Below are 284,140 nucleotides of genomic sequence, written 5' to 3'. Positions count from 1 at the left end.
AGCTTAAAGTCTGATACTGCTGAATCTACTTCCTTTACATCTTTTTTTCCTGGTTTCTTTGAAGTTTCTGACCTTTTTTTCTTCCAAAGTAATTTTATTATTTTTTCTAAATCAGTAAAATATTTTAGTAACTTAACTGGGATAACATTGAATAGATTAGTTAGGTAAAATTATTTTGGCTTTACCTCTCCATGAACAATAAATATTACTTCAATTATTTAGATCTGAGTTTATTTGTATAAAAAGTGTTTTATGTTTATATTCACATAGTTCCTGTGTCTGTTTTGGCAAGTATACACTCAGGTATTTTATACTGTCTATATGTTTTAAATGGTCTAAAACAATACTGAATAATATTGCTGAACATAGTGTAGTTTCTCTATTTTTCACTTTTCTTTAACTGAAATTATGATTACCATCTCTGCTTAGTTTACATAATAAATTTTACTACTGCCCTTTATTTTTATCTTTGTGTGATTCAAAATTTTAATCTATTTTCCATTTGTCTTATGGATAAATTCATCCCATTCACATTCTAAACTAGTTACTTGTGTATTTTCCTCCTTCCTATTTTTCCTCACTATCCTTCTCACCCTATTTACCCTCTCTCCTCACTCCTGGGCTTTACTTCTACCCACTACATTGCCCTCCTATTCCTTAACCTAGTATCTCCCCTCCAAGTATCTCCCTTAGACTCTCCCTCCACCACTCTCTCATTGCCCTCGTCTTTCTGAATTTAGAAGACTTTTGGGTCCTTCTAGATATATGTCGTTCCCTCTTTAACCCATTCCCAATGACAGTGAGGTTTCCAGCACTACTTGCCCTCCCCCTTCTAGCTTCTTTTGTTATCAATTTTTCCTTCTGTCTTGTTTGTACGATTACTCTTTTTTATCTCTCCCTACAGTTTTTAGAATCACTCCACCATACTCAGCTCAGCCCAAGCCTTTCTTTCAAACTATCTAAATAATGATAATAAGAGTACTGTTAATATTTTCACATATATGAAGTAAACAATTTGGCCTTATTGAATCCCTTACAATTGGTCTTTAACGTCTACCTTTATTTCTCCTGGATGTCCATATGTTGAATTTTTGCTGAAGTTCTGGGGGTTTTGTCATTAAAACCTGAAAGGCCTACAGTTCATTAAATGTACATTTTATTTTTCATTCAGGATTCTACTTAACTTTCAGGGATAAGTTACCCTTGATCATAATCCTAGCTTTTTTGCTCTATGGAACATTGTATTCCAAGATCTGCAGTCCTTCAACATAGTAACTGCTAGGTCTCGTTAGGTCTCATTGTAGCTCTATATTTAAATTATTTTTCTTTATTGCTTGCAATATTTTGTCCTTAACCTGGGAGCTTTGAAACTTGGTTAAGTTTTCCTGTAAGTTTTCATCCTAGGATCTCTTTCAGATGGTGATTGGTGGATTTTTTTTCCTATCTCTGCTTTGCCTCCCTGTTTTAGAACTTCAAGGCAATTTTCCTTGGCAATTTCTTGTAATAATATGGTAGCAAAATCCTTTTTTTAATCGTAATTTTCAGGCATTCCAACTATTCTTATATTATTTCTCCTCGACCTGTTCTCCAAATCGGTTGTTTTTCTCATGATATATTTCACTTTCTATTTTTTTCATTATTTTGATTTTATGATTTCTTGGTGTCTTAGAACATCTTTAGCTTCCCCTTGCCCAATTCTAGTTTTTGAGCAATTTTTTTCTTCCTTAAGTTTTTGATTCTGTATTTCAAGACAGTTGACCTTCTTTTCATGTTTTTCTTGGATTGCTTCCCCCCCCCCCCCCATCTCTCTTCTTTGATCTTTAAAGTCCTCTTTTTTGTCCTTGGGCCTATTTGACGTTTCTCATTGAAAAAAAGAGTGGCTTTTTTTCAAGCTCCATTATCTTCCTCTGACATGAACCCAGATTTTCTCTATCCCCATAGTAACTATCTACGGCTGGGTTCTTTCTCTCCTTTGCTTACTCATTTTTGTTTCATTTTGTTTTTAGCAGATATTAGTGTATCAAGTTGTAAACCAAGGTATGAGGAATCAGGTTCCCAAGTATCAGGTCCTTCTTATTTTCTAGGTCTGTCTCTGGGTCCCTCCACTCCTAAGCCACAGCTAGGGCACCCAGACACACTGTTCCACAAATGCTCTTGTTCCCTGTGGGCCCTCAGGTGGCTACAAACTACAGCTGTCCTTTCTGTCCTGGAACTGAAACCAGGTACTGTGCTCTTCTGCAAGTGCCCACAGCCAGCAGGGTCCCCACCCTCACTACTGCACTCACCAGGTGTGTGCTACAGCCCAGGATGCATCTGGTCAGCACAGCTGGGCTTGGTGTCCCTCAACCATGGAAGGTCCTTCAAGCTTCTCCTACTCAGCCATCAGACTCCCACACTGTCTACAAAATGTTTCTAAGGCTGAGGCTGCCTCTTAATCAGCTGCCCCCAGAGCTTATTTGTTGATTTGTTGGGGTCTTCTTATATTATTTTAGGAGGACAATAGGTTTACCCAACATTTATTTCTGCTGCTCTGAGGTTGTGTTCTTTTCTTGTGGAAGAAATTTGGAGAGGTGAAAGCTTTCTGACTTAATTCTGCCATCTTCCCTCTAATGGGCTTTTCAAACCATGTCAGCAGCAGGAGTCCATGAGGCTTGTAGAGTTCAACTGATAGCTATGGTAACCTGCGGTAAAGTAATCTTCATGTGCCTCTGCCATATTTAGTGGGGTTTCAGAAACTTGATGCACATGTGCTGTTGATTTATTCAAGGTAACAGTAATAACTGACATAACGCTGTATGACAATTTGTTCTCATTTGCAATCTGAAACAGTTTTCCATTTCTTTATCACAACAGCTCTTTGAAGCAGGAAAGAGAGTAAGGAGCATCCCCATTTTATAAACTGAGTAATGACTTGTCCAAGATAATGAAAACAGTAGGGTATGTAGTCAAGGCAGGATTTGAACACAGGTCTTCTAATTTAAAAACCAGGACTCTTTCCACCGCACCAGAGCTGTCCCTATAGTATTGAGCCTTAAACCCTCCCTATATTCCACACACTCCACTGCCTGTTTCTTCTGCTTTGATTATGCCATTCTGATCTCATCCATAACTCTGCCTTCAAAAGTATGTCTGCCTCCAGCATAACTAAGGAATATGTATTGGGATATCAAGTGAAGGACTGACAGGATTTAAAAGGTTAAAAGTAACATTAATTTTTCAATTTATTATTTTATTTTTTAAAACATATATACTTTCTCCATGAAGCCTTAACAAGCACAGTCCCTCAATGATCTCCCCATTCTATGAGCTGCTGCATTTGTAATATACAATGATTCATGTGTCATTAATAGCCTCAGTAAGACTTAAGCTCCTTAAGGGCAGGGAGAGTTGTCTATACTCTTCTCAGGGTCCTCCTCACCCTTGAGCAGTAACTACCAGGCATTATAAAAGGAGCACTGACTGGGTTAATACGCAAAAATAAAAACATAAAACGAGAGTTCCATCTCTTCCAACTACTTACAGTGTGTTCTAACCTTTATGAGGTCCACTTTTATCTGTAAAAAGGGGATAAATAAAAATTTGTATACTTTAAAGTACTATCATGTAATAAGTACATGTGAACTGAAAAATTTGTATTATACAGGTTTTGGAAATAACCTATGCCATGCCTGCAAATAAATGTTTCTTTGACAAACTATTCAGCTGCAGTGAGGGAGATGGCCTGGGTGCAGTAGAATCGGTCTTGGATTTGGACCTGGGCTCAAATCCCAGCTCTGCCAGTAATAAGGTGCATGGTTTTGGAAAAGTCACTTAATCTTTTCTGGCCTGTTTCTTCATCTACAAAATGAAGAGATGAGTTGACTCCAAAGATTCCCATTAGCCCTAAATCCATAGCTTTTGGCAACAACTTGCCAAAGAAGTTTTAAAAGGTTACAAACCTACTCCCTCTCCTTACTCTTGCTTCTGAATTCAGTATCTTTCCCAACCAAGACAGGCCATATAACCTTTCAGCGGAAAACACAATCCTCAACATTCACGTGACTGTAAGCATTCACATGATTTTATTAGTAACTTCATTTTCACATTGACAACCCTGCACGTTCATGGCTATGCACAGCAGAAAGAAGTGAGAGGCACAATGCAAGTTCCTACCTACAAAAAGGAGGAAAGTACTCGTGTTTTTGAATCCCTCCAGAAAGTGCTAAAGTAACTGAAAAAAACGGAAGTGTCTAAGTTTGTTGGTCACCTCCCACCTCCAGCCAGCTGCCCACTGACCCATGGCAACCAGAGGTGATGCTCTAACCCAAGCATGTGCTTTCCATCAGGGAACGGTTCAGCCATGCAGCTAAAAGGTAGATTAAAGATGGCAAGTTCTCCTTCTCCCTCTTTAAACCTTGGGGTTCTTCTAACATCGTGGTCTCAGTCCTTCCCTGTCCAATTCAGGGTCTCCCCTGCATTTTATGGGTTATTTCATGGTTTCTGCTAGTGTGAGAGATGATCTCTCAAGAAGTGAAGCCTCCTCAAGGGATCAACGGTTCTTGTTAATATTTCTTGATTGAAACCCTCCCCCACTCAGACCCTGTTTTTTTAAATGCTTAGCAGAAAGAATAGCCCTGCCCCAAATCTGAACTGGTTGCCCTTTGAAAAGCTTCCCGCCCGCCTTTTCTTGTCTCCGGGATAAGGGGGTTAGGGAGGGGAAATTGCAGTAAATTTTGATTTCCTAGGAATTACCTAATTCATGGGAATTCGGCCCTAAACCTCCTCTTGATCACCACACCACTGCTACAGTCAGCATTAGGTTTACTAAATAAGGACAGGTATGTTTGGATTGGCTATACCCTATTTCCTTGTTCTTTGTCTTTGAATTTTCACACCTAGAATATAAGCCCGCCTCCCAACCAATGGGAGTAAGGGATAATGGTGGGTGGAGGCTTGTTTGCGTTAGTGTATATAATCTCAATTTGCTTTCTGTGCCTCGCCTCTCTCCTCCCAGTGGTGTACCAGAAAAGCAGATTGTAATAAAAAGTAATTTTTGTTTCCACCTTGAGAAGTCTCTGAGTTTAAATGAGCTAGAGTCGCTGTCCCACACACTAGGAAAAGTGCATATTATCAGAAGTAATGTTTTGTTGTAAAGAACTGTATGCAGAAAAGTGTTTTCGGTCATCTCCAGCATAAATTTTTGGTGGTCACAACAACTTCCTGTTTCCCACAGGTTCAATATATCTTACGTATCTTTTACTTTCGTGCCATTTTCTAGGAATGTTTACTCCCACAAAAGTGGACTGATTATACTCTGAAAAATAAGACCAATTATAGGCCACAGTCTGGTCTCAGTTTTTATACAAGCCAGATCTGGGAAAACAATGTGGCCTGTGTTCAGATCCATATAGTATTAAAAAAAAAAACAGAGGAGGGTTTATTCTCTTAGAATCAACTCTTAGATCTCCAAGGATATTTAGATACAAAACTCTTAATTTTACAGATGAGGAAACTGAGGTCCAGTAAAATGACTTGCCCAAAGTCACAGTTAAATTACATCACAGAGCTAGGACTCAATTGAGACCTTTGACTCTGAGTACAGTGTTCTTTCCCTCCACATTTGAAATCTTGTTCTTCTTGCCACAACTGCCTTCCATTCAAAATGCTGGAAAAAAGTCTCTGTAAAACTCAGGTCCTGTTTAGAATTTATATTTTATTGAAGTTAAAAAATTATAACCAGACAATATGGATAAAGTAAACAATTTTATAATTTGACTATACAGTACTTTTTATTCACTGATTTTCACTAATGTAACAGAGGTTTGTTCCTGTCTAATTTTATAGTTGTCCAGTTAAGCCATCATCTTGGGATTTTTTAACAAGCTAACCCCTCAGTATTTAGAGTTTCTTCCCAGAAACATTCATATATTACATTGGAAACATTCATATTTTATTGAGGAAACATTCGTGTTTTATACAGGATATACAAATCTGAGACAAGATACCTGGGCACACAACTATAGCTGCAACGCTCTCCAAGCTGCATTGTAGTGACTAAGTTGTTCAGCCAGCTGTTGACTATGTACAACAGTTTTCAATAATGCTATTTACAGAGGAGCTGAAAGTGCTCATCTACCAAGCAAAGGCCACACTCTGGCTTCACAGCCTGTGAAAACAAAACAATTATATACACTGTAAACACCACCAGGCATGACATTCATCTGCTAACCACAAATAACAACCTCAGAGAATCAAGCATACAGTGATGAGTGATTTCTTTAAAACCCATACACCAGAATTTGTACATCTGAATGAGTGTCACCCCCTTCGAAGCAGGGAGACTGTATACTTATCCCACTAATCTGCATTTGGAACATTTCTCCCGTCATCAGTGCCTGCTCATACATTCTCCATTTATTCTATCACTCCACTCTTATCCCACTGGCCTCTCTGAAAACATGGATGGCCATCTAGAATGCACAGTTCACTGAGGTTAAAAAAATATGATCGTATAATTGTTTTAAAATAAAATCACTCATTCCTTTAGAGTTAAACCTCACACAAGATCCAACTGTCCTCTTCAGCTTCTTACTCCCTTACGGACACCACAGCTTTAACCACGCAGATCAGGAACCCAATGATTGTCATGAAGACCCAGCTTACAGCCAGGGACACCTTTCTGAGACCGGTGACAGCACATCCAGTATCCAGGGCCATATGGCAAGGCTTGACAGTAGGGCTTGGGATGCCACCGGCAGAGAGACACATCCCCTTTAACATACTTTTTTTTGCACTTCTTACAGGGATCTTCTTTATAGCGTGGATCTCGGACCCAGCGAGAATCTGCTGGCCTGATGTTATAGTATTCAATAATGAATTTAAAGTAGCAGCAAGTGCATTTAAGAGCTACCAAACTTTGGTTGGAAGAAACCTGAAGATTTTCACCATTATATGATGGGGCAAGAAGGCCATGTACTGTGGAGGCTCCAGCAGCTGCTGAATTTTAAACCTAGTCTCCAGAAAGTCATGAGACACCTGCTTCTTCAAGCAGGAACCCTCTAGAGCCTGTACCGCATTCCCCATAGTACTTTCCATGGCAGCGTCAGCCAGTGCAAAGGGCTCTACTACCGAAACACTCTTTCCCCTAAGTTGTGTATCATCTTCACAAGAATCCTCATTTGGGAGGGATCTTGGGGAATTTCTTGTGTTTTCACTTAACCTGGAACAATTTTTTTCAGGTTGATTAGGCTGAAGAAAGAACAGCATCCCTGGGAGTGGATCTTCACAAAGGCTTATACTAGAATCCTGGTTTTTCTCTGCCTTGGACACAGAAATACTAATGCACACAGACTCTCTCATTCTTTGATCAGGATTCTGGCTAGGAAATGGCACAATCTTCTTACTCATACAATCAATAGTTACACCTCTGTTTTGCATAGCATCTGAGGGTAACTCTGTAGGTTGGGAACAGGTGAGAGGAAGAAAAGATGACCCACTGAGTTCTTCAGTCATTTCCACATCACACCTACTCCTTGTTTTCACAGCAGTCTGTTGACTTGGCTCTAATGCCACATTGTCCATATGGAAATCCACGCCTGTTGGCAATGAAGCCGGGGAGGCGCGTTCCCAAGACTGGGTTTCCTGTAGAGAAGACCGATGATCAGCTCTCACAGAGGCACGATCTCTAGTCACAGCAACAGCATGATTTACCGGAGTGTCTGGGACCTCAGGCAATCCTTTTTCTGCTTCACTCTCATCCTGCCGAGTTCCATTTGCCAGCAATACCCGGCCCACATGCCTCCGGAAGCTGTTACTTCTAGAAAGGCCTCCCCCCATTTCACGTTCCCTCTGATGTTTCAAGCACTCTGACTCCAGCCTGGCCACCATGTCAAGCACATGCACGGTTTCACCCTGGGGTTTGCTACCCCTGGAGTTTCCTCTAGGGGGAGACTCCTCACAGGCTTCCAGGTCACAGAACAGATCAGATGCTGGGGGCACCTCTTTAGATTGCCTAGCAAATCTCAGAGCAGCAGAAGAGTTCATACAGTTTTTGGTACAGGTAGCCAGCAAAGTACTTGCTCTCTGCTCTAGAAAAGCAACCATTTCAATGACTGAAGCAGGCCTCCCTGGATAGAATCCGTTTCCACTGTCACACATATAATGCAAAGAACAATGCTCAATATCACAAGCAAAAGGCTCGGGCTGGTAGCATCTAATATTGCTTTCTTTCATCTTTTCTAACTGTAGCTTGACTTTTTTAAGATCCACCGATTTCTTCCTTCGCTTGGTAGCTCTTCCGTCAATATCCCAAGTGCTTTTAATTTTCATTGAGCCTGTCCTGTTGCTGCACTGGTGAGCTGCAAAGAAGGCAATTTTCTCCTTAGTATTACCAGGTTTCACGACAGCCCAGATACACAGCGATTCTTCTCCTCCTCCTACCTGCTGGATTGCCATGGGGGGTGTATTATTCTTATCTCTAACACTCAAGCTTTCGGCAGGACCTTTTCCACTCATATTACACATAATATTTGATGAAGTAATCCCGAAAGGATCTATTCTAGAAGGTACTTTAATGACCCCTGGTGAAGGAAGGACACTTAATCTTGTGTAGATGTAAATTTTTCTTCATTTATATATGCCTTTGAGCAGCTCAAATGACTCCTTAGAGTTTCATCACCAATGTCCAAAGGTCAATCTTTCTTCTGCAGTTTATGATATGGCTTTACACTTATACCAGATGCCCTACAGGAAAGAAACGCTATGATTAGTGAAATGATTTCTTTCTAGAACCAGAAGTCAAGAAAATAAATTAAGAATAATCTGCATTTGTATGTGAATGTAACATAATCACTGTGTTATAAGAAACTATGAATATAAAGAAGCCAGACAAACACGAGAAGACTATATTAACTTATACAGGAAGACGTTATCAGAATCTGAAAATATACACATATGATCAAAATAACGTAAAAGAAAATGCAGGCCGCCTAATTATTATGGCCTGGTTTTGTTCTCGAGAAGAGATAAGAAAACAAGCAGGGAAAATGCACAAGATCAGAACTGCTTGATGGTTAGAACTGCTTTTGTTCTCCTTTCTTTTTTATTTTGATTACAAAGGGATGGTTCAACGGGTAGGGGAGAAGGGAGGTAGATATTGACGAAGGTGATGTCCAAACAAAAATATGTCAATAAGTTTTAAATACCAAAGAAACCCAGGCTTCCAGAATGAGCCTGTTTTCAGCTAAGCCTGTCACAAAAACACCAAATGAGACTCAGATCTCAGCTGAATAAAACATTTACCCACTAGGTGAGGGGAAAAGGAATGTATATTTTAGATGCAAGGAGTATGTTTATTATAAAACAAATATGAAAGAGAGCTAATGTAGAGAGGATGTGACAGAATCTATACTTATTTAAAATATCTGGGGGCAAAAGTATGTACCAAACATGTGCATAAATGACACAAGTTACCCCTTTCTTTTCAATACCTTCTCAACATGTACTGTACATACACAGCTAGAACAGGACTTGATCCCAAGCAGGCGGCTCAGACTGAAACCTGCTGGTATTTCTCATTCGCACCTGCACCTTTGGCTTTAAGAAGCTCTGATTTTATTCCCTCACCTCAACTCTACTGTTGCAACAGCTTTATAAAAGTTAATATATTTCATCTTCTATTCCCAGATGTGCAGAAATAATATACTAAGACCTTACCCTAAACCAGTTTTTTTCCTAAAAAGTATTGACACCATCAACACATCTGGCACAAGGGACTTAAAGGCTCAGACACTTAACCTAACTTCCTGATGCCCTTAGTACAAAAGCCAGGGCACGAGCAGCCATGTGACCACTGCCTTATGCTTCTGACCAGGGGAAGATCAACAAAACCAAGAACAGTGTAGGAGAGCTGTACTCAGCTCATTCAATACCATATCCTTGTTAACTAATCTTTCCCTGCTCTGAATACCCTTCACTTACTATGGCTAGGTAAACCTCCTTTGTCAGATGTTCCACAAATACTGCACTCTAATATCAAACCTGAGATATTCACACTAGCCTGAGTCAGGCCTGATTTAGCACATCAAGTTTCATATTGGGGAGGAGCCAAGAAGTAGCCTGAGCTATCCCCAGTTTTCCTAAGAAACACTAAATCAAGCCTCTAAACAGATTCCGGAGCAACACAACTTATAAAAAGGACAAAGTGAAACAATTTTCTAACCCAAGATAACTTAGGAGGACTTCAGGAAAGGTCTCAGCTCTGTGCACGTAGTGTCCAGCCCAGCCCCGGCACAGAAAGCCAACTGCCAACCCCGGAACCCCAGCACAACAGGCACGACTAGGCCAGGACACCCTAGCACAGTGGGCAAGCCACGAGCCCCAGAGGCCCTGGCACAGAAAGCCAGAGACCGGTTCCCTGACTCCCAGTGCAAGAAGCTTGGGGCAGTGCCACACGTCCTCCCCAACTCAACGTTAACAGTCACAAAATAGGCTTTAAAACGAACAAAAAACAGAAAAGAGCCCTGACCACAGAAAGCTACTATGGCGACAGGGAAGATCCAAACACAGACTCAGGAGAGGACAATGCCTCATGAGAAGCCTCGAAGGGGAATATGAATTAGTCTCAAGTACAAAAAGCCTTTTTCGAAGAGCTCAAAAACAATTTTTTAAATTAACAGAGATAGAAGAAAAATTGGGAAATGCGAGTTATACAACAGGGAATCAACAGCTTGGAAAAGGACAAAAAATGACTGAAGAAAACAATTACTTAAAAAATACAACTGGCTAAAAGGGGGGAAAAATCCACTGAAGAAAACAACTCCTTAAAAAGGAGAAATGGTCAAATGGAAAAAAGACGTAGAAAAACTCGCTGAAGAAATAATTCCTTAAAAATCAGCATCGGGCAAGTGGGAAGCTAATGACTCAATGAGACATCGAGAATGAATCAAACAAAATTAAAAGAATGAAAAAATAGGGGAAAATGTAAAATATCTCACTGGAAAAAATGACTTGGAAAATACATCCAGAAGAGATAATTCTTTCAAGAAAGTATCAAGAAAAACTGCCCTGTTATCCCGGAGCCAGAAGGTAAAATAGTCACTGAAAGAATTCACCAACTACCTCCTGAGATTCCAAAATGAAAACTCCAAGGAATATTGTAGCCAAATTCCAGAATTAGCATGTCAAGGAGAAAATACTGCAAGCAACCAGAAAATTCAAACATCATAGAACTGCAGTCAGGATTATACAATATAAAAAATTTGGGAGTCTACCTGCCAAGACAAACTCAGGAATGATATCAACACAACTATAAAACACTTTTCACATAAATAAAATCAGATCTAAGCAACTGGAAAAATATTAATTGCTCATGGGCAGGCCAACCCAGTATAATAAAAATGACAATTCTACCTATACTAATCTATTTATTCAGTGCCAGGCCAATCAAACTATCAAAAAAATTGTTTTACAGAGATGGAAAGAAATAATAAAATTCATCTGGAAAAACAAAAAGCTCAAGGATGTCAAAGGAAATGTGAAAGAAGGCGGTCTAGCAGTACCAGATCTCAAACTGTATTATTAAGTGGTAATTATCAAAAAACAATCTGGTAGTGGCCAAGAAATAAGAGTAGTGGGGTTTTTTGTTTGCTTCTTCTTTGTTGTAGTTTTTCTCTTTGGTTCTAATTCTTCTTTACAACATGACTAATGTGGAAATATGTTTACTATGACTGTCCTTACATAACTTACATCAGATTATGTGCCTGCTGTCTTGGGGGAAGGGGGAGTAGAAGGAGGGGGAGAAAATTTAGAATTCAAATCATAAAGAAGTAAATGTTGAAAACTAAAACCAAATAAAAATTTCTTAAAAATTGAAAATGAAGAAGAAAAAAAAGAAATAGAATGGTGGATCAGTGGAATAGATTAGGTACAAATTACATTAAATAACCATAATAATCTAGCATATGATAAACCCAAAGATCCAAGCTTTTGGAACAAAAACTCATTATTTGGCAAAACTTGTTGGGAAAACTGGAAGAGTATGGCAGAAACTAGGGCACAGACTAACAGCTCACACCATATATCAGGATAAAGTCAAAATAAGTACATGATTTACACATAAAAAGTGATATCACAGGCAAATTAAGAGAGCATAGAATAGTCCATCTGTCAGATTCATGGATAAGGGAAGAATTTAGGACCAAAGAACACAGAGAGCATTACAAAATGTAAAACGTAAATTCTGATTATATAAAATTTTAAAAATTTTTGCACAAACAAAACCAATGCAACCAAAATTATAAGGAAAGTAGAAAACTGGGAATCTAATCTCTTAGAACTAGTTAGGCAATTTAAAAGTATGTTTTTCCTGAAAAGACTTTATACTATTAGCTACTTTCCTGTACACCTATGTGCCAGTTTAAGCCAAAAGTGGCTTGGCTATTAGGTTAATGTTAAATTAAATAAAAATTTATCCTTGTTAAACATGTCTAAAAATCAGAGTGGGGTATTAACATTTTATTCTCCAACACTGTCACAGAAGGAGTTTTCTCCAAGTACCTTATATTCTCAGGTTTATCAAACATCTGGTTGTTGAGTGCAACAGATTTTGATTCATCCTATGTAGTGTGTTCCAGTGATCTGCTTTCCTTTTTTTTTTTTTAAACTAATAATTATTTTGATGATTACTGCCTTCTTGTATAATTTGGGGTCTGGGGTGTGTGTGGGTGTGTGTGTGTGTGTGTGTGTGTGTGTGTGTGTGTGTGTGTGTGTATTTAGGTTTTACAGGAGTTAGAAGTTCTGAGCTGAAGTAATTTCATTGATATCTTTCATTTTTACATCAACTAGATTTCCTCATGTGTCCCTCCTCACCTCCCAGAAAGCATACTGTTATAAAAAATAAAAGAAAAAAGAAAAGTTTCATAAAGCTAACCTCTATATTGAAAAACTCTGACAATATAGGCAGTGTTCCACACCCATACTCCTTTCCACTTCTACAACAAAGGAGGTGCATTTTTTTAAAGGTCTGTTTGCCCTAGACCCTGCCCAGTCAGGCCCAGAGCCAGATTCTTTTCCTTAATGTCAGGAATTTTTCAAAGACAGAAATTCATTTGTCTCCCTAGGGCACTCCAAACTGACTCACAAGGTGGAGCTAGATTTGCCTGAATTACCCCAAATTTGTATGTGCTACCCCAGGACAAAATGGAATTCAAGACCTTTAAGGATTTGGGATCTAGAAAATTCTTTCATCTCAGTTAATTCTCTTTCATGTAAGGCCATAAGTATAAGCAATAATCTTCAGGAAACAAATTACACTATGAGACACATTTCTAAGTGTAATATTTATGATTCTGGGAGCAAAATTATCCCAAGGCAAATGGGACACATTTTACAAAGGGACTGAACATGAAGACATTAGATTTCAAAAGGTTGTGACAGAATCAACAAAAACAAGAAACATCCATATCAAACATCACAAAAGGAATTTAGTTGTGTCCACCTGAATGAAAAAGATGAGGACAAGGGGAAAATCCAAAAATTTATGTCCATTTATGTTAACACAAAAGGTGAAAGATTAAGTGCAACCCCAACATTTTAAAAGTGCATCCAAGAGAGGTTAAGCAATTTATCAATGATCACAGATAGTTTGTGCCCAAAATTCAATCAAGTGCTTTTTCTACCAACCTGTCAGAAAATACATTCTAAATGGGTCCACTACAGACTGGTATCATCTAATCCAGACTTTTTACTCTTCACTAACTGGTTCTGTCACGCTACTCAACAATTCCGAGGATAATAACTCCTGCCTTACCAAGAAAATAGAAACCACTGCCGTAACTTCATCTAATCTCCTAGTCTACCTCAACATCATCTCCCATTTTCTTCTCCTTTGTTCCATTCTCTGATAAAAGGTAGGACCCCCTCTCTCCGTTTTTTCCCCAGGCAAGTCCCTCTAACTGTGCTCCTGATGCTTTTCCTTTCAGTCTATTCTGGGAACTTGCCCATCCTAGCATTCTCTCTATGCCTTAAACTTCAATTTCTCTCTAGCTGCAAGATACTTTTCTGTCGCCTACAAATATGCCCAGATCTCTTCTATCCTTAAAAAAATCTTTACTTGGTCCTATTATCTCCTCAAGGTATCCTCCTTTATGTCTTAAAAAAAAAAAACCAAACTATACTCATTGCTTCCAGTTCTTTTATAGATTCTCAAAACATGCTGCCTGGACTTCTACTTGACAAGTTTTTGGTTACCTTTTAGGTTATCTGCAATTGTGGTTATTCCATTTGATGCTCCATCATACAAAACCACAAAAGCACTAGCCAGTCAACAATTCATTTCAAAAAACTTTTATCAAATATCTACTGTGTATGTGGCACTATGCTATGTACTAGGGACACAAAATATATAGCATGTGTCCCTAAGAGGGCTCTCATCCTACTGGGGAAGAAACTAAGGTTTCTCTAGGAGGTAGCACCTGATTGGAGTCCTTAAAAGGATTCTGAGAAGAGATAAGAAAGGATGAGTACATCCCAGCCAAATGCACAGAGGCAAGGGACACAAACTAAGTTCAAGGAGCAATTAACAGGCCAGTTGAGCTAGAATATTAACCCAATGAGTGGTTATAATGTGAAATTGAAGAGGCTGGAGGCAGAATGTGAAAGAGTGCTTTAAATACCTAGATGAAAAGCTTACATTTTATCCTAGAAACTAAAATGAACCACTGAAGGTTCCTGAGCAAAGGAGTAAAATGTTAGGAACTGTATCTTCAAAACAGTCATCTGACACCTGGATTAGAAAACGGAGACTAATTAGGATATTACAATAGTTGAGAGGAAAGGTGAAAGGGCTTGAAACATAGTGGTGGTTAGAGGTAGTAGAATTGTCATGATTCACCTGGAGAAAATCACATGTGGCAGCATGCAAGCTTGAGATCAATTAAAGTACCATACAAATTCCCAAATGCAATCCAGCTCAACTTCTTCTCCTATTCAATTTTGTCCACGTGAAGTACCTGTAAAAAAAAAAAAACCAAGCATTTATTAGGCACCTACTGTGTGCAAGATCTGTTCATATCTATGAAACTTAAGGAGCTACTCATAAAGCTACATATCTCAATCTGGGCAGCATATTTTTCCTTTATTTTATTCCCCCCAAGCAGGTGTTTAGACCAATCTTCAGTCTAATAAACAATACTTCAGTAAATAAAACATTTAATTTTAAAATTGTTTGGATAAATCCTTCAAATTTAGTACCAACTATATAAGCATAAAAAAGAAATATATAAGCAAATAAAGTTATATTTTAGTATTCCTAAAATAAAGTGAATTACTGTTAATAAGCTATGAAGTCTCAGAAGAATCCTCAGGTCCAGATGGGCTTATAAGTTATAATTTAACTTATATAATTGCCATAATTATATAACTGATATAATTTGTCAAACATTTCAGTGTTTGAATTTTAGTACTACACGAAACACAAAAAATAGGGAGGAAATAGACCCTTCAAAATTTTCTATGGTATAAATATAGTCTTGATAGCCAAACCAGGGAAGAAATAACACAGCTAAAGAAAATTACAGACCAATATCCCGATGAACATCAATGCCAAAAAATAAAAAGTTAAATATTAGCAATGAGAATACAGTATAATTACATATTTAAAAAATTATAAACTATGACCATACTGGAGTTATAGTAGGAAAGCAGAGTTGACTCTCACAAAGGAATATTATAAATGTATTAACAGAATTGTATTTAATAAAAGACATGATTAAATCAATATATGCTAAAGAAGCTTTTGACAAAATCAAATATCTAAAAAGCATGGCCATCATTGGACCTTCTCTTAAATATGGTAAGTAATACTCATCTAAAACGATGAGCCAACATGATATGAAATGGAAAAAGACCAGAGGCTTTTGCCATAAGATGTGGATAAAGCAAGCAAGAAAGAAAATGAAACCAAGGAAGTAAGCATAGGTAAAGAGGAAACAAAATTCTTCTTTTGCAAAAGATAACAGCCTATATAGAAAACCCAAGAGTCAACTAAAATACTAAATGAAACAATAACTTCAAAGTTTCAGGATATAAAAGAAATCCATAACTAATTAACATTACTCATAAAACCCAATAGAGAGAAAACATACACAACTTTTGCAACTCTCTCTACCAAGACACACACGTGAACTATACAAACACAATTAAAAAGTACTCTATAGGAATAAATCAAAATAACTAGAGAAATGTTTGCTGTAAATAAGTAGGCCATGTCAATGAGTAGCTAAGCGGCACAGTGCACCAGGCCTGGAGTATTCACATTTGGCCTTAGACAAACGGGCAAGTCACTTAACCCTGTTTGCCTCAGTTTCCTCATCTGTAAAAGGAGCTGGAGAAGAAAATGGCAAACCACTCCATTATCTTTGCCAAGAAAACCCCAAAAGGGGGGGGGGTCATAAAGAGTCAGACTGAAATGAAAACAACAGGCCATGTCAATATAACAAAATCAGCAGTACTACCTAAACTACTTTACATATTCAGTTCCATACCAAACTACCAAAATAGTATGAATTTAGGATTGAGGATTTAATAAAGCTTAAAAAATAATAAATTCATGTTGAGTAGGCATCAGTGAGCTACTGGCAGAGATCAAATGCAACCTTGTACCTGTTTATTCTACAAGCTAAAAATAGTTATTTTAAGATGCAAAAGCCATTTTTCACAGCTCACTGGTCATGAAATTGACCCCAATCTAGAGGATCAAAAGTTCAAGAAGAAAATAATGCAACAAAAATGAGGAAGGGTGACTAGGTGTATCAGATCTCAAACTATAAGGCTGTTAGCACATAAATGATTTCATACGTTAAAAAATAAGAATTTAATGACTAAAATAGGCCAAGTATAGAACGTAAAAAAGTAACACAGTTGTGTTCAACAAACCCCAACTGCTGGGGAAAAGGGCACACTGATTCAACAAACCTTCTGGGAGAACTGGAAATTGGTCTAGCATAAATTAGGTTGGAACCAACAACACACACATAATAGACTCCAAATGGATATGACCTCAATGGGTAACTCAATAGTTTTATGATCTCATGATTCTTGATGCTGTGTGGGACAAGTGAAAGTTTCTCATATGAAATGGAAGCTATGCCCCAAAAATTTAGTTAAGGCTTTGGCATTAGCTGGGCCTAAGTTTCGTTTTCCTGTCAATCATATAATAGGGTCATACACCGGGTGCCCACCCTTGTTTTGTAACCATCACCCCAGCCTCATCCTTACCAAAAAAGGCAATCTTCTAGCTTCCAAGCTTGGTTTGAGTAAAATGTATATCTTGGGTTCTAAATATAGATTGTAAGGTCTCTTGCCTCAACCAATGAGGATAAAGAGACTGAGGTAAACAAGTGGGGAGGGGGGTTTCTTGGAGTGGTTTCTCTAAGTGTACATAACTGGTTGCTTGCTGTTGTATCTTGCCTCACTACTCCAGTCTGCCCTGGGTAGGTGATGCCCAACTCTCACGTGAGACTTGCTAGAATAAAACTTATGTTTTCTACCTGGAGAAACCTCGGGAGTTTTTATTTGGGTAAGTGGTCTCAATCCCACTCAATGCCTTTCCCCTAATATTGTTACTCAAAAATCTGGAAAGGAAAATTATTTTACCATCTTGGTCTTTGTCTACTGTTACTCCTTGTGATTCTTACTCCCATTCACTGAAGAATGGTGACTTTTATAGACAACTATCAATCACAAAATAAACTGGCACCAAGGTCAAGGAAGATTTCTTGAAAGAGGCTGGATCATTATTATTGGTTTCAACCAAAAAAAAAAAAAACAACCAAATTTAAGTTAACTCCTGTGCTAGACTTGGAGGATAAAAAGGAAAGTATCTTTTTCATAGTTTAAAGTTCTACAAAAACTCATTAAGTCCTAAAGCCTACAGTACCTAACAGTCATAGTCCCTCTCCCCACCAAAAGAGGCACCTTGAAAGACTTTGTTTTTCATCTTTTTCTCCTCAGATGGCTCACCAATGTTGAGTTTTACACCATTTTATACTCAGGAAGCCAGTGGGAGCTGTAGCCCTTTCTGAATGTACCCATCTAAGGTAAGAAAGTCCCAGGTAACTTTGAACACACTCATTCTGAATAAGCCTCAGAAAAATGTTTACAGACAGGTTAGCAGAATTCCTCCAAGACTCAACAGCTGTTCACTCGTTTATTCTATCTGTTCCTTTTCTTTCCTCCGGTGGAAAAGGACTTCATTTGAAAAACTGTCTCATTCTACAGTTTGACTAAAAGTTACCCTTGTTGTACCCGCTGAAGCTCCTTTCAGGTCTGTTATACCATTTTTTGCAAAAGCCACTCATCACAGAAAATACCCACTTACAAAAAAGCTAAAAACACGTTCTCCTTGTTTGCTGACGATCCAGTTTCTTCTACAGAACTCTTATTGCATCCCGAGAGTGTGACCAAGGGTTCTTAACCTGCAGTCAAGGAGTCCATGGATAAATTTCAGGGAGTCTTATGAACTTGGATGGGGAAGCGAAAAAAAATTACATCTTTATTTCAATATAACTGACTTTGTTAGCAATAAATACAACATGTATTTATTCTCATTCTGAGAGTGGGATGGGACCATAGGCTTCACAACTGGAAAAAAAAAAGGTCTATAAAACAAAAAGTTAAAAACTCTTACTGCAGCCTTACTGTCAGCTCCTCTGTTTTTCCCTGTTTTGAGACAATTTCATAATTATCCACCATCTTCCAAAGTAACCTAAATATCAGTTTATATTCTAATTAACTTGTCCATGGCTGCCTATCTCATTTGCCAAGGAGATAAGTGTTTGCTGGGTAAAGTGGCATTAGACGTTGTGGCAAGTGTTGTGTTCTTGGTTTAAAATTTGGTTAAAGAAATGGTTAATAATCCCCATTATCATCTTTCATAGAATGTGAGAGTTAAAACGGACCTCAGCTCAACCATTTAGTCCAACCCACACCTAAAAACAGACCCAAATGGTATGGCTACTTTCTTTCGTGACTTTAAATGAGTGTGAGGACTGGCCTATTGCTAGCCCCTAGCTAACAAAAGTGACTCTATGGCTGACCACTTACTGACTGGACTATATACCAAAAAGTCCCTAAGTCCTCAAAACAATTGGCCTGGTCAACTATATTTAAGAATGCAAAGTTAACAAACTTCCAGTTTAGCAAACTTCACGTAAATCAAGTGTAAGGTTAGCCAACATTACTAATCACAACATCCTTGTGGTTTATGGAGGGAGATGAGGGGGAAGAAGTCTACAATTCTGACCACCTGCTCAATGACTGCTCCTAGGGTTGCCTTCTCTCTTAGTCCCTGTGTACCTGCCTGGAAATATCAGATATAAGGGACAGAGATCCCGAAAATCTGATTTCTTGACTGGGGTACACTGCCTGCTGTATGCTCTAGCCACAAACAATATGTGCCCATGGGTCTAAAGGGCAAGAGTCAGTCACACACACTTGCATGCCAGTAATAAACTGCCTGACTTGTGATCCTTTGAGTGCTTACGTTCCTTCTTGGAGCCCATGATCTCCTCAAAAATAAAGCCACTTAACTTTTTTTGGTTTTGAGCCTGGGTCTCCCTAGCTTGCCTAGGCTAGAAGTGGAGCAGTCACTAACAGGACGGACGCCAACTCCTGATCCAGAACAAGAAATCTGACCTGCTCTTTCTAAGCTAGGCTGATTTGCCTTTCCTTAGAGTAGTCTGGCAAGTCTCTAGCTTTCAGGGGTTCATCACATTGGTATCAAACTTAGTGCAAAAATCTGATCACTTAAGCTCAATACAGCTCAGAATTCCAGAGCTCACAAAATCCATTAGTGTCTCCCACAGCAGGGATTGTAGGCATGAGCTACCACCAACTTTTTTGAGGCTGTTTCCTCATCTATAAAATGAGGGATTTGAACTTGCTCTCCAGTCAGCCCGCCAACAAGTATCAAGAGTTTATTACGTGCCAAGCTATTGTACTAAAAGCTGGAAATACAAACAGAAAAACAAAGACAGTCCCTGCCTTCAAGAAGCTTACATTCCAATGGGTAAAGACAACACGTGAAAAGGAGACAGAATCACATCAAGGCATAGCACAGAAAGTCCTGTGGAAGAGTCAGTACCTCACATGAACTGATGCATAGAGAAGTGAACAACCAGGAGAATGTTGTATACAATAACAGCAATATTATTCAATAAAGAACTTTGCTATTCACAATACAATGATCCAAGAAAATCCCAAAGGACTAATGATGAAGCATACAACCAGCCTTCAGAGAAAGAAGTGGCATTGTTTGAATACAGACTGAAGCATGCCTTTTCACTTTCATTTTTCTTTTATTCATGTTTCTCGTACAAAATGACTAATATGGAAATGTTTTATAAAACTGCACATACATAATCTATATTTGATTGCTTATCGTCTCAGGAAGAGGGAAGGGAGGGAGAAAGAGAGGGAAGAAAGGATAGAATTGGGAACTCAAAACTTTAAATAAAAATATTAAAAGAAAAAAAGGAAAAAAAAAGTCAGTAGCTCAGCCTGGAGAAGAATGAAGACATCTTTGGCCTGGGCTACCACATATCTCCTAATATAAAGGTAATAGATTCAAAATACAAAATGAGAAATTGATTTTTTTGACTTGGATGATGGGAGCTTGACTACACATAATTTGTTACAAATAATTTATTTCTTTTTTCCCTTAATTTAGGGATGTGCAGAAATTAGAACAAAAGAGATTACAGATAAGGTTCCTCCCCCTAAAATGAAAACCTAAGAAAGACAAGAAGGAATCAACAAATAAAACAGCTTTGAAAACTACATATTGAATTTATTGTATGCTTTTTTTAAAAAGCCACCTCTATTAGAGAATTCTAGTTTCATGCGCATTCTTCTGCTGTTCAAAAATATGGAAATACTCATTTTTTGTGTGTGTTTGTTAAATTCAGAATAAAAATTAAAGTAAAATAAGCATAGGCAAAGAGGAAATAAAATTATCCCTTTCTGCAGACGACATGATAGTTTCCTTAGAGAAAATTAGAAATTCAACTGAAAAATTTACAGAAACCATTAATAACTTCAATTAAAACAGCAGGAGATAAAAATAACTAGAAAAATAACCAATTTCATTTGAAAGAACAAAAAGTCAAGAAGCCAAAGAAAGCAATTCAAGAAAGTATGACGGTAAGGGAGTCTAGTAGCACCAGATGTAAAATCACCCTACAAAGCAGACATCATCTAAACAATTTAATGCTGGTTCAAAAACAGAAAAGTTGATCACTGGAACAGATTGAGTACATAAGATCCACAAATAATTGAACACAACACAGCATTCAAAAAATCCAGTGACACCAACTATTAGGTTAAAGATTCACTGTTCAAAGTTATGGTATATAAACGTAATGGAATACTACTGTTCCAGAAGAAATGAGCAGGCAGATTTCAGAAAAACCTGAAAAGACTTACACGAACTGATACTTAGTGAAGTGAGCAGAACCAGGAGAACATGGTACACACTAAAAGTAATGACCAACTTTGACAGACTTAGCTCTTCTTAGCAGTGCAATGATCTAAGACAATCCCAAAAGACTCAAGGTGGAAAATGCTATCTACATCCAGAGAAAGAACTATGGGGTCTGAATGCAGATGGAAGCAGACGATTTTCCCTCTTTTTTTTTTCTCTTTAGTTATGTTGTGAAAGAAAAATCAGAACAAATGTGGAAATACGTTTAATACAATTATAAATGTATAGCCTATATCAGACTGCATGCCATCTAGGAAGGGGAGAGAAGGGAGGATTTAGAACTCAAAATCTTATGAAAATGAATGTTGAAAACTAAAAATAAATTTAAGAAAAAAATATTTTTAAAAAAGATTCACTGTTCAAAGACCCTTAGGAAAATTACAAAGCAGTCTAGCAGAAAATAAGCTTAGAGCAACATCAGCACACCACGTATCACAGTGAGCTGAAAACAGATACAAGACTAGATATTAAAAGTTAGGAGTAGGAAAGGTGACAACCACAGATAGGTGAAGAATTCTTAACTAAGTAAGGGAGAGGATCACAGGAGATAAATAGCTTTAACTAGACAAAATGGAAAGTTTTCTTCACAAGTTAGAACAATGAAGTTAGAATTAAAAGGGAAACAATGAACTGGTAGAAAAACCTTTGCAGCAAAATTTCCTTGATAAAGTTCTGATATCTAAGCTATCTAGGAAAATGACACAAGTATAAAAAGTACAAGAGCTTTTTCCAATATATAATGTGTCAAAGGATACGAATAGGCAGTCGAGGAAAGAAATCAGCATCCATGTGAAAAAAAAATGTTTCTAGTCCTTAACAAGACAAATATAACTCTGGGTGACACTTCACTCCCACCAGATTGGAAGAGATGACAAAAAAAGAAAATGACAATAGTTGGAGAGATTGTTGCTTCTGATCTCTTGGAGCAGAGATGTTAAAGAATGAGATACACATTTCCGACAAAACAATACAACACAAATTTGCTTGTAGGCCAGGCTTCTTCTTCATCATCTTTTTTTTTGGGGGGGAGGGTTGGTGTAGTTTGAGGATGAAAAAGAAAAGCACATCACTGAAATATTAAAAAAAAAAATACACAGCCAAAAAAATTCAGGAGACTGTAGAGTATTGGTAATGCTATATTAAATGTGACAGAGTTTTAAAGAGCTATGAATGGGGAGGCTCATAGTTTCGTTCTTTCAAATCTTCTGTATGGGGCAGCGAGGTGGTACAGTGGATAGAGCACCAGTCCCAGAGTCAGGAGAACCCGAGTTCAATTTCTGCCTCAGACACTTGACACTTAACTAGCTGTGTGACCCTGGACAAGTCACTTAACCCCACTGCCTAACTCCCCCCCAAAAAAAGCCTTTTATATAGGCAGAAATGTTGGCATTAGTTGACAGCTGCCCAGTTCATAGTAAAAAAAAAAATTTTTTTTTAAAGATGCATTGGTGAATCACCCATAGTGACAAGATCACAGATTGATCAAAGCATAACTTTTGAAAATGAATCACCTTTTTGTACTACTACTTCAAAAGGAAGAGTCACTTTGAATTCCAAACAAACTTACGAGTAAACTTTTGGAATATAATGTGTTCATAAACCCAGCACAGTCTACACCTCGGTTCAACCCACATTTATTCTACACCTACAACTTGTAAGGTGTAATACCAAAGAACGATACTACAGCAGCCAACAAAGTAGTCCTTGTCCTCAGGATTACAGAATCAGACCTAGAGCCAGAAGGAACCTATGAAGGCATCTAATCAAACCTCTTCACTTTACAGACATAGAAACTGAAGCCAAGGAAAGTTAGGCAACTTGCCCTAGGCAGCAATTGAGAAAACAGGGATTTGAATCTACATCCTCCTAATAACAAATCTATTGCTCTTCCCACTGTATTACAGTGGCAGGATAAAACATGTATATCTGGGGATAAGAAAGCACAATCAACTGGCCAGATAAAATAATGATCACAGGAACAAGAAACACCTCCTTTACTAAGTAGGACCTGAGCTAGGTCTTTAACCAAACATTCTGGAGATAAAAACCAAGGTGTGAATTATAGACTTGGGATTGGCTTATATGAACATACAGATGAGAACATAATGCTGGTTTTGGAAAAATGTTAGGGAAAAAAAAGGGGGGGGGTTGTGATGGTTGGAGGAATGACTCCCAGAAGAACAAAGAGCAAACTCCAACCAAGGCAGGTCAGTCTTCTCTGCAACTTAGTCTTAGAGAGCTGCTCTGAGCACTGACTCAGAGGTTACTAGAACAAGGTCACCCAACCAGTAATGTGTCAGAAGCAGGGCTCAAATCCATGCTGTCTCCTTTTTTGTTGACATATCCAATGCAATAAACAAACTTAAGATGATATAAAATGGAAATATTCAATATTGAAGATGAGGGGCTTACAGAAAGAAAGGCATACTAATATACTATTAGTGTAGCTGCGAAGTGTTCCAACTATTCTGGTGAATTTAGAATTGTTTTTAAAAAGTGGCTATAAATTGCTTAGGGCAGTAATAAGTTACGTTACTTGTCCAGTGGGGTCACAGTATGTCAAGAGACAGAACTTGCCTTTCAGGTAACTAAGGATACAAAAACAAAGATGATGTAAAGTTTCTAACCTCAAAGAGCTGATGGGGGGGGGAGAGATTGTAGATACAAGATATATACACCTTGGAGGTTAGGCTCTGATAAGTGAGCTTTAATCTTATTTTGCAGGAATTAAGTCTCTAGGACATTTCTGGCCATCTACACAGTAAAGACTATGAAAAGCCATAGCATGGAATGAGCTGATGTGGTGAGGAAGAAAGCTAAAATGAACAAAGGAAAAAGAGGAAGATCCTAGTAGGGAAAGGACCACCACTCAGGGCCAAGGAGAAAAAGTCTAATTTTTCTTTCTTACACGACACTGAATATCAGATTCACAAAGACAGCTATTTCTTCTCCCAGTTAAACATTTCCAGTTTCTTCAATGAATGGATCTTCATATGGAAAAAACTGAAGTCCCTTTACCATCCCGTTTGCCTTAGTTTATCAATGTCCTTCATAAACTATGACATCCAAAACTGAACACAACATTCCAGATATGAACTAAGTAGGGCAAGAATACAAAGGAACTACAGCCTCCATGTTCCTAGAGGCTGTTTCTCTCAATACAGGCCAAGCTCTTTTGGCTGTCATAGCACATTGCTGGTGCATGCTGAACTTGCAGAACAACACCTGAAACTGAATTCTGTGCAATTATAACGATCAAGTGTGGGATATGAAGAGATAAAGAGATGTGAAAATAGATCTTCTTCTTTGAAGGGCCCTTGGCTTAAATGTGAAACACTGCATTTATCAGAAATGACTGACATTATCCAGTACTACTGAAGTGTTATATTCCTCTTTTCTTTTAAGGGATGACTATATTGGGAAATGAAGGTGATATAAAAACAAAATGATACCAATAATTTTTTTAAGAAAAAATTTAGATCTTTGGGGCACTCCATTAGAGTGGTGCTGTGAATAAGAGCACAGGTATTAAGAGTAAGAAAGTCCTCAGTTCAAATTCTGTCTCAGAGACCTACTAGCCACGTAACCCTGGGCAACTCACCACCTCTGTGTGCCCCAGTTTCCTCAGCTACAAAATGAGAATATCACCTACTTCAGAGTTGTTGTGAGGCTCAAGTGAGTTAATAAGTGTAAATTGCTTTGCAAATCTTACAGTGGTAACACTGATGGTAGCTATTTTTATTACACTGAACCTTTAATTCAAGCCATTTAACAAGCCCTAAGCCCATCTAACCGTGCTGTTTAAGCTCTATTTGTTGAGCCCCTCCATAAAAATACCATGATACATTACCAAGAGCTCTGCTGAAATCTAGGCAAATGGTCTCTAGCAGCAAAAAGGAAATCAGATGAGTCTGGAACAGCTGTTTGCTTGATACAGGCACGTGGGTGCCTGGATCTCTGCTTTCCTTTCACCCTCTTTAATGATTCATTGTAGAATGTTTACAGAAATCAAACTCATTAGTCTACAGTTTGTTCTCTTTTTTGAAAAATGAGAACATTTATCCTCCAATCCTGGGTCAATTCTTCCCTCTTCAGGCACTTGAAAACATTACTAAAAGTGTCTTCACCACATCTACCAGTTTTTCTAGCACCAGAGAAGTACTTTATCTGGCCCAGGTAACCTCATCACCAAAAGCAACGAGGTGCTCTCCCATTCTCTGACTTACCCCGGTTACCAACTCCTCATTAGCTATTTTTGTTGTTATTTCCAGGACAAAGGTCATTCTCTCTTTGGGGGCTGGGGGGAACCGCAAGCAAAACAAGACTTATGCAGCTCTTCCTGTTTTCCTCATCAGGTATTGCCCCATCAAGCAAAGGTCCTGCCCCTTCACAGCTGTAGCTAATTGCACAAAACGCTAAAAACGACAAAAGCAGCCCCAGTCTTGCTTACCTTTCCTCACCGACCTCAGCTCATTCTGAGCTTTGGCTTTCCTAACAAAAGCTCTTATATTTATCTTCCGTTGCCTGGCCTGGCCTTACCCTATGGCAATAGGGTTAGGCCTATGGATGCTTTCAAAGAATGGTGTTTGTAAATAAATGAAGGAAAGGCTAAATTTCAATCACAAGTTACTAAGAAAGATATAATTTCTTTCCCCTTCCAAATTCATATGCCACCTGAAATCTATTCACAGAACTTCTGTTATAAAGATACTTTGTTACACTAAATTGGTTCATGAGTTTCCTGTGCATCCATTAGTCTCTTCAGATGATTTCTATTTTTGCACCTATTGAAACTGTATCCCTTCAAGTCTTTATAATTTCATCCTTGATCCTTTTACCTTTCCTCAGGGCTGACCTCATCCACAAAACGTTTATTAATGGGATCCTACTAATCCTTCCTCTGAACCTTTTTACATTTGCTTTTCCAAAATGGAGGTTTCATGTCAGACTTGACCTAGCCTTCCTTTCCTTCTCTGTCACAAACTCTGTGAAAGTGTAGGTGTTTCCCCCAAGGCTCGCCCCCAGCAACAGTTCCTCCTCTCTTGTTACTGAGAATCAGTTACAGAATACAATTTCTACCTGTCCACCTCCTAAAGGATAAAATTAAGGGAAGAACAGATTAGCTACTCTGTTTTTGGTTAAGAGAACAAATATCTAGATAAGAGATGAGATGAGATGAGATGAGAAAGCGATATTCCCCTCTAACCCACCCCTTTTACCTCTCCTATATCCTATTCAGTAAGGTACACCCAGAGCAGTTAAGATAGAGCACCAGGCCTGCAGTCAGAAGACCTGGGTTCAAATCTAGCCATAGACACTTACTAGCTATGTGACCCTGGCCAAGTCACTTGCCTCAGTTTCTTCGTTTGTCAAATGACCTAGAGAAGGAAATGGCAAACCACTTCACTATTTTTGCCCAGAAAATCCCAAATGGGGTCATGAAGAAGAGTTGGACATGATGGCAACGAACAACAAAAAAAGGTACACCCATTCAGAGCCACGGTACAGTAATCCAACCAATTCTCAATAAGACCTATGAGGTCAAATTTGCCTCCTTGCATTTAGGACCCCAGGTGCTTTGTGCTTACTATCTGTATGACTCTAGGCAAGTCACTGAAGCTCTCTGTCTCAGCTTCCTCATCTGTAAAATGGGGATAATAAATAGTTCTTATTTCACAGAGCTTTTGTGAGGACTAAGTTAACAAATGTAAAGCACTCTACAAAACTTAAAGCACTATTAAATGTTAGCCTTATGATGTTGTTATTGTTGTGGTTATTACTGCTGCCTAACTTAGGGTATCTGAGGCCAAAGGTTTTACTACAGACTCCGATTCTGTTTCATGCCAACTCCTATTATTCCCCTTTCACTGTAGCTACTCTCTGGGGTCTAGCTTTGGCAGTCCCACCCCCCAAGCTATATAGGTTTGTTATTACAGCTCACTGTAACTCACAGAAGGGATGGTCTAGAGCCTCAAGTGAAACAGCTAGGGGCTGCAGCTAGGTGATAAAGAATCCAACCAAAGAGACTGCTAGATCTTTCAGTGGAAGGGTCTTTAAGAAGATTAAGACATAAGATTATAGTCCCACAGAGACTCCACCTTTAGACATTTTAAAACCACTAGCCTTACATGACAACCACCTACCTTCTCTCTGCCAATTTTATATCCTGTTATAAGATAACAATATAATACCATCTCAAAACATCAGTTACCAGGGACCATGGCAATATTTATTATATAACAGAATATTATATCATTATAAAGAACAGTGTGGTCATCACTCTGTAATAATTTGTATAAATCAACTTTTTGTACACCAGCACGCACACTTATCAAATACCTAATACGTTTCCAACCAATGAAACAGGAACTAGAAGGTCAAAATACTCCACAGTGAAGTGCAGCTTATTTCACACAATAATCTCCCATTCCCAGCAAAACCTTTCAGTTTCTTCCCAAAAGGCATACATCAGGAATTAATTTACAATCTTTTATTCTGGAAATGGCAACAATAATAACATAATAGTATTTGTATAGCCTGTGTGCCAGGCACTGTGCTGAGCATTTTACAAACACTGTATCCCCACTTAATTTAACAAACCCATATAAATCCAAATTTTAAACTGTTCAATTTTAATAGCTACTACTTGATTCCAATGACTTTTCCACACTCATAAGAATATCAAAATCTGCGAAATTAAGCTTGAGAACATTAGACATTTCAAAACTAATTCAAACTCAGAAGAAATAAGCATTTCTCCAAGGTGAGTTCAGAGTTTAACTGGTCTGGCAATCTCCTCTCATCTCAATGAGATCTAAAAGCTAAACTTTCATTCACTGTCTACAATCCTGAGTGTTCTCTCTCGGGCTTTTTTTTTTTTTAAGTTGGCCTTCATTAGAGATTTGATAGCTGAAAAAAATGAGGACCTTGTATTGTCCCTATTTGAATGAAGAGTCACTCATTCTATTTCCTGCTGATTGAGTATTTTTTTCTTCCTAAACTATTAATTTCTTAACCTTACACTTTTCTTCTTTCAGATTGCTTTCACCTAACTTCCCTTTCATCCCACTCAATCATAAGTTTTCTTATGCTTCTCAAATTGACTGTAAGCTGCTTTTTAGGTGATCAGAGCTGACCTCTTCACATTTATTTGCAGTTTCTCATTTTGCTACATAAAACTTCTATGATTTGGTTTCTTACTTAAAAACTTGTAAATGCATTGCATGTTCTAATTCCTTTAAGGTGACTTTGATTCTAATTTACCAACACTTAAATCCTGCCATCATTGTGAAGCTCACAGTGGTTAGAGTAATAAACCATTCTTAAAATGAAATTATGCCTTTCCCAATTACTTGCCCTTTCCAAAGAAAACTGCTTGGCTCAGCACAATTTAAACAAGCGTCTTTTTCTTTCCAACCTGGAGAGGACAATAGCTACAAGGTAGTATTAAATATAGCTAAAGAAGCTTCAAAACATTTTCCCCTCTTTTCTCCACTGTAGAAGAACTTTTATACTGGCTTCAGTTCTGTAACGGATCTCTATTCCCTCCTTACTAAACAGTTAACACAAACTCACAAAAAAGACAAGAAACAAACATTTCTGTTGCTATCAATATTCATACCACCCCCCCTACAAAAAACCCCAACACTGAATGCACTCTTAATTTAAACACTAAATGATCCTTTTTTAAAAAATTTACCAAATTCATTTTGTCCAAGAATTTGAACATTTCATTTCTCTAGTGGATGAAATGCTAATGCTGACTTTTCCTGGAAAAGTCATTTTTATACGCTCCACTGCTCATTCTAATGTTCCCAATTTTCTCTGTTCGATTTCTGATGTTACCTGCATGCATAGTAGAGGATCTGTTCTCAAATCTCACTGATCAACAGAAGCCTGAGAACAGCTCTACTCCTATAACAGGGAAGCTGTGTTTTGTTTTTTTTTAAATCATCTGTAGCCTAGTTTCTCATTCCTGAGGACCTGCTGATCTTCCTATTAGCCAATTTCGCAGATGAGTTCATTGACCAATTCTGGTCAAGCACTCAAAATTAATAGAAGGATCTCTGATCAAGCATTCGGGGTTGAGGGTGGTTTGAGATGCTGGTGATCTCAGGGACAACAAACTCCTTTATTATGGAAGTCACTTCGTAGACCTTTATATCTCTAAATAAAAAACAGAACGACTGACACCAAAACAAGCCAAATGCTGAAAAACACATTTAGCAAGTTGAGAATCTATCAATAGAGCCTAGAATTTCCTGTGCGGCTAGAAGCAATTAAACTCTGCCCTCACAGACTGGGCCACTAGTCTCAGGTGCCATATACTGTCCAGATTTGCTGCCTAATGCTAAGAAGGTAAGGTAAGCTTTCCAGTTTCTCTTCCCAGGGTTAGGCTTAACTTCCCTTGTTATTAGAGACACTTCTAGGAATCCCCAAAGTTCTGGTGTGGCTAAAACTGTTTAGTCTTAGACCAGATAAGATGACTTTAAAGCTATTAAAGCAAATGCTTATAGCTGCACACATTAACACTTACCATATACAATAGATAAGGTGGCCACCCACACAGATATGTAAAGACATACACAAATTCCTCTTACTGTGTCTAACAAACCTGACCTTTCTTCCAAATGGTTAGATCCTGAGAACTTAATCAGACAAGTTGCAAAGCTAGGGCCTCTCTGCTCAGAAAAATGTCCTAGGAAGGGTTTAAAAAGTCTCATCTTTTTTAAAGACATCAAAAAGGTATAAAAGCTTTCAAAGAAAGAACTGGAAGAATACCTTGGAACACAAAATGGCTGTTACTGTTACCGAGTAATAGACCCCCTGAAAACTAGAACAGACCAAATAGAAATCAATGACTCCATAAGACAATAAGAAACATTAAAACAAAATAAAGACTGTAAAAATGGGAGAAACTGGGGGGGGAAAGGTCAAGGAGATAATTAATAATTACTGGACTCCCTGAAAATTTAAGATTTTTTTTAAAAAAAGTCTTGACACTGTATTTCAAATAATAAGAAATGAAAACTGCCCATATCTACTAGAACCAGATGGAAAAATGAACATCAAACAAATCCACTGTTACGCTCCTGAAAAAACACCAAAAGGAAAAGTACCATGAATGGCACAGCCAAAATCCAGAACATTACAAAGAGAAATTATTACTAATCATTCAGGAAAAGGAAAGTTAAACACCAAGAAACCACAATCAGTGTCACACAAGAACTGACTTCTACTATGAATGAAGGGCTCCTAGAATACACTTTCCAAAAGGCAAAAGACATAGGCTCACAGCAAGCAACAACTTAACCTGCAAAGCTAAGTATGATCCTGCCAGAGGAAAAAAAATGAACCTTTTGAAACATAAACAAGAATCGGGAGAAACACAGAAATATAAATTTGAGTAAATGGGAGCAATTATATGATGTAGTATTAACATTATAAGAGGGATAAAAGAAATAATTGTCCCTTCAGAACCTTGAAGTCCTCAAAGGGTATGAAGAGAATTAGAAAAGAACTAGACTAAAGAGGACACCTCAGAATGCTTCTTAGACATTAGGGAACAGCTAAAGAAATTGTGGTACATGAATTTAATGAACTATCACCACAATGTAAGAAATGACAAAAGAGATAATTTTAGAGAATCCTGAGTAGTATTAAAGGGCAATTTTGCAAGGATAACAACAATGTAAAGAAAAACAACTTTAAAATATGTAAGAAGTGATCTATGCAATGGCTAATCACATCTTTAGAAGATCTACGACGAAGCATGTTACCTATCTCTAACACAAGAATGGAGATGTACACCAGGTGGAGAAAAGCATACATTTTGACATGGCCACTGTGCAAATTCTTCTGCTTAGTGCAGCTTATTTGCTACATTTTCCCCCCTTTCTTTCTCTCAGTTTCTAATGGAGGTACTGGGGTATAGGGTGTGTTCAGGGATGACTGGTACCTCTAGCATGAAGGGCTGCTTTCCACCTCTGGTGTCCACCTGATCTGCCTAACTCTCAGCTGTGGCTCCAACAAGCTGTAGCATGCAGAGCGGCCACACTCAGGTAAAGCAGCTCGGCAGATGGGCTAAACCAGGTTGAGAGTCACTGAGGGGTCTCAAATTCATCAGTGAGTTATGTGAAGACTTACCCAGTGGAATGGGTGGATGAAAAAATTTGTTCCAACAGCCATGAAGGTATCTGAAGCAGGCGGTGGGGATTGTTTAGAGCTTGGTTAGACAAAGATGCAAAGGTCATCCACTGCCACTAACACATCCTGCCACTAGATTGTGATGACTTTCCAAGAGAAAGTGAGCTGACGACTGCACGCAACTCTGCCTCACTTAAATCTAATTTACGCACAAATCAAGACATCACCCATACCACTTTACCATTTTTACCTATCTCATCCCAACACACCCTACACCCCAGTACCTCCATTAGAAACTGAGAGAAAGAAAGGGGGAGAAATGTAGCAAATAAGCTGCATTAAGCAGAAGAATTTGCACAGTGGCCATGTCAAAATGTATGCTTTTCTCCACCTGGTGTACATCTCCATTCTTGTGTTACAGATAGGTAACATGTTTGGCCATAGATCTTCTAAAGACGTGATTAGCCATTGCACTGATCACTTCTTACATATTTTAAAGTTGTTTTTCTTTACATTGTCGGCTACAGGCAAGTGACAAAGCAGCATACAATGAGAGCTGTAGTCATAACCTTGCACACAAGAGGCCCAGGCTATAGGGTCATCTTCTCACTAGAAGCAGCAGTGGGATTTGGCAGCCCCCTGGGTGTCTGAACAGCCTTTTAAGGATTGCACTGCTCACCCCCTGGTGTGAGGAGGGGGCTAGAAAAGGTGCCCTAAAAATTGTCTGCTTACCCAACCCTCACCTGATTACCACCTGCGGTCAAAACACAAAAAAAGTACAAAAACCTCTGCAAAGATGATTCCACTCACTATCAGTAAATGGAATGTGCAAACATTTTATAGACAACACAAAATCCAGTAGACCTGAAAGAATAACAGCTCTTGTTGCAAGAGAAGTATATCATATCCAAACAGCAGCCCTGAGTGAAACAAGGCTGGTAAATGAAGTTAGAGTGAGATACATGTTTTTCCATAGTGAAGGGGAACACCGTCAAGCTGGTATAAGTTTTGCAAAATTCATCTAGTCAACAAGCTTGTATGCCTACCAAAAGGAGTGAAAGACGGGCTCATGACAATATGGTTGCCACTTGTAGGAAAACACCATGCCACCATCATCAGTGCCTATGCTCCCACCATGACAAACTTGATGAGGCCAAAGAAAAATTTTATGAAGACCTGGAGACCCTTATCATCAATGTGCCAAAAGAAGACATGTTTATAATTCTGGGTGACTTTAATGCTAGAGTAGGTACAGACTACCACACACAGCAGGGAGACCTTGGGGGGAATGCAATTGGAAACAGCAACAGCAATGGTCACTTACTACTGAACACTTTTGCATCTCATGACCTTCTCATCACCAATACTGTCTTCCACTTATCTTAACACAATAAAACTTTGTGGATGCACCCTTGAAGCAAACATGGACGTTTAGTAGACTATGTGATTGTAAGGAGAAGAGGCATAGTAGACTATGTGACTGTAAGGAGAAGAGGCAGGCTATAAGAGTGAAGACAGCAATGTATGGCACAGAGAGCCCAACTGATCACAGACTTATCCTCTCCCAGCTAAATATTCCCATTCAACAAAAGCAGTGGCACCAAGGCAAGAGGACTACCAGAAGAATTAAATGTCAACAGATCAGAGTGCAGAAGCTGAACAGTGTACTGATAACTTGGGGGGAAAGCTGAGCCAACACAGTTGGCAACAGTGGAGCGGAAAAGGAGTGAGCAGCTTTTAGAGATTCGGTGCACAGCACTGAATTTACTCACTGGGTCAGAACAGTCACAAACATCAAGACTGGTCTGACAAAAATGAAAAGGAAATTCAGAAGCTGCTAGATGAAAAATGAGAACTCCAGAGGGTTTGCCAGCAGGATAGTATATCCATCTCTAAGACAGTATTTAATGCCATCAAAAGTAAAAAATCCATTTCTAAGAAGGCAGCATTTAATTCCATCAAAAATAAAATATAAGCGGGGGCAGAGCCAAGATGGCGGAGTGAAAGCAGTGACTTGCTTGAGCTCTCCCCCAAACCCCTCCAAATACTCATAAAAAATGGCTCTAAACAAATTCTGAAGCAGCAGAACCCACAAAAAGACAGAGTGACACAAATTTCCAGCCCAAGACAACCTGGATGATTGATCAGAAAGGTGTACTGTGCCGGGCTGGGAGTGCAGCGCAGCACGGCATGGGTGCACAGGCCACAGCGTGGGCACGCAGGCTGCAGCAAACCTGGAGCAGGCCTCAGAGGACTGACTCTCGGGCAGCTGTGGAGGTTTCCAGACTCCTCAATCCACCAATGCCAAAGACAAATTAGAAGGTCAGTGGGAAAAGTCTGTTTCTGTTGGTGCCTAAGAAAGGAAGGTGGGGTTTCAGCTCCATTCCCCAAGAGTGTGGCGGGGGGGGGGCGCGCGCACAGCTGCTTCCCTAGCTTCCGGCCCACAGACTGAGGGGGAATCCAGTGGCTGATCAGAGAGGGATTGCAGGGATCTCCTTACCAGTGCTGATGCAGGAATCTCTTGCTTTGCCTGTGTTTGGATATGGGCAGCGGTGCTGGGGTGAGGAAGAGCGCTGGCTTGGTGGAACTTGTAGTGGTTGTGGAGAGGAGCCCCTCATCACAGTCACAGGACAGAAAGGAGTACTTGTAGTCGGAGGCTAGGAAAGAAGTAAACACCTTGCCCCTTATCATACCACCTTGGAAGAACTGAAAATTTACAGGTCCCTACAAGTATCTCTGAAAACAGCTGTACAAACCCCCAAAACTTGGGACAGGACATTCTCCACATTGGAAGCAGATTCGTACCTTAACAAAGAGTTTAAAACTCAAGTAATTGGCCGGGATCATGAGCAAGCAGCGCAAAAAGAGTCAGACTATATTATCTTACTTTGGTGAAAAAGAAGACCAAAATATACAACCAGAAGGAGACAACAAAGTCAAAGCTCCCACATCCAGAGCCTCCAAGAAAAATATGAATCAGTCCCAGACCTTGGAAGAGCTCAAAAACGATTTTGAGAAGTTAGAGAAGTAGAGGAAAAACTGAGAGTGATGCTAAAGGAGACCCAAAAAAATACTGAAGAAAATAACACCTTAAAAAATAGCCTAACCCAAATGGCAAAAGAGGTCCAAAAAGCCAATGAGGAGAAAAATGCCCTAAAAAGAAAAATTGGCCAGATGGAGAAGGAAGTCCAAAAGCTTACTGAAGAAAATACTTCCTTAAAAATTAGAATAGAGCAATTGGAAGCTAGTGACTTTATGAGAAATCATGACACAGTAGAACAAATCCAAAAGAATGAAAAACAGATCCAGGAGAGAGAATTTAAAAATTATTGGACTATCTGAAAGCCATGATCAAAGAAAGAGCCTAGACATCATCTTTCAAGAAATTATCAAGGAAAACTGCCCTGATATAGTAGAACCAGAGGGTAAAATAGAAATGGAAAGAATCCACAGATCTCCTCCTGAAAGAGATCCCCAAAGGAAAACTCCTAGGAATATTGTGGCCAAATTCCAGAGTTCCCAGGTCAAGGAGAAAATATTACAAGCTGCCAGAAGGAAACAGTTCAAGTACTGTGGGAACACAATCAGGATAACACAAGATTTAGCAGCTTCTACATTAAAGGACCGCAGGGCGTGGAATATAATATTCCGGAGGGCAAAGGAGATAGGATTACAACCAAGAATCACCTACCCAGCAAAACTGAGTATACTCCTTCAGGGGAAAAAATGGTCATTCAGTGAAATAGAGGACTTTCAAGCACTCTTGATGAAAAGACCAGAGCTGAATAGAAAATTTGACTTTCAAATACAGGACTCAAGTGGAACATGAAGAGGTAAACAGATAAGAGACTTATTAAGATTGAACTGTTTACATTCCTGCATGGAAAGATGATATTTATAATTCATGAGACCGACCTCTGTCAGTATCAGAGTAGTTGGAGGAAAAAAATTATATGTATGTATATGTAGATAGATAGATAGAGGGCACAGGGTGAGCTGAAGATTAAGGGGTCATATCTGGAGAATAAAATTAAGGGATGAGAGAGGATGATACTCGGAGAAGAAGAAAGGGAGAGGTAGAATGGGGTAAATTATCTCACAAAAAAAAACAAAACAGAAAAGTCTCTTACAGTCGAAGGGGCAACAGGGGAAGGTGAGAGGGAATGAGTGAATCTTATTCTCATAGGACTTGGCTTAAAGAGGGAATAACATACACATTCAATTAGGTACGGAAATCTTGTCTTACCCTACAGGAAAATAGGGGGAGAAGGGGACAAGAGAGCAGGGGGATGATAGAGAGGAGGGCAGATTGGGAAAGGGGTTAATCAGAAGTAAATACTTCTGAGGAGAGACAGGGTCAAAAGAAAGAATAGAATAAAATGGGAGGGCAGGATAGGATTAAGGGAAATAGAGTTAGTTTTTCACAACATGTCTACTATGGACGTGTTTTGCATAACTGCACACATACAACTTATATTGAGTTGCTTGCCTTTTCAATGAGGGTGGGTAGGGAGGGAGGAAGAGAGAAAATTTGAAACCTAAAGTTTTGAAAACATATGTTTAAAAAAAATGTTTTCACATGCTACTGGGAAATAAATATAGAAAATGGGGTACAGAAGTCTATCCTGCCCTACAGGAAAATAGAAGGGGAAGGGGATAAGAGAAGGGGAGAGAGATAGAAGAGAGGACAGAGTAGGGGAAGGGATATTCAGAATGCATGACATCTTGGGGTGGGGGAGGGGGAGATGGGGTGAAAATTTGGAACTCAAAAACTTGTGGAAGGGAATGCTGAAAACTAAAAATAAATAAATTTATATTAAAAAAATAAATAAAGTATAAGCAAAGCTTAGAGAGATACAGGATTCTTGGTTCAACAAGAAGGCAGATGAAATTCAGTTTTATGCTGATAGTAACAATCCAAAGCACTTTACTTTTATGATGCCCTGAAAGCTATTTATGGGCCAATGAGCTATGATACATCTCAACTACTCAGTGCTGATGGGCAACATTGATTACTCATAGGACACAATCCTAGAAAGATGGGCTAAACACTTCCATAGTGTTCTCAACAGATCGTCATCAATGCTGAACTCATTGACCATTTACCTTGGGTTGAAGTCAATCCCTCCCTAGCTGAAGTTCCAACTGAAGAAGAGGTTTTGAATGACATTAGGTTCCTTTCAGGTGGCAAAGTAGCTGGTGCTGATTCTATTACAGCTGAAATTTAAAAGGGAGGTAGGTGTCTGCTGCTTATAGAAAAGCTGAATGAAATGTTCCATATTAGATGGCAAGAGGAGGTTATCCCCCAGGAATTCAAGGATGCCTCCATTGTCCATCTCTATAAAGGTAAAGGAAATAGACTGTCCTCTGACAATCACAAGGGGATGAGGGGGGTCTCTCTCAGTCATTGCTGGCAAGATTCTTGCCAGAGTCCTCCTTAATAGACTGATCCTTCACTTGAAGATGGTCATCTGTCTGAGAGCCAGTGTGGTTTCAGAAAGGACTGAGGAATGGTTTGCTGCCCAACAACTCCAGAAGAAATGCCAGGAGCAGAACAGAGGTCTGTACACAATGTTTGTAGATCTGACCAATGGCTTTGATATTGTCAGTCATGAAGGTTTATGGAAAATTATGTCAAAATTTTGTTCATCAGCATTGTACATCAATTTCACGATGGCATACCTGCCTGGGTTTTGGATAATGGAAAATGCTCTCGTGCTTTCCCAGTCACCAATGAGATTAAACAAGACTGTGCTTGTTCCCATGCTTTTTAGCTTGATGTTTTCAGTCATGTTATCACACACCTTCAATAAGGATTAATACAACATATCTAGGTTAGCTACCACACTGATGGTAAAGAATTCAACTTGAAAAAGCTACAAACCAAGACAAAAGTGCATTTTCTGTCTGCAGATGTCCATGTACTCAATGCAGCCTCTGAAGCTGAGATGCAACAAAGTATGGATCAATTCTCTGCCACCTGTGCTAATTTTGGCCTAACAATGAACACCAAGAAAACACAGGTGCTCCATCAGCCAGCACCACACCATCCATATACGTTACATTAGTTACAGCAAATGGAAAAGTTTTGAATATTGTGGATAAGTTCACTTACTTTAGCAGCATACTTTCCAGGGAGGTAAACATGTGACACATGAACTGCTAGAGCTCAGTGTTTGGGAGGCTCTGAAGGAAAGTGTGGGAGAGAAGAGATATTTGACTACCAAACTGAAGGTCTACAGAACGACTCTGCTAACCTCATTGTTGTATGCCTGTGAAACCTGGAAAGTATCCCAGCACCATGCCAGGAAACTGAATCGCTGCCTTTTAATTGTCTTAGGAAGATTCTGAAGATCACCTGGCAGGATAAGATACCAGACACTGAGGTCCTTTCTCAAATTAAACTGCCAAACATTCAAACTCTGCTTCAGAGAGCAGAACTCCAACGGGCTGGCCACGTTGTTCGAATGCCAAATGTATGCTTGCTAAAAAGACTATTTTATGAAGAAATCACACAGGGCAAGTGCTCCCATGGTGGTCAGAAAAAGTGGTACAAAGATACTCTCAAGGTCTCTCTTAAGAACTTTGGGACTGATTGTATAACATGGGAGATTCTGGCACAGGACTGTCCAGCTTGGCCTGCCCTTATCAGAGAAGATGCCACGCTCTATGAACAAAGCAGAACTGAAGTAGCTCAAAAGAAATTCGAGATACACAAATTTAAAGAATCCACCCCAAATGTTCACATGGACTATTTGTGCCCGACCTGTGGTAGAGAAGTGAGCTTGTTTTGGTCTGATCAGCCAGTCAGACACACTGTAACTTGACTCTAACACAGTGATGTCATTCTGCCTCTTTGAGAACAAAGGACAACCACCACCAAAGGAGCAATTACTGATAATGAAGACAAAAAAAGCGGGTGGTTCATTGTAACATTTTTAAATGCACAGGCACCTAAGTCTGGGTTACTAAAAGAATGCTGGTGCCCTCAACAGGTGCCCTCTTCTTTCTAGGAGAGGATGGCGGAGGCGGGGAGGAGAGAAATATTGAGACATGTCAAGTTGAAGATGCCCAGTAGGCAGTTGGAGATGGAAGACTGGAAGTCACAAAAGAGATTAAGGTTAAATAGATCTGAGATTCATTTGCATAGAGATGATAAATGAATCCACAGGAGCTGGTAAGATCACATGAAACTGTGTAGTGGGGGAAGACAAAAAGGTTCAGGAGCCCTGACATACCCACAGCATGTGAACTGCCAGTATGAAGATCCAGTAAAAGAGACTGAGTAGTCAGAGAGTAGTGTTGTGAAAACTTAAGAGAAAAAAGTGTAAAGAACAGGGTGATCAACAATGGCAAAGTTGCAACAAGGTCAGGGGGCAAGATCTGGCAATACAATGAGAACTCTGACAACCCTAATCGGATGGTTAAAACAGCCAATTATCTCCTCCCCATTCTACTGGTGTCAGACATAAGTGAATACATTAAATTACATTAAGTTCAAGAGGAAGAGAGCTTTAATAACTGAGACCATTATGAAAGACCCTGTGAAAGAGTTTTCATCTGAGCTATACTTTGAAGGAAGCTAGCTAGAGATTCTAAGAAGGTAGAGGTAAGGAGGAAGAGCTTTCCATGCATGGATGACACCATATGCAGACATAAAATGTGACAGATAGTCCTAGTTTACTAAAACAGAGAGTACACGAAAGGGATTAAAATGTAGTAAGACTGGAAAGGTAAATGAGAGCCATACTGTATTAACTGATATACCCAATCTAACTGGGAAGAGATTAAGAGAGAGCACTGAGTTGTGCATAATGATTTCAAGTTATTTGAGCCACATTAACTAAATCATTCAGTCCTGAAAACTGGCATGTTAACAATCTCTGAACAACTGTGATCTTAGAAAGATCATACAAAACAGCAGAGGTAATGCAAAACTGAAGAATGACAAATATTTTTAAGGGAAGAGTATAAAATGTTCTAATTATAGACTAGTGGGTTTGTCTTTAATTCTTGACACAATTCTAGAATATATCATTAAAAAGATGTGCTCCATTTTGGCCTCATGGCTCAGGTTAGAGATTTATAAAACATTGGTACTCAGAAAGTTAGTGTGAGAATGGATTTTGCAGTACAGCAAGCAGGGAAAGCACACACTAAATGGCGATAGAGACAAGCAATTCGGCAATGCAGGGCCAGGGCCACTCACATGAGGGAGTCCTGGAATTCCTATACAGAGGCAAGTTATAAGTGGGAGCCCACACTCAGAGAGGGGGATGTTCTCAGCAGCAAAGTTTTATGTCTTAAAGACAGGCTTGGTTGAGAACAGGTAATCCATGTCATATATGGCAGAGGGCATTCCTAATCAGAGTCAGATATGGTAGGGAAATTCCCCAGTTTGCTTATTGATACCAAGCTTGGGTGGGGTAGTTTCCTAATCAGTACCAAAAATTAGGGTGAGGGTCTGACTCTACAATCTGAAATTCCAGAAGTGGAAGCCTTGTCGAATCAGGAGCTGCAATTGTTTGTTCTTCCAAAGGGTTAAGATGAGTCAAGACAGAAGCTAAATACAGGCTGTCACTGACTTAGGTTTTTAGGACCATTTAACAAGTGACTCCATATTGGAGTCCTATCACTGTTACCACAACATCAAACAACATTTCAAAAACCACAATTATCACAAGATGGGTACGGGAATTTCTAAATGGAAAAAACACAATTTTTACTACATAAAAAGAAAAAGTTTCCACATGAACATCAATGCAGTAAGAAATCGAAAAGACACAATTAAATGGGAAAAATATCTTTGCAAAAACTTGTGATTTTACAGATCTCATACGTATATGGAATTGATACAAATAAATCAGGGCAGGAGACATTTTCCAATCAAGGTTATAGATAGTCTCAAAAGAAAGGCAAACTTTCAATAATTATATTAAAATGTTCCACATAACTGAGAAAAATGCAAAATTTTAAAAACTCCAGAGTTACACTCACAACCATCAGATCTTGCAAAGATGGGGGGGAAAAGGAAAATAATAATTGTTGGAGAGGCTTTGGGAAGCCAGGCACATAAACGGACTGGTTAGTGAAGTTATGAAGTGGCCTGCCCATACTGGAAAACAATTTGCAACTACTGTATACTCTCAAAATTGCTAAACTTTGGACTAGGATTTAAATCCTGATTCTGACACTAACTGCATGACCTTAAGCAAGTCACAAGCTCTTTGTAATTCAGTTTTCTCATATATAAGATGAAACTGGAATACATGTCCATTAAGGTCCCTTCCAGCTCTAACTATATGAACCTATAAAAGCAGACAATATCACAAAGAATTATGATATATGCCTATATCAAAAATAAGTTGCCAAGGGCCCTTCAAAATTAAAGTGAGTCATAGCCACACAGCCATATGAGGTTTATTTCAAACCTTTCGGGTAGGGAGAAAGATCCTTGTGAGAAAATTAAGCAGGAAGTTGCAGACTTTCTGAAACTTGAGACTTTTAAGGAACTTTTCCTTGGTGAATAGTAGGAAGTCCCTGTCACAAAGGCAGAGAAAGCCAAGGAGGAACTAATCAGGGCTAGTAATTGGAATAAAGAGCATAACAAAGAAAAAAGGGACTAAGCCACTGTTGTATCCTCATCCAGAGGCTGCACTATTCAAGTAAATGAGTCCCTCAAAAAAAGAGTTATGGGAAATGATGAAAAACTTTAGGTTGATATGACCCTAAAAAGTGCCTATTCCTATCACTTCATGTCTGTTGATCTAAAGACTGCCATACGTGGAAATTTACTAGCAACACAAATCTGTGACCCCCAACCAACCAAGCATCATTCGAGGGGCTCTGGATCTTCACATGTGGCATTCACTACTGGGAGGTAGATGTGGGAGAAAATAGGAAATGGTTAGTTGGCTTACATATGGAGTAGCTGAATAGGAATTAAGTGTATATCATTCTCCCCTAGAGATGTATTTCTACTTTCCAGTTTTCAGAAAAGATACTTACACTCCAATGACCACTCTCTCTCAAGTTAATTTCCTTATCCCCAAGGTAAGGCTTTTCCTGGACTGAAATAAAGGGGCCATTTTACTTATCAGTTGTCTCAAGGGCGATATTTCATCTTTCATTTCCCTTACTTTCTCTTCTTGGTGACTCATGTTTCCTCCTTGTCCCCAAAAGGGGAGAAAAATGAGACTCCAATGAAATGAACGTGAAATTTGAAGAAGCTTCTGCTCCTGAACCTTACAAGAGGATATATCCAAGGCTAAAAGAGTCTTGGCCAGCTCTGGAAATTTTTACACTGAAAAACATCAAACATTCATTTTAAATTCAAATAAACTTACTAAATGAGCCTTTTTTTCAGAAAGATAGTTACTATCCTACAAAATAAACACTTAGCCTTCAATAGGGTTTGTACAAACCTGGTATCATTCTAGGTCCGAATCCTAGCTGTCACTTCACAGTTGCCTGTTGGCAAAGCACTTAACTTACTCTTTGAGATTGCTTTCTCATTACAGAAATGAGTATAATTGTATTTACACTGCCTAATGAACAAGGTAAATGTGAAAACCAAAGACGACAAAGAATAAAAGTATTTTGTAATCTTTACATAAAGCCCTGCATAAAGGGTTAAATATTTATAAACAATTCTCCAAAAATGAGTTGCAACTTTCAATTGATGCATGACCATCTGTTTTCCATTAAAAATAATATTTTTTTTAAAAAAAGAACAAGTTGCCAGAATAATTTCATTTCCTTTTGACATTTCCTTATAGTAGATCAGGTAATGATGCTGATAATAATTTTCCTATATTTTTCCAAAGTATTTGACAAAATCTCTAATGCTAAGATGATAGAAAAGGTGGACTAGACAATACAATTTGATAAATTCAGAACTAGCTGAATTTTTCAGCCAAACCCAAAAAATAATCATTAACGGTCTGATATGAACTTGCAACGAGGTCTCCACTCTCAAAACAATTTTATGAATGATACAAATAAAAGCATAGATAGCCTATTTCAGACTACAGATCACACAAAGATGACAGCTAATCACTGAGTATCAGAGTTAGGATTCAAAATTATAATTACCATCAAGATCAACTAGGCAGCAAAGGGCTACAAAACTTGTGTAGCCTCTGACCCAGCAATAGCACTACTAGGTCTGCATTTCAAAAAGAAAAAAGGACCTATTTGTACAAAAATTTATAGCAGCTCTTTGTGGTGGCAAAGAACTGAAATTAAGGGGATGCCCATCAATTCAGAAAATACCTGAACAAGTTGAGGTCAATGATTGTGATGAAATACTATTGTGCTATAAGTAATGACAAGCAGACTGATATCAGAAAAACCTGGAAAGACTTAGACAAACTGATGCAAATTCAAGGAAGCAGAACCAGGAGAACATTGTACACAGTAACAGCAATACTGTATGATGATCAACTGTGAATGACTTAGCTATTCTCAACAATACAATGATCTAGAACAACTCCAAAGGCCTCATAACAAAAAATGCTACCCACCTGCAGAGAAAGAACTGATGAAGTCTGAATGAAGACTGAAGCATACTATTTTTCACTTTTTGTTTTTATGGTTTTTTTGGTCCGTTTTCTTTCTCAACATGACTAATATGGAAATATGTTTTGCATGATTGACATGTATAACCTATATCAAATTGCTTACCATCTCAGGTAGGGAAGGAGAGAATTTTGGAACTCAAAAATTAAGAAAACCAAATGTTAAAAACTGTTCTTACATGCAACTGGGGGAAAATAAAATATTAGTGTGTTTCTTTAAACACAACATATGCTAAAAAAAAATTAACAAAATTTAGTACTGCCTTAAAAAATGGGAGTCAATGGAACAAATTAGGTACATAAAATCCAGAAGCAAAGATATGTAATTGAATAGAGTTTGATAAACCCAAGGACTACAAACACTGAGGTGAGGACTCATCTCTCATTAAGAACTACTTGAAAAAACCAAAAAGTAGTCTGGCAGAAAACAGGCTTAGGCCAATATCATAGGCCAATGTCACATCATATACCATAGCAAGCTCCAAATCAATAAAAACACATTTCAAACAAATTATTAGAAGAGCAGGGAAGGAAATATATTTTGCAGCTATGGTCAGACAGACCAAACAAAGGCTTAAAATAAGATCACAGGAGATAAAACAGGCAGTTTTAATTACATATAATGGAAAAGCTTCTGCACAAAAAAACCCCCCCACAAAACAGTAACAATCAGAAAAGAAATTTAATTGGTAAATGATTAACTGATAAAGGTCAGTCATCCAAAATATATAGGGAATTGATCCAAATATAAAACAAGAGCCATTCCCCAAACAGATATAAGGTTCAAAAGAAAAAAGCCAAGTTATAAAAATGCAAATTCAAACAATTCTTATATTCCACCTCAGAATCTACCAGGTTGGCAAAGATAACAAAGGACAATGACAAATGTGGCAAGGGCTATAGGATAGGTATACTAATGCATTGTTGATGGAGATGTGAATTGGTCCAGCTATTGTAGACAGCAATTTGGAAGTCACTAAACTATATATGTTCCTTTGACTCACTGATACAACTACTACACTTAATACTCCAAAGAGATCAATTACAGAAAGAGAGGAGCAGTATGCACAAAGTAATTTAATAGTATTTTTTACTGTAGCAAAAGATTGGAAACGAAGTGGGTGCCTATAAATTAGAGAACATCTGAGCAATTATCTTAGATGAAGGTAATGGAACTGATACAGAGTGAAATGGATGGAACCAGAACCATTTATATAATGATTATAACATCATAAAAGAAAGTAACAGTAAAAGACTGATAGAGGCAATGACCAAATACAACTCAAAAAATGATGATCCCCCTTCCTCCAAGATGGCGCCAAAGGGGAAGAAGGAAGTAGTTGTCCCCCCCAAGACAGAAGCCAAGTCCAAGGCCTTGAAAAGCCAGAAGGCAGTGCTGAAGGGTGTTCACAGCCACAGAAAGATGAAAATCTGAATGTCCCCCACCTTCTGGTGACCCAAGATACTAAGACTTAGATAGCAGCCCAAAAACCCTCAGAAAAGTAGCCCCCAGAGAAACAAGCTTTTCCCTTGACCATCGAGTCTGCTATGAAGACGACTGAGGACAACAACAACCTAATTAGTCTTCATTGTGGATGTCAAAGCCAACAAGCATCAGATGAAGCAGGCAGTAAAGAAGCTGTATGACATCAATGTGGCCAAGGTCAACACACTGATGTGGCCTGAAGGAGAGAAGAAGGCCTACGTCCAACTTGCTCCAGACCATGACACTTTAGAGGTTGCCTCCTACTTCACCTACAATAAAAAGTTTTTCCAGCATTTAAAAAAAAAAAAGACTGATGAAGCAATACCTCCTGAGAGATACTGATCACAGGTATAAAACGAAGGATGTATTTCCAAGCATGGATAATGTCTCCAATTAGCCATTTTTAAAATACACAAAAGAAAACAGAAAGAAGCTCAGCAGGGAATGCGAATAAGTAGCAGAATAATATAACCACATTAAATTTGAATTATATACCCAAAAAGCTGAATGTTGCATAAAGTCACCGTTTCATATGGAGTCTCTTTGCTTTGCACTGGAAAACATTGTTGTCTGTCAAGTTCAGAGAGAGGGAGATTGTCAGCAGAGAGAGAGAAGAGCACCCCAGACACAAGGAGGCAGTATTCCTCTTATGTCCTCTACTCAAGTCAAATCACATCTGAAACCATTCTGGGCACCATATTTTTGGAAGAACATGTCTGGAGACTTTCTAGAAGATGACAAAGGTGGAGAGCGCCCTGCAATCATGCCATACAATGTTTAGACTGGAAGAGAGAAGACTTAGTGGTACAATAACTGCCTTGAAGACTCCATGGATAAGGATTTAGGCTTGTTTCACTTGGTCCCAGAGGGCAAAACTAAGCACAATGGAAAGAATATGCAAAAAGGATAGCTCATATTAGACAGTTTTTCTCTTATAAATGAAATCAGAGTGATCCAGACCAAAACTAGTTGGAGAAACAAGCTAAAACAAAAGTTTTTTATTGGAACAGGAGACTAGTCCACTAGGCGGACAATTCCTTGAGGGCAAGGCATGCCATTTTTCATCTCTGTATTCACATTACCTAACAAGCGCCTTACACATGATAGATGTTAATATTTATTGAACACATTTGGAGACAGGGGGTTTTAAGATGCTAAAAAATAAAGAAGTTTATACTTAAGAGTCAGTTTCATAAGCATGCCAAGACAATGGGATCCATATCATATCTTACATTCTAGGATAAGGCCAATGAGATTACAGAGTTAGTTAAAGCTAGAAGGAACTTCAAAGGTAATCCTGATCAATCCCTTCACAGATGAAGGAACTGAGGCCCATAGGTAAAATGACTTGCAACAGTCACATTAGAACTAAGTTGCAGAGAGGAGTTTGAAACCATATCCTTTCACTCCAAATCCAAGAGTTATTCTACCATACTCTGTTTAAAAAGAATCTTTTCTCTAAGACCATTGGAAATTATAAGGATAGATGGAGAAATGATTAGTATCACCAGCTGTATGGCTCCTTAGCAGCCTTCACCTCCCCTTCCTCACTTCCTCTAGCCAAAGTTAGGATCGCAGACCAGCTCTGGATCTAAGCATGAAAAATATGAGGAACATTTGCTTCAGATGGTTAGCTCAGTTCTTAAGATCTCCTAGCCTGGACTTCTGCCCTTCTCACTTAACTAATTTGTCTAGACCCCAACCTCTGGTCCACCTTGACTCATGGTCCCTTCCAGCCCCTCTTCATAAAAATCAAAACAAGCTCTCAGTCTTGGCTAACCTTGTATTATTGCTACTCAAAACCCAGCATGATAATAATATACTGATGACAGTTTATTTAGCATGGAACACTCCCATCTCAAAATCAAATAAGTTAGAATCAAAGGCTTAATGAAAAAAGTCTGAAATAAACCATGGGGAGCAAACTAGAAAACATCTGGTAATGGAAGACTGATGAATTAGCATTTATTCAATAAAATTACTGAATTTTAAATCATCATACATTATTCGGTTATAAAATAACATTACACTAACAAATAATAATAATAATAATAAATATTTTATTATAATATAAATTATTAAAGATCAAAACTGTCAAGAATACAATTTCCAGAAGACCTCAACACAGTCCTTTTGTGTGTTTTAACAAAGGATTTCAGATTATATACTTGCTGAACTTTGTCTTTGTCATATATGTTCTAACAGGGAAGGTATTCATTGTAATGTAATAATCTCCCTCCAAGATCTTATTCTAAAGATTAATTTTTAGATGATACAGAATATCTCTAAAGATACTGGTCTTCTCACTTTAAAAAAACAAGCTCAAGAATATGAAAGCTCTCCAACATAAAGTGCATGAACCACAATTTTTCATAAAAACACACAAAAAAATTAAATATCCTGATTTACCTTTTCCAATGTTGATAAAAGGATTTTAAGATCTAACCCTTGATATACCACAGCCCCTCTTAACTAGTACTGAAATCTTACACACATTCTTTCAGGCTAGTTATTAAGCTTTCATTCTCCGAAAAAATGCCATCTCATTAACCACCATTAGCTTACCAGGCTTGAATGTTCTACCTGCATCAAAATGAAAAAAAGATGAAGAACATTTGCCACTTCAGTTGACTGCTGAATTTTCACATTTATAAAGAACTACAATCTGTGTAACAGACCCAAAACTGCATTGCGTAGGTGGAAAATACTGAGAAGCAGAAATCGACTGTGGAAAATAAAATGTTCTAGAAGAGATGAGTTGTTAAAGTGCCTCTACATTTATCTCGTTACAAAAATATGCAAGCTTACTTTTAGTATATGTGAATCACTGTTCCTTCATCACATCATATTAGACCATTTTCTAGTCCTTTGCCATTAACTAGCTAACAATTAACTAACAATTTTTGTGTGACTACTAAGAAAATACCTATAATCACAATAAACAATTATTTGATAACATAACTAAGGTAATCTGTAACTGACATTTAGTCGCCCCATCTCTTTTCATTTCACAATTGAATACCATTAAATACGCCAATTTACATAGGCCTATATGTAAGCATGGACAGCTAGGTGGTGCACTGGACAAAGCACCAGGCCTGGAAGTCAGGAAGACATGAGTTCAAATCCTGCCTGAGACACTTAGTAGTTGTGTGACCTGGACAAGTCAATTAACCCTGTTTGCCTCACTTTCCTCATCTGTAAAATGAGCTGGAGAAGGGAATGGTGAACCACTCCACTATCTTTGCCAAGAAAACCCCAAACAGGGTCACAAAGGGTTGGACACAACTGAACAAGAAATATTTAAGCACAATGCACAAAAAAATTAGCAAAATAAGGCAAATGACATGTACCTGTCCTTATTCTCCACAAAAAAAGTGGTACCACCTACAACCCTTATTTTCATACTTGCAACCTTTTTAAAAATATCAATGATTAAACAGTTTACTGGGATCCAAAGACACATTTTAACATCTACTACTTTTAATAATCTTTATTTTTATTGTAGAATGCCTAAATTTTAAATCCATCCCCGCATGCTCAACTCTTTTAGAGTGTCAAACACAAGTATCATTTGATATAACCTGTTTACTTTATGATTTTCCTATCAAATCAAATACCCCATTTAACTGGGATATAAACAAAGTCTGTCTTCCTCTAAGAATATAAACAAAATCTGTATTTCCTTAAGGTAGTACAGCATTTCTTCTATTTTTTTATTGACAAAAAAAGTAAAGTTTCTTGTGAAGCACATCAAGGATAGCAAGTCAAAACTTCCTCGAGAGCAAAAGAATCCATATTACCTTTTAGGTGTTACAGTCAATTACAAAGAAAATTAAGCAGAAGGCAAGGAAAGGACAAAACTCCAAAGAGCTTATAAAAAGCCAAGATTAAGCAAGAAACTGGAAACAGCACTCAAGATTTATATTCAAAGAATTCTCTAATAAACTACTTATACCAAGTTAAGACACCCATTTTTAAAAATATTTTGAAGTGATCAAAGATAATGGTGGAAGAAGAAGCTATGCCATAGGACATGGAGGAGCTGGAAATGTAAATGATGTCCTATTCCGGTTTACAAATCTATTTTGAAAGCTTTGATGAAAAATGTGTATAAGTAAAAATACACATTTTTTGAATTCTGAATCTTCATATTTTAAAGCACTACAAACCAGGATTATCATTACCAGTTCAGACAGCGGGCCTCAGGAGTATGCACCACAGCCTTATGGAAAGCAAGAAAAGGCTTGTTGCAGAGATATTTGTCTAAGAAACCCTCAATTACCCAAATTAAGAGGGGCAGGGATAATAACACAGGTAAGTACTAAAATAATCCAAATATGTCATTTTAACTAAAAATTTTCACTTCAACTGTTTCTGCCATCAAATGCATAGTTAGTAGAAAAAAATTTTTTCAAAGTCACCTTCTATTCCTATTCACTTTCTATGAGAATTCAGCTATATTACCTCATAGATGCCAGTCCCTAGAGCAAAGCAAAATCTTTCCAGGTAAGCTTCAAGCTCCTCCCTCCCCCTCCCTCCCTCCCTCATTCCTCAGTTACCTGCAATTTAATTGTCAGCAGCTGTTAAATATATTTGCAATATCTCCAAAGTAGAATGTAAGCTCCTAGAGAACAAAGGCTGTTTCCTTTATCTTAGTACCTGTACTATCTTGCAGATGTGCACTTAATAAATGGTGTTAAATGGCACTGAGCTCTACACAGAAATAGAGCATTTAGGAGCAAAGCGGATAGCCAGCAAGTTCTGTACTTCCCTTAACAATTCTTCACATGCATGCACTACAAATTCGATTCCTAGACAAGGATTTGTACTTCGGCTTTTCCCCTCAGCGATTCTACCCAGATTTACCATTTTTTGTAGGAATGACAAGCCCAGTCAATAAAGCAGCAGCCACTGCAATAGGCTGTTCAATATAACCTTTGCTATAAATAAAGTCAAGGAAATTTCCATTTTCTGCACGCAACGTTAAAACTGCAAAACGGTAGCGTCTGCTTCCTTGAACCACCTTGGGGAGAAATTTCCAGCCAACAGCTCTGACGCGTTTGCAATTCAGGGTTCACAAGGGATGGCATTTACCTTTACTAAATGAATCCTTACCTCACCTGGGGCCTGCAATGACATCATAATTCATCTCCCGGAACCCTCTGATGTCATACACTCACACAAACACACATACGCAACACATTTAAGACTTCATCGCCGCCCGAGGTCAAAAATCCAATGAAACCTGTGCTCAGGTAAACCGAGAGGGGGGAGGGGGGGAAGAGGGGGGAACAGTCCACACCGATCCTGGGGAAGGTTAGGGGAGAGGGGAAGAGAAAGCTGGCAAGGACAATCGCCAGCTCACCTTCTCCCCAGATCTGGAAGGGCCAGTCCAGTGGAATGCTAAACGTGGGGGTCCAGGACCCTCACAGAAGACTTCCCCCTTCTCCCCCGCAAAGGAGGACCCTACTTACTCCCTAAGAGCACGTCTGGGCCCCGCAGGGCAGCCCCTGCTCTCCGGCCTCATTCCCCGCCCCCCGGCCCCCCCCCCCCGTCTCAGGGCCACCGCCACCCCTCCCCCACACGTTCACGTTCACGTCCGCGGGGGCTACGGGCGCTTCCCAGCAGCGGCTGCGCGGGCGGCCCGGAGACAGGCCAGGGCACGGGGTGGAGGGCTGAGGGGGAGGAAGAAGGGGGGCTCCACTGCCGCAGGAAGGAGAAAGGGCGGGCGGCCAGCCGCTTCCTCCTCCCCGCCCAGCCCCGAGGAAGGTGGAGGCGGGAAGAGCGCTCACGGGAAGGGGACTCTCGGACCCGCGCACAAGCCCTCTAACTGCGACCCCCCAACTCCGTGACCTTCCTCCTTACCAAGAGGCTGGAGAAACCGGGAAGTAGGAGGAGGAGGAGGCGGCGGCGGCGGCAACGTCTGAAGGCCTCTCCCCCTCCCCCCCCATCCGGACGCCAGTGGGAGCGAGCGCCCAGCGCAGCTCCGGAAAGCCCGATACTCGCCCCCGACACCCAGTTGTTTGGCTAAAATCCCGTGGCGTCATGCGCCGGGCCAATCGGCAGGAAGGGAGGGGGCGTGGTTTTGGAACAGAGACACCGCAGCGCCCCCTGCCGGGGCTCCAGTTCAGGTGGCTGAGAGCTTCCAGGTTGGCGGGGGGGAGCCTGAGAGGGGAGAGCGTGGAAAAGTTTGGTTTCTCGTTTGAACTTGGGCCACGCCACCCCCGCTCCCACCCCTGGTGAAAGGGCCTCTCTTCCCAAAGGAAGAAGAAAACAGATGCAAAACCTGTGCAGAAGGTTAACCTTATAAGAGGTTATGGATTCATTTTTATTCAGCTTGAATCTGTGACTGCATAGATGGGAGGAGGAGGAAAAGGGAGAGGAAAAAAATTTTCGTTGCCATTTCCAAAGCCATCTAAAGATGACTACAAACTTGAACACAGCCTTCTGCAGATGATCAGCAGAGGAGGCTCTTTGAAGCCTCGTGTTCTCCCACTCCCCAAAAAAAACAATCTGCAGATCACTTATTTAATGCTGGGTAACACTGGATGACAGTAAATAAAATGTTTTAAGCGCCTACTATGCGTTATGCAGCAGTGGGGTGCTGGGGGTAAAAAGAAAGGCAAGACAGTTCCTGCTCTCAATACCCCCAGTCGTGCTGGACTCAGTGTCAGGAAAACCTCAATTCAAATTCTGCCACAGGCACTAGGTGCATGACTCTAAGCAAAGTCATTTAACCTCTCTGTGCCTCAATTTTCTCATCTGTAATATAGGGATAATAATTGCACTTACTTTATAAGATTGTTGTGAAGATCAAATGAGATAGCACTTGGAAAGCTCCTTGCAAAAATTTAAAGCACTCTATAAATGCTATTATTGTGATATCAATAGGTTGTGGCTACGCATTTATTTCTTTGTACCACTCTTCAGGGTCATGGAGTCCTGGCTGCTGAGGAGTACCTGTAACACCCCCTCCCCAACCTGTAACCTTCCCACCCCTGCCAATGTAAAAGTTCGTGAGACATAGAAAGGTAAAATGGGACAGAAAAAAACATGTTATTCATAAGGGCAAACTGTTTACATCCCTACAACAGAAGATGGCACTTGTAACTGTTGAGAACTGTATTGTTATTACACCACTTTAAAGAAGTATATATAGAGGGGATGGGTATAAGTTGACTTTGATGTAATGATAAAAAAAATCTAATCAAGTGGGTTAAATGAATCTAAGTAAGTGGATTAATCTGATCAAACTAAGTGAATGTACTGGGAGAAAAGGAAAGGAGGAGGCAGCCAAGGGTAAATTACGTTATAGGAAAAGGCACAGAAACCTATTACAGTAGTGGGAAAGAAGGGAGGGAGGTGAGCATGAACCTTACTGTAATCAGATTTGGCTCAAGGAGGGAATAATATAATCAGTTAGGTATAGAAATCTAACTTGCCCTCTAGGCAGTAGGAGGGAAAAGGGGAAGAAAAGGGAAGGGAGGCAGGACTGAGGGAGGCAGTGGTCAAAAGCAAAACACTAGTGAGGAGGGAAAAGGAGAAAGGAGGAAGAAAAGTATAAACAGGTGGAGAGAAAGACAAATAGTAATCATAACTGTGAATGTGAATGGGATGAACTCTCCCATAAAATGGAAGCACATAGCAGAATAGATTAAAAACCATAATCCTACAATATGTTATTTACAGGAAACACATTTGAAACAGAGGGACAGACAATAGAATATATTATACTTCAGCTGAAATAAAAGAAGCAGGGATAGCAATCCTGATCTCAGACAAAGCAAAAGCAAAAATAGATCTTATCAAAAGAGATAAGGAAGGAAACTACTTCCTGCTAAAAGGCACTTTAGGGAATGAAGTAATATGATTACTAAACATATATGCACCAAATAGTATAGCATCCAAATTCTTAGAAGAGAAGTTCAGGGAGTTACAAGAAGAAATAGACAGCAAAACTCTACTAGTGGGGGACCTCAACCTCCCCCTCTCTGAACTAGATAAATCTAACTACAAAATAAACAGTAAAGAAGTTAAGGAGGTGAATAGAATTTTTAAAAAGTTAGGTATGGTAGACTTCTGGAGAAAATTGAATGGGTATAGAAAGGAATATACTTTTTCTCAGCGGTATATGGTACATACACAAAAATTGACCATGTGCTAGGGCATAAAAACCTCACAATCCAGTGCAGAAAGGCAGAAATATTAAATTCATCCTTGTCAGATCATGATGCAATAAAAATTATATGTAATAAAGGGCCATAGAAAGATAGACTAAAAAGATTGGAAACTAAATAATCTAATCCTAAAAAGTGAATGAGTCAAACAACAAATGATAGAAACAATCGATAACTTCATTCAAGAGAATGACAATAATGAGACAACATACCAAAACTTATGGGATGCAGTGAAAGCAGTTCTTAGGGTAAGTTTTATATCTCTAAATGCTTACTTGAATAAAATAGAGAAAGAGGATATCAATGAATTGGGCATGCAATTAAACTAGAAAAAAGAACAAATTTAAAATCCTCAGTTAAACACCAAATTGGAAATACTGAAAATCAAAGGAGAAATTAATAAAATTCATATTAAGAAAACTATTGAACTAATAAATAAAACTACGAGCTGGTTTATGGGAAAAAAAAACCCAGTAAAGTAGATAAACCTTAGGTTAATTTAATTTTAAAAAACGAAAGCAGAAAACCAAATTACTAGTATCAAAAATGAAAAGGGTGAATCCACCATCAAGGAAGAGGAAATTAAAACGATAATTAAGAACTATTTTGCCCAACTGTATGCCAATAAATTTGACAATCTTAGTGAAATGGATAATATTTACAAAAATATAAATTGCCCAGATTAACAAAGAGGAAGTAAAATACTTAAATAACCCCATCTCAGAAAAAGAAATTGAACAAGCAATTGATGTACTCACTAGGAAAAAATCTCCAGGCCAGATGGATTTACAAGCAAATTCTATCAAACAGTTAAAGAACAATTAATTCCAATACTATATAGACTATTTGGGAAAATAGCCAAAGAAGGAGTCTTACACAAATTCTTTTTATGATACAAATATGGTGCTGATACCTATACTGGGAAGAGTCAAAACGGAGAAAGGAAATTATAGACCAATTTCCCTAATGAATATAGATGCAAAAATTTTAAATAAAATATTAGCAAATAGATTATGCTAAATTATCACAAGAAAAATACACCATGACCAGGTAGGATTTATACCAGGAATACAGGCTGGTTCAATGTTAGGAAAACTATCAACATAATTGATCATATCAACAACAAAACTAACAGAAATCATATGATCATCTCAACAGATGCAGAAAAACTTTTGACAAAATACAAAACCCATTCCTATTAAAAACACTAGAGAGCATAGGAATAAATGGAGTATTCCTTAAAATAATAAGTAGCATCTACCTAAAACCTTCAGCAAGCATCATATGTAATGGGGACAAGCTAGAAGCATTTCCAATAAGATCAGGGGTGAAACAAGGATGTCCATTATCACCATTGTTGTTCAATATTGTACAAGAAATGTTAGATTTAGCAATAAGAGAAGAAAAAGAAATTGAAGGAATTAGAATAGGCAAAGAAGAAACAAAGCTATCACTCTTTGCAGGTGATATGATGGTATACTTAGAGAATCCTAGAGAATCAAGTAAAAAACTACTTGAAATAATAATCAACTTTAGCAAAATTACAGGCTATAAAATAAACCCACATAAATCATTGGCATTTCTATATATTACCAACAAAGCCCAATAGCAAGAGATAGAAAGAGAAATTCCATTTAAAATTACTGTAGACAATATAAATTATTTAGGGTTCTACCTACTGAAACAAACCCAGGAGCTATATGAGCACAATTACAAAACACTTTCCACAAAATAGTCAGATAAATAATGGAAAAACATCAGTTGCTCATGAATAGGCCAAGGTAATATAATAAAAATGACAATTCTACCTAAATTAATTTACTTATTCAGTGCCATAGCAAACTACCAAAATTATTTTATAGAGCTAGAAAAAATAATAAGATTCATTTGGAATAACAAAAGGTCCAGAATATCAAGGGAACTAATGAAAAGAAATGCAGGGGAAGGTGGCCTAGCCACTCCAGATCTTAAATTGTATTATAAAGCAGCAATCATCAAAACTACTTGGTACTGGCTAAGAAATAGAGTGGTGGATCAGTGGAATAGGTTGGTTATGCAAGACACAACAGTCAGTGACTATATTAATCCACTATTTGATAAACCCAAAGACCCCAGCTTCTGGGATAAGAACTTACTATTTGACAAAACTGCTGGGAAAAGTGGAAAAGAGTACGGCAGAAACTAGGTGTAGACCAAAATCTCACACCATATACCAAAATAAAGTCAAAATGGGTTCATGATTTAGATATAAAGGCTGATACTATAAGCAAACTGGGAGAGCAATGTATAGTTTAGCTATCACATTTATGGAGAACAGAAGAATTCATGACCAAACAGGAGATAGAGAACATTATGAAATGCAAAATGGATAATTTTGATTACAATTAAATTGAAATGCTTTTGCACAAACAAAGCCAATGCAACCAAGATTAGAAGGAAAGTAGAAAATTGGGAAAGATTTTTACAACCAGTGTCTCTGATAAGGGCCTCATTTCCAAAATATATAGAGAAGTAAGTCAAATTTGTAAGAATACAAGTCATTCCCTAACTGATAAATGGTCAAAGGATATGAACAGGCAGTTCTCAGAGGAAGAAATTAAAGCCATCCATAGTCATATGAAAAAAATGCTCTAAACCACTATTGATTAGAGAAATGCAAATCAAAACAACTCTGAGGTACTTAGTGAATGCAGAAGATCATCAAAAAAGGCTTTTTTTGTGTGTACTTGGAGTTAGGAAGACCTGAGTTCAAATTCTGCCTCAGAGCATGTTAATTTTGTGACCATAGGCAAGTGACTAAATCTCTCTGAGCCTCAGGAAATTCTCTCAAGACTATAAATTTTAGGTGGGTTGAAATGAATGGAAGTAGTTCCTATACACCAAAAATCATTGGATTCTAAGTTATTTTCCCCCCAGAGGTAATCGAGGTTAAGTGACCTGCCCAGGGTCACCCAGCTAGTAAATATCTGAGGCTAAATTTGAACTCAAATCCTCTTACCTCCAGGGCAGTGCAATTAGGGTTAGGGTTAAGGGTAGTGGTGCAGTGGTTCACTGCACCACTTAGCTGCCACAGAACTCTAACTTTCTGAAGTATACAGATTTTATATGATAATTATACTATTACTATCATACACATATTCACTATGTTATGATTATATGATAAGAGTAACTAACATTTATAGAGCACTTCAAGGCTTACAAAGCATTTTTGCACATTTGATCTTCACATCAACCCTAGGCTATTATTACTTCATCTTATGGATGAGGAAATTGAAGCAGACACCTTGCCTAATAATTGAACAGTATCGGAGGCAGGATTTTGACATCAGATCTTCCTGACTTCAAGTCCAGCAGCACTATGCCATTGAGCAGCTGCCCAAGAAATAGCATGAGGTAGTGAGTAAATCCAGCTGTTCTCAACAGTCAGGAAGACCTTGTTCAGGTCCTGTTGGCACCTATTGACTCTTGAGTGAGTTATTTAATTTCAGAGTCCTCCAAACAATTCAAGTGCTCTAAGACTAAGATGCAAAGCATCTGCGTTGGTGGAGGGAACCTTCTCAAATTCCCCTTACACCAATAAAAAGGCAAGTCAAGTCTTGAAAACAAAGAAACAAATGCCACCACCAAATCCTATATCTACCTTATTCTTTCAAGGTCCAATTGAAATGACAATCCCTTCAAAAAAACCTTCTCTGCTGATTTTCCCCATCACCATCCCCAATCTGAAATGTATTTCTCATCAGATCTCATAGTATTTTTATTCACTTCAACAATTTTGTTAGGGCAGCTAGATGGCACAGTGGATAGAGCACCAGCCCTGGAGTCAGGAAGACCTAAGTTCAAATGTGACCTGAGACACTTACTAGTTGTGTGACCCTAGGCAAGTTACTTAACCCCAGTTGCCTAAAAAAAAAAAAAGAAAAAAGAAACAATTTTGTGGAATTTAGAGCTATAACCTTTGGAGATCACTTAATCCAACCTTCTCATTTTATTATTAAGGAAAATTAACCAAACATTCTAATTTATATTATATTTATATGTATTATTTGTATTATATTTATATGTATTATTTGTATTATATTTATACTATATATTGAAGTATATAGTATATATATGTATATATGTGTATATATATATACACACACACACATATATATATATGTCTTATCTCTCCCTTCTAGATTGCAAACCCTTGGAGGGCAGAGACCTCATCTCTTTTATCTTTGTGATAAATCACAGTATGCTACACGTTATGCTGCTTAAGAAATGTTGAGTAACAAAACAACTCTGAAGTACCACATCACACCTATCAGATTGGCTAACATGACAAAACAGGAAAATGATAAATGTTAGAGAAGATGTGGGAAAATTGGAATACTAATGCATTGTTGGTGGAGTTGTGAAATGATCCAACTATTTTGGAGAACAATTTGGAACTATGCCCAAAGGGCTACAAAAATGTGCATACTCTTTGACCTAGCAACAGCAGTTCTAGGGCTGTATCCCAAAGAGATCATACAAATGGGAAAAGGACCTACATGTACAAAATATTTATAGCAGCTCTTTTTGTGGTGGCCAAGAATCAAAAATTGAAGGGATGCCCATCAGTTGGGGAATGGCTGAACAAGTTGTGGTATATGAATATAATGGAATACTATTGTTCTATAAGAAATGATGAGCAGGCAGATTTCAGAAAAACCTGGAAAAACTTACATGAACTGATGCTGAGTGAAGTGAGAAGAATCAGGACAACAGACTTTGATAGACTTAGCTCTTCTCAGCAATGCAAAGATCAAAGACAACTCCAAATGACTCATGATGGAAAATGATATCCACATCCCCAAAAAGAACCACAGAGTCTGAATGCAGATTGAAGCATACTATTTGCTTGCTCGCGCTCTCTCTCTCTCTCTCTCTCTCTCTCTCTCTCTCTCTCTCTCTCTCTCTCTCTCTTGGTGAGGCAATTGGGGTTAAGTGACTTGCCCAGGGTCACACAGCTAGTAAATGCTATGTGTCTGAGGCCAGATTTGAACTCAGGTCCTCCTGAATCCAGGGTTGGTGCTGTATCCACTGCGCAACCTAGCTGCCCCTTTTTTTTGTCTTCTTTCTCGTGATTTCTCCCATTGGTTCTAATTCTTCTTTACAACACGACTAATGTGAAAATATGTTTGATATGAATGTATATATAGAGCCTATATCAGATTGCACACCATGTTGGGGAGGGGGGGAGGGGGAGAAAATTTAGAACTCAAAATCTTATGGAAGTGAATGTTGAAAACTAAAATAAATAAAAATTTTTTTAAAAAATTTTAAAAAGATCAAAGTAAAAAAAAAAGAAATGTTGATTAAATGAATTAAAATAAACACTATTAAGTGTTTAAGGCACTAACAATTAAAAAATATGAATAATGACACAGTCCTTGCTCTCAAGAAGCTTACAATCTATTTGTGCAGAGAAGTGTGTAAGATACATATGCGACAAACTTGATATAAAATGGAATGTGATAAGAACAAAGGGGAGGTCTGAAAAAGTGCTATATGTGAGGGCATCATTCTCCGCTAGAAAAAGCAGCATGGCTCCATGGAAGAGATGGCACCTGGGCTAGACCTTGAATAAAGAAGATTTCTACAGGTGTGTGTGTATGCATACATATATGTATGTGTGTATGTGTATATACATACATATACACACATGCACATACATACATATATATACATATATACATATATACATATATACACATATATATACATACATATATACATATATATACATACATATATACATATATATACATATATACATATATATATATATATATGCCAGGCCTGCAGGAATTCAGGAGATGGCAAGTTAAGTTCAAGAACAGCTACTAGTCTAATTTGCCTAGACTATATAGTGCGTGTAAGGGGAGTGGAATTAATTGACCAAAGCTAAACTTATTACCTCCTCTTTTAATTCTTCATCTCTTCCAAATTTCCCTCTTTCTGGTGGGAAAGCTTGCATCCTCCACTCTTCACTTTCCCAAGTCTTGTCAATTCTTATCTCTAAAACACCTTTTACTCCCATTTCCTTCTTTCCATTCACATGGCCACCACTTTTAGGCCCTCATCTCACCTACAATAATCTCTTGATTTGTCACCTCCTTTTTAGCCCCTCTCTTCTTCAATCCATCCACCTTGAGGCTGCCAAAATACTTGTCCTCAGTTTATAAGTCTGACCGAGTCATCTACTTACTTGGAGATTGAAGCAAGAAAGAGATGATGCTTCTCCTTCTTGCTTCAATCTCCTTCTGTCTCTAGGACAGACTCATCTTAGCATTTAAAGCCCTTTTTACCCTGTGTCCAGTTTGCCTTTCCAGACTTATTTCACTCTACTCCAATTCACACACTTTACATTCCAGCCAAATGGACCTGCTTACATTTCTCTGAATTCACTATTCCATCTCCTTCTTTTACGTAGGTTATTAAGCAACCCTGTAATTTACCACCTTATCACCTCTAGCTCATAAAATCCTTACTTAGCTTCGTCCAAGGCTTGACATTCTTTGGGAAGTCTTTCCCAATCCCATTAGTTATTAATAATTTCTTCCACAAAATTGTTTTTCTTCTTTTTAATTTATGGAATAACATAAGCATTTCCATAACATAATGCAATAATGATTGTACATGAGACTACAAATCTACTATGCACAACTTTCTATTCCTTTCAAATATATAACAAAATTATGTAAATTTGCTTTCTTTTTTTCTCTTTGCACCTAGAGATGGCTACCATTGGACATAAATAGATATACGTATGTAAAATTATTCTATGCATACTTCTATTTATCAGTTCTTTCCCTGGATGTAGATAGTGCCTTTCTTCATGTCCTTTATAGTTAATTTGGGTATTTATTTTGCAATTATTTGTGTAAATATATGACCCCTTCATCATAGTTTTATGTCACCAGTGCCTAGCATAATACTGTGCATATAATATGCATCTAATAAAATGTTCATGCAATTCAATTGAAAGACCAGGCTGAGGAGATTATATTGCTTCCTTTGGGTGTTAGGGAGCCATTGAAGGAACTGAGCAGCAATCAGGAAAGACTTGCCATAGAATGTGGCACCTAAGCAACCAGAAAGAAACAATTCAAGTATTGTGGAAACACAATCAGGATAACACAAGATTTAGCAGCTTCTACATTAAGGGATTGGAGGGCTTGGAATATGATTTCTGGAGGTCAAAGGAGCTAGGATTAAAAACAAGAATCACCTACCCAACAAAACTGAGTATAATCTTTCAGGGAAAAAAAATGGACATTCAATGAAATAGAGGACTTTCAAGCATTCTTGATGAAAAGACCAGAGCTGAATAGAAAATTTGACTTTCAAATATAAGACTCAAGAGAAGCATGAAAAGGTAAACAGGAAAGAGAAATTGTAAGAGATTTATTAAAGTTGTATTGTTTACATTCCTACATGGGAAGATGATATGTGTAACTCATGAGACCTTTCTCAGTTTGAGGGCAGTTATAGAGAATGTGTGTGTGTGTGTGTGTGTGTGTGTGTGTGTGTGTGTGTGTGTGTGTGTGACAGAGGCACACGGTGAGTTGAATATTAAGGGATGATATGTAAAAAATAAAATTAAGGAGTGAGAGAGAATTGCACTGGGAGGAGGAGAAAGGAAGAAGTAGAATGGGGTAAATTATCTCACATAAAAGAGGCAAGAAAAAGCTTTTATAGTAGAGAGGAAGAGGGGGGAGGTGAGAGGGAATTAGTGAATTTTACTCTCATTGGATTTGACTTAAGGAGGGAATAACATACACACTCAATTGGGGTTGGAAATCTATCTTACCCTAAAGGAAAATAGGGGGAAAGAGGATGGGGGGGGTTGATAGAAAGGAGGGCAGACTAGGGGAGGGGAAAATCAGAAGCAAACACTTTTGAGGAGAAACAGGATCAAAGGAGAGAATAGAATAAACAGGAGAGCAGGATAGGATAGAGGGAATTATAGTTAGTTTTTCACAACATGATTATTATGGAAGTGTTTTGCATGACAACACGTGTATAACCTATATCAAATTGCTTGCCTTCTCAATGAAGGTGGGTGGGCAGGTAGGAAGGGAGAGAATTTGGAACTAAAGTTTTAAAAATGAATGTTAAAAATTATTTTTACATGCAACTGGGATATAAGATATACAGGCAATGGGGTATAGAAATCTACCCTGCCCTACAGGAAGATAGAAGGGGAAGGGGATAAGAGAAAGGGGAAGTGATAGAAGGGAGAGCAGATTGGGGGAAGGGGTATTCAGACTCCATACCATCTTGGGGTGGGGGAGGGAAGAGATGGGAAGAAAATCTGAAACTCAAAATCTTGTGGAAGTGAATGTTGAAAGCTAAAAAATAAATAAATTTAAAAAAAAAAAGAATGTGGCACCTGCGTTGAACCCTGAAGGAAGCTGAAGGTTGGGAAGATTATTTGGGCAACTTTGTGACTGAAATGATGAGGGCTGGAATCAGGGAGACAATTTAGGAGGCTCCTAGGCTTAAGTGTAGAAATGAGCAGTGCAGCTCATAATGCTAAAGCAAACTCCCCCAACTCAACCCCCTAGGACCACAGGTTCCCTCCTTTCCTCTTCCTCGCCCTCCTTTGCTTTTGAGATTATTGCTTGTTCCGCTAGAGAGTCGTTGATATCCTCTCTGGCTATGATGTGAGTTGCCTTTTTCACTGAGCTGGGTCTTGCATCTCTGCCACCCTACGGTGTCTCCTGAGCTGATCTCTGCTGCTCTCTGTTCGTGTCTGTTACTGTCCCCTGAATTGTATCTCTAGCTGCTGGGATCCTGGCTCTTTTTGCTAGTGTGACCCCAAAAATTTTTAGTTCTTTAGCCCTTCCAGACCTTACCCAGAAAGCTAGAGAAACTTAAGCATTTAAGTCTGTTATTTGAACTGAACTCTGCCCTTTCATGATCTCCTTCAGTCTAAACTCTTAAATGAGTTATACTTGGAAAATTCCTTTTAACTCTCTTCATTCCTTAGATTGCTAGACAGTGTCTTTCCAAATCATCCTAGAGATTTCATTTAGCAAAACTTTAGAGGATCTGGGTAGAACCATGGTGATAACACTTACTTTTACTCCCATGGAAAAGGAGAGGGGTGAATGAGGTCTACCCATATCCATTTAAAAAAAAAAAACCAACAACAACCTAGAAGCAAGGAACTACATGGAACTGATAAAGCTGATAGCCTTTGCTCAACTCATCCCCCCACCCCACCAAGCCAAGCCATTGTGCTTCCTACTTTACATGAATGAAAGGTATTGACACTAAACACAATCCTGTCTATCACTGCTTGCTACAAATGAACTTGGCATGTACAGAACATAATAGGAACAAATTACAATGGCGTGATATATGCATGTCAAGGAAGACCAAAGAAAATACATTAAGTACACAATAGAATATAACAAAATGATACAGTAAGGTTGCAGGCACAGATCCATATGGGATGAAGCAAAAAGACCAGCTGGGATATTTTGAAGTCAGGGAAGGAGACTTTGAGCAAAAGCACCAGACACCCTGAGTAATAGGAAAGATTCACAAACAGTACCAGGCTGTTCAAACATAGCAGCTATATACTCAAGAATAATATTGATAATTATGCCACATGAAGAAGCCTCAGCCTTGGACATCAGCCGTCATTTTGAACATCAGTTATTTTATTGTACTTTAGCTGTAGCTGCAGATTTAATTCAATAAACATTGATTAAGCAGCTACTATATGCCAGGCACTATACCAAGCTCTGGGGCTACAAATAAGAAAAAGACAGTCCTTGCCCCCAAGGAGCTTGTAATTTAATGGAAGAAGACAATACACAAAAGGAAGTTAAAAGGGGTGGGGCCCCAAGAGGTACCTGACCCAAGGGCATGATGTTCTGTGGAATTTAAAACTAGTAGAGCAGGTGATGGAAAATGGAAAGCATGTTAATTAGATTTTTAATGATCAATTTATTCTGGGTGAGGTATGATGTTCTTTGGGGTGAAAACCAGGCAGAGCTACTGAAAGAAAACAGAGTTAGATGGTGTGGGGCAAGGACTAAATGAGTACTTATTTCAGAAAACATCCTGTAATTTGCTTTCTGAAAAAGTCCCTGATGTTGCCTTACTTTTTGGATGTTTATATAGTCCTTGCCCTACAGAAAATTATGTTCTATACATTCTATTGGGGAAGGATGATCAATGTACAACATTTAGACAAATAACTATAATACAAGAGAATCTGAGAGACACTAGTAATAAGCTAGGTGGTGCAGTGGCTAAAGCACTGGACCTGGAGTCAGGAAGACTCCAAATTCTACCTCAGATACTAGCTGTGTGATCCTGGGCAAGTTACTTATGCTTCCTGCCTCAGTTTCCCCATCAGTAAAATGGAGATGATAATAATAATAACCCACCTTCCAGGGTTGTTGTGAGGATCGAATGAGATATTTGTAAAGCACTTTGCAAACCTAAAAGCAATGTATAAATGCTGGCTATTATTATTTACAGCTGGGAGAAGGGTGATCAGAAATCTCATGAAGGTTTAGACGAGGGTTATAAGAGGTAGGGTTGAAGCTGGAGTACAGAATATCCCATGTAAATTCACAGAGGCTAGAGATGGACTCCTAAATTGAAAGAACAACTCCTATTTTGACTGAAATGTAGAGTTCGTGAAGAATGATATGAAATAAGCCTAGAGAGGTAGATAGGAGCCATATTGTAGAAAGGGATTTCGTTATCATCACAGAAGCACTGGGTCACTAAAAAGAAGGCACTGACGGAGATTGGAGAGTGGGAGACAATGAAGGCAGGGATTCTTAGAGTAATCAGGTGAATTAGAGCCACTCACTTCAACCATGTGAATGGGGATTATTGTGTCAGTTTCTAGGAGTTTTAATTGAGAGATGTGATCAATTTCTCCTGCCCATTTTGATTCCTACAATAAAGGCAGTAAAGGCTCTACAAATGAGTGATTACTTAGTAAACCAGCACCTACACAGAGAGGAGAAAAAGGTGGAAGAGCTCACATACAAAACTTAGATGTCCAAATGAGATGTGTTAAAGGAAAGTCTTTATAGGTATGCTATTTGGATATCTTCCAAGTCTGCATCCAGAGATTGGAATAGTGATATGACAGCTCCCAAGATGACTTACTGACTTTCTCCTTTTGAGTGGAAAAAGTTCCATCTCTGATGGATGTTAAAGATGTACTTCAGTTTTTCAAGGTTTGGAGAATTGTATTGGTGGTGAAATGAAGTGTTTTCTTTTTTTCTCTTTTTTTTTTTTTGAGGGAATTGGGGTTAAGTTACTTGCCCGGGATCACACAGCTAGCAAGTATGTAAGTATGTAATATGGTCAAATTTGAACTCAGGTCCTCCTTACTCCAGGGCCAGTGCTCTATCCACCTAACTGCCCCACAAGGTGTGCTCATATGATGCAAGCCCCCCACATAGAAGAGACTGGAGCAGAACCTGCTTCTGGAGAGGCAGGATGACAAGTAATGAAAGTGCCTTGTTACCAAGTTAGAACATGTGCAGATATTCTGTAACTGGTTCTAGTCTATTAACCATCTGGCAAGGATATAGAAATGATTGAGTGGCTATGTAGCAAGAACTAGGGTGCATTTGAAAAAGAGAAAGTGATTTACTCAAGATCCCACAGGTAGAAAATATCAGAGACAGGATTTGAACCCGAATTCTCTGGTTTCAAAGTCAACACTCTCTCCATTGTACTGCGTCCTTTTGATTAGATTTATCAGCAAAGAGATGTGCTCTGTCACAGGCCAGAAATCAGTAATCCTTATGTTTTAAGCTATGGCAAATCCCATTCTCAGATATTTTATTTAGCCAGCTATTCACTTCTCAAATTACTGTTTTCTCTTCTGTATCCTTTGCCTTCAATGTACAGTAATATTAGTTATGACATTTAAATAGTGCTTTAAGGTTTACAAAGCACTTCACATATGTCATCTCATTTGATCCTTACGACAACCTTTCAAGGTAGGTGTTATTATTTTCTTTCTTTCTTTTAAACAAGCTTTAGCCAGTTTCATTAAAGATTACTTTTGTACAGTTTACTTTTCACTGGTCCATTCTGACATACTTCTAATGATACCAGAATTACCTGGATCAACAATAGGCAGAATATGGCAGTATATTCCATAGACTAGACCCAATTCAATATTGTCATCACTGTGGTGATGTACAGTTTGGCCCAACAGCATAGAATCATTCTCTTTTTTCCTTGAAGTTAAATGGTTGGCTAAGATAACCAATTTGGCTTTGCCTTGTCTGATCATTTTTAAGGTCTGTTTATAGCCCAGATTGTATTTGCTGCTTTTCATTACCAGCTGAAGCCTCAAGCTGATGGACTACAGCAACTTTTTCATCTTCTTTACAGTCACCATCTTTCTGCTTGTGGTATGGAAGGACCCTCAACCAGATACCTGCTACCAAGCTGGCCAAGAAGTGAGAAAGGAGAAGCTATTATTTTCCCCATTTTACATATAAAGAAAGTAAAACTGAACAAAGTTAAATGAACTTCCCAGGGTCATACAGCTATTAAATATCTGAGATAGGATTTTAATTCAGGTCTTCCTGCAATCATAGTCCCCTTCTTCTATGTACTACACCACCCATAGTGAAAAAAAAAAAGCATAGTCTGTACCCACCCATTTTGGTCTTAAGTTTCTTGACCAAAACTTCATAATCATTAGCAATGCTTTTCTTTCATTTTTTTTAAGGCAATTGGGATTAAGTGACTTGTCCAGGGTCACACAGCCAGTAAGTGTCAAGTGTTTGGTCTGAGGCTGCATTTGAACTCAGGTCCTCCTGACTTCAGGGCTGTTGCTCTATCCACTGCGCCACCTAGCTGCCCCTATTAGCAATACTTTTTTAAAAATCATTTTTATTTTTTTCTTATTCTACACTTGACAAACATTAATTAATGTGAACATTTCCATATGCAAAGAACAGAAAAAAAGTATTTGCATACAAAACTGTGAATCTCTATTACAAAAGCTTCGTCTTTAAAAAAAATTCAACATACTGGTTTTAAAATTGTCTTCTTGTCTGTCTCCCTCCAAGCCTACTCTAGTTCTTTCCTTGACTCAGTAATACCATTACTAGATATATTACAACCCAAAGAGATGAAAAGACAAATAGAAAGGACCCACACACATAGCAGCACCTTTTGCTGTAGCAAAGAAATGCAAACAAATTGGGTACTTATCAATATGACATTTAAAAAGTTCTAGGGACCTAGTTTCTGGGTAATCAATCATTTTATTAATAATGCTAGCATTTTAATAATAAAAGGATCAGTGGCACTCTTGAATGCCAAAAACCCCTCATGGAACCCACTCAACACTTGTATGCCCTTGAAAAAGTAGGTGTTCTTGAGGGTGGCTTTTGACTCTGATTGGTTAACAATTAATGAGACAGAATATTATATTGAAAATATGTGTGAAAATAAGCACCCACACCTTAGTCAAAGAGACTTAGCAATTTCCATATCACCCATCTGACAAAAAGGAGAATCCACATTTTTCCAGACCTGTCTGATTAAACACAATAAGCAGGCATCCACCCGTTCACCTAAACTTAGAATTTCTCTACTGTCTTTGATTAGATCTTAACTTTCCTGGCTGGGTAAGTCTTTGAGCAAGATTTCCAACACTGGTTGATTTCTAGATGAGTAAGTAGGAAAAGGGAAACACCTTGGTCCTAATTCAATAATTAAGTATTAAATACAAGAGAGAAATAATTATTTGTATCATCAATTTAGTGAATGGCTGAAAATTTTTTATATGAATATAATGAAATATTATTGCTCCATAAGAAATAACAAAATGTATGCAGAGAAACATAGGAAGACTTGAACTAATATAGATTTAAATGAGTTGAACCAGAAGAACAGTTTATACAGTGATTATAACATTGTATAGAAAAACAGCTTTGAAAGATGTAGGAGCCCTGATCAATGCAATGTTCAACTATAGCTTCAGAGGACCGATGATGAAGCGTACTTCTCAAATCCTAGAAAAGAAGTGATAAGACTGGAGATGCAGAATAGAAATACATCGGACATATGTTTGATAGGGATGTTAGAAAAAATAAAGGTCACTGAAGCATTTAAAAAAGCACAGAAAAGAACAAGAGGAAATCAATGAGTCTTATGGTTCAAAAACTATTAAACTCTTCATACTCTTTGACCTAGCAGTACGGTTACTAAGTCTATACCCCAAAGAGATTGAAGAAAGAAATAAAGTAAATATATACCAAAATGTTTCTGGCAGCTCTTTTCATGGTGGCAAAGAATTGGAAATTGAGGGAATACCCATAAATTGAGGAATGGCTAAACAAGTTATATTACTGGAATGTGATGAAGTATTCTTGTGCTTTAAGAAATGATGAAGGGGATGATTTTAAAGAAAACTGGGAAGATTTGCATGAACTGATGCAGAATGAAATGGGCATAACCAGAACAATTTATAAAAAAAAAAATTATAAAAACAAACCACTTGGGAACTCTGATCAATGTAATGACCAACCATAATTCCAAAGGACTCATGATGAAACATGGTAATATTGTCATGTTGTTCATCCTTCATTTATTTTATTTTTTAGGCAATTGGGGTTAAGTGACTTGCCCAGGGTCACACAGCTAGTAGAGGTCAAGTGTTTGGTCTGAGGCTGGATTTGAACTCAGGTCCTCCTGACTTCAGGGCCGGTGCTCTATACACTGCTCCACCTAGCTGTTCCCATCCTTCATTTTTGAAAAAAGAGCAGTGACATCATAGGGTGATATCTTGACCTGTGCATGAATTGATTTAAGTGAGGCACAGTTGCACGCAGTCATCAGCCTCACTCTCTCTTCCAGTCATTATAGTCTAGTGGCAGGACAAAAGTCAGGACATCTGGCAATGGCCCAGAATGCAGTGGATGACCTTGGTATCTTCAATGTCTGAAAAAGCTGTACATGCTCCACAGCATCTGCTTCAGCTGCTTTCCTGGCCAGTGGAACAAAGTGTCGTATCTGCCCATTCTGTTGGGGGAGTCTGCACAAGCTTGGGGTAGACATCCCTTTGACTTACCAACTGGCTTGAGGCCTGTCGGTTATCCTCAACCTGGCTTGGTCCATCTGCTGAGATGGTTTTACTGAGGTGTGGCTGCTGCACATGCTACAGCTTCTTGGAGCCACAGGTGAGAGTTAGGTGAAATTAGACACCAAAAGAGGAATGAACAGCCCTGAAAAGGACGCGGCAAGCTCTCACACAAGAGGTGCTAGTCTTCCCTGAACACATCACATACCCCAGTGAAACATGGTACCTACCTAATGATAGAGAGGTGATGGACTCAGAGTACAGATTGAGAATTTTTTTTAATAACATGGTCAATGTGGGGATTTGTTTTGCTTGACTATATATTTTGTAACAGGGAAACTAGGTGTCACAGTGGCTAAAGTGCCAGGACTGAAGTCAGGAAGACCCTTCTTCCTGAGTTCAAGTCTTGCCTCAGATACTTACTAGCTATGTGACTTTAGGCAAGTCATTTAACCTTATTTGCCTCAGTTTCCTCATCTGTCAAATGAGCTGGGGAAGGAAATGGCAAACCACTCCAGTATCTGCCAAGAAAGGGGTTACAAGGAGTCAGAGATGACTGAACAGCAATAACAACATATATTGTGTAACAAGGGATTTGTTTTTCTGGTATAAGAGAGCTTGCCTTGTACAGGCCTATTCTCCTAACATGGAGGCACCCTACATTTTGTATCTTCCTACCACATGGGTGGGAATCGCCCAGACGAGGCCAGTCTCTCTCTTTCCTGCTGCAAAAATTTCATGTACAAAAATATTGATAGCAGCTCTTTCTGTGGTGGCAAAGAATTAGAAATTGAGGGGATGCCCATCAATGGTGGAATGGCTGAATAAGTTGTAGTATATGAATGTAATGGAATGCTATTTTGCTGTAAGAAGCAATGAGTAGGCAGACTTCAGAAAAACCTGGAAAGACTTATATGAACTGATGCTGAGTGAAATGAACAGAATCAGGAGAACACTGTACACAATAACAGCCACATTGTGTGATGACTAATTTTGATAGACTTAGCTCTTCTTAGCAATGCAAGGATCCAAGACAGTTCCAAAGGTCTCATGATGGAAAATTGCTGTCCGCATCCAGAAAAAGAATTACGGAGTCTGAATGCAGATTGAAGCACATTATTTGATATTTCTCTTTTTTGTTTGTTTGTTTGTTTCTTCTTTCTCATAGTTTCTCTCATTGGTTCTAATTCTTCTTTACAACATGACTAATGTGAAAATGGGTTCAATATGAATGTATATGTACAGCCTATATCAGATTGCACATCCTCTTGGGGTGGGAAGAGGGAAGAGATAGGGAGAAAATTTGGAACTAAAAATCTTATGGAGGTGAATGTTGAAAACTAAAAATAAAACAAAAAAAAATTTCACACAGTTCATCCACAGTGTGAGTGCCATGAACTGAACAGGAGAGAGGGATACTTTCCCCCTCCCTCCTCTTTTACCCCAGCTTGTAGAAATGGGCCTGTGAGTGAGTGTTTTTGTTCTGTTTCATTTGTCCTTCTCAGTTTTAGGTGCTGGCCATGGAGCTTGGACTTCAAGTTATGATGACTTTGGATCCAGGTTTGCAGCTAGGTTGTTACAGCCAGTCAGCCCACCAAGGAAGGGCTGAGGGGCCACAGGGCCTGGGACCCCAGCCCAGGGGGAATTTTGGACCTGGCACTAAGACTGTGCTCTATAGGAACTGAGCTGAGTTGTTTATATATGTTATTATACTTTTTGAAGTAAATATTCCTTTGTAAAAACTAATCCCACTATTAATGGTTGGATGGAAATGGGGTATAGGAGACCCACTCTTTACACTTGGGAAAACATCAGTGGGGGCTGGAGCCATTTACAGAGAGCCTAGACACTCCCCTGGAAGAAAAAATGTAAGGATACTGAAGAACCCTGCGGAAGGGGATGAAATGTAATAAAACTGGCCTTCAGACAATGGGGCCAGGGTAGTTAGAACTTTCTCAATGGAGCAGGGAGAAAGGGCAGATTTTCCTTGATGGAAAAAATTAATTTTATAAAAGAGGGATTTCAGATATGAGAGAGTTCTGTGCTTAGGTACTTGAACCCCAAGCCTACCAGCAACAGCAGACACTCTCTCCCATGTCTCTGACTGCTACTTGCTTGCTCCTATTAGTGAAGCAGCTATTAGTTCCTCTCAGGTTTTATTTGTTGCAGGTCCTCCTGGCACCTGCAAGGGCTTCCATTGCTGTCCTAGGGGTAGAGGAAAAGAAGAAGCTCAAGAAAAATTTCTTCGTGGTACCTAAACCAGGAAGAGCCAAAACAGAAAAAGAAAATTATAGACCAATTTTCCTAATGAATATAGATGCAAAAATTTTAAATAAAATATAAGCAAAAGACTACAGTAACTTACCACAAGGATAATACACTATGACCAGGTATCATTTATACAGGAATGCTGGGCTGGTTCAATATTAAGAAAGCTATCAGTATAATTGACCATATCAACAACAAAAACTAACAGAAATCAGATGATTGTCTCAATAGATGTAGAAAAAGCTTTTGACAAAGTACAACACCCTTTCCTGTTAAAAACACTAGAGAGCACAGGAATAAATGGAGTCTTCCTTAAAATAAGTAGCATCCATCTAAAACTATCAGCAAGAATTATATGTGATGGGGACAAGCTAGAAGCATTTCCAATAAGATCAGAGGTGAAACAAGGATGTCCATTATCACCACTGTTATCCAATATTGTACAAGATATGTTAGATTTAGCAATAAGAGAAGAAAAAGAAATTGAAAGAATTAGAATAGGCAAAGAAGAAACAAAGCTATCACTCTGCAGATGATATGATGGTATATTTAAAGAATCCTAGAGAATCAACTAAAAAACTATTTGAAATAATAAACAACTTTAGCAAAGTTGAAGGACATAAAGTAAACCCACATAAATTATCAGCATCTCTATATATTACTAACAAAGCCTAACAGCAAGGGATAGAAAGAGAAATTCCATTTAAAGTTACCATAGATAATATAAATTATTTAGGAGTCTACCTGCCAAGACAAACCCAGGAACTATATGAACACAATTACAAAAGACTTTTCTCCCTCTCTCCCTTCGCACACCCCCTCCCCAAAATGGCATACAATCTGACATTAAACATATTTCCACATTAGTCAAGGTTGTGAAAGAAGAATCAGAACAAGAGGGAAAAACCATGAGAAAGGAAAACCAAAAAAAAGTGTAAATAGTATGATTCAATCTGCATTCAGACTCCAAGGTATTTCCTCTGGATGTGGATAGCATTTTCCATCGTGAGTCTTTTGGAATTGTGTAAGATCATTGCATTGCTGAGAAGAGCTAAGTCTATCAGAGTTGGTCATTGCACAATGTTGCTGTTACTGTACACAACATTTTCCTAGTTCTTCTCACTTCACTCAGCATCAGTTCATGTAAGTCTTTCCAGGTTTTTCTGAAATCTGCCTGCTCATCATTTCTTATAGAACAATAGTAATCCATTACATTCATATACCACAACTTGTTCATCCATTCCCCAATTGATGGGCATCCCCTCAATTTCCAATTCTTGGCCACCAAAAAAGAGCCACTATCAATATTTTTGTACACGTGGGTCCTTTTCCCATTTGTATGATCTCTTTGGGATACAGCCCTAGAAGTGTTGTTGCTGGGTCAAAGGGTGTGCACATTTTTATAGCCCTTTGGGCATAGTTCCAAATTGCTCTCCAAAATGGTTGCATCATTTCACACTCCACCAACAATGCATTAGTGCTCCAATTTTCCTACATCTTCTTCAACATTTATCATTTTCCTGTTTTGTCCAGTTAACCAATCTGATAGGTGTGAAGTGGTACATCGGAGTTATTTTGATTTTCATTTCTCTAATCAATAGTGATTTAGAGCATTTTTTCATATGACTGTAGATAGCTTTAATTTCTTCATCTGAAAACTGCCTGTCCATATCCTTTGCCCACTTATCAATTAGAGAATGATTTGTATTCTTATAAATTTGACTCAGTTCTTTATATATTTTAGAAATTAGGCCTTTATCAGAAACACTGGCAGTAAAAATTGTTTTCCAGCTTTCTGTTTTCCTTCTAATCTTGGTTGCATTGTCTTTGTTTGTGCAAAACCCTTTTTAATTTAAGGTAATCAAATTTATCCATTTTGCATTTCATAATGTTCTCTATCTCTTGTTTGGTCATAAATTCTTCCCTTCTTCAGAGATCTGACAGGTAAATTATTCCTTGCTCTCCTAATTTGCTTATGGTATCAACTTTTATGTCTAAATCATGTACCCATTTTGACCTTATTATATATGGTATAAGATGTTGATCTATACCTAGTTCCTGCCTCACTATTTTCCAGTTTTCCTAGCAGTTTTTGTCAAACAATGAGTTCTTATCCCAGATAGCAAGCATTTTATTTAGGATTTTTTCATCAAAACATTCATTAATGGGGGTAGATAGGTGGTACAGTGGATAGAGCACCGGCCCTGGAGTCAGGAGGACCTGAGTTCAAATCCATCCTCAGACCAGATACTTGACACTTACTAGCTGTCTGACTCTGGACAAGTCACTTTACCCCAACTGCCTAAAAAAAAATATTCATTAGTGAAATTGGTTTATAATTTTCTTTTTCTGTTTTTGCTCTTCCTGGCTTACATATCAGCACCATATTTGTTTCATAAAAGGAGTTTGGTAGGATTCCTTCTTTGACTATTATTCCAAATAATTTATTTAATATTGGAATTAGTTGATCTTTAAATGTTTGGAAGAATTCACTTGTAAAAAATCCAAATGGTCCTGATGCTTTTTTCTTAGGAAGCTCTTTGATGGTCTATTCAATTTTTTTCTCTAAAATAGATTTGTTTAGATATTCCCTTTCCTCTTCTACTAATCTGGGCAGTTTATATTTTTATAGGTATTCTTCTGTTTCACTTAAATTTATTGTCATGTAATCAGGCAGAATAACTCATAACAATTGCTTTAAATTCATCTTCATTACTGGTATGTTCACTCTTTTCATTTTTGATACTAGTGATTTGGTTTTTTTCTCTCTTTTTTAATCATATTAACCAATGGTTTATCTATTTTATTAGGTTTTGGTTTTTGTTTTTTTGCAAAACCAACTCCTAGTTTTATTGATTAATTCAATGGTTTTCATACCTGCAATTTTATTAATCTCACCTCGAATTTTCAGGATTTCCAATTTTGTGTTTAATTGGGGATTTTTAGTTTGTTCTTTTTTGTGGTGACTCTTCAGGGCATTCTTGCAATGAGCACGGGACAGGGATTGGATCTAATAGGCATAGGCAGAGAAGAAAAATGCTGAGGCAGGTGGGAACCACAAGGTCACTGAAGACTTACATTGCTCTTGCCAGTTAATATTTTCTTCATACATTGTTTTAGAACACCCCTACTCTAGACTGCTATACTAAAAATAATAGGAAAACACCTCACAGGGAAAATGCACAAAGGACTTGGACTTTTTCATTTGGTGCTTCATTTGTCTTTTTCAAGAAGACCTTATTTCTCCTCTACTCTCCAGATTAGAGCCTATGGGGACTTATATAGTGGTATCCCTACATGGGCAGAAGAAATACTATCTACTTTCATACCATTTGTAGGAAGGCTTATGTAATAATGGATTGTTGCTTTGGTGAGCAGGCAGGCAAAGATTTCAGTAACTTCACTCCTCTCCCAAAGCATTACCATTTTTTTCTTTTTTTTTCTTCTTTTTTTTTTTGTGGGATGGACTATTCTTCCCTTGGAGCCAGACTTTCTCTCTAGCCACACCCTTAACTCCTTCTTCTTGGTGGGCCCAGTTTCCATTATACAGGGTTGTGGGTAATATGAGCATTTAATTATACTTAGCCCCTTTCAGTCATTCAAATATATCTATCCAGGTGTCTTTGTCTCTCATGTTTGCATTCCAAACATTCTGTCCAATTTTAGGTTTTTTTTGCTTGAAACTTTTCTGTTCTACATGAAAAACAATATATACAAAGAAAACAGCATTATAAAGATAAACAACTTTGAAAGACTAAAGAACTCTGATTAATTTACCACCTATGTCTTCTCCAGAGGATTGTGATGGAACATTACCCACCTCTTGAAAGATAAGTGATGAACTCAAAAGTGCAAAAAGAAACACATATTTCTGAACATGGCCACTGTGTGGATTCATTTGTCTTGACTAAATAGTTTTTTTTCTTCTCTTTTTTAGTTGGAGAGAGTTAGAGAAGGGAGTTTAGCAATAATGATATTGAAGGAAAAAAGATAGCCATTGAAACCTATAAAAATGCCTGGAAGAGAATAAAAGGAAGAACAGACAAGGACAGTTTTGAAAGTACTTAAAAAAATCAAAACAACAAGAAATGGAGACTCATGGCTCCACATACGATTAACTTTTTGTGTTCTACTGTGTATATGGACATGCTTTTTTGTGTGTTTAAGTTTAAAATAAAAAAATAAATTTAAAGTAAAACAAAAGAAAGTATTCTAGTTAAAGTCCATATTTTTTCCTGTTGGGTTACACTCAGTTTTACATGGTAAATTATTCTTAGCTATGTCTTTTGTAATACCATATTTCTGTGATATCTTCTTCTTTAATGTAGTTGCAACAGTCTTGTGTAATCCTGACTGTGGTTTCTTGGTACTTTTACTCTCCTCTCTGGTTCCTTTTGGAATGTGTTTGTGACCTGGAACTTCTGGATTTTTAGTTTTGGCATTCCTGGGTGTTTTTGCTTTGAAGCTTCTTCCGGGGGTTGACTGGTGCATTCTTTTTATTTTCACTTTGCTCTCTGGTTCTAATAGAGCTAGGCAGTTTTATGATTTTTTGAAATATGGCAGCCAGGGTTTTGAGGGGAGAAGGGGTATTATGGTTTTCAAGGAGGGCAGTGATTCTTAAATTCTCTCTCTTTGACCTATTTTCAGGTCAGTTGCTTTTGATAGATACTTTACATGTTCTAAATTCTCAATCTCTTGACATGTTCCCACATTTCTTGTTTTCTCATTGATTTCTTTTTTTTTTATTAGCAAGAGTTTATTTTTTTCTTTCTGATTCTACACCCCCCCCCACCCCCAACTAGGCGGAACAAGAAAACAGAACAAGAAAATGAAGAAAATTATTATAACAAATATATTTAGTCAAACAAAAGAAATTCCTACACTGGCCATGTCAAAACAGTGCATGGCCATTATGCATTTTAAGCCCCTCAGTTCTCTGGTAGAAGGTGGGTAGTGTGTTCCATCTTCAGTTGTCTGGAATCATGATTTGAAATTGCATTGCTAAGAATTCTAGAATCTTTCAAAGTTGTTTTTGTTTATAAAATATTGCCATTGTACCAACTGTTCCCTTAATTCTGCTGATTTCTTTTTGCATCATGTCATAGAAGTCTTCCCAATTTCTTCTGAAACTATTTCATCATTTCTTATCAATCAATAACATAATTTTTAGCTATTCCCAGATAGGTGAGCACCTCTCCTCACTCAGTTTCTAGGTTTTTGCTACTTCAAAAAGAGCTGCTGTGAGAATTTTTCTAAATATAGACCTTTTCATCCTTTTTTTTTAAATCTCTTTGGGACATATGCCCAGTAGTTGTATCAGTGGGTAACAGGGCATACACAGTTTAATGACTTTTGGGATATAGTTCCAAATTATTTTCCGTAATAGCTGGACCAATTCATAGCTCTGCCAATAGTTCATTCATGCTCTATCTCTGCTCACTTTACTCTGTATCAGTCCATTAGTTTCACCAGCTTCTTCCTCTACTTGGATCAGGTTTTTCACCTCCTGTACTAAGTTAATTTTCTTTCTAATTGTTTTTCCCTCAAACATTCTAATTCTTTTTTTTTTTAAATTTCTTGTTTCTTTCTTCTATCCTCTCTTAGAGTCCTAGTGGCCAAGTCATTCTTTTTTTCCTAAGGCTCTTCTTGTACTTAGAGCATTATTCTCTCTCTTGGGTTTAGCTATTGGATACCTTTTGATCCACTGTCTATTTATTTGTATCTCTAGTAAGTTCTTGGATTGTGACTTTGTACTCAGTCCTGCTTCCACCCTTTTTCATGCTCTTCTGTGGGGTAGGCTGGCCCAACCTAGTTCTGTCCCCTCTGTAATCTGGGTACTGCTGATGCTTTTGGATTGGGAGCTAAAAGTGGGACCCACACTCTCCTACAATTCTGGGTTTCTTTTGTGGCCCAATTAGAGTGCTGGCCTTAGCCCCATCTCTTTCTCTTTCTCTTTCTCTTTACCCAATCACCAACCGAAAGTTGGCTCTGTCCCTTGGTTTCAGACCTCTCCGAGAACACTTGGCCTTCTCCCTCCTGGGCCATCAGTCACTCACTAGTGCTGGCCCTATCTCTTGCTGTACCTCCAACAGGAGTTCTGGCCTCAAGGTGTACATGCCTAACAGGTTCTGGCCCCTGTAATGGCCTTCACATGAAAGAAGAGATTCAACAGCCTTCTAGCTTAATTTATTGGAAATTAGACTGACTTTCTGCCCCCTTAAAGCATCCTCAGAGCACCTGCAGGCTTCCGGCTCTTTGTGTAATCCTGAACCAGGTGGAAGAGCTTGCTGGTGTTTGCTTTTGATCTTACTGATCGGTGTTTGTCTGAAGCCTCCGGTGATACAGTGGATAGAGCCCGGAGCCTGGACTCAGGAATTCCCAAGTGCAAATCCAGCCTCAGAGACTTACCAGCTGCATGATCCCGGGCCAGTCAACCTGCCCTAGTTAATGATAGCATCTACCTTTGCAAGATTGTTGTGAAGATCAAATGAGATATTTGTAAGAGTTCTTAACACGGTGCCTGGTGCATAGCAGGTGATTTAAAATATTGATTGAGTATTCTCTTCCCTGGTACTCTTTTAAATTTTGCTGGGGTGCTTTTCAAATGAGCTGGGCTCCACTAGGATATTTCATGCCATCAACAATGAGAAGGCTGTTTTTACTCTGGGAAGTCATCCCTACCTCTAACCTATCTTGGTATCTTAGAAGATCTTCTCCCTATGATGGTCTTTTTATGTAACCTGCCTCCATTTAATTGTCCTGTCAAAATCCGAAGAGGAGGTGAACAGGTGGAAGAGCTATAGGCCTTCAGAGAGGAGAAACCAGTTGTCTCATAGTGTTACAGTGAATTTCTATCCCCAGAGCTTAGCATAATGTGTGGCAATATAGTAAATGCTTAATAAATTCTCTATGTGCCGCACACAATCAAGGAAACAAGATAGTCTCTACCCTCAAAAAGCTTATAACTTAATAGGGGAAGACAATACATGAAGGGGAACTAGAAAGTGGGGGAGGGGAGAGGGTCCCAAGAAGGGGAGAAGAAGGGGGAAAGTTTATTAGTAAGGAGGCAGAGAAGTCTAGAGAGTGAGTTGAGCTAAGAGAAGTCAGCATGGTTGAGGCTTCCCGTAGAACGGTGGTCCTGGCTTTCAGTTTCAGTCATTTTTCAGCTGTGTCCAGCTCTTCATGACCCCTTTTCTTGGCAAAGATATTGGAATGGTTTACCATTCCCTTCTCCAGCTCATTCTGCAGATGAGGAAACTCAGGCAAACAGGGTTAAGTGACTTGCTCAAGGCCACACAGCTAGTAAGTGTCTTGAGGCCAGATTTGAACTCAGAAAGATGAGTCTTCCTGACTCCAGGACCAGCGCTCCATCTACTGCGGCCAGCTAGCTGCCCTAGGGGCTCACTAATTAGAGAACAGACTGAAAGGTAAGGTGTCTCTGGGTGAAATGGCTCCTGGAAAGGAGATGGAGAAATCTAGAGAATTAATTGAGCTGGGAATGAAGTGCACTGACACTAGTGTCCATGAACATCCTCCCACTTAGAACCATTGTGAGGAAAAACTCCTAAAATCTCTCCTAGCCCCAGAGCAAAAGAGAGCTGTGAGGCTATGACCATGGGATCCCTAAACAAATGTGTCATCTAACTGTCCAATTGGTAATTGCCCTGAAAACATTTTTGAATGCCTTTCCTCCAGACCATTTTAGTGTTCTAATATATTGGCAAGAATCACATTCAGGGAGGTTATGGGTCTCCTTCTTCCTTATGTGTATATGTATGTATAGGCACATATACATAATATATAATAGACATATGTTTATATATACATATATTAACATTATATAGGTCAGCTAGGTGATGCAGTGTATCCAGAGTGCCAGGCCTAGAGTCAGGAAGACTCATCTTCCTGAGTTCAAATCTATCCTCAGACACTTACTAGATATGTGACCCTGGGCAAGTCACTTAACCCTTTTTGCCTCGGTTTCCTCACCTGTAAAATGAGCTGGAGAAGGAAATGGCAAACTACTCCAGTATCTCTGCCAAGAAAAATCCAAATGAGGTCACATAGAGTTAGACATAATTAAAATGACTTAATATCAACTACAAAAAAATTATACATACTTGGATAATGTGTATATGGTGAATTAAATAGAGAACCAGGAAGGCTTGGGTTGAGGTGGCCTTTAATATATTCTTGTTATATGATCCTATGTGATTTAATTTTACTTTTCAGTGCTCTAGGCGACTCCTTATGTCTATAAGTTGCAAATAAGGCAGCAACCTGCATTGGTAGGCAGAGTTTTCTTACCAGGGAGTTGCCTAAACCAGTAAAATGATAAGTAAAATGACACACACATACATATATACTGTAAAATGGATATCTAAAATATATATGTATATATATCCCAAATATATGTCCATAAAGAGAGAAATTATAAAATCCATCCCAGAGGGTTAGGGTTAGGGTTAGTTTTAGTATTAGGTTTAAGGTTACAACCTGAAGCAGCACACATTTAGCTTTAGGGTTGCGGTTTCAGTTAGAGTTAGGGTTAGGTTTAGGGTTAAAGTTAGCATTAGGGTTATAGAGAGTGCATTTAGGGTTAGGGTTAGGGTTTGGGTTAGGGTTACGTAGTGTTAGTATTAAGTTTAAGATTTGAATCCCTGGCAGCATACATTCAGTGTTAGGGTTCTGGTTTTGGTTAGAGCTGGGGTTAACATAAAGGTTATGTTCAGGGTTGTCATCATTATTAGGATGAGAGTTAGTATTTGTGTTAGGTTTCGGGTTAGCAATTAGGGTTGGGGTTAGAGTTAGAAAGGAATCATTAGTGTTAGGGTTAGGGTTAGGGTTGGATTTAGTATTAGGTTTAGGTTTAGAATCTGAGTCAACACCCATTTTGTGTTAGGGTTCTGGTTTGTGCTAGAGTAAGGGTTAGGGTTAGGGTTAGGGTTAGAAAGAAATCATTAGGGTTAGGTTTAGAGTTAGGGTTAGGGTTAGAAAGGGATCATTAGGGTTAGGGTTAGGGGTAGGGTTAGAGTGCAACTAGGGTTAGGGTTAGGGTTAGGTTTAGGGTTAGAGTGCACAATTAGGGTTAGGGTTAGGGTTAGGGTTAGAAAGGAATCATTAGGGTTAGGGTTAGGGGTGGGGTTTGAAAGAAATCATTAGGGTTAGGTTTAGAGTTAGGGTTTCGGTTAGGAATCATTAGGGTTAGGGGTAGGGGTAGGGTTAGAGTGCAATTAATGTTAGGGTTAGGGTTAGAAAGGAATCGTTAGGGTTAGGGGTAGGGTTAGGGTGCAATTAGTGTTAGGGTTAGGGTAAGGGATAGGTTTAGTATTAGGTTTATTTTTGGAATCTGAATCAACACCCATTTTGTGTTAGGGTTCTTGTTTGCATTAGAGTAAGGGTTAGGGTTAGGGTTTGGGTTTGGGTTAGAGGTTCAGTTAGTGTGCATTTAAGTTGACTCTTAAGGTTAGGTTTAGGCTTCTCATTATGGTTAGGATTAGTATTTAGTTCCTGATTTGAATCCCTGATAATGCACATTTAGTCTTAGGGTCCTAGTTTATGTTAGACTTAGGGTTAGGGTTAGTGTTGACATAAATATTAGGGTTAGTTTTAGGTTTTAGGTTAGGATTAAGGTTAGGGTTTGCCCAAGTAGGGTTAAAGTTAGTTTTAGTATTAGACTTAGAATCTGAGGCACCACGCATTCAGTGTTAGGCTGTTGGTTTGAGTTAGAGTTAGGGTTAGGGTTACAGTGCAATTAGGGTTAGATTTAGGGTTAGGGTTTGGTTTAGAGGGCAATTAGGGTTAGGGTTAGGGTTAGGGCAATTAGGGTTAGGGTTATGGCTAGGGTTAGGGTCAGGGTTAGGGTTAGGGAGCAATTTGGGTCAGGTTTAGGGTTAGAGTTGGGGTTAGCATTACAGTGCAATTATGGTTAGAGTGCAATTAGGGTTAGGGTTAGGGCTACTGTTAGAGAGAAATTATGGTCAGGGTTAGTGTTAAGGTTAGAAATTAGGGTTACGGCTAGGGTTAGTGTTAAGGTTGAGGTTTGGTTGGGGTAGGTTAGGGTTAGGATTTGGGGTAGTGTTAGTGTTAGAGCACAATTAGGATTAGGGTTAGGGTATGTGAAAGAAGATGGTGGAGCTATATTACAAAGCAATGATCATGAAAACAATCTGATGCTGTCTAAGAAATAGAGTGGTAGGTCAGTGGAATAGATTAGTTTCACAATACCAGTAGCGAATGACCATACTTAGCTAGTGTTTGATAAATTTTAAGATCCAAGCTTTTGACAAAAATTGTTAGGGAAACTGAAAAGCAGTTAGGCAGAAACTACATACAGACCACCATCTCACACCATATACCATGATAAGTACATGAGCTAGACATAAAGAGTGATATCATAAGCAAACTAGGGGAGTATAGAAAATTTTACATGTCAGATCTGTGGATAATGGAACAGTTTATGACCAAACAAGAAATAGAAAGAACCATAGGAAGTATAGTAGATAATTTCAATTATATGAAATGAAAAAAAAGGTTTTGCACAAAGCCAATTCAGCCAAAACTAGAAGGAAAACAGGAAACCAGGGGAAAAATTTGTAGTAAGTTTCTCTGATAAAGGACTCACTTCTCAAATATACAGGGAACTGAGTGAAATTTATAAATATGAGTCATTCCCTAGTTCATAAATGGCCAAAGGATATATGAACAGGTAGTTTTCAGTCTAAGAAATCAAAGCTTTATACAGTCATCTGAAAATCACTACTGATTAGAGAAATGCAAATTTAAAAACTCTGAGGTATCAACTGACACCTATGAGATTAGCTAACATGATAGAAAAGGAAAATGATAAATGCTGGAGAGGATTTGGGAAAACTAGGGCACTAATGTATTGTTGGTAGAGTTGTGAACTGCTCCAACCACTCTGGAGAACAATTTGGAACTATGCCCAAAGGGCTATCAAATTGTGCATACTCTTTGATCCGGCAATACCACTACTAGATCTGTATCCCAAAGAGACAAAAGAAAAGGAAAAGGACCTATAAGTGCAAATATATTTATAACAGCTTTTTTTGCAGTGGCAAAGAATTGGAAATTGACGGAATACCCATCATTTGAGGAATGGCTGAACAAATTGTGGTATATGATTGTGATGGAATACTCTTCTACTATAAGAAATGACAAGTGTTATGGTTTCAGAAAAACATGAACTCTGAGTACAAATTGAAGTATAACTTTTTTCACTTCTTTTTTTCTTTTTTTTTTTACAACATGGCTAATATGGAAATATGTTTTACTTGATTGCACATACATAATATATTGCTTGCCTTCTCATTGGGTGGGGGAAGGGCCATAGGGAGAGAGAGAATTTGGAATTGAAGATTTTTAAAAAGAATGTTAAAAATAGGGGGCAGCTAGGTGGCGCTATAGATACAGCACTGGCCCTGAAGTCAGGAGGACCTGAGTTCAAATCTGGCCTCAGACCAGACACTTGACACTTACTAGTTGTGTGACCTTTAGCAAGTCACTTAACCCCAATTGCCTAAAAACTAAAGGAAAAAAAAAGAATGTTAAATATATATATGTATATATGTGTGTATATAGATATATATAGATATATGTGTGTGTGTGTGTGTGTGTGTGTGTGTGTGTGTGTGTGTGTGTATTTGCTTTTTGGTGAGACAATTGGGGTACTAGTCTGGAACATAGTTCCCTGGGAATTCCTATACGGACATAGATCCTTAACCTATTGATGTATATGAGAAATAAAACAGATGGGTGAACCAAGGTGGTGGACTATCCTTTTCTAGAATGTGAAAATAATGGAATCTTTTTTTAATATTTCAATTTATTATTTATTTATAAAATTCTTTTCATTTTAAATTTTGAGTTCCAAATTTTCTCCCTTCCTCCATCCCTCTGCCTAATCCACTGAGAAGGCAAGCCATATGATATCAATTTTGCAACATAAAATAATGTAAAATGTATTTCCATGTTAGCCATTTAAAAAGCAAGAAAAATAAAGTGAGAAAATTATATTTCCATTTGCACTCAGAGTTCATCAGTTCTCTCTCTTGAGGTGGACAGCATGTCTTCATCATGAGTCCTTTGGAATTGTCTTGGATCATTGTTTTGATCAGAGTAGCCAAGTTTTTCATGGTTGATAATCGTTACAACATTGTTATTACTGTGCACAATGATCTCCCAGTTCTTCTCACTTCACTTTTCATCAGTTTGTATACTTGTTTTTTTATTTGTTTGTTTTTTGGCAATTGGGGTTAAGTGACTTGCCCAGGGTCACACAGCTAATAAGTGTCAAGTGTTTGGTCTGAGGCTGGATTTGAACTCAGGTTCTCCTGACTTCAGGGCTGGTGCTGTAACCACTACACCACCTGGCTGCCCCAGTTTGTATAGTTCTTGCCATGTTTTTCTGAAACCACTACCTCATCATTTCTTATAGCATAACAGTACTCCATCACAATCATATGCCACAACTTGTTCAGCCATTCCCAAATTGATGAGCATCCCTGTGGTTACCAATTCTTTGCCACCACAAAAAGAGTTGCTATGAATATTTTTGTACATATTAGTCCTTTTCCTTTTATCTCTTTGGGATACAGGCTTAGTAGTAGCATTTTCTGGGTCAAAGGATATTATAGCCTTTGGGGCGTAGTTTGAAATTGTTCTTCAGAATGATTGGACCAGTTCACTACTCTACCAGCAGTTCATTAGTGTATTTATTTTTCCCTCATCCCCTCCAGCATTTGTAATTTATGATAGCTAGGGTGGTACCTCAGAGTTGTTTTAATGTGAATTTCTCTAATCCATAGTGATTTAGAGCATTTTTTCATATGTCTATAGATAGCATCGATTTCTTCTTCTGAAAACTGCCTATTTATATACTTTGACCATTTATCATTTCGGCAATGGCTCTTATTTTTATAAATTCGACTCAGTTCTATATTCGGTGTATATTTGAGAAATGAAGCCTTTGTCAGAGAAATTTCTGTAAAATTTTTTTAACATTATTTCATTGTGTATGGTACCTTTTAGCACAATGTAGTTTCCTTGATTATTTATTTTAATTAGATCTATTTTTGTTTTGTCTGAGATCATGATTGCTACCCCTGCCTTTCTTACTTCAGTTTAAGCATATTAGATTCTGCTCTAGCTCTTTACTTTAACTCTGTGTATGTGTTTCTGTTTCAAGTCTATCTTGCACACAACATACTGTTGGATTCTGGTTTCCAATCCATTCCACTAATTGTTTGTTTTATGGATGAGCTCATCACATTCACATTCATAGTTATGATTACTGTGTATTTCTCTCTATCACATTTTCTTCTGTTTCTTCCTCTCTCTTTTTACCTTATCTCTCCTCAAAAGACTATTTTGCTTCTAACCACTGCTTCTCTTAATTCACCATCTCTTTGATCACCCCTCCCCTTTCTTTTATCTTATTTCTCTTCCACTTCCCTTCCTGTTTCCCTACTGGGCAAGTTATATTTCCATACAAAACTCTGTGTGTGTATGTGTGTGTGTGTGTGTGTGTGTGTGTGTGTGTGTGTGTGTGTATTCTTCCCCCTTTGAACATATATATATATATTCTTCCCTCTTTGAGCCAATTCTGAAGGTTCAAGCATTGTTTACCAATCCCCGCATCTTCCCCTTCATTGTAAAAGCTCTTCCTTGTACACCTCTTTTGTAAGAAAATTTTCCCTATTCTATCTCTCTCTTCTCCCCTTTCCCAGGGCATCCCTTTTTCTCATCCTTTCATTTTTTGGGAGGTCATTCCAATATATTCAACTGACACCCATGTTCTCTATCTAAACTCTTTTTAACTGCCCTAATAAGGATAAAGTTTTTAGGAGTTAAATGTATCATCTTTGCAAATAAGAATGTAAACAATGTAACTTTATTGAGTCCCTTATTTCTTTCATGTTTTTCAAACTTTCATGTTTATTTTTTATGCTTCTCTTGAGTATTCTGTTTGAATGTCAAAATTTCTGTTCTGCTTTGATCTTTCCATCAGGAATGCTTTAAAGTCTTCTATTTCATTAAATATCCATTTTTCCCCTGAAGTTTTATTCTTGGATGTAATCCTAGCTCCTTTGCCTTCCAGAATGTCACATTCCCAGCCCTCCACTCCTTTAATGGGGAAGCCACTAAATTTTGTGTGATCCTGCTTGCAACTATACAATATTCGAATTGTTTGTTTCTGGTTGCTGGAAAGTATTTTCTCTTTGACCTAGGAGCTCTGGAATTTGGCTATAATATTCCTGGGTTTTTCGCTTTGGAATCTCTTTAAGGAAGTGGTCAGTGGATTCTTTCAATTTCTATTTTACTCTCTGGATCCAAAATATTGGAGCTGTTTTCCATGATAATTTCTTGAAATATGATGTCTTTCTCTCTCTCTCTCTCTCTCTCTCTCTCTCTCTCTCTCTCTCTCTCTCTCTCTCTCTCTCTTTTTCTCTCTCTCTCTCTCTTCATATGATTTTTATTGCATCATGATCTGAAAAGGATGCATTTAATATTTCTGCTTTTCTGCATTGGGTTGTGAGGTTTTTATGCCCTAGTATGTGGTCAATTTTTGTGTATGTGCCATGTACTGCTGAGAAAAAATTATATTCCTTTCTATCCTCATTCAATTTTCTCCAGAGTTCTAACATATCTAACTTTTCTAAAATTCTATTCACCTCCTTAATTTCTTTCTTGTTTATTTTGTAGTTAGATTTATCTAGTTTAGAGAAGGGGAGGTTGAGGTCCCCTAGTAGTATAGTTTTGCTGTCTATTTCTTCCTGTAACTCCCTGAACTTCTCATCTAAGAATTTGGATGCCATGCCACTTGGCATATGTTTAGTAATGATATTACTTCATTGTCTATGATGCCTTTTAGCAGGATATAATTTCCTTCCTTATCTCTTTTAATAAGATCTATTTTTGCTTTTGCTTTGTCTGAGATCAGGATTGCTACCCCTGCTTTTTTTTATTTCAGCTGAAGCATAATATATTCTACTCCAGCCTTTTACCTTTACCCTGTGTGTGTTTCTCTGTTTCAAATGTGTTTCTTGTAAACAACATATTGTAGGATTGTGGTTTTTTAATCCATTCTTCTATCCATTTCTGTTTTATGGGAGAGTTCATCTCATTCACATTCACCGTTATGATTACTATCTATGTCTTTCTCTTCATCCTATTCCCCCCTCCCCTGTTTATGCTTTTCTTTCTCCTTTTCTCCCTTTCCCTCCTCACTAGAGTTTTGCTTTTGACCACCACCTCACTCAATCTGCCCTCCCCTCTATCAGCCCCCTCCCTTTTCTTTCCCTTCTCTCTTACTACTTCTATCCCCCCTTCCCTTTTCTTTCCCCTTTCCCTTCCTACTGCCTATATGGCAAGTTAAGTTAAATTTCTATACCTAACTGAGTATATTATTCCCTCCTTGAGCCAGATCTGATGAGAGTAAAGTTCAAACAATTCTCATCTCCCTCCCTTCTTTCCCTCTACTGGAATATGTCTTTGTGCCTCTTCACGTGATATAATTTACTCTTTTCTGCTTCCTCCTTTCCTCTTCTCTCATTACAATTCCTTTTCACCACTTCATTAGTTTTTTTTCTCATCACATCAAGGTCAACTTAAACCCATCCCCTCTGTCTATATATATCCCTTCTAAATGTCATAATAAAGATACAGTTCTCAAGAGTTGTAAGTATCATCTTCCCAGGTCGGGATATAAACAGTTTATCCTTATTGAATAACATGGTTTTTTTCCCTTATCTGTTCACCATTTTATGCCTCTCTTGAGTCTTGGATTTGAAGATCAAATTTTCCATTGAGCTCCGGTCTTTTCATCAGGAAAGTCTAGAAGTCCTCTATTTCATTGAATGTACATCTCCTCCCCTGAAAGATTATGCTCAGGGGTAGTTGATCCTGGGTTGTAATCCAAGCTCCTTTGCCTTACAGAATATCATATTCCAAGCCCTCCAATCTTTTAATGTAGAAGCTACAAGGTCCTGCATAATCCTGACTGTGGTTCCACAATATTTGAATTGTTTCTTTTTGGCTGCTTGCAGGATTTGCTCCTTGCCCTGATAATTCTGGAATTTGGCTATAATATTCCTTGGCATTTTCAATTTGGGATCTCTTTCAGGAGGTGATCAGTGGATTCTTTCAATGACTATTTTATCCTCTAGTTCTAGGGCCTCAGAGCAGTTTTCCTTGATGACCTCCTGAAAGATGCTGTCCAGGCTCTTTTTTTCATCATGGCTTTCAGGTAAACCAATAATTCTTAAGTTATCTCTCCTGGATCTATTTTCCAGGTCAGTTGTTTTTCCAATAAGGAATTTTACATTTTCTTCTTTTTTTTCATTCTTTTGATTTTGTTTTACTGAGTCTTGATGTCTTATAGAGTCATTAGCTTCCCATTGCCCAATTTTAATTTTCAACAAATTGTTTTCTTCAGTTAGCTTTTGTACCTCCTTTTCCATTTGGCCCATTTTATTTTTTAGGGAGTTGTTTTCTTCAGCGCACTTCTTTTCCATTTTTAAAAATGAATTGTTCAATTTTTCTTCTACCTCCCTTATTTGGCTTTTAAAATCCTTCTTCAGCTCTTCCAAGGAGGCTTGCTGGGCTTGAGCCCAGTTTATATTCCCCTCTGAGGTTTCAGATGTGGCTGTACTGACAATGTTGTCCTCCCCTGAATTTGTGTTTTGATCTTCTCTGTCATCAATATATTTTCCTATCATTCTTGTTTTTCTATGTTGCTTCTTGCTCATGCTGTGTGCCTTTTTTTCTGGTTTTTATAGTTGATTTCTGCTTCCAGAAATTTCAGGCTTCTTGTGCTGGGGGCTGAGGGTCTGGTTACTGGTTTGCTGAGGTGGGTTTGCCACTGACTTGCTGGGATGCCTCACTTCCTGTACTGGTCCCCTTCAGCCACAGCAAGAGGGGCCTTTCCTGTTAATCCCCCTAGCCTTACCAGCTAAAATACTGCTGTATCTAGTCTTTCTGCTGACTCTACTATTTCAGGATTTTTCCTGGAGCAATATTTTCTGGGGTTTTTGAGGTCAGTAAGGGAGGTAAGAGTGACTTCCTGCTTACTCTGCCATCTTGGCTCCTAGAAGTTGAAATAGGTGACTTTCAAACATTCAGTCTGTGGGCGAATAGCTCCAGGAGCAGCACTACCTCTGCTGTTGCTGCTGCCACTACTGCTGCCACTACCACTGCTGATTCAGTTGCTCCTCTCTCTCTCTGTCTCTCTCTCTCTCTCTCTCTCTCTCTCTCTCTCTCTCTCTCTGATCATAGCTTTCCAGCAGTCTAATAATTCTTAAATTATCTCTCTTCAATCTATTTTCCAGGCCAGTTGTTTTTCTGATGAGATATTTCGCATTTTCATCCATTTTCCATTTTTTTATTTTGTTTTATTGTTTCTTGATGTCTCAGGGAGTCATTAGCTTCCATTTGCTCAATTCTAATTTTTAAGAAATTATTTTCTTCAGTGAGATATTGTGCCTCCTTTTCCATTTATCCAATTCTGTTTTTTAAGGCCTTATTTCCTTCAGGGTTTTTTTGTGCTTTTTGTTTTGTTTTGTTTTGTTGTTGTTCATTCACGTCCAGCTCTTCACAACCTACCAGAGAGATTTGCCATTTCCTTCTGCAGCTCATTTTACAGATGAGGAAATTGAGGCAAACAGAGTTAAGTGACGTGTCCAGGGTCACAGAGCTAGTAAGAATCTGAAGCTAGATTTGAACTTCCTGGCAATTCTATTGTCCGCATGCAGTTCTGGGTCACAATTCCAGGGCAGAAAGAGGTGCTGGTGGTGAGTCACAAGGGAACAGGGGCCCTGGTCACATTTCCAAAGTAAAAAGGAGTACTAAGCTTGTGGCTAGAGGGCCAAGGACCCTTCCTGGGTAAAGACCAGAAAAGCAGAGAAGGGTCTTCCTGACTCCAGGCCTGGCACTCTATCCACTGCACCTCCTAGCTGCCTCTTTTACCAAGCTATTAAATTCTCTTTTCATAATTTTCTTGCATCATTCTCATTTCTTTTCCCAATTTTTCCTCTTATCTCTTTCCAGGAATTCTTGTTGGTTTAGGTGAAATTAGCATTTTTCTTTGAGACTTTTTTTGGTTGCTATTTTCACATTGTTGTCTTCTTCTCAGTTTATGTCTTGGTCTTCCCTGCCACCATAGTAGCTTATTATGGTCAAATTCTTTTTTTGTTGTTAACTAATTTGTCCAGCCTATTTCTTGACTTTAAATTTTATGTCAAAGTTGGATTCTGCTTATCTGTGGGTAGGGAGGCACTGTCACAAGCTTTAGCCTTTTTCATGCTAATATTTTCAAAGCTACTTCTGAGGGTCTGCAAGCTTTTGGTGCTTTTAAGGTGGTCTGATCCTGCAAGAGATTAGGTCTCTGCTTTTCTTGTCTTTATCCAGGAAGGGCCCTTGGTCCCCTATAGCCACAAGCTTAGCACTCTTCTTTACTCTGGAAGTGTGACCAGGGCCCCTGTTCCCTTGTGACTGACCACTAGTGCTCCTCTCTGCCCTGGAATTGTGACCCAGAACTGTGTATGGATAATAGAGTTGCCAATCAGCACCAATTGTATCCAGTACTATCAAAGGGTCTCCCCTGTCATCTCTTTCTAACTGGTTGTCTGACCCTCTTACTGTCTCTGGACTAAGAGCTCCCAAAGTTGCTGCTGCTACTACTGTGATTACTGTTACTGCTCCTACATGTGTAGGCTCTGGACAGACTTCCACCCTGGTATCACAAACTTCTGCCAACCTCCTAAGTTTTCTTAGGCCAGAAAAGTTTCTCACCCTTACTTTTTGTTGGCTACGCCACTCCAGAATTTGATTTGAAACATTATTTTAAAGTTGTTTGGAGGGGTATGTTGGGAGAGTTTGACTGGATTGCTGCTTTAATTTTACCATTTGGCTCCATCCCCTCACAATAATTAACTCTTAAAAAAGGTATTCACTAATGCATAGTAAAAAAAAAAAGTAGCTATAAAACATTTTCCTCATAAACCATGGAGCATCCCTGAGAACAGAGGACACAAATTTAAGTGGCAATGTTTGTGGCACACAAATGTAGGACACAAATGTGGCAAGGGTACTTGTTTCTCCTCGTACTACTGGATTTGAAAGTCTTTTCTCTCTTTTTAAATTTTTCACACAGCTACTCTGAGGAATAGCATCTCTGCTGGCACATTACTCAAATGAGTTGTCAGGGTTTACTTCTACAGCCAGCTCTTTTTTTTGTCATGAGTCACATTCATCAAATGTGTTTCCTCCCTCCATATCTGTTTAGTGTGCTTCTCTGCTCCCTGATGTCCCACTATCTCCTACTGGTTGAGTTTTGCTCAATATACATTGGGATATAAATGATTTATGTAGATTTATCTTGTGCCCTGCAACTTTGCTGAAATTATCAATTATTAGTTAGCTACTAATTAGTCATTACTTTCAGTTAACTCTCTAGGGCTCTCTAAGAGTACCACCACATCATCTGCAGAAACTGATAATTTTCCCCTTTTGTCTGCGCTAATTCCTTCAATTTCTTCCTTTTTCCTTATTGCTAGAGCTAGCATTTCTAGCACTGTTAAATAGTATAGTGATAATAGGCATCCTTGCTTTACCACTGATCTTATTGGAAAGGTCTCTAACTTTTCTCCATTACATATGTTTGCTCTATGATTCAGTTAATGTAACTTACTATGTTAAAGAAAGGTCCATTTTTTCCTATGATTTCTAAAGTTTTTAATGGTAATGAGTATGAGGTTTTGTGAAAAGACTTTTAAGCATCTATTGATATATCATATGGTTTTTATTATTTATATTATTAACACGGTTTATTGTATTTATAGAGTTTTTACATTGAACTAACACTGCATCCCTGGTATAAGTTCAACCTTGTCATAGTATGTAATCTTTTTAATGTGTTATTGTAGCCTACTTGCTAAACTGTTACTTTAAAATTTGCATCAATTTGGAACTATGTCCAAAAGGCTAAAAACTGTGCATAGCCTTTGACTAGCAATATCACTACTAGGTCTGTATGCCAAAGAGATCAAAGAAGAAGGAAAAGGACCTATAAGTTAAAAAAAAATGTTTATAGCAGCTTTTTTATGTGTGTGGTGGCAAAGAACTGGAATTTAGGAGATGCTTAATGGGGAATGGCTGAACAAGTTGTGGTATACGATTGCGATGGAATATCATTGCATGGTAAGAAATGATGAGCAGGACAGTTTCCAAAAAATCTGGGAACTTATATGAAATGATGCAAAGTGAAGTGAGCAAAATCAGAAGAACACTGTTCACAGTAACAGCAATATTATATAATGATCAATTACTTAGCTATTCTGTACAATACAATGATCTAAGGCCATTCCAAAGGACTTATGATTAAAAAATGCTACCCACCTCCAGAGAAAGAAATAATGGAATCTGAATGCAGATCGAAGCATACTGATTTTTACTTTCTTTTTCTTTTTCTTTTTTTTCCCTTTTTTCTAGGAGGTCTTCATCTTCTTTTGCAACATGGTTGATATGGAAATGCATTTTGTATGACTGCACCTGTATAATCTACATCATATTGCTTGCATTCTTGAAGAGAGGGGAAGGGAAGAAAGAGGGAGAAAATTTTGAATTTAAAATTTTAAAAAAAACAAATGTTTAAATTGTTTTTATAACTAATTGGAAAAAATAAATTTTTTTTTAAAATTTTGCATCAAAAGGGGTAGCTAGGTGGCACAACGGATAGAGCACTGGCCCTGGAGTCAGGAGGACCTGAGTTCAAATCTGGCCTCAGACACATAATACTTCCTAGCTGTGTGACTCTGGGCAAGTCACTTAACCCCAATTGCCTCACTTAAAAAAAAAATTTGCATCAATGCTCATTAGAAATATTGCTAAGTTTTGTTATAACACTTATGTTGATACTCAAATTTGTTCCAACACAATGCATATATTGGGGAACAATCTGAGCATAAGTTGAATTTTCTGTTTACTTATATACTGTTTTATCCCAGAGAAATAGTGTGCATGAAGAAAACTGTACCATTGTACAACTTATAGGCTATAACTCTTCTAATGACTATTTCCACAAACTTCAGTTCTTTTTCTAGGTAATGTAACATGTTTATTGTATATCTTCTGGTGCAGTAGGAACTGTGGGCTGAAAGGGGCTGGTCCACTGCCCTCCACTCCTGCTTTCTGGTCTTAGATGGCCCTGGAATTTCAGTCTGACTTCTTGCCAGGACTTTACCAGTCAAAGGCCTCTGTCTCTGACACTATTTATTACAGTATTTCTTAACTATTTAACACTTATAAAACTATTTTCTTTAGGTTCCTATCTTGTTTATAATGTTTTTCAATTTCATCAACTTCATCAATTTTTTCCTGTTAAGTCCTAGGAATGCATATGCTGCATTACAACAGAACTGACTGTAATTTTCTTTGTCTCTTATTGGCTTAAGTATCAAGATCATATTTATATCACAGAAAGATATTGGAAAGGTGTCTTTTCTATTGAAAACTATTTACATAGCACTAGAATTAATTACTCATTGAATGATAGAATTCACTTCTGAATTCATCTGGTCCTATAGTTTTCTTTTTCTCTAGTTGATTTATGGCTTTTTCAATTTCTCTGTCTGATATAGGGTTATTTTAGTTGTCTATTTCTTCTTACTTTGGATATTACATGTTTTGTAATTATTAATTTATTTTTGCTGAGTTAACAATTTTGTTACCTTATAATTGGCCAAAATGATTTCTAACATTTCCCTTTATTTCCTATTCAGTTGTTGTATATTGCTTTTTCCAGTTTTGATATGTATATGGTTTTCCTCTCTTTTAAAAATCAAGTTGGGGGGGGGGACGCAGCTAGGTGGTATAGTAGATAGAGCTCTAGCCTTGGAATCAGGAGGACCTGAGTTCAAATCTGGCCTCAGACACTTGAAACTTACCAGCTGTGTGACCCTGGGCAAGTCACTTAACCCCAATTGCCTCACCAAAAACACAACAACAACAACAACAAAAATTAAGTTGGCCAGTGTGGGGAGCCAAGATGGTAGAAGAGAGGCAAGAACTCATCTGAACTCTCCCTAACTCTCCTCCAATTAACTTTAAAATAACATCTCAAATTGAATTCTGGAGTGGGAAATCCAACAAAAGGTCAAGACAAAACAATTTTCCAGCCCAAGACAAAATAGGAGGTCAGTGGGAAAGCTCTGTAATGCTAGAGTAGTGATCAGTCCTGGAGCATAGCACACAGAGGGTATGGGAGTCAGACAACTGGTAGGAAAGAGATTACAGGGGGCATAGCCTTTGATCCAGCAATAGCACTTCTGGGGCTATATCCCAAAGAGATCAAACAAATGGGAAAAAGACCCACATGTACAAAAATATTCATAGCAGCTCTTTTTGTGGTGGCAAAGAACTGGAAATTGAGAGGATGCCCATCCATTGGGGAATGGCTGAGCAAGTTGTGGTATATGAATGTAATGGAATACTATTGTGCTATAAGAAATGATGAACAGGCTGACTTCAGAAAAACCTGGAAAGACTTATATGGTCTGATGCTGAGTGAAGTGAGAACCAAGAGGACTCTGTACACAATAACAGCCACGTTATGCGATGACTAAGATTGTTAAACTGAACCCTTCTCAGCATTACGAGGATCTAAGACACACATCTCCAGAGGCCTCGGGATGGAAAATGCTATCCACATCCAAAGAAAGAACTATGGAAGTCGAATCGCTATCACTTATTTTTACCTTCTGTTGAGTTTTGTTTCATCTTTCTGATGGTTCCTCCTATTGGTTTTAGTTTTTACTTACAACTTCACTAATGTGAAAATATGTTTAATGGGTATGTAAATGTAAAGCCTATGTCAGATTGTGTGCCGTCTTGGGGAGGGTGGTTGGGAGGAAGGGGGAGAAAAATTTTCAACTCAAAAGCATATGGAAGAAAAAATTTTTTTTTAAATATTAAAAAAAAAAGACCCCCCCCAAAAAAAGAGTTTACAGGGGGCCCATTACTGGGACTGAGTTTAAGGCCCTCTTGCATTGCCCATACTTTGTTCTGGGTCACGGCCAATGATGAACAAAAGTACTAGCACTTGTGGCTGCAGGGGAGTAGGGGCCCTGGTCACAGTTCCTGAAAAGAGTGTGTATAGTTGCTCACAAGGGAGCAGAGGCCCTGGTGTCAGCTCCAAGGGAAAAAGGGACCCTAGCACTTGTGGCTGCAGGGGAGTAGGGGTCCTGGTCACAGCTCCAGGGCCATCAGAAGCAATACCTCTTGTGGCTACAGGGGACGAAGTCCCTGTAAAGACCAGAGCACATACCAGGAAAGCACTGACCATACCTCTTCTTAGATCATAATACTTTGGAAGCACCAAGAACTTATAGGCACCCAGAATTAGCTCTGAAAATAGTATTATGAAAACCTTGAAGCTTGGGACAGTACCTCCCTACCCCCAACTGAGCCTAACTGTAACATAAAGCTCAAAGACACAAAATAAGCAGGAAAATGGGCAAACAGCTAAAAAAAACCTGATCATAAAAAGCTATCATGGTAGAAGGGAAGATCAAGATACAAACTCAGAAAAAGACAATGATGTCCAAATAGCTACAAGGAAAACCTCAAAGAAAATTGTGAACTGGATACAGACCCAACAAGAATTCCTAGAAGAGTGAAAAAAGATTTTTAAAATAAAATAAGAAAGGTAGAAGGAAAAATTGGGAAATAAATGAGAGTGATGTGGGGAAAAAACTATGAAAAGACACTCAACAGCTTGGTAAAAGATGCATGGAAAATATTAAGAAAATAATACCTTAAAAAAGCAAATTGGCCAAATGGAAAAAGAAATACAAAATTTCATTGAAAAAAAAGAACTCCTTAAAAAGTAGAATTAGCCAAATGGAAAAAGAAGTACAAAAACTCCCTGAAGACAATAATTCCTTAAAAATTAGAATTGGACAAGTGAAAACTAATGATTCTATGAAACATTAAGAAACAGTAGAACAAAGTCAAAAGAAAGGAAAAAAGGAAGAAAATTTAAAATATCTCTTTGGAAAATAGATTGAGGAGAGATAATTTAGGAATTTCTGTACTATCTGAAAGCCATGATCAAAAAGAGCCTAGACGTCATATTTCAAGAAATTCTCAAGGAAAACTGTCCCAATATCCTGAAACCAGCGGGTAAAATAGGCATTGAAAGAATCTACCAATTACCTCCTGAAAGAGATCCCAAAATGAAAACTCTCAGAAATATTATAGCCAAATTCCAGAGCTCCTAGGTCAAGGATAAAATACTTCAAGAATCCAGAAATAAACAATTCAAATATTGTGGAGCCACAGTTGGGATTACACAAGATTTAGCGGCTTCCACATTAAAAATTCAGAGGGCTTGGGATATGATATTCCAGAAGGCCAAGGACCTATAATTACAACTGAGAATCACTCATCCAACAAAACTGAGTATAATCCCTCAGGGAGAAAATTGATATTTAATGACATAGAGGATTTTCAGGCATTCCTGATGAAAAGACCAGAGCTGAATAGAAAACTTGACTTTCATATACAAGACTCAAGAGAAGCATAAAAAGGTAAACATGAGAGAGAAATCATATGGGATTCAAAAAGGCTAACTGTTTACATTCCCACAGGGGAAGATGATACATGTAACTCCCAAGAACTTTATTATTATTAGGGCAGTTAGGAGTATATATAGACAGAGGGTAGGGGTGTGAGATGAGTATGATGTGATGGTTTAAAAAATAAATAAAATTAAGGAGTGAGAAAGAGGGATGCACTGGGAAAAGAGGAAGAGAAAGGTAGAATGGGAGAAATTATCTCACATAAAAGAGAGGGAGAAGGAAGAGTTTTACAGTGGAGGGAAAGATGGAAGGAATGAGGGGCAATGCTGGAATCTTACTCTCATTGGAATTGGCACAAAGAGGATATAACATATACATTCACTTGGGTATAGAAATCTATCTTACCCAACAGTGAAGTAAAAGGAAAAGGGCATAAAGGAAGAGGTGCAGTTATAGGAGGTAGGGGGCAGGGCAGGGGATTAAGGCAGGCAGTGGTTAAAAGCAAAATGAGGAAGGGGGGAAAAAGCTAAATGAGGAACAGGACAAAAGTGGGAGGGGGAGAGAGAGAGAGAGAGAGAGAGAGAGAGAGAGAGAGAGAGAGAGAGAGAGAGAGAGAGAGAGAGAAACAGGGGAAGAAAAATATGATGGAAGGAAATACACAGTTAGTAATCATAACTGTGAATGTGAATGAGATCAACCTACCCATAAAATGGAAATGGACAGCAGAATGGATTAGAAACCAGAATCCAACAATACATTGTTTACAAGAAACACATTTGAAAGAGATACACACAGAGTAAAAACAAGAGGCTAAAGCAGAATATACTATGTGTCAGATGAAGTTTTAAAAAAAAAAGCAGGGGCTTAGATTCTTATAATCTAGCCAATATCTCACTAACAATCAGACTCCTTAGGAGTCTGCCCAATGTGAGGGGATGTTCTAATAAACCTTTTCTTCAGTTGAAAAAAAAAAAGCAGGGGTAGCAATCATGATCTCAGACAAAACAAGAGCTAAAATAGTGATTTAAAAATCAAAAATAATACCTAATTAAATGAGATAAGCAGAGAAACTACATTTTGCTAAAAGGTACCATAGATAATGAAGTAATATCAATACTAAACATATATGTACTAAATGGCATCCAACTTCTTACAGGAAAGATTAAATAAGTTACAGGAGAAAATAGTAAAACTATACTAGTGTAGGATCTCAATTTTCTCCTCCCAGAACTAGATACATTTAACCATAAAATAAACAAGAAAGAAGTTAAGGAGCTGAATAGAATTTTGGAAAAGTTTGATATGATAGACCTCTGGAGAAAATTGAATAGGAATAGAAAGGACTATGCCTTTTTCTCAGTAGTACTTGGTACCTACACAAAAATTGAACCATGTATTAGGTCATAAAAACTTCACAACCAAATACTGAAAAATAGAAATATTAGATGCATCCTTTTCAGACCATCTTGTGATGAAAATTACACTCAGTAAAGTTCTGTGGAAACATAGACTAAAAATTAATTGGAAACAAAATAATCTAATCCTAAAGAATGACTGGGTCAAAGAACAAATCATAGAAACAATCAATAATTTCATTAAAGAGAATGACAACAAAGACACAACACACTAAAATTTATGGGATGCAGGCAAAGCAATACTTAGAGGAAAAAATTATATCTCTAAAATGCTTACATAATTAAAATAAGGAGCAGATCAATAAATTGGGCATGCAACTTTAAAAAAAAACCCTAGAAAATAAATGAGTTAAAACTCCCCAATTTAAACATCAAATAGGAAATCCTGAAAACTAAAGGAAAGATTATTTAAGTTGAAAGTAAGAAAACCATTTCAATAAAACTAAGAAATGGTTTTCTGGAGAAATCAATGAAATAGACAAAACATTGGTTAATTTGATTTAAAAAAAAAAAAGAATGAGGAAAACCAAATTACCATTATAAAAAAATAAAAAGAGTGAATTTACAACCAAAGAAGAAATTAATTTTAGGAGCTGTTTTTCCCAATTATATGCCAATAAATTTGACAACCTAAGTGAAATGGATGCATATTTACAAAAATATAAATTACTTAGATTAATAGAAGAAGAAATAGAATACTTAAGTAAACTTATCTTAGAAAAAGAAATTGAATAAGCCATAAATGAGCTCCCTAAGATAAAATCCCCAGGACCAGATGAGTTCACAAATGAATTCCACCAAACATTTAAAAAACAATTAATTCCAATAAAATATAAGCTATTTGGAAAAAAGAGGCCAAGAAGGAGTCCTCTCAAATTCTTTTTATGAAACAAATATGGTACTGATACCTAAACCAGGAAGAGCAAAAACAGAGAAAGAAAAATATAGACCAATTTTCCTGATGAATATTCATGCAAAATTTTTCAATAAAATAGTAACAAATATATTACAGCAACATATCCAAAATATCATACACTATGACGAGGTGGGAATTATACCAGGAATGCAGGGCTGGTTCAATATTAGGAAAATTATCAGCATAACTGACCATATTAACAACAAGAACAACAAAAAATATGTGACTATCTAAATAGATGCAGAAAAAGCTTTTGACAAAATACAACACTCATTTCTATTTTTAAGAAAACATCAGAGGGGACAGCTTGGTGGCACAATGGATAGAGTACCGGCTCTAAAGTCAGGAGGGCCTGAGTTCAAATTCGTCCTCAGACCAAACACTTGATACTAACTAGCTGTGTGACCCTGGGCAAGTCACTTAACTCCAATTGCCTAAAAAAAAAGAGGAAACATTAGAAAGCATAGGAATAAATGGTATTTTCCTTAAAACAATAAGTAGCAGCTATCTAAAACCATCAGTGATATCTAATTAGAACAATATTAATTGTTCATAGATTGGTAAAGCCAATATAATAAAAATGACAATTCTACTTAAATTAATTTACTTCAGTGCCATACCAATCAAGCTACCAAAAAAATTATAGTGCTAGTAAAAATAATAACAAAATTCATCTGGAAAAAGAAAAAGTCAAGAATATCAAGGGAATCAATGGGGGAAAAAAAACCGTGAAAGAAGGTGACCTACCAGTACCAGATCTCAAACTGCATGACAAAGCAGTAATCATAAAAAAAAAAGTGGTATTGGCTCAGAAATAGAGCACTGGACTAGTGGAATAGATCTGGTAAACAATACACAGTAGTAAATGACCATAATAGTGTTTGATAAACACAAAGATCCAAGAGATCTTTGGGACAAGAACTCACTATTTGATAAAAGCTGCTGGGAAAACTGGAAAGCAGTCTGGCAGAAATTAGGCATAGACCAACATTGCATGTGTTATACCAAGATAAGGTCAAAATGGGTATATGATTTACAGACCATAAGCATGATGGCATAAGCAAATAAGGAAACATGGACTGGCTTACCTACCAGATCCATGGATAAGGGAAGAATTTATGACCAAACAGAAGATCAAGATCATTACACGAAATGAAAGACATAATTTTTATTACATTAAAATAAAATTTTTTGCACATACAAACACAATGCAGCCAAGATTAGAAGAAAAGTAGCAAACAGGGGTGGGGGGAATTACAGCAAGTTTCTCTGATAAAGGCCTCATTCCTCAAGTATATAGAAAACTGAGTCCAATTCTATAAGCATACAAATCATGTCCCAATTGATAAATGATCAAAGAAAATAAATAGTTCTTAGAAGAAATAAAAGCTATATGCAATCATGTGAAAAAATGCTCCAAATCTCTATTGATTAGAGAAATTAAAATTAAAACAATTCGGAGGTACCACCTCAGACCTATCAGATTGGCCAATACAACAGAAAAGGAAAATGACAAATTTTGGAGGAAATGTGGAAAAATAGAGACACTAATGCACTGTTGGTGGAGTTGTGAACTGATTCAGCTATTCTGGAGAGCAATTTGAATAGCTGAAAGGGCTATTAAACTGTTCATACCTTTTTATTCAGCAATACCACTAGTAGGTCTGTATCCCAAAATGAGAAAGAAAAAGGAAAAGGACCTTATGTACAAAAATATTTACAGCAGCTCTTTTTATGGTGGCAAAGAGTTGGAAATTGAAGGGATGCCCATCATTTGGGAATGGCTGAACAAAATGTGGTATATTATTATCATAAGATACTACAGTGGAATAAGAAGTGATTAGCAGAATGGTTTCAGAAAAACCTAGGAAGATTTACATGACCTGAGCAAAGTGAAGTGAGCAGAACCAGGGGAACGCTATACACAGTTAAAGCAATGTCGTATGATAAACTGAATGTCTTAGTAATTTTGAACAATACAATGATCCAAGATAATTCCAAAGAACTTACGATGAAAAATGCTATCCACCTCTAGAGAAAGTATTGACGGAATATGAATGCAGATTGAAGCATACTTTTTTTACTTTATTTTTCTTGGGGGGATTTGGTCTGTGTTTTCTTTTGCAACATGGTTGTATGGAAATATGTTTTGTATGACTGTACATGTACAACCAATACTAAATTGCTGTATTAAATTGCTTGCCTTCTCAAGAAGGGGAGGCAATGGAGGAAGGGAGATAATTTGGTACTCAAAATTTCCAAAGATGAATGTTCATTTCTTTTACATATAATTGAGAAAAAATAAGAAAAAATCATTAGCTATTTTATTAGTTTTTTCCTTTAGTTTTATTTATCAATTCAATTATCTTTTTGCATTTAACCTTATCAGTCTCTTAATTTTCAGAATTTTTATTTTGTTATTTAATCGAGAATTTTTAAATTTGTTTTTGTTCTTTTTTTTGTTTGTTTGTTTTGGGTTAAGCAATGGGGTTAAGTGACTTGCCCAGGGTCACACAGCTGGTAAGTGTTGTGTGTCTGAGGTCAGATTTGAACTCAGGTCCTCCTGAATCCAGGGCCAGTGCTCCTAGTTGCCCCGTTTTTGTTCTTTTTCAAAGAATTGTATGCTCTGGTCTCAGACACTTGACACTTAGTAGCCCTGTGACCCTGGGCAAGTTACTCAACCCTGATTGCCTCAAAACAACCCCCCCCAAAAAAAGAATTGTTCGCCCAATTGATTTACCCTTTCTTTTGTTGATGAAAACATATGTATGCATATATTTACATAAATTTTTGCATTCAAAATCACTTTCAGCTGCAACCCAGAATCCCTTTATCTGTTTATTGTTTCATCATTGTAATTTTCCCTGATGAAACATTCTATTGCTTCTATACTTTGTCATTTGACCTACCAGTTTTTTAGAATTGTTTTTGTTTCCAATTATTTTTGTTTTCTTTTAAATCCCTTTATTAAATATAATTCTTATATTATGATAAGTAAATTATCTATTTAGTTTTTTTCTTTTCTTCACATTTTAGTTAGGTTTTTATTTCCCAACACAGTCAGTTCTTGTAAAGTTGCCATGTATAACTGAAAAATATATAAAGTCCTTTATATTCCATTCAATTACTGCCACAGATCTATTGTCTCTAATTTTTCTAAAATCCTATTCAGGTCCTTAACTTCTTTCTTCCTTATCTTTTGGTTAATTTGTCTAGATCTGAAAGGGGTACATTAAAGTGTCCCATCATTTTAGTTTTTTTTAATCTGTTTCTTCTCCAATTAGATCCCCACAGTATTTAGATGCTATGTTATTAGGTGTGTATATATGTACATATATATATGTATATATATATATAATTAATATTGATTATTTATAACACCTTTTAGTATAATATAATTTCCCTGCTTACCTTTTCTATACTTACCATATAGAATCATTTGAATTACTACATCTGTTTTTCTGAGGTTAGCTGAAGCATAACAAAGATTTTGTTCCAACCTCTTATTTTAACCATATATGAATCTTTGTGTTTCAAGTATATATGTGCACAGTATGTAAGATATAGCTTTCTAATCAATCTTTTCCATTTTATGAATCGATCCCATTAAGTTATAATTATTAATTGTGTATTTCTTTTCATCATGTCTTCTTGTATTTTTTCTTCTCTTTACTTCCACCTCCCTCTTTACAAAAAAAGTGGTAGAGAGATTTGTCAGACATTTGTTATCTTATAAGTGAAACAGCTTGGTTTTTCTCTACTGCAGTTTTTCTCTTACCCCAGACTTGATCCCAGGTTTTATTTTCTTCCTTTCCTTTTAAACCTCCCCTCACATTCCTCTCTCCAACATATGAAATTGTTTTGCTTCTATGTACTTCCTATACTCCCTGTCAGACCCCTCTCTATCCTTCCCAAATTTTTATCCTCTCCTATTTCCTGAGTTTAATTCATTTCTATAAAGATACGCCTGTGTGTGTCTATAATCATATTAAATCTTCCTTTATGTAATTCAGATGAAAGTGAATTTCACATGATATTCATTTCCCCCATCCCTTCCTCCACAGTTACATATGCTTCATGTCATGCACCTTGATAATGCAGTAGTGATTTCCTTACTTTCTTCCTTTCTTCCCAGTATAGTCCCCTATCTCTGCTTTTGTCTTCTCCTAAGACCATTAAAAGACAACCACAAACCATCATTCTATGACCTTCAGAGATATCATGCTTCTCTTGGCTCCTGAATTTCCATTTCCAAATACCTACATAGTTCTTGTATTTTCATCAAGAATACTTGAAAATCCTCTATTCCATTAAAGATTCCTTTTCTTCTTACCAGGATTATGTTTAGTTTTGCAGACTGGTTTTCTTTGGTTATAAAACTTTATCTCTTGCCTTTTGTAATAGCATATGCTCAGCTCTCTTCTCCTTCAAGTACCATATGCTAAGTCTTGTGTAATCTTAATTGTAGTTGCTTAGTATTTGAACATCTTTTTAGCTGCTTTTTTTTTCTCTGACCTAAAGCTCTGGAGTTTTGTGTATGATGTTCTTTGGAGTTTTCATTTTAGGCTTTTTTTTTCTTCTGGAGGTGGTCAATGGATTCTTTTTATTTTCACTTTGTCCTTTCAGAGTCCTGGGCAACTTTCATTTATCCCATTTATTATATAAATATGGCATCCAAATTTTTGTTCCTGAGCATAATTTTCAGAGTCTGATAATTCTTAAGATCATCTCTCCTTGACTTGTTTTATGTATTACTTTTTTTTTCAATAATATATTTTTTATTTTTTTCAATTGTTTAAAATGATTCTTATTATATTCCTGGGTTATTGACTTGTTTTACATATCACTTCTGAAATAATATATTTCTTTTCTTTTCTTCAATGTTATGAAATTATTCTTATTATAATCCTGAGTTATTGTCTTTCTGGTTCATTCTAATTTTTAGGTAATCCAGTTCTTGAGTGAAGTTTGCCATCATCTGTCTATTATAAAGTGTTAAATGTCCTTGCCATTCTTTTCCTCTCTAGGTTTTCCATTCTGTGTATCATCTTATTTCCTCCAGGTACTCCTGTGATCCCTGTGTCTTGGGCATTTTTTTCTCTGAGATTTCACTTGGATTTGTAGTAAGGTCACTATGATCTTTGGGGTTTACTCCCTGGGCATCTCTCAGACCAAGGTATGGTCTCTGTTTTCCTTTGTTTGCTCATGCTGTGAGACCTATGCTTAGGTCAGATTCCACAACTGAATGATATGGGCAGAACCTGCCTAAGCCAGACTAGGCCTTCCTTTCAGGGGACTCTAAGGACTTGCCTGGGAGCTTCCTACTGACATAGGGCTCCAAAACCTCTCCCCTGATGGTGCCACCTGGAGTCTTTCTCCTGGGGGCCAGGCTCAGTGGTTACTCCTTGCTGGCTTCCCACCACAGGTTTCAGGAAAATCCTGGGCTGGATTCTACCTATGACCTTTCTCCTACATGTTGGCTGGGGTCATTGTTGCCCCTCTGGATCTTGTACAGAACTCCTGAGGCTATTTTTTCTGCTAGGCTAGGGCTACATTCAGGCCCTCTAGGGACTACACTGACCACAACCTCTATTTTTTGCAGTGTTTCCCTGGACTCTGATCACCCAGTCCCCTAAGGTTGCTCAGGAAGCCAGCCATGGTTTCAGGAAATCCTAGCACTTGTCTATCCCAAGACCTCTGCAGGCCTCAGGAAGTCCCTCTATCAGTTCCTGGATTGCATGGGGGATTCTAAAGTTGATTTTTTTTCTTTCTATGGCATCTTCTGTCCTAGCATATTTCCATAATCCTCTCAATGAGTATTTCTATTATTGATCAAATAGCTTCCCTCAAAACTACATGGCTAATATGTGAGAGAGGAGAAACCCCTCTAGCTCTCATGGAGGGGTCTCATTCTACACTTGCTCTAAGCTTTGACTTTTTCCTACTGTAGAATTGCTGATTTTAGTTCAGGGCTTTGCTATTTAAAGCATATAGAGGTATGACTAATTTGTTTGCCCAGCGAATGAAATTGTTATCTTCTTTACTCAGTCAGAAATGTCTTCATACCTTATAAAGGTATCCACTGCATATGGTCAAAATTTTGAAATTAAACACCTGGTTAACACCTTGTGTTTACGTTATGGACTTTCTGGGCAACTAGATTAGGATTTTAATGTTGGACATGGTGGTGGGCATGGAGGCATAGGAAAGCATTTAAAGCATTTAAAGTGTCTCCTCAGCTGGGCCCTGTAGTGATGGAGAGTAAGACAGGCTTGCAGCACCTCACCCCCAGCAGTCACCTGGCCTGCTGGTTAAACTTAACATTTTTAATGACAAAAAATAAAAATTAATGACAAAAAACCAAAAAAAGACCCTCAGATATGAAGGAAAGGAAATTCAAATTATCCAAGATCATTCTACATTCATTAGAAATCATAAAAGGGAATAAACAGAGGTGGGGAACCTGTGGCCTGGAAGCCACACACGAGGCTATATCCTCAGGTTCGGCCTTTTGACTGAGTCCCCGTTTTACAGAACAAATCCTTTTATTAAGGAGACTTATTCTCTGAAGTTTGGAGTCAGTCAAAGGGCTGCACCTGAGGACCTAGAGGGCCACATGTGGCCTCGAGGCTGCAGGTTCCCCACCCCTGGTATCTTCTGAACCCCTGTTACCACTTACTACCTTTGTGAGTTGGGGCAAATCACTTAACCTTTCCGGGTTTCATTAGCCTTATCAGAAAAATGAGGAGGTTAGACTTCACCCCTACTAAAGAGCCTCCCGGTTCTAAATCAATGATTCTTTGACCCTCTACATCATGACTTTGACCCTTGTTGCTTCTTCACTCTGCCTTCTACTTGGCCTTAGAACTTAAAGTTATCCTCCACTGATCCAGCAATTACTTTGGTCAAAAATCTCTGGGGCTTGGTCTTTAATTAGATCCAGTTCTTCAATTCACATGGTTTCCTGTAGGGACTTCTTGGATGGGAAGGTACTTCAAGGTGCCCAGTCTTGATCAGTATGTTGGCACTCTCCTTTTGTTTCTATGTCCTTAACTCTTTAGCTTCTTACGTTTTGAGTCCACCTGTACAGTCTGCTTTTAAAAGATCAAAACTGGGAGTCAGCTAGGTGGCCCAGTGGACAGAGCACTGGCCCTGGAGTCAGGAGGACCTGAGTTCTAATCCGACCTCAGACACATTATACTCACTAGCTGGGAGACTCTGGGCAATTCACTTAACCCCAACTCCCTCACCAAAAAAAAGATCAAAACTATAAGTATTATAGCTCATGTGTACAAACTAGCTGTCAATCAACTTTCAGGTAGCATTGCTGTTGTAGGAATAGCAATAAACCCCTGAGAACAAGATAAGTTCCTAACTTGCTAAGGGGTTAGCATTGTAAAAGAAAAAAATTTATACCCTATTGAGGAGAAACTAGGGGGGCTTCCTCATTCTTCCTGGGCTACACATGCAGGCAGGAATTTGAGGCATTAAGCTAGTTTCTGGTGATACCCTGAATGTAAAAGTGGGTACTACCTGCTAACACAAAACGTTAAGTCATATCTACTTCTGGATTTAGACTTCCAATTCCTCAATCTAAGTAAATGCAGGTGATGTTCTTACTTTCAAGCTTGCTGTGGCAGACAGAACACTGCCTGAACATCACAACTTTTAACAAAAAAAAATTTAATCTTGATTAAAACCATATAGAGCCTAAATTACCTTATTATTATCAGAGGTTAAAGTGATTTACTCAGGGTCACATAGCTAGCAAATGTCTGAGGTTGGATTTCAACTCAGGTCTTCCTAACTCTGTGCCACTAGCTGCCAGGAATTAGATCACTTTCGAGAGTCAGCAATGGTAAAGAGCTGGCCAAGGAAACTGGGAAAACTCAGGAATCTCGGGTTCCTGTCCTACCATATAGTTAAGTCACTTAACCTATGAGTGCCTCAGGCAAGTATGAATATAAGTTGCAGACTAATTGAAGATCTGCATTGTTGGAGGGAATTTCCACGCTGCAAGTTCCTCACACCTATAACATTACAGTTCCAGATCCTTTTTTCCCTTATTTAAAAAAAATCACTTTAATCCAGAAGTTGGGACCGTCCCAATTCCGTTGCACCTCTGGAGGTTACAGATACGACGTCCAGGGGACTGACCCCAACAGTAGAAAAGAACACAGAGGGAGGGAGGTTTTACTTCCAATTCGCATGAGGTTTGTCCTCCAAACCCCACCCTCTGCACAAAGCCCCGCCCCCGCTCCGGAGGACCCACCCACTCTCCGTCGGCCTGTCACTTTCCGTCTCCATGGCTCCGCCCCTTCGGCCTGGCGCTTAGGATACCCCTGGACAAATCCCAAAAAGCCTTTCCCCACGGGACAGATGGGACCCGGCCCAGGCCCGGCCGCGCGGTGACGTCATCTCGGCGCTTGCGCAACAGCCCCGTCCGAGGAGCTCAGGCCGAATCCCGCTCCGTAATAACAAGCGACGTGCTCCGCGGCCACGGCTCAGTGGCTCCTCCGGCTAGTGCTGGCGCCGCCGAGGCTGCGGGAGCGGCCGCCGCCGAGGCTGTTATGGAGGTCGTAGCGGCGCCGGGCGCTCGGCAGCAGGGAGGCCGCGGCAGCCGGCGGGGTTAGTCGATGAGGAGCCGGCGGAGGCGGAGGCGGCGGCGGCGGCGGCGGCGGCGGCCAGGGCTCTCCATGCGCAAGCGGCGGCGGCGGCGGCGGGGGCGGCACCGGCGGTTTCTGCTCCCGGAGGAGGTAGGCGGAGGCGTTCCGCGGCGGGGAGTCGTCCCCTGCACCCCTGCCTCCCTCTTAGTACCGGGTGCGCCCCCTCACTGCCTTCCGGGGCCGCCTCCTCTTCCCGCACACTCCCCCGCTCTCCTCCAAGACCCCCCCCCCCAGCCGCGGCTTGGGGAGCGGGGCACCCCGGGGGCGGGGGACGGGGATGCTGATTCCGAGCCCCGGATGGACTTGGGGTGGGAAGCCTGGATGGCACGGGCGAGGGCGGTAGGTGGGGGCCTCCCGGCTGCCCTGCAATAATTCCCAAAGCCAGAAGCCATTTCTGGGGAGAAGACACGCCCTGCTCTGGGGTGCGGCGCCGCCACCGGGGCCGGGACTCGGGGTCTGGGGCCTGGCGGGACCCTCCTTCATCCGGCGCCTGATGACTTTGGGTAGGAGCGGAACCGGCCGGGAGAGGATCGTGAGTTACCCCGGTGGGGAGCGCAAGGGGAGGGTGCTCTCTGGCCGGAGCGCCCCCCACCCGGGGGCCAGCCGGACAGATGGCATCATTTCTGCGCTGCCACCTAAATGCCCGCAGCCCAAGAGCATTTCTCAGGGTTTTGTGGCGAAAACCCCCTCTCTGCGTCCGGCCTTCCTTGCTTTTACCGGCTTTGTTACACTTTCTTGGTAGTGAGTTAGAATGAAGCTTAGATGCTGAAAGTGACTAACGCCCTGACTCGTTAGCATTCCTTCCTTTAAATGCTTCCCCCTTCAGAGACAAACTTCATATACAAAGATGAGCAATTTAACTTGGCAGGAACACAACTATTGCTTTATCGTTGTGTCGCTTTTTTTCGCGGGGCTGTGATTAGGTGATGCTACTCATAAGGGGGAAGAACATCAAAGTCAGGGGTTTCCTAACGCTGTCCTAATACGGTATGACGGAATCTGAGGCTGGTCGTACTTAAAAGTACGCGTTCTAAATCCTTTAAAATGTAACACAAAAGTTACAAGATAGAAGTTATTCTCAATCTTAGACTATATGGACACTTGCTTTTTAAAAAAAGTTGTTGCTAAGTAATAGTTGGACTCAGTTTGGGTCATAGCAGGCTCTGGACTGGCCACACCCACTTATTCTTAAGTGATTGGATGCTGTTTGACTAATATTAAGGCTGAAAATGTTGGCTGATTGAAAGAAACATATACTTTGCTGTTCAGATATATAGTCTTGAATATTTAAAAAGTCTGAAGTGTCATGCTCCGACTCAAATATTGGTACTGAATTGTCACGCGTGGTCAAAGTTGTCCAATAGTGTTAAACCTATTTATTTTACTAAAACACAAAAAAGACAAATATCTGCGGAGCGCGTGTTATTTAATTAGAGGTTCTAACAGTACTGGGGGTTTACACGTTGTAAAAACTAACAAAATACATGGTTGCTTATTTTAAGGAAATTCTAATTTGCCATACACTCTATCATTAAGGAATGAAGATGATAATCCCTGATTATTTTAGCCAGATGGAAGGACCAATCGCGTTTGAGCTGGAAAAATTTTAGTTGCTAACTAGTCCTACCCGTACAAGTGGCTGTCTTGCATAAAGACCTTCCAGGAAAGGGAATATACCACCTGCCACTGGAGCCCATTCCCCGGTGAGATAATGTGTCAGGAAGTTTTCTTTCATCGAGCCAGTGTTGCCTCTTTGCATCATCCACCCATTGCTCTGGGTAACGTCTTCTGTGACCGAGCAGAACATATATGATCCCTCCTCCACTTGACAGCCCTTAATTAAAGTAGTCCCTCCCTACTTGTGGTGTACTGCCATCAGCTCCACCCTGTAGAGGCCGTTGTTAAATTTTCAGTGTGAGCATTTACACCTTAGAAATGGGCAAACGACGAAGAAGGACTTGGTTTTACTGTTCTGTCGGTTGTCTAGATTTAAGAGTGTGATAGGAAAAAAAATGTTAAAAATGCAGATTAGCTGATTGTTAAGCTCTCAGTGGGGAGACTGTGTGTTCTTAGTTCCTTCAGGTAATCTTCCTGACATCAGCTTAGAGCCCTTTACCCTTCTTTGTGTTTCTTCTTCCCCCCCTCTCTCCCTAGTCTTTTCAATGGTCAGTGTCCTTGCTGTACTGTGATTCCCAGGATTAAGTAAGCAGGGCATAGCGGACAGAGAACTAGCCTCCGAACCAGGAAGGGCCTGGGTTCAGGTCTAACAAAAAAAGAATTCCTGGGGGCTACATATTGCCTTAGAAACCGCAGATTAACATTATGTTGTATCTTTATTTATTTTGTTAAACATTTCCCAATTACATTTTAATCTGGTTCCCGTGCACTTGAATTGGGGAGTTTTGCCTCCCTGAGTTTGACACCTCCAGTGATATTCTGATCCAAAAGGTTTTTTTGTTTTTTTCACCCTGGTGAAAAAGGAAATAAGGTTAGTGCAGCTTGGCTGGGGAATGGGGACTACATCTGTTATCTTATTGTTTAGGGCTCTCCCAGTGAGGAACTTCTCTACAAGGTAGGTCAGCACCTTCTCTTCCATGTACCAGAGTGTTGCCCTGAGCACAGAAGGATTAATATTTACTCAGGTTCACACAGCCATATATGTATCAGAGGTGGGGACTTGAACCTAGGTCTCTTCTGGCTCCAAGGCTCTCTATCTCCACCAGGCCATGGCATTACCATTATCTTTAAAATGTATATTTTATTGATTTGTTTTGTCACAGTCATTTTTTTATGGGGAAGACATCAACTCTCTTCCTCCTTCATATTGGACCCTGTCTTGTAACAGGGAAAAACAATTGAGCAATACCCAACAGAGTGACTGGTTACTACATTTGACAAGGCATACATATGCTGCTTTAGAAAATTATTCCTCTCTGGCAGACAAGGGTAAATTATATTACAGGAAAAGACAGAAAATCCTATTACAGCAGAGGGAAAGAAGGGAGGGGGGTGAGCATTGTTTGAACCTTACTTTCATCAGATTTGGCCCAAGAAGGGAATGACATAATCAGGTATAGAAATCTAACTTGCCCTATAGGCAGTAGGAGGGAAAAGGGGGAAGTAAAGGGAGGAGGGATAGAAGGGAGGGAAGAAGCAGTAAGGGCAAAGGGGAAGAAAAGGGAAAGGGATAATAGAAGGGAGGAGAGACACTGAAGGAGTTGGTGGTCAAAAGCAAAACACTAGTGGGGGGGGAGGAGAAAGAAAAGCATAAATGGGGGGAAAAGGATGGAGAAAAAGACACAGATAGTAATCATAACTGTGAAAGTTGAATCGCTATCTTTTTTTTTCTCTTCTGTTGAGTTTTGTTTCCTCTTTCTGATGGTTCCTTCTATTGGTTTTAATTTTTATTTACAACTTCACTAATGTGAAAATATGTTTAATAGGAATGTAAATGTATGGCCTATATCAGATTGTGCGCCATCTTGGGGAAGGTGGTGGGGAGGAAGGGGAAGAAAAATTTTAAACTCGAAAGCATATGGAAGTGATTGTTGATAAATCAAAATAAATTAATAAAATAAATTTTTTAAAAAAGAAAAAAAAGAAAATTACTCCTCTCTGCCACAACTGTCTTTTCTCTGGTATTATCATTGGTTTTTTATTTGCCCAAAAGTTAGGCTTTTTTTAGTAGTACTTTCACTGACATTTTTGTAGTCACTGTATAGTTCTTTTGGATGTCCTTATTTTGCTCTGCATCTTTCCAGCTTTCTTTGAGTTCTTAATCTGTCATTTTTTGTTGCACAATAATATTCTGTTATTCATGTACTATATTTTTATTTTTCAGCTGTTCCCAATGTATAGGCATTCACATTGGTTCAGTTTCCTTGCAATCACAAAAAGTGCTAATGTGAATATTTGGGTTTCTACTAGACCTTTGTTTTTGTCTGTCACTTCCTCAGGTTGTATGCTCAATAATGGGGTCACCTGTTCAAAGGGTATTGATAATTTAATCACTTTTTTGTGTAATTCCAAATTCATATCCTGAAAGGCTGGACTCATTCATTGCTGTACCTTACCTGCCAAAATGGACAGTTTTTGTTGTTTGTCAACATTACTGATTTTACACAGCATGAGGTGAAACCTCAGAATTATTTTAATCTGAATTTCTGTTACTAATGTTTTGGAGCATGTTTTCAAACATTTTGAAATTTTTTTTCTATATCCTTTGAATACTTATCTACTGAGGAATCTACTTGGTGTCCAATATTTGTGTCTGGAGGCCTCTGGGCTAATCACTTTTTTCCAGTTTCTAATATTTAATTTTTTTTTTTGAAATGACATGTAAAAACAATTTTTAACATTCGTATTTTAAAATTTTGAGATTCTCTCACTCTTCTGTCTACTCCCTGAGATGGCAAGCAATTTGATATAGGTTATACATGTGCAGTCGTGCAAAATATATTTCTGTATTAGTCATGTTGTGAAAGAAAACACAGACCAAAAAAAAGTAAAAAATACTCTGCTTTAATCTGCATTCAGATTCCATCAGTTATTTCTCTGGAGGTAGACAGCGTTTTTCAAAGGAAGTCCTTCAGGATTGTCTTGGATCTTTGTATTGCTGAGAGAAGCTAAGTCCTTCACAGTTGATCATTATACAGTATTTCTGTTACTGTGTACAGTGTTCTCCTGGTTCTGCTCACTTCACTAATCATTTCTTAAAAGGAAAAAACAAATCTAGCTAGTAAGGAATGGACTTAAGAAGAGGTAGTAAGGGAGTACTCCTTACTGACCTTGATAAGTACAAGTCACTTCATCCATATGTGTCCATTATGTCGTTCTTCAGTCATGTCTGACTCTCGAAACCCTATTTGGGATTTTCTTTGCAAAGGTACACCAGAGTGGTTTGCCATTTCCTTCTCTAGCTCATTTTTACAGAAGAGAAAATTGAGACAAACAATTAACCCTGGGTCACACAGCTAGTGTATCTTTCCAAATATTAATGTCTCCATTATAAATCTTTAATATGAAGCTTTTATCAGTGGTATTTAATGTATGTATTTTCTGTATTACAGCTTTTAAATTTTATTTGTGCAAAAGTTTTTTTTAACATAATCAAGATTGTCTACTTTGTCTTTCATGATCTCTTCTAGCCTTTGGTTAAAAATTCTCTTCTTAGCCAAAATTGTGAAAAATACTCAATCCTAGTCCCAAATTGCAGCTTGCATATGCATTTGGAGCATTTTGTTGTATTTGATGTAAAATGTTGGTCTGACGCTGATTTCTTTCAAATTGCTTTATAGATTTCCCAGCAGTTATTATGGCATGATCTGTTCTTGATGAAGCCATACTGGCTGTTTGTGAACACCATTCCCTTTTCTGGGTGTGCACTAATCACCACATTTTAGATTTTTCCAGGAACTAAGGTCAAGCTCACTAACCTCTAGTTTGTAGACCTCATTCACTTCCTTTTTTGAAGACAGAGACATTCTGCAGTTTTTCAATTCTTCAGTATCTCTTCAGCAGTGTAGTTTTGGCAGATAGTTTTAGGGTATCCTAAGATGTAGTTCATGTGGGCTGGGTGACATGGACTTCTCAAGGCCAGTGAGAAGTACTCCCTCACTATCTCTCTCTCAAGTCCATTCCCTCTTAGCTATATTCATTTTGTCCAATAAGAAAAAATTAGAGCTTTTTGGGGTGGAGCCAAGATGGCGGAGTAGAAGCAGTGACTTGCTTGAGCTGTCCCCCAAACTCCTCCAAATACCTGTAAAAAATGGCTCTAAACAAATTCTAGAGCAGCAGAACCCACAAAAAGACAGAGTGAAACAAATTTCCAGGCCAACACAGCCAGGCTTGGGGAGGAGCACAGTTCAGTGTGGGCTGCGCCCACAAAGACTGAGCCTCAGCAAACTTGGAGCAGGCCGCAGGGGACTGAATCACAGGCAGCTGTGGTGGTTTCCAGACTTCTCAACCCACAAACACCAAAGACAACTTATAAGGTCAGTAGGAAAGGTCTGTCGACCTGGGTGAGAGAGGAGCTCGGTCTCGCCCTAGTCCTGGCACGGCCCCGGGGCAATGACTATTCCAGAGCTCTCAGCCCAAAGATGGAAGGGGGACTGAGTGGCTGATCAGAAGGGGATTGCAGGGATCTCTTTGCTGGCGCAGAGGCAGGATTCTCTTGCTTTACTCATGCTTGGATCTGGGTCACAGTTCTAGGTGGTGGTCCTCGGGCGAGGAGGAGCACTGGCGTGGTAGAGCTCGTGGTAGCAGTAGAGAGTGAATCCTCCTCGCAGTTCCAAGGCAGAAAAGAATGCTTGTGATCACTCGTAGACAAGAGCACAGGCCAGGAAAAGAGTAAACACCTCACTTTTGATCATACCATCTTGGAAGAACTGAAAATTTACAGGTCCCTAGAAGTATCTCTGAAAACAGCTGCACAAAACCCTTGAAGCTTGAGACAGTACATTCTCCACACTGGAACCTCAACAAAGAATTTAAAAGCCAAATAATTGGCTAGGATCATGAGCAAACAGTACAAAAAAAGTCAGACCATAGAATTTACTTTGGTGACAAAGAAGATCAAAACAGAAACCAAAAGAAGACAACAAAGTCAAAGCTCCTACATCCAAAGCCTCCAAGAAGAATATGAATCAGTCCCAGTCCATGGAAGAGCTCAAAAAGGATTTTGAGAAGCATGTAAGAGAAGTAGAGGAAAAACTGGATAGAGAAATAAGAGCGATGCAAGAAAATCATGAAAAACAAGTCAACAGCTTGCTAAAGGAGACCCAAAACAAGACTGAAGAAAATAACACCTTAACAAATAGACTAACCTGAATGGCAAAAGAGGTCCAAAAAGCCAGTGAGGAGAAGAATGCAAGAAAACAAGTCCAAAAGCTCCCTGAAGAAAATTGTTTTTACATGCAACTGGGAAATAAGATACAGGCAATGGGGTACAGAAATCTATCCTGCCCTGTAGGAAAATAGAAGGGGAAAGGGATAAGAGGAGGGGGTGATAGAAGGGAGGGCAGATTAGGAGTATTCAGAATGCATGCCATCTTGGGGTGGGGGAGGGGAGAGATGGGGAGAAAACATGGAACTCAGAATCTTGTGGAAATGAATGTTAAAAACTTTTTAAAAATTAATTAATTTGAAAAAAAAAATATCCACATCCCCCCCCCAAAAAAAAAAGAAAAGAAAAATTTAGCCATTCTGTTTGGGCCAGAAGCCTTTAACAGAATTCCAGAAATGTGAAGTCCCTGCCCACTAATACATCATTTCTTTGTGTCAAGCACCTGTAATTTGTTTCTGGAGCTTATCAAAAACTTCCTCTTTCTGTTCAAGCTATTGAGTATTCAATGATCAATACACATTTATCAAGCATCTATTATGTGCCAGGGATACAAATTCAAAAAAGAAAGACTTTAAAAAAAAGTTTTGTTGGCAAAGGAGTTTTTTGTTTTGGTTTGGTTTTTTGTTCAGTCATGTTTCACTTTTTGTGACCCCCCCCTTTGGGGTTTTCTTGGCAAAGATAATGGAGTGGCTTGCCATTTCCTTTTCTAGCTCATTTTACAGATGAGGAAACTGAGGCAAACAGGGTTAAGTGCCTTGCTCAGGGTCATACAGCTAGTAAGTGTCTGAGGCCAGATTTGAACTTAGGAAGATGAGTCTTCCTAGAGCACAGGCCCAACACTCTCTCCACTGTGCCACCTAGGTATCCTGCAGGATGTTGAAGTTATTTCACTAATGAGTTTCCTGTGGCATGGTAGGGAAGTGAGGTAGAGAAATCCCAGACTAGTGAGATGTCTAAGCTGGGTTCTCTTCTTAAATGGAGATTTGGAGCTCGTGGCCCTGTCCTCCAGTCTCAGAGGCCAAGGGTAGTAATGGCAGCAGCGATGGAGGAGCAAGAATGATAGTCCGTTGATGTGTGACCAAATGCTCTCTGCCATTCTTACTTGCTCTGGTTCTTAGATTTCCTCACACTAGTCTAATCTTTTAAAATACATAAAACAGAAAGAGTGGAGAGAAAAATATTTTTTAAAGAAAGCTTGGTAAGAGAGCAAAGTACTTTCCTTACAAGTCATCCTGAGGGCACCTGAGGATGGAAACTGACGATAGATGAAAGAAAGAAAAAGACCTATGGAGATTTTTATAGCAGACTACCGCCAGTTACAGACCATCCACCACGTTTAAATTCTAACATCACTGTCCTTGCTATGCTAAGGCTGACACCTACTAAGCACTTTATTTCAATAAAACAGTTAAAATGCTTTAGTTTAAATTTAAATATGCATGAATTGTTTTATTGAAATAAAGTCGGGAAGAGTAGCTCTGCTAGACCATCTCTACACATGAAGGGCTCTGTTCTAGTGATGACAATTTTAAGGCCATTGACAGATTATCTATGTGATGTACAGATGAATGGCCTAGAGTTGCTTCATTATTAGATGTATCTTTGTTAAACTTCGCATGTGGATGAGGAGAAAAAAGCAGGAAAGCCTTTGGCAATTTTTGCAGCACTTTAAGTGTTTTGTAGCTTTTCCCTAAAAAAATAGAGCCCCTCTTCATTTTTAAAGCACTTTATTAGTATGTTTTTAATTGCCTTTATTTCTGAATATATCCCTTACCTTTTCCCTACTGAGTGAGCCATCCCTTGTAACCAAAAATAAAAAAGAATGGAGGGGAAAGCAGTACTGCCGAACTACCCACCACGTCAGTGGAGTGCTCTGGACTGATAATCTCTCATCTTTGTGAAGAAGGGAGGTTTATTTTGTCATCTCCTCAGGGTCAGACTCTGTCGTAGTAAAAGAGCATTCGGTTTGGTTTGGTTTTCCACTTGTATTGTTGTGGTCATTGTACGTGCTGTCTTCCTGGTTCGGCTTGCTTCCCTTTAGATCACTGTATGTGGTCTGGCCATGTTTCTCTGAATTCTTCGTATTCGTGTTTTCTCCACTACATAATATTTCATTGCACTTATGTGCCACAGCTTGTTCAGTCATTGACAAATGACAAATTGGCCCTTTTAAACAACAGTTTTTTTCATGGTGATGCTGTTTGCCATGCATTAGTAACCAAGAATTGCACAGTAGAAGTGTAAAGAATGTCGGACATAAGTGACTAGAAAACCGGCCATTCATATGATAACCAGTGGACAGCCTGAGCTCTACTGTGCTGTAATGTCAAGACAGCTAGTAGAAAGCCTCTTATGTAGGCACCCTCCAGAGCCTCACAGTGTAGGACATGGTCGAGAAGGAAATGAGCATTTGGTAAGCATGTGCTTCACAGATAGTATCTCATCTGATCCTCACAGCAGCTCTCAGAGGTAGGTGCAGTTATCCCCATTTTACCATTGAGGAAACTGAGGCAGAGGCAGACTAGTCCAGGGTAATACAGCTAGTGAGTGTCTAGGGTCAGATATGGACTCAGGTCTTCCCGACTCCGGGCCCACTCCTGTCCCATAAGCCACCTCTTATTAAGTACCTGCTGTTGTGGCAGGCACTGTATTAAGCACTGGGAGTACAAAGAAAAATAAAAAGAGGGGCAGCTAGGTGGCGCAGTGGATAAAGCTCTGGCCTTGGAATCAGTAGGACCTGAGTTCAGATCCAGCCTTAGACACTGACACTAGCTGTGTGACCTGGGGCAAGTCACTTAACCCCAATTGGCTCACCCTAAAAAAAGAAAAGTAAATTAAGAAACGCAAACAGAGTCTTTGCTCTCAAGGAACTTATACTCTACTGGGGGAGAAAACATGTAAACAACTAGATACGAATAAGATATACAAGGTAATTTGGGAAAAACTACAGAGGCACTGGGGTAGCTAGATGGCACAGTGGATAGAGCAAGTCACTTTCCTCTGTTTGCCTCAGTTTCCTCATCTGTAAAACCTAGAGCTAGAGAAGGAAATAGCAAACCACTTCAATATCTTTGTCACAGAATCAGAAATGACAATAACAACAAATATTTTGTAACAGTTTTGTTTTTTATGTATGTGTGTGTTTCATTTATATGTGTGTATGTATATATGTGTGTGTATACAGATACACGTGTATATGTGTGTATATGTACACACACACACACATATATATACATATATACACACACACACACACACACATATATAAAAAATGGAGACATGGATATTTGGAGATATACACTAGCTGTATGTCCCTGGGCAAGTCATTTAACCCTGTTTGCCTCAGTTTTCTCTTCTGTAAAAATGGGCTGGAGAAGGAAATGGCAAACCACTCCAGTATCTTTGCCCAGAAAACCCCAGATGTGGTCACAAAGACCCAAATGGGGACACAACTGAACAACAGAAGGAATGCCGTAACATTAGGAGGATCTAGAAATGCTTCTGGCAGAAGGTAGGATTTTAGTTGAGGCTTGAAGTCCTTTGGAGAAGTCCATTATGTTCTCACATAGAGTACCTTCCTTTTCAGTTTTTGGTATGTTGTCAGCTCCTTGAGGGTAGGGATTGTCTTTTTCGTATTCCCAGCACTTAGCACAGTGCCTGGCACATAGTGGCCACTTAACAAATGTTTATTGACTGACTACATGAGAGGGCATGGATGGGTTGTAATCTGCTTCATTAGAGTACCCACAACAGCAAAATCACATCTATCTAAAGGTCAGAGACACACACAGTGCTACAAAGCCAGCCTTCCCACCTAGCTTTTTAATCTGTCCTGTTTGTTTTGAATAAAGGACTGCCCTTTTAGAGCCCTCCCAGTCATTAGGTTTGTATCACCAAATCTCAGTGGAGATAGTCAAATTTGGTTAGGGATGGGGAAACCTGTGATTTCTTGGGAGAGGAAATTGTCAGATCAGGGGGAGCTGCCCAGAGCACTGAAAAGGTAAGCAGCTTGACCAGGGTCCCACAAGCCAGCATGGGTCAGAAGCAGAATATGAACCCAGGTCTTGCTAGTTCAGAAGACAGCTCCCTTAACCACTCGCCATACTATCTTTATTTACATTGAGATCCTTCCTTGTTAGCTGTACTTTGTAAATTGGTATGTAAACATTTGACTCCATGGGTTTTTTGTTTGTTTCTATTGGTTCTTTCCATGGATTTTATCTCCTGTGAACTGCTAGGTCCCTCAACTCCTTGTCTTCTTCCTAGATTATAACTCTAAGAACACTGGATTTTGAATAGGGGACCTGAATTTAAGTTGTGGTTCTCCACCTGGAGAAGCAGAGAAACTATATGGCTTTGGGCAAGTCATTTAGTCCGTCTGGGCCTGTTTCCTCATCTGCGATGAGAGGACTTTTGTGGTTCTTTCTGGCTTTATATCTGCTGATAGCACTAAATAGATGCATGTTAATGGATACAATAATATACAGCAGTAGTTTTCACCGTCCACTTTTCAAATTGGCTATACTCCAGACAAATACCTTCTTATCAGTGCTTGTTAGGGATACTTAACTATGGCCAAGAATCTTTAATTCTTTCATTTTAAGCTGTGGCCCAGAACCCAAATCCTTTTCTTAGATACCAGTCTCTTACTTAGTTGTTCCCCTGAGCCCTACTTCCATGCATAGTCTTAAGAGAGACTCATCCGAACAGATTTTCTTGTCCCACTTCTGTTTTTTGTCACCTGCTTTGTGCAATTTCGACCCTCTGTTTGACAGACATGGTGTTTGTTAAAGGCCCCATGTAAATATATTTAAATTCTGTCACGTGGTTGCCACAAGCTCTCAGGAAAGGTTTGCACCAAAGGGAAGGAGGTCAGTTGGGTTTCTTCTCAAAATATCTTTTTTAAAAAAGATGTACTTTTCTTTTAAAAACATCATACTGTTACTTATCAATCCATCAGCAGGTATTTATTAAGCATCCATCACATGCCAGGCACCTGTAGGTGCTGGGATTAAAAAACAAAAGTGGAGCAATCCCTTGAAGAACTTCCATTCTATAGGGGAACATGTACGTATATAACCATGTACAAAACAAAGATAAGGTTAATATTGGTGGGAAGACTGTCTTGAGGTTGAGGAAGGTAGTATTTAATCTGTCCTTTTTGAGGAAGCTAGGGATTTTAAGAGCAGACGTGAGAAGGGAGTGGCCTCCAGGCTTGCAGAACAGCCAATGCAAAGATACAGTGGTGGGAGATGTAATGTGGTGTATGAGCAACAGTGAGGTTAGCTGTCTTGGCTGACCAGAAGTGTGTGAAGGGGGACAGTGGTTAATACGGTTGGAAAGGTAGGTTGAAACCAGTTTGTGATGGACTAAAAATGCTAAACAGAGCATTTGATCCTAAAGGTTATAGAAATTTATTGACAAGGGAGTGATATGGTTAGAACTGTGCTTTAATGGTATAGTCACGAGTGGAAAAAAGTTTTAAGAAGCCCTGCTTTAGGAGAATCACTTTAGCAGGTAAAAAGAGGATGGATTGGAGAGGGAAAGGCTTGAAGCAATGAAAGCATGTAGGAAGCTATTGGCAGTAATCCAGGTGAGGTGCTGGGGTCCTGAACTAGTTGCTTCTTGCTGTTGCCACCATAGAACCTTCCCCCATAACAAGAAACTACAGTCAGACAATACAAACCATCACATTAATTATCTCACAGTATTTGCCTCATTCTACACCTCTTGTCCACCACTTCTCTGGTGAGTGGTGGTACTTATCATCAGTTCTCTTTACCATCAGCCTTCTAGAAGCATGAACTGTTGGGGCGTTGATCAGAGCCCTGATCAGAGCCCTACAGTTTTTGAATGTTTTTCCTTTACGTTATTGCCTCCCTGTAATTATATAAAATTTTCTCCTTGTTTGGTTTATTTCATGGTGTATTCATACAAATCTCAGGTTTCCCTAAATTCTTAATATTTTTCATTTCTTGTAGTGGCAGCAGTCTTCCATTACAGTGTTCACATGTCAGTTCCTGGTTGATGTGCACTCTGTTTCTAGTTCTTAGTGTCCACAAAAAGTGCTTCTGTGAATACTTCCTGTATATAGGGACTTTTCCTTTTGACTGAAAATAGTTGTCATTTCCCATTACAGGCTGGAAGGAGTAGGCTAGTGAAGTTAGATAGATTGTCATCCAAATTTTCTGAATCAGATTTTCATTAGACTTGGCATTATTGTTTTAAGAAATATGGATTCTTGAATCATCTGGCACAACTAGAAATTCTCTAAGTGCAAAATATTTTCCAGCACTGCATGGAAATTATTTTTGAATTATTCGCTTCTGTTAATTACAACTATTGAGTGGTGACTGGCATATTCCTAATATTGTTTTCTGAAGCTGAAAAGACACAACTTTAATTACAATAGAATCCCATTATGACAAAATACCTTATTACATGTTTTTAACATAGTATATAGGTGAAATGGTCTTCAAAACTCTACCTGTACTACTACCGACAGTGCTGTTAGAATATTGTAGATTTGGTAGAGGCTATAAGGTGGAGTTCAGTATATCAGTTCCTTAAGTAAACATGGCCAAACAGATTAACTAGATAATAGCAGGAACGAGTCATTTGACTTGCTTTATATTTTTAAAATCTCACAGAACTTTCAGTTCATTCTAAATCTAGCCAGCATCTTTACATAGTTTTATATTTAGAATCACAAGAGTTCTAAAACTCGGAGCAGAAAGGTGGCGCAGTGGATAGAGCACTGGCCCTGAAGTCAGGAGGACCTGAGTTCAAATGCGTCCCAGACCAAACACTTGACACTTACTAGCTGTGTGACTCTGGGCAAGTCACTTAGCCCCAATTGCCTAAAAACAAAACAAACAAAAAAGTTGTAAAACTCAAGCTTACTATTCTGTTGTTATAAATTTGTTTTTTAAATTTTAGGATGAAGACATTGTTTGAAGAGATCAAAGCATCAATTAAAAATAACTATAACCAAGACCGTTCGTTTTGGAGGCCTGTCCTTCCCTGGGGAGGGGTTTTTACCATCAAAGCTGGCCGCAAGGCAGTGTCCTGTACACCACTCTATGTTGAAATAAACCTGAAAAACACCTGCACGATAGATGGATTCTTGATGTTACTGTATGTCATTCTTCACGAAAATGAAAGTTTTCCCAGGGAGCTCTCTCTTCACTTGGGCAGGGAGTTTGTAGACTGTTTTCTTTATCTAATGGACTCATACAGTTTTACCACTGTGAAACTGCTCTGGATTTGGGACAAGATGGAAAAACAGCAGTACAAATCTGAAGTTCACAAAGCTTCATTAGTCATTGATTTGTTTGGAAATGAACATGATAATTTTACAAAGAATCTGGAAAACCTCATGTCCACCATTCAAGAGAGTTACTGTTCAAACTGGAGATGTCCAACCCGAGTGCAGGAAGACCAGCAGCGAACAATTAACATAAAGTAAGTAGCTGGAAATACATTAGAAGAGGTGCCAGGATATGGCTGAATTTGTAGAAGAAAGGGAAGAACTACAGGACAGTAAACGGAAAGAGGGGGGACTAGCTGTAAGAGGGACCAGGACAAGAAAATCACGGCTATGAGAAAAGTAGCAAAGATGCACAAAGCTGCCCAAATGTATGCAGATACACCAGCCCTTCATGTTTCGTGACTGACACCAGAAAGGGAACTGGGGTCTCACTCCAGAAAAGCAGGAAGATACTTTCATTTGGAAAAATAAGTCATATTCCGTAGTTTTGAGAAGTTTCATTATAGATGCATTTCCCCAAGCACAGCATGAATTATAAGTTGCTCCAGAAATAGCCATACTTTGATTAAAAATTTCTTAATTCAGTGGGAATAAAATATTTTTCTTTATTCATCCACATACATTGTTTTGGTTTACATACAAAGAAGGACAACTAATTTTATCTCTTCCTTATGAGGCTTCTAAAAAACCGAGATGACATTCTTTGTCCAAAAAGTTAAATGGATCCTTTGTCTAGAATATTTTTCACTGAACTGTTAAATGCTTTCTTCTTTTGTAAACAAGCCTTTCATACAGTTTATTATTGCCTGCTAAATTTTGTATTTTTAAACTATTAATGAAATATTATTAATAGTTGTACATCAAATGGCTACGATTATTGTACCATTGATGTACAAGGTATCTGGCTTAGATGTGTAACAGAAAATGCCAATATTTTCTGTTTGCATGCTGCTTTTAATTTTTAGAACACACTATTATGAGTCTCATTTTGTCTGCATAATTCTTCTAAATGTATTAATGTACTAATACATTTATTTATTTATGGTCCATTTTTACGGGTAAAGAAAAATTCAGGTACAGACAAGTTAAGTGACTTACCTACACTACCATGGCTATAGTGGAAGAAACAGTCTCCTGAGTCCTAGTCACCAGTTGTAAACATTAGACTAGACCAGATTGTTTCTTTGAAATCCTTTTAAAAATTCTTTTTAAAGTTCCTTTAGCAACAACATTTTAGAATCAAGATTACTGTTTTGAAGTAATAGTGTTTCTGGAAAAGTTAGAGAAATGTTGAAGTCATCCTATTTCTATGTTAGAGTATTATCTTAAATTGTAATTAGAACTGCTTTGTACTTCTAAACACAAAATTATACATATTTCATAATTTTTCCAGTCCTCCCCAAGAAATACCACATGGAAACTTGATCCGATTGGCTGTGGATGGATTGTTTTGTTCCAAGATAGAGCCGTGTGAAGAGCCAGGGTGGGTGCTTTGTCTGCTGTTTAAAGGCAGTCTGTCACTGTGCTGTTCATAGAGAGACGTGTAAACACGTGCATTTTATCGTTTATGTTCTATTAAGTTGCGTATTTGCTGGGCAATAGTAATATTAGATGCCAGTATATAGTGTAATTACAGCTAATTAATATGACCATAGTGCCATTTTTCTTCATTAATGAGTAGGTACCTCAGTTAAGCAAAACCCAACCAATGAGGACCCCCAATTAACTGGATGTTTTTTCTGCACTCGAGATTTAGGAAAAAAGAGGTAAAAAAAAAAAAAAGAAAGAAAGAAAGAAAGATTTCATTAAAAAAAAGTTACTTCTTGACTGTATCCTGGAACCAGTATGCGCATTAGTCTGGACTCCTACATTTCAGAATGATAAGAAAGTGCAAGATCTTTAATCATCAAAGAAGGGTTAAATTATATTTGGTATACTTTCTTTACTATGTTAAGAAAATTAACATTTATATCTTAGAAAAAAACTTAACTTTGAAGCAAAAAAAGTTTTCTGGTCATTTAGGTTAATCATAAAATAAGATTAAGCAGTATGTCATGTCCAAAGCATTCTAGTTAATTGGTATTTTCCTTGTGTGGTTGATTTGTAGTTTTCTAATTCATATGCAGTAAAAACTTTGTAAACCAGCTGTTGCTGGGTAAAAACAGCTTTTCATATATTAATAGATACAATACTTATAAAATGAAGCAAATAATAAGAGAATTTATCCAGACTACAAGAAATTCTTCATACACTCAAACCTGTCCTGTAAGAGGAAAGTCCAGTGAGAGGAAAATGTATATCCCAATTCTAAAGCTTTGATAATCTCCTTGAGAGCAGGATCATTTCATTTCTTCGTATCTTGAGCACAGTACCTGGGACATACTATGTGCTTCATAAGTGCTCACTGATTGATGCTAAATTAATAAATAAAAGTTATAAAACAGTAGTGTTTCAGTGGCGTCATCTTTAATAAATGCCATTGGTTTGGTGCTTTAAAGTTTTGGAAGTACATATGGTGAATATTATCTGACCTTCATAAAGATAAATACGACAAGTGTTATCACTCTTTTGTAGATGAGACGCCGAGGCTCGAAAGGCTAAGTGGCTTGCTCATACTTACAGTGCTACTAAACTAAGTAAAGGGGGGGGTTCTAACCCGAGCCTTTGCTGACAAGTAGCATTCTTTCCACCCTGTTGCGCTGTCTCCTTGTTAGTTACTTTGGGGACTTCAGCATTCAGCACATGAATAGAAACTGTGGGGGGCGGGGGGAAAGGATATGTCAAATATGAGTAAAAAGATCTACTCCAGTACATAAAATTAGGCCTTCGGAAAATTAAAGCTACAGCAGAGCAATTCCAGAAGTGTTGCGAAGCTTGTGTGCTGAGTGAAATGATAACTCCTGCTTTTTTATTTTAGTTGTGGTGGGCTAAGAGAATTTTCCCAACGAGTTTTCTGCCATGGAGCACCACCTTTTGTTGTCTTAAATATGCAGCACTGGAAATCTGAAGATCTGGCATATGTACCATATTACTTGGATTTATCCGATCACAAGTAGGTGCTAATTTTGTTCTGTAAAACAATTGAAAATGGAATTTCAGTTCAGTTTTATCTATTTATTCATGATTTTGAGTAGGCCTAAAGAAAGGATTGTGGTTGAAGAGTCATTGTTGAATTCCTTTTTTATTCAGAATGAGTTTTTAGATTACTGCAAATTAAGTGTAGTTTTTTTTTTCCAGTTCAGTGATGTAGTAGGTGCTTACTTAACAAAGAAAACTTAGGCAAACTAATTGAGAGATCCATAATCCTTTTAGTACTTTGGTTTAGAAGGTTTTATTGATACTTATGATTTATTAAAATTGTTACTGTTGTGGTTAACCCCTCACCGTGCAGATCACAAATTATATCTTGTCATTCTATGTGATTCTTGTCCATGTCTTTCTTGGTACTTCTTCCTTGTAGGACATACCCAGTGAGATAGATACTTTTGTTTGATTCTTGTAACATTTTGATAATACTTACAAAGTAATCACACTATCAGTTATTCTTGCTACCTTTATTAAAATACATTTTAGAAATTTTAAGTTTTTGGCCACATCACCACATACACTTCATAAATTAGTCAGATGGACATCCTTTTCTGGAAATCAGCCAATCAAAACATAGTTTCCTGATCGCTAGGAAATGAATTCACTGTTGAGTGAATTTAATCTTTCTGATTCAAAAGGCTATTAGAATAATTTTGACCGTATGTACTTTATAATTTATCTTAATTTTCAGATATTTGTTGGAAGGTGCCACATTATTTAACAAAGAAGAACATCATTATTCTGCAGCTTTCCAGATTGATGGATATTGGATGCATTATGATGGCCTCAGAAATGTGAATTTAATTTTGTTAAATAAACCACCAGAGTTTCTCCTCTTGTCATCATTGGTTTATATTCGAGCAACAGAAAAATAAATATAGACTGATGCTAAATTAAATTGTGTTCCCTCCTGCCCCTCCCCTCCAAATTAAGGGCTCTTATTTTCAAATTACTTGGTATCCAAGAAAATTGTTGAACTATAGTAGTTTCAGAGTTGTATTATCCAGTGCTAAGCCCCAGGTAAATGTTTTATATAGAGAAAAAACTATGCAAAATGTTTGTAATTCTTTTTATATTTCCTGATTTATTTTTATACAACCGTGTTTTATGTTGAAATAAAAATATCTTGTAGACTTTGAATTTTGTATTCATACGTACATCAGATCTGTTGAAATTAATGTACCTTTATCCAAAAAAAAATTGCAATTTTACTTAGATGCTTTTTTCTTAGGGATTCACATAAAAATCCTTCAATCCTGAATCTATATTGAGGAAAGCCAGGTTAAAACTTAGTCAAAGCTTAGAAGACTTTGATAGTGTAAAATTGACCCAACTTGGGAAAAAGGTGTCTTCACATTTGTACTTCACCACAACCCAGAGTGCATTATGGAATCAACTAGGTTTCAGTAGGATATATTACTTGCCAATGTCTTAAATATTTTTGTCCATTTTTTCCTGACCTAGAAATGCCAGTTTTTAAACATATGTGTGTCCACATATCTGTGACTCTTACGCATGGGCTTTGAATTTTTTTCTTAAATGTTGCTGAGGGAATTTTGAACCAGCTGCTCAAGTATTAAAGCCCTTGCTAACTAATTTTAAGTGTTAATTCTCGGGCAAGTGTTATTATTAATAACTATGTGACCATCCTCAAAATGTCTCGTTTCAAAATTATATATAGAAACTATATTTTACAGGAGTGACAGATGTGCTCTATTAGATATTAAAGTAAGTAAATTTATTTCTCATGCTAGTGTGAATGTAAGCAACGTGCGTTATTTCGTTTAAATGACTAAAAGGAAAACTTGTCATTAGAATTTTTGTTTTTGTTTTTTGTCCTAAATCTGAATGTTTCTTATCAGAGACAAAAAATATATGCTTTGGATGTTTAAGTGTCCTTGCTTAGTGAACTAATAGTTTTAACAGTTTGGATTTTGGATATGTCACTGCCCAAGCTTACATTTATCAGAATATTGTGCTCATTAAAGCCCTTAAGAACCTTCTCATCAATTATCTATTCAGTTGAGGAGAGAAAGAAAAACAAAACTCTTGAGGAAGGTACCATCTTGGAAATATATGTTTTATTGTCTCTACTTAAAAGTATTCTACCTTAATGATTTTATAGGAACCGTAAAGGCTAAAATTGTCTTAATGTTCAGATGGGCAAACTATTTTTGAGAATTAAATTCATCCCACGTGCTATATAACTAACTTCCATATAGTAACATTTTTTATTAAATGAAATCTCAAAATGCCATGGTGGTCAGATTGGTACTTTAGAATGCAACTGAGTTGAAGCAATCCCAATATGAAAATACTAAGAAAAAAGATAAATCTGGGGGTGAGCAATCACTTTTACGAAAAAGAAAAAAAGTCATCTTTTGTTTAGTGTTTCCCGATTGTATTTTAAAAAGGATTTGGCTTACAGTAGAACTTTATCGAACAAATCAAGGTGCACTTGGCGTATTACTCTGGGTTAAAAAGACAAAGTAATAACTCACATTTATATAGCGCTATGATGATATAAAGAAGTTATACTCCCTAAAAGATAAAAGGATGCAGATAATGCATAAATTGAGTCTTTCCGAGAATTATGTTTAAAAGGCAAATTTTACTCAGTACTTTGCACCATATGTACAAGAAGTACTTGATGCTAGTTGTTACAGAATGGTGACTTACCTACCTCACAGGGTTGTTGTGAGGATGAAGATAATGTCTGTAAAGATTTTGACCACCCTGAAAGGTGCTAATAAAAAAAGCTGATTTTTTTTTCTCTTTCATGTATGAGTATGTCTCCTAGTTTATTTCCTACATCTTTATCATCTCTATTTTTTAAACAGTAGCTGTGTATCAGGGGCTGAATTAATATGGTAATGTGACTGAAATTAAAGAAGTATTCCCAAATACATTACAAAGGGATGAAAATTATGAGATGCTTTAATTGTATAGTCAACACGCAAACCAGCATTTATCAAGTATTTACTGTTCCCTGGGCACTAGGGCTACCAAACAGAAAAGTCTTTGCCCTCAAACTTAGACATTCTCTGTCTCTCTTTTACCGCCTCAGATTTTTTTTATATTTTATTTTTTGTTCCAGTTACATGTAAAAAAATGTTGAACATTCATTTTTTAAAAAATTGTGAACTCCAAATTCTTTTCCTCCCCTCTTCCCTATTTGAGAAGGCAGTTTGATGTGGACTATACACACGTGGTCATATAAAAACATTTCCCATATTAAACATGTGAAAGAAAATGAACCAAAAGAAAAAAGTATGCTTCAATTATCATTGAGATTCCATCAGTTCTTGCTCTGGAGTTAGCATTTTTCATCATAAGTCCTTTGGAATTGTCTTGGATCATTGTATTGCTGAGAATAGCTAAGTCATTCACAGCTGATCATTGTACAGTCTTATAGCACAATGTTCTGGTTCGGCTCACTTCACTGTGCTTCATTTTATGGAAGTTGATTTTTCTGAAACCATCCTGCTTGTCATTTCTTATAGCACAATAGTATTCCATCACAATCATATACCACAATTTGTTCAGCTATTCCCCAGTTAATAGGCCCCTCAATTTTCAATTCTTTGCTGCCATCAATATTCTGTACATATAGGTCCTTTCGCTTTGATCTTTTTGGGATACAGATTTAGTAGTGGTATTGCTGGGTCAAAGGGTTTGATTGCTCTGGGCATAGTTTCAAATTGCTCTCCTGAATGGGCTGGATCAGTTCACAACTCCATCAACGATGCATTAGTGTCTGAATTTTTCCATATTCTCTCCAACTTTTGTCATTTTCCTTTTCTGCCGTATTAGCTAATCATTAGTCAGTTAAGTGTGAGTTGGTATCTCAGAGTTGTTTAAATTTGCATTTCTGTAATCAATAGTGATTTAGAGCATTTTTTCCACATGACTAGAGATAGCTTTGCTTTCTTCAGCAAACTGCCTGTTCACATCCTTTGACCATTTATCAATTGAGATTTGACCCAGTTCTCTGTATATTCATCGCAGCTCTTTTTGTGGTAGCAAAGAATTGGAAATTGAGAGGATGCCCATCAATTGGGGAATGGCTGAACAAGTTGTGGTGTATGAATGTAATGGAATACTATTGTGCTATAAGAAATGATGAACAGGCTGACTTCAGAAAAACCTGGAAAGACTTATATGGTCTGATGCTGAGTGAAGTGAGAACCAAGAGGACTCTGTACACAATAACAGCCACGTTATGCGATGAATAAGATTGTTAAACTGAACCCTTCTCAGCATTACGAGGATCTAAGACATCTCCAGAGCCTCGGGATGGAAAATGCTATCCACATCCAAAGAAAGAACTATGGAAGTTGAATCGCTATCACTTATTTTTACCTTCTGTTGAGTTTTGTTTCCTCTTTCTGATGGTTCCTTCTATTGGTTTTAATTTTTACTTACAACTTCACTAATGTGAAAATGTTTAATAGGAATGTAAATGTATAGCCTATATCAGATTGTGCGCCGTCTTGGGGAGGGTGGTTGGGAGGAAGGGGGGGGAAAATTTTAAACTCAAAAGCATATGGAAGTGATTATTGATAAATCAAAATAAACTAATAAAATTAAAAAAAAAACTAGCCTCAATCTAGACAGGGTAGATCACATGTCTGAGTGTGATTCTTAGTTCCCATCTCTTTTAAAATTTAGAGCTACAAAGATAAAGAAAACACCCTAACATTAATATCCATAAGATTTTATAATAAAATCAAATATGTGGTTACCCTGCTTCAAACAAAAAACAAATAAATTCTGCCCTGCTCCATAGATGTGACAGGTGAACTATTCCATGTTCATTTAATTGCTTATGGGATCATCCTTTATGTCTAAATCATCTGCTTATTTTTACCTTACCTTAGTATATGTTGTGAGATGTTGGTCTGTACCTAGTTTCTGCCAAACCACTTTCTAGTTTTCCCAGCAATTCTTGTCAGAGAGTGAATGCTTGTCCCAAAAGCTTAGATCTTCGCATTCATCAAAGGTTAGATTACTACGGATATTTATTATTGTGTACTGTGTACCTCATCTATTCCACTGGTCCACTGCTGTATTTCATTAGCCAGTAGCAGGTTGTTTGGGTGATTACTGACTTGTAATGCAGTTTGAAATCTGGCAGTGCTAGGACACCTTCCTTCACACTAATTCCCTTGATATTCTTGACCTTTTGTTATTGTAGATGAATTTTCTTATTTTTTCTAGCTCTGTAAAATGATTTTTGGTAGTTTGGTATGACGCTGAATAAATTTAGGTAGACTTGTCATTTTTATTATATTGGCTCAGCCTACTCATGAGCAATCGATATTTCTCTAGTTGTTTAGTTTTTACTTCATTTGTGTGAAAAGTGTTTTGTAATTGTGTTCATATAGTTCCTGGGTTTGACTTGTTAGGTAGATTCTGAAGTATTTTATATTGTCTACAGATATTTTAAATGGAATTTCTCTTTCTATTTCTTCCTGCTAGACTTTGTTGGTAATATAGAGAAATGCTGATGATTTGTGTGGGTTTATTCTATATGCTAAAACTTCTCTAAAGTTGTTAATTGACTAGGTTTTTTTTAGTTGACTCTTCATCATTCTCTAAGTATGCCACGATAGCATCTGCCAAGAGTGATAGTTTTGTATCCTCACTGTCTATTCTAATTCCTTTAATTTATTTTTCTTCTCTTATTTCTATAGCTAGCATTTCTAGTACAGTTTTGAAGAATAGCAGGTATAAAAGGCATCTTTGCTTCTCTTTGATCTTACTGGGAAGTTTTCTAGATTATCCCCATTACAGATAATGCTTGCTGATGGTTGTAGATGGTTACTACTTATCATTTTAAGGAAAACTCCATTTATCCCTGTTCTTTTCAGTGTTTTGTTTTGTTTTGTTTTGTTTTGTCTTTGGCAATTGGGGTTAAGCCCAGGGTCACACAGCTAGTAAGTGTCAAGTGTTTGGTCTGAGGTCGGATTTGAACTCAGGTCCTCCTGACTTCAGGGCCGGTGCTCTATCCACTATGCCACCACCTCTTTTTAGTGTTTTTAATAGAAATGAGTTGTATTTTGTCAAAAGCTTTTTCTGCATCTATTGAGATTTTTTAAAATTATCTTTATTATTGATATGGTCAGTTATTCTGATAGTCTTCCTAATACTGAACCAGCCCTGAATTCCTAGCTGGTCATAGTGTATGTTAGTGACATATTGCTCTTATCTCCTTGCTAGTCTTCTATTTAAAATTTTTGCATCAATGTTCATTATGGAAATTGGTCTATAGTTTTCTTTCCCTGCATTTGCACTTCTTGGCTGAGGCATCATCACCATATTTATGTCATAAAAGGAATTTGGGAGGACTCCTTCATTGTCTATTTTTTCAAATATCTTATATAGTATTAGAATTAATTGCTCTTTAAATGTTTGGTAGAATTCACTTGTGAATCCATCTGGGTCTGGAGATTTTTTTCTTGGGAGCTCACTGATGGTTTGTTCAATTTCTTTTTCTAAGATAGGGTTATTTAAGTATTCTGTTTCTTCTGTTAATCTGGGCAGTTTGTATTTTTGTAAATATTCATTCCATTTCACTTAGATTGTCAGACTTATTGGCATATAATTGGGCAAAATAGTTCCTAATAATTGCTGTAATTTTCTCTTCTTGGGTGGTAATTTAATATTAGTAATTTGGATTTGTCTTTTTTAAATCAAATTAACCAATGGGTTATCTATTTTGGCAGGGTTTTTTCCTAGAAAACCTGCTCCTAGTTTTATTTCAATGGTTTTCTTACTTTCAACTTTATTAATCTCTCCTTTGATTTTCAGGATTTCTAATTTGGTGTTTAATTGGGGATTTTTAATTTGTTCTTTTTCTCATTTTAAAAGTTTTATGCCCAATTCTTCAATCTGCTCTTTCTCTCTTGTATTGATGTAAACATTTACTGCTGGCTGCATCCTATAAATTTTGGTATGTCATTTCATTGCTGTCATTAATAAAATTATTGTCCTTAGTATTTGTTCTTTGCCCCACTCATTCCTTAGGATTATTTAGTTTCCAATTAGCTTTTAGTCTATGTTTTCATGGCCCTTTATTAAATGTAATTTTTATTGCATTATGATCTGAAAAAGATACATTTAACATCTCTGCATTTGTGAAGTTTTTAGATTCTAACACATGTTCAATATTTCCATAGGTGCTATGTATCACTAAGGTACTTCTTTCTATTCCTATTCAATTTTTGCCAGAGGTCTGTCATATCTAACTTTGCTAAAAGTCTACTTTATCTTCTTAACTTTTTGGTTAGATTTATCTAGTTCTGAAAGGTGAGAGTTGAGGTTCCCCCACTAGTATAGTTTTATATAGTCTATTTCCTCCTCTGACTTATTTTTTTAACTTTCTATTTCTTCCTGTAGCTTATTTTTCCTTTAAGAATTTGGATGTTAAGCCATTTGGTGCATATATGTTTAGTACTGATATTACTTAATTGTCTTTGGTGCCTTTTAGCAAAATGTATTTTCCCTGCTTATCCCTTTTAATTAGATCTATTTTTGCTTTTGATTTGTTTGAGATCATGATTACTGCCCCTGTTTTTTTTACATCAACTGAAGCATAAAAGATTCTGCTCCAGCCTCTTATATTTACTATGTGTGTCTCCTTGTTTCAAATGTGTTTCTGGTAAACAACATACCATAGGATTCTAGTTTTTAATCCACTCTGCTACCTGCTTCTGTTTATGAAAGTTTATCCCATTCACATTCACAGTTATGATTATTACTAAACTGTGTATTTCCCTCCATTCCATTTTTCCACATTTATCCTTCTCTTTTTTTTTTAGCCTGTCCCTTCTCAAAAGACTGTTTTGCTTCTGACCATTGCCTCCCCTAGTCTGCTTTTCCTTCTCTCACCTCCTCCGTTTCTCTTATCCTTTTCCTGCCTCTCTATAGGGCAAGATAGATTTCTGTACCTGAGTACTCACTCTTTGAGCCAGTTCCAAAGAGGGTAATATTCAAGCATTACCCACTACCCCTCCCATCTTCCCATCCACTGTAAAAGCTCTTCCTTTTGCATTTCTTTTAGGTGAGATAATTTACCCCATTCTACCTCTCCCTTCTCCCAATGCATCTCTCTTTCTCACTCCTTAGTCTTATTTTTTTGAAATCATCCCATCATAGTCAACTTATACCCGTATCCTCTGTCTATGTATACTCCTAATTGTCCTAGTAATGATAACATTCTTAGGTGTTACAAGTATATTCCTATATATAAATTTAAACAGTTTAACCTTCCTGAATCCCTTATGAGTTCTCTTTCATGTTTCCCTTTTCATGCTTCTCTTGAGTCTTCTGTTAGAATGTCATATTTTTTATTCAGCTCTAGTCTATTTGATCAGGAATGCTTGAAAAATCTATTTCATTAAATATCCATTTTTTTCCCAATTATGCTGAGTAGATTATTCTTAGTAGTAATTCTAGCTCCTTTCGCTTCTGGAATATCACATTCCAAGCCCTCTCATCCATTAATATAGATTTTTACAGAGGTTCCCAAAGTGCACCCTAGGGGGTGCTGGAACGATCTAGGGAGGTGGTAGCCTGGGTGCAATTGGGGGATGTTTAATAAAAATAAGGGTGCAGTGGAAGCATAAAGAAAGAAGAGAAGAAAATTTTGAAAAAAAGTTTGTACATGTTTCATCTGTTGTGTAACAGTTAAAGTCATAGTGATTACATTTTTTTTTCCAAAATAAACCCACATATGGAAATCTGTCTTACCCTACAGGAAAATAGGGGGAGAAGGGGACAAGAGAGCAGGGGGGTGATAGAGAGGAGGGCAGATTGGGAAAGAGGGTAATCAGAAACAAATACTTCTGAGGAGGGACAGGGTCAAAAGAAAGAATAGAATGAATGGGAGGGCAGGATAGGATTAAGGGAAATAGAGTTAGTTTTTCACAACATGTCTACTATGGACGTGTTTTGCATAACTGCATATGTACAACCTATATTGAGTTGCTTGCCTTTTCAATAAGGGTGGGTGGTGAGGGAGGAAGGGAGAAAATTTGGAACTCAAAGTTTTAAAAACACATGTTTTAAAAAAAATTTTCACATGCAACTGGGAAATAAGAAATACAGGAAATGGGGTACAGAAGTCTATCCTGCTCTACAGGAAAATAGAAGGGGAAGGGGATAAGAGAAGGGAGGGGGGAGAGATAGAAGAGAAGGCAGACCAGGGGAAAGGGTATTCAGAATGCATGCCATCTTGGGGTGGGGGAGGGGGGAGAAATTTGGAACTCAAAAACTTGTGGAAGTGAATATTGAAAACTAAAAATAAATAAATTTTCAAAATAAACCCACAAAATACAAGTCATAACCCAACACTGGTCAAGTCCACTGACAGGTCTTAACCAGCAGGTGTTGACAGGCAAGTATGTCATGCATTGTCAGGAAGTTCTGCATGCATCAGCAGGAATATGCGCATGTAATGACTTGTTTATGATACGATACTATACGGTTACGTTACACAATATTGCATCATCAAAATTTCAATGCAGGAAAAAACCCACAAATTTATAATAAATTATTAAATTTAAGATGTCATTTTTTTAAAAAATTGATCTTTTTTTTTGAACTGACACAAATGTAAAACAAAAAGAAACTGTTAAAGGGTTAAAGATTTCCAGGGGTGTGTGGAGTGTGTATATATATATATATATATTTTTTTTAATATTTTAAAAAATTTTTTTGCTTTTAGGCAATTGGGGTTAAGTGACTTGCCCAGGGTCACACAGCTAGTAAGTGTCAAGTGTTTGGTCTGAGGCCAGATTTGAACTCAGGTCCTCCTGACTTCAGGGCTGGTGCTCTATCCACTGCACAACCTAGCTGCCCCCAAATAATTTTGGGAACCTCTGATGTAGAACCTGCTAAGTCTTGTGTTACCCTGACTGTGACTCCATGATATTTGAATTGTTTCTTTCTGGCTGCTTGCAATATTTTCTCCTTGACCTGGGAGCTCTAGAATTTGGCTATAATAATCCAGGGAATTTTCATTCTGGGATCTCTTTCAGGAGGTGATTAGGGGATTCTTTCAATTTATATTTTACCCTCTGGTTTTAGGATATCAGGGCAATTTTCTTGGATAATTTCATGAAATTATGATGTCTAGTCTCTCTCTCTCTCTCTCTCTCTCTCTTTTTATCATGGCTTTTAGGTAGTCCAAAATTTAAATGATCTCTCCTTGATTATTTTCCAGATTAGTTGTTTATCTGATATTTCACATTTTCTCCGATTTTTTAATTCGACTTTGGTTTATTGTTTCTTGATATTTCATTGAGTCATTAGCTTCTAGTTGCCAAATTCTAGCTCTGAAGGAATTATTTTCTTCAGGGAGCTTTTGTACCTTCTTTTCCATTTGGCCCGTTCTTTTTAAGGAGTTCTTTTCTTCAATGACTGTACCTCTTTTTTCACTTGGCCAATCCTACTCTTTCAAGAAGTCTTCTCTCCAGTGGAATTTTGTGCCTCTTTTACCATTTCTCCAACTCTGCTTTTTAAGTTTATTGTCTTCAGTATTTTTTGTGCCTCCTTTACCAAGCTGTCTTTTCATGATTTTCTTGCATCACTCTCATTTCTTTCCCCAATTTTTCCTCTGCCTCTCTGATTTTAAAAATCCTTTTTGGGCTCCTCCAGAAATTGGGGGGGGGGGCCTGTAACCAATTCACATCTGTTTTGACTTTGCTGTCTTCTTCTGAGTTTGTATCTTGATCTTCCCTATAGCCATAGTCACTTTCTATGGTCAGGCCCTTCTTTTGTTGCTTGCTTAACTCCCCAGCCTATTTCTTGACTTGTAACTTTATGTTAAAGCTGGGCTTTGCTCCTAAGGTCAAGGGGGCACTGTCCTAATCTTCAGGCCTCTCTTGCTGCTATTTTCAGAGCTGGCTCCAGGTGTCTGTAGGTTTCTGGTTCTTTCAAGGCAGTATGTTCTGAGAGGTGCAGTGACAGCTCTCTTGGCCTGTGCTCTGGTCTGTGAGCAACCACAAGCACTCTTCTCCTGGAACTATAATCAGAGCCCCTGCACCCCTGCGGCCACAAGTGCCAATAAGCTTGTGCTCTTCTCAGCTCTGGGACTATGACCTGGAAACTGCATGTAGGCAATGCAACAGAGTCCTGCACCCAGGGCCAGCAAATGGTCCCTGGTAGTCTCTTACCTCCTTAATATACTGGGGTTAAGAGCTCCCAAAGCTGCTGCTGCTGCTCATAAACTGCCTCCAACAAGATCTGCCGCTGGCGTGCACTGGGCTCCAGGTCCAGTCACCGCTGCACCGAGACAACCTGCCGACTAAGTTGTCTAGTGCCGGGAAATTGTTTTACCTTTGTTGGTTCTGCTGCTCCAGAATTTGATTTGAGGTGTGATTTTAAAGTTGTTTGGAGGGGCAGCTAGGTGGCGCAGTGGATAGAGCACCGGCCCTGAAGTCAGGAGGACCTGAGTCAAATCTGGCCTCAGACCCAACACTTGACACTTAACTAGCTGTGTGACCTTGGGCAAGTCACTTAACCCCAATTGCCAAATACTTAACTAACTAAATAACTAACTAAATAAATTTGTTTGTTTGGAGGGGAATTTGAGAGATTTCAGATAAGTCCCTGCCTCTTTCCTCTATATTTTGTCGTTCAGTCATTTGTCAGTTGTGTCTTTGTGATCCTATTTGGAGTTTTCTTGGCAAAGATACTAAAGTAGCTTGCCATTTCCTTTCCAACTCATTTTACAGATGAGTAAACTGAGGTAAACAGGGTTAAGTGACTTGGTCAGGGTCACACAGCTAGTAGTTGTCTGATTTGAACTCAGGAAGGTGAGTCTTCTTAACTTCAGGCCTAGCACTCTATCCATTGCACCATCCAGCTGCCCTCTCTGCATGTATACATACAGAAATACACATTACAGGTAAACACAAGATAAATACAAAGAATCCAAATTTGGGAAAGATGATTATAAAAGGACTCATGAAAGGACTTCAGCTTATCTTTGACATATTCAGATGTTTTTTTAAGAGGCAATAGTAGATGAAGTACATTCAAGACACGGAGGACAACTTGAGCAAAGACAGGAAGAGATGGAGTGTCATATGTGAGGAAAAATAGCAAGGCCAGTTTGGCTGAACAGAATGTGAAGGAAATAATGGTTGAGGCTGGAAAGGTAGATTAGAGTTTGAAATGCTAAGTAAGACTTTATATTTGATCCTAGTGGTAATAGAGAGCCATGGTCATTTATTAAGCAAGGAAGGGACATCACATGACCTATGTCTTAGGAATACCACTGGCAGCTGAGTGGAGGTTGGATTAGAATGGGGAAAGACTTGTAATAGGGAGATCAACAGGTTATAGTGTTGTTTTTGTCCCAGTTAAAGGGAAGAGGGGCCAGACTAGAGGGTGGTGGTTGTGAATGGTGAAATGGGCATGAATGCAAGAGGTAGAGGTACAAATGGCAAGACTGGCATATGTAGGGTGAGAAAGGGAAGAACTGACAATAAGACTGCAAACCTGGGTGAGTAGAAGGATGATGGCGTCCTTGATAAAAGATACGGAAGTCTGAAATCGGGCAGAGTTTGGCAGTAAAGAAATTGTTTCAGACTGGTGAGTCTGAGATACCCACAGGATGGTCAATTGGAATCAATACACAATTGTTAATACAAGACTGGAACTGACAAAAATTTAGGGCTCTCTAATAATTATTAGACAAATATTTAGCCTTCAAGTATTTAGGAGTGCAAGATAGTCTTTCAGACTCCAGGCCTTAGACTTCTGACTTTGGAAAGACCTAAGTTCAATTTAATAGCTGTGACCCTGAGCAAGTTACAACCCCTGTCTGCCTCAGTTTCCTGAAGTGCAAGATGGGGAAATAACAGCACCTAAATGAGACATCTGTAAAAGCACTTAACACAGCACCTAGCACAAGGTAGATGCTACTTAAATGCTTACTCTCTTCCCTCCCAAGGTAAGAGTTTTACATGACATAGCCATGATTACCTTTTGGCATGGCTTCTTGCTAAGAGGAAACCACTATTTTAGAATTTGGCAAGGAAAAGCAGAGAGATGTCCCTGTCAATTCACTTAACTTAATGATACATATACTCCTTCATATTTGACAATATATTCAAATTTGGTTCTTTTGTATAATTTTATGGTGTACGACTATTTGACACTATTGACAAGTCTCTCCCTGGGTTTTCATGACCCTCCTCCTCAGTCTCTCTGGCTGCTCCTTCTGTTTCTCTTATTATATCAGCATTTATGCCCCACATTTTTACCCCAGGGTTCCTTTTCTCTTTTTTGTTCTATGTACTTTCTTGGGTTAAGCTATCATCTTTATGCAAATGATTTCTAGACTTATATAATCTTTCTCCGGAGTCCTAGTTCCCATATCACAAACTATTTATAAAATATTTCCAAATAGACATTCTGCGGACATCTTAAGTTCAACACGTTGAAAATGGAACTCAGTACCTTTCTCCACAAACCCTCCCCTCTTCATAATTTCCCTAATTTTGTTGAGGGCATGGTCATCTTAAATTGCAACTTTCAAGTGGTCCTTACCTCTTCCTTCTCTCTCAAAACTCCGTACTGAAAGTTGCCCAGTCTTATACATCCACAGCATCCCTCATGTTGTATACCCTTCTCTCCACCCTCAGATGACTAGTTTTGTATGGACTGTTCAGTATTCCTCCATTTGCCCTTCAAACCTTTCCCAAGCGAGCTATAATAGCTTACCTTTTCAGGTTTAACGCACATTTCTCTCCTGAACACGGGCTACATTCTATTCAAACTGACTGATTTGCTATTTCCCGTAAGCAACATTCCAATTCATTTCTGAGTCTTTTGATTAGTGGTCCCCCCCACATCTGAAATGCATTCCCCCTCATTTCTGCCTTTTAGATTCCTTAGCTTCCTTCAAAGCTCAAGTGACACCTATATGGTGCCTATTCTACCTTTCCTCTCCCCACCCCTGCCCGCATGTAAATGACTTAGTATATACTTACTTATCTGCATCCAAATTGCTTCTCTGTAATAGAATGTCAGATCCCTGAGGTCAGGGATTGTCCTTTGCAGCCCCATGGCCTACCACAGTGCCTGGCATACAAATGCTCTAATAAGTGACCACTACACAAACAGCAAACTATGAAGATGGAAAACATACAGAAATATTGGTGTTGGAACTGACCCTTTAAAACCATTTAATATTTACTAATATACATGTTCTTCTTCATGGTGATTAGGCATATCTGGTGAAATTCGACTCATTCCTAACTGTGCCTAAGACCACTCCCTCCTGACACCTAGGAATACAACTCCACCTCCCAAAGGGCAAAGCTTCATCTGGTGAAGCTTCCTCAACTGTAGGATTGGAGCCAAAGATGTTTTTGCTGTGGTTGACCCAAGCAGACATTTGGGGTAATGGTAACCTACAATCTTTTTTTTTTTAATAAAATTTTTTTTCAATCAGCAAAAATGTTCCTCTCCCTTCCATCCCAATACTTCCCTAATCGAGAAGAAAAGAAAAATAAAACCTTGGTTACATTTATAGTCAAGCAAAACAAATTTCTACACTGGCCATGTTTGTTGTTTTTGAAGTCTCATTCATTGTCCCTGAGTCTTTATCAGGAAGTGGGTAGCGTGTTTCATCAATAGTCCTCTGGAATTGTGGTTGGTCATTAAGCAAACGAGAATTCCCAAGTCTTTCAAAGTTGTTTTTCTTCACCGTATTGTTGTCACTGTATGAACTGTTGGCCTGGTTCTGTTCATTTCACTCTCTATCAGTTAATATGAAATTTACCTTCCATGACATTTATATACTGTGACTTTCTCAGTTCCCCAATTACTGGGCACCTCAATATTTTCTAATTCTTTGCTACCTCTAAAAACACTACACATTTTTGTACATCCCTAAAACTTATTTTGTTTAGGACTAATTCTTGACTTAATCTACTAAAAGAAGTGTGCGTATGTGTTGTGGCTAAGACACTTAAACAGTGGTTGGTATAATACTTATTTTGTAGCAGGTATCCCTATTGTCACTGGACTTTTGACGATTCAGGAAGAGAAAGTAAGGCTGAACTTTGTGCAACTCTGCCTCATTTAAATACAATTCATGCCTAAATCAAGATGTCACCTTTGAGATCACTGGTCACCTTCAGAGATGAAGGACGAACAACAGGAACAACTTTTTTCCTAATTATCACTTGTTCCTTTTCCCTATTTATCTGTTGAGTTTAATGTATTTCTGTGCGTTTATTTTTCCCACCTTTCACCTGTTCACATGAGAGTAATGTTCAAGTGTCAGCAACTCTCCTTATCTCTTCCTTCTGCTTTGCAAAGACAACTTCTTGCACACCCAGCTTATGAGAAAAATTTCCATAAACCTTCCTCTTTCTTGCCCTAGTGTATTCTTCTTCCTATCCTTTTCTATTCTTTAAGACCATCAAGACCACTCCCAAGCTTTCTGTCTAGATCCCCTCTATGAAGCCTGATGATGGGATTCAGAGGAGACACATGGATCATCTTCCCATATTAGAATATAAGCAGTTCATAGTCCCTCATGAGTCTTTATTCATGTTTACATTTTTATATTTCAATTGACTCCCTGTTTGCACCTCAAAGTTTCTATATGGCTCTAATCTTTTCATGAAAAATGCTTGGAAGCCCTCTTTAAAAGACAATTGAAGCATAATACTCAGTTTTGCTGGTGAGTTATTCTTGGTTGTAAGCCTATGTCATTTGCCTTTTGGAATCTAATATTCTTAGCTCTATGCTCCTTGTTAGTGGTAGCTGAAAAAATCATGTGTGATATTGCCTGCGGTTCCTTGGTAACTGAATTCTGATTGTGTACATTGGCTCCTCCATCATAAGCTCCCTGAAGGCAGAGGCTGTCTTTGGTCTCTTTTTGTTTCCCTAGCACTTACAGGGCCTGGCACAAAGTAGGCATTTAATACATGTTTTATCGATTGATTGCAGGAATTTTTTCCTTTGATGTGGAAGCCCTGGATTTTGGCTATTATGTTCCTGGGAGTTTCTTTCAGAAGGTGACTGGTGGATTCTTTCCATTTTATCCTCTGGGTTTAAGAGATCTGGGCAGTTTTAAGATTTCTTGAAAGATGATGTCTAAGGGGTTTTTTTGCTTTTTTTTTGGTCACAACTTTCATTTCAGGTATTTCAGTGATTCTTACATTTTCTCTCAATTACTTTTCCAGGTCAGTTGTTACTGCCAAGATTCTTTACATCTGCTTCTACACTTTCAGCCTTTTGACTTTAATATCTCTTATTGTATCATGGAGTTACGGACTTCTATTTGTGCCATTCTAATTTTCAGAGCGGTTGCTGTTTGGGAAAGGTTTTGCATCTCTTATGCTGAGTTGGTACTTCCCTTTCTCATTCTTTCTTATACAGCTCTCATTTCTTTTTCCATTTTTCCCTGTATTATTCCCATTTCATTTAAAAAAGCTTTTTTTTTTTTACTCTTTAACTCTTGATTATCTCTTTCAGGGATTCTAGTTGAATTTATGCCCAAGTTGTGCTTGTCATTCGGAGTCATCCTCTTCTGGGTTTGTGTCTCGAGGGCCTCTGTCCCCCATAAGGGCTTCCTTTGTTGTTGTTGGCGGGATTCTTTTTTTTTTTCTCATTCTTCTAATCTACTTCCTTACTTCAGCCTTTACATTATGGCCAGGCCCTGCACACTTCTGGAAGCAATGTCTGGGCTGATCCTGCTGCTGATTTCTTGAGTACTGTGTTATTCCAGGATTTCAGGGACAACTCAGCTTGAGAACTTTCAAGTTTTTAGTGCTCTAAAAGCAATCTGATGCAGGGCAAAATATGTTCGCTGCCTCTCAGGTTTGAGCTGTGCAAGTTCCTGACCTGGGTTTGGGTTTGATCAACAAGAGAATGCTGCTGGACTTAGTCACTATTCTGCTATCTAGGAAGATCTGCTGGTTCAGGGACGGTACTCCAAGTTCTGCTTTGGTCTGGGATTCCTTCCCTGATTATTCCTCTGCAGGGTTCAGCCTAGGCCAGAAGCTAGAACTGAGACACTGCTTCACTCCTGAGGTATGCAGCTACACAGCTGTCATTTGCTTCTGAACTTGCTGTTTGCAGAATACTAGGACCACCAGAGATTGCTCCTCATTCTGGACATGCCATCCCTAAGCACAAGACCCTTCCTCTTTCTACTCTAGATCTATGAATCATAAATAGTACTTCCCAGATGTTTGGAGGGCTTTTTTTTGGGGGGGGTAGGGGAGGTGTTACAGTGGAGGGAGAGAGGGAATAAGAAGAACTTGCTCTACTCTCTCCTACTTCATCATCTTGGCTCTGTCTCCCCTTCACTTAGAAACAGCTCAATTCTCAGAACAAAGGAATAAGATTTAGTAAGAGGAACAGGAAGAATGGTTCATAGATCTATAATGGACGTCAAAGGTCATCTTGTACAACCCCTTCACTTTACAGACGAGGAAACTGAGAGTCAGGGAAGTTAAATAACTTGCTCAAAATCTCACAGGTATTATCAGGTGGGATTTGAACCCAGGTCCTGCAACTCCAGAACCAGTGATCTTTTCATTTTTCTTTCCACCTGGTTAACATTTCAGGGATAATTTAGCAGAGCAGGAAACTGTTCCAAGGCCTCCAGGAATTCACTGAATCCACAGTCCAAGGAAACTCAAGCAACCAGACTTCCTTGTTTCTCTAATGCCCATAAACCAGGTGTTCTGGAAATCCTTAATAGACAAAATCCCAGGTGCTGAAAGCAGAGCCCAGAGGCCTACTAATGTAATGCTGATAATCCTGTACTGCCTATCCCTCATCCTCAACTGAAAACTTGCCTTGCCTGTAATAAAAAGGGAGGCAGGATGTCAGCAAGACAGGGGATTCCAATGGTGACAAACAGAATAAAAACTCAGAGCAAGATTAAAAAGGAATGGGTACAAGACCAGTGCACTGTAAATGACAAAATGACAATACTGTGTGCAACATCTTTCACCTCTACCCTGAACTAACATCTATACTTTGCCAACTTATTTACATTATTCACTCTAACCTGAATTCCTTGCTCCTAATTGGCTAAACCCTACCCATTACTCAAGCAATAGGAATTAAAATCAAAGCATAGCTTAAATCTTTTCTTATAGCTTTCCTCAATCCACCTCGGTTGGAAATGATCTCTCCCTCCCCTGAACTCTTTACCATTTATTGTCTCTACTCACATACTTCAAGTGGATCTATGAATCATAAGTAGTACTGAGTGACAGAGCTATAAGTTGTTATACCTGTTCTTGCAGTCTGTACAAATTTAGACCCCTCTATAGTGGACCTGGGACTTTAACTATTTTATATTATTAGTTATAGCTTAATGTGTATCTTATCTTCTCAGCTAGACTGTAAGCTTCTTGATGGCAAATACCATCTTAATACTTTAGAGCCCCCATAGTGTTAGGTAGGTCTTCAAAAACTCTCCCTAATTAAAAAAAAACTCTCCCTAATTGATTGACAATGGTTATTAGATCATCTGAATGTCTATGTATCAGAGTTAGACTTCATTTTACAGGGTCACAGAATTAAAGGGTTAGTGCTGAAAGATATTTGGTCCAACTCCATTTTACAGATGAGGAAACTGAGACTCAAGGTAAAGTGACACCCTCATCTAGGAAGCAGTATGGAGTACAGACAATATGTGGCCCCAGGTCCAAGCCCAGTGAGCTTTCCAGTGTACCACAAGAGAACCTCTTTAAAGTACTCATACAATCTTCAAATCTAGATTCAAACAATGTGAGGGGTGGGTGGGGCCTTAAAATCACCTACTCATCCTTTTATTTGTATAGAAGATTAAATTAAAGCCCATGGGATAAATGGCTTACTACCACAGCAAGCTGATGATAGAGCTGGTAATGAAACCCAAGTTTCCTGATTTTTCTCTTTAGAAATTCTACCACATCATATTTCCACCACATGATGTCCCAATGTTGACTGCAATAGTATGCACAAAATTAGCAGTATAAAAGCTGTTCACTCACCACTTATCAATCAAAGATATAAACGTGCCTTTTGGATTTATTTTAAATGTTTTACATTAAATGAAATACAACAACAATTATTACATATCATTAAGACAACAGCACACACAAAGTACTTTAAGAACAGTGAACCAAAACCAAAAGAATGGTCATCAGTTCTGTTGTAATAGAAAGTAAATTAAGTGCCACTTTATCATGTAAACCAAAACAAAATAAAACCCTGTTGCTAGAAAGATACATACAAAGAGGTGAAATACGTAACAAATACATTTAAATAATCCGATCCACAGCCACATCAATCTCCTTATAACTTAAAGTATTAGTACTCTACATCTACAAAGTTTCAGAATCCCGTAAAAATGAAAGTCATCTTGGGTTAAAATACAGCACATCTTGTAAGGCAAAAATATAGGCATTATCATCCAGTTCTTTAATTTAACTTCACTAGAAATTTAAGGCAAACTTGGAACTTTTTGCTTAGTGTTTTAAACAATGAATGGAGCTTACAAATGTTAACCTGACAAAAGTTACAATAAATTACCTACAGTTAAATGTTACATGTAATAAAAAAGACATGTTCAACATGATTTTTCTCTCTGTAGAGATGTAAACTGGATTTTAATTTGTTTCTAAAATCATACCAGTCAAAATGTGTAAACCTATTAAATCTCTCACTTATTATAAGATACTACATCTTAATAATGAATCAATGTTGTAAGTGAAAATCGAATGCATTGTCAGCCACAGAATAACCATACTTATTTAAAGTGCTTTTACAAAGAAAAAGAATGGAGTGGTTAAGAATTAGAACTGGATGCTAATTCAACATTGACATCTTATTTGGATATCTTAACTTTCAGACAGAAGACAAATTAACAGAAGTCACAGCCAGTTTATTGAACTTATTATCTGGTTTTTCCTAAAAATGTGCACTTGGGTGAACTAGACAATAACAGCATTTCAAAACCAAAACAGAAAATAAACATGGTACTGTACATACATATGTTATCTCTTCCCTAACCACATAATCAATGTTAGCCACAACCTCATATGCCATTAAAATTTTTTTTACTGTTTTAATTATTTTAATTATTGTACTTTTATTTTTTCTTTTAGAATTAAATTATCCAATTCCAGGCAATTCTGTATCCTAAGACATCCCTATTTTTGTTAACTATGACTTTTTCATACTTATAACATTTAGGCTATGCATTAAAGATTTGCTTACGTTGGTACTCTATCAAATTTGGCAAGTATGCTGCATGATCATTTTAAGATGTTGGAGTAAAGAAAGGTCCCAGAATCACACTTACTTAAACTTTTTTCACATTTCATGTCATGTCCTAGCATTCATATTATATAACAAATTACTTAAGTTTAAAAGAACTATAAGCAAGGACAAACTGCAGTTTTACTATGCATCAATCTACTGTGATATATTGAAAATCACTTAAATTCTATCACCATATCCAAAAGATATTGAATAGTGACTTCCAGGCCTGGTATATAAAATATAATTTGTTTAGTATTAATGGAAACAATTTATATCTAACTTGACTAGCTTATTATTACTGGTTTTCAAAATGATAAATCCTTTCCTACTTTTTTCTTCTCATTTTTAGTTCAACATTTAATTTAAAAAAAAACAAAAAAAACAAAAAACTTTAATCTTTATTATTTCTGCCCCAACAAGTTTAGGTAAATTGGGTACTCACTATCTCTAATGTAAGAAAAATAAGGTCTGAAGGACTAAAGATGTTAAATTCAGCTTTTATTAGAATGATATTTTAGGTACAATTCACCACAAGTATTTTAAGCAATAGATTACATGTTACATGTTTTCCACAGCTTGTCTCAGACCAGATCAACAATCTGGATGCTCATTAGCTACGTGGATAATTTAGAACTTCTGGGAATGTCTGCAGTATGCATAGAATGCTTACGTTCCTTTGGTAACTACAACAGACCTTTGGTGGCTTATTTCCCCATTTTGAGTCAATGTAGAAAATGCTTACATGTAACTTCAAAGGATAATCTCTAATTATGTTTCCAAAGTATGCTAACAAGTATCTTTCATTTGATCTGCTAAATGAGTTAATTCTTTTGGGAGTTGGCATAGCACATAAATAAAATTATTACATAATAAAGCTGATTAGAAAGATTAGTCGATGCTGCACAATCTCCTCTGAATACCCCCATCTTCTAATAAAAGTAAGAAAAATTAATTAGTCATTTAAAAAACAAAGTTCTTTCTAACATGACATATTTAATTAACTATTTGGTTGAAAAAAACCAGAAAGAAACAGACAGTAAATCGAACTTTAAATCAAAAGGAAACTTTTAAATTGCTTTTCATTAAGTAAAATTTGTGCCCATCACAATCGGTGCACTCTTCTTCAATCACCAGCCACTAAAATTAATGATCAAGTACTATTATTGCTCTGTGTCATTTGGTCATTGAAATAAGCAATGCAGAAAATATCTTGCCTGTCAATCTTATTGTTTGTAGCTCCTGTTGTATTCTGAGTTAGCCAAGGGAAAATCACTTGCAAGATTTTGTAGTTTGTGCAAATAACTGTGAAACATGATGCTATGTTTTATGATGCACATTCAGATCCACATCTGGAAGTTTATGGAAGAACAAGGAAAACTGCGGATTGCCTAGTTGTAACTAGTTTTTCAAAGAATGCAATGTATTATACACACACTAAAAATTCACCTATATGTGATATAATTACAGATGGCTTAACAATTGTTTAGAACATTATGGCACTTAAGAATGTAGTATGTGATGAGTTTTTGAGGTAAAAATATACACTGGCTTCAAGAATAACAAAAAGAGGAACAAGAAGATGGAGAAATTAATCTGACAAGGAGAAAGGAGCCAGAGTGACTATAGTACCAAACTTGGTGATGTAAGTACCAACAATCATAATAAATGCAAGTTAAATGTGATTCCTTGCTTAAGACCAACAAACATTTAATAAAAAAACACTATAGTAAATCCAGTTGCTTATTTCAATTAAGTTTTCATCTGGCGATAGCAAACAATGCTGATTTTAAGAAGTTAACAGCCAAAGTAAAATCAAATTTACTGAAGTAAACATATTAGAATTCCAGTTTTTTTCAATAATGTTAAATATTTAATTTTATAGGATATGTATGCAATAATGTATCATTGCCTGTCGCTTTTCACTTGCTATAATTTATTTCCATTTTTAAGGGCAAGGATTATCACAAAAAATGGTTGAACCACTATTCTGAAAAGATAAAAAACAAAACATAAAACTAAGCTGTTTAGATTTTTTAAAGTAACAAAATGTTGCATACATTAGTATTGTTACTGACATTTCTCATAGGCACAAATGAATCAAGCCCAAAAAAATATGAAAAATACTATCTGAATGTCATGCGTTATACATACTGAACTACCTTAAGAACATTGGTAATAGCCTTGTCATAGAACTTACGGTTAGCACCATTTTTATATCTCAACACTTTGAAAAACCAAATATACATTCTTAAAAAATAAAATTATTACAAATATATGAAAAAAATTTACTTGGGCTGGAGTACTTATAACCTCTTTCAAATACTTACATCGAAGCAGTCTGTGAAATCTGCTGAGCTTTAAAAGAAACATGAAACAAATCATATAACTAACTCCCAATCCATGTTCCTCTTAAAGTGAAAAAAAAAACAAACCAAACCAACCAATATAACCTAGTTAGGTAAAAAAAAAAAGTTAATCTAGCATTAACCTGTCCACATAAAAATGGTGTAAAAAAAATTAATTGCTAAATTTTTTTTTAAATGGCCCCAAAATAACATGATAGTTAAAGGTGTAAATATATCAATGAATATTCACCAATTAACCCCAGCCCTACACCCAAGAAGGAAGTATAGCCAACCTACTATGGTAATTGTTATTTACAAACCTTAAGTTACTGAAAAAAGGCAGCCCTTGAGTTAGTTACTTTATTTTAACAAAAAAAATGAAGCACTGGGTTCCAATCTATCATGAAGACATATCTAACAATTATCAACAAAGAGTGCATTCTTACAATACTCAAGCACCTCCTATACTATTCCAGGAAACTGCATGGAGGAAGAGAGAAGAAAAAAATGAAAAATATAGGCTCCCCTCACATGTATGCCTATAAACGTATGGCAAGCTACCATGTACCAAGCCAGTCTCAGGAAAAATGCTCCACTGAATTGGCAAGAGGGCTTCTTTTTTCCCCCCATCTGTTCACATGTAATTAAGAGTAATCAAAACTATTTATCAATTTAAAATACCCAATACAATTTTAAATAAGTCTTCATGCCACTCTGAGTAAAAAGAGAAAAGTATGCAGCTTCTGGGTCTTAGAAAACTGGGCATCTTTTCATGCAGTGCAAGATTCACCATCACATTGTGTCCATGAGTTCACACTTCTCAAAGTGCAGTTAATCCAAAATTACACCGACAGTACATCATGCCAGCAGAATCCAGCCATGTGTTTTCAATAGGGTCATATTTTTGTACAGTGTTCAAATAGGATGACCCTGAGTGACCACCAACCACATAAAGATAGTTATCAATTACTGCAGCACCAACACCTGTAAAAGGTAGGTGAGAAACAAGGGAAATAAATACAAATAAAGTATAAAATAGAAAACATCTCTTATTTTTCAGTTTGCAGAAAAGAATGTTTCCTAAGATTGTTTTTAGCACTTCAGTGATTATAAATGTATATGCATATGTATGTGTATTTGTGTGCGATAAAATTTTATTATCTTCATTTGTTCTTTTAAACTATGGCTTTCCCTAAAATGAATGCTATAAAAACTATTTGTGATCAAACCTCAAGCAGTATATTTCCACTTAATCATTTACTATTTTTATGTTGCTAAAAATAAATTATATTGACAATTTAAATGTTTACCCTAAGATACTGATACAATTTTATTTGAGCATAGAGGCTGATTTGGTTCTTTCAAAGAACCTCCAAGTTCATCCTTTTCTGGACCAGAACCCTATGAAAAGCAATATTTAAATTTTATATGAGTACGATTTAAATGTTTGAAAAGGATATCTTTTAGAAGGAACTCTAAAAGGTTATTTAGTTCAATTACTTTATTTTCCTGACTTTAGTAAAAAAAGAAGGCCAAAGAGGTAAACTATTACTCAAGGTCATACAGTGGTTTTCTGATTCCAAGTGTAGGGGACTCTTTCCAATACACTACTGTTCCATAGTCTATCTCGTGTGTGTGTGTGTGTGTGTGTGTGTGTGTGTGTGTGTGTGTGTGTGTGCGCGCGCGTGTGTTCGTTTGTGCACGCACAAACTTGTATACTTGTAATCTGGGTAGATATCAAAAGAAAAGCTTCCAGAGTGATGTGCAATGTATATGGTTAGTAAGTAATACTAATTATTACCTGTCCTGGGTTCCTTCATTGGTCTGCACAAAGTCCACTGATTTTGATGAGGATCATATCTTTCAATACTTGATAAATGGGAAACACCATTATGTCCACCCACTACAAAAAGGAAGCCTAGCATAACACCAACACCAAAGTTAATCCTTTTATCTGCCATTGATGCGACCATTTCCCAAGAGTCTTTACTTGGATCATAACGTTCCACACTGCAGACATGTAGAAAAAAGAGAGTATTAGTTTCCATAACTCTTTATACCATTCATACCATGCAAAAGCCTATTACAGGTCTAGATTTCAGAACAATAAACAAGTAAAATGAAGAAAGAAAATGGGTTGTATACTGAAATCAACTACACATTCAAAAGATTAGGCAAAAACTGAAAACTAAAGACAAATCAACACGCTGAATAACCTTTAGACTTCTGCCATTAAGAGAGCAGAATGGAAACTGACTCAGCAACTATGGGCTATCTCTATTCAAAAAGGCATGTACTTGAGATCTAACCACAATAGAGTTCTGGTAAAGGAGTGCAAAAAAACAGATATTGTTGAACCATGCTGATTTGTTGCTTTGCCCCAAATTCAATAATTATAATTAGTTCACTGCCCTGATTTCTAAATACTAAAATTAAGGATACCTTTAGGGCACTTGGAAACACCACAGAAGTCTGAGTCAGAGCTGACGGATACACACTTGAGACTACGGACACTAAAAAAAGTCCCTCTAGAATTAGGATAATCTCTAAAATTCAGATGATCCTTAAGCACGTGAGGGCTAAATCTAGGTTGACGTTGGGACTTAACAAGTTGCTTTATATAAATGTCCAAATCAATTCAGACCTTCTTGGAATCTTCCCTAAAGAAAAACCTTTGGGATGTTCTGGATCAGAAAAGGAGCCCTGTATTGTATTTCTGGTCCTGACGAAGAATTTGGGACCTTCTGGAAGTCATCCTAAAGTTCATTATTAGACTAGGTGGCAGAGTATGTCTACTGTTTACAAAAAACATGAGTCAAAACCCACAAGACCATGGGCAAATGCCAATGGGAAACTGCATTCTTTAAGAGTTCTTTTCCTAATTCATAATACACACTATGGTCACTTTGTCAAATTCCTTAGCAACAGTTTTTCAAAGTATGGTGCTGCGTATCTAAGGGCCCAAACTGACTGTCAGCTATTACAATGCATGTTTGATAAACAACAAGGGGAAGAGATTAAGTCCAAAAAAATGCCACTCCAGTGGGGTGATTTTGAAAATGTTTGCACTGTAGATATTTCTTCAAATTCAGTTTCATCAAACAGATCACTCTTCTCGTTTTTCATGCATTTCAGAAGTAAAAACAAATACAGTGCTGATTAGTTAACGTAAATGTAGTCTATATAGTTAATGCATTTCCATGTAATATTTAGGAATCTGGATTAATTCATGATAATGACAAACTATTCATTTGTCTTTTTATTCACTATATGATCTCTTTTGATCAATATACTGTTAAGTTCTTTTTGTGTGCATGTGAGGCAACTGGGGTTAAGTGACTTGCCCAGAGTCACACAGCTAGTGAGTGTCATGTGTCTGAGGCCCTGTGTGAACTCAGGTCCTCCTGACTCCAGAGCCAGTGCTCTATCCAGCGCACTACCTGGCTGCCCCATACTGTTACGTTCTTAGAGAACGAGTACTGTTTTGTTTTTGCCTTTGTATCCTCAACGCCTAGCAAAGTGCCTGACACACGGCAGGTACTTACTAAATGAATATTTCAGAATACGGTAAAGTCCCATTTATTTATATTTATACTTCAGTTTGGATGCAATAGTTCCAAAAGATTAAGACACAGCACATACATAACATAAATTAAAATGTAAGCTTACTATGAATTAGTTTTTCTATTACTTTATTAATCTGAGAAGGAATCAAATATATATCCTTTTACAATCTTTGATCTGAAACTACAGCTTTCTAAATTATGTCCATTTTTCAGGTACCTAAATTTAAAAAGTAAATCCACATAAAATTTACTGCCACTTCTTTAAATACTCCTCCCAGCCTGCAAGGCAGACACCTCACATATGCTGAGAACTCCTGGGTCTTGCCCCCTTTCCTGCAGTTGAACCCTCCTCTCTCCACATATATTATTTCTCTTAAATAAAGTAGGAGTGTAAGGACTGTCTTCTTTACTGTTTAGCATAGTACCTGGTACATCATGAATGTTTAATAAATGACTTTTTATTCATTAAAAAATAATCTACGAATATACAAAAGAAATAAATACCTGTTCATATGAGCAGGGCCATAGCCACCAAGGGCATATATCATTCCATCCAACACAGCAGCAGCAAAACAACTTCTGGTTTTAGACATCGGTGCTACAGGCTGCCATTCTTTAACTTTGGGAATATATTTCTCTACAGACTGCAAATAAGATTGCCCATCATAACCACCTAAGGCATAAAGTTCTCCTGCTAGTACAACCACTCCAAGGGTACTTCGGCTCTCATTCATTCTCTCGAGAGAGGTCCAGGTATTTGTATCAGGATCCCAGCATTCCACTGAATTTTCATGTTTTCTGAAATTGATGCCTTGCCTCATATGAGTTGCAATGCCTCCTACAACATATACTTTCTGGTCTAAAACGCATATTCCAAATTCATAGCGAGGAGTATTAAGGGATGCCAAACCAATCCACGAGTCATTCTGAGGGAAGTACATCTCCACACTGAAGAAGAAGAAACCATCAGTTACATAAACCAAGAATGTAAATGTCCACAACTCAGATTCAGTATTCCATGCACACAGGTTGTCCCTGATGTCCCCCCTAGAATGTACTCTGTCTTCACCTTTGTCTCTTGAGAGTCCCTATTTTTCTTCAAAGCTCAGCTTCTACAATAAGCCTTTCCTGATTCCCCAGATGATAATGCGTCTCACCACCCCTACAAAAACTACCTTATATTTGATATATACATATCTTACATATACTTTTATGTGTATATGTTGTCTCTCTTGATATGTGTCAGGCACTATGATAAATGTTGGCGATACCAAGTCAAAAGTTAAACAATCCTCATCCTTAAGATGCTAATATTCTAATAAGGGAAATATGTACAAATATAGATACATACAAGGTACACATAAAAAAGATACCTAAGAGGGAAAGTCAATAGCAGTTCAGGGAGGAACAGAAAATGCTTCCTGAAGAATATCGTGCTTGAGCTGAGACTTGAAGGAAACAAAGGATTTCAAGAGGCAGAAGTAAGAAGGAAGTGCTATCTATTCTAGACAAAAGAAACAACCAATGCAAAAGCATGAAGACAGTAAATGGAGTATTACATATGAGCAAACAGGCCAGTATGACTCAACTCAACAGTACATGGAGGAATAAGTTTTGAGACTAGAAAGGGAGGAAAGAAGCAAGGCTGTAAAGAGCTTTGAATGTCAAAGTCCATATTTGACCCTAGCAGCAGTAGGGATCCACTGTAGATTACTGAGTGACCCGACAGTAATGCCAAAAATTTTTTTAAAAAAGAGGGCCACTGAAGGATCTAAAAAAAATAAAGAGAACAGAAGGACACTCAAAGACACAGAGGACAGCTTTGAAACTAATACACTGAGGTGGAGCCAAGATGGCGGAGTGAAAGCAGTGACTTGCTTGAGCTCTCCCCTAAACCCCTCCAAATACCTATAAAAAATAGCTCAAAACAAATTCTAAAGCAGCAGAACCCACAAAAAGAGTGAAACAAATTTCCAGCCCAAGACAACCTGGATGATTGATCAGAAAGGTACATCACGCCGGGCTGGGAGCGGAGCACAGCGCAGGTCGCAGTGAACTTGGAGCAGGCCTCAGAGGACTGAATCTCGAGCAGCTGTGGCGGCTTCCAGACTTCTCAACCCAGAAACGCCAAAGACAACTTAGAAGGTCAGTGGGAAAAGTCTGTTTCTGTGGTGCTGAGAGAGGAGCTCGGGGTCTCAGATCCAGTTCCCTGACAGAGAGGCCCTTGTGGGGGGCAGCTGTCTCCTGAGCTTCTGGCCCACAGACTGAGAGGGAATCCAGTGACTGATCACAGAGGGATTGCAGGTATCTCTTTGCCAGTGCTGTGTCAGGAATCTCTTGCTTTGCCCGTGTGTGGATCTGGGTCACAGTTCTGGGGTGAGGAGGAACGCTGGCGTGGTGGAGCTTGTAGTGGCTGTAGAGAGGAACCCCTCCTCACAGTTACAGGACAGAAAGGAGTACTTGTGGTCACTAACAGACCAGAGCCCAAGCCAGGAAAGGAATAAACACCTCACCCCGTATCATACCACCTTAGAAGAACTGAAAATTTACAGGTCCCTATAAGTGTCTCTGAAAACAGCTATACAAACCCCAGAAGCTTGGGACAGTACATTCTCCACATTGGAAGCAGACTCTTACCTTAACAAAGAGTTTAAAACTCAAGTAACTGACTGGGATCATGAGCAAGCAATACAAAAAAAGTCAGACTATATTATCTTACTTTGGTGACAAAGAATATCAAACTATACAACCAGAAGAAGACAACAAAGTCAGAGCTCCTATATCCAAAGCCTCCAAGAAAAATATGAATCAGTCCCAAGCCTTGGAAGAGCTCAAAAGGGATTTTGAGAAGTAAGAGAAGTAGAGGAAAAACTGGGAAGAGAAATGAGAGTGATGCAAGAAAATCATGAAAAACAAGTCAACAGCTTGCTAAAGGAGACCCAAAAAAATACTGAAGAAAATAACACCTTAAAAAATAGCCTAACCCAAATGGCAAAAGAGGTCCAAAAAGCCAATGAGGAGAAGAATGCCCTAAAAAGGAAAATTGGCCAAATGGAAAAGGAAGTCCAAAAGATTACTGAAGAAAATACTTCCTTAAAAATTAGAATAGAGCAATTGGAAGCTAATGACTTTATAAGAAATCAGGACACTATAAAACAAATCCAAAAGAATGAGAAAATAGAAGATAATGTGAAATATCTCATCAGAAAAACAACTGACCTGGAAAACAGATCAAGGAGAAGGAATTTAAAAATTATTGGACTATCTGAAAGCCATGATCAAAAAGAGCCTAGACATCATCTTTCAAGAAATTATCAAAGAAAACTGCCCTGATATATTAGAACCAGAGGGCAAAATAGAAATTGAAAGAATCCACCGATCTCCTCCTGAAAGAGATCCCCAAAGGAAAACTCCTAGAAAACTAATATGTTGAGTTTACTATATACTTAAAAAAATTTGTAATACAATTTGATATAAAATTCTTTGTTCTTTGTATATGAAAATACATATATTTGTTGATGCTTATAAAGCTCAGAATAAAAAAATTATTCAGAAAAAAAGCACGATCATATAAGGAAATCAAGGAATTGGGAAGGGGGGAGGAAGCATGATGGGAGAGTATTTTGGTGAAAGTCAACATATGGAGAAGCAGAAACAATTTCTGTCATCAGAGTGTACTGTAATTGTTTGTCCTTTGTTTTTGAAGTAGATAAATGACAGACATCACACATGACATCTTGACTTGTGTGTGAACTGGATTAAAGAGAGGCAGAGTTGCACAAAGTTATCAGCCTCACTCTCTCTTCCATTGAAGTCCAGTAGCAGGACAAAAGTCAAGACGACTGGTGATGGCCCAGGATGCAGTGGATGACCCTGACTTCTCTGATGCCTGACCAAGCTTAAGCTGCCTTCCTGGCCACTGGAATAAACTGTTCTCATCCATCTCTTCTACTGCATAAAGTCTTCACCTGCTTGGGGTAGACATCCCCCTAGTTCACCAACAGTTTTCAGGCCTGTCAGTTACCCTCAAACTGGTTTTTAACTCATCTGCCAAGACAGTTTGCAAGGGTGTGGATGCTGCATAGCTACAGCTTCTTGGAGCCACAGGTGAGAGTCAGGTGAATCAAGTGGACACCAGCTGTGGCTGAGCGGCCCTGACAAGCCCTCACACCAGAGGTGGTAGTCATCCTGAACACTCCATATACTCATCTAAGTGTACAGACCACTTGAACAGAAAAAAAAGATGAGGAATTCGGGAAATATCACAAATCTGGGGCACAGACATAACACAGTAGTGATTAGGAACTTCAATTATCCAGACAACTGCTGGAATTTTTTCTTTCCCAAAAGCAAACCAAACAATAACTTCTTGATTTGCCTTAGTGACAATTTTATTCTTTAAAAGGTGTAGTAAGCCACATGACAAAATTCTATTCTGGATCTGATTCTATCAACAGGTAAGAAATCCTTTCTGGTGTGCAAATGCAAAGTATCCTGAGAGAAAGTAAACACTCTTAATCACAGTTTGTGACAGAAGAGAGGGAATAAGGGCATAGTCTGACATGCACCTTAGATTTGAAGTTCAGAGGAAAGATAGAATTTTGGTAGAATACTCATGCTACAGGGGAACTCAGCTTATAAGGGATACATGGGAGAAACTTAGGAATGAAATTCTACAGAAGTAAATCCTGAAGAAATAATTCTGATGAAGAGGAAAAATGGAATCTTTCTAAAGGAAATTCATCAAACCAACTGAGATTTTAAAAAGAAATTCATAGCAAGATGGCAGTAAGGCCTGGTAACAGAGGATGAATATGAGCATCATATGGTCATTTAAAAATAGTGTCAAAAGTGCTAAATCTCAGAATGAGCTGAGATTGGCAAGTGAAGCTAAGGACAACCAAAAAAAAAAGCTTTTGTTGGGTTTTTTTAAAGCTATAATGGGGAAAAAAAAAAGAAGGACTAAAGAAGTGAGAAGACTTCTGTCTGGGATGGATGGAACACAAACAAAAGAAAAGAGACAGAGCTGCGCAATTATCATTTTGCAGTGGAAATGACAGAACAAAAATAGCTAACAAGGAGTTGATAGCCAAAAAAAAAAAAAGAGATGAGAAAAGAGCACCTAACAGTCCTTAATGCATTCACAATGACCCAAATGCATATTTCTGGACACCAAAACAAACGGCAGAAGCGTTAACTGAGCCCTTGTCAGTGATATTTGACAAACTCAGGGAACACATAAGGACGAGATAATTCACACCTCTGATGCTTCAGGGCCCCAGTGTCCTTTCCCTTCTTGTGCTGTCCTCATATTGCTCTTCCTGTGTGCAGCATCTTTGTTGGACAGATAGCTCAGCTGGGCTCCTAGTTGATCAGGATTGGCTCTCTTTTTGACACACCCATCACAGAGGTCTCCTGCCTAAAACTCTACCTCGGTCTGTGTCAGGCTCCTTGCTGTGTATGGCTGTTCTACTGAGACATGTCAGCCCTATCCTTTGGCACAGGTGTAAGGGAAAGGACAAAGAGCAATCCCTTCTCAAAGGCTGGGCTCTTCTTCTACAACTGCCTCTGTTCTCTGTTGCCAGAAGTCTCTCCTCCACTGCCTCCTTTAAAGAGTGTCTTGCTTTTTAAAGGGACACTAAGGACATGGACAATCTTTTGCCAGTCAACAGTCAGCTGCCCTTTAATTCCATCAATTTTGTTTAGAAAATTTTTTTCCTGACCTCAAGGTAGCAGAGTACAGGTACTATCTCTGCAATTCATTAAGAACTTAATAACCACATTGTCTTTGTCAATGGTCCCTTATCTTCAGTGACTTCATTAACTAAGATGGGAACAAATGAATTGATTAAGGAGTATGCTGATCGACCATTTCTCTACTACACAGAACAAAATTAAGAACAGAACAGCGATGATTTAAAATGGGACTTGTCAAATTAAGTACTGTATATAATCTGGAGATAGATATTCTTGATAAAGATTAAATAAAGCTAGGAAATTTATTTCCCTAATTTCTAGTTACATTCTAAAAAGAAAGAATGGCTAATATTGACACATCCAAAATTTGTCATTTTCCTTTTCTGTTATATTAGTCAATCTGACAGGTATGGAGTGATACCTCAGAGTTGTTTTAATTTACATTTCTCTAATCAATAGTGACTTAGAGCATTTTTTCATTAGCACAGATAGCTCTGATTTCTTCTTCTGAAAATGCCTGGTCATATTCTTTGACAATTTATTAACTGGAGAATGGCCTGTATTCTTATAGATTTTACTTAGTTCTCTATACATTTGAGAAATGAAGCCTCTATCAGAGAAACCTACTGCAAAAATTTCCCCTCTTCCCAGTTTTCTGCTTTCCTTCTAATCTTGACTGCATTAGGTTTGTTTGTGCAAAAACTTCTTAATTTAATGTAACCAAAAGTATCCATTTTATATCCCATAATGCTCTATATCCACTACTTGGTCATAATTTCTTCCTTTATTCATAGACCTGACAGGTGAACCATTCCATGCTCACCTAATTTGCTTATATCACTTTTTATGAATAAATCATCTACCCATTTTGACCTTATCTTGATATATGTTGTGAGATATTTGTCTACATCTAGTTTCTGCCAAACTGCTTTCCAGTTTTTCCAGGAGTTTTTGTCAAATAGGGAGTTCTTGTCCCAAAAGTTTGGATGCCTGGGTTTATCAAACACTAGATTAACATGGTTATCTACTACTCTGTCTTGTGTACCTAATCTATCCTACTAGTCTACCACTCTATTTCTTAGCCAGTACCATACTGTTTTGATGATTACCACTTTGTAGTATTGTTTGAGAGCTGGTACTGCTAAGCCACCTTCCTTCACATTTTTTTTTTCACTGATCCCCTTGATATTCTTGAACTTTTCTTCTTCCAGATGAATTATTATTTTCACTAGGTCTATTTTTGGTAGCTTGATTGGTATGGCACTGAATAAGTAAATTAATTTGGGTAAAATTATCATTCTTATTATATTGGCTCAGTCTACCTATTAGCAATCAAAGTTTTTCTAATTGTTTAGATCTGACTTCATTTGTGTAAAAAGTGTGTTATAATTGTGTACATTATAGTTCTTGGGTTTGTCTTGGCAAGCAGACTCAAATATTTTATGATACCTATAATTATTTTAAATATAATTTCTTTTTCTAGGTCTTCCTGCTAGACTGTTAGTAACATAAATAAATGCTGATGATTTATGTGAGTTTATTTTATATTCTGCAACTTCACTGAAGTTTTTCAAAGTTTTTCTACTAGTTTTTCAACTAGTCTTTTAGTAGCTTCTGAAGGATTCTCTAATTATACCACTGTATAGTCTTCAAGAGTGATAGTCTTATTACTTCACTCCCCATTCTAATTCCTTCAATTTCTTTTTCTTCTCTTCTTGCTGTAGCTACAATATCTAATACAATATGGTGATAATGGACATCCTTGCTTCACCCCTGATCTTACTGAGAAGGTGTCTAGCTTATCCCCATTACACATAATGCTTGTTGATGGTTTAAAATAGATACTACTCATCATGAGGAAAGCTCCGTTTATTTCTATGCTTCCTATTGTTTTTAATAGGAATGAGTGCTGTATTTGCAGGCTTTTCCTGCATCTACTGAGATCATGTTTTTTGTTGTTTTTGTTACTGATATGGTCAATTGTGCTGATAGTTGTCCTAATGATAAACCAGTTCTGCATTCTTGGTATAAATCCCATTTGGTCACAGTGTATAATCTTCGCAACATATTACTATAATCTCCTTGCTAGTATTTTATTTTAAAATTTTGCATCAATATTCATTCTGGAAATTGGTCTGTAGTTTTGTTTCTCTGTCTCTGTTCTTCCCAGTTTAGAAAAAAAAAAGAGCCAATAGTATGCTTTGATCTACATTCAAACTCCATAGTTCTTCCTCTGGATGTGGATAATATTTTCCATCTTGAGACTTTATGTCTTAGATCCTTGCATTGCTGTGAAGAACCAAGTCATCAAAGTTTGTCATTGCACAGTGTGGCTGTTACTGTGTACAACGTTCTCCTGGTTCTGCTCACTTCACTCAGCATCAGACCATACAAGTCTTTCCACGTTTTTCTGAAGTCCACTTGGTTCATCATTTCTTATAGCACAATAGTATTCTATTACATTCATATACCACAACTTGTTCAGCCATTCCCCAATTGATGGGCATCCCCTCAATTTCTAATTCTTTACCACCAAAGAAAGAGCTGCTATAAATATTTTTGTACATTTGAGTCCTTTTCCCATTTTTATGATCTCTTTGGGATACAGCCCTAGAAGTGCTGTTGCTGGTCAAAGGGCTAACTCTCTTTTTAATAGCTGTTTCTCATGTGTAGGAATCTCTTCCTCCTCAACTCCATCTCCTCATTTCCCTGGCTTCCTTCAAGTCTCAGCTAAAGGCCTACCTTCCAAAGGAAGCCTTTCCTTGTCATTTTAATCTTAGTGCCTTGCTTCTGAGATTACCTCCAATTTATCCTGCATGGTGGTTCATCTTTTTTGGGGGGCAGTGAGTGGGGGTGGTGAGGCAATCAGGGTTAAGTGACTTGCCCAGAGCTACACAGCTGGTGTCAAGTGTCTGAGGCTGGATTTGAACTCAGGTCCTCCTGACTCCAGGACTGGGTGCTCTATCCACTGTGCCACCTAGCTGCCCCATATATCTTGTTTTTACATAGGTGTTTACATGTTGTACCAACCATTAGATTGTCACCATAATAGCTTTGTATTATGGAATTCTTTTTGTCTGCTCCTTCTCCTGGCCTACTTCCTGATTTTGGACTTTGTATTAGAATGGATGAGTCCTACTGATGCCTTCTTGCGGTACTGATTATTGTGTTATTCCATTATCTCAGGGACAGCTCAGCTTGAAGACTTGAAAGCTTTCAGTGCTCTGAAAGTGGTCTAATCCAAGGCAAAGTACGTTCACTGCCCCTTGGGTCTGAGTTGTGCAAATTTCTGACCTAGGAAATTCTACTCATTAGGAGTGACAGAAGTACAGGCTCTGCTTTGGTCTGAGATTCCTTCTCTGATTATTCCCCTGCAGGCTTCAGACTGAGCTAGAAGCTAGAACTGAGATCCCACTCTGCTTCCTATAATATGAACCACACTGTTGCTGCTCCTCTTTCAGTACATAGCCCAGGGTATTCTACTGCTCCCTACTGAGGAATTCCATCCTTGGGTTGAGGACCCCTCAGACTGCCCTAGATTTTTGACTAAGACCTGGGTAGTAGACAATACTGCACCATTCCTATTAGAGTGCTTTGGTACAGGCATAGAACCTTCTTTTGCCCCGTGCCCTATTTCTCCTTGGGCATTGCAATGCTCTGTGGCCCAGCTCCTGACCAGACAGACCCCATCCCACGTATCCACAAACCTGTTTTGTCACTCTATGCCAACTTAGGCCAGAAAAATGACTCACTAAGACTTTTTCTTGGATTTCCCCATCTGTATTTAGTCTGGTAGATTTTCTAAGTATGTCTGGAGGAGTTCTGAGGGAAAATTCACTGGCTGTAGTGCATCCTACTACTCTACTATCTTGGCCCTAACCTCCCTCATGCCCCATTCCTTGCCATAACTTACTTTTGAACACAAAGCACCAACAATTAAGTATTCCCTTCCCTCACCAAATCTCAGATATGAGACGGAACATAACTTGTAGGCTAACCTCAAAAACTGACTTTAGATAATTAAGAATTTATAGTGGAATAAGAAAATCAACTTAAAATATCAATTGTAGTCAATGCTTTGGGAATATTTATATACACCTCTTACCCTAGACATGTGACTAAATTACTCCCTAGCAAAAATCACTAGTGTTACTACCATTTAAGTTAATGTCAGAAGAGTACCATCCAATTTTAGAGAAGCAATTATGCCATTGTAGTAGATTACAACTCAGGAAAACTAGCTAAAGAAGTTGAAGCAGGGAGATCATGCACTGTCAATAGTCTTAGGGATTCATACTGAACAATCCTAGTGTGAGAGTGGTTGTAATATTTGTACAGGGATTTGGGTGATTGCGTTGGTAGGGGAGAAGAGGGTACAAGAAGTCTAGAGAAACTTGTTCCATTTTATCTGTCCAAGAGTTGTAGGAATAAACTGGGGCACAACTTGCTTCTCTGGTCAAAGAGGGAACCAAAGCTTATGACCTAAATTGTTTCAGGGTCTGATAATTACTATATGCTTAAATTTTCTGGGCTTCAATTTTTCTCTATTACTGTAAAAGGCAGTGTAAAGTCAGAAAGGCAAATAAGGAGAAGAGAAAGGAGACTATGAAGAGAATAAATCTACCTAAGAGAAATCTAAGCAAAAGGAAGAAACAGGATGAAAAAAGAAAGATCAAAGAATAAAATAAGTAAACAGGAATTCTGTATAAGAATAAGAAAAAAACCCCAGCATTTGTGAACATAAGTTCCAACATATTTTAAACATTTTGTTGGCTTTTACTTTAAAAAAAAAATTAGGCTTACTGGAAAAAAAAAGGCCCAAGTTCCAAACACTAATACCTTGAAAAAGAAAAAAAGAATGAAATGAAATCCTAATTGTAAAATGAAGTCACATCATTTTCTTTGAAAGAAAAAAAATGTGTGTGTGTGTATGTGTGTGTAATTACACAAAGAAAGTAACAAAGGAAAAAAAAAACAAAAAAGCCCGTGTGTTTTATCTTCTGTCAATCACTTAAATTTTTTTTTTATTTCTGCTTACCTTTCCAAACAAGCAAACAGTCCCGCTTTTCCTCCTACTGCACAAAGTACTTTTGGAGCACAGCGAGGTCGTGTCATTAGGACAGTCTGATGGGAAAGTCTGTGTTCAGGCATAAAGTGGTATTTCAGAGCTTCATTCAATAGATGTTTGCATGTGTGATCATCGCGAATAAGATGATTCGCTTCATATAGCCTCGTAAGAAACTTCACACTCAACAATGGCAATCTGACACAGTGAAGCAGCTGGGCTAAGTATTTCTGACGTTCTTGTACGTCATACTTGATCCAAGCCTCTAGTGCGTAAAAAACAGTCTCTTCAGTAACAACATTAAGACAGTCATTTGAAATAATTTCATCTAAATCTGCATGTGTGAGCTCAAAAAACTCTTCAGTTTGACAGACATCTTCAAAATTCTGGCAAATATACTTATTGGCTGCCAAATAGAGGTCATGACAGCCATATGTCTCTGCAAAACGAGAAATTCCAATGCAATTCCCAGGATCAAGCTGACTTTCGAGAAATGCACAACATTCTTTCAGTACAAGCTTTATTTGGAGTAGATTTGCTGCTGGCAGGAGTGACTCTACCGTGTCCTGGGAAATAAACACAGTCCCTGTATAGGCATATTCCACTATGGCCTGCAGTGCAGCTTCATCAATGCACTGAAACTCAACTTCATTATTTTCTTTTTCAGAAAGGTTTCCAGTGAACATGGCTTTGAAATAAGGGCTGATGCTGGCAAGCACCACTTTATGTGCATGAATCTTAACATCACCAACTCGAAGAATAATGTCACAGAGCTCATGATGTTGACGAAGAAGATTCAGACCCTGCAGAAGCTGTTCAGAATGTAAGAGGGTTAAGTTAGCAAGCATGTAGGTTGGGGGCGTCTGGTCCATCTGTAAAAACAGAAAACATGGACGGTTTTATTTTCCAAAGAAATCTTACCAAATTATCCTCTTTCTAACAGTACAAAGAAAATCAATATTTTCTTTTTTCAAATGCAAGCTTCTCATTTCAAGTACTTCAACAAAATAATTTTAGAGTTGGAAAAGAATTTATAGAACATCTAATCCAGCTCTGATATTGTAAAGAAAATTAAGGCCCAGAGACATTAGGTGATTTGTACAAGATAATATTTGTGTAGGTGGAAACCTAAGGCTAGTTAGAGTTTTTTCCATTGCATTATGGTCCTTCTCTTTCAAATTTCAAATCTAACCTCTTAACACAACTACATTGATGAAATTCAAATGTAAAAGGCCTAATGTAGTGTAGACTGAATACTGAGATCAGAAATGGTAATAATTAACTGTTTTTATTGTAACCTATGGCTTCATTACCAAGGCTATAAACTCATATGGACCAGATTCAATCTTGGAGATTTGCTATACAATCTTTATGACTGCTCATTTTGTACCTATCTATGATTTCCTCCAGGAACATTTCAACATGGCTCCTTTGGGCCCTACCAAGAGTTTTCCTGAGGAGTGCCAGACTTCGGCTCATGGCCAGGTCCTTCAGTTCCTAAGCAAGCACCCAGGCTAATAAAATATCAACTGTAAAACAAATTTTTCTAATCTAACAACAAAAAAAATGCAAAGGACTTAAACCTAAGCCCATAAATATGACAAATTTCTCTCCTCTTTCTTGTTGGTTTCTTACTTGTTGAAAGTGCAGTACTTAAATGATCAAAGGATATGAATATGCAATTTTTAGAAGAAGAAATCAAAGCTAAGTCATGAAAAAATGCTCTAAATCACTACTGATTAGAGAAATGCAAATTAAAACAACTCTGAAGTATCACTTCCCACCTATCAGATTTGCTAATATGACAGAATAGGAAAATGATAAATGTGGGAAAACTGGGACACTAATGCACTGTTGGTGGACTTGTGAACTGATCCAACTATTTTAGAGAGCCATTTGGTCCAAAGGGCTATCAAACTGTGCATATCCTTTGATCCAGCAATAGCACTACTAGGTCTGTATCCCAAAGAGATTTAAAAAAAGGGGAGGGGACCTATTTGTACAAGGAAATTTATAGCAGCTCTTTTTGTGGCGGCAAAGAACTAGAAATTGAGCAGATGCCCATCAACTGGAGAATAGATAAACAAGTTGTGGCATATGATTGTAATGGAATACTACTGTGCTATAAGAAATGACAAGCAGAATACTCTCTGAAAAACCTGGAAAGACTTATATGAACTGACACAGAGTGAAGTGAGCAGAACCAGGAAAACACTGTATGCAATAACACCAATATTGTATGATGAACAACTGTGAATGCCTTAGCTATTCTCAGCAATACAATGATCCAAGACAATTGCAAAGAACTAATGATGAAAAATGCTAACCACCTCCAGAGAACTGACAAAGTCTGAGTACAGACTAAAACATACTATTTTTCCTCTTTCTTCCTTCCTTCTTTTTTTTCTGGGTTCGAGTTTTCTTTCACAAAATGGCTAACATGGAAATGTTTTATATGATTGTAGATATGTAACCTATATCAGATTGCTTACCCGCTCAGGGAGGGAGGGAGAGAATCTGGAACTCAAATTTTTTTAAATCTTAAAAAATTGTTTTTACACATGTAATTGGGGGGAAAAATAAAATATTATTTTTAAAAATGTAATGGGAAAACATTTACCAAAACAAAACAAAACAAAAAAATACAACACTAAAAAAAAGATATAGTACTTGAACCATAAAGTACTACTTTGAGTAGAACTCCACCTCTAAAGGAAAAAGGAATCAGGGTAGCTAGAGAATCAATAAATACCCAATCTGGAAGGCCCTTACCTTCCCAGCTTCCCAGAGCTGCTGTTCTCTACTGATAGGTTTGTGAGAGATGATCTCTCAGAAGTGAAGCCTCCTCAAAGGGTCATTAGTTCTTGTTAATGGTTCTGGTATTGTTGCTTTTGAGTGGTACATGTGTAACCAACACTAAGTGAAGACCCCTCAGAATGCAAGACCCCCTCCCCTAGCCTTCTCCCTCTCCTACTCTTGGATAATGTTAGCAGAAATGCCTGAGACATGGGAGCATCCTATCTCGTCCTCTAGCTGGTGGTATGACCTTGGGTAAAAGACTGCTGAAACCGTGAGGCCCTGAAAAGGGGAATGTGCTAACATAATTTCTATACCTCTTTGTTCTCTCTGTTGCTAGGGTAGTTTTTACACGAATAGATTGTATACCTGAGGCTCAGTCAATGAGCCGATGGGAAGGGGGTTAGGGTGAGCTGCTATGTTGGGTTCTATGTAGTCTTGCCTTGAACAAAGAGCACTTGAACTCTTGGGGCAGCTGAGGCAGCATGGGGGTGCACTTTCTTGAGAAAGTCAATGGAGAGATCTCTCCTTTTGCAAACTTTTGTCAAGACTCTGGTTTTTTTAACTGAGTGAAACAATGTAAACAATGTGAAATCTCTCAGATGGACTGAGTGTAGCAATTTCTTAGACTGTTACAAACTGAAGGTTGGTTACACTAGACTGAATAGGCCTAAGTTTCAGGTTCCTAGTTACATCAGCATTAGGTAACGGCTAATTACTAAAAAGGATAAAATAGCTAGGATTGGTAGTATTATAATGAGATTCCTTGTTTCTGGGGTAGATTTTCACGTTTTAGATTGTAAGGCTGAAATTCCTGTCCAATGGGAATTCAAAGCCAGTGGTGGGTGGGTATGTCCGTGTTAGGGCCATATAACCTTTGTCCTGGCCTTTGTGCCTTGCCTCACTTCGTCCGGACTGCCAGACGAAGCAGACGCCTGCTTCTCGCGAGAACATAATAAATCTTTCACTTTATACCTAGAAAATTTCTGAGTGTTATTTTTGGATAGCTGTAGCACACAGGTTCTACCTTGCCTACCCAGTCCAAGTAACGTAGTATAGCAAAAAGATACGCTCCTACTGTCTTCTTCCTCCAAAGGACCTCTCCAGAACTTCTAGTACTCTCTTCCTCAGGAAGACTCTTCTCTATACTCCTGGATATTTGTTGTGTGTGTGTGTGTGTGTGTGTGTGTGTGTAGATATAGATATAGATCTTTCCACAAGGAATTAAATCTATATCTACACATAACTCCTCTCACCTCTAACCTCGTAGCTCTCTTTTGGAAAATGTTCTTTGTCATTTTAAAGGCTCATCCAGCCCAGATGTATGAACACCATTATCAATGTAGAATAAAATCTTTTTTTCTTTTCTTTAATTCACTTTTAGTTTTTAACAATCACTTCTATAAGCTTTTGAGTTTTAAATTTTCTCCCCATCCCTTCCCTCCTTCCTCCCCGCAATGGCATGCAATCTGATATAGGCTCTACATTCCTATTAAACATATTTTCATGTTAGTCATGTTGTAAGGAAGAATTAGAACCAATAGGAGGAACCACAAGAAAGAGTAAACAAAACAAAATAGAAGGAAAAAAAAGAGTAAATAGTATGCTTCGATCTGCATTCAAACTCTATAGTTCTTTCTCTGGATGTGGATGTAGGACAAATTCTTGATCCTCCTTGCAGGAGCATTTGAAATATTCACATCTTGGTCAAAGGGACACAAAAAAAGAAGGTGTTTCTATTACAGTATGCCTAGGCATATTACAATAATGTTTGGCATTATGTTTGGCAACCTGATACACAGATTTCTTAATCTGATTAAATTTTCTAACTGTTGATATGAACAGGGACAAATATTAGGTTAGAGAATGAGCTTGGCAAATGAGTGGCAAATGAGCTTGATTTAAATTTCTCACAAAATTTTGGAATGTATTATTAAAGGGAAGGTCAGGACATAATTCACTGATCGAGCAAGAACAGATTACTATATTTTTTAAAGGGTAAGTAGATACAATAGTGGTCTATAACATCCTATACTGATGACTTATTGTGGTAAGGAGGTGACCCTAGATAAAGGATCCCCTTCAGAAATACTCAGAATTAAATCTTTGCTTGTAACAAAGAAAAACAGGCAAAATCAAGAAACAGTGACCACATCTGACACTGTATGAAACATTCTGCCCTGTAGTCTCTTGCCTCTCTCTGCCGGAAGGAGAATGAGAAAATAATAGTTTACTCATAAATCTTCCCATTTTCTCTGAATTCCTCACATTTGTCATTTCTTAGATCAGACCAGATCGGATAGAATCATATAATTTCATTGATACAGGGAATTTCTAGTGAGGAAACTTCCTCTACCAACACAGGTCTGCATCTAATTTACAAGGTATAAGCTGTTACTGAGTTATTTGGGACACTAGGAGGTTTAGCAACCTGCTTAATATCACCCAGATAGTGTGGGTCGTTGGCAGGACTTGAACTCAGGCTTTCCTGATTCCAAAGATGGTTCTCTATCTACTATACTATAATGCTTTTCATATCATTTCTTATTGCAAAAAAAATTCCACACAGCTGTTAAGACATTTCCTAATCAATAGGTAACCACTTTGCTAACAGTTCTTTGCTATCACAAAAAACGCAACTATGAATATTTTGGTATATATTAGATCTTTCTGTCTTTCATCTTGTGGAACACACAGTAGTACAATCACAAATTCAAAAGGCATGGAAAATTCAATCACTTTTCTAATACAATTTAAGTTGTTTTTCAGAATGGTTGGATCAATTCACAGCTCTGCCAAAAGTGTACTGGCAAACATGTCTTCCCACAGACCTTTCAACATTGACTGTTTCCATCTTTTGTTATCATATGCCAATTTCCTGGGAGTGAGTTTTTAATTTGTATTTTTCTTATTATTGCTGATTTGCAGCAATCTTTCATTTGGTTGCTGATAAGTTTTTTTTTTTTAACCATTTAGCCACTGGGGAAAGGCACTTGGTGTCTATATATTTGTGTCAATTCCCTATATATACCGGATATCAGACTGTTTTTAATCAGTGGTAACACGCAAAGATTTTCCCCTACTCATCTTCTTACTGAATCTGCAATGATTTTGAGTGCAGAAGGTTTAAATTTCATAACTGAAATCACCAATTTTGACTTTCATCACTGCCTATATCCCGTTTAGTTAGGATGAGTCCCACTGACCATAGTTGTGTACTTCTATTCTTTTCTATATTTTATAAATGATGCAACTTCTTATATTTAGTATTTGTATACATATGAATTATATTATAGATATCATATAAGATGCTTGGCCATCCATTTTTAAAATTTTTTATTACTATTTTTCAATTAAAAAGCATTTATTTTCTCTTGCTCCCTCCAACTGAATGAAACAAAAACAAAACCCTTGTAACAAACATGTAGAATCAAGCTAAACAAACTCCCACATTGACCACGTCCAAAGATGCATTTTTCATCTTGAGTTCATGAACTCTCTGTCAAGAAGTGGGTGGTATGCTTATCTTTGGTCTACTGGAATCCTTGATCATTGATCACAGTTCTAAAATATTTCAAAACTCTTCTTCTTTATAATGCTGTTGTTATATAAATTGCACTCCTGGCTGGGCTCACTTCACTTTGCATCAGTTATCACACGTATAGGCCTAGTAGAGGTATAAGAATCAAAGGATACGCACAGTTTAGAGACACTGGAGGCATGGTTACAAATTGCTTTCCCAAATAGTTGGACCAGTTCAAAATTCCAATACCTCATTACTGTGCCTATTTTCCTTCACTCACTCTAAGAACTGCCATTTTACTTTTTTTGTCATTTTTGCCAACCTGATAAGCATGAAATGGAACTGCATTTCTCAAACTATTAGGGACATGGTCATTTTTTGACATGGCTGTTGGCAGTTTGGATTTTTTTCCTTTGAAAATTGCCTGTTCATATCCTTTGACCATTTATGTACTATGGAATGGCTCTTGTTAAAAATTTGAATTGGTTCCTTATGCACCTTGAATATGAGACCTTTATCAGAAATACTTGCCACACAGATTTTTCCTAGTTAACTGTTTCCCTTTAAATTTTAGCTGCACTGGTTTTGTTTGTGAGAAAATGGTTTAGTTTTATGTAAAGAGATTTGTCTATTTTGCCTTCTGTAACATTCTCTGGCTCTTGTTTGGTCATAAACTCCTTCCCTTATCCACAGATTAGAGCTAGGTAATTTCTTGCTCTTCTAATTTGTTTATGATGTGACTTTTTATATCTAAATCATGTATTCATTTGTGTTGGTCTAAACCTAATTTCTGCCATATTGCTTTCCAGTTTTCCCAATGGGTTTTGTCCAATGGTAAGTCCTTACCCTAGCAGATGGGGGTCTTTGTGTTTACTGAAGGGTATACTAATTTGTTCGCTTCTGTATGTTGTGTACCAGGCTAGCTAAGTACAGAGAGACTGCTCAGAGGTAGGCTGGCCACTTGGTGATGAATACTTTTGGTCAAGGTAATCCCTGAAACAAAGAAGCATACAAACTGACCTCAGTCCAGTGTGGCCCCCTTCTGATCCCGTAGTGATGCTGGCATAACATCAGAAAAGGAAGAAGAAAGTGTTAAGAATTAGAATTTTTAGACAATCAGAAAACATTTAACTTAAATGTTGGTAATCTAAATATGAGACTCTTGACCAAATATCAACAAGGGGGCTTAGTACTGGATGAACTAAAATGTAAAAATACTGACATTCTTACTATAAATGAAACTGGAAGACAAAAGGAAGTTGCTGCTGAATGAGAGTATGACCAACAGACATTTCCTGGAGAGACAAAGAGTTGGCGTGATTGGTTTTACTGTGCTTTCACAGGCAACAACAAATATTACCGCAGAGAATATTTGATCTCACACTGAAATGCTCATTATGAAGATAACTGTAGTTTACATACCAAGACCTATTGAAGATGGTGAGGTGGTAAAGATATCTTATAAAGAACTCAACAAAATTCTCTAAATGAAATCACTATATGTAAATATAGGGCAACTTCAATGTAAAGATGGGTACAGAGAATGGTGGGGGAAAATATTAGAAAACACAATTCAGGTATAAGAAATAAAGGAGTTCAAAGACTTGTTGATTTTACCTAAGTCTTACGACTAGATAATACAAACACTTTTTAAAGTAATCAGTACAGATCACAACCCATCCTTAACTTCTCATCCTGTGTGATACTCGTCCATGTCATTCTGTAAAACAAGACGTTTACCCTACATGTTGGAGATGCTAACAGCTTCCCCATAAATCCTCTGACATTGTCCAGGTACTATTGGAACACACACACTGTGCATTGGTTATCTTTCTCCATGCTAGCCCCACTTTTCTGGTTATAGGACTCTCATTCAGAGAGCTCTCACTTAGAGCTATGATATCAGCAAAGTAACTAGAGAAAGGAGAATGCTACAGATATACTTTACCAGAGCAACTAGGTGGCACAGTGAATAGAGCACCGGCCCTGGAGTCAGGAGGACCTGAGTTCAAATCTGGATTCAGACACATAACACTCACTAGCTGTGTGACTCTGGACAAGTCACTTAACCCCAAGTGCCTCAGCAAAACAAACAAAAAAGAAAACCACCCTGATATACTTCACCTAAATTTAGCAAAGCATTTGAAAAAACCTCTTTTATTATTTTGATGAACAAGACAGAGAGATAAAAGCTAAATGACTGTATAAATAGGTAGAGTCAACTAGGAGAGTAATCTCCTGTGGTTCCCCAAAGTATATGTCATTGGTCACCTTGTGTTATTTATTATTTTTATCAAACACTATGGTTTCATCCAAATGAAGCCATACAATTCACGTTCGTTAAATGTGCAAATGATAGGAAGCTGGTATGGAGAGCCAACATAACAGATTGACAGTGTCAGGATCAAAAAAGATCTCAATAAGCTGGGGTAGGTAAGTGAAAGAAAAGATGAAATTTAATGATATTCCTGTTAATGTAAGTTCACATGATAATAGGTATAGAATAGACAGAGCCCTTATTAGTCAATTGGTTTACATTCCTCCTTTTAAAGATAAGATATTCATATCCAATTCCTCTGACCCCAACCTTGCAGTCTTTTCATGACCTAGTTCTACAGAGATGGTTCAAAAAATTAATTTCACCAGTATAGTTTAGGGAAGCATGGCTAGACAATAATTTGTATGAAGAGAATCTCAGTGCTTTAAGGAACTGCAAACCAAAATGAAATGGCTAAAATGCTAATACTATCCCAGGTACAAATGAATTAGTATCCAGAATGCCATAGTTAGACTACATCTAGAGTTTTCTGTTCAGTTCTGGGTACCATATCTTACAAACAGTGCTGACAAAGCTGAGAGTATATCAAAAGGAAGATAGCCAGGAGGGGTCTGGAGATCATTCCATATCAGGATCAATGACAACTGGAATATTTAGGCTGAAGGCCTGGCTGTGTGACCATTTAACCTCTCTAAGCTTTAGTTTCCTCATTTGTAATATGGGAGTGATAATAATAGCACTTAACTCAAAGAGTTGTTTTCATGAGATAACATGTGTAAATTGCTTTGCAAACCTTAACGCATATATAAATCCTAGTTATTATGAGAAGAGAAAACTTGAGGAAACAAAAGAGCTATCTTCAAGGACTTAAATAGCTGTCATGTGAAAGACATGGTCTTTCTTGGTCCCTGGTAGTAGAACTACAAATAGTGAATAGAAGTGTTGCAGATAGGCAAATTTAAGCTTGGCAAATCTTTCTAATAATTAAAATTGTCCAAATGTGGAATGGGTTGTCCCAGGACAGAGTAAATTCTCCTTGTGTCTAAAAATTTTCAACTGCTAAGTGGATGACCATGTTGGTGATACTGCAGAAGGGATTTTCAGTTAGATACAGACTGTTCTTAGAGGTACCCTTCAACTGTGATTATATGACTTTAATCCATAAAATTAGCAAACTGTAATAATATATCACTAGGATATGAATGAATGCCATTAAAGTACTATTCTGAAGCATTCTGATAGTGTAGTGATGACTCTGGATTTCTCAAGGCAATGCCAAGAGTATAAACTCAGAAGATAAGCTTTTCTGTCTCTATACTGTTTCCCTTGGTGATGTCATCAGTTTCCATGGTTTTAATTACCATCTCCACATTATGATTCTCATCTGTTTGTCCAGCCCTAACCTCTCTCCTGATCTCTCATTTCTAACTGACTATTCATCTCAAACTTATTTAACTTGTCCCAAATGGAACTTACCTTTCCTCCCAACTCTAACCTTCCCCTCTTCAATACCTCCCTGTTATTGCTGAGGGTACCACCATCCTGCCAGTCCCCCACTTTCATTAACATAGGGGTCATACTCAGCTCCCCACTAACTCTCACTCTCCATATCCACTCAGTTGCCAAGTCCTGTTAATTCTACCTTCATAACACTTCTTGTGTATGTCCCCTTCTTTTCTCTGACATGGTCACCATCCTGGTGTAGGTTCTCACAATCTCAGCTAGACAATTGCAATAGCCTGCTGGTTGGTATCCTTGCTTCAATGGTGTCCCTACTGCAGCCTATCCTCCCACTTAGCTATCAAAAATGACCTTCCTACAGTGCAGGTCTGACCATTTCCCTGTTTATTCAGTAAATTTCCCAACTGTGAATGTTTTCAGTCTGTCCTCCTATGCCTGGAACTCTCTCCCTCCTCCTCTACACCTCCTCAATTCCCTGGCTTCCTTCAAGTCTCAGCTAAAGTCTTACCCTCTGAGATAAACTCTTCTCTGTCCTCATTAACCTTAGTGTCTTCCCTCTGAGATGATAGTCAATTTATTCTTTACATGTCTTATTTGTATATAGTCGTTTACATGTTGTCTCAACCATTAAATTATGACCTCCTAGAGAGCTAGAACTAATTTTTGCCTTTCTTAGTATCTCCTACATTTAGCATAGTGCCTATTTGGTACATATAGCAGGCCTTTAATAAATATTTATCATTGACTTGATCTGACAGATCCTACCAGGATAAATTCAAAGAGAACATTTAATGAACTTGGTGTTCACAAGGCGATGAACTCTTATAGTCACAAAAGTTCATAGATGATCTATTTATGTTTGTCAGTTGGTGGAGGGAATATTCATAATAAAACCTCAGATCCTTCAGGTACTGAAGTATTATAATTAATGGCAGAATTTTAAAGAAATGAAATAATTATACTACTGTTCAGTTATTCATTCAATCTAACCTAACAAGTAACAAATACCTAACAAGTATTTATTATGTGTATAGCAGGATTTGTTATGTGCTCTACACAAGAATTTTTTTTTAATACGCAGAGAACACATCATCGTCTGTGCTTTGGTAGTTCAACTATCAACCATATTCATTTCTACCTAACTCCTGACTATATTCCCTGACCATGCTCATCTGCCTATCTAATACATTTTTTACTTGGGAGAAAGAGAAGATATAGAAGCTAGACAAAGAATTAGAAAGAATGAAATGAGGAAAATGAGAGACTAAGTAGTAGGATACTTCTAGAATGATCATATCTGCCCAGCAGACAAGTAGAATCTATAAATAAAGTTGTTTTGTTCACTCTCACAATTCCTCTCTATCCTCCTCTCACCAGATATATAAAACACACATTAGATGGTTACCAAAGTAGATGATATGGTTCTCTTGCCCTAAAAGATGTTTATAACCTAGAAAAAAATATTTTGTAACCATAACATATTGGTGACCCTGGGGCATACTGGAATTTCATTCCTATGCTTTTTGGGATGAAGGAATAAAGAACACACAGGTATGGAAAGTCTATCCAAATTGGTCATTTTTTTTTCAATTCTCCTCCTACTTCCCATCTTTCCTTTCCTGACTACATCCCAGTAGGTCCAATACCTACATTTAACCTAACATTTCTATAGCTATCACCCTAGTCAAGGCTGTAATCTAGTATCCTATAGGAAGATAGCCACCTAGTCCTCCCATGGTCTCCTTGATAAAATATGAATTCCACTAGTCAAAGAATAAACACCAAGTTGCCCCATGGATGAAGTCTTTGTTCTAAGCATTCACTGAAGTTCATAGCTAGTTCAAACATCTGAGCTACATAGCCTTAGGCTTGGTTTTTAAACCAAGGGCTACACAGCCTCAAGAAGGGTACAGAGAGAAGGTGGAAGACATGCAAGAAGGGATACAGAAAGATACGGCCTGGATTCCCTGTTTAAAAGCCTATGTAACACAGTTCATCGTGGGAACCATGTAGTCCCAAGAAATGGGCAAGCTGAGAGATATAGGTAAGGGTGTTGCCAGCAGTCAAGTGGTAGTAGCAGAGGAAGAGAGTTCCTAGAACAAGCTCAACTTAGGAAGTGGGGGAGTTAGAAAGTTAAAGCAACAAGGGAAAGCTCCAATAGCATAACCAGGACTTTGTTCTTTATTGGCACTTCAGGATATTTGGATTGAGTAGGTTAAAATCCATCAGTCAAGCAATTATAAGTGTGTTTGGTAGGGGCAGACACTGCACTAGGTCCTGGGATTACAAATTAAAAAGAAAAAAAACTCCATTCTCAAGGAGTTTGCATTTTTTAATGGGAGAGACAGGTACACATATAAATACATACAGAATAAGTAAAATGAGAATAAGTACAAAGCATAAACTACAATAGAGTTGAGGGGAAGGAGTACCTAGCAATTGCAGAAATCAGAAACCACCTCATGTAGAAGGTAGTTCTTTACAAGGAGAGCAGGAATTTTGCTAGTGAAAGGTGAGGCAGTCAGGAGCTCGAATCATAAACAGTGGCCAGTACAAGGGCATGAGGACAGGAAACATAGTAAAGTATATAAAGCAAGGAGGCCAGTTTGGAGGGATTAAAGACTTTGGGAAGGGAAATAAAATATTGTGGACCAGAAAGACAGGTGAAGGACAAGCTGTAAAAAGCTTTAAGAGCCCTTCAACCCCCAAAAAGTAATTTATAATTTATCCTAAAGGAAAAAGGAATCATTGGAATTTATTAAGTAGGACAATGATATGGTCAGCTCTGAACTTAAGGAAAATCACTTTGGCAGCTTAATGGAAGATGGAAAGGTGTAGAAAGAGACTCAATAAAGGGAACTGATTAGGAAGATGTTGAAATAATCTATGTAAGAGGCAATGAGGATCTGGCCTAAGGTGGTGACCTAAGTAGATAGAAGGGGATCAGATATGAGACTCTGGGGCTGGATCTACATAGAGATAATTGAACTCATGGAGGTGATGAGTTCACCAAAAGAGAATTTTAGAGAGAAGGTGCAGGACAGAGCCTTTGAGAATATTCACAGAGCACATGATTAATCAGCAAAGGCACGTTCAGACAAGTACAAGGAGAATCAGGATTGTCATGAAAATGCAGAGGTGAGAACATCCAGGATGACAGGGTTGCCAACAATTTCAAATGCTGCTTAGAGGTCAAGAAGGATGCAGACTGGGAAAAGATGATCAGAACTGGCAACTAAGACATAATTGATAACTTTGAAAAGAATATAGTTTCAGGTGAATGATAAAGTAAGAAGCTAGGCTACAAAGGGTTAAGGAGTGGGAGATGGAGAGAACAAGTCTATATCACTTCTTCCAGGCATTTGGCTGAGAAAGGGAAGAGGGATGTAGGATGATAGCCTAAGAAGATGGTAAAGACTGATGAAGGTTTTTTTAAATATGTCATCCTGCTTTCTCACTTCTCCCTCTCCTGCCTATTCTTAGAATCTGGTGATTCCACTAGTTCTCAATCTCCCTAATTATACTATCATTCCATACTGGCATTCCAGACATAGGGAACTACTTAATCAAAGATACAGAAGTAGAAAGGGGAACAGACAGATGATACACAAGGCAAGTAGTTCATTTGACTGAAGCACAGAGTATAAGGTAAGGTAGAAGGGTATCATTTTGTGGAGGGTCTTGGGTAACAGATAAAGAAGTAAAGGAAGTAGGCAGCTACTGAAGGAGTCTGGGAGAATGAAAACTAACACGACAGAACTATGAATAAGGGAGGTAAAGTCTGGCAGCAGTATGAAGGACAGTTTCAGCTCTGAAAAAGGCTGCACAAAAACCCTAAAGCTTAGGAAAGTGCATCCTCCATCCCAGAAGCAGAGCCCCACTCTAGCACACAGTGAAAAGTTAGGAAATAAGCTGGAAAAATGAGCAAACAGAAAAAAAATTGTGACTATAGAAAGTTACTATGACAACAAGTGTTAAGGGTTGTTAAGGGGTCCCCTGAACTTGTCTTTTTGAGTTGAAAACATTGGACCCAGAGCATGCATGAAGCCCTGAATGTGTCAAGCACAAAGCCCTCACCCCCTAGCTTACATAATTTGTTATTTGTACCCCCAATCTGGATTCCCTGTGTACCCGTGAGAGGCAAAACAGGTGCCAGCCAGTCTGTGCCAGGCCGGGAAAATGCTTGTGCAGCTGGGGTTCTTCGCAGATCAGCAGACCCTCCTATCTTCATAGTCTAGCAGTTCCCAAAGGAAAAGAATGTGGCTTGGGGAGGGTTTTTATCCCTTTTCCCACTTTGACCGCACCTTTCGCCTCCCATGCCACACTCCTTCCTGTTTTCTCCTCCTCCTTTTGTAGTATTGTCACAAACATGCAAACTTCTGTAAGGACTGTGAACTCTTTGGGTTTGACATGCATGTTCATTTCTCTTGTAATAAATCTGGTTTTTACTTATGATATGATTGCCTATTGACAAAAGGAAGATCAAAACACACACTCAGAAGAAGACAACAAAGTCAAAACTGCTACATCCAAAGCCTCAAAGAAAAATATGAACTCAGACCATGGAAAGGCTCAAAAAAGATTCTGAAAATCAAGTAAGAGAGGTAGAAGAAAAATTGGGAAGAGAAATGAAAGTAATACAAGAAAATCATGAAAAATGAGTCAACAGAAGCAAAAGGATAGACAGGAGGGATAGACAGGGCAAAAGGAGAGAGAGGCAGAGAGAGGGAGAGAGAGAGTGTGTGTAGGATAAACAGGGGAAAATAGGATAGAAATACACAGTAATCATAACTATGAAAAAAATTTTACAACAAGTTTCTCTGATAAAGACCTCATTTCTCAAGTATATAGAGAACTGAGTCAAATTTATCAAAATAAGAACCATTTCTCAACTGATAAAGTCAAAGGATATGAACAGGCAGTTTTCAGTCAAAGTTATCAAAGCCATCTATAATCATATTTTTAAAATGCTCTAAATTATTATTGATTAAAGAAATGCAAATTAATACAACTGAGCTACTACCCCACACCTATCAAATTGGCTAATATGATGGAGAAGCAAAATGACAAATGTTGGATGTGGGAAAATTGAGACACTAATATGCACTGTTGGTGAAGCTGTATACTGATTCACCCATTCTGTAGAGCAATTCGGAACTATGCCCAAAGTGCTACAAAACCACGCATACCCTTTGACCAAGGAAAACCACTACTAGGTCTGTATCCCAGAGTTAAAAAAAAAAGGGAAAATGGTTAATGGCAAATGCTTGGGAGTCTACCTGCCAAGACAAACCCAGGAACTGTATGAACACAGTTACAACAACACTTTTTCACACAAATAAAGTCAGATCTAAACTGGAGACAGTACCAGCAATTTTGTAATGATGATCAACTGTGAAAAACTTGGCTATTCTGATCAATACAATGATCCAACACAATGCCAAAGGATTCATGGTGAAAAATGCTGTCTACCTCCAGAGAGACAATTGATGAACTCTGAGTGCAAACTGAAGTATAATTTTCTCACTTTATTTATTTTTCTTCCCCTTTCTTTAAAATTATGGCCAATATGGGAAATATGCCCTGCATGATTTCACATGTACAGCTGGTATGATATTGCTTGTCTTCTTAATGGTTGGGGGGGTGGAAGGGAGGGAGAGGATTTGGAATTCAAAATTTAAAAAGAAAAGTGTTAAAAAAAAAAAAGAAACCAAGAAAATAATAAAATTAACAATTGGAGAAATATTAATTGCTAATGGGTAGACTGAGCCAATTTAGTAAAAATGATAAGTCTACCTAAATTAAGTTATTTATTCAGTACTATACCAAACTACCAAAAATTTATTTTATACAACTAGAACAAAATATTAAAATTCACCTGGAAGAACAAAAGGTCAAGAATATCAAGGGAATCAATGAAAAGAAGATGTAAATGAAGATGGCCTGGTGGTACCATATTTCAAACTGTATTATAAAGTAGTAATCATAAAAACAGGCTGGTACAGGGGCAGCTAGGTGGTGCAGGGATAGAGCTCTGACCTTGCAGTCAGGAGGACCTGAGTTCAAATCCAGTCTCAGACACAAAATACACAACACTTACTAGCTGTGTGACCCTGGGCAAGTCACTTAACCCTGATTGCCTAGTCAAAAAAAAATAGGCTGGTACTGGCTAAGAAATAGAGTGATGGATAACTAGAATAGATTAGGTACACAATACACAGTAGTAAATGACCATAGTAATCTAGTGTTTGATAAACCCCAAAGATCCAGGCTTTGGGGACAAAAACTCACTATTTGACAAAAAAACTGCTGGAAAAACTGGAAAGCAGTTTGGCAGAAACTAGATATAGAACAACATCTCACAACATATATCAAACACAATAATGTCAAAATGGGTAGATGATTTATTCATAAAGAGTGATATCATAAGCAAATTAGGGAAGCATAGAATAGTTTACCCACCAGATCTATGGATAAGGGAAGAATTTATGACCAAATAATGGATATAGAGCACTACAGGATATAAAATGGATAATTTTGATTATATTAATTTGAAAAGTTTTTCCACAAACAAGCCCAATGCAGCCAAGCTTAGAAGGAAAGCAAGAAACTGGAAAAACAATTTTAAAGCAAGTTTCTCTGACAAAGACCTCATTATTCAAATATATAGAGAACTGAGTTAAATTTATAAGAATACAAGTCATTCTCCAATTGATAAATGGTCAAAGGATATGAACAGGCAGTTTTCAGAAGAAACCAAAGCTATTTATAGTCATAAGAAAAAAATGTTCTAAATCACTTTTAAAGAAATGCAAATTATAACAACTCTGAATTACCACCTCATACCTACCAAACTGGCTAATGGAAAATGAAAATGTTGGAGGAAATGTGGGGAAATTAGGACACTAATGTACTGTTGGTGAAGTTGTGAACTGATTCAACCATTCTGGAGAGCATTTCAGAACTATGCCCAAAGGGCATATCTGTGGGTATCACCTTTGACCCAACAATATCACTTCTAGGTCTGTATCCAGAGAGATCAAAGAAAAAGGACTTATATGTACAAAAATATTTATAGCAGTTTTTCTTGTGGTGGCAAAGAATTAAAAAGAAGGGATGCCCATCAACTGGGAAATGACTGAACAAGTTATGGAATACGATTGTGATGAAATAGTATTGTGCTATAAGAACCGATGAGCAGGATGCTTTCAGGAAAATCTGGGAAAACTTAGATGAACTGATACAAAGTGAAGTGAGCAGAACCAGGAGAATATTGTACACAGTAACAGCTGTATTGTAGGATGATCAACTGTGATAACAGTAATTCTAAACAATACAATGATCCAAGAAAATTCCAAAGGACTAATGATGAAAAGTGCTATCTACACCAGAGAAAGAACTGATGGGAGTCTGAATGCCGATCAAAGCACACTTTTTGTAAAACTTTATTTTTCTTGGGATTTTTAAAATCTGTTTTCTCTTGCAATATGGCTAATATGAAAATATGTTTTGCATGATTGCTCATGTATAATGTATAGCAAATTGCTTGCCTTCTCAAGAAAAGGCAGAGGAAAGAATTTGGAACTCAATGAATGTTAAAAAGAATGTTAATTTTTTTTACACGTAACTGAGAAAAAGATAACATTTTAAAAAGTATATACAAAATAACTTTAAAGAGAATAAATACAAAGTAGTTAACTACAAAGTAGTTTGGGAGAGAAGGTACTAGGTGTTGGATTGATCAGGAAAGGCTTGACCTACTGTATATGGGCTGAATTTGCAGTATATTCAGCTAGTGGGCTATGTATGGGCTTTTATCCAAAGGCAGTGCCCCTTCATACATTTCACCCTGTTAGGGGACTTCCCTGAGCTATTAGGCAAGAGGATCTAATACTGGAGGTGGAAAGCACATAACAGTTTTGAAATTCAAATACACTTGGTAGGTCCCCACACACGCTCATCTGGCCATTAGCTTTCCTAATTTACAAGGTACTAAAGCTGCCCACTTCAACATTTCTTGAAACTCTTTCATTAAAGGATTATAGTACAAATATGGCAGCTAAGTGATCCAAACTACAAAGAAATAGTAACTGAAATTAATGAAATCAGTTGGGAGTCTGTCACATATCATAACTAGACGTACCAAAGAGTGATGAGGAATAGGGCCCCCCCACACACACACATTTAGAATACATTCTATCCTGTTTTTACGCCTTAGCACAAACTATTCCTTATGACTAGAATGAATTTATTACCTACTCAGCTCTTCCCCTTAGGATTCAGTACCTTCTCCAGGGCTCAGCTCAAGTGCCGTCTCCTACAAGAGACCTTTTCTGATTCCCTCAGTTGTCAGTAACCACCCCTCACTCTTCCATGCCCACCACACACTATGTAAACTTTTTTTACTTTCTTATCTGTGTACAAGTTGTTTCTCTCCAGGGTAATTTAAACTGTTTTAGAACAAGGATTGTTTTTGTCTTGGAATCCTCAGTGCCTAGCAGTGTTTCCTAAATAAACTCTCAATGAATAATACATGATGATGATGGCTAGCATTTATAGAGTACTTTGAGGCTTTCAGGGCATTTTACATATATCACCTCATTTGATCAAATAAAAAAAAAAGCTCTGTAAAGCCATACCACTTTGTATAATTTTTTCTTAAATTGACTTTCAATGGTCCAATTTTCCTCACAGATGAATTCAGCTAACAACAGCATATGATTTTAGTAGTGATGCAGGTTTTCCTCATTTTCTTTTCTTTAGCATTAACTTTTGTTACATTTGAGAAAGGGCGATTTGTACACAGATAAGAAAGTAAAAAAAGTTTACATAGTGTGTGGTGGGCATGGAAGAGTGAGGGGTGGTTACTGACAACTGAGGGAATCAGAAAAGGTCTCTTGTAGGAGACGGCACTTGAGCTGAGCCCTGGAGAAGGTACTGAATCCTAAGGGGAAGAGCTGAGTAGGTAAGAATCTTGCTCTAACATGGTTGCTATCATGAACTCAGAAAAAAAGTGTTCCCTCAACTTCCACATAATCTTTCATAGGGCTTTAAAGGGTTATTCCTACAAGGAAAAGTTCTATTCCCTAATAGGAACATTATAAAATAATTGGGCCATATTTGAATTCCTTTAACTAAATGGTTGGGGGAAATGCAGCAGAGGTAGGACCCCCCATTATAGTTTTGATTCCATGCAGTCATTAAAATGGTTTTTAATTTTAACAAAGTGAATTAGAACAGAGTAGAACATCAATGAATATGTACAAAGAAATACTACATATTTCAGATATAAAACACAACAAAATTCAAGAAACCTATGGGCAAAGATGACATGAATAAATTAAATTTGTAGAATGGAAAAATTCTTGTGTCTATTTAATATCCCTCCCAGCATATCTTTCACAAAAGTTTTAGGCAAGTTACTAAGTTCTGTTGAGGTCTAGGGGTGCTGGGAAATTCAAGGGCAGAAGACTCGGGTCCTGCCTCAAATGAATTTGACTCAAGCCTTCTTTCAGTCAGAGACAATGTCTGTTAAAACACAGATTGGGAGGGGGGGTGAGATTTGAAGAATCTGTACTATTGGCTAGATTTGAAGAATCTGAGCATTTGTGACGCTTGTACTGACAACCAGTCAAGACTCTTAAGGAATCTGAGCCATTTAATGGGGGGGCAAGATGGACCTTATATACAGAAAGACTGTGGGAATATCTGGATGTGATCAAGGAGTGGCCAAGTAATCTGGGGTGAATAGGAGGTAACAGAGAGGGGGGATCTAGATGGAATCAAGGAGTGGCTGGCTAGGGTGGGGCCAGGTGCAGATAATGAGGGCTGGGCTGGGTTAAAGGTAACAAAGAATAAGAGATTCAGGCAGGGTCAAGGCCATAATGCAAGGACAGTTAAAAGGATATATACTGAGATGAGCCTCAGGCAAATGGCAGGGCCAAGTGGGAGAGTTCAGGAGAAGTTGTGGGGGGAGGGTTTCCAGGGCCTGTACCCCAGAATAGACCCAATATTCCTCTCTCCCCCGACCAGCTTTTTAGGGAGATACTAAGCAACATGTAGATGCCTATGGGAAGGAGATGCAAAGGGGCTAGAGAGTATTATGATAACTATAAGTAATGATAATAATGATAGCTATGTCAACCTAAAAGTTGGTTAAAGAGACAACAAACTAGGTGATAAGTAAATTCATACTGTTTATTCCCTTAAGCTAGGGACATGTACACAGAGCCAGAGCCTTAACTCTGACTGACTCAATTTTAAAAAGACATTTAAACCCTGACTCAGGATGCCTGTGTTACTCAAAAAACAAATAGCCTCCATATGTTTTTTAACATATAGCATGAGAAAGGAAAGTTTCTTAGTTGAATAGGTTGTAAATATAATAAGACAAGAGAAGTAACAAAGTGTAAATTGGAATTACAGTCCTAAAATATCTGTGTTTCCCCTACATAATGTATGTCTATAGTGAATGGGATGTCACAGTGAAGACTCCTCAGTGTAATTAAGGTTTGGGATAAGACTGAGTGGGATGAGGGGTCCAGTGAAGACTTCTTAGAAGAATAAATATAAATTGTATTGTGACTCAAGGCAGGCATAGCAGCCTGACAGGCCTAAGTTTTGATTTACTAGAAATCACCTGATTTATGGGAATCCAACCCCAAGTACTCCCCACCTTCTTATGCCATTGTTCCAAGCCTGAAACCCTTGAAACACCCCCTGTATTTTGTTGTTACACCTGTTGCTATATTCTGGTCATAGTGACCTTGCCACAACAGCACAGTGTCTACGTGACTGCATATTTTTAATTGTTTCTTTGGCAACACTTCAGTAAACTAAGGGGCTAAATACAATACGTATATAGTTTCTTTTGTTTTGTTTTCTGTTTCTACAGATTGCAAGCCAAACATTGGCCAGTTGGTGGGAGGGGGCTTTACCCATTAGGTATTTGCTTCTGTCTTTGTCTCCCTTCAGCAGAGTATACTGGTGGAGGGACACCCTATTCTCCAAAATAGCAAATAAAAATTAACTTTCTGTTTCTCCTTGAAAAACCTCTAAGTGTGTTTTTTAATTTGAGTGGCATCCCACACAACAGGATACCAAAATAAGAAAAATACCACTGATTTGGTTTAGGGATTGAGGGGAGCTGGGACCCCAAAATCAAAAAGCAGGTCCTGTTTGAAAGAATTCGACCCAAACCTTCTTTCAGCCAAAGACAAGGCTTATTGGAACACTGTCATATCGGACAGATTCTTAAGGAGTCTGAACATGGGTAAGCAGTGGCTAGATTATAAGAATCTGAAGTGGCTAGATTTTAAGAATTTAAACTATGGCTAGATTATAAGAATCCCAGCCTCTTAACAAAACAAGGAGGACCATATTATATACAGAAAGACTGTGGGAGGGATCTAGGAGTGGCCAGTAAACTGGGGTGAACAGAACTCCAGAGACCTGGACTTCATGACCAAGGGAGAATGGAGCCTAGCAAGGATTAAGCCTGGGAAGTGGCAGGGGGCCCCAGGCTAGATTAACAGAACTGGGAGACTGGGTGTAGCCACAATGAAAGGCCAGTTGATGGGATTATAGCCTCAGGTAGAAGGCCAGAGATTTGGCTAAGTGAGAAAGTCCCAGTTTTTCCTTTCTGGGGTTTAGATCCCAACCCCATCACCACTATTCAAGACAGTGTCTGGTCCCAGGCATCCTGTCCTTAGTGATCACAGACAGAGAATTTAGGTAACTAGGAATTTTATGGTAATTAGAAAATTGTAAGCTGTTTTTGAGAAAAGGAGATACTATTTTAAGAAAAAAAATGTTTTGAAATCTTTGATACTCTTTTTAGAGAGCCTACTAAATTTCTATTTGCAAGAAAATTATGTCCAAACCTACTATGAACTTGGGGTTTCGTTCCTGGGTTTGTTGTATCCTTGGACTGGACTTAATTGGGTGCTTTTAGAGAAACAGTCTCAATGGGAGCAGTGTCAGAGATCTAAAGCTAGTGATTAATACTAAAGCATCTAAATTTCTGTAATAAACTGTAAGTAGGAAAGATCTTACTGTTTTGATCTGAATTCATTCTATGGTCTAGAAAGAGCTAAAATTACTATTTGAACTTATGTATAATATTCGAGTCCTGAAAGTGTCTCATTCCTTCAGATTAAGGATGGTTAGAAAGGGATAGATGAGCTTGAGAAACAGAAAGGCAAATCTATTTAGAGTAGCAACTTATGATCTTAATGGAAATTTGATTTTACTTCGGATGTTATGTAGGAAATGCAAGCTACTTAGAGCTCACTCTGGAGATGTTCCCTAATTAATGTGAGACTATAGTCACACCTGAAACTCTGATGAGGGGAATTTGCTATCTAAGACCTTGGAATCTGTTAATGAACTATTATTTTGGGTCTAACTCCAGGTATGGTTAACAAAGAACTGATTAAGCTACTGACCCATGACGTCAGCAACCTGCAAAGAGGTTTGTGACTGCACCTATGAGCTGCAAGAAGGTGTTCTCATGGGAAGGTCGGGAGAAAGACTTTTCTGCATGGCTGAGGTAGGATTCTCCTGACTCAATTTCCCTACTATGACACCTGGCAGACTTTAAACCTGGCTCAATGCAGTTGGTTATTATAACTTCTGCCTGGAGTTGACATGAATCTAGGGAAGCATTGTTCCCTTACTTTAGTTATGTTCTTTTATGGCAAATTCCTATATTCATAAATTTGTAAGCATGAATACCTAATCTATTAAGCAATAGATTGATGCAGGAACATCTGAGGTTATTATAGTAAGATACAAAAGATTGAGTTATTTGGCCTAGAATTTCAGAATTAAGTATATTCCTGTATAAGTCAGGATCCCTTAATTTCTCATAATGGTTATGATGAGGTCTGGAGGTTTGGGGGTGCTGGGACTCCAAGGTCACAGCACAAGGGTCCCTCCTGAAGAAGTTCAGCCCAGGTCTTTTCAGCCGGGGGGAAGTTTGTTGGAAATAAACATATAGGCCAGGTGATGCCCATAAGGAAGAGTGGGCATGAGAAAGTCTCTGGATCTTACATACACTAAAGTAACTTTGACCAGAGAAGAGGCTGAGAAAGGGGTCTAGGAGAGAATTCTGATTGGAATATCTAAGAGATTGAATAGACAATGGGAATATATAATGAAGGGAACTGGAAGAAGTTTGAAAGGCATCTGAATAAGATCAAAAAGTGGGGTCAGGGCTTTCAAAGGAAGATGGAGAGCTAGGGCCCTTAGACAAATGAGAACCACATTCTTTCTGAGGCAAGGGGCAGGGGTCCACTTGGACCTTACCCCATCATTAGGGGATAATTAGGCCAGGAGATTGTGGAAGAAGGATATTATTCTGTTACTTAGTTAATACTTAGTTAATGTTAAAGTTATCTCAGTTTTGTTACAATTAATGTTAAAAGAGGAATAGCTTATGGCTTATCTTGTAAATGCCTTAAAGAAGCCTATTTTAATAAGGATTATTTATTGTGCATGACTAGAAGTTGGGATTGTTTTGGTATTTGATTTGTACTGGTTTTAAATTAACTACTATGTATTGGAATGTGGTATTAATTCCTTAGTGGAATCTCATCCTCCTGATGAGGAATATGAATAGGAATGAATAATGAACTAATGTAAGGTATAAAACTAGAAGTAATGCAGAGTGTAAGACTAGGTTCTAATTTTTTCATTTGAGCATCCTGAAACATGACAATTGGACAAAGTTCCAATTTTGATCTGGTAATGGTAAAGACCTAGGGGTTGAGTTAATTTTCGTTATTTGCCCTGGTTATTGGCAAGGTAATTTAAAATTGTGTTGAGATCAATCTTGTAGGAGAGTGGCTACAAGAAGGAGGATCTCTGCAGGAGGAGAGTGAGAGTCTGCTGGATGCTGTTTGAACAGCACTTAGACAAGAAGACTTCACCAGATGATGCCCAGAGTGTCAGACAGCAGTATGAGAAGAGACTTCTGAAGCTTTAAATGGACAATTTATCATTACCTTTGGGCCTCTGTATCTGTAAGGTGTAATGTTTGTGAGGAGGCTTCAAATTGTAAGAAATGAGAAGGGGGAATTGCGAGAGATGAACTCTCAAAAGTGAAGCCTCCTCAAAAAGTCAATAATTCTTGATTATTACTTTCAAAATCCTCTCCCACTCAGACCCTGTTTTTAAGCACTTTTAACAGAAAGAATAAGCCCTGCCCCATCCCCAACCTGAGCCGTTTGCCCTTGGCTTCTGGCCTCTTTCCTTGTCTTTGAATTTTGTACCTGGAATGTAAGCCCCACCTCCCAGTTAAGGGGATAGGAAGAAACTTCCCAGTTTAGAATGTAAGCCTCACCTCCCAATTAGAATGTAAGCCCACCCCCAGTTAAGGGAGTAAGGGATAGTGGTGGGTGGAGACTTGTTTGCATGGTGGGTGGAGATTTGCTTTTATAAGGCTGCCCTGTTAAGCGGTCTCTCTCTCCATGTGTATGATGGAGCAGACAGCCATCTCTGGAGATTGTAATAAAGGTAGTAACCTTTGCTTTCCACCTTGAGAAATCTCAAGTTTAATTTGGGTTAGGGTCGCTGTCGCACACATAAGGAACCTTGGTTAAGATAATCAGCGTGCAAGTACGCTTTAAAAAACCACAAAGGCACTCATGAGGCAAGTTTTTAGAATGTAAACACAGGAAGAAAAGAATGTTATAACATCCTTGAAATGTTTCCACTGTTAATTACTAGACTTTCCCCACTTGATAGACATATACTCCCCTCCCCCCAATCGCATAAAAGTGCCTGTCTCTGCCATGTATAATAGGAACAGAGCTCAGAGCAATCTGTTCCTCTTGATTTAACAAATAATATCTCTTCTGGCTTAAATAACTGAGCTGGATCTGGTTCTGACAAACATTATAATAGTAAATACTCAAAACATCTAAATGTCCAACGGTTGAGGGATGGCTAAACAAATTGTGGTAAATGTAGTAAAATGCCAGAATACCATTAAGAATTACAAATATGAGGCATATAATGAGGAAGATCTGTATAAAATTATGCAAACTGAAGAAAGAACAAGTATGCTGTCATACCTGTGAATGTACAATCACAGGAATCAGAGTGAGGATTTAGGTAAGGTAGTAATAAATTATGCTTACTTGCATATTGGAGTATTTTTCTTTGTGAACACATTTGCAGTGTTTTGTTTTTACTGTAAAATTCATAGGAAAAAAAGGGTACACTCCAAACATCTCTAATTTCTTTTAACTAAATCATGAATTTATCTGAACATAGTTTAATCTTTTTTTATGCCTTACACTATTACTTAGGCATATGAACTGGATACTTGCTCTGTAATGTATCATTTATTTGTCCAACAACTGTTCTTACAATTTTTAAAAACACTTTTCGACTCTGGTAATTCAGTCCCAATTAAGCATTTACTATGCATAAGACACTGTCCTATGCACTGGAAGTTGATGAACAATCTTATCCTATTTATGCCCTTCATGGTTTTGCACATTTTAATTCTATAAGCTTTTCTAGAGTTGAAAAATCTTGCTTAAAACGGATGTTTTCAAGGCCAAGTTACAACTGTGAGCCAAATTATTCTGATGTCAAACATGTCAAATTTTAAAAAATTATTTTCAGTTCCAAATTCTCTCCCTCCCTCCAATACATTCCTCTAGTCACCCGTTGAAAAGGCAAGAAATGATACTCATTATATATACATGAAGTCATGCAAACCTGTCTATTTTAAAAACTAAACAACCTTAAGATAAAAACATCTACCTTCAATGATTAACCAGAATAGCATTAAGAAAGGATAGTTCCAAGAACTTCAGACACATTAATAATAATGTAATATTCAATTGTCCTCTAAAAAAACGTTCAAAATTAATTCTGAGCTTGAAACAAAACAAACCATTTTATGTTGTGTAGCCTAACTGAATCAATTACCAGAGTCGGTAACAAGCACGGTACTTGACCTTATAACACAGTGGATAACAAGGTTATTTGAATTAAGACATTCTGAGATTTCGAATAGCAATTCGGAAATGCCACTCTCCCCCAAAGGACGGTCCTAAAATAGAATGTGTTTTTTCCAAAGTGTATAGGTATTGTTTCTTCAGAAACTCCTCTCCCATATTCCTGGGGATTCTACACTCCATCGGTCTAGGACCTCTCGCCCTCTAGTTGCAATCATTTAAATTTCTAAAACAGAAAACTGCCTCCTCCCCTCTCCTTAAAAAATAAATATCTGTAGCGCAGCTCTCCCTGAAAAATACCGAAGAATGGCTTCTCTCATCCTTACTCAAATCCTCAGGGCAGAGTTCTCCCAGGGCCCCGGGGCCAAGAACTTCATCTGCTAAGTAACACATCTACCGTCTCTGTCTCTTGGCGACCAACAGAGGAGCCGCGGAGATCCTGGAGGCAGGCAAGGAAGGAGGGAGAGGGTCGCTCCCCACCGCGGCAAGGCAAAAGGACTCGATTCAGGGAAGGCGGCAGGGAGAACGAAGGGATCTCCAGATGGAGTCACTGTCTTTCTTTTTTTTTTAATTATTATTAAAAAGAATTAGCGGAGGGGAAACATGGGGAAGGGAAAGGTCCTTTCTCGAGCCAAACCTGGCACGGGTGAGGGAAAAACAACAACCCCAACCCGCTCACCCCGAGGGCCCGAGAGCATAAAGGATGCTAGGGGGAGAGCTTTTCTGTCGGGCTCGGCCGCCCCAAGGGTCCGGGGCTTCGGCCTGAGGCGGGCGGCAGCCGCCCCCTTCGCTCCGGGGTCCGGCCGCCGAGCGGCCCTGCACCGAGATGCCTCCCAGTCCCCGCTTCCCCGCCTCTGTCCCCCCCAGCCCCCTCCCAGGGCTGACCGTCATCGCGCGGGACACCGGCCGGAGCAAACACCGGCCTCGGGAGAGCCAACGGAAAATACCTGAGTCCCGGGGATCGTGCCGGCGGCGACTGAAGCAGGAGGGACCAGAAACAAGAGAGACCGGGGCGGGAGCCACACTCGCCTCCAGTCAAACGCCGACGGACACACACGAGTAGGGCGGGTGACTTCCGCCCGAAGCCCCGCCGCCCCGAGATTGAGCCGCATCACTTCCGCCCATGCACGGGCCTTCATCCCTCTCTCTTTCCCTCCCCTAGCAATCATTCGCGGCTGGTTTCTTCAGGCCTCTTTCGGGGGGAGGGGGGAGTACTTCTTGGAGACCACATATCCCAGAGTTCTCCCTTCCCCTTAAGGGGTTTCATTCCGGGTCAAGAGATCGCACGCCGGCTAGTCACCATGGAAGCGGTCGGTTTGGTCACGTGGTGCCCTTGGTTACGCCTGGTGCCAGCGGCTGAGTCTGGGGCCCCGCAGCGGGGGCCATTTTGTTGAGGGCTGCCTCCTATAGCCGGGGGCGGCTTGGAGCGCTCTGCTCCTGTGGGGCCGTGGCGCCAGCGGCAGAAGAAGAGGAGGAGGAGGAGGAGGAGGAGGAGGAGGAGGAGGAGGAAGGGGAGAAGGAAGAAGAGAAGGAGGGAATCTTTCTCGGCCCCGGCTTCGGCAGTTGCTTTTCCCCTTCTATAGCTCTGGAGCCTGGAGAAGAAAAGGGAGGGGAGGGCTCCGCCGAGCCCCTAGGAGACTGCGATGGTTCCCCGCTGCCGCAGCTTGCTGACGCCTCTCCATGGCGTCCGCGCCCCCGGTGCTGCTCCTGCCGCAGGCCCCGTTCCTAGCCCCCAGCGCCCATCGGCCCCGGAGCTGCTGCCGCCTTTCCACCCCAGAGACTGATGAGGACCGACCTCGGCGGACGATGAGAGAGGAGAAAAGCTACTGCTGCCGGGGAGCCGCCGGTGACCAGGGCTCGTGCCCCGCGGCCCCGCCGGCCCTGTCTCCCACCACGACCGCGCTCTTTCTCCCAGCGGAGGAAGCTGTCACGAGTGGCTGGTCCAGGGCCGGAGGGAGCCTGCCTGGAGGGGAGGAAGAGGAGACCCGGCTGCTGCAGCTCCTCCGCACGGCGCCGGAGCCGTCCGAGGCCTTCCAGGCTCTGCAGGCTGCCCTGCCCCGGCGGGGCGGGCGCCTCGGTTTCCCGAGACGGAAGGAAGCGCTCTACCGGGCTCTGGGCCGGGTGCTGGTGGAGGGGGCCCTGGAGGAGAAGCGACTTTGCCTGCAGCTTCTCTCCGACGTGCTCCGGGGTCAGGGGGAGGTGGGCCAGCTGGAAGAGGCCTTCAGCCTGGCTCTTCTGCCGCAGCTCGTGGTCTCCCTGAGAGAGGAGAACCCGGCCTTGAGGAAGGACGCGCTGCAGATCCTGCACCAGTGTTTGAAGCGGAGCCCCGGGCAGGTGCTGCAGGTGCTCATTCAGCGAGGCCTGGAGAGCGCCGATGCCCGGCTCCGGGCTTCCACTGCGCTCCTGCTCCCTATTTTGCTCACTCCCCCGGATCTGTTCGGCCTGGATCTCACCGAGATCACGCTGTCCCTGGCCCGCAAGCTTGGGGAACAGGAGGAAGAAGAAGAGGCCGAGATAGCTTTTTCTGCGCTGCAGCAAATAGGGGAGCACCTGGGCCAAGACCGGTTTCAGTCTTACATCTCTCGCCTGCCCTCAGCCCTGAGGAGACACTACAATCGTCGTATAGAGTCCCAGTTTGGGGGTCAGGTTCCTCATTATTTGGAACTTGAAGCTTCTGAGTTTCCTGAAGATCCCCTCCCCTGCCCGGCAACACCTTCCAGTAGCCACCTCAAGTTTGGTGTTGTTCCCCAAGAGCTGCATTCCAGGTTGCTAGATCAGGAGGACTATAAGAGTCGGACTCAAGCTGTGGAGGAACTGAAGCTGGTGCTGGGAAGGTTTAGCCCTGTCTCCACTCCTCACTCTAGTCTTGTAGGTTTCATTAGCTTATTGTATAACTTGTTAGATGATTCTAACTTCAAAGTGGTTCACGGCACGCTTCAGGTACTGCACCTGTTGGTGACCCGCCTTGGGGGACAGGTACAGCAATTCTTGGGACCAGTCATCGCTGCCACGGTCAAAGTACTAGCAGACAACAAGTTGGTGATCAAGCAAGAATACATGAACATTTTCCTTAAGCTGATGAAGGAAGTGGACCTCAGCAGGTGCTGTGTTTATTGCTGGAACATCTCAAACATAAGCATTCCAGAGTGAGAGAAGAGGTGGTGAATATAAGCATCTTGCTCCTTGCTGACCTATCCAAGTGAGGATTTTGACTTGCCCAAACTGGCTTTTGGTCTTGCCCCAGCTCTAGTGGATAGTAAGCGTAGGGTGCGCCAAGCTGCTCTGGAGGCCTTTGCCGTGTTGGCATCTTCAATGGGCTCAGGTAAAACCAGTGTACTTTTCAGAGCTGTTGATGCTGTTGAACTTCAAGATAATGGAGATGGAGTGATGAATGCTGTGCAAGCCAGATTAGCTAGGAAAACTCTTCCAAAGCTAACAGAACAGGGATTTGTGGAGTATGCTGTACTCATGCCATCTTCTGCCCAGGGCAGATCAACCCAGTTGCCCCATGGAGCAGATACAGACTGGCTTCTGGCAGGTAACAGAACTCAGAGTGCACACTGTCATTGTGGTGACCGTTCAAGGGATAGTATACAGATGTATGGCTCTTATAGTCCATCTGCTGATCAGACTATCTGTACTCGAAGGGTGTTAAGTGCAGGAAAAGGAAAAAATAAATTACCATGGGAAAATGACCAACCTGGAGGCATGGGAGAAAACCGGACATCCCATTCAAAGGAAATAGAGCAGGTATGCATTTTCTGTAATTAGCATGGGTTGGGGCAGTGGAAGTACCATTCTTTCTCTTTAATGAAAGATATTTTTATGTGTCAGATATCCCCATGGAGGTGATTTATTCCAAAAAGATTTGTGCTAAATGTTCACAAGAGCGTTCAATCCTAGTGGAACAAATTACACAGGTCTTATATGATGGATTTGATTCAGAGGCGAGATAGTGTACTGGAAGGAGCATCAGGTTGCGAGTCAGGATCTTCTGATTCTATTCCCTGACTCCTGGCTCTGCTGCTACCCTGATTATCTGTTAGGACTTGCTGGGGCAAGTCACTTAACCTCTCTAGGGAGGATCAAATGAGATGTATGTATTGACTTAGTAATTGGCAAGCACTGTTAAATGTAAATAATCAAGAATCATTTGTTAATAATAGCTAGCATTTATGTAGCTTTTCAAGATTTGCAAAGAACTTTAAAACTACTATCTTACTTGATTTTCATAATAACTCTGGGAGGTGGTTATTACTATTATTCCCATGTTGCAGAGGAGGAACCTGAGGCAGACAGGTTAAATGGCTTGCCTGGGATCACACAAACATGTTAGTGTCTGAGACCGAGTTTGCATTTAGGTTTTCCTTGAGTCCAGGCACAGAATTATATACGCTGCACCACCTAGTTGTCCCATAGTATTAAGCCCTTACTGTGCACTAAAGTACTGTGCTGGGCTAAGTTAAACAGGCAGAGACAAAAATAAATCAAGCTTTGCCCTTAAGGATCTTATAGCACAATGAGGGAGACGGCATGTGTATGGCTATAAACAGAGCAGACAGGATAACCTTGAATGAGAAGGCACTGGCAGCCCTGAAGACCAGAAGATGCCTCCTGTAAGGGGTGGTACTTGAGCTGAGCGTTGAAGGAAACTAGGGATTTTAAGATGTAAAGGTGAGAAGGAAACATGTTCTGGGCATGGGGATCAGTCAGTGCAAAGACATGGACATGGGAGATGGAGAGAGCATCAGATGAAGAATAGCAGGCTGGCAGTAGAGGGGAGTAATGTGTAAGAAGACCGGAGAGGTAGGAGGGGTCAGGTTGTAAAGAGCTGTTGGTATACACCAACAGAAAAAGTTTATAGTAGATGATTATAAAGGTAAAATAAGAAGCCTGCACTAGATAATCTTGTAAGATCAACTTGTCAAGTAATGACAATGTATAGAGTGGTTGGTATTTAAAGTCTTGTTTTATCTGTAGCAGCAGTCGAACCTTTAGTCCTTCTGCCACCAGGTAGTGGGGTACAGTAGAGAGATCACTGAGCCTGTAGTCAGTAAACTTGAACTCTACTAGTCCTGATTCTGGGGTCTCAAGTGAATCACTTACCCTCTGAAGTCCAGTTTTCTGTAAAATAGGGATAGTACTACCTTACCTACCTGGATCTGATGGGTCTTTGTGCTAAATATTTCAACCAAAGAGGTCCCCTCTACAGCATAGATATTTTTCTATAAATTCACATTGTACAACAGCTGTTTCAAAGCCAAAATATTTATATAGTGTTTTAAGGTTTGCAAAGCATTTTACAAATATTACCTCATTTGATTCTCACAACAACACTGGGAGGTAGTTGCTATTATTATACCCATTTTATAGATAAGGAAACTGAGGCAGACAGAAGTTAAATGACTTGTCTAGGGACACACAACTAGTATGTGTCTGAGGCTGGATTAGAAGTCTGGTCTTCCTGAGTCCAGGCCCAGAACGCTGTCTACTATGCCATTCAGCTGCTTCACCTGGTTGCCCCATCATATTAAGCCCTTACTGTGCCTTTCTCGAAGTCACAAACTGCCCCTTCTCCCTTCATTCTCAGCATATAACTTTTTACCTACTTATTGAGAAGATTGAGGCTATCTATTGGAAAGTGCCTAATTCCTCCACTTCCTATTCCAGCTTCATCCTTCTGTTGAAGTTCAGGGAACCATATGTTAAGGTTTAAGGGTGCTGGGATCCCAAAATAGCAACATACAGGTGCTGTCTAAATGAATTCGACCCAGGCCTTCTTTCAGCCAAAGACAGGGTTTATTAAAGCTCGTCTATATTGGCCATACTCTTAAAGAATCTGAACATTTGTGAGCTGTTGGCTAGATTTTAAGAATCTGAGCATCTTAATGGAGATAAGATGAACCTTATATACAGAAAGACTGTGGGAAGGATCTAAAGAGTGACCAAGTAGATTGGGGTGACTGTGAGGAGGGGTATAGGGAGGATCTTGATGGGAGTGACTATCTAGAATGGAGTCTAGATAAGATCAGGGATGGGAGGTAGGGGAACCCCTCTCCCCTTAGGAAGGTAACAGACAATGAAGGTTGGGCTAGGTCAGAGGTGACAGAATTGGGAGATTGGGTATAGCCACAATGAAAGGCCAGTTGAGTGGATTATAGCCTCAGGCAAATGCTAGAGACTTCCTTGATCTAGTGGGAGTTCAAGGAGAGTCCCAGGTGGGATTTTCTGTTGCCTGTATACAAATGGGACCCAAATTCTTTTTGGGGCAAGGGACAAAGGTCTTGGCTTTGGCCCTTACCCCGTCTTAGAAGAGGTATTATTCAGTCTCAGATAAAGCTAATCCCTCCACCTCCATCCTCAGACCTATCTTCTCTTTTTTTCTCCATTAAATTGCACATCTTCTTTCACTAATGCATCTTGAACTGTACTTCTGCTGAGTCTTTCAACTTAAGAACATGCTGAGAGGGGCAGCTTGATGGCGCAGTGTATAGAGCACCGGCCCTGAAGTCAGGAGGACCTGAGTTCAAATCTGGCCTAAGACCAAACACTTGACACTTACTAACTGTGTGACCCTGGGCAAGTCACTTAACCCCAATTGCCTTAAAAAAAATGCTGAGATCTGTACTCCCCTAAAGCTGCCATCCTACTGTTCCATTCTCTCAAGCTTTCATATTCTCTTCTCCCTCTTGCTGTCAAACTGGTAGAAATAATAGTCTACACTTGCTTTTTCTACTGCCTCATCAACCACTCATTTGCTCTTTTATTGGGTTTCCTTTCCTACCATTCTATTGAAACAACTCTCTCCAAAGTTTCTTCCATATTAGACCAATCAACTACTTTTCTGTGCAAACTTACCCTTCCTGACCTACCTTAGTGGCCTTTGATTATAGACTAGCCATCCCCCCCTTGATAACCTGTCTCTTAGCTTCTGTCACACTATATTATTATGACTTTCCTCCTACCTCTCTCACTGCACCATTTTTTGTCTCTTATTGGCTTATCATATTGCTCCTACATCTTAAATATTAGGAAAGGATTTTGTAACCTGTGAAATGTACTATATAAAAATGAGCTATTAATTTTTTCATTTACTAATCATGCCTAGAATTTTAAAAAATGGTTATGAATTAGCTCACATAACTTTAGTTACCAGCATCATAACTGATGCGTAGAACTTTAAGGTTTGTAAAGCACTTGTACACAGATTCTCATTCGATCTTCACAACTATACCATAAGGCAAGCACATGGCTCTCCTTTGGAGTCATTGCTGAAAACATCTCCATCATTTGATTTTTTTTTCACCCATCTACAGCTTGATCAGAGGTGTTTTTATACTCTGTGTAAGTCTGACAATACATTCTTTGGTTTTGTCCCAAGGAAATTATAAATTTCTTCATTATCTTTTCTCTAAATAAAAGTTACACAATTTTAGAGTCAGATGTGTGTCAGACCTTCTCTATATCAAAAAACTGAAAACATTGAAATTACTAAATTCTCCTCAAGTGGTTGATTTCCCATAAGTTGAAAACCCAACTGCATATGGAACCATATTAGTATGCTCTAGGTGTAGACCTTATACTCCACTGTAGGGAAGATATGTTAACAGATAATTCTAGTAATTTTGAAAAGAAATCTTGTTTCCTTTGCTAAAAAACTAATGCTCCCCTAGAGCATTGGCTTTGTCTAACGTTCTTCCCCTTCCTTCTTGGAAAGCTATTAAATCAGTGAGTATAATATAGAACATCCTCTGATCTAAGTTAAATGATCCAAAGTTAAGTTTAGCTTTGGTTCTATAAGGTTTCCTTTCAGCAAGATAAGACTCAAATAAAGTTATTTCTAGATATTTCTTACAGTGTGGAAAAGTAACACTTGCTTTCTAATATACCCTTAACCGGGAAACATATTTTGTAATTTTATAATCTGTTTAGACATTTTTTTAATTCATTGTGAAGTGTGTGAAACAAAAATGATTCCCTGGGAGAAGATTGCAATGAAACTTCAAAGATTTTTTAACTATCTTTAGATAGTTTAGAAATTATAGGATCAGTTTATTTCTAATCATTCCTAAAACTTAAAATCCCCAAAATGTGATGGTTATAGATTGTCAGAAAATTTTAAATTATTAGTATCATCATCACAACAGATGTGTGTGTGTGCATGTGTGTATGTGTGTATGTACACACATACATAGATACATACATCTGTGTTTATCTATACAGGTAAATATGTGTAAATATATCTGTGTCTTTAAGGTAAAATCCTTGCTTATTGTACATCATTTCACTTGATCCTTATAACAGTCCTGTGAGTTAAATAATACTTCCTTATCATAATTATTCTTGCTACCATTTTTAATCATCCTGAGAACAGCACACAAATTTAAAAGTTTGTACCCTTTCATGAAAGAATGAAACATACAAAGTCTGTCTTTTTGAGCAAATTTCAACAGTTATGGTTTTCACATTTATAGTTTGTAGCATAAACATATTATGGTAAGCTTTACATTCCTTTCATTGAATAGCCAAGCTAGGGGTATTCAAGAGAGGAGGTCCAGGGATTTAAGAGAATATAGACTTAATTGATTCACCAAGGATTCAAGATGGAGAGGAGAGGAGAGAGTGGCTAATACAGTGGAGATGACCTGGGAGAGAATTGAGGTCTGAAGAGATTGGAGGTCACAATGTGGAAAAAGAGTAGGGTTTTGTTAGGAAAGGTAGAAGGAAAAATGAAGAGCCAGTGGACTATGGTCAGATATGGGGATTTCAGAATTCTTGAATATGGTGGTGGTACATTTGTGGGTGATGGCAAGATCAATCACTTACAAGTAGTGGCAGTTGCCCAATAAATGAGAGATTTTGTGATAAGCAAACTCCCCCACCCAAGGAAGAAAGAAACAGGCTACCAGCTTAGACCTTACAGAGTCCTCATGAGGTTTATCAAAAGGCATTCTTTGTAGCCAGTAGAAGTGTCTGAATGGCTGGTAATGAAATCAGATTCTTTTGTGTTCTGTGTCTAGAATGGGGCTTCTACTAGTGATGTGAACATTTCAGGCTGTGATCTACCAACTATGGCTTTGGGGAAAGGTGGCATCTTCACAAATAGCTACCAAAAATTTCCTTCCCAAAATACTATTACAGATTGGATGTAGAACCCAGGATGTTTTTCCACAAGCTATCTGGCCAGGCAAGAGCCTTAACAACTTCAACAGCCAAGTCAACTCCCAAAGATCTCTGGGAGTATCACAAAAGGAGTACCACTCTAGTTGAGGTAGTAGCAACCCTAGGATTAGCACTACTGCATGCGTGTTTTCCCCCTCTCCCACCGAATAATCCTCAGTTTATGAGAGAATACCAGAACCTGGTGCTGTTAGTGACAGGGAATGTAAATACCCATGCTACATATACTTGTCAGCACCCTTCAAAGATAGGCTCATAATATGCCTTCTCTTATTATACAAAAAAGTTGCATCTTTGACACACATTAGAAATATTTGTTTTCTAGTTCCTAGGAGTCTTATGGTAGTGTTTGATTAAATGAGAAAGCCGGCGTAAGATTGGAAGATTGGAAGGCTCATTCTTACCTCTGCTTAGGAGGTAGAAATCTTGTTTTCAGTAGGGGCTACAGTGCTACAAAAAGTTATTTTACTTGGACTGAGATGAGCATTATCACAAATTTGAAAAGAGAGAAATCTTTCCCCCAGTTTAGAAGTATTAGACAGCATAGTGAAATTGTAATAAATTGCATAAACAGAAAATAGTCAAAGTATCCCTAAGGTGTTTTCTTTTGTGTCCAACTAGCTTTTTCTGTTATCAAAAGAAATATTTTGAGGCTTGCTCCTTGGAGGAAGAATAATAGAGTCTTTGCTCAAGAGTTTTGAACTTTCCCTTAATATATTTCTAGCAAGCAATATCCATTCATTAGGACAGCATTTGCCATCTTAAAAGTCCTGACAAACATTCTTATATTTGTTATGAATAGGAGTATAGAACTACTACAGAAATCGGACATTGTGTAATGCATTGTCCTTAGTATCAGGAGAGTAATGTATAATCAACCTTGGTAAGTTGAAGGCAGGTTTGGAAGAGCTATAAATACCAAATGGGAATTTTGTATTTGATCTTAGGGCACTTATGAGCCATGGAAGCTTCTTGAGCAGAGAAATGCCATAGGGAGAAGGAGAATAGAAGAGAATAAGGAGTCAAGTATGGGTCCTAAATTATAAACGTGGGTAACTGCAAGGGGCAATGATAACCTCAAAAGATAAAGAAAAGTTAGGAAGTGAGATGGGTTTGGGAAGAAGAGTCAGTAAACATTAAGTACCTGTTACCTGCACTGAGGCTACAGAGACAAAAGAGTCTTTGCTTTTAAGGTAGGTTACGTTGTACCTGAGCAGGAAGGGTGGGAGTGGGGGAGCAAGTTTGAACATATGCACAAGATGCATAAGTAAGTAAATATAAAGTAATTTCGAGAAAGAGAGATGACCTTATCCTGTTCCTCTTGGGTATAGTGTCTCTGTTGGACAAACCTCTCAGCTAGGCTACTTGGGCTTGTTTCTTTCCACACTTTACCTCCCAACATAGCCAAGAATTTCTTCTTGACTCACAGGGGTCATATTCCTTTTACCCATCTCCCACTCTGATTCCTAGTCCTGCTGTCTGCTAAATATAGTGTCTTCTACTGGGCAGCTAGCTGTACTGTAAAATGCCATGGCTGATGGTGGGTAGAAAGAGAGAAATCCCACTAGTCCTTGTTCTCCCTCACCCAGTCAAGAAATGAGAAATAATTAAGTACTGGGTTCTTCCATAGCGAGCTCTCTTCTTTACTCCTAGCGTTAGCATTCCTTAGAATTTTCTGTAGCCTTAACTGCTCCTTAGAGAATATCTTCATTTTTAAAGGGCCATCAGAAGTGTGGCTTCATCTCTACACTGATGTCCTCTTTTGAATCCCTACCCTCCCAACTATATAAGCCCAACCAAGCCTCAGCATTGAATCACTCCCACCATTCCTCACCTTCACTCCTACACGTATGGCTCCTCCAAACCTTTTCATCCCTCCTCAGACTTCACATGGCTCTCCATCTCCCTACTGTCTCAGCTGAGAATCTTGCTCAGAGGTTGTAGTCCTTTCCATCCCTCAAATTCTATGGCTATTATCATCTAGAGACAATTAGGAATAATCTGATTGTTTTTTAAGTGGCAAGTCCCCACTCTCACTTATTTTCAGTCTCTGTCTACTGACTCATTCCCTCCTATCTGCAAACATGCCCATGTCACTCCTATCCAGAAAAAAAATCTTCACTTGATTCTTCCATACCCACTCTCCCCCTACACCTCTTCTGCCTTTTTGAAGCTAAACTCCTCAAAAACACTATCTACATTAGGTACTTCCACTTTCTCTCTTCTTAACTCCTTACGATCTGGCTTCTGACCTTATCATTCCACTGAACCTGCTATCTCCAGACTTACTAATGATCTCTTAGTTGCCAAATCCTATGGCCTTTTCTCTATCCTCATTCTCCTTTACTTATCTGGAGCCTTTGACACTATTGGTCATTTTCTCCTTCTTTCTGAGTTTTTGGGATACCACTCTCAGTCTTTGTCCTAGCTATCTGACTACTCCTTTTCTGTCTGCTTTGCTGAATTCTCTTCCAGATCATGCCCTCTAACTGTACACATACCTCAGGGTTCTATCCTAGGTCCTCTTCTCCCTCTGTACTTTTTCACTTGTGATGTCTTCAGCTCCTATGGATTTAATAGCCATCTCTATGCTGATGATTCTCAAATCTAACTTTGCTGCTCCAAACTCTCCAAGCTTTCCTGCTTCAAAGTCTCCTATCTCCAGTTGCCTTTCAGACATCTAGAACTGCATGTCCAGTAGATGTCTTGAACTCAGTATGTCCAAAATTGAATTCTTTATGTTTCCCTGAAATCCTACCCTTTCTAAGTTCCAAGGCAACACTGTCCTCCCTGTTCCTTAGGCTCATAACCTAAGAATCATCCTGCACTCATCACTGTTTCTTACTCCATATCTTCAAGCTGTTGCCAAGGTCAATCAATGTCATTTTTGTAGTGTCTTTAATATTTCCCCCTTCTCTCCTCTGACACTCACCACTCTAGTATAAACCCTCATCACCTCATGCCTGGATTATTGCAGCAGCCTGCCTCCGCTTTCTCCCCATTCTATTCTCTTTCATTCAGCCAATAAAGTGGTTTTCCTAAAGCACCAAATAGAGCATTTTGTATTTGGTCCTGAGGCAACAGGAAGGCACTGGAGTTTATTGAGTACTACAGATGGTGATGAAACATTGATTTTCCAAAAAGAGTCTACATAGTAGTTAGTCGTAAATACATACATTCATTCATTCATTCATTCATTCATTCACCAGGCATCTTGTCTTCCCATTCTAATTATTCCACTGCTGCTGTGGTCATAAGGTCAGCAATGGTTTTCTTCAGCTTGTTTATGGGATTACTCAGTGTCCTCAGTCTGGTCAGTTATCGCAAGCATCACCTAAAACTTGTCCTGACTCTGCTAGAGAAGCGTCTAGCCTACAGAAGATTACTAAACTGAAGTAGTAGATGAAGTGAGTGCTGTGGACATTGGGCACCTACATTTTAGCAAAGCTTTTGATGAAAGCTTTATGTCATACTATTCTTGCAGAGCAGATGGAGAGGTATGGTCCAAACTAGAGAGACCATAATACGGTTAGATAGATTTGGAATTGGCTGAATGACTGAACTCAAAAAGTAGTTGCTAGTGGTTCAGCATCATCTTGGCAAGAGATCTCCAGTGAAGTTACCTAGAGATCTGTTTGGTCCTGTGCCATTTAACATTTCTATCAATGATTTGGACAAAAATATAGATGACATTCTCATCAGATCTGCAGGGGAGGGGACAGCTCACGTACTGGCTGACGGAGTCAGGATCCAACGATTTTGGCAGACTAGAGCATTGGAATGAATATAATAAAATTCAGTAAAGGTAAATGTAAAAAATATCTTGCAAGTATAGGGTAGTAAAGGTATAGTTGGACAGCAGTTGCTCAAAAGAATAAGAATTTCAGCAGACTCTAAACTCTGAATATGAATCAGCAGTATGATGTGAGAGTTAAAAAGTTGATATATTCTTGGGTTCCATTAAGAGAGGCATAATTTCCAGGAACCCAGAGGTGGTAGCCCCTAGTATATGCTTGCCTTCATCATACCTTCACTGCAGTACTCTGTTCTGAGCACAACAGTTTAAGGACATTGATAAGCCAGAAAGGATCCATAGGAGTGTAATCGGGATGTCAAAGTTCCATGAGTCTTTAACGTATGAAGATATTGACAGAACATGGGGTGTTTAGCCTGGATTGAGAAGAGAGAGAGAGAGGTGGGGGGCAGCATGATAGCTATGTTCCAATTTTCAAAAGGCCATTGGAATTGTCATTGATTGTAAGCCTAGCTCCTTTGCTCTATGAAATACATTGTTTAAAGCTCTTAGGTCTTTTAATGTTGAAGCTGCTACAACTTGTGTTATCCAGACTGTAGCTCCACAATTACTTAAATTGTTGGGGGTTTTTTCTTTATTGTATGTTGTATTTTCTCCTTAACCTGGGAGCTTCAAAACTTGGCTATAATATTCCAGTAAGTTTTCCTCTTGGGATCTCTTTTAGGTGGCGATTGATGGATTTTTTTTCTATTTCAATTTTACCCTCTTGTTCTAGAACTGAAGGGCAGTTTTCCTTAATAATTTCTTGTAATGTTGTATCCAGGCTTTTTTTTTATATCATAGCTTTCAGGTAGTCCAACAGTTGTTATTGTCTCTTCTCAATCTGTTCTTTAGATCAGTGTTTTTTTTCCTTAATGAATATCAATGCAAAATTTTATTTATTTTTAATTTTTATAATTAATTTATTTTTAGTTTTCAACATTCACTTCCATAAGATTTTGAGTTTTAATTTTCTCCCCCTCCCCAAGATGGCATGCAATCTGATATAGGCTCTACTTATACATTCATATTTTCACATGAGTAGTGATGTAAAGAATTAGAATTAATGGGAGGAACCATGAGAAGGAAGAAACAAAACAAAACAACAACAAAAAAGAGCAAATTGTATGCTTCCGTCTGCATTCAGACTCCTAAGTTCTTTCTCTGGATGTGGATAACATTTTTCATCATGACTCTTTTAGAGTTGTCTTAGATCCTTGCATTGCTGAGAAGAGCTAAGTCTGTCAAAGTCAGTCATCGTACAGTGTGGCTATTACTATGTACAATGTTCTCGTGGTTCTGCTTGTTTCACTCTGCATGAGTTCATATAAGTTCTTCCAAGTATTTCTGAAGTCTACCTGCTCATCATTTCTTATAGCACAGTAGTATTCCATTACATTCATATACTACAACTTGTTCAGCCATTCCCCAATTGATGGGCATCCCCTCAATTTCCCATTCTTTGCAACCACAAAAAGAGCTACTATAAATATTTTTGTACACGTGGGTCTTTTTCCTCTTTTTGTGATCTCTTTGGGATACAGAACTAGAAGTGGTATTGTTGGGTCAAAGGGTATACACAGTTTTATAGCCCTTTGGGCATAGTTTCAAATAGCTTTCCAGAATGGTTAGATCAGTTCACAACTCCAGCAATAATGCATTAGTGTTCCAATTTCCCACATCTTCTCCAACATTTATCATTTTCCTGTTTTGTCATGTGAGCCAACCTGATAGGTATGATGTGTATCTCAGAGTTGTTTTGATTTGCATTTCTCTAATCAGTAGTGATTTAGAGCATTTTTTTTTTGGTTAGGCAATGCAGTTAAGTGACTTGGCCGCACAGCTAGTAAGTGTTATTATGTGTCTGAGGCCAGATTTGAACTCAGGTCCTCCTGAATCCAGGGCTGGTGCTCTATCCACTGCACCACCTAGCTGCCCCTAGAGCATTTTTTCATATGACTGTAGACAGCTTTCATTTCTTCCTCTGAAAACTGCCTGCTCATATCCTTTGACCATTAATCAATTGGAGAATGACTTGTATTCTTATAAATTCAACTCATTTCTCTATATATTTTAGAAATGAGGCTTTTATCAGAGATAGTGGTTATAAAAACTGTTTCTCAGCTTTCTGCTTCCCTTCTAATTTTGGTTGCATTGGTTTTGTTTGTATAAAAACTTTTCAGTTTAATGTAATCAAAGTCATCCATTTTGCATTTCACAATGTTCTGCATCTCTTGTTTGATCATAAATTCTTCACTTCTCCATAGATCTGACAGGTAACTATTCCGTGCTCTCCTAGTTGGTTTATGGTATCAGCCTTTATATCTAAATCATGTACCTTCAACTTTATCTTGGTATGGGGTGTAAGATGTTGATCTGTGCCTAGTTTCTGCCATACTATTTTCCAGTTTTCCCAGCAGTTTTCTTAAATACTGAGTTCTTATCCCAGAAGCTGGAGTCTTTGGATTTATCAAATAGTAGATTGCTATAGGCATTGACTATTGTGTCTTGCATACCTAAACTATACTGATCCTTCATTCTATTTCTTAGCCATTACCAAGTAGTTTTGATGATTGCTGCTTTATAATACAATTTAAGATGTGGTGTAGCTAGGCCACCTTCCCTTGCATTTCTTTTCATTAATTCCCTTGATAGTCTGGACCTTTTGTTCTTTCAGATGAATTTTGTTGATCAGTTGTTTTTCTTTTTCTTTTTTTTTTTTTTTTTAGGCTTTGGGGTTAAGTGACTTGCCCAGGGTCACACAGCTAGTAAGTGTTTGGTCTGAGGCTGGATTTGAACTCAAGTCCTCCTGACTTCAGGGCCGGTGCTCTATCCACTGCACGGCCTAGCTGCCCCTGATCAGTTGTTTTTCTAAGGGGATGTTTCACATTCTCTTCTATTTTTTCATTCTTTTGATTTTGTTTTATTATTTCTTGGTGTCTTGTAACATCATTGGCTTCACTTTGCCCAATTCTAGTTTTTAAGGAATTATTTTTAAGTTTTTGGATCTCTTTTTCTAATTAGTTGACTTTCTTTTTGTCATTTTCTTGATTTTCTTGGATTCTTCTTATTTTTTTTTCCTAATTTTTCCTCAACCGCTCTCATTTGATTTTTTTAAAGTCCTTTTTAAGCTCTTCCAAAAACTCTTTTTGGGCTTGTGACCATTTGACTTTTTTTTTTTAAGTAGGAGTAACTTTTTTTGTTTCACTATCTTCTATGCATAAACCCAGATCTTCTCTGTCCACAAAGTAGCTCAGGTTCTTTCTGGTTTGCTTACATGTTGGTTTTCTTACTTATTGTTTTTATTATTGTTGTTGTTGTTATTTTTATCTGCTTGTTATTATAATCATGTCCTAGTCCTGAGGTATAGGGGATGATGCCTTTGGCTTCATATAGGGTTATTTTCTAAGCTCTGTCTGGGAGCCTGAACTTGGGCATTCCTCCCCACTCCTAAATCTAGGCTAGGGCCTCTAACCACTTAATCATTGCAATTATTCCCTTCCCCTTTTGGGACTGGGAATGTCAGCTCCCCCTTCTTCCCTGGAACTGCAACCAGGGATTCTACTCTTCTGAGCATGCCCACAGCCAGCAGGATCACTGCTTCTCTGCTACTGCACTCAAGCCAGCTGTGCTCGCTCCTCACCTACAGTTGTAGCCAAAAACCACATCTGGTCAGTGCACCTGTGCATGCTGTGTCCAGCCACTGCAGGAGAGTCCTTCAGTCTTCCCCTGCTCAGCTGTCCCTGTGGTGAAAGTTTCTGCAGCTGAGCTTGCTGCCTGCCCCCAAGGCTTATTGTTTGTTGATTCAGCAGAGTCTGGAGGTATTTGTACTTCTATCTGTCCAGGCCTCTGCCCCTGGAGGTGGGTTTTCCTAAGGTACTCCCCAGTTGTCTTGGAGCACAACTTCTTTATCCTGACTTTTAATTATTTCTGCTGCTCAAAATTCCTTTGAAGCAATATTTCTCTTATGTTTGTGGGAGAATTTCAGAGAGCCTAGTGTTTCCTGTCTTACCCTACTATCTTGCCAGAATTCTCTGCCAACAAGAAGTCTTAAAAAGGTTAAAACAAAAAAATTTTTTAAAGAACTAAGAAATTTTAAAAGCCAGTGGGAAAAGAGATGAAAACTAAGGAAAAAAGGTAAGAAAAGAGAATTAACAGCTTAGAAAAAAAAGGTACAAAACTTTACAGATGAAAATAACTCCTTGAAAATAAGAATTGGCAAAAGGAAAGCTAATAACTATGTGAGACATCAAGAAATAAAGTCAAAAGACTAAAAAAAGAAAAAAGAAAGGGAAAAAATGTGAAGTATCTCATAAGAAAAACAATTAACTTGGAAAATAAATCAAGGATAGATAATTTAAGAATCATTGGACTACCTGAAAATTTTGGACAAAAAATAGAGCTTAGACATCATATTTTAAGAAATCATGAAAGGAAACGAGAGGGCAAAGTATGCACTAGTAGTCACCTCCTGAAATAAACCCCAAAATGAAAACTCCCAGCAATATTATAGCCCAAATTCAGAGTTCTCAGGTCATAGCAATAATATTATAAGCAGCTAGAAATAAAGAATTCAAGTACCAAGGAGCCACAGTCAGAATCATACAAGATTTAGTAGCCATCACTATAAAAAAGCAGAGAGCTTGGAATATAATATTGTAGAAGGCAAGGGATCTAGGCTTAGAACCAAGAGTAATCTACCCAGCAAAATGAGTATAACGCTACAGAGAAAAATATGGGCCTTCAACAGAAGAGGACTTCCCTAGCATTCCTGATGAAAAGACCAGAGACAGTAAAAAAATTTACCATACAACCATGGAAATGAAGAGAAGTGTAAGAAAAGGTAAATATAAACAAGCAATCATAAGGGACTACAGAAGGTAGTTTAACAGTTTAGTTTACATTCTTATATGAGGAGATAATATTTACATATATCACCTCAGAACTCATCATCAGGGAAAACAGAGGGAGTCCAGTTAGACAAAGGACCTAGGAATGACTGATATGTTTTGATCTTAAAAGAAGAATGGAAAGAGTAGGGAATAGGAATACATTGGGAGAGGAGGGGAGAGGAAGAGTGGGGAAAATTATCTCATGTAAATAGGATGTGCAAATAGAAATCTGTACAAGGAGGGGGCAGTAGGGAGTAAATAGGTGAGCAGGTGACACTCGAACTTCATTCCAATCCAAACTGGTCAAAGGAGAGAAGAATATACATCCACCCAGTTGGGGCAACAGAGAAGTAGAGGGAAAGCAGTTAAGGGAAAAGAGAGGAATAAGAGGGAGAGTAGATTAAGGGATGGATTAGTGAGAAGCAAAACAAACTCTTTAAGTGGGGGTGGGGGGAAAAAAGTAGGAAAGTGTTAAGAAAATAGGATGTAAGGAAATACACAATCAGCAGTGATAATTCTGAATGTGAATGGGATGAACTCAATTCATAAAATGGAAGAGGATTGCAGAATGGTTTAGAAACCAGAATCCAACAATCTGTTTACTAGAAACAAATAAAATGGAAAGATATAAATTTTAAAAAGGGGTTAGAGCAGAATCTGTTACACTTTAGCAAGGTAGCAATCATCTCAGATATAGCAATAGTAAAAATAGATTTAATTAAAAGATACAAAGGGAAACTACATTTTGCTAAAATGTACTATAGATAATATCAATATCAAACATATATGCATCAAATGGTATAGCATTTAGATTCCATTAGTCTCCTTGTAATGTCCGTAGAATAAAGATGTTTTGTGGTAAATTTAAGTAAAGACATATATGAAAGTCATACAGGATGGATTTATTAGTGAGTTACAAAACAAATTTAGAGCGTATGTCAGACTTTGTATGCCCAGTAGTCTCATCTGTCACAAACTAGATATTATGTTTCCTTTCTTAGAAGGCTATGGTTATTTCTCTTTTGACAACCTTATTGCATAGATTCAGATCCAGAATACTATTCCCCCTTCTTTGCTCAAAATCACATAATGGATTAGTGACTAACTGGGGACAAGATCCATAATCTCTCCAGACTAAGGCTCCTTCCGTTATAGTACATTGCCTCTTCCACTTAAGAGTTTCAAGGTGTTCATTGGGGCTGAACTTAAACTCTGTGTGTGTGTGTGTGTGTGTGTGTGTGTGTGTGTGTGTGTCCATCCAATGAGTACCAAGGAGTGTCAGGATAAATCCTAGATTGCTGGAACCTCCCCTAATAACTACTCATCGTACAGATGAAGAAATAGGCCCAGGGAGGTTATAACTTGTTCAAGGGTTAACACAAGCAATAAATGTCAAAGCCAGGATTCAAACCTAGGTCCTCTGTGTTCCTTTATGGTGTTGTAGTACATAGTGGTACACATGTGCCACACGCTGTTGTCTGAACTGGACCTAGTTTAGTATTCCACCCCCTTTAGTGTCAGGATTATTTGCCCTTTGAAGTCAGGTAAGGATTTACCATCTCCCTGCATGGCCTATTTACACCCTTCTGTAGGCCCTGGGCTCATCATACTCTGGAGTTGACTGCTGCCTTAGGAAGAACTATGTAAGAAGCTTACTAACAAGGCAGGGAAACTTTCTGTCATGCGATTTTGTGAAAACTAATAAGGAATGAATGTTAAGGGTTTTTAAATTTTTTGAATTATATACCAACTAGTATTTAAGTGAAAAGGTATGTCTCTTTCAGGCTGTATTTGTACTTTGTGAAAGTAAACACCTTACAGATTTAAGTGGATCATTTTGAAATTTAACTTTGAGTAGCTCATTTGCATTTGGAAAGTTAAAGAAAGCTGCTAAGCAGGCCTCAAAAACCTTGAAATTGCACACAGTGCTGCCGAATCTTTTCCCTACCCACTTACTTGAACCAACAGTTTTTTTGTTTGTTTGTTTGTTTTGTTTTTAATAAACTAGGGAACCATCAGCTGCTTGGTGATTGTGAAAAAATGGCCATTGGTTATGACCTAGACTGCAGAAAGGATTATTTGGGAAACTACAGAAGTTGGTGTGTGTTCTCTTACTAAGAGGGTCTCAGACTACCTGGAGGAGGTTTTGAAAGGAAAGGCTAAGCCTCAAAGGTACTGCCTTGGTGGGACAACCCAGCTCTCTCACTTAGGGAACAGAACTAGGGAGACTTCTCCACCAATCCTAGGGGGAGGATTCCTGTGCTGTCTCAGAGAACACCCTTGTATCCCAGCCAAGGCTTGCACTTGAACCTGAAACTGAAAGCGGGAAGGATCTCTTAAGCTGAGTGGAGCTAGGGAAACAGACACACTTGTAGAGGAGACAGCCACCATAAATCAGTAAAGAGTGTCAGGACAAATCCCAATTTGGCTCCCTCAGGGGAAAGCCCTTTCCTTTCACCACAGGGGAGGCCTGTTTACCTCTCTTTATTTTAAGCATTTATTGTTGTCTTTTTATGCTTTTCATTAAGTGCACATTTATTATGTGCCAGGCCCTAAGCTCTCTAGGAGCTTACATTCTCATGAGGTAAAACAGTACATAAAATGGCGCTGAAAATAAGAGGAGAGAGAGGGAAAATGAGTGAAAGGGACATGGTTTTTATGTCTGCAGAGAGTGGGGAGGAGAATGAAAATCGACTCACCTGAGTCCTTCCACAAAAATAAAGCCCCGGGAGGAACTTAACACTGGGACAAGGTGGTAGAAGGACATTCCGTAGTGAGAAGGCGGCAGGAGTGGTTGAATGTTACCTGGTGAAAGAGGCTTCAAACAGTGAGAGAAGTTCCAGGATTGAAATAGCTGCTGAAGCATGGTTTTGAAATCCAGAAAGTCAGCATCATTGTCTTTGGGTGTGAGCTCAGCTGAAAAAAAGTTGTTGTTTTTAAAACACATATACATCCTTTTGACACAACTTAACAGAGCAGAGAAAGAATTTATACAAAGAAACTCATTTAAGCAGTGGTTTAGTAGTAGAGTTAGGAGGGCAAATAGGAACTGTTGAATAACACTGTTGACACACCATCTCACCGCTGCTCTATTATTAATATGGATAGTATTTTTAAACCAGAAGGTCCAAAATACTTCCTTTTACCAATGAGAAAATCGCGTCTCATGGAGTAAAGTGACGTGTACAAAGTCACCCAGCTAGTTAATGGTAGTCTGTCCAGTGTTCTGACTTATATACTGTATGCCTCCTTTAATGTTGTTGCCTAAGTTTTTAAACATAGTCATCATTTGAAATAATCTTGATGGGAATGACTGATGGTGCAAAGGACAGACAGCCAACAGCCTGGTCTCCTTTATGCTTATCCTTGGGTAGTAGCTACTGTCAGATGACTTAAGGGTATAGAGTATACTCAGAGCAGTGTACAACTTAGTCTGTTGCTTCTAAACTCCATTTTTTCCTCCCTACTGCCAGCATTTCCACATCTCTTACCTCCCTTGTCTTCCTACTCACTGGTAATGGAGGTATCGTCACAGATGCAAGTACAGCTGGTATATTTGGCTCCTGGGTTGTTAGTTTTGTTTTTGGGGAAGGGGGGGGGGTTGCTATTCAGAGATCTTGGAGCTGTTAGATATGACTCTTTTAAAAGTGACAGTTTAGGGGCAGCTAGGTGGCCCAGTGGATAGAGCACTAGCCTTGGAGTCAGGAGGACCTGAGTTCAAATGTGGCCTCAGGCACATAACTAGCTGTATAACTCTGGGCAAGTCACTTAACCCCAATTGCCTCAACAAAAAAAGTGACAGTTTAGCCTCTGAAAATGAGCTTTGAGTTTATTAATAAGTCTGAGCATCATTGATTGAAACAGGAGTCCAAACTCTTTTCTCTCTGATGATGAAATATGCTATTGGCTCACTTTCAGTCTAAAGACATCCACTTTTGTCAGCCCACAGTACTACCACAGGAGATAAGAGCCAAGTTTGAGAATTTTAGAGTTGAAAAGAACTTCAGTTCAACTCATACACACAAAGAATTCGAGTATAAAATACCCAGCAATGGTCATTCAGCCTCTGCTTGAATATCTCAAAGGAGGAGAATTCCACCACTGACTAAACCAAGCCATTTCATTTTTGACTAACTAATTGTTAAGAAGCTTTTCTAACGTCAGGCTTAAATTGGCTTCTTGACAACTTTCACCCATTGCTCCTGGTTCTGCCATTTAAGGCCAAACAGGAGATGTCTAAGGTAGCTATGATATCGTTCCTGGATCTTATCTTCTCCACCTTAAACGTTTGACATGAGCTCAACACCCTTCACCATCCTGATTGTCCTCTGGGGAATCTGACTTCTCAGTGTAAACAGTTTAGGCTCAGAACGGAATACAATACTCCAGATAAATTCAGTTTAAAGAGGGCACAGCAGAGGGACTATCACCTCCTTATTCCTGGAAGCCATGCTTATCTTAATGTAGCCAAAGAACACATTTTTTTCTGACTGTCATGTCACATGCTGATTCATACTGAATTTGTATTCCACTAAAGCCCCCAGATCTATTCAGAGTCACTGCTGCCTTAGAACATTGTATTGCTGAGAAAAGCTAAGTCTGTCATGGTTGATTATTGCACAACGTGGCTGTTACAGTGTACAGTGCTCTCCTGGTTCTGCTCACTTCACTCAGCATCAGTCCATACAAGTCTTTCCAGGTTTTTCTGAAGTCCACGTGCTCATCATTTCTTATAGCACAGTAGTATTCCATTATATTCATATGCCACAACTTGTCTTGGATCATTGTATTGCTGAGAATAGCTAAGTTATTCATAGTAGATTATCATGTAATATTGCTTTTAACTGTGTACAATAGTCTCCTGGTTCTACTCATTTTGTTTTGCATCAGTTCACGTAAGTCTTTCCGTGTTTTTCTGAGAGCATCCTGCTCATTGTTTTTTAAAGCACAGTAGTATTTCATCACAATCATGTACAACAATTAGTTCAGCCATTCCCCTGTTGATGGACTTCCCCTCAATTTCCAGTTCTTTGCCACCACAAAAAGAGCTGCTATCAATATTTTTATACACATAGGTCCTTTTCCTTTTTGTTTTTTATCTCTTTGGAATACAGACCTAATAGTGGTAGTGCTTGGTCAAAGGGTAAGCATGGTTTTATAGCCCTTTGGGCATAGTTCCAAATTGCTCTCCAAATTGGTTGAATTGGTATACAACTTCACCAATAGTTCATTAGTGTTTTAATTTTCCAACATTTGTCATTTTCCTTTTCTGTCATATTAGCCAATCTGGCAGGTGTGAGGTGGTAGCTCAAGAGTTATTTTACCTTGCATTTCCCTCATCAGTAGTGATTTAGAGCACTTTTTTCATATGATTGTATATAGCTTTGATTACTTTGCCTGAAAACTGCCTATTAATATCTTTTAATCATTTGTCAGTTGAGGAATGGCTCGTTTCCATAAATTTGACTCAGTTTTGTATATATTTGAGAAATGAAGTCTTTTTCAGAGAAACTCGATGTAAAAAAATGTTTTCACATTAATGATTACCAACTATGTAATTTCCCTCCTTCCTATTTCCCCTCATTTATTTGACTCTCTCTTTTCACCCTGTCTAATCTCAAAAAAATGTTTTGCTTCTGACTTCTACTCCCTCTCCCAAACTGTCCTCCCTTCCATCAGCTCCCTCCCTCCCACTTCATTTGGCCCCTTCCCTTCCTATTTCCATGTATGGTGAGATAGATTTCTACACCCAACAGAGTGTACCATTCCTTCTTTAAGCCAATTCTGATGAGATTTTGCTCCCCTCTCCACTGTAAAATCTCTTTCAGGCCTCTTTTATGTCATATAATTTATCCCATTCTACTTCTCTTTCCCCTTCTCCCAGTATGTTCTTCTTTCTCATCCCTTAATTTCATTTTTATAGATAATCATACCATCACATTCAACTCACGCCTTTGCCATGTACATTCCTTCTAACTATCCTAATAATGAAAAAGTTCTTGAAGTTATAAATATCATTTTCCCATGTGAAATATAAACAGATTAACCTTATCAAATCCCTTGTGATTTTTCTTTGCTGTTTACCTTTTTATGCTTCTTTTGCATCTGGTATTTGAAAGTCAAATTTTCTATTTCTTTTTTCATCAGGAATGCTTGAAAATCTTCTATCTCGTTGAATATCTGTTTTTTCCCCTGAAGGATAATACTCGCTTTTGCTGGGTAGATGATTCTTGGTCATAATTCTAGCTTTTTGGCCGTCCAGAATATCATATTCCAAGCCCTCTGATCCTTTAATGTAGAAGCTGCTAAATCTTGTGTTATCCTGACTGTGGCCCCATTGACTGCTTATAATATTTTCTCCTTGATCTGGGAGCTCTGGAATTTGGCTGTAATATTCCTGGGAGTTTTTATCTTTGGATCTCTTTCAGGAGGTGATTGGTGGATTCTTTCAATTTCTATTTTATCCTCCAGTTTTAGAATATCAGCTTTCCTTGATAATTTTTTGAAAGGTGATGCCTAGGTTCTTTTTTGATCATGACTTGTAAGTAGTCCAATAATTCTTAAATTATCTCTCCTGGATCAATTTGCCAGGTCAGTTTTTCCCAGTGAGATCCTTCACATACTCTTGTATTTTTTCATTCTTTTGATTTTGTTTGATTGTTTCTTGATGTCTCATTAAGCCATTAACTTCCGCTTGCCCAATTCTAAGTTTTTTTTTTGCTTTCTGGTGAGGCAGTTGGGGCTAAGTGACTTGCCCAGGGTCACACAGCTAGTAAGTGTCAAGTGTCTGAGGCCAGATTTGAACTCAGGTCCTCCTGACTCCAAGGCTCTATCTACTGCGCCACTTAGCTGCCCCCCAATTCTAACTTTTAAGGAATTCTTTTCTTCAGTGATTTTTTATCTCTCTTTCCATTTGGCTAATTATGCTTTTCAAGGCACTCTTCTCTTTATTGGATTTTTGTGCCTCTTTTACCATATGGCCTATTCTGTTTTTTAAGTTATTATTTTCCTTAGTATTTTTTTTGTGCCTCCTTTACCAAGCTGTTGACTCTTTTTTCACGATTTTCTTGCATCACTCTCATTTCTCTTCCCAATTTTTCCTCTTCCTCTCTTACTTGATTTTCAAAATCCTTTTTGAGCTCTTCCATGGCTTGAGACCATTCATATTTTTCTTTGAGACTTTGGATGCAGAAATTTTGACTTTGTTGTCTTCTTCTGAGTGTGTGTCTTGATCTTCCTTGGCACTTTCTATGTCAGAATTTTTTTTTCTATTGTTTGCTCATTTTCCATCCTGTTTCTTGACTTTTACCTCTATGCTAAAGTGGGGCTTTGCTTCCTAAGTGGAAGGGGCACTGTTCCAAGCTTCAGGTTTTTTGTGCAGCTGTTTTCAGACTTAATTCTATGGACCTGTAAGTTTTTGGCTTTTCCAAAGCAATATGATCTAGATTCTAGGGAGAGGTGTGTTTACTCCTCTCCTGTGCTGTGCACTGGTTTGTGAGCAACCACAAGCAATCTTTTCAACCCTGAAACTGTGACAGGGTCCCTGCTCTCCTTTCGTTGAAGCTTTGCTGTGCTAGTGCTCCTCCTTGCACTGGGACTAAGACCTAGGACTGTGACCCAGATCTAAGTATAGGCAATGCAACACAGTCCTGCACCTGCATCTGCACCTGATACCAGCAAAGGGAACCCTGTAAATCTCCTGAACTGTTGCCAATTCCCCTACCATCTTTGGGCTGAAAGGTCTGGAAATTGGCATTGTTGCCACTGATTCAGTCTCCCCGAGGCCTATTCCTGGTTTGCGGGGGCCCACCCTGCTCTGGACTGTGCTACTCTCTCACCCTGGTGCAACAGACCTTTCCTGCTGACCTTCTAAGTCATCTTGGGCTGGAAAATTATCTTTACTCCATTCCATCACTCTAGAATTTGTTTACAGTCGTTACTTAAAGGTATTTGGAGAAGTTTAGTGGAGAACTCAGGTGAGTCCCTGCCTTTACTCCACCATCTTGGCTCCACCTCTGTCTTTTTAATCTTTTAAAATAATTTTTACCCATGTAAATCACCAGAAATATGTAGTACTTGTGTTCCACTTTGAGGAGTTCTCCGTCATTGCTGTCGGATCAGTAAATCCAGAAAGAACATAACAAGTGCTGTCCAAGATTCAAAAGTCATGGGCAAAAAACTGAAGAACCTCAGGGATTTCAGCAGGAAGTCATGAGCTCCCATTTCCCTTTGCTTCTTCGTCTGCTCTTTAATGGGTAACCCTCTCATCCCTCTCACCTGATCATTTCTGTGGCTCTTCTGTGTCGTTCCTTAGAGGACAAGCAGCAGCTTTCTCAGAGCCTTCTTTTAGTAAGGGCCAGTACAGCTGTCCTTTGTCTTCCCTTTCTCTTCTCTGTGACAGTCCTCGTGAGGAGAGCCATTTCCCTTCTTCTATTTCAAATCCCTTTTTCCCCCATTGAAGCCCTGCTTCTCTTTCTTTTGGAAACACTTGATTATCTCTAACGAATTCAGAGTGTGGAAAAGTATTCCTCAAGTCCCTTCGCCCTCTCCAGGAAGGAAAGCAACCCATATTTGGAACACAGCAGTTACTTGGCTACAACAGAAATCTAAACTTGACACACTGAATACAAATCACTAAATCATTAGCCTACTTTCCATATTTTTTGTGATTTAATATTTTATTTTTCCTCCAATTATAAAAACCATTTTTAGCACTTTTTAAAAAAAATTTTGAATCCCAAATTCTCTCCCTCCCTCCCCATCCCCATTGAGAAGGTATCTACTTTTCATATTGATTGAAATTTTTAGCCTTTAAAAATTTTTTTAAAAAAACCACCTCTGGCTGTTTACACCTCACCCAAAGCACCTGGTTAAGTCTTTACTGCCAATTACCAACTTTTAATAGCCTAACAGCCTCACGCAACTTCCTTATCTTAGTCTCAGAAATTCTACTGCTACCTTCCTACCTGCCTTCACCAGCTTCTCTGTTTCACCAATTTTCTCTACCCACCAGTCCAATTGTGTGTGCTTGTAGTTTTGGGTACAGATTAGAAGAAACTCTATTTAGGGAATAGGTAGCTGTAGGAGAAGAAAAAAGGAAGAATTCTTGACGACCCCACCACCACCCTGGCATCCCAGCAGACTTTTATACTGGGAAGAAAAAAACACGCAACTTGGTTTTGTCTCTAATAAACCTTCCAAATGGAGCAGGGCAATTTGTTTCTATCTATGACTTACCTTGCAAGTAGAACATGACAAGTTGTTGCCCTTGACAGCAGAAGAGGGCAAACTGTTTTTTCTCTATTTTGGAGTTAGGTAAAGGAACAGAAAAAGATTTGTTGTTTATCTGTACTTCACCTTCCGAGAAAGTAGGAACAAGCAGTGGGGCAAGGTAATCTGAAATTTAAGGAAATTCATGTACCAGTGCCTAAACTGCAGGCTAATCCTTAGATTATTCTGGTCAGTAAAGGGAAATAAAGGCCCTTCTTTCTTTGTCTCTATACATCCCTCCTGATCAGCCACAGTTGGACACACTATAACTTGACTCCAACCTAGTGATGTCATTTTGGTCCTCTTAGAGAAGGAAGGACAACCACCACCAACTTCCCTCCTCCTCCTTGAAGTTTTAAAAGCTTCACTAAATCAAATTTACAGCCAGAACCACATAATGAGAGTTAGGGGAACAGCTAGATGGTATTAGATAGCAGAGCACTCGGGTTATACATTTGGAGATCTGTAGGACTAGGAAAAAAACTAAAATAACAATGACCATGAAGATTAAGACTAGGATTAGATTGTGGATTAAGACCAGAATGAGATTGTGGACCCATAATGAAACAGATACCTAAATAAAGGAATCCTGGGAATAGGGCCCAACTCATTTTTTATTTGTTACATGGTGTTGGGAGAAGAAAAGGCCTTAGATAGTGTGGAGATCACCTCTGTAAGTTTGTATTGATTATTGCAGATGCACCAAGAGGTAGGTTGACTCTGGAATAGTCTTGACCCCAAGGAGCAAGGTGAATATCTTGAGCTGTTCTGTTGTCAGTAGAAAACCAATGGAGTGATGGACTCTCAGTCAGGAATGCCTATAGAGAGTTGGCTATTGGCAATAAATTCCACAGATGCAGAGAAATTCTTTTCAAGGTCATAAACTCTAAGGTGTGATACTGGTGTACCTAGAAGCCAGTGGAAGAAGTTGGAGGAATATTCATTGCTTGTGGCTAGATTATGCCAATATAATAAAAATTATAATACTATCAAATTTAATTTACATTTTTAATGCTATACCAGTAAAGTTGCCAAGGGGATACTTTATACAACTTGATAACATGATAAAGGTCATTTAGGAAAAGCAAAAGATACCTACGGAAATGATGAAAAGGAGTACAAAGAGATGATAGCGTTCTAGACCTCAGACTGTATTATAAAGCAGCATTTATCAAAAATGTCTGGTATTGGTTAAAAAATAGGGAGGTAAATTGATGAAACAGACTAGACAAGGGAGAAGTGAAATAGTGTAACTCAATAACCCAGGGTCCCATGAACCAGAAAACTTAAAATTACTTGGGAAAGAAAACTCTGTTTCATAAAATCTGCTGGGAAAACTGGAAAAGAGTCTGGCAAAAACTAGGCTTTCGCCAGCACTTTATACCACATTCCACAATACATTCTTTTTTTTTTTTAAAGACAATTGGGGTGAAGTGACTTGCCCAGGGTCAAATAGCTAGTAAGTGTCTGAGGCCAGATTTGAACTAAGGAAGATGAGTCTTCCTGACTCCAGTGCTCAGCACTCTATTCCCCTGTACCACCTAGCTGCCCCTGAAATGGTAGTGGTCCCTTTAAGAGAAATGGTGAAGTTCAAAATGTTGTTTGAGGAGAAAGATAATGAGTTCAGTTTTGGACATGTTGAGATGTCTCCAGGACATCTACTTTGAAATATCCAGTAACCAGTGATTCAGAATGGTCAGGGAGAGCTTATCAGCTGCTCTGACCAGACCATTTCCCCAACTTTTCCCAGCAGTGAATTCATCTATCCAGTACTGGTTTTAAAAGGTAGGTGTATTACTCAGCTTACTAAAATTTCCCCTTAAAATGATGGGTTGCTGATTCATTACCATTAGTGCTTTTTCCTGGATCTAAAAGAGATTATAGGTAACAAGTCAAATCCAAGAGATTCCAACTCAGTAATTGCCACTGCTGACATCTTAAATCAGTTGTTTTGCATTAACATTAATAAGATGATAAATTAAGACTGTTATAGTTTTAGCAGAATACATCTTTTTGAAAGTAACCATCTTTTATATCTACAGAATGCGTGTAAAATATTTTTAAATTCATTTAATTCCTTTCTGTTTTATTTTCACCTTGCATTCATAATTACATACATTTCATTCATAATTCATTTCAAAGTATGTATCAGTGATATGAAGTAATAATCATGAAGGTAAAATAACATTATAAGAATTTACAGAGAAATAGTAGGGGCTTAACCCAGCTAAAGTAGGTTCATATCTGAGCTTGTAGGGTTTTTATTGCATTTTTAATCCTCTTCTTCAGAAGTAGGAGGCTCGCACAATCACCTTGCCTTTCTATTTCAGTTTTAATCTTTAGAGAGGCAAATCTTTTCAAATGGAATCTTCCAAGGTAGGAAGAACCCTAATGATTAAAATGCTGGTGTCAATGGTATTTGATGAGGGAATGGAAGTTTTTAACAAGAAATATTAGTATCTTATGTGGATTGTAAAACTTAACAATACATGAAAATGTAGAAGTTGTCTGCTGTTCCATTATTTCAGTCAATTTCCCAGTATCATACGATATATCCCAAAAGTCTTAGTTCAGTTTTAAACCACTAAAACTTAAAACTGTACTAAGACTTTTGGAACACTCTATATGCTTGGCAGATAGGATAATATGGCATTTTTATTGAAATAGTGAAAGAGACTTTGAAGTATATCATTTAGTTGAGAGTTTGAGCCATAATGTGGGGCAAATAATTATCTGTAAGGCAGAATAAGTATACTTTAAATTATCCTGAGATTATCCTTTGATTTGATAGTAATCTAAAATCAGAAATTACAATAGTGAATAATTACTAATTCAACATTACTCCCACTAAAAAAAATTAATAATAGCAAGAGCAAAAAGGGTTTTTTTTACCATTAATAAATTTTTTAAATATTTTAAATTTTATTTCATCCTTTAAAAATTTTAATTTGTATATGTTCTGTACTGCACATGATTTATTAGTACAAGAGTATATGTGTATAGTTTATAAGTGAATACCATATATAGGGAATGCCTCCTCTGATAGGAATGCATGATCAAAGAATTTTGGAGACCACTGATATGTAATTATAGCTTTTATTAAAACTTTATCACAGTTTTTCTGAGGTGTGTTCTCTTGTGCTTAATTTGGTATGAAAAAGGTAATTTCATCACTATTTTTTTGCTTTCTCCAGACCTATCATGTAAGCAAAGAAATGGGGAGACTTAGAGTCAGAAGCATTATATTTGCATAGAATGGTCAAGGCAGTAAGAAACCTTGGCTTTTGGATCACAGTTAGGAAAAATATTTCCATAGTACTGTGTGGGACAGCAACCCTAACCCAAATTAAACTCAGAGACTTCTCAAGGTGGAAAGCAAAGGTTAGCTTTATTACAATCTCGAGAGATTTGTCTGCTCCTCTGGTACACGCAGGAGAGAGGCCAGGCACAGAAAGCAAAATGAGATTATATACCCTAACGCAAAAACCTTCACCCACCATTATCTCTTACTCCCATTGGCTGGGGGGGCGGGCTTACATTCTAGGCACGAAAATTCAAAGATAAGGAAACAGGGTATAGCCAATCCAAATATACATGTCCTTATTTAGTAAACCTAATGCTGACGTAGCAGTGGTGTGATGATCAGGAGGAGGTTTAGGGCCGAATTCCCATGAGTTAAGTAATTCCTAGGAAACTGAAATTTACTTCAGTCTCCCCTCCCCAATCCCCTTCTCCCTTATCCCAGAGACAAGAGAAAGGGGGGAAGCTAAGGGCAAACTGTTTGGGTTGGGGGCAGGGCTTATTCTTTCTGTTATGTGCTTAAAAGCAGGTTCTGAGCTGGGGAGGATTTTGAAAGCAATAATCAAGAATTATTGACCTTTGAGGAGGCTTCACTTCTGAGAGTTCATCTCTCACAGTACCACATTATATATGCACTTCAGTTTATTGTGGTGTGTTTTTAAAAATATTGTTTAAAAAGTTTTGTCTCATTATAAATGAAGCATCTTGCTATAATGAAAAGATTACTAGACTTAGACTCTGACCTGGGGCAGAGTTAGAGTCGATAAACATTTGTCAAACAGTACCAGGTACTTACCTGCTGGGCAACTAGGTAGTGCAGTGAATAGAATTCAGGGCCTGGAGTCAGGAAGATTCATCTTTCTGATTTCAAATCTGTCATCAGACACTTACTAGCTGCCCTGGACAAGTCACTTAACACTTTGCCTCAGTTTTCTCATCTGTAAAATGAGCTGGAGAAGGAAATGGCAAACCACATGGACATGACTAAATAACTAAGTACCAGGCACAATGTTAAGCCCTGAGGATACAAAGAAAGGCATAAGACCATGCCTGCCCTCTAGGAGCTTACTATCTAAAGGAGGAATGCTGCAGGTTAAAAGAAGCTAAGAAGAGTGGGAAAGAAGTTACTAGGTACTGGCCTGATAAAGTCCTAAGGCAGTGATGTAAAATGACCTTAGAAAGTGAGCAGTTCAGAGCTGATTTCATCTTGTAGGTTGATGTGTTTCTGGAGCTCATGAAATCCAGAATGGTTGGATGGAACATGATGAAGTGAATTCTCTGGGTAACTTCTTTAAACTGAGGATCTGGGAGGAGTTCCCATCTATGCACTCCCTACCCTCTCCAACCTGAGAGAGACCCCAAAGGCAAGGGCTACTGAGAAGGTGTGAGTTTCAGAGTTGATTGTGTCTTGTAGAGATCATAAAGCCCAGGAAAGTAGCCAGATGGAAATGATGAAGTTTGAATTGAATCCTAGGTGCTACTTTTATAGCTGTGTGACCTTGGACAAATGGTTTGTCTAACTCCCAGGGTCATTGTCAGATTAGTTGAGATAATACATCTAATATTTATTAAACTTGAAATGCTAGCTATCACATACCATGTTATATTATGTTATAGTTAAGCTAAAGCTATCTGTACCTAATTTATTCTTCTGTTCTTTATAGTTCTCTGCATATGATTTCATCCCAGCTCCAAAATTAAGGCCCTCTCAAGGAATGCCAGTCAGTGATGATTTATGTTTTAGCAGAAAAAGAGTGTCAAGGAATTTATTTCAGAATGGCTTGGATTTTAACCCAGAGCTGCCTCATGTATATGCTGGTAAGTAACAATTGCAGATAGAGGGCATGCTTAATAAATGAAAGACTTTTTTATACTATGAAATTGATTATTCGGTAAGCATTTATTTACATAACCTAAATGTAAAATGTGGTATCACAAAAAAATTGGAAGAAAACATGTTACCTTTTATAACTGAGATAGGAGGAAATTAAATTAAATAAAACAGCATAAAAGACAAAGTAGATAATTTTAATTGCCATATATTTTCCTTAAACAAAATTAGTGCAACTAAAATTAAAAGAGATGCTATTAACTAGAGAGAAAAAATCTTTTCATCAGTTAACCTCTGATAAAAGTCCAAAATCAACACAGGAAGTAGACACAAAAATATAAGACCAGGAGTCATTCTCTAACAGATAAAATTATATTAAGAAAGTCACAAAACTGTTGATGTCCTTTGGCCCAGTGATCCTCATTGTGGGAATATGCCCTAAGGAAAGAAAGACCTCACAGTATTCATAACAATAGTTCTTCTACCATATATCTTGAAACAGAGTGTGTGTCTAGCAGTTGTGGATGGCTGAACAAACTATGGCATGTGAATGTAATCCAATACTGTTTTACACTGGGAAATGAATATTTAATCCAATTTAAAAGTATTATGCACTTATTAAGTAGTAAGCATTGGGCGCATAAAGAAATAAAATGAAGCACAGTTCCTGCCTTCAGGAAAGGCTAGTCAGATTTAGTGATTAGAAGATACTTGGTAACCTTTAAGAAAGCATTTTTAAATAGAGGTAAGAAAACATTTCAAATAGGAGATAAGATTGGAAGCCATATTGGAATATATAGAGAAGTAGAGAGGAAGTAGAGGAACTGAATATAGATAGATTTTTCTAGAGTTTGGCTGTGGGAGTGGGGAGAAATATTGGGGATGGTAGTATCAAGTGAAGGTTTTGTCAGAGGAGACAGGAAGGAATGGAGTAGTAAAGAGTAAAGAGATGGAAGAGGAGAGAATCAGGAATAATATCTGGAGGGTTTGAAATGCAGAATTAGGAAACAAAAGCAGTTGATAAGTGATGGATTCTCCGTTTTCCCCAAGAAATTATGAGGCATAGTCCTCTGCTGAGAGGGGAAGCTTTAGAAAAGAATAGTTTACTATGGGGAATATGATGATGAATCAGTTAAGGCACAACTGTAACAGATTTGTGACCAATCACATCTGCATAGTTGTATGGTTTCCTTCAGGATTGGGGTTTGGCAGGTTATAAACAATGAGAGGACAAGGGGTCAAGGAATGTGAGAGTGAACAATATTGTATAGTTGAACTGATTAAATATAAAAAAGTTAAGGTATATCTTTGCTACTTACTATATATGTGTGACTTTGGAGAAGTCAGCTTAACCTCACCTGAGTCTTTTTTATTCTTAAAATGAAGGGGGGAAAAATAAAATAAGGGTGTTGGCATCAGATTGCCAAAAATGATAATTAATTGGAGAGTCTGTGGGAAAACAGACACACCAATGGACTGTTAGTAGAGCTGTGAATTGGTGCAGCCATTTTGTATAGCAGTTTAGAACTGTGGTGCCCAGAACATCAGTGAACTCTGGCTCTGACTCAGTGATACCACTACTAAGCCTATTCCCCCAAAAAGATTAAAGATAAAGAATGACCTATATGACAAAAATATTTGTAGTTGCTCTTTTTCTTTGAATTGGAAACTGAGTGTGCCCATAAACTGGGGGATGACTGGATAAATTATGACCATAATATATTATTGTTGCACCATATCAGATGATTAAAAGTGACAATTTCAGGGAAACCTGAGAAGACTTGTGCATACTGATATACAGTAAAGTGAACAGAACCAGGAGAAAAATTTATGCAATAACAATATTATAAAGAAAAACTTGAAAGACTTAAGAACTCTGATACAATGACCCAACATATTTCCAAGGAACCAGTGATGAAACATGCTGTCCACCTTCCGAGACAGATAGGTGATAGACTAAAGGTACAGAAGAAGACACACATACATGTTCGCTTATAGCCAGTGTAGAAAGTATTTTGCTTTTCTCTTTGTTCTTTATTCCCATTCCCCTCCCACCTGTTTCTAGTGCCTTTTTTCTGGGATTACCCCTCATTTGTAATTGCATATACTCTATTTTGTAGCATGCACAGTGACCATACCCCAGTAAACCATTTCAGCAGACAGGCTAAACCAGATTGAGTGTAACCAAGGGGTCTCAAACCCTTTGATGAGTTGGGGAATGTCTACCCCAGGTGTGGGAAGACTTCCACCAGCAAAATGGGTAAATGAGAACAGTTTGTTCCAACAGCCTTGAAGATGGCTGAAACAGGCACCATAGGGCGCTTGGAGCTTGGTTAGACATCAGAGATGCAAAGGTCATCCACTGCATCCTGAGTCACCACCAGTTGTCAACATTTGTCTTATCACTGGACTCTGATGACTCTGGAAGAGAAAGTGAGAGGGACAACTTCATGCAACCCTGCCTCACTTAAATCCAATTTACGTGCAAATCAAAGGACATCACTCATACCATTTTACCATTTTTACCTACCTCAAAGTCCTGTGGTGACAGGCAAGTGACAAAGCAGCACCTGCAGATACACTGGGAGCTATAGTCACAACTCTGCACAAAGGTGGCCCAGGCCATAGGGTCATCTTCTCACTAGACTGAAGCAGCAGTGTGATTCAGCAGCCCTTATGTGTCTGAGAAAAAGACCCACATGTACAAAAATTTATGGCAGCACTTTTTGTGGTGGCAAAGAATTGGAAATTGAGGGGATGCCCATCAACTGGGGAGTGGCTGAACAAGTTGTGGCATATGAATGTAATGGAGTACTATTGTTCATTCAAACTGTACTGCAGAGAGCACAATTCCAATGGGCTGTCCATGTTATTTGAATGCCGAATACATGTTTGCCTAAAAGACTCGACACAAGGCAAGCACTCACATAGAGGTCAGAAGAAGTGATCCAAGCACACTCTCAAGGTCTCCCTGAAGAACCTCGGAATCAGTTGTATGACGTGGAAGACGCTGGCACAGGATTACCTGGCATGGTATGGCTGCGTCAAAGAAGGTGCTGTGCTCTTTGGGCGAAGCAGAATTGCAGTAACTTAAACGAAACATGAGATGCACAAATTTACAGACATCTCCACTTCAGACGTTCATGTGGACTATTTGTACTAGACCTGTGGTAGAGCCTTCTGAGCTTGTGTTGGTCTAATCAGACGTGTTGTACCTTGACCCCAACATAGTGATGTCATCTTGGTCCTCTTCAAGAATGAAGGACACCACCCACCCAACCACCCAACCAAACTTGTCTGTAAATAACTTTTTGCATTGTGTTTCCCTATTAAGATGTGAGCTTCTTGAGGGCAAGAATCTTGTTTTCCCTTTCCCTTTGCATCTGCAACACTTAGCATATTGCCTGGAATATAGTAGGTACTTAATAAATTTTACTTTGATGGGGGAGGGGGAGAAGAGACAGAGGTTAGGCATAAAATAGTAAACCCCTCCCCCAAAAAAAAGAAAGAAAGAAAAGAGGGTCTTTAAACATTTATTTTTAAGGACACAGGAGAAAATTCTGAAAGAATCATAGACAGGCAGGGAGGACACCTTTGAAAATTACATGTTGAGCTTATGTATTTTAGAAGAAACGAAAGCTGTATTTTCATAATACAGATTCGCAGTTTCACATACAGTTGTCTCTTTCAGTTCTCTCTATATTACTTGAAGTTAGGAAGGCCTGAGTTTAGATCCTTCCTCAGACACTTATTAGCTGTGTGACTGGGAAAGTACCTTAACCACTCTCAGCTTAAGTTTTCTTATCAGTGAAATGGGAATAATAGTAGCACCTACTTCACAGGGATGTTGTAAAGCTCGAATGAGATAGTACATGTATTATAGTTTACAAAACTATAATAGCTATTATTATTATTGCTAATTTTTTTTTTGGCTAGGCAATGGGGTTAAGTGACTTGCCCAAGGTCACACAGCTAGTGCATGTTATGTGTGTAAGGCCAGATTTGAATTCAGGTCCTCCTGACTCCAGGGCCAGTGCTGTATCCACCACACCACCTAGCTGCCCCCTATTATTGCTATTATTAAAAAGAAGACTTCTACGTGACTTATTCAAATAAGTTGTTAAAGTCAGGAAGACTAAAGGTGGACAAGAGAACAAATGTTGGTGCAGATTGATCATTTCCCAAGCGAGTGTTTCTGATGTAAATCCACAAGAAGTAGCCCACAAATCTAGAAACTACTTTAGGCAGCAAACACTTGATCCCCTTGCCCAGAAGAGAAATAGACAAGAATGTCTCCAGTTTAGAATGTAAAATGGTGTAAAATCTTAGCAGAGGAGAGAGAGTGGTGATAGCCTATGACACAGTGTTTTGCCACATGACAAAAAATGGGGCAGGGAAAAACACTACAAAGGAATGTTCAAGGCAGAAATTGCAGAACAAAGGAGAACCTGCAGTTCCATCATTAAAGCAACAGTTTTCTGGCAGCTAACAGTGTCAGAGTCTAACAGCAGTCTACTTTTGCTCAGACCCAAACCCAGATCAGGAACTTGCAGAGGTCAGATGGAGGAAGGAAGTGGGGTGAGGAGCAGGGAGTGGAATAGCAATCAGACTTTGCCCTGGCTCAGATCATTTTGGGAGCACCTGGAGACTTTCAGGTCCCTAACCTGAGCTTTCCCTGAGATCCCGTAACAATACAATATTCAGTACTCCAAGAAAGGAGCAACAGGACCACCCCAGACCTTCCCTCCAGAGGTTCCAGAGCTCAGCCCTAACATCAGGTACAAAGTCAGGAAATAGTCTAGAAGAATGAGCAAACAAACAACAACAAAAAAAAGAATCCTATCATAAAAAGCTATTATGGTGACAGGGATGCGTAAAACACAAACCCAGAAGAGGAGAATGACTCCAGAACATCTACAGGCAAAGTCTCAAAGAAAAACACAGCTTGGGCACAGATTCAACTAGAATTCCTGAAAGGGATGAAGCCTAAGTTAAAAAAAAAAGGTTTAAAGTATTTTTATCAGTGTAATGAGAGTGCTAGAGGAAAAAAATAGAGAAGAAATGAGAACTGTAGAAGAAAGAATTGGAAAGAAAAATACCAGCTTGGCACAAGATGTAAAAAATCTCACCGAAGCTAAGTTCCCTGAACATTAGAATGAACCACATAGAAGCTAGTGACTCTATGAGACAACAAGAAATCATAAAACAAAGTCAGAAAGACTGGGGGAAAAAACACAGAAGAAAATGTGAGATATTTCAGAGCAAAAACTGACCTGGGAAACAGATTAAGAGGTAATGATCTTAGAATCACTAGACTGCCTGAAAGATATCACCCAAAAGAGAGCCCAGACATCCCACTCTGTGAAATCATAAAAGAAAATTGTCTAGATGTCTTAGAACTAGAAGTCAAGGGAGAAATAGAAGGAATCAACTCCTGAAAGAAATCACAAAATGAAAACGTCCAAGAACAATATAGCCAAAATTCAGAATTTGTTTCCAGTTCAAAGAAGAAATATATCTTTGAATTCTGTTCACTTTCTCTATGCTACTGTCTCATCCAAAGGCCCAACATTCGTTTTACAACAATGATTAAAATTTTTATTATGCTCATCGTTATTAATTTTTACTGCTCAGATCTTCAAAATTCCTAATGATGCTTTGTAGTTTCTTTTTGACAGTACCACCATTCATTTGGATGTGAATTACCAGAAGTGGGTGACTGTCCTCAAGTTTGTTGCAGGATGCTGTCTATTACATCCTTCATGCATGTCCTAGGCAGCCAGCATCCTTCCCAGCTGGTTGTATGGTTATATCAGGTCAACAGATGACTTAACCTGTACCCCTTAGTCAGTGGTTCACTGCTACCACCTGTCTTCCTGGAGCCAATAACAGATGTCCTCACTGTTGATATCTGTGGATCTCATTGTCCTTCCGCAAAGCTAGGGAAGCTTCTGCTTCTTCAGAAGATCCAGGTCCATCCTTGAATATACTGCAGAGGTCTACTTGCCCACAAGTTCATTTTGCCCTGCTTTATTAGTCTTCCAGCTTCTAAATACCTCAGCTTATTGATTTTATTACTTTGGATTTCCTTTTATTTCCTCAGAATCTCTTTTTTAGAATCTTTAGTTTTAGACCTAGAAAAGACCTCATTTAGACCAGTGCCATCATTTTTACAGTTAGGGAAATGAAGACCCAGAAAGGTTAGGTGATTTGCCTAAAGTCCCACAGGGAGTAAATAGTACAACCAGAGGTACAAACCCAGCACTTTTACTGTATCATGCTACTTCTTAACATTTCATCCTCCCTGCTAAGATGAAGAAATGCAAAATTACCTTCTCCTGTGTCAAGGATACAAATTTGCGCTTAGCTGACATGTAATTATTTTTCCCGTGGCACAGTCTCTGAAGGTCAGCCTCCACAACTACTGAAATTGAGATTCCTCTGTTGCTGTAATTCCCCTGGCTTGCCATACCATGCACTTTTAATACTCTGTTCCTGAATGACTCTTTTTAGAGTATTCTTCCCTTCATTATATTACCTTGCCTCCTACGAATGCTTATAAGAGAAGCTGAGAAAATGCTCAAATAAGCCAGGGACTTTGTGAAGCCAGTATGGTAAGAAATGGAAGACAGAAGAATCTCATGGGTTAACTGTGGACTGTGAATAGGGAGAACTGGTTTAATCAGTCTCTGGGCACACTGCATAGTGAGTGGAAGTTGGGAGAACCAGGAAAAACTGCATGGACCTAGCCCATCCTGTGTGTGGGGATGGGTGGGGGTGGGGGTGGGGGTGGGGGTGCTCACTCTTACACTTTGCCTCCTGAGTGCCTACGGCCTCAAGTGCCTTCTCTATCAAACCCTTTCTCCAGATGTCTTATCCCTTTATCATCTGCCTTAAAGAGTTACCCACATCTGCCCCATTGTATTCATGACCGCACATGCTAACCACACATTTAGGAAACAAAGTACCTTCATAAAATGTAACTCACCTTTATTTACACGGTTGGTTTTTTTTCCTTCTCCAAAAGGTACCATTGGGTCTCAGCAAACAAACATTTCAGGGAAATGTGGACAACTAGGCTTTTCTCAATTGAGTGGAAAAAGTGGTAGTGTGGATTCTGATTTGCAGTTTTTAGGAGCAAATAACAGCCATCAAGATAAAGGTATAAATACTAATTTGTTTTGTAGTATGTACAATTTAGAAGTATGTTCAAGGAGTGCTTATAATTTATATGTGATATATAGTCTCCTCAGAATCATCATATAATTAAGAGAAGCTTGTTGCATCAACAGAACTCTGAATTATTTTTATAAATATGTTTACTTGGAGCTATATGATACTTTTCTTAGGAGCCCTGATTCTAAATATGATGTGGATCTCTGTTGTGAAACAAGCTGTTTTCTTTGTTTGTTTGTTTTTGGTTAGGCAGTAGGGTTAGGTGACTTGCCCAGGGTCACAGCTAGTAATTGTTATGTTTCTGAGGCATATCTGAACTCAGGTCCTCCTGAATCCAGTGCTGGTGCTCTATCCACTGCACCACCTAGCTGCCCCCAAAACAAGCTATTTTAATTAATATTTCATCACATGATCACAACATTGTACTGGAAAAGTGTTATAATAATAATTTTCCCAGATAGTCTAACTTTTGGGATTGGTCAGAGCCTCCCAACCCAGAAGACAGGCCTATCCCCTCAGCAAGCACCCCTTTCCAATGTTAAGTTAGGTAGAATATGAGGTATCTCCAGATATGGTACCATATACCTGTAATGCCTGCTACTAAATGCCTGAGACTAAAGCTGGTAGACTGCTTGAACTGGGCTGACTATATGAGCTTTAATAGGGCTGGAGCTGTTCCAGTGTCTGCACTAAGTCCTGCACTAATATGATGGGCCCCTAGGAGCAGGGGGTGTTAGGAAGGCTGAATTGGACAGGGTTAGAAGTAGAACAGGTAAAAGTTTCTCTGTCAGTCAGCAATTGTATCAGGACTGTGAGTGTCTGGTACATTTCCAGCCTGGACAGGATAAGGAAACCCACTCTCAGAACAATGAAAGGCAAGAAGTATAGCAAAATAGTATTTGAGACTGTCAGCACAGCTGAGTCTGTGGATTATTACCATTAGTAGTTTGGCCCAGGTTTTGCCTTATTTGCAACATCAAAAGTGAATAATCCCAGAAACACTTTAATTTGGATTATATAGCAGAATTGAAATTTCATCATGTTTTATTTTTAAGTGTTAGGGATTTTTTTTTAATTTGCTTATGAAAAAATAATTATCACATGAAATAGGGTAGATTTATTCTGTGGTACATTAACATTTTAGCGTTCCTTAGGGACACTATATTTCCTAAATGCTTTTATATGCATTAGTTGTAATGAAACAGTGCAGTTCTCCTATTTAACTGCCAAATTCCACCAAAATGCTGCCATGGACAACTCTGATCATTTCTATCTCAGACTACCAGAAAGCTAAAAGAACAGGTCTGTTCCTGCTTCAGGATGTCCCAGGGCTAGTTGCCTTTATTTGTAGGTCAACCTAGCAGTTTATAATTGACCCTGAGGAGTCCCATGTAGTTGTTGATTAATTCTAGATCCTGACACAATCATATAAACTCTCACTGGGTCTTTGGAACTGCTGTGCCTGTTCAGAGGTACTGTAGAAAACTAGAGCTAGCCCAGAGCCAAAACACCCCTCCCAAAGGGGAAGAGACAGATTGGAGAAATGTTGGGCCTACACAGTTCTAGACAGTAGTTTCAAAACAACGCCAGGGTCTTTGAAAGGCTCTCAGGGTGTGGCTTCCAGGCGCCTAATGAACTAGAAGCCTCTCCGTTTTTAGATTGTCTGCTTTTCTCTTGGGGCGTTAGGAAAGTTTCTGATTTTCTTACACGTCATCACTTTGATTTAGCAGCTACATCCATACAGACTCTTTTATGATAAAGCTGTTTACTACAGCCCCCCTAGGTAGAGTTTCTTAACCTAGGGTCTGTGCATTTGTTTTAAAAGTAATTTAATTACTGTGTTTTCAATATAATTGGTTTCCTTTATAATCCTTTGTATTTTATGTCATAGTTTAAGAACTCCTGCCTTAAGTGTTTTAGAGTCTGTGAGCAAATGACATGATAAAGTGTATAAATATCATAAGTATAACAAGGTGACTAGAGAATTGGATGAGAAATTAGGAAACCCTAGTTCTGGTTTTAGTCACTAAGTGTATTTTGACCTTTGTTCAATTTCTTAAGGATCCCTACACCTGTAAAAATGTAGACTGTTGCAGGTCCTGGCCCTGCCTAAATTAAGAATAAATGAGACAAAAATGTATGAAAAATTTTGAACTCCCCCAGAAGAAAGCAATTATTTAAGTCATACATGTTTAAATTTTTAATAACAAAATATAGAATACTTCTTTTCTTTGGTACTTAAATACTTAAGAATCTCTGATTTCTTTAGTATGAGTGTCAGTATGGATTGTGGCCCCCTAGTAGATCATTTTTGAGAATTGTGATGGGTGAAAAATTCATCATCTGTGGGCAAGGTCATGATGAGCTTTTCCAAACTTAACTGAACTGGTCTTAGCTGTGACGGATGTATAGTTTTGCCAGGCCAGTACTTAAAGTCTTTCCAGCTTGGTACGACCTTCCAAGGCTTTCACTCTATTGGTGTAGTCTTCATTTACCCACGGTACACAGTGAGTCATTGGAGGAAGACTAAAGTGATAATTATAGGAAATTATTAAAAAATGATAAAGGGGGAAAGTGTTTGTGAGTTAGTTAAGTATATATAAATAGTATATTCTCTTTTATCTTATACAGTGTGTGCAAGCCTAAATTTTGGCAGTAAAACTCAACAAACATTTGGTGGTCCTGCAGAGCATACTTTATCATATCCTAGTCCCAGTACAAGCCAGGGAGCTCTCATCCTTCCATCCTATCCACTCTCATCACCTCGAACCAGTCCAAAACACACATCTCCTCTTAATGGATCTCCAAAGAAGTCTCAAGATAATTCTGTTAACTTCTCAAATTCCTGGCCTCTTAAGAGTTTTGAAGGGCTACCAAAGCCAAGTCCACAGAAAAAGCTCTTCAGTCAAAAATCAGTGGATGCTTCAGGTAAAAATCTGAAAAAAAATAATTCTCTTTGTGTTTTTATTTGTAAGTTTGAATTCAACTTGGAATTACCATAAACTCAGTAGATTGAAACATTTGTCTTAGTATTCTGGGAATAAAAACTAAATAAATTATTGGTGCTACAATGTACAAGTCATTAGATTCCAACCATAATAGTCATCTTTTTTTCCTTAAAATATTTACAGTAACCTTTTACTTGTTGCCCAAAATCTTATCAACAAACAATTATTTGTAGAATTTCATATGGAGTAGCATGTCAGTTGGACAGCTAACATCATGAAGGGATTTCTGATATTCAGTATCAGCTCCATTTTATCATTTTTTTCAATATCTTACCCAATGTCTTAAACAGTTTAATTTATCAATTAACTCAAAAGCATTCCTCAAAAGAGCATTTGCTGATTTTGTTTATTTTGAACACTGAAAATTATTCCTTCTCGTCAAATATACACTGTTCTTACATAATATTTATGTTTCTGTCAACCAGCAGAAAATTGCTTTTGGTTTTAATTTTATTTATTAAGGGAAAATCTATCACTTTTATTATTTTTGATGGAAAATATGTGATTTTTGTTAAAAAATACTATATTCTAGGTTTTTATACACTGTAATTTTCAGCTTCTGTCATTCTGTAAATTGATATAATATCTGTTTTATACAGGAGAAAATTCACAAGAAAAACCTTCTCCGATACAACTTAAACCTGCATTGGTGAGATCACCATGTTCCCGGAGAGGCCTAAATGGAACAAAACCAGTTCCGCCAATTCCACGGGGTATAAACCTATTGCCCGATAAAGCAGATTTTATCACTGTGGAACATGAAAAAGAAGATCTTATTTGGAGGAATGGAAAAGACAATCTTGCAATTGATCTTTCTGAATTAAATGTCAGAGATAAAGAATCAGATCAGGAAGAGGTTAGACTTAAATGTTACTTTTTGAATATCTGCTATTATTTTCTTTATAACTTGGTTATTATAAATTGTTTTGGAATAATAACAATAGCACTGTCGTTTTTTTTTTTACCAGGAATTGACTAATTGATAGGATAGCAAAAAAATCAGTATAATACTTTGACTTAGAATCAATTTCATGGTTACATAGGTGCTACATTTACATTTAATTTATGTTACCTCGGGTTACTTAAGATCAATGTGTTTTGACGTTAATTACCCAGCATTTTAAAATAAAAATACATTGCTATACATACTCAAGTGATATTAATGCTGTTCCATTTTAAGAGACTTAAAATTTAAACATCAGTGTGTAGAGCTAAGTCACAAAGCATAATAGTAAAAATAAATAAAGCAGTTAGTTCAACATATAGATACTCAGGGAAAAAAAAAACAGATGCCTAGTACTGCTTTTCCCTAATTTGGATGTGGCAAGAGAAGATAATATCCACAAGTAAAAGTCACAAAGGTAAAGAAACTTAGAGTACATGATGTGTTCGAATTTAGACTTTTTGTAGACTTTATTTCATTTAGTGTGAAATTTCTACCATAGAAGTACCCTAAAAATTAAATGGAAAAAACAATTGAGTCTTATATTCTTTTTAACCAGTTAACTGTCTTAGCATGTTTAGCCCTAGTATAACTACCCTCATTATTTGCTATTGTATATACTTAGTAGTTAAAGAAGCATTTTGTTTTAGAAAGAGCTGTATATTTTATGGCCAGTCTGTATTCAGACTGTCACAGAAGAAAAAACCAAAAGGTTTTTTAAATACTTCTTTTACACAAGGGACTGTGGTTGGTGCTGGATAGGATGGTGATAAGGATAAGGATAATGATGAAATGGTTCTTTTAAAAAATTGTATTTCTTGAATTAAAAATTGTAATTATTTGTAGAAAGGCTTCTTAAAAGATTAGTTTTGTGCATAGGTATATAACTACACATCACTAATTTTCAAAGCATAATTCACTAATTTGCCCAAGGTTCTGTCCTGAAATGCTTATCTGCCAGGATTCTATCTTTAGCCATTACCTAAATTTTTAAATGATCAAAGTTTAGGTTACTGACAGCTTTTTCAGTCAGCACAGCATATTGGATAGAGACCTCTGGGTGATTGTGGACAAGTCACTTAACCTCTCAGTGCGCTAAGCAATCTCTTACCACCATAAGTTGCAGAAGAGGTACCTCCCTGAGTTGGTAGAGGCAGTTTCTTCACGTGGGAGTTCCCTATTCCAGGAAAATTATAGGAGTTATATATTCCAAACCTACATTTGTGTTACATTATAATACTAAGGAGGTTTTTAGTTTTCAGTATTCCTATTAGAGCCACATTAACGCCACAACCTGATGCTAACAATTATTGGCTTCAGCTTAGTTAACTGTGAGAAGTTAAAGGGTTTTAACTTCCCTTTTCCTTGACCTTCTGCACATACCTTCAAATCCTTGATTATAAAGCCCTCTGCATTGTTGTTTTTATGTGTTAAACTCCCATTTCTCATCCTGTTCAAGAAATACTTGGTACCTAATTGCTTAGTAGAAGCTAGAACCTAAAAATGAGTCCCTGATTGCTAATGTGCAATTTGTGTAAGGTTGCCAGCTTTTTCAGTAGCATCATGAAAGCCTATTAACAAACCTCACTGTAAAGTTATTCACTACAATGTCTCCCAGATTACTACTCTCTATAATAATTGTTCATTTAGAATTAACTTCTCTTTGTGCTCTACCATTTACCTAACTTAGTGTTATCACAAAACAAATTAATGACTTGGGGTATGGCTATTAAAAAATAAAAGCTTAAATCAACCTATAAATTTAATTCTTTTCAACATTTTTTAGATGCAGAGCTCTCTTAGATCTCTTCGTAATAGTGCAGCTAAGAAAAGGGCAAAGCTGAGTGGCAGTACTTCTGACCTTGAAAGCCCTGATTCTGCAATTAAACTTGACTTGAATATGGACTCCGCCTCCCGGTCATCCTCTCCAAATGTCAGCTCATACAGTGAAAGTGGAGTTTACAGCCAAGAGTCTTTGACTTCTTCTCTGTCAACAACTCCCCAGGGAAAGAGAATAATGTGTGTTTTGGGCCTTTTAACAAGTATATGCTTATATTAATTCTGTGCACTGTTGATATTGTATCAGGCTGAAGTACTTTATAATATAAACTAGCTTTAGAATTAATATTTACAAGTTTCTGTTTCATTTTTTGCCTTGTTAGATTTTAACTTCCCTTTCCTAGAATACCACATCTGTTCCTGCCTTCAAGTTACTAATACTAATGACCCTATTTTAGCTTGTCCAGCTTCCTCTAGTCTTCTGGAGGTACAGATTCATATCTCTTAGACCACTGCTATTTAGATCTAGCCTTGCCATTGACAACTGGGTCACGCTGCCACTTAGTTGCTACCACTCAGTCTTCCAAAATGGTTGTGAGGTAGTCTTCTGAAGAATATCCTTATCGCAAGAATTAATTTAATTCAACTGGACTTAAAGTCACCTGGCCTTATTCATGCAATTCATGGTGACCATTTTGTTCTTCCTAGATAGCTATACTCCAACAGCTCTACAACCAAAGTCCCAAGCTAGACTTTTGAGCTTGTTTGTATCTGTATTTAGTTGTTGGAAGTTCTTACTCCATGCTTTCATGTGAGGTTGTATACACAGAACATTTAATACACAAAAGAATTGATCGTTGCTATTTTAACTTTTCCCTATCATCTATTAGGAGTAAAGTGTAGTGGAAAGAACCCTAAGTTAATATATAGAAAGCCCAGGTTCCGATCCTGGCTCTGCCACACTTTGGGCAAGTAACTTGACTTCTCTGGACCTCACTTTCCTCATCTGTAAAAGGAAGAGATTGGAATAGGTGGTGTCTAAGGCTCTTTTCAGTTCCACAATTTTGTGATCCTACCAGTTAAATATTTAAAATAAAGTTAAACCTGTAATGGTTTAAGTGAAGTCTAACTAAAACTTATTAGTTGCATAATCAAAAGAAAAAAAATAGAAATGAGTGCAAAATGGTTATGATGCTTGAATCACTAGATCTAAGAGACTAACTATATTTTCTATACCCTGTTGTGAGAAGTTTGTCTCTTCAAATGATAACCTATACATTCCAATCTTTTAAAATGTTTTACTACTGATTTTTTTCTTACACAGAATTCTTTTATTCTAGCTCTTCTGCCAAATTAGAATAATAAAATGCATGATCAGAACAGAATTTTTAGGTCAAAGGATTTTTCCTTGGTCTTCCTAAAAGGCGATTATATTAGATAATGCTGAGATCTGTAGTATCGTATAGAGCTGGAAGAGACCCCAGAAGTCTGTTCCTCAACAAACATTCATTAAGCACACATCATTGTGGTAGGCCTTGGGAATCCCCGGATAAAGAACGAAATAATCCCTTTTAGAACACATGGTCCTACCCCGTAATTTTATAGAGAAGGAAACATGGCCCAGAGAGAAGTGAATTTTCCAAGGCCAGTCATTAAGTAAATATCTGAATAGGAACTTGAGCCGAGACACTGATACCAAATTGATAGAGTGTCATGCAAACCCTCTGGAACACAGAGTACTACATAGATTCAGAATCTATCATTTTATGTAGCAATACTAGTCTATCAGACAGTAGAGGCCAGTGTTAGAGTGTTTAGAGAACACTTTAAGTACCTGCCCTATCAGTAAGGTCTCAAAATGCCTTTAAATTTAAGACTGCCCAAAAAAACCCAAATTTGGCTTTTTAATACCTGTACTGACATCACTCAGTTGATAATGATAAAAGTATATGAATAGTTTTCAAAGGAAGAAATCAAAGCTATCGAATAGCCTTATTTAAAAAAATGTTCTAAATCACTAATAATTAGAGAAATGCAAATTAAAACAACTCTGAAGTACCACTTCACACTCATCAGATTGACTAAAATGACAAAAAAGGAAAATGACATATGGGTGGGACTGCAGAAAAACAATTGGTGGTGGAGCTGTGAACTGGTCTAACCATTCTAGAAAGCAGTTTGGAACTATGCCCAAAAGATATTAAATTATACCTACCCTTTGGCCCAGAAATATTGCTAAGAGATCTGAGGAAGAAGACCCATATGTACAGAAACTTTAGTAGCAACTCTTTTAGTGGTGACAAAGAACTCAAGACTGAGGGGATGCCATCAGTTGTGGAATGGCTGAACAAGTTAACGTATGTGAATGTCACGGAATACTATTGTGCTATAAGAAATTATTAAAGGGAGGGTTTCAGAAAACCTAGGAAGACTCATGAAATATTACAAAGTGAAATGAGCAGAACCAGGAGAATAATCTGCAGAGTAACATTAATATTGTGAAGTTAATCAGCTTAAAGAGACTTAGTAATTCTGGTCAACATGACAACCAACAGCAATTCCAGAGGACTCACAAGCATATTTCTCTCTCTCTCTCTTTTATTTTGGCATTGCTAATGTGGGACTTTTTCTTGCATGATTATCCATATTTGTAAGGGGTCTTGATTTTCTTGCCTTCTGGGAGGTGGAAGAAAGGGGAAGGGAAAGAATTTGGGACAGAAAAGAAAATTCTATTTTAAAAATTAAAGAAGGCATTAGAGAGTAATGTGTCACCTCAGAAGTTTCTCCTCAAATTATAAACAGTGCTAACAAGCAGTAAACTCAAAGAGCAGGAAAAAAAAATAAAGACTTTTTTTCATCCCAAGTCACATGTACTTGAACATTTCTGAATAATTAACTCTCAGCAATTTTTTAAAAGATTTCTTATTAAGACAATAAATACTCCAGCTCAGATTAGTTTTATAGTTATCAGTGTCTACTAGATCTGTTTCATATAATCAACTGTCAGATATTTATAATGTGACTAATGTATACTGGTTCAAAGTCATTCTTTTAAAATTCCTAATTAATACTGTCCATGATTTTCTTTCTTGATGAAACAAGAAATACGTGTCTTTCTGATGCCAGGAAACGAAAACTAAAAAATTACCTAAAATTTTTCTGTCTCTTCTTCTAAGGAAGAAAGCTGTTTATAATTTACATTGGTTTCTGATTCCTATATTTATAATGCAATTAATTTTTAGTTACTCTAGGTAGTGCAGGGATATAGATAAATGCAGTGGATGACTCGTGATCATTCTGTTTTGTAATGTACTATTTTGGATCCATTATTAATGGTTCCTCCTATAACAGCTCTTCAGAAGGAATTACAAGGTTCTAGTTTGTCTCACACATACACACATACACACGTACATATACGTACTTTTGCATAAATAGTGAATTGACAGCTTTGATATAAGATTTGTATACTTAATTTTTCATGTCTTACTCTCTAAAATAGTTTCATGAAGAGCAGTGATGTGCTAAATATTTTCTACATATTTAATATTCTTATTTGATTGCTTCATATTTTTTTAGGGCAGACATCTTTCCTACATTTGGATCCAAACCTTATTCAACAAGCCTCTCCTCTGCAAAAAATAAGAATTCTCATGTAGTGGAACAGAGCTCCAATTCAGGTATTCATTGTCCATATTACAGACAAATAAAATGTCTAATAGAAGCAAGAAACTTCCTCATTAGAGGAAAAGGTGAAATTTTACATATATGGTGATGCAGAGTATATTTCGTATCTAAGGTTTCTTTGAGTAGGCATTCTTATGTATTGGATCTTTTTTGTTTAAAAGTAAACTAACAGTGAAACATGATGTCTATCTCCAGATAGAGAAGGGATTGACTCGGCATAGATTGAAGCATATTTCCTTCCTCCCTTCTCTCCTTCTTTTCTTCCTTCTTTTTTACACATATTTGTAGTAGTCTTTGTTTTTCCATGGATGGGAGAGGGAGAGAATTTGGAACTGAAATTAAATAAAATTGAATTACTTTTTTGAAGTTAACTAATAGATCTGTAACTTACCAGTTTAATTTATGAAAAATAACATGGAAATTTACCTTAGAAACATGAGATAAAGAAGTGTATATACCATACACTTTTGTAGTTTTCCCTTTTTCCTCATAGTTATTCAGCTTTCAGAAGAAGGGATAGGGTATTCTCCATGATATTTTGTGATTCCTTGTAGCAGCTATACCTGACCAAGCATTTTTTGCTTCCTGTTGGCTTCCTGATACATCATGGAACACTTTGTTCTGTAAAAATAGTGTTATAAGAACTGATAAGTTTCAGCTAGACAGTGAGTTAAACAGTATTGTGAAATGGCTTGGAAGATCATTGACTTTAGAAAAGTGAATTTCAGATTCAAAATGCCCTTGCCTCATAACTGTATTGAATACTTTCCTCTGAAGACTCCCTCTTCTTTCCTCCTCCTCTTCTGAAACCATCCCTGTCTCCACCAACATTATCTCCCACCATTTCCTCCTTTATTCCAATCTCTGTTGAAGAAGTGAGACTTCTTACAAACCATAAACCTTCTACGTGTGCCTTTGATCTCATCCTCACCTATCTTCTGTAGCAGATTGCTTCTACAATTTTCCCTACTTTCTCTTTAATCTTCAATGCCTTCCTTTCTATTGGTTCTATCCCTATGTGTCTACAAATGCTCTCAGGTCCCCCTCATCCTGTAAAAATCCTTACTAGATCCTATCATCCCACTAATTAGTATCATCTATCTCTTTCCTTTTTGAGCCAAACTCTTTTAAAAAGCCATCTGTAGGGGCAGCTAGGTGGCACAGTGAATAGAGCATCAGCCCTGAAATCAGAGGAGCTGAGTTCAGATTCGGCCTCAGACCAAACACTTGACATTTACTAGCTGTGTGACCCTGGACAAGTCACTTAACCCGAATTGTCCCCCAAAAAAAGGGGGGGGAAAGCTATCTGTAGTTAGTGCCTCACCTCTCTTCTCTTCTTAACCCTTGGCAATTTGTCTCAATCAGTTGAAACTACTCTCTCCAAAGTTACTAACAATCTACTGACTTACATGTCTAATGACTGCTTCTCTGTCCTCAGCTCCCTTAACTTCTGTGCTTCATGTGACTTTCTTGATCATCCTTAGTCATTAAGCATTTAATCCTACTATGTTCCAGGCACTGTGCCAAATCTGGGGATACAAAAAGAAGCAAAGGACAGTCCCTGGCCTTGAGGAGCTCGCAGTCCAGTGGGGGGAGATAACAAGCAAACAAATATAAACAAGTTATAATAAAAGATAAATAGGAAATAATTAACTGAGGGAAGGCACTAGAATTAGAAAGCATTGGAGAAGAATTCCTATGGGAGGGTATAATTTTGGTTGGGACTTAAAAGAAGTCAGGAAGTTCAGTAGTTGGAATAGAGGAGGAAGGGTGTTCCTGGGCCTGCTTCTGTGCTTTTGCATTAGCTGTCTCTCAAATCCTGGAATGTATTACCTCTTCAACTTCAATTTATCACATCCCTGGTTTCCTTCAGAACTCAGTTCAAGCACCATCTTCTATAGGAAACCTTTCCAAGCTGCTAGGGTGCCCCCTCCCAAAACTTCTTGTATTCATTTTGTGTGTGTTCTGTTTATGCTCATATTTGTACGTGTCCTCTCCCTCATTTGAATGTAAATTCCTGGAGCACATGAACTGTTTCAGTTTTATTCTTACAGCCCTCAAGTTTAATTTAGTACCTGGCACATAGTAGGTTGATTGATTGATTTTTAATAACCAGCTACTTCCAAACAAATCTGAACTGTAGTCACTTTCAGTGGGACTGTGTCATTTCTATTTTTGGATTGTTTAAACTGTTAGAGTATGGATTAGATTTAATAAATTCATGAATTACATTTATTTTAAGGTTGTTACAATTTTAAGTTCTTACTTTATTAATTATTTTCTTACTAAGTTATACATTCAAATTTTATAAATTTAAACTATGTAATTTGAATGCAACATGTGACAGTGATTCTTAAAGGAATTGTGCAATGATCCAATCCAGTAAACATTTATTGGCTTTCTTACTATGTGCAAGTTACTGTGCTAGAGCTTGAGAATACAAAGACAAATTGGAAAGCAGTTCCTACCTTCAAGGAGTTTACATTCTACAGGATGACAAAACATGTAAAAGTATAAGTATATACCTGATTATTTGAGATAGCAATAACAACTAAGGAGATAAGGAAAGGAAGTGGCAAATGAGTTGAGGCTTGAAGGAAGCTAAGAGGAAGAGGGGAGAAAGGAGTATGTTTCAGGAATGGAGGACAGTCTAAGCAAAGCATGGACATAAGAGTTGGAATGCTGAGCTTAGGAAACAGCAGATGGCCTCAGCCTTTGGATCATTCCTGCCATCTGCTCGCTGCCTTCACTCCTACACACACACATGTTGCTGAAAGAAGCTGGAGAAAATCATACAACCATTGTGACTGGATCTAATACAAATTTGTGGTACATTATCTCAACTGGACCCTCATTGCTTTAAGGCAACTTTTTTTACTCTTCCTTATTTAACTCACAATGCCTCTCTTCATAGGAGCTCTTTTAAACCTTTTCTTTCTTTCTCAACCCTCCCCTGGCTTATTTCCCTCTGCCTCTCACCCTTTTACCTGAGAACCTTGCCTCCTCGATTACTGAAAAAATTTAAACCATTCACCAAGAGCTCCCTCTTCTCACATCACCCAGATGCCTTTTGTCCTCCCATCTCATCTTTCATTCCTGCATCACGTGACGAAGTGGTCCTTCTCCTTAGCAAGACAAACCCTTTTACCTGCACAAGGAATCCCATTCCATCCCATCTTCTGTTGCCCCCTCTATCATTCCCACTCTCTCACTTACCTCCCTGTCTACTACTTCCCTACTAACATGCCTACAAACATATCCATGTCTTTCAGATCCCAAAAAAACCCTCACTTGATCTATCCATCCACCCATGCTAGCTGTCATCCCATGTCTCTTTTCCCTTTTGTGCCTAAAATCCCTATCTACAATAGTTGTTTCCACTTCATCTCCTCTCATTCTCTTCTCATCATTCAACTGAAACTGCTCTCTCCAAAGTTACCAAGGATCTCTTAACTGCCAAATCCAGTAATTCTCATTCTTCTTGACCTCTCTGTAGCTGTCAATCACCCTCTTCTTGATACTCTTTTCTCTCTAGGTTTTCGGAACACCACTCTCTCCTGGTTCCCCCCCCCCATCTGACTGTTCCTCAGTCTTCTTTACTGGATCTTCATCCAGATCTTGCCTGCCAACCACAGATGTCACAGAGGGCTCTGTCCTTGGACTTCTCTTCTCCCTCTCTAGTGTTTTCCTTAATGATCTCATCAGTTACCATGGGTTCAATTATCATCTCTTAGCTAATGATTCTCACATTATCCAGCCCTAACCTCTCTGTGACCTGCAGTCTGGTATCGCTAACTGCAACTGCTTTTTAGACATCTTGAATAGGATATTGTGTAGACATCTTAAACTGGACTTGTCTGAAATTGAGCTCATTATTTTTCTCACAACAGCTTCCCCCTTGTAAACTTCGTTATTATTACTCAAGGACTCCACCATCTTCCCAGTCACCATGTTCTCAACCTACCTGTAATCATTGACCCTTCACTCTTCCCTCCCAACCCCAGCACCACATATACCCATATCCAACATATTGCCAAGTCATGTCAATTCTGCTTTCATAGCATGTCTCATATTTAGCTCCTTCTCACCTCCAGCACTGCCACCACTCTGGTACAGGTCCTCATCATCTCACCCTGGGACTTTTGCAGTAGTTTTCTGATTGGTCTCCCTGCCTGAAGTCCTCCCCATGCCAGTCTATCCTCTACTCAGCTGCCAAAGTGATCCTAAAGTGCAGATCTGACCATGTCACCCTCCCTATTCAATAAACCAATCACCTCCAGGATCAAATATAAAATCCGTTGTTTGACATTAAAAGCCTTTCATAATCTTCCCCCATGCCTATCTTCTTATACTCTGTGCTACTCCCAACCTTTCCAATCTTCTTATACTTTATGCTACTCCCCCTTCCCCACTCCCACCCCCATAATCCAGTGACACAGGCCTCCTTGCTGTTCTTTGTGCAAGACTCTCCATTATCTCCCATTTCTGGACATTTTTACTGACTGTCCGCCATGCCTGGAATATTCTTCTTCCTCATCCCTACCTCCTGTCTTCTCTGGCTTCCTTCAGGTTTTAGCTAAAATTCCGCCTTCTTCAGAGGGCTTTTCTAGAGCCATCTGAATTCTAGTGCCTTCACTCTTATTATTTCCAATGTATTGTGTGTATAACTTGTTTCTGTATAGTTGTTTGCATGCTGTCTCCCATGTTGTGCTTGTGAGCTCCTCAAGAGCAAGGACTGTTTTGTTTTTTAAACCTTTCTTTGTATTCCCAGTGCTTAGCACAGTGCCTGGCAAGTGCTTAATAGATGTTTGTTAACTGACTGAGATAGTAGTCATCCAGAACCTGATGGCTGTTATCTACCAGTCTCCCCTTTCTCTCCCCCAGTCATTCTTCCTCCATTTTCTGGTTCAGCACTGACTCACATCGTCCACTCTAAATTTACATTCTATTATCCCTACTGGTCCCACACTGGTATTTGGCAGTCCTTTTACTTCTCCTTAGTTGTCACTCTGTTACACCCCACAGCATCTGTTCTGAACCTTCTTCTACCTCCATAAGTTATTTATGTAGAGCATACTTCCCTTCAGCAGAAAACCTTCCCTCATCCTTTACTGAGAAAATAGAGGTCGTCTCTGATGAGCACCCTCTTCTCATCTCTACGTAGGAAATTCCAATGTAATCCTTCGTTCTCTTATGCTTTGTTCCAGTCTATCAAGAGGTAGCCTTTTTCCTTGCAGGATCATCCTCTCTGCCTATGGTTTTGATCCCATCCTTTCATATATCTTCCAGGAGCTTGCTCCTTCATTCATCTCTTTTCACTCTCTGTTCTTCAACCTCTCTTAATCCATTGGCTTCATGAACCCTTCTCCCTACAAACATAGCTATATCTCCTCCATTCCTAAACCTTCGTAACTCTAACCATTCCTTCAAGCTGTTGTCTTTTTTTATTTCATTTGTTTTTTCTGTAATTTCAAGTTCCAAATTGTCTCCCTTTCTCTCTCTCCTCCCCCCTCCTTGAGAAGGCAAACGGTTTTATATAGCTTATACATGTACAATCATGGAAAACGTTTCTATATTAGCCATGTTGAAAAAAGAAAACATGGATGAAAGAAAACAAGAATAATAAAGCAAGTTTAAAAAGTATGCTTCAGTCTGCATTCAGACTCCATCAGTTCTTTCTCTGGAGGTAGAGAGCAGTTTTTTATCATAAATCTTTCCGAATCATTTTGGATCATTGTGTTGCTGAGAATAAGCTATTGTCTTTTGTTTTGGGGTTTTGTTTTTGTTTTGTTTTTTTGGCTGGGCAATGGGGGCTAAGTGACTTGCCCAGGGTCACACAGCTAGTAAGTGTCAAGTGTCTGAGGCCGGATCTGAACTCAGGTCCTCCTGAATCCAGAGCCAGTGCTCTATCCACTGCGCCACCTAGCTGCCCCTAAGTTATAACTCTTCTTACTTTCGTGTTGAGAGACTGCATGGTATGATGAATAGAGAGTAGGCCTCGAGACAGCAAGACCTGGGTTCAAGTCTCACATCTGATACATATCAGTTGTATCACCCCAGACAAATCACTACCTTTTTTTTGTTTGTTCTTGTTTTTTGGTGAGGCAGTGGGGATTAAGTGACTTGCACAGGGTCACACAGCTAATAAGTATCAAGTGTCTGAGGACAGATTTGAACTCAGGTCCTCCTGACTGCAAGGCCAGAGCTTTATCTGCTGTACCACCTCACTGCCCCCTAAATCACTAACTTCTAAGTGCTCTCTAAGCAACTCTAAGGCTAAACTGCAGTTCACGTGCCAAGCTTCACTGACAGAGGGAGTTTCCTCGCCAGGGATTCTCCCTGTCCCAGTGAAATCACAAGTCTGGTCCCCATCTCTGTCCCATTCCTTCGATAGCCAAATTCCTAGGAAAAAACAAAACAAGCAGCACTGTGCTTGCCTCCGGTTTCTCATCTGCTATTTCTGAACCCACTGAAATCCAGTTTCCTACCTTACCGTTTGACTGAAACCATCCTTTTCAAGTTTACCACCTATCTCTTTTTTAAAAAAATAACTTTTTATTGATATCTTTTTTACATTACTTAAATTTCCCCCTGTATCCTTGCTCCTCCCTCTCCCAGAGAAGCAGCCCATATAACAAAAGAATTTTTTTAAAAAGGAAGAAGGGGGAAAATATGCAAAACAATCAGTATATTTAAACAGTCAAACAATATGTGCAATATTTAGTACCTGTGGCTCTCCCATACCCCAACCTTTACAAAGAAGTAAGAGGAGGCATCTTAACATATCTCTTCTTTGGGGCCAAGCTTATTGTTTGTAATTTTGAAACATTCATTGTCAGTTGTTTTTTGCCAACCATCTCTCTGATTTTTCAGTCTTTTTTCAGTTCTCCTCTACCTTGATCTCTGCAATTTGTGACACTGCTGATCCTCTCTTTCTTCCGGATAGTCCCTTCTCCCCAGCTTTTCATGATGCCTCTCTCTTCCCGCTCTCTGCCTGGCCACTCCTCCTCGCACATATGTTCTGTCCCTTCCTTCTCTTCTCAGCTCTCCAGGCCCACAGCCGCAGCTGTCTGATACAGACTCCACATGGATGTCTCATAGCTATCTGACATTTAGCGTGTCTGAAAAGCCTAATTCTCGTGCTCACAAAGCCTGCCCTTCTTCTTAGCTTCCCTTTTTCTGTTGAGGGTACCTTCTTCCTTCTAGGAACCTTAGAGTCATGTTCAGTTCTCCCTTGATCAGTCACTTGTCCAGTCATGTACCTGCACAGCATTTCCTGTGTCTGTCCTCTCTATTCATATAGCCACCAACCACCCTCATTCAGCTCCTCCTCATCTTTCTTCTGGATTATTGGAACAGCCACAGTTAAATTTGTTCAATAAGCACTTATCTGTTGTTGGCTGCTACGAGTAAGGCTTTGTGTCATGTACTGCATATACAAGGAAGAATACAAAGCAGTACTTGTCCAGCTGATAACCATGTACATGATAAATGCAAAGGAAAAAATATTTATCTGTGTGTCTCTCTCTGCATATATATGTGTATACATACACACATATACATATTCCTTTATATATAGTAAATACAGTAAGTAAAAAATAATTTTTTGAGGGAGGCAGAGCACCAACAGCTAGGGCCTTGTGTAGGTAGCACCTTAATGTGAACAGGAGGTATATGGTAGGGGCACTACAGGCAGAGAAAAGCTGGCTATGCTACCATGTTCTGGAACCAGGGCACATAACAGTGTGTATGGAGAGCAGCCAGGAGGCTTCAGAATGCTCTGAAATTAGACTGATAAAGTAAGCTGGAGGCTGAGTGCAAATGGCTTAAAATACCAGACAGAGTGTGTTTAACCACAGAAGCAATAGAGAGCCACTGAAGTTGTTGAGGAAGGGAGTGCTTTTACGTGCATTATCTTGACATGGAAGATGAATCGGAAAAGGGAAAAGATGGGAAGGTGCAAGACCAATTAGAATACTATAATTGAAATGGTCCACGTGAATTAATAAGGCCTAAAGTGTGGCAGTGGCCGTGTGTGGAGCAAAGTCTTCATGATAAGACTTGACAATCGATTGGATGGGGCTGGGAACTGAGGGTAAGTGGAGATAATGGAAAAATGTGGAGTCCTCAAAAACAAAAAAAGCTTTTTTGGAAGAGGGGTAGATTTAGGTGGTGGTAAGGTAGTGACTTTTGTTTTGGACATGTCAGGTTTGAAATACCTGTGGCATTTCAGTTTAGGAGAGAAATTAGTGCTGGATATGTAAAGGCAGCAGTAGAGGAGCAGTAGATTGAACTTTGGATTTGGAGTCACTGTCTTGGACAGCTATGACCCTGGGGCAAATCACTTAACCTCTCTCAGCTTCATTTTCTTTATCTGTATTCGCTAGTCTTTTTCCAGCTCTAAATTTATGCTCCCATAATTCTTTGATCTTAAAGTCAATTACAATGAAATGATCTCCCAAGACCTGACATCACTACAAGAGGAGAATCTAATCTAATATAAAATTAATAATTATAATAATATAAAGAAGGAAAGAGAGCCTATGACAGAACTCTGGAAATTACCCGGAGTGAGTAAGCAAGACATTTATGATGGTCCATCCAAGGAGACTAAGGAAGAGTGTTCAAAACTATTAGGAATGGCCAAGAAAAAACTCATGGAAACCCAGGGAGGAGAGAATATCAGGAAGAGGCATAGAAGGAGGAGGGTGGAGGTATCAACATGTCAGGTACTACAGAATGGTCAAGTAGGATGAAGTGTGGGAAAGGGTTGTTAGGTTTAGTGATTAAAAGATGGTTGGTAACCTAGGAGAGGAGTTTCAGTTGATAAGAAGGTAAAAGCCTAATTAAAAACTTTTGAGAAGTGAACGGGAAAGGAGGGGAGGCTGTTAAATATAGATAGCTTTTTCTAGGAGTTGGCGGTGAAAGAGAAAAGGGATAGAACATACTTAGCACTTAGTTCTGTGTACATTAACTCCTTAAGCAATGTATGGGTGTTCAGGAGGACTAGCAGCTCTGGTGTGAGGGCTGTTCAGCCACCTTGGGTGTCTGACACCTGGCACTCAACTCTGACCCATGGTTCCACAAAGCTGGAGTACACAGAGAAGCATGCGCAATAAAACCATCGAGGCAGACTGGCTAACCCAGGTTGAGGGTAACTGAGAGGCCTCTTAATCTATCAGTGAGTTAGGGGGGTGTCTGCCCCGAGCACGTGAAGGCCTCCCCTGTTGCAATGGACAGAGGAGAACAGTTTGTTCCAGTGGCCCCCAAAGTGACTAAAGCGCATGCCGTGAAGTGCTTGGAGTCGGCCAGACATTGGAGACATCAAGCTCATCCGCTGCATCCTGGGCCATCCCCAGTCCTCTTGACTTTTGTCTTGCTACCGGTCTCTGATCATACAAGTGAGCCTTGGGTTTTGAGTCTCTGATCCTGGAAGTATGAGGACTGGTGTCCAAAGCCATAGTAGTAGGACTGTATTTGTATCAGAGAAGGAATTTGGTAGGATTCTTTCTTTTCCTAGCTTGCAAACAGTTTATATAATACTGGATTAAAGTTTTTTTAATCCATCTTATCCTGAGGTTTCTCTTGGAGTTCATTTATGGCTTGTTCACATTCTTTTTCTAAGAAATGAGTTATTTTAATTCTCTATTCTTATAATCTGAGTATTTTATATTTTGCAAATACTCATCCATTTCATTTGGCTTTTCAGTTTTGTTGGCATATAGTAGAACAAGATAATTTCCTTTATTTCTTCTCTGTTAGCTGTTAGTTCTCCTTTTCCATTTTTGATGCCAGCAATTTGTTTTCCTTTCTCTTTTTTAATCACACTACCTAAGAGTTTATTTTATTTGTTTCCCCCCGACACCCAAAAAAAAAGAGAAAAAAACACAGCTCCTAGTATTATTTGTCAGTGCAATGGAGTTTATTGCTTTCAATTTTGTTAATCTCTATTTTGATTTTCATAATTTCCACTTTGGTGTTTCATTTGGGGGGTTGCATTTTGTTGTTTTTCTAGCTTTTTAAAAAATTTATTTTCATGCTTATTGACGAAATTGTTTAGAGCTATAAATTCCCCTCGGGTCTGTTTTGACTGAATTGCAAATATTAATATGTTGTCTCATTGTTGTCATTTTCTTTGGTGAAATATCTGTAGTTTCTATGATTTAATCTTTTACCTGACAATTCTTTAGGATTAAATATTTAGAGTCTAGTTAATTTTGAAACCTTTCTTCAGATGCACATTATTGAACGTAATTGTATTGGATTGTACTGAGTAAAGGATGTATTTAATATTTCTGCTTCTGCATTTGTTTATGATGTTTTATGCCCTAGCAAATGTTCAGTTTTTTCCTGAAATTACCATACACACCTGAGATATATGCATACTCCTTTTTATTCCCATTTAGTAACTATCATATCTAACTTTTCCAAAATTTTGTACTTCTTTCTTATTTTAAATTTTTGTTAGGTTTATCTAGGTTTGTCTCAACTCTGAAGTCCCATTGTCTTACCATAACCTATTCGTTTTCTACTTCTCTTGCCTTCCCAAACTCAACTCTTCCTCTACACCATGACCTTTAATCCTCAACTATTCAGTTGTCTCCCAGGCTGTGACCCACATGTTAGCTATTCTCTCCTCTTTTCTCCATCTCAAGATGGAGTGTCAACTAAAGTGTCAACACTTTGGTGAACCATTTGAATTCTTAACTGGCCTCTTCTCTCAAGTTTCTGGCCTCCCATCATAGTGCTGACTGTCCCCTGCCAAACTTCATCTTTGGATCACTCCCACTATCTGCAGTTTTCACTTCTACACCCATGCTACTGAACAAAGATGGAGAAAATCACACAACTGTTCTAACTGGGTCCACTCCAAATTTATGTTGCACAGCCTTAACTGTGTCCTTATCATCTTACTGTCCTACTCTCTGCAGTGGTTCTTCCAAACCTTTTCCTCTCTCTTCTAACCTCCCATGGCTCCTCTTTGTCCTTCTTTCAACTGAGAATCTTATATTTTACTCAAAAAAAAAAAAAGAAAGAAAAACCCTGAGGCCATTCACTGTGAGCTTTCTCTTCTTCCCTCTTCCTCATCTATCACTCAGATGTCTTCTGCCACTATTTCCTCATTAGTTCCTGTCATACAGAGGTGGCCCTTGCCACCTTACTCCTTGCCAAGGCAAACTCTTCTACCTACCCAGTCAGTCCTTTTCCATCTTATCTCCAATAGAATCTTCCCTTCTCTCATTTCCACTCTCTCACTTATCTTCAATCTCTCCCTGTTTGCTGGCTTCTTTCTTACTGCCTACAAATATGCCCACGTTTCCCTTATTCTTAAAAAGCCCTCACTTAATCCTTCTATCTCTGCTATCATCCTCTATCTCTTCTCTCCTTTGTGGCTAAACTCCTTGAGAACTCCATCTACAATACATGCTTCCAGGTCCTCTCCTCTCACTCTCTTCTTAACTCTTCCAAACTCGTCTTTCAGCCAAAACTGATCTCTCCAAAGTAACCAGTGATCTCCTAATTGCCAAATCCAGTGACCTTTTTCCAATCCTCATTCTTCTTGACCTCTCAGCTTTTGACACTGTTGATCAGCCTCTTGTCCTTGATAGTCTCTTCTCCCTATGTTTTCAGGAGATTATTCTCTCCTCAATCTCATGCCTACTAACCATGGATGTCCCACACTGCTCTGTCTTAAGCCCTTTACTCTTGTCCCTCTGCTGTTTCACTTAGTGATCTCATCAACTTCCATGGATAATTACCATCTCTGTGCTGATGACATCCTGCCCTAACCTGTTGCCCTTCAGTCTCACATCTCCAACTGCATTTGAGACATCTTGAAATGAATATCCGATAGACATATTAAACTCAACATGTCCAAAACTGAGCTTACTGTCTCTTTTATTTTTTAAGGCAGTTGGGATTAAGTGACTTGACCAGGGTCACACAGCTAGTAAGTGTCAAGTGTTTGGTCTGAGGCCGGACTTGAACTCAGGTCCTCCTGACTTCAGGGCCGGTACTCTATCCACTGCGCCACCTAGCTGCCCCTGAGCTTACTATCTTTCCCCATAAGCTTTTCCCTATCCAGACTCCCAATTACTATCAAGGGGAACACCATTTTTCCAGCAGTTAGGTGTTATCTTTGACTTCTTATTATCTCTTAACCTCCCATATCCTCCATTGTGTTGTTAGGACCTGTGTGTCCCCTTCTCTCCTCTGACACTGCCACCACTCTAGTGAAGTCCCTCATCACCTCATGCGTGAATTATTGCAATAACCTGCTGGTGGGTTGGCCCGCCTCAGGTCTCTCCTTACTGTAATCGTTCTTCTATTTAGCTACCAAAGTGATTTTTCTAAAATGAGGACTGAGCTTTGTCTGGCCACCTAACCTCACCCCAATAATCCCCAGAGGCTTGAGCATAAATATAAAATCCTCTGTTTTGGCATTCAAAGCCATTCATAACCTCTCACCTCCTTCTCCTCCTCCGGTATTTTTATACCTTATTCCTTACCACATTCTCTTCAGTCCAGTGACATTGGCTTCTTTTCAGTTCTGAAAACAAGACACTCCATCTCTCAGCTCCTGGAATTTTCCATGGCTACCCCTCAGTTGTAGAATTATCTCCTTACTGGCTTCTCTGGTTCCCTGCAAATCCCACTTAAAATCCTATCTTCTACAGGAAGCCTTTCCTAATTTCTCAATTTTAATGCCTTTCTTCCCTTAATTATTTCCTATTTATCCTGTATATAACATATTTGTACATATTTGTTGTCTCAACCATTATATTTTAAGCTCCTTGAAGGCAGATACTATCTTTTGCTTCTTTTCCTATCCACAAATGGTTAGCATAGTGCCTGGCACGTGGTAGGCACTTAATGAGTCCATATCAACTGACTGACTGGTTCAGATCAGAGTAAGATTCATGTGATGGCTCTTGCCTCATTCCCCACTTCCATGTTTGTCTATACTTTTTCTCACACTACTTGATTATAAAAAAAATAGTTAATTTCTCCACCCCTCCTCCTTCTTCCTTTCTTTTATAGTGTATTTTTCTTCTCCCTTTTCTTTCCTTTCTAAAATCCATCAAAATAGGGAACCAAAAAAAAACCTGTATTGTTTGTCTCTGTGACTGTTGAAGAAATTAGGAATCTAGAAGGGTACTTGTTTCTTCCCTCCGTTATAATATAAGCATTTCATTATTATATAGTGAAATATTCTTCAAATATTTTTGCCTTTCTAGGTTCCTCTTATTTCAAAATTTCTGTTCACCTTTGGTCTTTTTATAATCCTCTGTTCCATTAAGGTATTTTTTTCTCGTGTAGAATTACTTTCACCTTTGCGGGGTAAATTATTCTTGGTGATAATCCTGTATCTATTTTGCCTTATCTTACTAAAAATCTCTTCTCTTTTATAATTATAGCTGCCAAGTCTTGCATGAATCCTGTCACTCCTTGGTACTTTCACTCCTGGATGCTTGCAGTATTTTGTTTTAACCTATAAGCTATGGATTTTGGCTATGATAGTCCTGGGAATTTTCATTTCGAGATTTCTTTCAAGAGAACACCAATAGATTATAATTTCACTTTGTTCTTTGTTTCTAATAAATCTGGACAGTTTTCATTTATGCTTTACTAAAAAAAATGGTATCTAGGTTTTTTGTTTTGCTTTGTTTTTTAGCGATGGTTTCTGGGAGTGTCCCTTAACACTTAGATTGTCTGTTCTGCCCCTGTCTTCCAAGTCAGTTTACATTTTTGAGTTTTTTATTTGTTTGTTTTTTCCATGTCGATGTCAGGGATGGGGCTCAAACCCAGGCCTTCTTTCCTGACTCTGGGAACAGCTTTGTCTCCGTGAAGCAGCACTCACTGCCTCTTACTCCATCCAGGTCCACTGTTATTTCTGCTTCGTCACTCTGCCATTCTTTTCATTCCTCTGGCTCTAACTTCTAAGACCATATATAATTTGTTTAAAGTGAAATTTTATTAAGCTTATTTGGCCTTCTATAAGTTTATACCTGATTTATATAAAGAGCTTACTTTCTACTTAATATTATTAACTTACTTAATACTTAATCCTTAACTTTCTACTTATTAGTGTTAACTACCATTTATATAGCGTTATAAAGTCTGCCGATATCTCATTTGATCCTCACAGCAACTCTAGGAGGTGAGTGCTATTATTATCCCCATTTTACAGTTGTAGAAACTGAGGCATACAGAGGTTAAGTGACTTGCCCGGGGTCACACTAGTAAGAATCAGAGAACAAGAAATAACTGGATTTGGAATGGAAATTTTGAACTATATATAATATGACTACAGTGGAAAAAGTCTACCTTTTAATGTATTTCTTAATTTCACACCAAAATGAATTTCAGGGTTTGGTAGAGGTTTTTGGTGTTCATTCCTGTCATGGTTATTATAAACAAAAAAATACAATATATTTTAAGAGCTAAAAATTTTTTGATTTGGTGTTTGTAAATTAAATTCACAAATTTCTTGTAATTGTTTTTCCCCATATGTGCCATTGTATTTTCTCATGTATTGTTATTATTGAAAGTACTTATTGATCAAAATCTTTAAAATGATTATTATTATCATGCCCTAGTTTGTGCAGAAGTTTTGTTTAAAACATTGAATTGCCTTCATCTTTAAATACATTTACTCTGAATTTTATTATGCAGGAATTACATCGAACGTGAGCATAATTGGCCAGCGCATGAACTATGGGTATGGTTGTGGTGATTTTGAAGATGACAAGTTACAAGATGTTTCACCTAGTGTTTTTAAAATGCAAAATAAAGAACACCTGAAGCATTATAAGCATACAAAAGGTTTGTGAACTTCCCTACAGGCTTATAAAAGTGAATTATTAGATAACCAAATTTACCCAACCGAATTCTTATATTAGTACTCCACAAAATACAAATGCTTAAGTTATTTGACTGCTAAAATTGGTAGAAGGAAAAAAATCAAGGAAATTTTGTGGGTAATACTTAAGGCCTGAAGCATGTAGCTATTGTTAACACCTTTTTTTTTTAAGGTAGTTGGGGTTAAGTAACTTGTCCAGGGTCACACAGCTAATAAGTATCAAGTGTTTGGTCCGAGGCTGGAATTGAACTCAGGGCCTCCTGACTCCAGGGCTGGTGCGCTATGCACTGCGCCACCTAGCTGCTCCTGTCAACACCTTTAGTTTTAAAACTTCTGGTATGGCCAGAGTTTGTATCCCTCTCAGCTTTTCTGATCAAGCGCGCAGAAAGAGTTCTCCTGCTTATATTTACCCCATAGAATTAGGGGGCAGGGGGTAGGGGAGGAGGACAGATTTCAAGGGTTACAAGCGCGAGAGGTAATACTTATAATTTAAAATTGTCTCGTGTTCAGATTTGTAAGCAGCAAGGAACTGTTATATAATCATATAATCCACCGTTCTATAAGCTGGAAACCTCAGCAAATGCAGTGAAAACAAGGTACAATTTTGTGTTTGGAATGTAAGCAGATCACTCTTTAACTTAACCATGTGCAAAATAAGACTGGGATCACGGCGAATATATATGTGGAGTGACTCAACCAAAAGATCTATTACATAGTTTATTTCTATGATTAAGTAAGAAATGGAAGGAAAGAATGGGAGGAAATGCTTAAGTTTCAGTAAAGAATCTCAGCCCGTGGGATGGTATAGTGATTGTCCTGTTTAATCACAATAGCCGTTTCTTAGCTTGTGTATGAAGTGGATTTTTTTTACCATATTTACTCATATATTTTCTCTGCTTGAGCATTTCTTCCCCGTGCTTTGAGTTTGAGAAAAATGTTTTTTTAAAAAACATCGCCTTTTCCTTGTATAATCTCTACCTACACTTAGTGTTTTTTTCATTGAAATGAGAACTTTTCTTGCCAGTGAAAGAGTTACTATTAAAAATAGGTCTGGTTTTTGATTAGACAGAAAAAGGCTGAATTTTAAAAGCACCTGTCTTTTGGATTCATTCCTTAGTAGCTGCCTTGTGTCTTTTCTCGCTCCTTTATTTCCTTCTTGCCTCTCCTGAGCGCAGGATTCAGAGGCAGTTGATCTACCAATGCGCTCCTAACTCTGTGGAGAGATGCAGGAGTGTGCAGCAAAGGTGTTAAGACTCCAAACTTGAAAAGGAAAAGGAAAGGAAATTATAAATGTAAATGTTGCCTTCCATCACTTGCAAAGCATTTTCCTGTCTGTCCTACTCAGGAAGATTTGTTTACAGCATTCTTTAGTTTAGAAGTGAAGAAGTACTAAAGAAAACATTAGAGGCAGTGCCCGCTTTTGGCAGCCTCAAATCTCACCTACATCCAGCAGTGCTTTCGCAAGTGCCTGTATTTCACTTTTCACAGCCTTGATCAGTTTACTTTCAACTGCTCATTCCTCTTGTTTCCTGCTGCCCCTGTAAACTCAGCATTCCATAGCAAGGCAAGACCACCACCTAATGGTGGACAAGGGTAGCTCCAGACTGCACAGTGCATATGAAAAAAAATAATCCATTTTTTGCCATTCTGCTTTCTGATGCGGTTTCCAGGAGTACATTGCAGCAAAAAGCGGGGATTGCCTATAGATTTAGATTCCAGTTAACTTTGCTACTGATTGCTGTGTAACTCTGGGTGAGTCACTGTTTTTTAGTAAAAAGGGGGAGTGTGGGCCCCAGGGCAAATTATATGTTACACTGTGTGGGCTTTATCCTTTCCACTTGATTAGCCCAGTCATGCCTCTCCCCCATATTTTTTTTTCATGCCTGTGAAATCAAGTTAAAATTAATATCAAGGGCAGCTTTAAAAAGAATCCAAAGTCACAAAACAGTGATTGCAGCTTAAAATGTGTGTGTGTATATATACACATATATGTATATGTGTGTAGACATACATATGTAATAAGCTTAAGCATTTACATAATATATAAATGTGTGTGTGTGTGTGTGTGCGCACACACACACACACACACACACACACACATATTTATCTTTATATTTGTAGGACCAGTTGGTCCTCTCTCCTCTCTATCTGCCTAAGTCTATCCTTTGACACCTGGAAACTTTGCCCCAGTTTGCTTGCTGTTTGAGATGACTGGGGGGATAAAATGAATGAAGCTTAATGAGGGCAGATAGATGAGGACCTAAATGTTTTCCCTTGAACCCCATTGATAGAGTGAGACTATTAGGGGAAAGGGGAGGAAATTGTGAGTAAATATGGCATATTTATATGAAGTTTATTTTGAACATTTTTTTCTTCATACTCAGTGATTGATAGTTTAAGTTTCTGTTTGTTCAGCAGACTATAGTGCAAAGAATAAATAAATGTAAAAAAGAAGTATGAATAGCCTACTATGAAAAAAATTATAAAAAACTCAATGATTCATATCCTTGGGATGGCTGTGATTTTTTCCTTATTGTAAGTTGTCGGCTATTAAGTGTAACTAATCTTCGATGATCTGTGTATTTGCCAAGTTTTCAATCCCATGTTGGCTTATTTTTCCCATTGTATAGCTTTTGGGACTATCTCCTTTTGCTGTCAATTCACATGTGCACTAAAAATACAAACTAATTTTTGTATTGACCAAAGCCAAAAAACATAGAGTAAATTTAACATGATAAATGTTGTGTTAAATTCCAAAACCAAATATAAATAATTTTCAGATTTCAGATTTCATACTAATTCTCCCCATTAGCACAGATAATCTGGAGGTAAGCCTGACCACAGTCAATCAGAATTTCTTTCAGTTAGTTCATCAGTTGGGGGAATATATTAGTCAAACTGGTTGGCTGACCAAGTTTATCATAAGTTTACCCAAATGTAGCAATCATTGCAGTCAAAAAATAATCGAACTGTTAGCCAGATATAGTATAGAATTTTTCACTTTCCATTTCTGGTCTGCTTCAAACACTTTAAAAACATAAAGCACTTGTTACTGAAATGTAGATGATAACCATTATTAATAGCATAAATTTATATAGCACTTTAAGGTTTGCAAAGCTCTTTACATGTTATCCCTTTATATTTAAATGTATGAAAAATTATATATTTTAAAAGCTGTTACATTATAAATAATGTAAGTGAAAAACAATTAGAAAAATTGTATTGTCTTTTTAAACCTATTCTTTTAGGATTTACAGGGTCATCAAATTTACAGCAAATTTCCAATTTTGACTTCACTTCAACAAATGCCTTATCAGAAGACTCAGTAGTAGTTGTTGGAAAAGGTATTAAGATTTCAAAGTTATTTAGTTTTATTTATAGTCTTCACACATAGGAAAGCTTATCTGTTTGAAACAGAAAAGGAGAGTTTGGTTTAATTCAGATGTTCAGTAAAGATTTTTTTTTTTGTGAGGCAGTTGGGGTTAAGTGACTTACTTACCCAGAGTCCCACAGCTAGTGAGTATCATGTATCCGAGGCCAAATTTGAACTCAGGTCCTTCTGACTGCAGGGCCGGTGCTCTATCCACTGTGCCACCTAGGTACCCCTTCAGTAAAGATTTTGAAAAATCTTTCAAATTGAAATTAATTAGAAATGCATCAGACCTTATTTATACTCCTTAATAACTCAGAAAAATGAATTCACATAAGTGATTTTTTTTTCAGTAATAATTTCTTGTTTAAGGGTGTTAGTGAAGGACTTAATAGCTACAGTATACAATACGTTCATTATCTCCAGGACCTTTATAGTACTCTTTTTTTTTTTACAAGAAGTTTTAGGAAAGCTAGAATTAGGATGGCAACTTTTGCTTATTCATTAAATTATCAGCTTAAATTTGTATAAATATGTTGGTTTCCACCTACGTTTTAGACAAACAAGAATTTAACTCCTAGTTTCATGTTAAAGGAAAAAGAAAAGAAAATTTTAAATGTTTTTTGTAGAGGTAGTTTAGTTTGCTTTATTTTTCCACTTATTTTTTTAATTGAAATGAAAACTTTTAAAGTAATAAAACATTGACAGTAATTATTACCATCTCATTCCATGTCACTCCCCCTGCTTAGAATACTCTTTGGTGTCTCCCCATTGCCTATAGGATGGAGTTTAGACTTATATTCAGGGTTTTCATGAGTTTGCCCCAGTTGACCTTTCTAGCATTATCTCTTGTTCTTTTACATTTATCCTTTGCCCCAGTGAACTAATCTAGTCACAGTTTTCTATATTCCCTCCTGACATGTCTTGTCTATTTGCGTTATTGTTCCCTTGCCCCAGTGGTGTTTGTTTTTTCTCCCCTGCTCTTCTAACTTCTACCTATCTTGAAAGATTAACTCAACTCAGACCTATCTAGTCCATAATCTCTTCTCTAAATTTGCAACACTTGTCTGTAGTATTCATTTAACAATAATCATCTACTGTCTTCTAATACCTCTCGTACTGTTGTTTCATGCTGTTGTTTAACTTTTCATGTATTTATTAAACTTCGTAACTAAGTTATAAGCCTCTTGAAGGCAGGAACCATCTTTGTATTTCTCACAGTGCCTTGTGCACAGGCATTCAATGAATATTTGCTGGTTGATTGATTTCAGGTGTTTTTGGAATCTCAAGTTCAGTTCCAGTTACAAACAACCAATCAGTGATACCTTCTGTGGAAAATGGGGATACATTTTCTGTTAAACCAAGCATTGAGCCACCATCAGGGATTTATGGAAGAGCAGTCCCACAGAACAGTCTACCATATCTGGATGTTGAGACTGAAAAAGATGTAAGGCTGTATTATCTTTTTAAAGGCTATGTTATCTTTTTTAAAGTCTGTATTTTGAGACGTTGTTTTATAGACTTTAAAACTGAATATGCTTTGATTTAAATAACCATCTCTTACTGAATTTTTAAATGGTGTGATCTTAAATAGTAGATGGTTTCCCTTCCCAGCAAATACTACCTTGTTTCTATTACTGACACATGGTAATATTCGAGGCCCAGTTTTTCCAAGAATGCACTAGAATGTACTAGTACCCTAGTAAAAACCAGCTGTACAGCACAAGAACCAAGAAATACATAAATCCTAATGACAGTGAATTTTATGCTTATCAGCACTTTTACAAGAAAATTTATTTTAACTTCTGTCACATATAAGTATCCAAATATTTAAACAAAAACATACAAAAAAGCAAAAAAAAATGATGATTATAAATGCCTGTATAAATAACCGTAGGCTTCTCTTTAGCACTTCAGCAAAAATACCTAAATTAATTTTAACAAGGTAGTAAAAAAGATATGTATTTAACATGAATTTTGTTGCTAGTGTTCTATTTTATGTGTATATTATTCTTTTATTTCTACCTTCTTCATTCTACATCACTTCATGTGAATTCCATTTTTTAAAAAATTCATATTCATTATATGGTATGATAATATTGTAATATAGTCACATAAAATTGATGTGTCTATCCCAAGCAGGCAGATTATCTCTTCTTTTAATCCATCCATCCCTTCTTATCATCTGAGACTTTTATCCATTACTTCAGTTCTGCTCAATGAAGGCTCTTCCTCTTGATCTCTGAATATTTTATGGATGCAAGGGAATATACAGGCTGTCTGTTGGTCATCATTCTCACTCTGTGACCAGCCTTCTTACTTTTCCAGTCACAAAACTTTGTGATGATATCCTTTATGCCATTTCTTCAAGTGTAGTTCTTTGATAATGATGATGTATTGCACTTTACATGTAAAGCTCAGCACAAGCCTCTCCATTACCCTTTAACTCTTTGGAGACTCACAACCCTGTTATTATGAAAAGATTATTGATCATTATAAAGGTCAGTGTTTGTTTCAGAGAAAATTTTAGGGTCATTAAAAGCAATGCAGAATTTCTCAAATGCAATCAAGCTTTCTCTTCTCCATCTATTCAGTTCTGGACTTAGCTCACTGTCTGTGCATAGTATTTGTCCAAGATATATGTACTAATGACTAATCCTATGAGTTGTCCATCTAAATACCTAAATAGGTATTCTTCTTCAACTTGGTTTTTACTGTGCTGCTAGGATTTTACAGAAGAGTTTGTATGCCAGACTGGTGTTACATGTTGCACTTGGCTCCCTATGATTAAGTGTTTGCTACTAAAGATAGTTTCTAGGTTTTTGTGGGCAACCAGTTGTGGGTATTAATTTATCATACTTAAATTTCCTTAGGAGATGCTGATTGCCTATTACCTCTAAAATAAAAAATCTGTCTACCATTTAAAGCTCTTCACAACTCTGGCCCCTCCCTACCTTTCTATTCTCTCACATTACTCCCTAACGTATAATTTATGGTCCAGTCACACTGGTCTGTTTGCAGTTTCACACAGAGAGTATCTGGAATCTCCTTGCCTTTTCATTGTTTGTCTCCCATACCATGGAATCTCTCCCTTCTCACATCTTCCTTTTGTTTCCCTAGTTTGCTTCAAAACTCAGCTCAATCTCTAGAAACTTTTCCTAATTACCTCATCTTCAAGTACCCTGCTTTCCAAAAAATAGCCTTATATTCTTTTTTGTATAGTGTGTGTGTGTGTGTGTGTGTGTGTGTGTGTGTGTGTGTGTGTGTATTCTGTATATATTTGACTTTCCAATTAGAATGTAAGCTCCCTGGGGAAGGGACTGTTTCATTTTTGTCTTTGTATTTCAGCATTTAGCACAGTATTTGATATATTGTGGGTGTTTAATAAATGTTGATTGATAGGATACCATAACTTCTAGTTCTTATTCTTCTCTAATTTTGTATTGTTTTTATCTTTGCTCTGCAAGTCAGTAGTCTTATTTTACATAGACAGCTAATGCAGAAATGACTCTCACATCTGTAACCAGTATATTCCCATCTGTTAAGAGATAATCATTTTCATTTTTTGATATATTATTTTTTACCATGTCTAATTTCTCCCAATTCACTTCTTAAAGAAAGTATTCTTGGTGTGTAGAAGCAAAACTTCTTTATAGTTTATTAGTCCTTGGCCTCTCTCATTTCTTATTCTTGAATTATATTGTCCAGTATGTTTCCATTTTATTAAAATTGTTAGGTATTAAAGAACTTATTAGTTTAATTGGGAGCAGCTTAAGCTCGACTTCACTATCCTCTGTACAGTTGGTAGGTAAGCTACAATTATCTTCATGTTGGTCTTGTTGGCAAATGCTTATCGTGAGTACTGTAACACAAGATTACCAAGTATCCCGTTCAATACTGATTCTATTGACTTTGGAAGTGAAATAAAAGCAACTTTGGTAGCTCACTTCTAGAGTACCAACAGCTAAGTTTAATGTTTAATGTTCATAGATGGCCTGAAAATGTGTACCTTAGTATCCTTTTTTTTTTTTTGCCACTCTGCCACTGTCACTGCCAAAGTGAAGGAGTCCACAAAGGCCCAAGAGCTGCTTTGTATTTTTCATTATATTGTTGATTACTATATTGTATAGCCAGTCTGCTGGTGATAAATCTCATTTTTAGGGAAACTAACATTTTGAAAACCATTGTAGGCCTGTGGTAGCTCCATACCCAAAGACTTTCTAGCCTAGGAGAGTCTGCTAGAGTTTGCTGTCCGTTGTCATTCACTGTCTGTTTTAAGGACCTAGGGTCACCAACATTATAGAATGATTTAGTTAGATTGAACTATTTATCAGTGCTTTGTAGCCTCTCCCCCATTGTTGGTTTCTAATTTTTTTTTGCCATTGTAGTTACTGTTCCTAGAAATGTTTTTTTGCAGATAAGTTTTATAATTGCCTTTCAACTGCTGAGTATCATAACTCTGTACTTTATCCGTATCGCTTTTCAAAAACTTGAGACATTTCACACTTCACTAGCAATATAATAGCGAATTATTTTTTCTACTCTTAGATGCCAACATTGAAATTTAATCATTTTTTGCTATACACGTGGCCATTCATTATCTCTTCTGTGTAGAATAGACTTTGTTACAGATATGGATGAGTATGTGTCTGGCACAGGAAAATTTTTAGTAACTATTTAAACTACTTATTTATCTTCAAATGTTTCAACTTTTAATGCAGATTAAAGCTTCTATTTCAAAATCCACTTATGACAAGATGAGACAGAAGAGAAAGGAAGAAAAAGAGATAAGTCATAAAGAACTTTTTGAAGTCAAAGATCATGAGAAAAAGGAACATAATTCCAGAGAACGAGTTAAACATACTGAAGCTGAGAGAACGGCAACGGAAAGTGAGTTCAGTTAAAATTGTGGATTGGGGATGGGGGCTACAGTTGTGGTGTGTTAGTGCTAATATTATACTAGATGATATGATATAATATTCTTTGCTTTAGTATTTGATATGATCAAGATCATAATGTTACATCGGTCAAAACCCGAAAAGTTTTTTCATTTGACATAGTAGTCTCTATAGAACAAATATTGAATCCTTGTAGTAAAAAAGAAAATAAATTGCTAGTTTGAATGTAAAGCTTTTATTAAAAGTTAATATACTATCTTCATTTAAATTCCTAGTTTTTTTTTCACTTTTCTTCTAGACTTGAGTATTTTTGGAGATGAGGTGGTAATATCAGGTTTATCTTTAGAAAGTGTTGCCTTCAGTCCTTCAGCAAAAGGAGTATCCTATTTAAAAAGATCACCATCTTTACTTTTTTCAGAGTCAGGTAAATTAATTGTTTGTAACTTTTTTTAATGTTGAAAAGATACTAATTACACTAATAAGCCTCTTTTGTGCAGACTACAGTGGAAGAAGCACTAGAAGTCAGAAGATCTTCCTTCTGGTCCTGATTCTGGGCGGCCCTGAATGAATGAGTTACTGAATATCATTAGTCATAGGAGTAATAATCAAGATATTTGATTATTTTTCATTCCCAAATATACCAGATAGTACATTTTTCTAACTCCAATTAATTACACACCGTAAGAAAAATCTGTAAAATGATTAGATTATTCTTAAATTCCTTTCTAATTTTAAAATTCTATGATTTTTTTTCCTTCAAGATTCAACTAAATTCCCTCTGTCGGCTGTCTTCAATTTATCCTGTATATATCTTATTTGTACATAATTATTTGCATGTTGTCTCCACTATTAGACTGTGAGCTTCTCTAAAATAGGGACTGCCCTTTGCTTTTCTTTGTAGCCCTAGGCCTTAGCACAGTAACGAGTAGGTATTTGATAAATGCTTATTGTTTGACTAATCAGACTGCTCTCATAACTTTATTAGAGATAGGTATGGACTAGATCTAACTATCCTATTTTATAGCTAAGGCATAGAGAGGTTAAGTAATTTGTGGTTACTCGTAGAAGTCAGTCATTGCAGGACCAAGAGTAGAATATAGGTCTCCAGATCATTTTTTAAATGCATTGGAAACTTTTATGAAGGAATGCTATGTGAGGAAAGCAGAACCAAAAGTACAAAGTACGCAATTGCTACAACACCATAAATAAAGATAACACTAAAATGTGATAAGATTCAATGTAAATAATGCAACAAATTGTTATTACCATGTTTAACAAAGTTAAGTCACATATTCCTTTGTGTTAATTAGTAAACTACAAAAGCAAATTCACAATTACACTGTTAAACACTTTTTCTTAACTTTCTGGTAATGTATTATTGGGGCTTACTGGATTTGTGTTGGAAATATCTTGCATCAAAACATCCATTTTTTAAAAATTTAACTATTGGACAGGTTTGAAATTTAGAGATAGATGAGAATAAAAGTGATATGTAAACGTAAATGTGTAAAGGTAAGAATAAAGTAGTATATTACGTGTGTTAGGATTGAGGAGCAAATAAGAGTCTGTGCCTTAATCAGAAGTGTTTGCAAACGATAATGTTGATTGATCTTAGCCTTAATTTTACAAATAAAACATGGAAGATTCAAACATCTGTTTTGTGGTTTTTCCACATCTAGTTTTCTTTAATAATAATGGGTAATCATAGCAGAACTTTCTACTATTTAAGATTTGGAAATGGAAGTGTAAACAATACTATAATTAATGGATTAACTCATCAAGTTTTATTTCCCCATAGCTGGTGTGGGGTTTTTTAGACTTTTTTTGTGTAGTAAAATGTTAGGGTTTTTTTCTCCCTTGAAAATAAAGAAGGGATAAGATTTCCAGAGTTGTCTGGATTTATAATCAGTCAGAGTCAATACACATTTGTTAAACACCTGCTATGTGCCAACTGTTGTGCTAAGCATCGGGGTACAAAGAAAGGTCAAAAAACAATCCCTGCTCAGGCATGTGCTAGCTTTGTGACCCTGGGCAAGTCACTTAACCCCATTTGCTTCAGTTTCCTCATCTTTAAAATGGGGATAATAATAGCACCTACCTCTCAGGGTTGTTTTAAGGATCAAATGAAATAATAATTGTAAAGTACTTAGCGTAGTGCTTGGCATATAGTAGGTTCTGTATAAATGTGAGCTGTCATCTTCCTCATCATTATTATTATTGATTTAATTATACAATTTTGTTTAAAACTAATGTTAATAAAATTGGATTTCTGTGACTCTAATAATAAAATTAGATGAAATATTATCTTATTTAATATTACATGAACTTGGCATGATGGTCTGTGATTATTTAATGTGGTTTACTTTCATAGGTGAAGTGTCTCCTGGGGCCAGACCACAATACAAAGAAAGAATCCCATCTGTCACACATAGTCCGGAAATAATGGATCCATCTGAACTGAGGCCTTTTTCCAAACCAGAAGTAGCACTTACAGAAGCCCTAAAACTGTTAGCTGATGATGATTGGTAAATATACTAAGACCCCATTGTGTTCCAAAAGTTAATTGGCAGTTCTTTTTCTTAGAACTTAGTACAATGGTGTTTAAGAACCCAGGTCAGCCACAAGTCCATTCAACTTTTGGTGCAGCTGAAACATAATGCAGTTAATATAAGAATAATCATATCATTAGTGTGTTTTGAGAGTAGTGCTGTCAGTGTTATAGTACGCCTAGTATTGTGGATAAGATAGGGTATTTTTAGCTTATATGGGAACCTAATCCTTTATAGCATTGTTTTTATGGAAAAATAACATTCTCCCTCCAAAAGTGGAACTGCTGACACAGGGACTGCACATAATCCATTGTCTGTGGTGGACAGAACAATAGGGAACAGTCACATTGTTGCGCATACGTATCCACATGTGTGCACAAACACGTACTGCCACCACCTCTTGGGCTGCCCACCCCAGTATATGCAAAAGGTAAAATAGTGGCAGTGGGAATGTTACAAACAGCTAGCTGGCCCACTGGAGAGAATGCTGGCCTTGCAGTTAAAAAGACTTAATTTCAAATCCAGCCTCAGATAATAACCAGATGTGTGACCTTTGGGCATGTCACTTAACCTCTGTCTGCCTCCGTTTCTTCATCTGTAAAATGGGGATAATAAGAGCACCTATCCCCCAAGGTGGTTATGAGGATCAAATGAGGTAATATTTATAAAATGTTTTGTAGACCTTTTGAAGTGCTTCATAAAATGCTAGCTGTGGCTGCTGCTGCTATTGTTGTTACTAATTGCTGATTCTTGGTAGAGGAGAAGGTTTGCTCTTTGTTTTGGGATTGGACAAAATCTGTGATGCTAGGAAACTCCCATTGAGGAAATACCATCTATCTGTGCAGATCCTAGTTTCTGTCATAGATGGCTCTCCCTCTTCCTGGATAAGTTTGGTACTGGCTCACCCCAGCCTCTACCTCCTAGCTTTCCAGTTTCTCACCTCTCCAGCTCCGATGGCCACACACAGGTACATGCCACAGTGTGCTGGTAAATGTTTTAACAACTGGCTTTCCAGGGGAAAACTTTTTCACACAATACATTTTAAAATTTCATCTGCATTGTTAACATTTAACCACTTTCTTAAGTCTTGACAATGAACAGAACAATAAATCAAGCCTTGATTTGTATTGTACCATTAAGTTCTCTGGCTCCAGCACAGCCTAAGCACATCTGCCTCCTCTGTCCAAAACCCCTTCTCCTCCCTTCCCCCCCCCCAGTACCCATAGGTACAAAACACACACAAAAGCAGTGAGGTGGCACAATAGATAGAGTGTTGGACTTGAGTCAGGAAGACCTGAGCTCCAGTCTGGTCTCAGACACTTACTAGCTCTGTGACCTTCGTCAAGTTACTTAATGTCTCCCAGCCTCAATTTCCTCATCTGTAAAATAGGGATAATAAAAGCATCTACCTCCTAGAGTTGTTTTGAGGCTCAAATGAGGTAACACATAAAATGCTTCACAAACCTTAAAATGCTATGTAAATGTAAGGTGGTGATGATGATGATGGTGATGAAAACAATAATAACTAAACCTGCCCTGGGTACTGGAATTTCTCATTGAACCATGAGGGTAAGATACCTCCACACTTTCCTAATTAGCACCCACCTGAAAGTAATATATATGAAATGTTCTGTTCCCCTCAGAAAGTAATAGGAGGGAGGATACACAAATTAACAATATCTTTATCTAGAGATATAAATTCTTGGGGAGAAAAAAACCCACTGTTCTCATCAAAGGTACTAGTTGAGGACAGCCACCTCAGCTAGTTCCTACCCGCTGATGACATCAGAAATAATTTCACATATGAAAATGTTATTGAGTCAAGAAACATTTGTTAAGCACTTTTTATGCTAGGCACCGTACTAAGTACTGGAGATACAAAGGAAGACAAAGATCTCTCAGGCTTACTTCCTTTATCTCTGTTATCTTTCATCTATCTTTTGCTTTTCTTTAATTTTGACCATTTTTAATTTTTTTTAATTTGAATTATCTCCTTATCTTTTGGCACATAGAGGTCCCATAAGCACTAAGTTGTTACAGGAAACAAGCGCAGGCTACTTAAGCATGTGATATTTTACATGTTGAGACTTTAAAACATGAGTGTTCTGTTATCCAGTAAAACTAACCTTCATTAACCTTTGTCTTCTCCTTCTCTTCCTTTCCTTCCCACTTCTGTCCATTCCCTAGTGCTCCAGAAGGAATACTTACACATGGTAGAACAAGAATGTTATTTCCCATTGAGGGAAAAATAAAGTCAGCTTGTTTGTCCCTGACATTCTTTTGTTACCAGCATTCAAATTTTAGGGTTCCTCTTTGATCATAAAAAGAAAATCAATTTAGGGAAACCATTCATTTCCGATTCCTGATCTGATATTGTCACAGAAAGAGGCAGTGAATTACTTTACAAGTTAAACCAAGTATTCCTTTCCTCTTTGGCTATATTTCACAGATACTTTAGAATCTAAGATCCGGTTGAGATTATATGTTCTTAATGCTTTTACCACTGGTTTATTTTTCCATAGGGAAAAAAAAATTGAAGGACTGAATTTTATACGATGTTTATCTGCTTTTCATTCTGATGTCTTGACTGTAAAGTTGCATGAAACAAGTTTTGCTGTTGTTCAAGAGGTAATCCTAAAAACGTATTTTTTGATAGAGAACTAAAACATGTATTTAGCCTCTCACTAAAAATCAGTACACTTTAACAAGTGATAAGGAATATAGCCTCTGTATTTTGGCCATTTTTACTGATTAAGTGAATAAAATGAATAAAACAGTGAATAAAAAAATGCAAAGCTTTGCATTTATTAAATGTTTACCATGTGCCAGGCACTCTCCCAAGATTTAGAGAAATCTATTCAAACAAGCAAGATAGTCTCTCTTTTGAAGAAAATTATGTCCTAATAGGGAAAAACAGCACATTGAGGGTGGCAAGGGAGGAGTGTTGATTTCATTACTGTTTACAGAGCCAGAGTAGGAAGGGGAAGGGCGAGAATTGTATGTGTGTTGTATGAAAATGCCCAGGGAGTAGCAGGATGGGTCTGGGTCTGGGCTAAATGACATATGCCCCTCCAATCAGAAGCCCGGGTTCCCAGGGCAGGAGCTTGGAGCGTTAGATCTGATGTGGAGATAGAGGCACAGGAACATGTCATGGAGAATCTGAGTTTGCCCTGGACGTGATAAATTCTCTCCAGTCAGAAACCCAGCTTCCTAGGGCAGCAAACAGGAGTTCCCAAGCATGGACAGAAAAGTGAAAATATATTACTGATACTTTTTGAAATAAGGGAATTTAATGCTGAGATTGGTTAATATTGGTGAAATAGAATTTGTGTTTTTGTTGATTTGCCTTTTAATTTAGCAAAAATTATTCTTATTTAAGATTTTAAAATTTTTAGGTGAAAAATTTACGCTCTGGAGTTTCTCGTGCTGCTGTGGTCTGTTTAGGTGATCTCTTTACTCATCTGAAAAAGAATATGGATCAAGAAATAGATAACACAGTAAAAGTTCTGTTGCATAAAGCTGGTGAATCAAACACATTTATAAGAGAAGATGTAGACAAAGCATTGAAGGCCATGGTTAATAATGTAACTCCAGCACGTGCAATTAGTTCTCTAATAAATGGAGGACAAAGGTAATATTCATAAAAACTTCAAATAAATTTAGCTAAAGTGGAATTTCATACTGTCCAGACTGTAGAGAAAGAAGGCAGATTTTAGTTTTATTTACACAGAGGGTTAGAAGGAAACAGATGTCAATCTCAGCCATTTAATAAACATTTTTTTAAGTGCCGGCTCTGTGCCAGGCTGTGTGCTAAACCAGACACTGATTATAAATATCTTTTTTATGCCATTTGTGCAGGGGTGGCTGATCCAAATTCTTAATACATACTTCCTTTTTTAGCTTAGAAGGATTGGGGTAGAAGGTTGAGAGCAATTTAGTGGTTTATCAACTCTGATAAACAGTTAATCTCATTGATGAGTTTCATTTTACTATTATTTCCTTGCAGCCATTTACACATTGCTGTACGAAGATGTGCAGCCCAGCACTTGTCTGATGTAGTGGAGCAAATGGAACCAGAACGGATTTTGTCAGGAACAAAAGACCTGGCCGACCGGATACTGCCAGCCGCTGCTAAGTTTGCACAAGACAGCTCACAAGAAACCAGGTGAGCTGGTGCTCGTAGAATAAGTGTAATCTAGTAACACCTGGGATTGGGAAGGCTATTTTGGCGTGAACAGGAAGCTGACTTAAAAGTAGGACACAAAAGGGTAGGGCCAAATGGGCATTTCTCTGAAAGGAGAAGTGTCAGCAGCGGGGTCCCTCGGGATTGGTGCTGGTACTGACCTTGTTTAACATTTTCATAATTAACCTGAAAGAAGGAGTGCGCAGTGAATTCTCCAGATTTACAGATGACACTACGCACTTCTGGGTAGTGAAATGCCAAGTCACAGGGATGAACTTCAGGAAAATGCCACAAGGCTATGTGAGTGGGCAGAAAAGTGGCAGATGAACTTCATTGTGGGCAAGTGTAAGGTAATGCATTTAGGGAAATATAATCCACATTGTACTTATAGAATAATGGGTTCCAAGTGATCAGTTACAGTCCAAGAAAGGAGTTAAGGGTCATTGAGCAGTGTTCATTATAGACATAGACCCAGTGTGCTGCTGCAGTGAAAAGGCCATCAAAGTGCTAGACATCATGAGGAAGAACATGAGGGGACATGTTATCCTACGTTCAGTGTTCAGGGCCATAATGTATTTGGAATACTGTGTGCATTTTTTTATTCTCCCTCAAGAAAAATAAAGACACAGGTAAAGGATGTCCAAAGAAGGGTATTACCAGGACTGAAGGGTTGCTATATGGAGACAGATTTTTGAAGATAGGCTTTTTTTTGCCTGGAAAGGTAAAGATTGAGAAGGAATATGATCAAAATCTTTAAAATCACAATTGATAAGTGGATTACAGAGACAGCCTTTAAAACATTAAAGGGATGTATTTTAGACAGAGAAGTACTATTTTACACAGAAGTAAGTAAGTAAACCTTTGGAATTTATTACTCCTAAAGTAGTACAGAAAGTGACATTCAAGAAGGATTTGGATAAATTCATGAATGTTAGAAACATGCTATATTATTATGAAAAGCTAAGATTATTTTGGAATACACCCTTTAACCTTCCCTTAATGGTAGTCATTGGGTCTTACTTTTCATAGAATTTTTTATTTATCCTTGCAATTTTGAAATTATTACATACTGAAAATTAAATATTCAAGATTGAATATTTTTCATTTCATATGTGTCTTATCACCTGCTTATTGGCCTTTCTGTACTACAGGATCTTTCTATCTCCTGTCCTTAGACCCTGTTGTGATTCTTAGATCCCCAGTAGGGATTTAAGTACCAGAGTTGTCTCCAAGAAACTTCTAACTGCTTAGGGGCTGGTCGTCTGGATTGTGAGCCATATTCTGATTCTAGGAACATTGGAATTGGGGAATAATGTTTGTTTTCTCCACATATTCCCATTTTCTCCTTAACTACTTTATAGTTATGGGAAAAGCATAGAAAGGAGATAGATCTGTTTGGACTTTCTGAGACCTCAGTGCCTCTTTTCTTTATCTCTTCCTACCCTCCAAATTATACACCCATACCTGGAAGTTTAGACAAAAGGGGAAAACCCGTTGGAATGCATATCAGGGCCAGCCCAGCACTTTGGCAGAAAAGGCAGCTCTCTACTTGACAGAAGTTGAAGGTTACCGCTTAGTTTTGGGCCCCCAAACCCTGCCCCTTGTTGCTGTAAGCTCTTTCTGGCTTAACTATGTCATTTGAAGTTCACACTATGAGAACCATTTCTTTGAAGTATCATTTCTAGAATATTGTTATCAAAATTCACATATTTTACCTGGGAGTAGCAAAGCATTTTCATTATCAACGTTAATATAGATTTAACGCAGTTACTTAACTGTATCCCTAGAAAGCAAAGAACAAGTTCCTGAGAGATAGGTACACATAGGACAGGTAAGTTTTTGATGGGGGTGGATTGAGAAAGAAAAAAATCAAATTATAGGGTTCTTACTTAAGATGTCAAGCTCCAGTGAGTCAACCAAGTCAGAAGCTCCAAGTAGGCGGCTGATAATCAGGTTACTGAGCATTGAAGCAAATGCCAGAGATACACTTGACCTGCTTCACAGTTTTGCCGAAGGTCAGCCAGTGTTGGCAAGCAGGATTTCCATAGGGACTCATAGGATTGAGCAAAGCAATTGGCTCTTCATCTGGACTATGATCCGGAGCCAGGTGACCACAAAACATTAGGATGTAGTGCTTTACAGTCTGTTTAAATTGATAATGACAAGTAGGTTTTGGGGTTGAATTAATAGTGATAATAATAATACAGACTCTTAAACAACTTAAGTCTAAATAATAGGAATATTTCTGTCATGTTTGCAGGTATTATGGTCGAAAGATGCTGTTCCTCATGATGTCCCATCCTAACTTTGACAAAATGCTTGAAAAATATGTCCCGTGTAAAGATTTGCTTTATATTAAAGAATCTGTTAAAAACTTACGTCAAAAGGTATGTGGAAAAGATTGGAATTTAATGAACAATTTAGAAATGGAAAATTTTTCACCTTCGGTGAAAAATTAAGAATAGAAATAATTATTTTCTGTTTCTTCTTCCATCATGTTAACTGTTTAGGGCAAATGCTCCTTCAGCAGCAGAGTTCCTGAAATTCCATTTTCCTCGTATAATGAAATCTCTTTATTCCTATGCAGTGGAGCTTTTCTGGATAATAGCTGGCCTCATAATGGTAGAATAGGTGCCATCCTGATATACTAAAAATATGTTTAATTTCGTAATAGCTTGAATTATCATCATTGAGAATATCTTTACTGATAGCCTTAGGAAACATGCTAAGGAAGGCAGACCAGCACTAATTGATGAAAATTACAAAAAAAAAAAAAAACCACATTCAGGCTTATGATAAACAGTAGGAGCTGTCCAAAAGTGGAATGGGCGTAGTGGAATGGAAGTAGTGGTTTTCCTATCTTTGGAGATCTTAAAACAAAAGCTGGATGGTAATTTGTAGGGTCAGTTTTAGAAGGGAATTCTTTTTGGACTCTAGATTGGACTCAAGTGGCTTCTGAGATCCATCATAACCCTGAGACCCTGTGACACTTACAAATCTGTGGTAGCCCAAGGACAGGCATAGGGATCTGGGTTACCCTGTGATTTCATTGGTGTAGAGTACCCATGGGTGAGGAAACCCCACTTTACCAATGCGTCTCTACACCTCCTCTGAAACTGTAGTCTCTGAGAGCTGCGTAGAGCACTGAGAGGTTAAGGGTCACCAGCGTGCACTGGAGGAAGGAATGGAACCCAGGTCTCCGTGTCTCAAAGCAACCTTTCTGTCCACTATACCACACTGTTCGTAGAGTCACAGAATTTTAGAGCTAGAAAGAGTTTACATGTTTTCTCCAACTTCATCACCATTCTTTTATTTATTAAACTTGAAGATTCCAGTACTTAGATCTCTACCCCAAGCAAAAATCTGTTCCTTTTAATAAATGAAGCATTTGTATTTATAGAATTATTCCAAGTATCATTATCAAGAAAAGCATGCCATGTATATGTGTACACACATGTGCGTTTAATGTCATTTACCTGTGTAACTTTGGGAAGGTCACTTAAAACCTGTCTAGGCCTCAGTTTCCTCATCTGTAAAATGAAGACGTTGGACTATATCACTTTAAAGTCCCCTTCCAGCTCCAAATTGATGATTTAGGATTTAATTAATGAAACAAATTGAGAGTATAGAAATTACGCACACAGAGTTTGTCTTTGAAAGAATGTTGTCGTACTGTTTATTTTGCGGAGTTGCAAGGGTAAATAAATAGAATATACATAGGATTTTTAAAAATTTCTTTAAAAATGAAACTTTTGTTCCTGTCGGCTATTATATTATATTACATAGATATATTAGCTGCTGTGGCTATAACAGCTGTCAGGGACAAGAAGTCTTAGAGATCAACTTAGTGGTGAACAACTACTGGGTTATTTAGAATCATAAACTGCTTATATCACAGACTCAGTAGTTTATTTCATATTAGCATACATTATAGTAATTTGTTGCTAGTAAATCCTGCAAGGATCTCCTGGTAACGATACCTTAAAAAAAGTACATAGATTTAAAAAGCACTGTAATAACTGCTATGAAAAAATTGTGTTATCTGTTTTGAATTTATAAATTACTAGTTCTGTGATTTTAATTATATATTGTAATACTTGGCTTTCTCTTTTTCACCTTCAGGGATTAGGAGAGATACCATTAGATACTCCATCAGCCAAAGGAAGGCGTTCTCATGCTGGCAGTGTTGGAAGTACAAGGTCATCTTCAGTTTCTAGAGATGTTCTCAATTCAGCTGAAAGGCAGGATCATTTGATATGTCAATAATTTGATTAATTATTGTGTGGAAATAATTCTTTTGACTTTTTTCTTGAACTGGTTTCCCCCAGGAGGACTGTAAAAATTGAATGGAATGTTGAAAATTAAAGTACAACACACAGAGTGTGAAGCAATAAGGCAGTTGTATATTTACAGCATACTTATTGTCACCAAGCAGTTAAGCATTGGTTAGGTTTTTAAAACAAATCTACTGGTAAAACATTTTGTTGCCCTGTTTTTACATAGCTTGAGGTTTAATATAGTAAGTCTAAATTGGACCCCAAGAGTTTTTTTTAACCTTTGAGAAAGTACTGTGTTCTTTTTGATAACTATAAAATTATATTGTTGAATAATAGTTCCAAGCCAACATGAAAAGGCATGTTTTGTGATGTATTCCGTTATTTACGCTATAGTACTGTTTTTATGGGACCACTGGAGAAAACATTGTGTTCGAAAAAATTTTTTTTATAATTCAACAAAAAATTAATACCCAAAGATACTGCAGAAAAAAGGATAGTTTTATGAATGTGCCCCTTAAGTTCTACAGATGACCTATTTAAGCTTAAATAATATAGCACAAAGTCTTACTTCATTGCCCCCTTATTGGGGGAGAGGGGTGACTGTGGATTCTTGATGGCCATACCAGCAGAGTACAAGATTAGATAAGTTCATCATACTGGAAGGGGTTCAAGTGTGTTTCTGGAAACAGGCTAGACCTGATCTTCAAAAACCAGCCTAATTGAACACAGAGAAATCGTCAACAGCAGGCTGGCCACTTGGTAAAGAATTCTTTGACCATCACAACCCATGAAACAGAATTATTACTCAATCTTTCTGCTTCTGTAGTGACAGTTGCAGAGTAGCTGAGAATTGCATGGTTTTTAGGTCATGTACAAATATGTGATGTGGTGTGAAAAAGAAACAAAAAATACAACGAATACTGAGAATCGTGAAAAGACTTAAGTGAATTGATCTAAGAAGTAAGCAGAACCAAGAAAACAATATAAATAATAACTAAAACAATATAAATATAAGAAAAACATTACCACAAAATTATCAGAAATGAATATTGTAAAATTACAAAGAAGAAGCTTGGCCACAAAGAAGAGATAAAGAAAGATACCTCACCCTACTCCTTTGCAAAGGTGGGGAGTCCACAGGTGTGGAACGTGACATTGAATGGCAGATTATTTCAGTGTATTGATTGTTTTAGGTTTTGGGGGGGTTTGGTTTGGTTTTTTGTTTTTCAGCCAAAGACAAGGCTTTTTAAAAATCTGCCATATTGGCCAGATTCTTGAGGAATCTAATACAGGTGGGCCAGATTTTAAGAATCTGAGCCCTTGGCTAGACTCTTAAGGAGTCTGACCCTATTAATTGGTTTTGATGAATTTTTTTTCCTCCTCTTATTTTTACTTTTAAAAAATTCATTGTTATGATAAATGGCTTTCTAGGTAGGAGGAAGAAGAGGAATACAGACAAATTTAGATAATATAAAAATATTAAAAGTCATTTTTAAAAATCACTTCTCTTTGGAAGTGGCCATATGTTTAGCTATGCTTAAATAGATACGCTTATCTTAAAGAGAAACTTAGAGGTAACTACTTTGGTGGCTATGATAATCATTGCCACCAGTACCTCCAAATGAAAAGCTATCTTTGCCAAAGTTACCAGTGCCTGTAGGATCATTTTCAGGATTAGTTATTCCTATTTAGTCACAGTGTAGAAAATAGTATACTGCTAAAAAAAAGCCCTGGCCACAATAGATTAGGCTGTTTTTTAAAAAATTCCTCATTTAATATTTTCCTGGCCTTTTTGGGAGGAGAGGATTCTTCCTTCCATCATTTAAAAGGACTTATGAGTTCTAATGAACTAAAGAAGCCAAAAGGAATTTCTTCCCCGAGACCAGGGGAACAAACAGCAGACAGTTTTGAGAATCCTGGGAATATAATTGTTTATAATATGTATATGCGTGTGTGTGTATTACTGCAGTAAGTGACTTTGCAGAAAATTAAGTATGCTAAATACGCTTCTCTTCTTCCCATTAGGGAGATTATAGACATCCGTGAAATAAGAAAAACCATTCCCCGAAATTCTTCAGAAAGTGCTGAATATATTAAAGTCATAACAGGTTTATTGAATGCAAAAGACTTCCGAGATCGAATTAATGGAATCAAGCAACTTTTATCAGACACTGAAAACAGTCAAGAACTTGTTGTTGGAAACATTGTAAAGGTAACAGTATGCAAAAAGTATTTACAGCAGAGAAGCCTCACTCCCTCTCTGTGTAGGTGAATAAACAAACTTAAAATATGTAACTTGATAATTTTATCACATTTAACTTTGTTTTGAGACCATGAAAATTAGAGCTCATGGAAAAAATTAGACTTAGAAAGTAAGCCTAATTTAGAAGAGAATAAGATACTAAAATGAATTTAAAATGTCTGTAGTAAAAATAATAATATATGGGGAGGTCCAGTTTGCTCAGAAAGAGGAAACTCTTTATATGCGGTTTTAAAATTAATTTGTAACTGACCTTAATTCATGTATACTTGAATTTAAAGTATATGGTCATTGTGACATTGTTAGAATATTATGCAAATTATATTTTAGATAAAACTTTGTGACACCAAAACGAAAACATTACTTGTTCTTTTATTTGAAATCAATTTGATTCATCTTACTTTAGATTTAATACAATGAAATAATTTCATATTTAAGCCAGTGCATGATCTCATCGGTGTGAGTGGTACTACCTCCAAAAGGGTAGACCTTCCCTGCTAGGAATGGGTTTCTTGTTCTGTTTTATGACTAGCATTGAGATTTTAATGGAATTATAATACTGAAGTAAAGAGTGACTTATAAATCTTTTCTCTTTTGCATAAAGGGCCCAGAAAGATAGCTTTTAAATACAGATTTTTAATGTCTATACAGTTGATTGATAGCTCATTACCTATGTCACAGGCAGCGAGGTGGCACAGTAGATAGAGAGCCAGGCCTGGAGTCAGGAAGACCAAAGTTCAGATCAGGCCTCAGACACGTATTAGCTGTGTGACCCTGGAACAGTCACTTAGCCCTGTTTGCCCTCAGTGTTCTCATCTGTAAAATGAGCTGGAGAAGGACATGACAAACCATGCCAGTCTCTTTGCCAAGAAAACCCCAATGAGGTCACAAAGAGTCAGACACAGCTGAAACAACTCGACAACAAATACAGTACTTGAAGGTCTGCAAAACACTTCACGTATGTATATTACCCTTCTGAGAAACTACTGCAGTGACTGAACAACAACTACCCCAAGTCTGGTTTGCATTTTTTAGAGTTCTAGCATTAGTGATTACGTTTTTTCCCCATCTCATTCAATATCATTAACTCATTTATTTTCAGATCTTTGATGCTTTTAAATCTCGGCTACATGACTCAAATAGTAAAGTAAACCTAATAGCTCTGGAAACAATGCATAAAATGGTTCCTTTGCTCAGAGATAACTTATCGCCTGTAATCAACATGCTCATTCCAGCAATAGTGGATAACAATCTAAATTCCAAGAATCCAGGAATTTATGCTGCTGCCACAAATGTCATTCATGCTCTGAGTCAGCATATTGGTAAGAAAGTTTCATTTTAAAGCTAAAAGAGAGTTTATATTTATACTTGATAAAATGTTCCTGCTCTTTTATATCTCAATTTCTTTAAGCACATTAACCTAGTAAAGAACTTTAAATTAATTACTTGGTTTTGTCATTGTGTAAACTTTTCAAACATATCTACTTTCTAGAAATAAATGTTTTTCTGCCTCTTAATGAAAAATTAATATTCCATAACTATATTCAATTTCTCTTTTATCCACTTTTATTTAGACAATTACCTACTTCTACAGCCTTTCTGTACAAAAGCACAGTTTTTAAATGGAAAAGCAAAACAGGATATGACTGAAAAGCTTGCTGGTAAATATGTTGAATTTTCTGATGATATGAATTTTTAGCTGTTTACAAATTGGTAACCAGTATTAAAAAACCTACCTGATTCCATATTATTTTGCCTTAAAGTTAAAGTAAGCCACTCTGTGTACCCCAACAAGACTTTTTAGAACTTTCAAAGCATTTTTTAATGTTTTCTGTCTTCCTAATACAGCTTTAAAAAAAAAAGGGTCCTTAAAAGAAGCCCTTATGAAGCCCTTTAGAAATTATCTGTAAGACAGAGAGTATGCCCTCTCAGTATTTTTACTATTATGGCCCATGATTTAGAATGTAGCTTTATTTCTTTGTAATGGAATACAATTTTCACTCAGAAAGGAGCATTTCAGAGTGAAGTTGGGGTTTGGCTTCCTCATTCCTATTCTTCTGGAAATAAGTTATTGTGCCAAATGTTGTAGTATGTCTTATTTTGTTACAAATTTTAAAGTAGTTTAGTTTAAAATGTTGAAATGTTTTATTTTCATTCTTTAGTGAATTTTTATAACACTCTTCTATGCCTGTTTCATATTTCATATTGGAATGAGTTGGATTTTACATGTTTTTAATTAAAACAAACTGAATTACAGTAGACATTTACTCATATACCATATGATTGCATTTCAGATCTTGTTATGGATCTCTATCAAAGGAAACCTCACGCTGTAGAACAGAAGGTGGTGGCTGTCCTCTGGCACCTCTTAGGCAACATGACGAATAGTGGCTCACTACCTGGAGCTGGAGGGAATATCCGAACAGCCACAGCTAAATTATCAAAAGCACTTTTTGCACAAATGGGTCAGAGTCTACTAAACCAGGCTGCATCTCAGCCACCACAAATTAAAAAGACTTTAGAAGAACTGCTTGAAATGACAACTTAAAATGAATTCTGTATGTTACTCCGTTAATATGTAATGCAATAAGATAGGCTAAAAATACCTGTTTACATGAAGACACATGGAGCCTTTTTAAAAGGTAAATTGTCACAGTACCTATCCTTTTCATTTAGAAACTATCTGGAATGGCAGCTTTTTGACAGCTTGTAAAGCACACCTCTGTCTTATATTAGCATTACCACACTCATGATCAAACCTCTAACACACATGAAACAGTCAGTATAACACTCACAAATTCTATTTGAGAATACATGGAATGAATCCATCTTTAACATTTACAAGGAAAGTCCTGCTCATTTGCACTCCTCTGTAGAAACTGCAGTATGTTGCCCTATATGTACAATTAGATTTGTAACTAAAAATAGAATTTTTATTATGTAATCATGTTCTGATACGTCTTATTACTTAGCCTTATTTTACAAAAGTGGAAAAGACGTCATTGAAATGTATGTACCACAAAGAGAGATTTGTTTGCTACTTGTAAAAAACATGTATTTCTTAAATCAGTCCACCCTTATGATTGTGCAGTATTAGCTTGCTCGTGCTGGTATCTTGATGTAATATATTTGCTTAGCTATTGGGCATTATCATCTATGTAACTGTAAGATTTAAGTAACTTATAATAAAGCATGATGACAAATTTTTGGGAAACAGATTTTCAGATATTTTAAAGTACACGTTTATTTAAGAAAACGTGTGAATATAACTTCCCTATCTTTGTGTGAAAACACTAAATTTTCTCTCTGCCCAACATCTATAAAGGTATTATATCTCTGCCCAGTTGTATAATCTTCAGCAATAGTGCCACGTCTTCTATTGATTTTCTCAAGGTTGTCCAGCTACAAGTACTGTACTACATTTTAAAAAGGAAAAGGAATGTTATAAAATAAAGGGATTTATTTCTGTAGATGTGTGAGTGTTGTTTTTCCCCCCAAAAAAATGGAAAAATAATCAGATGTTGTCTTGAGATTCCTTAATTCTTTTTTTGGTTTCCAGTGTTGGAAGTAATGAGCAGACTCACCTTCAAATCCCCAAAACATTCAGGACTGAAAAAGTGTATAGATGCACTTGGTAGTGAAGCAAGTATACGGCCCAGGTGGTGGCAGAAAACTATTAATATTGTAAGAATAGGATTACAGCAAAAACAAATATACTGCCTATAGAGGACTGGGCGCCCTGGCGTCTAGAGTGATGGTCTTTTTCTCAAGAGACAATCCTCAACTAAAGAATTCTTGCATAAGTAGCTGTCATGAAGTCCAATTTACTTGTCTCTGGAGACACCACGTTGGATTTGTTGCAGTTCAAGGTTTAGAACCTCTAGCTGAGTCTCTAGTTTTTGTAGTTCTGGAGACCATGGCAGCACCTAATTGAACTTTAATAACATAGCACTTCACATATTTGTTTTTGACAGTTCATCCTTTGCTTTATAGCATATCTGTTAAGGCAGTTCTAGCCAGTTAAGTCAGGAGTTGGGGGGAGGAGGATGCAGTTTTGGCCATTAGACATTTTAACATTAAAAAATAATTGTTAGTTTATTTCTCCTCTAATTTTTTATATTCTTTTTGTTTATTTTAGGTTTATTTGTTGGCTTTCTATTTTTAAAAATGCATATTCAGTTCATCAGTCATCTCATTTTCTATTTTGTTAAAAATGTATGTTTGTAGGAAGAGAATTTTTCCTAGAGGATTGCTTTAGCTGCATTTCAGAATAGATACTCTGGAAACCAGACAAAGCTATAGGAATTAGAAATAAAACTGGTTCTTTGGAAAGACTAGTAAAATTGATATACCTTTAGCTAATCTGATTAAAAAGAGGGCAATAAATCAACAAACCAACATAATAGCAAATGAACAAAGTGAAATTACAATAAAACTAAGAGGTATCAGAACCTGCTATGCACAGTTATGTGCTAACAAAACTGAGAGCAGAAAAGAAATAGAATGGCTTCAAAAATAACAGACTAAAAGAAGACCAATTAGAGGTCTTAAGTAATTCAATCTCAGAATAAGAAATGGAAATTACTGGGGCAGGTAAGAGACACAGTTGATAGTGCAGGGCCCTGGAGTCAGGAGGACTGAATTCAAATTCGGCCTCAGACACTTAACACTTACTAGCTGTGTGACCCTGGCCAAGTCACTTAACCCCATTGCCTAGCAAAAAAAAAAAAAAAGAAAAGAAAAGAAATAGAAATTGCTGTAAGGGAACTACCGAAGTGGGGAGGGAGGAAGGGTGGGGAAAGATTCAATCCTGATCGATTCACTGGAGAACTTGATCAGACTTTTAAGGAAATAGTATCGATACTATATAAATTATTCTCAAAAATTGAAAAAGAAAGCTCCCTACTAGATTCTTTTTATAAAACAAATACAGTTCTAGTCCTTAAACAAGGGAAGAATAAAGCACAAAAGGAGAACTATGAGACCAATATCATTAATGAATATTGGTTCAAAACTTAAATCCTGGGGGCAACTAGGTGGTACAGTGGATAGAGCACCAGCCCTGAAGTCAGGAGGACCTGAGTTCATATCCGGCCTCAGACCAAACACTTGACACTTACTAGCTGTGACCCTGGGCACGTCACTTAACCCCAATTGCCTAAAAACAAAAACAAACTTAAATCCTTTCAAATAAACTGTGGTGGTTCATCTAAGAAATCATAACTAAGTTGGATTTACACCAGGGATAAAAGCATGGCTCCTTTACTAGGTAAAATAATAAAATTCATTTTGAAAAATTAAAGATCTGGATATCAAGTTAAATAATGAAAAGAGATAGGGACAAAGGGGGAATGGCACTTCCAGACCTCAAGCCATATTACAAAGCAGCAGTCATCAAAGTAATCTAGTGAAAGCTAAAATATGTATGTGTATGTATAATTAAATTTTGTTTTAACAGGCAGGGAAAGACATTAACAATTTGAGAGATATGTACAGTCGCTACTGACTTGTTAGTAAAAAGAATTTGTAAAATTTTTAAGTGGAAGAATAACAAGGAAAACACATGGAGCATATGAACCCCAAAACTGTAAACGAGTAACTAAAAAAATGGGAAATGGACAACAGAATTGGCATTGTCTCAGACTAGAATGATTTCATCCAGAAGTTTAACCAGTATTAATTAATTACCACAACAAGGAGACCAAAAGAGCCTGGAAAATGCCTTAGTCAGCAAACAACTGACTTATTTGCCATACAGAGATAGCTACCAAAGCCAACACCCACTGAAAATATATGGTGAACAAGCATGATTAATATTATCTCAAAGCAGAGAGAAACAGTAGACAGTAAGACCAGTTTAAAGAACATGTGGGAAAATATCCAATTAAACAAAGTCATCCCAATGGTATTAAAGGATAGAAATGGAAAGACTACAAACAGGAAAAAAAGGAAAAGATTAGAATAATTAGAAAGGGTCCTAAAGAAAGAACTGAAGGGCAGTTAGGTGGCGCAGTGGATAGAGCTCTGGCCTTGGAGTCAGGAGGACCTGAGTTCAAATCCAGTCCAAACACTTGAAACTTACTAGCTGTGTGACTTTGGGCAAGTCACTTAACCCCGATTGCTTCACACACAAAAAAAAACTGAAATGAGAAAAAAACAGCCAGATTGGTTTGTGTATAGAGGAGACGTGCTGAAGGCAATAGTGAGAGCATGGAAAGAGGTATCTACAGGAGAGGGAAGTACCTAAGGTGTGGGAAAAGATTTCAGACCCTATTCATGCTAAGAAGGAAGGAAAGAGAAGAGGAAACGAAGGGAGGGAGGGAAAGGAGGAAGGAAGGAGAGAAGAAAGGAAAAGAAAGCAAAGAACAAAAGAATACCAGAAAATCTATAATTGGCAATGTAAGTGATTACTTTCTCAGCTATACACCATCCTTTGCCTGGTACCTCCTTTTTTTTTTTCCAAGCAATGTTTTTTTTTTTTTGGCATATCTTGTGTCTTCATTCAAATTATAAAGCTTCTTTGTCAATCCAAGGACATATGAAAGAGATGGATAGATAAAAAATATGTATCAAATAGAGTGATAAGGGCCACAAAGGGGAAATCCAAGTGGTGCATTAAATGCTTAGATGTGCCACAGTAAATTATGTAAAGAGATTGGTCTTTTTTTGTTTATAAGAAAACTTACATATTTTGTGAGGTAAGGGTTCTATAAGGTTTAAAACACTACAAACCAACTAAGAAAATTTTCAATGATGATTTTTTCAAAAGGTTAAAAAAATGTTTTAAATGGTATTAGGAGTTCATTTAAACATAGGAACTTTTTGCTTGTCTCGTGTTGTTGTACCATTCAGTGACTAAGTAGAAATACAAGTGGAGTAGGCTTTATTATTTAATGCTGATTTTATCATCTTATGAAGTGTTACTATCCATTACCAAAAAGGTGATTTTAACTGTGACTCTTGCATAAAACAAATCTTGATATCTAAAAGCAAATGAAATTTATAATTATTTCCACTCTGTACATTTCTTATTAAACTGCAGTCATCCTGGATATTTTAAAATTCAACCAAACAATGATAAGTGGAATGGTTTATAGTACAATATGTTTTTGGTTACATCAGACAAAACTTTCTTTTATAGTCATCTTCAAGAATAGGGAAAAATCTTCAGATGTAATGATTTGTATTACATTTTGTTTTATGTTTTGAAAATTTTAGAAAAGCTTTTACCAGCTTCATTTAGAGATAATTATAACTTTGCTATTAAGCCCTGCTTGGGGTTCTAATTCTCTGTGAACATACTAAAAGAAAAAAAGTCAATAAATTAAAAAGCACCACAACATAATGTTCAGTAAATCCAAGAACAGGCACTGAGGTAAGGACTTTTTTTTTTTGTGAGGGAATTGGGGTTAAGTGACTTGCCTGGGGTCACATAGCTAGTGTCAAGTATCTAAGTCTGGATTTGAACTCTGGTTTTGGAGTCCTCCTGACTCCAAGGCACCACCTAGCTACCTAGGACTTATCATTTTTAAAAAAATTGCTGGGATAATTGGAAAACAGAGCAACTGGGTGACACAGTGGATAGAGTGGTAGGCCTGGAGTCAAGAAGACCTGAATTCAAATCTGGCCTCATACACTTAGAAGCTGTGTAAGTCTGGGCAAGTCACTTAACCCTGTTTGCTTCAGTTTCCTCATCTGTCAAATGAGCTGGAAAAGGAAATGGCAAACCACTCCAGTATCTTTGTCAAGAACACCCCCCAAAAAAAAGGGGGGGCCATGAAGAGTCAGACATGACTGAAAGCAAATGAACAAGAAAAACTGGAAAACAAGCTTGCAGAAATTAGATTTAGAACAACATCTCACACCAAGTACCACATAATAAACTTCAAATGAGCACATGACCTAGAATATAAAAGTTCATATAAATTAGGCAAGAAAAAAAGGAGAAACTCTTACAGCTAAGGAAAGGGGCTTTGCTTCACTCAGAATATCTCATTGATCCTATTGACCAAGTGGGAGAGAAACGATTGAAAGAGAGCAAAAGAACAATCTTAATTCCACAAAACTGAAGTTTTGTATCCAAAAAAAAAGGGAATGTGGTTATGATGCATTTGCTTGTGGTTGGACCACAGCCCTAGGACCATATCTCTCCCCAGCCCAAAGACCCATCTCTGGCAATAACTCATGAGTGGGCCCAGTGAGGCAGACTATCTCCAAACACTTGACATGTACTAGCTGTGTGACCCTGGGCAAGTCACTTAACCCCAATCGCCTAAAAAGAAAAAGAGAGAAAGAGAGAGGAAAAAAATGAAGGAAACACTTAACTGGGAAAACATTTTCAGCACATTTTTCTGATGTCATATCTCCTAGATACATAGGAAAAATGATACGACTATCAACTGGGCAGCTAGACGGTTGAGTGGTTAGTGTTGTACTTAGAAGCAAAATGACCTGATATCAAATGCTGCTTTGGAAATTTTTTTTTAGCCGTGTAACCCTGGGCAGATTACTTAACCTCAGCCTCAGTTTCCTAATCTATAAAAATGGGGATAATAACAACACCCACCTTGGGGTTCGAAGGAGCCAGCCGATCAAAGGAAAATTCCACAGAGAGAAGGGTACTTGCAGTGTGAGAAGTTCAGAAGTAAAGTGAACTTCCAGGGGAAAGATGTTTTTGTGGCATGGTACAAAGAGCCTGAAGAGTCAGGAGTTCATTCTGGAGAGAAAAAAAATTCTGTCCTTAGTTCCATCTCTCAGCAAATTTTCTTTAGGTTCTTGTCTCTGAATAGGCATCTGCAGAGTGTATCTCCCTTGCTTTGTTTCCATGGATTATATACATAAGAAGGCATTCCTAAACCAGTCAAAATTGAACCTTCTTGAATTGAGCCCCTTTGTGCAGAGTTGCCTCAACTCTGGTAGTTATGATGAAAAGCATTGTGCCTCAAGGTAACCAAGTGACAAATGTAGCTCAGAACTATATATCATAGCATGAAGTATAACCTCACCTTATCTGCCTTCCCAGGTGTCACAGCTCCTCTCTTAGTTACTTACTCTCTTCATTGTCCACTCAAAGTGTAGTTAGTTAGAAGGCTTTTAAACACTTTTAGTACTGAACAACAAAATAAAGAAATGAGGTACAGCAGCGATTGGATTGGATCCAATAGAATGCTGAGCCTGTACCCTGGCTGCTTCTGTAGAAAAAGCTCAGTGGACTTAGCTACTCTGCAATGACTAAGCAGTCCTCTTATTGACCACTAAGCAGAAACAGTCAAAGACTCAGTGGATCTTTAAAAGAGAACGACCCTCCCTTGGCCTGTCTCTCTTTTTCCCCCATCTGCAGAGAGCGTCAGCACTATTGGAAGCAAGCCCTAGAGAAGATAGGAGGAGAGAAGACTGATACTTTCTGCATGTGGTGAACTGCAGGTATATGATAGCTAAAGCACATGTGTGAGTAAGCCTGATTCTGGGTGTTAGGCCTCTTCTGTTTTCTTTCTTTCCTGTAGACAGGTGATCACACAGCAATACCGAGATAGACACGTCCAGTCCTGAAGGCAGTCTTGAGTTCATAAGGCTCTAAGTCTCTGATTTGGAGCCAGCTGAAAGTAAGGGAGATTCTGCATAAGAGATGGTGACCTGAAACGGGGGCAGACTCTTCCCTATAGTACTTCAGGCCCTAACTGGAAAGAAGGAAGAAAGCATTTATTCAGCAAAGTAAGAAACATTATGCTAAGTATGGGCAATAAAAATAAAAAAATAAAATAGTCCCTGCGCTCAAGGAGCTCACATTCTTTTTTAAATATTATTATTATTTAATATTTTATTTCCCCCCCAATTACATGTAAAAACAATTTTAACATTCTTTTTTTTTTCAAATTTTGAGTTCCAAATTCTCTCCCTCCCTCTTCTCCACCCCTATTGAGAAGGCAAGCAATTTGAAATAGGTTATACATGAGTAATCATTTCCATGTAAGTCATTCTGTGAAAGAAAACAAATACACACACACACACACACACACACACACACACACACACACACACACACACACACACACCCCTAAAATAAATAAAGAAAAAATATCTTCAATCTGCATTCAGGCTCCATCAGTTCTTTCTCTGGAGCTGAACAACACCTTTCATCAAAAGTCCTTCAGAAATATCTTGGATCATTGTATTGCTGAGGATAGCTAAGTTATTCACAGTAAAATCATCATATAATATTGTTACTGTGTACAGTGTTCAAGGAGCTCACATTCTAATGGGGGAGAAAAGAAACAAATATATACAAACAAGCTACATAGAAGATAAATAGGAAACAATTATTAAATAATAATTTAATAATAAGGAAATAATGATTAAAACAGGGAAGGCACTAGACTTAAGAGGAATTGGGAGAGGTTTTCTATAGAAGATGGGATTTTAATTGGGATTTGAAGGAAACCAGAGAAACTGAGAGGTAGAGTTGAAGAGGAAGAGCATTCCAGGCATGGGTGAGAGCCAGAGAAAATGCCTGGAACCAAAGGGACACGAGAACTAGGTCTTGTCAGTTCTGCCTTTACATTTATCTCTCGCATCCATCCTCTTTTCTCTACAACCAAGAGTCAATAATGAAAAAACATTTATCATGTCTAGTAAGTGCTACTCGTTGTGCTAAGCACTGTGGCTACAAATACCAAAAGGATAGTCCTTGAGCAGCTGACATTCTAAAGGGGGAACAAAAGCAGTATGTCAAAGAAAATTGAAGTGGGAGGGAGTGAGGGATGGGGGAGAAAATGATACCCGTAGGTGCATAGTAAAAAAGTACAAAGTAAGTACAGCCGAGAGGAAAATGGGGAAACGTCAACTACTATCAGTCAGACGCCTCCCTGCGAGGGTTAAAATTGATTCTCTGAAATAAAAAGAAAACTGTGGACAGTTACCAAGCCATCTATTATTTAATCTGCAAAGCTAGCATTTGCGTATTAAACTGGGTCACCTGCCTGAGTCCTGAGGACAGAGACCAAGAGTGATTAACAGAAATAGTTGTTATAACAAAAAAGAAGAATCGGAAAAAATTATAGAAACTTGTTTTGAACGTAATTCAGTTGGACGAGGTAGATCACCTGACTAGTTAGCCTGCCCTAGACTTTCTTAACCCTGTGCCAGACATCCTTTCCTCCAGGTGGTAACTTTTGTGACCAGTGGAAAAGAGGAATTTGTGGTCAGTGGTTAGCAGTCACCCAACATCTTGGTTAGAATAGTCCATTACTCAACTCACACTCTAGCTCAAGAAAAAAAAAAAGAGAACTTATCTTTCTGGCTATTCTTTCTCCAGCTGCCAGAAAGGGGACTTTAGCCTCTGGTCAACCCTCCCCCCTCTTTCTGCTAGAAAGGGAAATTTAGCCCTTTGAAAAATCTTATAATCATATGATTATTTTATTCTTCTAAATTATCTGCTACTCAAAGATAGTCTTCTTAATCTATTCATTAAATCTATAGGTAACCTAGACTTAAGAGACTATATATGTTAATCTGATTTAGCTGTTAGGGCTACCTTTTCCTAAAGAAGATAGTTTAATCCTCTAATCAAACTAAAAATATATCAAATTAATCAATAATAGCTGATTTCCTTTGTCACTAAGGCTATTAAGATAGTCTCCTAATTGGTCTCCTAGTCTTTTGTTTTGCCCCTCTCTGGTCTATCCTTGAAATAGCTGCTGAATTAATATTCGTTAAGCGCAAGTCTGGCCACGTTGTATTCCTCAAAAAAGCTCCAGTGGTTTCCTATTGGTTCTAGGATAAAAGAGAGTTGGTCCATGATTTTTTGTTCCCAGATGACTATGTACTCAGTGCAGCCTCTGAAGTGAGATGCAAGAAAGTATAGATCAATTCTCTGCAGCTTGTGCTAATTTTGACCTAACAATTAGCACCAAGAAAACAGAGGTTCTTCACCAGCCAGCACCGTTATCCATACGTGGAACCATCAGTTACAGCACATGGAGAAATTTTGAATACTGTGTATAAGTTCATTTACCTTGGCAGTATACTTTCCAGGGAAGTACACAGAGATAATGAGGTTGACCCACACATTGTCAAAGCTACTCAGTGTTTGGGAGGCTCTGAAGGAAAGAGTGGAAGAGAGGAGGTATCAGATTACCTACCAAACTGAAGGTCTATTGAGCCATTGTGTTGACTGATACGATGGTGAAACTGTTGCCATTTGGGGTGCTCTGAAATGCAAGGGTACAGGGGATCTGCCTGGAAAGAATTAGACCACTCAAGCCTTCTTTCAGTCAAAGTATGGAGATAAAATTGCTACTTTTATACAAAAAAGACTATAAACTGATGTGGATGAGATTAAGGAGTGGCAAGTAGCCTGGGATAGGCCAGATACAGATAATGAAAGGAGTTAGTATTCCGAGAGCCATAGTGAAAGGGCAGTTAAAAGGATTATTGAGTATCTAGGTAGACTAGGATGGACCAGATGCCTCAGGGGAAAGGCCAGTGTAGGAAAGCTCAGGGGCTGGGTTGTGTTCAAAGACAAGGTCTTGGGGTAGCTAGGTGGCACAGTGGATAGAACACGGGCCCTGAAGTCAGGAGAGATCTGAGGTCAAATCCGGCCTCAGACCAAAAACTTGACACTTAGTTACTAGCTGTGTGACCCTGGGCAAGTCACTTAACCCCAACTGCCTAAAAAAACCCAAAGACATGGTCTTTTTCCTTTTAGGGATCCAGCACAAATCACATAACCCCATCAGGACATGGACCCCAAAAGGCAAAGACCATGTCTCTGGAAGCAACCCAGAAT

The 284,140-nt window shown here is 38.1% G+C and overlaps 4 protein-coding genes across 6 annotated transcripts; 2 read left to right on the top strand and 2 right to left on the bottom strand.

Moving 5' to 3' along the window:
* Positions 1-5,672: 5,672 nt before the first annotated feature.
* FBXO34 (F-box protein 34) lies at positions 5,673-50,770 on the bottom strand. The gene is given in 4 exon segments (XM_020986431.2): positions 5,673-6,894; positions 6,897-8,721; positions 14,870-14,987; positions 50,597-50,770. Coding segments are annotated over 2 exon segments (1,908 nt in total). The 5' UTR covers positions 8,503-8,721; positions 14,870-14,987; positions 50,597-50,770; the 3' UTR covers positions 5,673-6,592.
* A 55,138-nt stretch (positions 50,771-105,908) lies between these two features.
* DORIP1 (dopamine receptor interacting protein 1) lies at positions 105,909-125,877 on the top strand. Its single transcript, XM_020986429.2, has 5 exons — positions 105,909-105,986; positions 119,680-120,204; positions 121,404-121,493; positions 122,928-123,062; positions 123,789-125,877. The coding sequence occupies exons 2-5, from the start codon at positions 119,681-119,683 to the stop codon at positions 123,970-123,972; spliced, it is 933 nt and encodes a 310-aa protein (XP_020842088.1). The 5' UTR covers positions 105,909-105,986; position 119,680; the 3' UTR covers positions 123,973-125,877.
* Positions 125,878-142,141: 16,264 nt separating this feature from the next.
* Positions 142,142-187,350, bottom strand: KLHL28 (kelch like family member 28). 3 transcript variants are annotated; one of them, XM_020986424.2, is made up of 6 exons: positions 187,048-187,350; positions 167,408-167,446; positions 160,042-160,940; positions 149,811-150,254; positions 147,542-147,750; positions 142,142-146,724 (listed from the first exon to the last, which is right to left on the bottom strand). In XM_020986424.2, exons 1-6 carry the CDS (start codon positions 187,267-187,269, stop codon positions 146,561-146,563), a joined length of 1,977 nt encoding a protein of 658 aa, XP_020842083.1. In that variant the 5' UTR covers positions 187,270-187,350; the 3' UTR covers positions 142,142-146,560. The 3 variants fall into 3 exon arrangements, with proteins under 3 accessions (XP_020842083.1, XP_020842085.1, XP_020842084.1); XM_020986426.2 differs by having other exon boundaries at positions 160,042-160,880; XM_020986425.2 differs by lacking the exon at positions 167,408-167,446.
* Positions 187,351-187,620: 270 nt separating this feature from the next.
* Positions 187,621-274,826, top strand: TOGARAM1 (TOG array regulator of axonemal microtubules 1). Its single transcript, XM_020986423.2, is given in 24 exon segments — positions 187,621-189,185; positions 189,188-189,276; positions 189,278-189,850; positions 218,200-218,353; positions 225,394-225,528; positions 228,174-228,470; positions 229,150-229,406; positions 231,280-231,512; positions 234,849-234,949; positions 249,633-249,782; positions 253,068-253,163; positions 254,461-254,636; positions 257,911-258,079; positions 258,386-258,511; positions 260,459-260,612; positions 263,159-263,264; positions 264,032-264,267; positions 264,643-264,801; positions 267,080-267,206; positions 268,942-269,060; positions 271,122-271,308; positions 272,459-272,678; positions 272,931-273,017; positions 273,651-274,826. Coding segments are annotated over 24 exon segments (5,610 nt in total). The 5' UTR covers positions 187,621-187,780; the 3' UTR covers positions 273,905-274,826.
* Positions 274,827-284,140: the final 9,314 nt, after the last annotated feature.

This window comes from Phascolarctos cinereus, unplaced genomic scaffold (assembly GCF_003287225.1).
Source record: "Phascolarctos cinereus isolate Bilbo 61053 unplaced genomic scaffold, phaCin_HiC Scaffold_3;HRSCAF=262, whole genome shotgun sequence".
Lineage (NCBI taxonomy): Eukaryota > Metazoa > Chordata > Mammalia > Diprotodontia > Phascolarctidae > Phascolarctos > Phascolarctos cinereus.
Note: the sequence above shows the minus strand (reverse complement) of the source record. Positions and strands in the feature narration are given on the sequence as shown.

Bases quoted from the DNA above. Each gene is read 5' to 3' on its own strand.
- DORIP1 (XM_020986429.2), top strand. From the start codon at position 119,681: ATGAAGACATTGTTTGAAGAGATCAAAGCATCAATTAAAAATAACTAT. The intron at 121,494-122,927 runs GTGGGTGCTTTG...TTTTTATTTTAG, and splicing joins GAGCCGTGTGAAGAGCCAGG to TTGTGGTGGGCTAAGAGAAT. The intron at 123,063-123,788 runs GTAGGTGCTAAT...CTTAATTTTCAG, and splicing joins TTGGATTTATCCGATCACAA to ATATTTGTTGGAAGGTGCCA.
- KLHL28 (XM_020986424.2), bottom strand. From the start codon at position 187,269: ATGATTGCTAGGGGAGGGAAAGAGAGAGGGATGAAGGCCCGTGCATGG. The intron at 167,447-187,047 runs GTATTTTCCGTT...ATGTTATGCCAG, and splicing joins GCACGATCCCCGGGACTCAG to CATCACTACGGGATCAGAAG. The intron at 147,751-149,810 runs GTATTTATTTCT...ACATGTCTGCAG, and splicing joins GGCCCTGCTCATATGAACAG to TGTGGAACGTTATGATCCAA.